General features: G+C 46.1%; 9 protein-coding genes and 1 long non-coding RNA gene across 22 annotated transcripts in view; 4 read left to right on the top strand and 6 right to left on the bottom strand.

The window, feature by feature from the left end:
* Positions 1–32,665: 32,665 nt before the first annotated feature.
* On the bottom strand, positions 32,666–35,075 carry LOC110356447 (uncharacterized). Its single transcript, XR_002409663.2, has 2 exons — positions 34,484–35,075; positions 32,666–32,811 (listed from the first exon to the last, which is right to left on the bottom strand). It is a non-coding gene; the product is annotated as an uncharacterized LOC110356447 (long non-coding RNA).
* On the top strand, positions 33,324–123,143 carry LAMA5 (laminin subunit alpha 5). 2 transcript variants are annotated; one of them, XM_065032386.1, is made up of 80 exons: positions 33,324–33,695; positions 39,610–39,762; positions 70,698–70,815; positions 74,764–74,882; positions 75,133–75,303; positions 75,787–75,884; positions 80,541–80,656; positions 81,529–81,647; positions 82,463–82,553; positions 83,288–83,422; positions 83,876–83,938; positions 84,789–84,929; positions 85,297–85,434; positions 85,668–85,802; positions 86,352–86,486; positions 88,403–88,540; positions 88,721–88,773; positions 88,964–89,063; positions 89,556–89,608; positions 90,011–90,116; positions 90,835–90,934; positions 91,134–91,290; positions 92,988–93,126; positions 95,913–96,055; positions 96,144–96,250; positions 96,938–97,091; positions 97,434–97,594; positions 98,163–98,271; positions 98,760–98,857; positions 99,177–99,378; positions 99,776–99,902; positions 100,094–100,233; positions 101,049–101,164; positions 101,416–101,627; positions 101,845–102,049; positions 102,262–102,406; positions 102,918–103,058; positions 103,460–103,621; positions 103,802–103,903; positions 103,988–104,071; positions 104,385–104,615; positions 105,155–105,268; positions 105,535–105,662; positions 105,870–105,950; positions 106,388–106,602; positions 107,593–107,693; positions 108,167–108,347; positions 108,606–108,749; positions 108,833–108,984; positions 109,062–109,172; positions 109,999–110,110; positions 110,639–110,809; positions 111,442–111,638; positions 112,112–112,228; positions 112,306–112,460; positions 112,687–112,828; positions 113,097–113,199; positions 113,284–113,397; positions 113,511–113,690; positions 114,080–114,222; positions 114,454–114,639; positions 114,899–115,035; positions 115,726–115,879; positions 116,000–116,133; positions 116,249–116,411; positions 116,898–117,029; positions 117,210–117,361; positions 117,724–117,856; positions 118,082–118,222; positions 118,412–118,542; positions 118,616–118,783; positions 118,876–119,008; positions 119,120–119,277; positions 119,378–119,564; positions 119,766–119,918; positions 120,032–120,191; positions 120,295–120,425; positions 120,529–120,619; positions 121,496–121,615; positions 121,756–123,143. In XM_065032386.1, the coding sequence occupies exons 1-80, from the start codon at positions 33,414–33,416 to the stop codon at positions 121,908–121,910; spliced, it is 11,079 nt and encodes a 3,692-aa protein (XP_064888458.1). In that variant the 5' UTR covers positions 33,324–33,413; the 3' UTR covers positions 121,911–123,143. The 2 variants fall into 2 exon arrangements, with proteins under 2 accessions (XP_064888458.1, XP_064888459.1); XM_065032387.1 differs by lacking the exon at positions 92,988–93,126 and adding an exon at positions 93,398–93,527.
* Positions 123,144–123,275: 132 nt separating this feature from the next.
* On the bottom strand, positions 123,276–130,239 carry ADRM1 (ADRM1 26S proteasome ubiquitin receptor). 2 transcript variants are annotated; one of them, XM_065032393.1, is made up of 10 exons: positions 130,124–130,239; positions 129,204–129,414; positions 128,822–128,938; positions 128,619–128,742; positions 128,106–128,192; positions 125,953–126,034; positions 125,491–125,720; positions 125,025–125,182; positions 124,157–124,259; positions 123,276–123,501 (listed from the first exon to the last, which is right to left on the bottom strand). In XM_065032393.1, exons 1-10 carry the CDS (start codon positions 130,201–130,203, stop codon positions 123,395–123,397), a joined length of 1,299 nt encoding a protein of 432 aa, XP_064888465.1. In that variant the 5' UTR covers positions 130,204–130,239; the 3' UTR covers positions 123,276–123,394. The 2 variants fall into 2 exon arrangements, with proteins under 2 accessions (XP_064888465.1, XP_064888466.1); XM_065032394.1 differs by lacking the exon at positions 128,106–128,192.
* Positions 130,240–131,140: 901 nt separating this feature from the next.
* OSBPL2 (oxysterol binding protein like 2) lies at positions 131,141–160,279 on the bottom strand. Of its 5 annotated transcripts, none has more exons than XM_065032391.1 (15): positions 160,124–160,258; positions 159,283–159,379; positions 149,532–149,696; positions 144,727–144,874; positions 144,405–144,480; positions 142,967–143,101; positions 142,435–142,532; positions 141,544–141,726; positions 140,394–140,501; positions 139,022–139,111; positions 138,250–138,370; positions 136,287–136,415; positions 135,777–135,900; positions 135,039–135,129; positions 131,141–133,897 (listed from the first exon to the last, which is right to left on the bottom strand). In XM_065032391.1, the coding sequence occupies exons 3-15, from the start codon at positions 149,566–149,568 to the stop codon at positions 133,795–133,797; spliced, it is 1,443 nt and encodes a 480-aa protein (XP_064888463.1). In that variant the 5' UTR covers positions 149,569–149,696; positions 159,283–159,379; positions 160,124–160,258; the 3' UTR covers positions 131,141–133,794. The 5 variants fall into 5 exon arrangements, with proteins under 5 accessions (XP_064888463.1, XP_064888460.1, XP_064888464.1 ...); XM_065032388.1 differs by having other exon boundaries at positions 138,250–138,373; positions 160,124–160,256; XM_065032392.1 differs by lacking the exon at positions 159,283–159,379 and having other exon boundaries at positions 160,124–160,279.
* Positions 160,280–184,427: 24,148 nt separating this feature from the next.
* Positions 184,428–189,055, top strand: HRH3 (histamine receptor H3). Of its 2 annotated transcripts, none has more exons than XM_065032396.1 (3): positions 184,428–185,041; positions 185,350–185,516; positions 186,421–189,055. In XM_065032396.1, the coding sequence occupies exons 1-3, from the start codon at positions 184,654–184,656 to the stop codon at positions 187,297–187,299; spliced, it is 1,434 nt and encodes a 477-aa protein (XP_064888468.1). In that variant the 5' UTR covers positions 184,428–184,653; the 3' UTR covers positions 187,300–189,055. The 2 variants fall into 2 exon arrangements, with proteins under 2 accessions (XP_064888468.1, XP_064888467.1); XM_065032395.1 differs by having other exon boundaries at positions 184,807–185,045.
* An 8,388-nt stretch (positions 189,056–197,443) lies between these two features.
* MTG2 (mitochondrial ribosome associated GTPase 2) lies at positions 197,444–204,687 on the bottom strand. The gene is made up of 6 exons (XM_005499715.4): positions 204,428–204,687; positions 203,434–203,581; positions 202,765–202,880; positions 201,896–202,114; positions 200,646–200,784; positions 197,444–200,240 (listed from the first exon to the last, which is right to left on the bottom strand). Exons 1-6 carry the CDS (start codon positions 204,656–204,658, stop codon positions 199,846–199,848), a joined length of 1,248 nt encoding a protein of 415 aa, XP_005499772.4. The 5' UTR covers positions 204,659–204,687; the 3' UTR covers positions 197,444–199,845.
* Positions 204,688–206,156: 1,469 nt separating this feature from the next.
* SS18L1 (SS18L1 subunit of BAF chromatin remodeling complex) lies at positions 206,157–220,488 on the bottom strand. The gene is made up of 11 exons (XM_005499598.4): positions 220,212–220,488; positions 216,772–216,848; positions 215,394–215,478; positions 214,468–214,612; positions 213,091–213,288; positions 211,950–212,114; positions 210,932–211,033; positions 210,446–210,538; positions 209,801–209,920; positions 208,564–208,691; positions 206,157–208,360 (listed from the first exon to the last, which is right to left on the bottom strand). Exons 1-11 carry the CDS (start codon positions 220,278–220,280, stop codon positions 208,334–208,336), a joined length of 1,209 nt encoding a protein of 402 aa, XP_005499655.2. The 5' UTR covers positions 220,281–220,488; the 3' UTR covers positions 206,157–208,333.
* Positions 220,489–220,781: 293 nt separating this feature from the next.
* Positions 220,782–226,517, top strand: PSMA7 (proteasome 20S subunit alpha 7). The gene is made up of 7 exons (XM_065032402.1): positions 220,782–221,033; positions 222,421–222,547; positions 223,957–224,081; positions 224,839–224,961; positions 225,334–225,453; positions 225,974–226,036; positions 226,289–226,517. Exons 1-7 carry the CDS (start codon positions 220,938–220,940, stop codon positions 226,379–226,381), a joined length of 747 nt encoding a protein of 248 aa, XP_064888474.1. The 5' UTR covers positions 220,782–220,937; the 3' UTR covers positions 226,382–226,517.
* Positions 226,518–227,835: 1,318 nt separating this feature from the next.
* LSM14B (LSM family member 14B) lies at positions 227,836–240,205 on the bottom strand. Of its 5 annotated transcripts, none has more exons than XM_065032401.1 (10): positions 239,870–240,205; positions 235,355–235,518; positions 234,864–234,999; positions 234,292–234,408; positions 232,311–232,481; positions 232,117–232,197; positions 230,912–231,073; positions 230,581–230,734; positions 229,456–229,635; positions 227,836–229,109 (listed from the first exon to the last, which is right to left on the bottom strand). In XM_065032401.1, the coding sequence occupies exons 1-9, from the start codon at positions 239,988–239,990 to the stop codon at positions 229,464–229,466; spliced, it is 1,278 nt and encodes a 425-aa protein (XP_064888473.1). In that variant the 5' UTR covers positions 239,991–240,205; the 3' UTR covers positions 227,836–229,109; positions 229,456–229,463. The 5 variants fall into 5 exon arrangements, with proteins under 5 accessions (XP_064888473.1, XP_064888469.1, XP_005499656.2 ...); XM_065032397.1 differs by having other exon boundaries at positions 232,117–232,194; positions 239,870–240,138; XM_005499599.3 differs by lacking the exon at positions 239,870–240,205 and adding an exon at positions 238,067–238,244.
* Positions 240,206–254,572: 14,367 nt separating this feature from the next.
* TAF4 (TATA-box binding protein associated factor 4) overlaps positions 254,573–282,983 on the top strand; it is a 35,606-nt gene continuing 7,195 nt past the window's right edge. Inside the window, exons 1-11 of one of the 2 annotated variants that reach the window (XM_005499602.4) lie at positions 254,573–254,950; positions 256,876–257,958; positions 274,642–274,808; positions 275,358–275,477; positions 277,152–277,271; positions 277,705–277,827; positions 278,473–278,562; positions 279,687–279,941; positions 281,224–281,368; positions 281,739–281,853; positions 282,456–282,625. In XM_005499602.4, coding sequence (XP_005499659.2) covers positions 254,635–254,950; positions 256,876–257,958; positions 274,642–274,808; positions 275,358–275,477; positions 277,152–277,271; positions 277,705–277,827; positions 278,473–278,562; positions 279,687–279,941; positions 281,224–281,368; positions 281,739–281,853; positions 282,456–282,625 — 2,704 coding nt within the window. In that variant the 5' untranslated portion in view covers positions 254,573–254,634. Of the gene's footprint in view, positions 254,951–256,875; positions 257,959–274,641; positions 274,809–275,357; positions 275,478–277,151; positions 277,272–277,704; positions 277,828–278,472; positions 278,563–279,686; positions 279,942–281,223; positions 281,369–281,738; positions 281,854–282,455; positions 282,629–282,983 lie in introns of both variants that reach the window. The other variant, XR_010466612.1, reaches the window with a different exon arrangement.

Genomic DNA, 282,983 nt, shown 5'->3' on the forward strand with positions numbered 1-282,983 from the left:
ATTAAAACTGGAATTAATGGAAAAGACCAGAAATACTCCAGACTGATTGCCATATGAGACTCTTTAAAGTTATACATTTTTACTCTTATATAAAAGACCTTGATGTTAAAAAGCAGGGAAATAATTTCAGGATAAATAACACTACATTTGGCAATATTTTAGTAAATTACTTCATAGTCCTTTGAGGGTAGATAGTCTTTCTACTAGCTGGTGTGTTATTTTTTCAGCTATTGTGCTAGAGGGATTGAGAGAGGATGCAAGCAGTTCGAATGACTCTACACCTGCTGACATTGCCTCTGTTGGTTCCCTGTCTTGGGCTGATTTCTATCACTTCACACTTCTGGCTTCAGGGTTTTACCTGTTGTATGTCAGGTCTTTACTGTTAATTGGAACTGGTTGGTGTTCTGATAATGGAAAGCTGCTGAGGCAGTGATTGTGAAAGAAAAATGTGATTTCTTGGCTCAGGCTACAGATACTCAAACCACAAGCTTTGCTGAGTTACTGCCAGGCGTTAACTTCAGATACTGGGTTAGAACGAAGCTGGTGATCCTGCAGGGCTGAGAGCACAGATGGGCTGTCAAACACAAGCGTTTAAAAGATGTACAAACATCCTGACCTGGCAGTGCTGGATCCCGACACCCCGAACTTGCTCCTGCTTTTGTGTGCCAGAAACACCAGAAACAAGTTGTTTCATGGCCTTTATGGGTTTTTTTTGCCGTTGGGTTTTGTTCGTTGTGCTTTGTTTTGTTTTTTCTTCCATGAGCTCTTCACACTCAGCTTTGGTATCACCGTGTTTGGACAGTGCAATGCTTAAGGTGCTCTAGCTGTGCTAATGAACCTTTGGGATCTCATGCGTCATTCCAGTGGGCCCCAGTACTTTCAGCAGTATTAAGACTTCATTACGTCTCAACAACATTAAGCTCTATAGCAAAATTTCTCCACAATATTTTTCCTATATTGTTTGCAGAAACTGAGAAACCAAACTGCAGTAGGTGCTAAGCAAGAAGCAACTGCTGCACTGAGATACATGTGCGAGGAAGGGGGAAGAATCAATATTCAGAGAATATACTTCTGTGTCTTAAAGCGTCTGGTTAAAATCATTAGTACCTCTGTTGGGAAAAGAGATTTCTGATTTACTTTGGCTATAATTCCACAAGGACTTCAATGCATAGTGGTGTCATGTCTCTGATTTTCGTGTTGCAAGAGGGATTCTGGAAAAGGCTGGATCCTTCTGCCAGGTGCTGCTTCTGCCTTGGTAGACTTTGTTTGCACACAGCAGGTTGTCAGCTGGGGTTTGTCACTTCAGCAGAATGTATATGTGATGTTGGTAATTTTAAAATATGCCAGCATTATATGACAGGTGTTGAAAACTTTCATTGACAGCTGAATTTTACCAATTATGTAATATCTACAGCCATACACAGGCCGTCCTTCAGATCATGCACTCTCAAGAATTGCCGAGAGAGGTTATATGCAGATTACACTGTGTTCGCTCCTGTGTGATCATCCCTGGGATGATGTTTTTGGTTGTCTGTACCCAGATCTCTGCATAGTCCCTCTCTCAAAGTTTTCTCCGGTGATAGAAACAGCTTTCCTGTTTATACCATAAGCTGTCTCTGTGTAGAGCTGGTTTCCACGTGGCTTATTTCTGACTTGTTAGCAAGTTGCTGTGGGTGCCTGTGGGTGTGGGAAAAGCCTTGGGCTTCTCTCAGGAGAGCCCAGAACAGGGATGCTGTCACCTCTGAACCGAGGAGGACGATGACTGAACTACCCAAGTGTAGGATCTTTCTCCTTATCAGCATTTTTCTGACTTCTCAGACATGTCAAAATGCAGCGTATTTCTTTAGAAGGTCCTGTCTTGATACCGTGAACATCTATTGAACCAAGGCATAGCAAATCAGGCCATCTTAATGTGTCACTGCAGTGTGCTGTGGTTTTTTAATTTGAATCGTGTTTCTTTCAAGTCATTAAGTGAATTAGGATTTCAAGCGTAAGCCACTGTCTGGATATAAACTAAGAGATCTTTGGTTGCACGTTCTGTCTTCCCACTGATAACACTTGAATTTACTAGTTGTCCTCCAAACTGATAGAACCTTTAAAGATAAACTCCTGGATGTTTCAAGTAAGGGGGAGCTCAGCTAAAAAGACCAAAAAAAGGCTTTCATGTTGAATTCAATGTTGAACATAACACAGAAATACAGGGGAGATACCTTGTAAATACCACATTCAGGAAAAAAAAATGAACGCACACTTCAGTTTTGAGTTATGTTTTGGAAAGACAAATACAGTCTCCAAACTGGAGTGATTTCAGCTTGGCTTATGTCCAATCCTCATTACTTTCCTTTGTACACAGTAAAGGGAGATAAGTTTTAATTGGACTTGATGTTTCTTTCTGACATATCTTAAATTAGCTGCTTCTGCCTTGGCATTAGGGTAGAACTTTAAATAAAACCAGTAACTGTTTACTGCTGATAAATGAGTGGTTTACCAAAGAGTTTAAATATTGTTGACTTGCTTCTAATCCCCTGGGACTCTGTTCATCCCTGTGGATTTCAGTGGAATTCCTCCATCAGGCAAAGGGAACTGACAGCTTAAAGTTCAAGATGAACTCACGGTCTCTCAGATGGCTTTTTAAGCAGTAAAACTCCATTAGTGTACAGCAAAACCAAATTAACAATTCCGTTTCGATTAAGTATTTAAGAATTACTTTGTAATCTAAAACTTTAATTTGTAATTCTGCTTGCTGTTTTTCAGAATTAAAAAAAAAAAATAATGAAATAAATTACTTTTTCATTAGCTTCATGTCAAAATAAGCTTATGAAATGTTATGGTGCCATGTCCTGAAACCTCATTCAATGGGAAATGGGTCAGTGCTGTGCTAAAGGGCTCCTGAATTCACAGTCTTCACCAGCAGGACTGTGCAGCACGTGAGGTCTTATAAAAATTCCTGCAGAATCCTCACAAGGCAGAACATGTGTCCCTTTAAAAATCCACATTGAGTTGCATTTTCTAGTATTGTGATGTAAAATGTTCTTTGTTTCCCTGAGACAGGAATAGTTCAGATCTTCCAGAGCCATGAAAGGGAACGAACTGTACTCATACTGTACAAGATGGACAGAGTTGTCCTTACATGGTTACATTGCACCAAGTCGTGAAATTCTTTCCTGTTACTTACGAGGACTTGGCAGGGGCATCCTGAAGACATCTGATTTCACTGGGGCTATTTTAGTGTCTTTGGCCAAAATTTTGCTGCTTGGGCAGAGCCTGCCTACTTAAAGCACCTTGTTTGTTGGTGGGAGCTTGTTGATGTCTCAATACCGATTTTGTTTCTTTTAAGCCTTGAGGTACTTTTAATGAACTGCGTGGTGTTGAAAAGCTGCTTTAGCCAATCTCAGCTGTGTGTTGTGATCAGAGGTCTGGGGTTAGCAGGCCACTGCATCTTCTGTTGTCAGAGGCACAGAATTGGCAGCGTCGATACCATCAGCTCTGCTTGCAAGGTGCCGAACAGGGAAAACGCTGCCAAGGCTGGGAGAAGACAAGGGCAGCGTGTTTCCCTGCTGCACAAAGGAGCTCTGGGAATAAAGGAGAAGAGGAATAAAAAGGGCCAAAAATGGGGGGGGCGGGGGGGGGTTGCCTTCATATGTATCCATTACCCCAGGAGTGTGGAGCAGAACCTGTCCCACTAGTGCTCCCTGCAGAGAAGAAGCCAGGATGGCATGTGAGGAGGAATATGGTTTATTTTCCTAAGGCATGCAGTGATGCTGGAGGCTGCCGAAAGCCTACCTAGAGCTCTGAGCTGAGCTGCTACGCTGGATTTGACAGTGATTTTGTTTTTTCAGTTGGATATCAGGGAGAGCTGTCTGTTCCCACCTCCTGTTTTGTTCGGTTGCTGCCACTCTTAGTGCCACACAGCGATAAAAACACCTCTGCTGCAAATATTACTGTGAACGGGTTAAGCGAGGGTTTGAATTTAGTTAATTCATTGCTGACTGTTTGTGTTGATGCATCCCAGGGGAGGCAGCTTCCCCATATGTATGTTGGACTAATCAGCTGTGGAAAAAAACATAGGAAACTAATTAGGCATTTTTTTCCTGCTGGGAAATACATTATTGTTTAATATTGTGCAGGAGTTCTTGGCTAAATTCTCAATAGGAACAGCAGGTACTGAGATTTTAATAATTAAGAGCAATTACCCTGTCTCCCCAAAAATAAGACAGGGTTTTATATTCATTTTTGCTCCAAAACTTACTACTTTTTTACGTGTATAGCTGCCTGGACACTATTTAAATTGACTTTTAAATTAACTGTAACTATGGCTTATTTTCTGAGTGGGGCTTATATTTTGAGCATCCTCAAAAATATTGAATAAATCATACTAGGACTTATTTTTGGGGTAGGTCTTATTTTCGGGGAAACAGGGTAATAAGGTCAGTGTTGGGGTTTTGTATGTATTGTGCTTTGTTTTTGTGTTGTGCTTCTCCCATGGCTGATCCCCACCAGCTTTGTAGGGTTATCTGTGTATTTATCCTTGTTTCGCACCCAGGAAAGTGAGTTGTGGCCATCCATAGCCGTCTGATAGCACCAGGATTGAAATGCAGATCGCTGGAGCCCCAGACCTGTGTGTTTATTATCTGTTAACCCAGCACAGATGTTCTTCTGAGAAGATGAACAAAGATCCTGGCGCAGCAAGGCCAGGCTTGCTGGACATCGATCGGGGGTTATTGCAGGGATGGAGCTAAAAGTCACACTTTGCATTTGGATGCATTTTGAGCTGATTGTAAACTGTGTGCTAGGACACACCATGTGCATCAAAATTGAGCTGTTTCATACCCAGGTCTCTTGTCTGGCTCTAAATGCAATGATATTTTTGCTGCTTTCACAGGGCACCAGAGTCCTGAGAAGCACCTTGATCCATCCGTGGCTGTGTACCAGAAGGGAATGTGCTGGCATCCTCACGGGGATCAAAGTGAATCAGAGCGTTGCTCTCTCTCATGAGTTGCAGTGCCTGTCAGGTAAGTAAAGCCAAGCAAAAATGCTAAGGTACTGCATGTTTTATTTCAGAAAACAAAGCGTTTAGCGCAACTCTGCATGGAATGCTCTTTGAGCTGGGAAATGTGATAGTTCATGCTCTAGGCAAAGTGTTTCAAATGTCTGAGGCTGAATAAAAATAGCACTTCAAAACAAATTGGCTAGTGCACTGGGGCGGTGGCAGAGGTCATTACTTGCAGCTTGTCCCTAGTTCATTCAGTTCTTTCCTCTACAAGGACTAGAAAGGCTGAGGATTTAATTCTGTCTTTGACTAGTTTGGTGCTAAAAGAAAGGGATTTACAAGCCTGATTTCTGTTCTGGCCAATGGAGCCGTGCTCACAGCAAACTCCCTCTGCATTCCTGGGAAAATGGGGTCATTTGTGCTGGATGGCTCAGCCAGGCGCAGGAGCCAGATCTGCCACTCTGCAGCCCCCGGGCCAGCTGCGCTGAGGGAATAACAACCTTAAAAAGTCGATGCTGCAGTTCGCTGTCTGCCCATGGGTCACTCTTGCTGCTGCCTTGTGTCTGCTCTCAAGTGCCTGGAACCATAGGTTCTGTACATCAGCTGGTCATCTCCAATTTGGAAGAGTTTCCAGGCAAGCTGACCAAATTCTGAGGAACTAAGACTGCCTGTACTCAAAAATAAGTAAACAAAAGGAAGCTGATCACAGATGGTGCTGTTTAAAACGCAAAGTACAACAGGCAGACTAAGGAAGCACCTTCCAGGCTGCAAAGTGTGTTACCTGAGAGGGAACTTGATCATTGTAGTAGGGAGTTCCCATTCCTGGAAACATCTCTTTGGAGACCCTGCAGAAGGCCACGCCGCCAAGCCTTGGATCTTTTGATTGCAGAGGAAAATGATGTCTCAGCAGTCACCTTCTTGCCAAGTGATACGTGTGACCACATTAGGCACAAACCCTTTCATTTTTATTTATTTTTTATGAATTTTTTTTAATGTTCTCCCAAACGCTGCACTGGTTTCGGGAACCAGGGCTTTGGGGGTGTGGGACAGGTGCCAGTGTACCCATAATGACACTGTGGCCAATGTTTGGTTCTGATCTTGGCTGCTGAATGGTTGGTAACAAACCTGGCTTGTTCTTAAGGCCCTAGATGCAGATTTTTTTATTTTCGAGGATGCGTTGTTTGTCATGTATCTCTGTGGGCTTTAGTTTTCAAGCTGGTTTGAGACTATCCTGACAGCAGAGTCAATCCTTGCCTCAGCTTGAACCAGTGCTGACTCACTGCCCTAAGTCTTAATTCCGTGAAAACTTTAAATATTCAGGAAAGTCTCATACACATATATGTGTAACAACTTTCCATGTGTTTATGTAAAAATGTCAAATTCTGTCACTTTATCAGAAATCTTGTGTCTCGTCCCTGGTCTGATACTCAACCCCTCATTGATTTCAGTGCCTTTTACAAAAAAGTAAGTAAAAAAGAGTGCTGTTGGTTTCTGTTGAGCAGAGAGCTGTTCCTGGCATGCTTCCCATCAAGTGTGCATCACAGGCATTCACAAAAACTAGAACACTGGGGCCAGGGCTCAGGAGACCTCATTTCTACTTCTGACAGTCAGGTTTGTTTTGAGCAAGACCAGTCGACTGCTACATCCTATGCTAGAATTTACCCATCTCTAAAATTGATGTTATGAAAAAATTAGGAAGATTTGAATCAATTTGAAGAGTGTTCATAGAATATAATATGAGGCGGCATGGTTATTTGAATAACTGCTACACAAGGAATATATTCTTTTAAGAAGATCTGCTCAGTAGAGTTGAGAGAGAGGCAGGCATCCTAATTTACTATTTTAACCACTGGTTTTATGCTTTCTTCAGGGAATTTTTACACCATCCTGGACATGCAAATAAAATAATCCAGGTATCTTTTTTCTCTTTTTGAATCCAGTACCATTTATAGGGATCGGGCTGTTTGAGCATTTTTTCTTCCTTAAGGAGGTGGGTATTGAGAGGAGGGTCTTATCAAAGTTGACTGCTGGAAATAGTGACTCTGATTTACAACACTCTGCAGCTTGAGATAGTGCCTCTGGCATTTGGGGACTCCAAATAGCAAAAAGCAACGCTCGTGGGGAGTGTGTTGTCAGTCACCCATTTCTTGTATCAGTAGCTGGGATTCAGGAGTCACAAATGGCACAAAGGACGGATCATTGTACAACCCGCTGCTACTCCAAGGCACATGGTTGTGGCTGCCACCTTTGGTCCTACTACTCTGGCCCAGTCTAAAGACTTCTTGGATCTCTGAGGTCAATAGAGCCTTTAGTGCCAATTCACAGAATACCATTACACTTCAATTCCCATCTTCATGAATTTGCAAATGACAAAGCTCCAGCAAACTCTCTCCAGAAGTGCTCAGAGCTGGGAACAGAACAAACCAAGAGAAATTCCAACAAAAGGGGGTGGCAGTAACTGATTCTACCTCCAGATAAGTTGTTATCAGAGAAGCTCATAAATCCACCCAATTTAAACAGAGTGTCAGGCAGCATCCCGTTCTGCATTGTGTGTTGCCCCAAGGGATCTACAGCTGCTTGTTCTGAGCAACCACTTCCATTCTATCTTTTGGGTTCCCAAAAGTCATTACTTCCTGGAAAATGTTTGGGGGGGGTGCTAGTTCTGTGTGGCCTTAAGGAGAAGAATATGTTTCTGTTCCAATAAACAAGCTCAAACTACTGTTTGGCTGTCACTTGGGTGGATGGGAAATGCACTAAGGAGTAAGACAACACATATTGGCAAAAATGACATGTCAGAAATATGGGGGTTGTTCAAATGTTGACTTTGGGATCTGATTTTCTAATCATAAATGTCTGTTGGAATGAGAAAAGTCTTCATTAAGACACAGTGCCAGTGTCTCTCCTGGGATTTGTAATTAGACACCTAACAGCCCCCATGCTCCTTGAAGCATGAACAAATGGACAGCATCACCTTCCTGTGTCATTGTCACCCTTTCGGTGTTATCAGTGCAGATGCAGCGCTGCCCTGCTCCTTGGCAGATGAAGATTACTTGAGGAGAAGGACATGAGTCCACACCATGGTAATCTATGTGTCTCAATTCTGGGTTTGCCTCAAGCATTTGTTTTGAGGTATCATGGCTCAATAAAAATGAGACAGACGTTTGGGATACAATTCATATTTAGTGCTTGGAAAAAAAAAAAAAAAAAAGAAAGCAAAACACACAGCTTTCTAATGGAAAACTGTGGATTTATGGTTAAAGAATGATGTAGATGTGAGCAGTACTGAGATCTGGAGGGAGGTACTGCTGCCTGCTGGAAAGGATTGGCAAGGGAGAGGTTTTGTGTATCTATACACTATGTAGGACCCAGATGTCCAGATCACTGCACAAGCACTGCACGTGTTCTTTGTAAATCATGGGTGATCACAGCTGGATGTGCATTTTCTAACCAGCAGCACCACATTCATCTGCACTGTCTGGTAGTGGTTAATTTTAAAAAGAAGTAGTTCCTCCCTATCTCCTCATTTGAAAGGACCTGAGCAGAAACAGCGTAGTCACTTGCACTGAACACATGGCTGGAATCCTTTTGGTGAAGTCCAAGACACAGCACAGCTTCCTCTGCACGTTTCCAAAGGGCCTGGCTGCCCCAGGGCAGCCCTGACCGTCTGATCACCATTGTAGTGAAATTACAGAAGCAATTTTATTTGTTCCGGTTGGCTTTAATTGAACACCTGGGCTAATAACAGGGAGGTTCCCAAGGCTGGCATCAGAGTCGGGAAGGAAAAGGAGTCGTTTTGGAGTCCTTCCTTAATCCCAGCTTCTTTGTTAGGAATGTCGGTGTTATTTAATTGACTGTTAAATCCCAACCACATGAGCACCCTCGCCGAGTGTAATCTCCTGTGATAAATTGCCCAATACTTGTGCCAGAGGCCCATTCTGGTCTCCAGCCTTTGTGAAACTGAGAGTGCCCTGTGGTCACGGCTGATTTTTGGAGAGGGAACAAGGGAAGAATGGATCTTATTTTAGTTTAAATTGATTTAAAAAGACAGTTGACTCCAGATTTGGATAAAGGTACCATTCTCTAGTCTGCTTGAGGTCTTTGTAGATGTAACTGTTTTTCCCATGTTTTTTAGCAAATGCTTTCGGGGTCCGGGTCTTCTCAGCTGACAAGGTGGTAGAACCAGCCCTTAGGGAGGAGCAACCAGGGAATTGCACAAGTTTCATCTCACAGGCAGGAGGGAGAGAAGGAAATGGGCTGGTTAAGGTTCGGTAGGGACTAGTTATCGGTTGGAAGTGGCCTGCACACAGATCTCTAGGATCAGGGAAGAGAACTTGAAGGTGGAAATGGTAATTAGATCCAAACTGAGCACAAAAGAAGAGAATGGGAAGGAAGACGTGTAAATCTTCAAGAAAACATGTCTTGTCCTACAGTCCTCTAATATTTCCCAATTTGATTCTGGTTATTCTCCTTCATCAGAGATTTCACGCTATGTCTTGGGATCTCTGAGAGCAACCAGAGCCAGAAAGACAGGCCAGTCTCAGAGCAAAGTGCTGGCAGCCCTGAGGAGCACAGGTGCTTGCACAGAGCAAGTGTGCAGGGGACAGCACATGAATTCTGGGATGTCACTGCTGGTCCTGTGTCCCGCAAACCTTGGGAATTAGGAAGGTGGCAGCATCTGTGAGCTGCGCACCAGAAAGGTCTCTGATCTCAGACCCCCACATTTGGAAGAGGGACAGAATTCATTTGCCCTCAGATGCAGATTTCCATCTCACTGTGAAGCCACCTACATTGATACCTAGCTGAGAGGGCAGGTTTAGCTTTGCTCAGTCTCCATTTAGAGTTTCCTCACCTGATGTTTTCTTAATTCTCAGCAAAACAGCGAAGGACTCTGTGCCTGCCTCTGGGAAGGTGATGATGTCCAGCAGCAGTCTAGAAGTTCACTGGGAGCAAAGCCAAGCAACCAACAACGTTCTGCAGCAGGAGAGGAGCAGCCCTGTGGGAAGCAGCTGGCAGCACGGACACGTCTGGTAGGACAAGAAGTCTGGCCCTGACTGGCTGCACGTGTGTGCCAGATGCAGGCGATTACATCTGGCAGAGGCATGGTCTGGAGTGACTGTCTCTGGTGTCAGGCATCTGGCTCCCTTCTGGACCGCAGGGTTTGTGCTGAGAGACCAGCTCGTTGGGTGCTATTTTCCCTGTAATTTTGAAGGTACAGCACTTAGGGAAACGGCAGTGTGTATTGCAGTGGGCGTGTGTGGCGATGTACCCTGTCTCGGATGCCTGTCCCCAGGCGTGCAGCAGCTGTGACAGGACCCCGTGTCCCACCACACTCGCAGCACGTCCTTTGGCACGGCCCTGCTGATAACAGCGTGTTCCCTCAGCCCGCTGCAGGCACATCACAGGCCGTCTGTCTCATTGTATGAAAATACCATTGCCCTCCTTGCCAGTCCTGAATCATCACCAGGCTAATATCAGTGTCTGTGTGTCAGTACCAAAGGAATGCTTGATAATATCCCTTTTTCTCCTCAGCTTTCTCCCAGCTCCCTTTAAATGCAAAATGATTTGTACTTCCTTATGACCCTAAAGGCAGTACAAAACAAATGTATCAACATGAAAGTAAGCACTTTAATCAGTAAAATCAGGATTTTTTTAAGAAAAAAAAAAAAAAAACAGGACCCTGAAGGGAGAGAGATTGAGAAAGGAAGAGCAAATAAAAAGAAATGCTATGTATGTTCTGGCTAGAAGCCAAAAGCCCTCTGGGCCAGGTTTGTATGAAATAGGGCTTAATTTCTGGTGTGAGAAACCGCTAGAGTGGATCTGTAGCAAACAAAGGCCAATTCACAAAGGGACATAGGCCAGGAATGGAGGAGGAGAGGGCAGCCTGCCAGTCCTGCCAGCTCCTGTGATTTTATCATGTCTTGCAATATCAGATGTTTTGCTTGCAGCTTAATTTTTAGCTTTCGTTTTGTTTAAAGCTGCATTTATGCTCCTGAAGTCTGTAAGGAAAAACTTGAAGTACACCACAAAGATGGTCCAGAAACCAAAAGGCAGATGAAAAGCACCAGAGCTCATTAACTTAATGAAAATTAAATTGAGATTCTTAAGCAAGAGTCAGGGAGAGGAGGGGTTTTTCAAAACGTTTGGGCTGGGCAGTGTGAAATGCTTTCTTGGACCATGAACAACTGTTTACATTTGAAAAGAAATGCTGTGCCAGCAGTCCTAGTGGGCTCATCTCTCAGTGACAGCATTATCTCCCTGGAGAGCTTCCAGCGCCAGAGGAGGGTGAGATCCCCCCAAAACCACAGAGCTCAGCACTGCGCTCCTCCAGACCACCAAAAACTCCCCTCTGCAGATCAGAGGGGTGACATAAAGCTGACTATGATAATGGGTCAGTACAAACCTACCAAGGGAATTCTCTCCATAATGGGAATCTTGTCCGATTCTTGGAAGTTCAGCCCACTTTCTCCCTTGGGAGTGTATCGAAGAGCATGTACCTGGACCTGCAGCAATTCCATCACAGCCCACGGTATGGGTGGTACGGACAGGAATAAACCACACTCATGTCCTGTTATGTTCTCTGATTCTTTCCAATAAACAGAGCAGAGTGAATAGCTCGTTCTGAAAATCTGAAATTCTATTAGTTTCACACTGTGCTTAATACCCTTGATAATTAAACATTTGGCTGGTAGAATATACTTTTTTTTTTAATAATTGCTCAGATCCAGGCAGTGTGTTTGGTAGTCAGCTCTCAAACCATTAATCACTTACTGCAGTTACAGAAACTAATGGCATTATGTACAGTGAAGACAGCTTTAGAGTTGCTCTCAAGAGGGCTGTTGGGGATACAGGATTGCTTCCCCCAGGGGTCATCCCTGTGTTTTCCCATGATATTATCTGTTTTTTGAGGCCGGTTGTGGACTCAGGAATTCTGCCCACGCACATTTCTTCTGGCTGTTGTAGGTTCTGGGATGACAGTAGGTTGGCCCACACAGGGCAGCCTGTGGCCATTTGCCAGCCCAAGACAACATAAGCTCATTCCTAATTTTGGGTGTGAGGTGCATCTGTGGAATGGTTTTGTCAGTTTTGAGGTTCAGTCCCAACAGAAGCGCTTCTGGAAACTGCTGCTTGAGTTGCTGCCACTCTAGCAGACCAAATCCTCTAAGTTTCCAAGCAGATATCGAGTTAAGTAGCTAAGATGTCATAATGTAGTTGGTTGAGAAGAGGTTGGTGGAGTTTACATCAAACCCCACTGTATGTTACTGATGCATTCAAGCCCCATCCCAAAAGCAGGGCGGCCACACATATGGTAGGAAAGCGAGGGATGAAATAACGCTGCAGTTTGCTTGTAGTAGGAATCCAAATTGTTCCATCTCCTGTGTGCTGGAGGGTCAGTACCGGGTGCAGGCGTACACAGATCTTTATACCTCTGAGGCACCAGCTTCAGTGGCAGCCAGCCTCGTAGCGTTGGTGACAGGTGCGTAAAGTTACTTGCCAAGACAAATGCCCTGGGAGTAACTGTAGCCCTCTCCCAGAAAGGTTTGACCAGATGATCCTTGTGGTCCTTTCCAACCTGGTGTTCTATGGTTCTGTGATTCCTGGTGTCATGTGCATTTCTGGGGATGGGAGCTGTAGCCACCATGTGCTTCCAGCCTGCCCAGGTCTGCAGGGCAGCCCCAGCGTGGTGGGGGGTGTCATTAGGAGACCCCTCAATGGGCACTGGCCTGTTCAGCACCTAGAGGTGGGCAGATGCAGATTTTCCACTGCGTTACACAGGCTCGATGTGACTAACAGAAGGGAAACAAGGAATGTTTGACCCTCGTTAGTATCATAATTTCAAGTGATGCTCACCCACTGCCTGAATAGTCTTTTACGCTTGCAGGGCTCTGACAAAGAGGGCTGTGTTCTTGCTGTATATGATTAACTAAATCCTGCGTTAGATGTAACAGGCTGAATGGGGAGCCGAGGACACTGTTTGCACAGATAAAGGACTTGCAACTGTACTGGCACAGGCAGTGGCTTTTGAGAGCAGAGAGGGGCTGGGTCCTGTTTTTATCCTGTTTGTAGCTGTGGTACTAACAGTGCATACTTGAAATCTGAAAAATCCCTTTGTTTGGCCTCCCTCAGGCTCCCCATGCGGACAAGGGTGTGTGGGGATGGGAGTGTGCATGGCTATGAACACAGGGTGCTCTCTGCTGCCTGCATCGCCCAGGTTAATCGAGGCGATGGTGAGGAAGGAAAAGTCTCTTGCCTTTGTAACAGGAATTGTTTGGCTACCACTGTGGAGGAGAGGATCTGCAGGGATCAGATTCTACTGTACAAAAGCTGTTCTCTGCCTCCACCCCAGTGTTTCCCACTATTTAAACACAGACTTACTCAGATGCTGCTTTTTTTCCTACTGTTTCCACTTGCCTCTGTGCTCTTGAAGCAGGACCACATATATCAAAATATTACAAGGATAGGGTTCCTGCAGGATGAAGAGATACAGATAAGTCCCCAGGACTTTACACGCTAATTCATTTCAGCATCACCTGTCTCCTGTGCTCATCATCTAACACTACTTTTATTACTCATATTTTTTCAAATGGAATAAAGCAGTTTGGGAAGCTCAATTTGACTGCAAATGCTTTTCAAGATTGACAGGAACAACACTTAAATTGTTGCATTCCAGCATGAGCATACCTTTCACTTCAGATATCGGGATAAAAATGATATATTGTGGTGGCGTTCCAGGTTTAATTTCACCTACAGCATCTGTATGTTATATGGCAGCAGCTATTAGAAATGAATGATGCCAAAACCAGACAGAGCCTGCGCTCTTAATTGTAGGGGCCACTTGCTCTGCTGATGACAGACAGCGACTGCCTGTGTACGCTGACTTCACCCCATTCGTGTGTTTTTATGGTTTTGCTTCAGTGTTTGGTATGGAGGCAAGCGAGCATATCCTTTTTGCACCATCTGTGGTGGGTTTTTTTCCAAGTGTTCAGAAAACTAACTTGCATTCAGACAAGTGTGATGTCTTTGAACTGAATGGAGAAATGCCCACAGGAATTCACGCCAGCTTTGGGAACTGGTCTAGGAGACATCATTAGAGTCCAAAAGCTTCTCCACCTCATCCTGGTGTGGCTGTGTCCTGGCTGAGATTGCTACCGGTGGCACAGCCCCTTCCAAGCACATTCACTCGAGAGGGGAGCAAGTGAAAAAGTAAATGTGGTACAACTGCCTGTGCAGCTGATTGCTCAAATATAAGTCCTTTGCATGTAGAAATAGCTCATCGCATCATAGTGTGGTTCAGTAACATAAAGGGCATAATTTTTAATGGGTTTTACCTTGGTATAAATATGCAACTAAAGTTAAGGTAAGTGGGATTGGGAGAAGTGTAAGTTCTACACTAGATGTTTTCTCAAAGTGTCATTAGGACAGTATATTTTGTGACAGTTCTTTTTTCTGTTTATGAAAATGTGCGTGTCTCTGTATGTACATGGTGAGTCTCTTTCATAACAAGTCATCACCATTTTTTCTAATTGCTGCAATGCAAAACACTGCTGCATTTGGCATCTGGTTTCCTATGAGCATCTTCACTTCTGGATATTACTTTGGTAATCCTAACGAAAGCCATCCTGACAGCTCTTGCTGATTGTCCCCATTTATAACAATGCATCTTAATACCTGACCCTCACCCCACTGCCAGCCAGGCCTATCCACTCTTACAAAGGTTAAACTATTATCCCATACAAATACCAACCTCTAATATTCAAATGTTAGGCTAGAGTCTTCCAATGATAGAAAATGCCAGGATGTGTGGGACATTGTATTCTCTGGAGTTTCGTGGCCAACATATTATATTTAAAACTCTGTGAAATATAACCCACTATCTCATTATTTCTGTAGGAGAATTAGTGTCCCCTCCCCCAATCCAAACTCAGCTGTTTTGTAGCTCAGAAATGAAAGTGAAGCATCTTTTGTTTTTGAAATCTGCTTGAGTCGCAGGCTAAAATTATAGTTGATTTTGGACTATTTACAGCACAGAGATTTTTAATAGCAGGCGTTTACTGAAAACTCAAAGAACAGTCCCCAGACATGGACAATTTAAACTCTTTGCTACTGTGTCTTGTACTAATACCAGCTTTTTCCCATGGATCAGATGGAGACATGATGTAACCCAAGTGCATTTTGAGTCAGATTCCTGCTCTCTCAGAAGAGCAGACTGTTTGGCTTACATATTTAGGAGGTTTTTGTGAAAAGTCATTTGTACCGCTTTGGGTTTTCAAGCACCTTTGGGTTTTATCAAGCCTGCTTTGAAAAGCATGATTACACCCCAACATACGTTTTAAATTAAGCCATTTTGGCTGACAGGAGTCTAATGTAGAACAGATTTAAGTAGCTTGAGTTACAGTCAAAGATCCCCACGAGATTGAGTTTGGCCAGCTGAACACTTGCTAAAGGATGACTCATTTAATCTTTGTCAGCATGGTAGATGATGCATGTTAAACCTCACAAGCGGACATATCTAACAGTAAACCTTTGTCCAGGCCAGCTCTTGGTGTGGGGCACTGCTGTGAAATAGCTCTACCGAAGCCCGTGGGGGTGGTATTTTGGGCTGCTGAATTCATTTATGTCACTTGCTGGAACTGCTGAGCTGTTGCATGCAAGATCTGGAAAGTCAGCAAGGTCTAGAGAAAGTGATTAAACAAAGATACGGGGGCCTAAGGAAATGCCCTGGTTAGCTGAGATTTATGAGCCATGGTCGGATATGTCACTTGAAACTGCCAAAACAGAGGGGGAAGGGCCTTGGTCCTTCCTGGATGTGGTGGAGAGCTGCAGGCTGTACTTTCCCATCCATTTGGTGTCCATGCTACAACACAGCGATGCCTGTAGCTTCAGGGCTTGGGGCTCTTCCTTGGTATTTCTTGCCTTGCCTGCTTTCTTTTAGTAAAAAGAGTTCTGCAGTCTCACATGTTTTACATCTTCAGGTGTTTTTTTAAAAAAATATACATTTTTCTTCACAGACTTTGCTTTTTTTGCAGATTTTTTAGGGAGCAGGGAGCTGAGGACTTGTGAGGCTGCATGGCCATGCTGTGCGGTGCTGGTGATGGCTCTGCACTACACACGCGGCAGGATCCGACAAAGAACAAATCCTTAGGTTTGATCCATAGATGCTGGTGTGGCTGGAGAGTCTCCTGCCGACCTTAGAGAAGGGGAGAAAGTAGCAGAAAGGGACTCTGAAGGGTTATATTTTAATACGGCAGCATCTCTCTGCTTTGCCTGGAGTAAGAGAATGATGGGAGTTAATGGCTTGTGCTTTGGTGATTTCTGCTCCCACCAGTTCTGGAAATAAAAGGTAGTTACCAGCCTCCAGAACAGCTCCTGCGTCTTCTTTTCAGAGCTAAGGGAGTGTCCAAGCTGGGAAGAAGACAAAGCAGATACCCACTAACTACAGTGCTCTGAAGAACCAGGAGTGACCTGTGGGATGAGGATCTGTCCTGCCTCTCCATGTTGCACAGCTATGAAAGGGGTGAGAAGACAGTGCCAGGTCCCCCGCGGCAGTTGTCCCCTTTGCCACAGCCACCTCATGGTGCCAGGAGGTGAGTGAGCCATGAAGCAGGGAGATCCCTGGAGCGACAACTGTCCTCACCTCAAGGAGGGGACCTCCTCCTGGTACCTTTTATCTTACAACAGTTTACTAGGGGAAAAAAAAAAGTGAGCTACAGGGGCTAGAAATGGCAGTCAGGCAGGGGAATGATTTCAGCGGAGAAGAATGCTCATGAACCTCTCTGCTCCTCCCAGGCAAAGAAGCTGCCAGCCTTGATGTGGCATGTCATTCGTCAAGCTGTCACCCCGGGGGCCTGGACATCGTTCTGCCGCCGATGTGGGTTCACTCAGGAGGGAGCGCAGGGCACACCTGTAACCTTTGCCTCCCAGAGCTGTCTGCGGTTATCCCCAAGGCTTGCTTTTGACTGCAAAGGCAGCAGTGAGGTGCGGGGGAGGCGGGGCGCGGCTGTGGATTTTGGGGGGTGCTCAGAGCTGCAGGGGTGGGAGTGGGGAGCTGCCGAGAGCACCCTGGAAAGCCTCGGCTCCTCTGTTGCGGGGTGTGCTGTAGCCAAAGGGACTTTCACCTGGTACACAGAGCAGCACAGCCCATCTCTGCACCGGGGGTCCCAGCGTTAGCTGAAGCCAAGCCCACAAAAGGTTAATTTTTGGGGCCGGATCCCCCGTGCTGGGTTTGCTCATGCTGAGGATGGGTGAGAGCTGCTTCAGCAGATCGCTGGTCACCTTTCTGGGATGCACAGCACCTCCCAGACCTGACTTACTGCAAGCAGACAGCTCTTGTCTAAAGGTTGGGGCTGCCAGATTTCGTTTTGAAGTTAACTCTTCCTCTCCCCATCAATGGAAAACCTGGATGTGCATGTTCATATGTGTTTTTAATGTTAGTTTCCAGTTGTTATAGCAGCTCAGTGTGTGTGGCTTATCTTGCAGCAAAGCACAAAAGAATCCCGTGCCCGTTCCCTGGCTGTGCACAGGCAGGACAGCTGGTACCCAGCCCCTCCGAGTGCCGGTGTTTGCTGACGATGGGAGCAGGAGATGAAAAACACACCTGGCAGGAAAAAATGAGTGGATGCCAGCTTTTTTTGAAGTAATATGCAAGGATGTGTGTAGAGGGAGTGGTTTTTAAACCAGGGTAAAGGCCTATCAAACCTGCCAGTCCCACTCCTCTCGGTTATTGTGTAATTTATATAGTACTTCAGTGGTATCAGGGCACTCTGCAAGCAAATACCAGGGGAGAATCCACTCCTCAGAAAGTCTGCAAAATGACCTTACAAGCATTAAATCCCTGACTCTCTCTTTTTGCCGTAACCTGGAAACCCCTTCCTGCTCCAGAAAGTCTCCTGAGGTCCCTTTTCCTTCCCTTCATCAGTTGCTTTGTTCTTATTATATATAACTTTCTAGACTAGAGCAGGCTCTGTTCCTCATGGTATTTAAGAAGATGCTGTCATGCATCAAGGAATCAATTTCATTTTTAGCTACTGAATATTTACAGGTATTTTACTGTCTTTTTTTTAAGGTCTTGCTCCTTTTTGTTGTGGTGGTTATTTTTTTTTCTTTTAGCCTTCCAGCTCAAAAGGAAGGGAAAACCAGGTAACGCCACTTATTGCTTCAAAACAAAAAACAAAGTATTTCTGATATCAGGGCTGTAATTTTTGCTGAGGATCAAAGGAACCCTTTCCAACATCATTGTTTGTTATGGTTAAGAGGTCTCAGCCACATCTTAAATAACCATCCTTTTCATCCAGGGGAGTAGGCATTGGTGATTGAGACCCACTCAACCCAGCAGCGTGGGCTGGACGTCAGTTACTTTCTGGTCAATCTGGGCAGCTGAGTTCTTGTAGCTGAGCTTAGGCTCCAGTGAGCCCCAAGGGGATGATTTAACCTTTAATATGAATTTAGATCAGTGCTTTGACTTTTCTAAATTATGCCTGCCAGGGGTCTCCGGGTCACAGCGCTCCATCGTCAGAGCGCTCCCAGCTCCCAGCGCGCTCCCGGCTGTGCCGGAGAAGGGAGGTAATTATTGATATTAATTTCAAAAAGAAGTTGGATGTAAAACGGGTGTAAAAATTGCAATCTGCTCGGGGCACGCACTTGTTGTTTGCGACTGCTATATATTCAGAGATTTTCTGCTGATATAAATGGCACCACCTAAATTGCTGGTGCAGGACAGCAAATTACCTCTTCACATGTCCCGGGTTGTAATGTTTCTGCCACCATATAAATGGTTAAAGTGGGAAAGCTGCTCTCTTTGCTTAGATAAACAGGGTCCCTGTGTGAATAGCTTGCAGCCCCCAGTCGTAATCTCTTTTTGATCTCTGGTTATAAAAATGATAGATGGAATGTAAACTCCATAAAGATTAGTAATCACCAAGAGAGTAGAAAAAATATTGGGAAGGATTGCAGGGTTTTTTCTGCATTCTTGAGGAATTCTGTAGGGATTCGTTTTCTTTGGTGGAGTTCGTGCTATTCCCCAACTCATCTCCTTTCAAACTTGTTGTCTGGAGACAGTGGAGATGTTCATGGGGGATTTTCAACTATTTTTAAGGAAATCTGGCATGGACTCACTGTGACCTTGTGTAAATGGCATGATTGTTTTTTGCCTTAATTTCTGCAGTTGTAAAGCAGAGTAACAGGATGTATATCCTTGGCAAATAATTTGGGGATTTACTACTGGCTTGATGGTGCTGTGATGTTCTCAGGGAAGGAGTTTGACAGTGCATCTTCAGTGTTATATGACAGAACAGCAACCCTCTGTCATTCTATACATTTCCACATATTCATGCAGGATGCTATTCTAATCTTTTGCATGCAGGGCAGCACTTCTGAAGAGCTATTGATCTTGAGTGTCTGGTGTAGCATGTCTGATTTTCAGAAGTTTATGGCTTACCTTAAAATGTAACCATTTTACAGTGTACAGATTTGGATTGCAAATCACGTATCTCTCAAAAAAAAAATCTTGATCTTTTAGTACATTTTGTGAGTTACTCTGGGGTTAAAAAGTGCGAAGATTGATCTTCCAAAAAATGGAATATTTAGGATCTGGGTTATGATGGCTGCAGCCTTTGAAAGGTCCAGCCCATTGCACATATGAGGGATTTGCTGTATTTGAAATAAGGTACTGACAGGTGATGGCAATGTAATTTGGAGGAGGGTAAAGTGAATTCAAATGAGTCTTTACCCACACCTGTGAGTTAGGATATTTTTTATATTGAGATGCATCTGTAAGACTGTATCTGGAGGTTCATGATAGATTGGAGGAGGTTAATGATTAGTTGCTAATGCACAGCAGGTGGTAAAGAGGAACTAAACCTCTGGCTGGCTCCTGCTTCACTAAGCTTGTGATCTCACAGAGCTCAGCTTTGGGGAGGCTTTGGATGCAGCTCAACAAGAGAGATGTTCCCATCCTTTGGGATGGGATGGGTAGGGGGGGTGAGGGTCCCAAATCCAGGTGGTGCAGGTGGTTCAGTGGGGCAGGGAAGCTCTGGCAATGAAGAACCCATGGAGCAAGCATGGTGTGGTTAAACCCCCAATGCAGAAGCCACAGCTGTGCTGTAAACTGGGGATTTGGGAGAAACGAGGAGGTTGTTTCACCTACACTTCTGCTGGGTTTTCCCAGGTGCCTCCCTCTGCAGGGCCTTTGGAGCATGTTCAGAGCAGCTGTGTCAGGTTGAACACTATGCTCCAGGGACAAAGTTGGGCTTTCATTTAGTAGGAAGGTGTTTGTGGTATGTTGCCAAGATAGTGTTTTATTGCAAATTACCAGTGTGAGCTGCATCAGAGACCACCCAGGTCTCTCCCTGAGAACATGGCTGTGCTTCGAAACTCCTGTCAGGAGGTCCCATGGCCACCTTGTCCCTGCAGTGGGTACAAGCTCCCTGTTCCCTGCTGACACCATGTGCTGTTACATGAGTCTTTTTCTTCAGTTACCTTAGGAGAGTGTTTTACCTCAGTATCTAGCACCCCAACTGCTGTGTCTGCAGTGCTGTTGAACCCATCTTACAGCTGGGAAACTGGGGTGCAGGCAAGAATTCTTCCAAGACCATGTAAGAAACTAATGGAAATCAAGGACTCAATCCAGCACCCAGATAAGCATTTAATTTTTTTTTTGTCTTTTGCTGCCGATCACTGCAGCTGATTCATCTTTTCTGATTAACTCTCCTATCCCTATTGCAAATCTGGATTTGGCTGGAGTCTAATTCAGCAAAACATGTGAGATTTTCCCCTATCAAGATCTGTAAGGCTAGGTGAAACAGCACAACTTATGCGTGCTCCAAGAATTAAAAGCGCTGCTGTAAGTGCACAGACCTGTCTTTCTCTCCCCTGAAATGGACAGATCACTTTCAGTTCTGTCATAGTGACACTCCACTTTGCTTCACAACATTGCTCTTAATATTAGGAACTGCTGTCTTAGATCAGCAAGAGCTGGATGTCCCTTTCAACAACTTCTAGTGTTTACCTGTGTTAACAGTAATAGTTGTGTTTCCAGATGTATGACTTGTGCAGTCTCACAGGAAAGGTATTTCTTAAATGGCTTAAGATAGCTTAAAAAAAAATAAACTGTAAAAAAATTGTTTACACCCCTTTTTATAGCTGGGTCAGTTCCATATTCTGGTTCACAGGCTGGTTCCACAAATGGTTCTGTTGGCACAACCAGAAGGGGAAAAAGGGCAGAAACAGATTAGGTCGATGCTGCTGCCAAAGACAACATGTTGTGGAACCGCAGCCTCGGTCCCTCGTGTGGGGAGCAGGTCTCCTCCGTTCTCTCCAGCCCTAAACATGATCAACAAACAGCAAAAGAGAATCTGGAGCTTCCTCTCCCAAACCCAGTGAGTGCCTGTAATAATAAGGATTTGATAAACACCCCAAAGCACTTAATCTGCTTTTTCAGTGAGCTGCAGGGCAGGGAACAGCCAGAGAGACGTTAAACAGCAAAAGCAGAATAGGTTGTAATTAACTTTAAAACCCCGTGAAACTCGCACTGCTGTGTGTGGCAGGCTCACTTTAGAACAAGGTTGGGTTTAGTGCAAGTTCTAATCTTGGTATCAAGTCAAAGCTTGTCCAGAGAAAGTGTATGTGCCTTTATTAGCATGCAAATCACATACCCTCTTTATTACACTGTCTCTGCATCCCTCCCTCCAGAGTGGTTTAATAGAAGCAGGCAAGAACTAATTAAATTCCTTTATTCATACCTCATGCTTGAAGTGCAGAGCTCAAGGCAAGAATGCCAATGGGCACACGCCCGTACCCTCTCCGTTTCCAGAACGAGCGTGGCATGCCTGACCTTCACCTCATTAGAGAAGGAATAAATCCCCTCGCATGAAGATGAGGATGTCAGGCCCTATATGCATAAATCACATAAGGAGTTTCCAAATGGCTTTCATCTTGAGAGACCTTAAAAGTTCAGAGCTATGGATCAATCCAGAGTGGATACATTTCAGCAGTAATTCCACATCTGAAGCTCTTTAATAATGTGGCTCCTTTAAATAAAATTCTAAAACCTGAAACCAGCTAAAATGACAGTATACAATCAAGTTAATTACTTTAATTACTATAAAATTTCCATATAGTGTATTTGTAATTTTAATCTCCTTATCCACAAAGTACCTTTTTCCCTTTAGTGTTCCTAAAGAAAGTAAAATAGCTTTTAGTTTCCTTGCCAGTTTTTCAAGGATCTTTGAAAACTGAGTAGAAATCTCCCACAAGTAGTCCAGCTGTGGTTATGAGGTTTCTTTTTTCTTTATTTAAAATATTATCCTTGATATTAATGCATAGTATGTAAAAGCAGTAACAGGATCTATCCCAGCAAACCAGTCATTCTGAATTTGAGAATATTTCTTTGGTTACCTGGACAACTGCATAAAGGTTACACAGAACACAAACCTTTCTTAAAGCACTGAGGAAATTGGAGGTTACTGCAGGGGAGGAAAATCTCCTGCTGAAAACCGGTAGTCAGAAAAGAAACCCAGGGCTACTCTCTATTATGTTTCCAGCTACCTCATTTGAAGCGTTACGGCTGGAAAACCACACTCAGTTTTGCACTGAGGGATCCCAAAGTGCTTCTCTGTTAATTTTGGTTTTTTTACATTTGACAGCTGAGCATCTCACAGCTTTTATTCTCATCATACCCTATGACTGCTGCTACTTTTTGAGTTGATGAAAAGAGGCAAAGAGGAAGTAAGTGATGTGTCTGAAGTCATGCAGGAAACTAGTAGAGACGGGATTCGAGCCTCAGCTGTAGCTGAGGTTCTTGGCTGTGGCACCATCATTCTCTGCGATGTTAGAAACAGGCTTATAGCTCTTCTATTTTGGAGAAAGTATCTATTTTCCTATTTGCTATCTCTTCCTACTGGGGGAATTTTTTTTTAAGTGCAAAATAGCTAGCTGATCCTATTAAGCTACTGTAGGAATAATCTGCATGGAAAAAAGTCCGATGCTTTCCCAAATAGGAAGCAATTTAGATTTCAGATTAATGGCTGTGACAATGGAAATATATAAAATCTTTTCCTGATGTGGAGCCCAAACCATGGCTGGTTCTTATCTATGGCAGACACAGGTGTGAAAACTCACTTGTGCTGCATGCAAGGGACAAATGCTAATGAAAGGCATAAATATCCCTGTTACTGCAGTGTGCGTTTAGAGGGTGAGTCAGCTGGTACTGGTGAACAGCTTAAGAGCAGGCAATAATACGTTTTCTTGTACCCCCTATAAATTGACTCTTAAAAGTTGTTTTTTATGCAGCTTAGTGCAGCACAAACCAAACCACAGGTCCCTAGTGCCAGAAGAGATTTGCTGCTATATTTGTTTTTTCTTTGTTGTTGAAGAAGCCTTTATTTTCAGCAATAGGCTATGCTGATCCGAGCCCAGGGCAGGCACCAGGAGGTTCTAGTACTCCGTGCAGGGCAGCTGTCCTAGTTTTTACCAACCGGTCAGGCAAATATTGCAGCCTGGAAGAAGCTCTGCCCTGCAGCAGCTGTTGTGAGAATGAATCTGGTGCTGCTTGTTCCTAAGCTGAGCCAGATACATCTGCAGGAGCCACAGCTGCAGACTCGCAGCAGCCCTGTGTTGTAGGAAGGAGATCCGACCCTTTTGTCACCTTTTGCTTTCACCAGGAAAGCAAGGTCCTTGCAGAGGATATGGTTATGGCTCACGTCCCACTTGGAGATGAAAGCCCACGGGCAGGTGTGGAGAACCAAGTGAGCTTGTAGCTACAATAAGATCTAGCTCCTTGTAGGAGCTACACAGCACTTGCTGGGCTGTCCTCAGCCTTTCAGCTCAATTGCTGGAACAGCTACTAGCATCCCCCCTCACTTAACATCACAGTGCACATTGTCACCTTCACATTCTCTCTGTGATATTGCCCCCTCTCACATCTGAAGCAGAAGTCTTGGGAGCTTCGTGTGCTAGACAGAAATAGGGGGGGTCTGAATTCTGAGATTATCTTGTCAAAGGAAGATATTTCCAAAAAGTATTAAACAGATGAGAACTCTTGACTTTGTGAGTCTTCCTCTCTTGCAGGCACTCTGCCCCTGATCCCACTCAGGAAAATGAACTGTACTCCTAGAAATAAGAGCAAGGGAGGATCAGGGCACTGATTTGTTCTCTCTGGGACCTATAAATCCTTAGTCCTGGCAGTGAAAGGAGCTTTGCAAAAGGAGAATTAGGGGTTGGGGTGACAGCTGGGATGGAAGGAGCCAGCACAAGGAGCGAGCCCAAGTTTGGAGTGATGATAATGTCCTGCTGCTGTCAGTTGCGACTCACAAAGGAACCATTTAAGTTTCCCCCTGTCCCAGTCCCGTGGGTGGGATGGTTCCCGCCTTCCTGGGGACAGCAGGACAGCAGTCTAGGGCTTTCTTTGCAGGCTCCCACTGAAGCAGAAGAAAATCTGTACTCTGTGCAAGCCTGAAGCCACGCATGGTCAAGGACACATACCTGAGCAGTTCAGATTCCACCCAGCAGAAGGGGAAGGGTGTGCGTGTAGTGTCAGGGAGTGTGTGGGGAGGGACATGATGGGGGAAAAAGGCTTGTTCAGGTCAGCTGAGATCTCTGCCAGCGCCTTCCTCTGTGTCCCACGGTTCTGCTGGTTTTCTCTCACACCGATGGTTTTAAGTTGCTGGAAATTGTGATCTGGATTTTGCAGCAGAGGGGCTGGCAAGGCCTTTACATGGAGTGCATCTTGCTTTGCATTGCATGAAGGGCTTCCACATTCTCCACCTGTTACGCTCACTGATAAGGTTAACAGGATAAAGAAAATGTTACCAAATGCATTTTAACAGATGACTGCAATTTGCACTCAGCTGTTAGGCTGCTGTTTTTTCTTATGAATTGCAGAATGGGAAATCCTAGCTTGATTTAGCGAGAGGAACAAGATGAAAGTGAGGAGCTAATGATTGCAGATGGACTCACCGCAAATTTCTCTTGCACTTAGTGAAACTGCAAAATAATCAGATTAAGCCGTAACTGTATAAATGGGGCTTGAGTGTGTTTGCTCTGCTGACTTGGTCATGCATTCAGGACTCTCAGAGTGGTGTAACTACAGCCCAGGAGGTATTAGTCACGCTGGGAGAACTTCAGTGAATATAAGAGGGCTTCATCTGCGCAGTTACCAAGGCAACTCTTGCTAATATTTCATTACAATGCTTTCGCCCTCTGCAAGTCCCACGGATTAGGACTGGGAATCTCAGAAAGAAGAGTTTATTGTCAATATTGTGCTTGGATTGAGTGTATCCCTGAGGAAAAAAAAAAAAATTAAAAAAATAAAGCATTCCCCATAGGCAGAGCCCACAACGTGCAGCTGGAGCTAAACTCTGTCTGTCGTCTAGCACTGCCTTGTGCCTTGTGGAAAGCCTTGGGTAGTAACTAACCTCCCTCTTTCCAGCTCTGAAATAAGTGGGAAATGCAGGTATGAACTCATCCACATCTGTGTTGAGATGATGCTAAAACATCCTGCAGCGGTGCTGGGCCAGGTGCCATTCAGAGTGGCTGCGGCACAGCTCACACCAGTACAAACTGATGCCCTCAAGTGGTGGGGCTGGGGTGCTCCAGATGGACCCGCCACATACCAAACACTGCGGCTGCGATCTCTGCTTTTGCTGGAATAGTGTCCCCAACACCAGCACTGGGGGAACAGCAAGCAGAGGCTGTTTGACTGTCCCTGGCCGTGGGGGCTGAGGCATTGCACACAAATGTCTGCTGGCTTTTTTTCTTTGCATTGCAGCCTCTGCCCTGGGAAAGGATGGGGACCACTGGGCAGAATTAGCAGTATCATATTTGTGTCTCCTAAGGTGCTTAAATTAAATAACGCAAACGTGAGGGTGTTTAGTGTCAATGGTGCACACGTGGGATGACAGCTCCTTCTGTTTGTCCACACTGATTTGTGTTACTCCAGAGGAGTTATCCTCTCCCTCACCTTTTGTTGCCTTTGCCCAGTCCAAAGTGAGAAGGAAACACAAAACCTGTGCATTGAGACTTGGTTTTGCCTTGACAGCTTGTATGCAGAAGGTTCCGGTGATGGTCCTAGTCTATAATTCTGAGAAGTAATGCACGAGGCAGCGTGACAAGTGGTTGGTCTTTGCTTCCCATCTTCGAACCGAAGCCCCGTGGCTGCTCAGTGACCCCAGCACAGCTGCCCATGTGCCTGAGACCTCCTGGCAGAGCCCCCACATACTCACTATACCAGGGCTGCTGGGGTTGGCCATTCAGCTTGCTGGACATGGGGAATGAGGTTATTTCCCACGTTCAAAAACTGCTTTGAAAGGGATGAGGGAAGAAACCCTTCACTTTTAACATTTTTTTCTCCAACTTTTCATCTAACCTCTTTAGCAGCTGGCGCTGTTTGCAAGAGCCACAGTTCTTATTTCATCTGGGAAAACATGTGCAGCGCAGCACAATTAGAAAAGCTGCTGCGGAGCAGCAAAAGCTGGAGCTTTATGGCTAGAATGTATCTTCACTGCTTCATTCAGCCTTGTGCATTTTTAAACACCAAGATAAACTGCAGATTGGAGGTAACAGGGAAATTCCAAATTTTATGGTTTGCTCTGCTTAGTCCAACAAGTCCATTGGGTTGCTGGGTTTATTGCACCTTCCTCTAAGTGTTGCTGATTCCTCTGGGGAGCCACAGCCACTGTGTGTTGTACTGGGCATCCCCTTCAGCTGGCAAAATACATGTGAAAACCGAAGGACATCTGCTGGTGTGGGATATTTGTTGAGATGGTCCTTCCTGTGGGGCCAGCTTGGCATTTGTAATGTTGCTAGGGTCTGTCATTTTTTTCCTAATTACACTTTTCATTTACTATGTATTATTTCTCTTTAAAGAAAAAGGACTTAATAGGAAAATGCCAATATTGCTATCCTGTATGGCAGAGAAGACAGTCTCCCCATGAAGTCTGTGTACTAGAAATTGATAGTGGAGGGGCTTTAAGGCATGATTTGGGTCTCATCAGTCCTGGGGAAATTAGCTCTGTATGATATGATAGTGTAATTAGCCCTAACAGGAACCATTTACGTTCGTACTGGGTGTTTGAGTGTGTGCCCGGGCCATCTTGTGACTCCAGTTAAATCTAGATTGCAAGTACAAAGATTTTCCATGCAAAACCAGAAGAGTAGATTTGGATCAATCTGATTATAGAAAAGGAGAAGTCTGACCTTAAAGTCCTTGAACGTAAATTACAAAAGTTACTGACAAAAGACCAGTCTGAAGGTAGAAGTTGTTTTCATAGTGGGAGCTCTGCGCTTGTCCGGGCCAGTATATCTGTATCAATGCTGTGTTCCCTGCAGACAGCCTGTTACCTACCAAACACAGCACTCAGCCTCCTTTTGGTGCTGGTTTAGTAGCGCTAATGAAATCAGAGCATTTCCCTGATCTAAGCAAACCCGGACCTTTCCAGCTGAACAGATGTGCAGTTAATGGGAACGCAGTCACAAGGGCAGGCAGAGGCAAACCGGGCAATGGTCCGCTGGTGTCTTGCCTTCCTGACCTGGAGGAGATCTTCCTTTTGCCATGTCAGCTACTAACTTGCTCCAGGACCTATTGTTTTAGGAGTTATTTGTGACTTTAGCACCAGTTCTCAAGAATGGCAAGGGGAAAAGAAACCCCTTCAGTGGAAACACAGCAGATGATTTAACCCAAGCAATCCTTATTGGCACGGATCATTCCTTCCCCTCCTGCAAAGACGTGTGTGTATTTGCATTAGAAGTGCTATTTTTTTGTTCTGAAATCCCTGAAGTTCCTTGACACTAATAATTTCCACCTAGATCTTGAACAATTGGTTGTGATCTGACGTTTGTGGAACCCAGCAAGGCTCTGTCGTGACCCCGTGCCCGAAGAACATTTGTGCGCGTAGCCACAGGGTACAGAAACAACCCTGGTGAAGCAATCTGTGGGAGAGTGAACTTCCCGGTATTCAAAGAAGTTACAATGACATAGTAGGAAAAATTCTATTCTCTGAGTCAGGCTTGAGTCAGTCTCCCATTTGCAGTGCTGGATATGTCCCACCTTTCTGAGAAGAAGTAAAAGCATGTTCTGTGTGTCTCTAGCTTGCCCCCCCGGCTCTTTCACACTTGAGCGAGTGCATTAATTCCCATAATTGCACTGGTTTTCATCCTGAGCACATTCACTCATCCCGTTCCTTCCTCTGTGGCTTCAACTCCATGTGGTCATCTTTCTGCAGCGCTAAACAGCTCCCATGTCTCACCCTAGAAGGAGCTGCACTTTTCTGGTGGGTGAACTGATCTCTGTTGACATGTCAGCTCGTTAAATCTGCAGGGCCCTTCTGGCTGAAGGGAGGGCTGTGTGGCATAAATTTAAAGCATGATTTAGTTATTAACATAAAAGCAGCTGTGTTCCTGTTTGCTTTGTGCAAAGAAAAACATGTAGCTAATGATGCCCAAGCCAGGAGCATGCCTAGGAGACAGCCCCAGAATAATACAGACTTTAGGCTTTAAAAGAAAGTATTTGGGTCCTTGCCAGGTAGACAGACAGTATGAATGAAACACCTGTTCTGGCTTTGGGAGGGTTTTGGAACCATTTGATTACAGGGAAGGTACAGGCTGACCTTAAAGTGAATTGAATTCCCTGGTGTAGAGTAACACGTCCTGCTACATTATGAAACTTCTTGATCTCTCTGCGAAAATGTCTGCAGCAGACAAAACACAGATGCATGGTTCCTTTCGGTTTTAACTAAAAAGTGCTGTCTGGGCATCGCAAACTGACCAGCTGTGTGTCAAAATAGTCTTCTTCAAATTGGAATGAATGTTAGAGGGGGAACACTATAAAGCAACAAAGATAAGATGTGAATTTTACAGAGTGGGGGGAGCTCTTGCAGATGCTCATTTGGTGCTTGTCAGTTTTAGAGGTTTTGCATTTTCACATCATGTAATTCAGTTATGAAAAGATATAAAGGACACTGTCTTTTCTAGAGTTGCATCACCTTATCAATCTGGTCTGGTTTGTCCAGTTTTTAACTATTTCTGTTAACATTGCAAACCAGCATCAGGAATATCTGAATAAAAACAGAGCTGTGCTGGTTGTAACACTGCAGGGTAGCAGTTTATGGCCTGTAGTAAACAGCAGATGAGGTACCGTGATGCGTCCCATTGTCCCTTCTGGCCTTTATGTGTTCATAAGGACCAGACTGAGAAAGGCAGATCCTGGTCAAATTCCTCATGCCTTCAACAAAACTCTTCAGTCATTTCCCACCGTAGATTCAAACTGTGCCCTGGCTCCCCTCCACATGCAGAAGGGCTTAAAAAGCTGTAATGCAGCTGTCAGTTTGGAGAACAAACAGGGGAAATGTACTTTGGGTCTGTGTGGGCTGTTTGCAGAACTGTCTGTGTGTGCAGGGTCTGTATGAACAGGATGGGAACTCCTTTCTGCGCCTCGTGAACTCAGCAAACTCAGTGCAAGCCTCACTTGGAACCTGCTTGTCTTTTTTATTTTGTTTTACAGTCTTCTCAGGTACAGCCTATAAGGCTTCTAAAACAATAAAACTGGAGATGTGCTTGAAACATATTGATTGCTCTTCTGACTCGTGTTGGTTCAATTCCAGCTCACGTGGAATTAGTTCTTAGCTTCCCATGGCTGTTCTTGACACACTTGTGTCAAGACTCAGCGTGCCTATGAAAACAGTGATCTTGGTATAATATTCTTAGGCCACCACAGAGCAAAGCTCAGGAAACATGCTCCTTCACACTGCTTGCAGCAGGGTAGTAGAAAAGTAATTAAATCTTTGTAAGATAACATGTTCTTGATCCCGTACAGCACACGGTACAAGAACCATATGCTCAGTTCTTTCTCTTGGCTCAGGCACTGCTTTTGCTGACGGCTCTGACTGTGGGGGTGCCTTGCTAGGAAATCCTGCACGTGAGAGCAACAGTGGATTTTCCATTGGCCATATGTTGGTTTTCCCAGAGTGAAGCGTTTCTTCTTTCATTTCTCTATGTAATAGACAATACAAATCCAGAGAATTCATTCGCAGCAAGCAGAATGTGTTGGCATTGCCACTGAATTACTCGACAGGCCTCACTTTTTTCTGTGGGGCACTTCCCTGTGCTTCTGCAGCGGGTTACAAGGGTATGTGTAGACAGGAAAACTCTTGCTTGTAATTTGCAGAATCTTTGTTCAGATTTAGGAACTGGGTTCCCTTATCAAGGTAAGCTACTGAGAGCCCAAACATTGAATTTATTCTCTGATATCTTTTAAGCTCTTCCCATCCCTCCACCCTCCTCAAACCCTGCTGTCATTCTACAGTTTGCATGCAGAAAGAGCTTGTGTTTTTTGATGGCAGTTTCTGTTGAGCTCCTGCGGTTTTTAGGGAGGAAAATGTAAAAACTTCAGTGGAACTCAGATGCCTTTAACAGCTACAGACGGATGGCAGCATGGCTGAAGTCATGTTGCTACATGTAGGTTCAGAGAAGACTGGAGTAGAATTGCCACAAGCTAGATTTTTTTTTTCAATTCTTTCTGCATTCACTGGTAGTGGATTGTTTTTAAATGGAAAAGTTGCTTCTGCTTCAACACCTCTTGTCTGAGAGTGCGGCACTACGGCTTTGTTAATCTGAGCCAAGAAGTACCAGTGCTGGGCTCAAGAAACTAGTAAAATTCAAAGAGGGATCAGAGCAGATAATAACATGAATGGTAAATGTCCAAGGTTGTTGAAGTTAATGCTTAAAAAAGCTTCTTAAATGGAAGAAAGGCTCCAGTATTCAAGCAAAGTTCTAGCTGTTATGGATCAGGGGACATTGCTTTTGGGAGCAGAGTATTCCTTGTCCACCCACAGGGCTTTTCACCTGAAGTATTTGCTGCTGGTGGTTCTCAGATGAGATGTTGGACTGTGTGGGACTTGTGCCCGCTCCAGACCAGCAAATGTGTTTTTTTTTCCTGAGTGTGGCTGACCAGAGATGGCATCAGGATAGGAATTGAACCTGTTAACCTCAACTTTTTGGTTGACCTCTAAATTGGCTGTTTAGCCATGTTATAAACCCTCTTCCCCTTTCTTTCCATGCTGGGAAAAAAACCCTCAGAATCCTCTTTCTTTAAGCCATTTCCCTTGCTGCTTGGAAAACTTCAGGTCCTCTTAGTATAGGCAGCCTAAGTATGTTTTTAGCCTTCAAACCGTCTTTGCAAGGCAGTTTAGGGTTTGACCACAGGCCAGTCGAGCTGCAGAAGGGTCATTTTTTCTGCATTATGCTCCCAAGTCCCTGCCGCAAAACCCTCATGCTCGCTGTGATTTCACTTTGGGTGGATTGTTCACTTCCCTTAATTGCATTTTGGCGGGGTGGTTAATTACGTGCCACACCGTTACCACTAGAGGGATTACGGATATTAGACTGGCCAAAGTGTTTCTGCCTAGTAATTCACTTGTGGGGGTAGGAGAAAGTTATTTTCCTAATCTGTGCCCTGCTTTCCTTGTTAACTCTTTTTACATATTCACAGGTGCCATGGGGTATAAGTAGCTAATTAAATGTAGCATTTGATAAAGTTTAAGGAAGTTTTAATTCCTGTCCTGTGGAGTATTGGTCTCCCATACATAAACATGTTAGTTAACGATTACTGCAGAGCACAAGTATTTTTAAAGGTGGCTGTTCTGCTTTCCCCGGAGCAAGCATTTCCAAGCACAGCTGAAGGGCAAAGACTGCCTGTTCTCTTTAATAGAATTTGTTTTAAAAGGTTCTATTTAGCCTTTAAAGGGTACATTCATCTGCTGGGTGATAAGATCTTGCACTGAGTGTGGAAATCGAGGTGGGGGGGAGGGAGGGATTCTCCAAAGAGGCGGATGAGCAGGAAGGGGTTAAAAGATTTCTGAAAGGCCTTTAGGAAGTTTTTCTGACTGAATGGGCTTGTCAGCCCTGCTCCAGTGCCTCTTGGCCATGTGGAACCAGGCACCTCTCAATGCCCTGCCTTCATGAGTCCTGATGTCACCCTAATGCCACCTGGCACCGCGGTGCCCAGGGAGGAGCAGCTGGCACTGGGTGGCTCCCTGGCTCCTGATGGCACGTGGGGCTGCGGTTCACGTCACCTCCTGATGTTGGGACCCACCAAGCAGCACCCGGCCGGGGTGCTGCGAGTGTCCGACTGGCTGCGGCACCGGGCACACTGTTCCTGTACGGGAATCTTACAATATATCACGATGGGACAGGCCACATACAGTGCTTTAGATACAGTAAAACGGATCTTTCAAAGGCCCTTGAAAGTGCTGAAATGAGTGTAATTGCATAGCCTGCTAGGTACATGCCATATTTGAATGCAGTCTGTGAAGCTTTGTATTTGAACTACACACATTACAGTGGTTGGTTTGGTGGTTGGTTTTTTTTTTCTTGTTTTTTTTCTTGTTTAAGACAGGGCTGGTTCCTGCTGGGCTGTCCACGAAAGAGAAACAAAGAGGATGATGTGAGGCAACAAGCAAATGCCCAGCAGCAGCCTGTAAAGACCTGGACACGCTTGTGAGCTTGTTTTGCTTCCTGTGGGGTTCAAATACCGTAGTGATCCAACTGTATGGAGTCCAGATCTGATCTCTGTTGGTCTGCTCTGTATCTTCTTAGTTTAAAGAAACAGTATTGGCCAGATCCGGCACAACATTATGTGTGTATTGTTCAGTTCTTGGATTTAAAAAAAGTCTGTGCTGGAAAATAAAAGCAGTATTTTGATGACTTTATTTATGTATTGTTACATATAATTTCTTGTAATACGTTCAGTTTCTTGTCTGTAGATTGTCTTCCTCCCAGTAGTATGTAAAGAGCTGACAGTGTGTGTGTCCTTGCAAGTCACACCATGGCAGGGCTGTCTGTAGGGAGAGGAGAGATGGGAGAAGGTTGGGTTATCACTCAGCTGCTTCTTCCCATCTTAGCAGAGAGAGCAGAGCCTAACCAGAAAGCCAGCTTTGCTGGGGAAAGTGGAAGCAAATTTTCAATGTCCAAATTTAATGAGATCCAACACCATACCCCGAGGAACGCAAACTGGATTTTGCAGAGTGTTTTGTTAATGAGTAATAGAACTTTTCCAGGAGATAAACCAATCTATCGGTTAATGGAGTTTAACGTACTAAAATACCAGTGAGTGCGACGGAGGCAACGCAGCCCCGCCGATACAATAGGCACATTGTTTCCCTGAGGATCCTGTCCCCCCTTTTATTGGGGGGGGGGGGAGGCAATCACTTCACCCCACTTGGCCTCTCCTCCCGCAAGGCTGGGGCTGAAGGGGGGAGCAGAGGGCTCCAGCGCTGAGCGAAAGGGTTAAGGGCGGCGGGGCCGCGCATGGGGCGGGCGGCCCCTCCCCGCCGCCGGGGCTGAAGTAGCGCGGGCGCGGCGACGCGGGGCGCAGTGTCGAGGGGACCTGGTGATCCCGGTGCCGCTGCCCGGCCCCGCCGCTCGGGCAGCCTCGGTGAACATGGCGAGGGCGGCGGAGCGGGGCGGTGCGCGGCTGCTGGGGCTGCTGCTGCTGGCTCTGCCCGCCGCTGCCGCCCGCCCGCCCGCCTCCTTCCCCAGCGATGTGAACGGGCACAGCCTCCACCCGCCCTACTTCAACCTGGCCGAGGGCACCCGCATCTCCGCCACCGCCACCTGCGGCGAGGAGGCGGCGGGCGCCGGCAGCCGCCGCGCCGTGGAGGATCTCTACTGCAAGCTGGTCGGGGGGCCGGTGGCGGGGGGGGACCCCAACCAGACCATCCAGGTACGGCCGGTGCCGGGGGGGAACATACACGCACCCGCGCAGTTTGCGGAGTCTCGCTGGGGTGGCAAAGCCGGCTTCCGACGGGGGGTGTGCGGAGAGGTCCGAGCCCCGCTTTGTACTCCCCCGGCCATCGCTCCCTTGTCCCACCCCTGTTTTTCAGCCGTCGATGCGAAAAGGGGCAGAGCTCGGTCTCACCGGGGGCTGGAAAGGGTGGATGCTGCAGCAAAGAGGGGGACAGCTTGGGGATGGGTGAGGAAGGGGCATGCGGGGCCCCACGGCCTCCACTACCACGGGTGTTTTCCCACGCATCTCCCCTTGCCCGGCCACTGCAGCCAGACCTTGTTCTGAGCTGGTGTCCATCAGCTGGCTGGTGGGTTCATGGTGGGTGCTGTGGGAGGGGACAAAGGGCACTGGGGTGGTCCCCTGGGCACCCTCCCCTGCCCACGCCTGTGCACCAGAGCTGGAAGCCCATCCGAACCCCCGGAGCAGCGGGGTTGTGAGATGCACGTGTTCTTTCTCTCCCAGCTTTGCCAGAAGTTGCACGTATGAAACGCTCCTCACTGAGTTCCCGTGGCATTATTTTTAAAGTCTTTGGTTCTTTATGTTGATAAAATCCTGGGCAAGCCAGCTCCTAAATTCCTCTGCCAGAGACTCAATGTATCATAAATATGATAATATTTACCTTTATGGGTCTTAACTCCGCCATTCCCTCCGTGTTTAGTGGGGCATTAGAATGAACAGAGAAAGTTAAGAGAGTGAATTTTACAAGCGAATGTCAGGTGACTTACCTCAGGGTTCCCATTTTAAGTGGACCAGAAAGAGCCTGTAGCCAGGAATGTAGATGGTAAGAACTGCTGTGCAGTTTAATAGATACTGTCCTCTTGAAAAGAGGAAAGAACAGTTGTAAACAGGCTTGTAAAACACTAATTTTAGTTGCAGGAGCTCCAGACCTGCTGCCCCCCTCAGCTCTGATTTGAAATGCTTTGCAGCCACAGAGCCACCAGCTGCTGCTCGCCAGCGTTTTCTGCTTGTTGCTTCTGAGGTTCACAGTGCATTCACCTGTTGTAATGGAGCAATAGGGTTGCCCTCCTTGTAGGTAACAGTAGGAAGAGCAAGGGAAAACTGGCAGTTTCTTGGATCGAGCCTTCCTTGTGGCCTTTTGGTAGGGATGGCTTTGTTATGAGATGATCTCTGAAACATTTTTGTCATTCTGGCTGCATTCTCCCGAGTTAGTGCTGTACCAGGAATTTTCTGGCTATTGTGCGGTTATGACATGGAATTTTGCTCTGTTTGTTGTACAAATTGTTGAAGATGTTAGTGGATGGCTAAAAGCTGATGAATCGTCCTTGGAGTTTTGCCACCTTTGAAGTGATCTGTGTCTTTTTGCTGCACTGTAAAATAATGTAACTTGAAGAAGCTTTGCTTTAAGTAAATACTAGTAGTGGGAAACTTATAGGGAACTAGATGTAGTAATTGTGCTTACAGTGAGGCAAAGATAGTGAGGAAGGGTGAAGAACTGCTCCTCTGTGCACTTGCAAACCAGTGAGAATGATCTGCCAAGCAAAACCGGGAGGATAAGACTGGAAAAGCTGGCAGATGTGCATATGCATTTATCGCTCTCCATCTGTCCACCTGTGCGCTGGCCACGCTGCTAGCCCAGCATGGCACGCTGCACTGGGAATGCTGGTGACTAAAGTAAACCCTTTGGGCTGTACTGGCTTTGGGGACAGTTGTAACTCATCCTTAAAGCGCAACCCCGTGTTGGCACCTTGGGGTGAGCTGAACAGGGCTCCTCAAGTGCTGATTCCTGCCGCAACCCCCTCCCATCCCCTCTGCAGCTCTGGCACACGCGGTCCCTTTGATCTGAGCACCTCTTCCCAGGCCAGTGGTCTTCGGTCAGTCTGAAAGCCTTAGAAAAATCCTTTTGTTGTGGCTCCTTTCCATGGCCACAGGCAGCACCTAAAAGAGAGGAGAGGAAACAGGAGACATCAGAGCAGAGGTCAGAGTTCCCAATTCATCCCCTTTAGGGGTTTTGGCACCATCCGGTGACTAAAGCAATGAGGGAGGTGGGAGGGAAGTGTTCAATTTGAGCAGACCGAAGTGACAATAATGAGCTCCACATGCGTGTCCTTGCTGCCCGCGTGTCCCACCAGACAGAGTCCCTTCCTTTGTCACCTGCTCGGTGCTGCTCGCGAAGGGGTTTTGGTCAGGAATTCGGGCAGAACGCACCTTGGGACCCTCCAAGGGATTTCCACATGCTGTGGTGGTGAAAGGGACGTTTCTGGACTAAAGACCTAGCGTAAACATTAATACAATAATTTAGTCAATGAGTTCAGTCAGTTTCCTTCTTGTTTGTGTTTGACATTGTAGAAAATGCTCAGGAAAGGGAGTTCATTGAGTTTAAAACAGGCTAGTCCTAAAATGTTGATAATCATTAAAGTTTCTGAAATAACACTGCCCTAAAGACACTTGCAGTGTATTTGGGAAGACTCTAAACCTTTTCAAGGACTTTCCTTTGCTTTATTCAGGGTTCTTTGGCAGAACATAGCATTTCTAACAGGGGGCGGGGGGCTCTTCAGTCTGTGAGGATGTGATGCTGAGGTGTGCTGAAAGGGACCTGCCATGGGAGGTTTGCTTCTCTTCTCCCACTCGCTAATCAGCACGGGCAATCCTACCTTAATCATAATGTCTTGAAGATGAGGCAAAAGAGAGATAGGTTTATTTTTCTGATCAAGGTTTACTGAAGATGCTCTTAGCTATCTGTCTTCCAAGCCTGCCAGCTTTGCAAAGGCACAGCCCTGTGCTTATGTTCCCCATCCCACCAGCTGCATGGGGGCAGTTCCAGAGACATGGCAAAGCTGGGGGGGGGGCTGTACACGGCCCCCAGAGCCAGGCAGGGTTGTAGATGATTATTTTGGTAGGTTAGTAGTACAACAATAAGGGAAGTTACTAGCATTAATCAAAGCAATTATAGAGCTTAGAATTTAAAAATGTGCAGTAAACGTCACTGATTTTAAATCAGCGCTGCTTTTGCTTTGTTTGCGCGTTGAACTGCAGCGCTGAGCTCCACTTGAGCAGTGTTGGTGCTTATTGCAGGTCTTGTCCTCTCGCTCTTCCAGGTGTTGGTAAAAGCTGAGTCTGAAGCTGTTTGATACCCAACTGTCTCTGAATTAAGTGACATTCTCTTTTGGTGTCTTGCAGTGGGCAGTGACCGCCTGCCCTGGTGTTTCTCCATCCCATGTCTCTTGTGCGTGGTGCTGCCTGGCGAAGGGCACCTGGTTCAGCCTGGGGCTCTCTGCCATTTGGGTGACATTTGGTGTTATATATCTCTCTTCTGTATTTACATATATGATAGCATTGGACTTCAGTGGTTTAGCTGCAATTGAAGACCTGTAGTTTTTAGAACAAGTTGCAGAAAAGACACCTGGTGAGACAGTGTGAACAATGACTCGATCTGTGAGGAGTAACAGCCTGCAAGCATCCACTCCCCTTGGCTGAAATATTACTTTTTGCCCCCCATTTCCTGCTCTTTTTACCTCATCCCCAGTGGTCCAGGCTGGGTCACACTCCCTGTGGTTTTCCGATAAATTAGGTGAGGGTAGCTGAGGTTGGGTCACGGCAGGGCCACTTAAACCGGGACAAAGCCATCTGCTTTCCCCCAGGCAGGCCTTGCCAGCGGGGTGCCAGGCTGGGCTTTATGCTCAGGGGAAACTTCTAAGTTCCCATTGATGTGAGCGGGAACAGGATCAGGCCTTGCAGGTCTCTGGAAGCTGCCCTCCATTCAAACCCCCTCCTTATCTCTCTGCAGTTTGCTCTGATAGTGGCAGTTTTATGTGCTCTAAGCTGCCTCGCAACTTCTTGCATTGCTGAAGTTCTTTCTTTAGCAAACCTTGGTGATGTCCGCGCCTCTCTTGCTCTGGCAGCCTGCTGTCTCTGCTAAGCTCACAATTGCGTTTTAATTAAAATCCTCTGCTGGTGTCAGAACTTTTCTTTTGCCTGTAGAGACCTGACACACTGAGCAGGAGCCTGAGTTTCTCTAAAATAGGAAAAGCTGGAAATTATTCGCGTCAGGTTTAGGTCCAGCTCTGATGAAACAGCTAACAAGTAACTGGTGTATCAGAGGGGCTAATCGCACTTTTAACAGCGAATTTAGTTGATGTGTTACTGGCCCATTGGCAGCTAACACACGCTGGCTGCACAGCATTGGGGGGATAACAGCAGCATTACGAATGTGGAGCAGCTAATCCTGATTTTTAGTCTCCTCTTACTAAACTTGACTTGACTGTTGTCCATCAGTGTGAGTTTTGGGTTCAAAATGGTTTTCACATCCGTGGCAAGAATTTAAAATATGAAAACACTTCATTTTTTTTGGTTACATATCCACATTTTGTAAAGCTTGCCTCACTTCTCCCCCCGCTCAGTGTTGTGTATTGTGCAGCGGAGGTTTCCACACAACCTGTTGCACCGGTTCCCTCCTATTAAAGGTTTGAGCTGAAGAGCTGGGTCAGTTTTATCTGGTCTGCTCTCCCTCCACATGTTCCGACGAGCCTTGTCCTGACCTCTCCATACAGCCTGAGCTCCCTGCACCGGCATCAGGGTTACCTGGATAGTTTCCCTTCTCTTTGGCCTTGTGCTTGCCCATCTGCTATTTTCATATTTCTGGATGAGGTAATTAAAAGGTGTGCTTGTTCCGGACAATTTGCATTGCGTAATTACTTGCAAATAACACAGCACATGGCTGTGGGGAAGAATGCTGTGAAAACTCCATTTCCTTTGCACTGAGAGTCCTCCAGAGTTGGTGACATCTGGAAAATCACACGCTCTGCGGTGGCTCTGTCTTGCCTCAGCTCTTGTAGGGCTGCAGATGGAATAAGCAGGAAGGAGACTTCTGTCTTGAGATTGTGTACCTAGTGCAATAGTAAAGCTGTTGGCAGCTGGGACAGGCAAGGGCAGCTTGCTTGCCTGGGGATAACTGCACCTTTAAAAGGAAAACTGCCTGTAACAGAGTTCCCTTCTAGGCTGTTTGTGGCAGCAATTTAGGTGACAGAACAGTGGCTCCACAAAACAAATAACTTGCCCATTTTCAGGGCTATTTGCAGGTTTCCTTAAGAGTGGGCCAGATTAATTTGTGCCTTAAATGAGAAAGAAAGAAAGAATGGTCCCTAACAGCTCAGGTCTTTGTCTGATCCTTCTCAGGAGGTGCTGTTAAGGTTGCAGAGCTGTTTTCTCTGGCAACGTGTTCCATGGAGCTGACAAAGCCACCCGCACCACAAAAGCAAGGCAGAAAAGTGATTGCAGCTACGTCCCTGGCCAGAGACTGTTCCTTTCTGGCCTTGCATTGCAGCATTACCAGCAAATTGAACTTGGCTGCTAGACTTCTAAGCTTGGAAATGTAGCTGAAAGGACTGTACTTGTGACATGAATAGGTTGACAAGAAACAGCTTGCAGGGAGTTGGGTGGAAGAGCTGCCAGTCTGGGTCCATAGGAATGACTGAATGGTGGGGTCAGGGTCTCTGGGGGCAGCAGGGTGAGTGGCAGCCCCAGCGGAGGAGCTGGTGGCCCTGAAGCAGGAGCTACTGCTCTCCATTGCAGTGCAGCTTCTCCCTCTGCCCACTCTTCTGCAGGTGGCAAACAGCTCTTTGTGTCTGTGTCCCTTTGCCAGCACTCATTGCATATCTGAAATGCAGAAGGGATGCTTCTTACAGCACCCCAAATTCTACACAGTTGTTGTTGTGGGGGTTTTGAGCCGTTTCTCTTTCCATCCATGCTCTGAATTGGTGCAAACAAAAAGTTTACATATTGATTTGCATTAGCAGGCTTACACCCTGTATGCTCTGAATTGCTGTGATACCTGCCTGTGATGTGCCATGTTCTTCTGGCTACAGTTAAATGTTGTTTTTGTACTTTCCAACAGGGCCAGTACTGTGACATCTGCTCCTCTGCAAACAGCAACAAGGCCCACCCCATAACTAATGCCATCGATGGGACGGAGCGCTGGTGGCAGAGCCCCCCTCTCTCCCGGGGGCTGGAGTTCAACCAGGTCAACGTCACTTTGGACCTTGGACAGGTAACCCAAGACCTTCTTGGTTGTGTTGCAGACCATGCTGGCAAGGACTCTGCTGTTAACATCCTCAGTGGTCCTTGCTGGAAGGGTGGGACAAAACCCACTTGTTTAATGGCAGGACAGAAGGCTCTGGTTAAAATGTGGAAGGGAAGACATCTTGTCTGTTTGTAGTATTAATGGCAGTCTGGGCTATTTGCTGTTAAGTATTTAGGCTCTCCCCAAAGGTTGAGTCACTCACAGAGACCTGCCACGCTGTACAGGTGCCTGTCCCCTAAAGAGGTACCTGCCTCCTGAAGTGGGATGGTTAGTGAGGCTTCACCCCAGAACACAAAAATACAGCCCTGAGGAATTTAAGGTTGTGCTGTAAAACTTCAGCTGGTACCTTTAAACACAGTAACTCCATGCTGAAGATCTTCCTATAAAAGACAAAGAATGACAATGGCTGTTTGGTCTCTAATGCTGGCAAGTCAAAGGGAATTAACATTGTAATAGTGCTGGCTGTCAGCCCCCACCGCCTCCTCTGCTGCTGCTATTCATCCGCACAACCATCCCTCTGGAAGTTGGTTATTCTCTCAGACTTTCCTCAGCTTGGGCGAAAGCAGCAGAAAAGATGTCCTGGCTGAAGCTGCAGAAACTGGAAGGTGTTATGAGCCAGAGACTTGAAGGGCTGTGGGATGTGGGTCTGCTTTCTGGTGTGGGGCTTTTGGATGGGGGAACTCCTCAGTCCTCGGACCGTGGCAGGGGGTGGACAAGGTGCTCTGCTATGCTGAGCAGCCCCAGCTATAATTCAGGATTCAGGGTACTTGCTCAGTGCTCTGACAGTTCAGCAGTTAACTACTGAAGTGCCCCCATAAACAGGTAGGGATGAGCTTTCACCTCATCTGCTGCACTTCCCTGAGCTCTGCTGCCCGCTCTGTGGCACCAGAGGCCAAGTTTGGGTCCTCCTTGGCTGGAAGGTCTGTGGGACGGGGCAGTTGTGCAGCTGTGGACTGGTCACCTCTCGCAGAGGAAATGTGGTTGCTGTGATTTGCAATTGCTTAGCCAGCCTTTCAGAGACTGAGTGTGCTGCCCCTTTATTTGGGAGTTTGCACTGATTGCAGTGATTTCAGTCCTTGTCAAGCACTGTAGCTTTGCACTGACCTTGCAAGTGGCTTTTTCACCCTCTCTGGCAGAGTAAAGGCTTGTTTTTTACTGTTATTTGTAAGGCATTCGACTCCAAATTTACAGCTGTAGATACGTGGGATGTGTAAATGAGAATGCCCTTCTATTAGATGCCTCAAACACGACTTCAGTCCCCAGGATTGTCTCTGATCCGCTCCTTGCCCTGCTGCAGCACTCAGCTTGGAGCGTCTCAGACACCCTCCACAGATTTGTTCTCTCCCATGAGAGTCAGCTATCTAAAGCTGTGCTATACACAGCACCAGCAAAATGCCTCCTGACGCCTGGGGCACAGCGTGCATCGCACAATAGCTGTGTGGGCAAAGCCTCCCGCCGCCGCACACAGTGTGCTGATCCCTTTAGCCGGCGTAGGTGGCATCTGCTGCGTCTCTTAGAAACTTCCCAGCTGGCAGGGGTGCGCTGGGTGGGTGGGTGGATGGCTTGCACTGCCTCCTCCAACCAAGGGCCAGCCTGCAATGCAGCTTTCTGATCGCTCACTGCTTGTCTGGAAAGGGATTTTCAAAGACCAGCTTTCCTTGGGAGCTTGTCCTCCTCTTTGTCATTCTCTGTGGCAACTTCCTGGCTTCAGGCCAGGGCTGACCAGCCATGCTGTGTGTTTGCAAGCTGCTGCGTTTGGCTCACCTGGGGATTTGCAGCCTTTAGAGCTGGGAGCTTGAGACTGGAATAATTGTGGGGACCTGCAATAGTGCTAAAATTGAGTGGTGTAAGCTTACCTTCTCTCTCCTGCCCTCCCAAGGCTCTGTGTTTGCTCTGGGTACCCTGGGGGTGGGATCACATCATCGCTTCTGCACAGTTGGTAGCAGGACTGGCGTGCATGGTGCTGGTTTTGCAGTTGCCTCACGTGGTGGGGAGTTTCTCTGGAATTACTGAGCCCTCTGCCTCCCTCCTGCCTTTGTGAAGTAAGTGGCTGCCCAGCTGGTCTCAACAGAAGCACAGACCTGAAGCTTCAGCCCATTTTTTAATGGCTTCCTCTTTATACATGCCCTTATTGTATATAATTGCTGTAATAACCTGTTTATGCTCCTGGTGAGAGTCAGTTCTTTGCTTTTCCCTCCTTTGTTTTGGTAGGTCAGGCAATAGAAACAACGTGCAATGTTACGGAATCACTAATTTCCTCCTTTTGAAGTTGAGGTTGGGTGAAAGGATGGAAGATAAAAAGTGAAACTGGTAGGACCCAGCGGGGTCTGCAGGGTGAGTGTAGGATCAGGTCCGCGTACCTGGCAGCCAGGCTTTGCAAATTCCTTGGATGCTTGTGAAACAGTGCAGGTAACACCCTCAAAGGCTTGTCTGGGAGCAGGGCTTTTTTTGGCTGGCAAACAAGGGCTCTCCTTGCTCTGTGTAACCCCCTAGGGAGCTCTTGGGCCAATTAAGATTTAATTTAAGGGACTGGCGGCCACCAAAAGCTTCTGTGCCTTTGAGGGATGGCGAGTGCCTGGAGCACCGACGACATGGTGCTTTGGCCAGGGCTGGCACAGGGGGTGGTGGTGTCAGCCCTCCCTTCACTGCTGCGCTTCCCTTCCGTCTTAGTCCCTCTCCAGCCATAAGCGCTTAATTACCATCTGGAATCAGGTTTCTCCAGCATTTGGCAAGGCTGTGGCAAGTGGGAGAGGGGCAGTTAATTAAGCAGCCTGTTGGTTTTTGCTTTTGCTGACTGGGAGATTGCTCTTCTCATGGGGATGTTAAAATCCTTTGGGAAGAAGAGGAGAAATATCATCCGCAGCCAGCAAATAAGTTAAAAAGTGGCTCAGGCTGGCCACCCAGTTGGTGTGAGTATATTAACCACTCACATCATGTCATCTTAGTGCCAGCAGTGGCCTAATCTTAACAGCTTCATTGGAAAGGCAGATCAGAGCTCCCACCACAGCATGGGAAGAGATTGTGTCTGATTATCTGCTGGGGGGGCCAGATCTGAATTGCTTCTCCTGGTGCCGTGTCTGTTCCTGCCTCCTTGGGAAGAGAGAGCTTTTCTTTCCAGAATTGGTGGGGGAGAAAGCTGGGAGGGGAGGAAGAGTTGCTGAGAGTTCCCATGTCTGGGAGCCAGAAATACGACAAATGGCTTTCAGGAGGGAATTTGAATGAATTTTAGGAGCTGCTGGGGTGGAGAGCATGAAGAAGGAATGTTTTTTTTTCTTGCTTGCTTTTTATCATGACCTTGTGCTTGAAGCTTTAGTTTAGGATGAATGGCTGGGCCACCGCATGGGTTTGCTGCACAATACAACATGGCGGCAGCATGGTGAAGCACGATTCAGCTTTGCAGGGTAGCAGAATTGGAAGGTGCTGTATACTTGCATGCTGTGGCGTTGCTGGACAATCTGGACTTGTCCCCAAAACTGGCCGTCCTGTTCTACCTGGCTTGGAGGCCAAAGGGCTGTGTTGTGACGGAGACTGCTGAGCACCAAGCTCTTTCAGACCAGCTGCAAACGGGAAGGTGCTTCTGCTGCAAAGGGGCTGCGCAGGGAGCAGAGGGACAGGAGGCCATGAGTCACGGCCACCATGGGAATTGTCCCCTGTGATCCTGCTGTGATTAAGTGCCACAGTGGGTGGAGGGGAGGAAAGGGTGTGATGGAAGATTCCTTTATTTTTTTTTATTTTTTTTTTTTTTCCCCCAAGAAGGTCATTTGAGTCAGAGCTGACAAAAATCAGGACGTTTAAAGAAACATGAATGACTGGCTTCCTGCCAGCGCCTGACATCTTCCTTGCATGAAGGTGAACCCAGGCCAGCCCTTCCCAGAGATGTTTATGGAGAGTTGGTGCTTCAGGATAAACTCTGTGCAGAGGAATGCTCACAGTCAGGCAAGAGCAGGAGCTTCGTGCCAGTGCTTGCTCGAGGTTAATGACTGCGGTGAGAAGGTGGCTGGATAGCATCCCCCATCTCCAGAGTCTGCTCGTCCTGCTGACACTAAACAACAGCAGAATGTTAGACTGGAGCTTTGCAGAGAGTTTTGATTTATACCCTAAAGGTATTTAATTCGGCAGCGCTGCACCGAGCGCACGCAGCCTCCCCTGCACGCCAGTCACTGGCCAGAAATAGCTACATCCACTGACCTCTGCCACCAGGGAGAAAAGGAAACCTCCTTTGGAGGGCTCCAGGCTGTTACTGCTTAAAGTGCAGCCTCCTTTAGGGTTTGTTTTTTAAAAAAAAAACACACCTGCATTCGTTGGTAACTTATGAAGATAGAGAGGAAATGAAAAGGATTGTGAGCTGAGCTCCTGGACCAGGCTGAAGGTGTGTTTTGCAGTCACTGTAAGATGTGTCTGGGCAAAGGAGTAGATTGATAACTTACCAGGAACCTCAAATACCTCTTGAATTTTCTGGTAGTTACAGTGGGATCTGCCACTGTTACCATTTTTTCTGGTCTCTGTTGAGCTGATGAACTTATGCATGCCGTAAATTAATCTGGCTCTGAAGGTGTTCATTGGCACAACACACACACTGCACACTTGGGCCCTTAGTCAATGGGCTGCTGTTCTTTCAGTGGGAAACTTCTCTCAGAAGGAGGTGGATGTTTTCCTGTGGTGAATTTCCAGGGCACAAAACTACTTCGTGTCCCTCTTGCACTGCAAACGTGGCCCCTCGGGACCAGCTTTGCACAACGGTTGGACGTGCAGGGCGCTTGCAGGTTCTGGGTATGTGGCCGAATGCCTGACTTGCGTGAACAAGTCAATCCTTTCTGTGCAAACCGATTTCTTGTTAATGAATATTAAATTCCTGCCCATCCTCAGTAGATCTGGGCGGGGTTCTGTGGGTGAAAATGCTACCTGGCCTAGTGCTGAAGGAATGCCATTGAACCAGAGCCTAATCCTTTGCATGTCACAGTGCTCAGAAATCTTCTTCCACCATAACTTTTAGCGTCTCGTTTATTTTAATTTAGTTGGGATAGTACTGCAGGCTGCTGGTGGAGATCTTCAGGAGTGCTCTGAATGGCAGCTAGAAGGAAAACTTGACAAACCGATGTGCTGAGGCTTACCCCCGTCCCCAGCAAAAGCCTTCAGCGCACAGATGAATCTGGTTTATTCCCTGGCTTAATTAATTTTTAAAAAGCCTTCTTGATGAGAAAACTCATGAAGTCCCGAAGGAAAGCTCATGGTTATTCTTGAATGGAGCTCTCTTCTCCTAGTGGCTGCTTTCCCTGACGTTGGGATGGGATGTGGTGATGGTCATCCGAGAAGAATTTTCAGCTGAAAACCTCTCCCTTCTTGCACCTTCTTCCTTTAGCACCTTCATTTCAGTTGCTGTGAGAGCTCTTACCTGCCTCTGGGTGATGTAGCTACTGCTTACATTTCCCTCTGAGGTATCCTGTTTGTTCTTGCTCTACACAGGGGGAGTCCTGAGACCAGTCTCTTCCTTTCCTTCCCCTTGGGGTGTCTTCTCCATCCATTTCTCCTGCACATATGGGTGGCAAATGCACAAATTCCACTTCTCTTGGGGCCACACACTGCACTGTCTGCCTGGCATGTGATTCTTATGGACCATTTCAAGAATAGGTGAAGATTTAATTTTTTTATTATTATTTTAAATTTCTCTTACTGTAAGGACTCCTTGGTGTTCCCTGTGCTGAGGCACCACTGTGGGAAAGGGGTAGGAGGGCTTAGTGACATTTACTGGGAGCTTTTGCACCTTAAGTAAAGGGCTAGGGCGTAAAATCTCTGACAAAGACATTCTTTCTCCAAATTGTTCTCTGGCTTTTGGAGCAAAAGCAGTATTAAAAATAAAGCATGTTTAGCAGGCTGAGCAGAAATCCTTTTTGCTTTCAACAGCTAAGGCTATGGTCTCTCCTGTGTAGAATCCTCTGCAATTTCCATAAAATCCTCCAAAAGTAGTTCAAGATCTCTATTTGTCCATTTATAAGCTTTAGAATATTAGCTCCCTGATCTGAAATAGCCCTTTAACTATGGACCCTGTTGGGTGCTGCTGTATTTTGGGAAGCGGGTGCATATTTGTCCTGCTTCCCGGGGAGAAGCAGCAAAGGTGTGACTGTGAGAGCGCGCGGCGCCGCGAGCTGGCGCAGAGCCCAGGTGTACGGATCTTCTCTCCCAATACATTTTCTCCTTTATTGTTTGAAATAACTTAGCTTGTGAAGGCTGTTCTGTTTCCTTCAAAGCTGCAGTTCCCCTGACCCAGACCAGCAGCTGCTTTTTTTTTTCTGATGCTGATAAGGGGAGATTTTTTCCTTCACTTGGCCCTTCTCAACCTTTCTGTGTTGTGTGCCGTCTCCCAGCAGATTCCTGGCTCCAGTGGCTGTGCAGGAGCTGCTCAGGTGAGCAGAAGGGAGCGCCTGGTTGTTAACCAAGTGGGGATCTGTCTCCGACAGCAAGAGCAGACCCATCCTTTCCTTTTCAAACAGCCTTGCCAAGTCAGATGCCAAGTCCACTTCTCTGGGATCCAGAGCAGCCAAGGCTGAGGTTTCTTTCCTCTTTGTTACTGCTGGTGGTTGCTGTAAGGGAGGAGATGTGCAGAATATCACTGTAGGTAAATCGTGGGTGACATGTGAATTTTAATTGTATGTTACGTTTACTTATGTCATGAACCAGTACTGCTTCAAGTCAGTTTGCCAGGGCTGCAATGAGTAGCTGGTATTTCACTGGTAGCGTTTGACTCCCCACAGACCTGCGGTGCCTCACGTCTGTGGGCTATGAGCGCTGAGAAAGCTCCTGTGAGAGCAGGAGGCTCCGGGCAGATCATTCGGCGTTGTGGAACCTTTTGTGGTCTCCAAGGAGGGTGTTTCTGCCCACCCATTGCATCTTGTACAAGTGACCCTTGCGCTTCCATGGCTTAATCTTCCCAGAGGCTGTGCTTGCTCTGCCTGGACCTGAACCAGCTTGGGAGAATTTGGGTGTTAAAAAAGCCCCAGCCACCCCCCAGAACAGCTCCAGGTAACAACTGATGAAAGGATAATTACGCTGTTTCTAAAAAGTGTGCGTAAGATTTCCACTGTAATTTCTCCATAGATATTGTTGCCTACTTTTGATTTTTGGCGTGATGAGAAGCGAGGAGGCTGATGGTGTGAAGTCTCCTGCCATGGAACTCCCCCTTCCCTCCAGGCTGCCGGTTCCTGCTCCGCTCCCTGGGATCCTTCAAAGATTAGGAGAAGGCCTTGGGGCGAGCACGAGCTGGAGAGAGGTCAGGCGAGCTGTATGGGAGGCTTTAATTTGTAATGAATAGCTGGAAGGCAAGCCTTGTAATTTCTTACTGTTCTCCTGGAAAGTGTCTGCCTGGCTGGGCTGGGAAACAAGAGCCTTGAATCGGGTGTGAATGTGTACAGATACATGTGCGCCAGGGGTCAGCTTTGTCCAGCCTGTTTGTAGTTGTACCAGGCAAGTTAAAGCAGACCAGAACCCTCTAGGTCAGGCCTCTTTTTACTGGAGAGTTGAGTTTTCCTACTTCAGACAGATGTTACAGGGAGTGTTTTGCGAAGGTCAGTGGGACTGGAGGGTTCACAGTTCTGGCATCTGAGCAGGTGGGTTTGTGTCTTCTGCACTTTGGCTTGCCTCATCTCCAAACGGGGAATAACTGCACCTACCTCCATCATTTTGTGCGCACAGCCTGTGTATTGGAGCCTGCACAGCACCAAAACAATGAGTACAAAATCAAATTTTCTTGAATCAAGTGCCCGTAACAGCTCTTGACTTGGCCCTGTGCAGCCCTTCTCTTCTGTCCATCATCATCCTCCAGCAAGTGACAGCATCCCCCACTGCTGCGGGCTTGCTTGGCTGTCCGTGAGCTCCTGCCCTGAGCACGTACCCAAAGTGCTGCCAGTCCTGCTCCTCGTGGGCTGGGAGACACACTCACCCTGTGGTATTGCACAGTCAGTTCAGTTCTTCACGCTTGTCCTGATCACAATGAGAAGCCCCTCAAGTGGGTTGTTCCTGCTTCCTGGGGCGGGTTCTGGAGGCGTCCTTGCCCTCGCGGCCCTGGCACAGCTATGTCCTGGCTCAGATCCACTGGGCTGGCAGGGAGGATGCTGAATACACTTCTGATCATCTGCCTAGTCAGCTTCTCTGCTCTTTCAAGCCTGTTCTAGCCCCCTGCACCTTTCTTTTGATGCTTTACCAAGCCTGGCTCAGCTCTGCTTTCATCTCTGCCTTATCCTTTTATTAGAGTCATAAATGCGGGCCTCCGGGCTGTGCCCAGCCTTGATCCTCAGCCGTTTCCTGTTTTCTGGATTCAGTGCTCTTCAAATTCCAGACCTCCCCTCCCATGTGTGATGCCAAGCAGCACAATGAATAGTGCACTGCTTCCCGTTGGATAGAAAATAAAAGGGAGACCAATAAGAAGACACAAGGTGAGAGGCTCATGGAAGAGTCTTTCTAAATGGCTTATGAGTAGATTCAAGATTGGTGGCAGCTAATTAGGGAAATGTGACTTATTCACATAGACCTGATAACCAAGTTTGTTTCCAGAGGCATGTTGAGGGGATGATTAGAGAGGAGGGACTGGAACAAGGATTTGTCACTCTGGGAGGTGCAGGGAGGAGGACAAGGTCTTGAGAGCGGCACATGGATGACTCTGCACAAGGTGAGGGTGGCACAGTGGTTTGGGGCTACCTGGGTCACCAGAGACTGACAGAAATGAGGGGAATGACATTATTTTGTGCTCTGTAGAAGGACTTGCCAAGCATGACTACAAAAAAGACCTTTGTTAATACGAGGTCACTGCTAACGGAAGGTGGGTCTGGATGGTGCCAGCTCCTGTTTGTGCAGCACAGGATGTGATGGTGCCTGTTTCCTCCAAGCACCCCAGCCTGGCCCTGTGCACACTGCATTGGAAAGGCCACGTGGGGACATGCTCCTTCCTGACAGCTCTGCTGGGGGTGGCAGCCTCTGGCAGAGAGGATGCGCAGGTAATGGGGGCCGGCAATTGCTGCTGCAGCAAGACTTGCCAGGGCTCGTTGTTTGGAGCTCCTGGAGGATTGTGTTAGCATGGTAGTTTCTCTTGTGCTTCCCTCCTTTTAATAACACAATGTTCATGGGAGACATGAGTCTCTAGGATGTGATGGAACGCTTCATACCTGTCGTTCCAAGCCACATCTACCTCGAGGAGCTGTGACTGCCAGCAGGGTTACATTAGCTGAGCTCCTGTTGCAGAGATACGTTTGGCTATGTTGCACGGTGTACATGGTTATCTGGAAGTCAGAACAGTTTCCCTTAGAATAAGTTGCCCTTATTCTAGAAGATCTGCATATTTTTGATGGATTTTGCCATTGTACCTGTGTGTGCTGAAACCCTCATCTCTGATGGAGCAGTTTTACTGGCAAAGCTTGTGCGTGACTCGGCTCTACTTGCTGTGCTCTGCCTGAGAATAATTTTTGCATCTTCTGTTTGACATCCTGAGTCTTTCAGTGATTGTTTGCTTAAGCCATGCAGTGACAAGCAAACAGCCAAACTCTGAGAAATGCCACATTTTTTCACGTGTGCATTTAGTTGCTCTTTCCCATTTCTTTCTTTGCCTGCTTTGTTACAGAGCTCTCCCTCACACACGTGCTCAGCTGAGCTCTATTTATGGGTTCCTACAAGTTTCTGTTGCTGTGGATTGGAGCGTGTCCTGTGACCAAAAAACAGTTGGCATGCTGCTGTAGGCATCTCTTGGATCTAGTTAAATGCACATGATGCCAAGCCCTGATGGGAAGGGGAAAAGAATGGCTTTCTGGTATTTGCACATAGTTGCAAACTGTAAACACAAACTCATGACTGCGAACAGCGATCTGTATTGCTGGCTTCATCGTGACTTCACTGTTGTTGTCCTGGCTGTTTGCTAAAGCTGTTGCTTAATCCTTGTCCAGGCTTTTTCAGAGTCTACATCCACCCAGACTTAGTGGGCACGAAGATTTTGGATGGACTCCAGGATGGTGTGTGTGGTTTTTTTGTTGTTGCAGGTTGTTGGTTTGTTTGTCTTGTTTTTTCCTTTCTTTACTAGTCATTGCTTTGTCTTGGAATAAGCTTACTTCAAGTCTCTATAAATGGGACTGTAAATACAAGGGGGCTCTTGGGGGATCACGAGTACAAAACTCATGTTCTTGTGAGCCTTGTATGTCCGAACAGCAGTGAGAACTTCCACACAAACGTAGCTGCAGATCTCTGCTGCTGTTAGTGGCATTGGGAATGTTAATCTCGCTGCAGCCCTGTTATGCGCTGCTGTTGGGTCAACTAACCCGGCTCTGAATGGCAGTGTCATGGTGAGGAAACTTGCTGACAAACGCTAACATAGCGCGTGGCTATAACGCAGATTTTTAGAAGAATAAACCTGCTTGCACACGTTGGGCTTGGCTTTGTTGAAATCTGCTAACAACTAGAGCTTTAAACCCGGTGTTGTCGAGGCTTGCAGGAACTATGCAGGAGAATTACAGAAAAGCGATGTTGCTGAAATGTCTGGAAGCTTGGTTCAGTCAGGTTTGGCACGGCAACCTAATACGGTGGTGCAAGGGAGACTCTTTTCATGTTGGAGCCAGATTTTCTCTGTGTGGGACCTGGAGCTGCTGCCTGATGGTGGTCCAGAAGGGACCTTCCAAAACCACCACTTGGCCCTGGGGATGGACGAGATGGAAGTAAGAAAGGGAATGGAGAGCAGAAAGGAAATGATATTTGCTGTCTCCTAGAACTGTGGTCAGAAGCAGGCAGGAATAAGGTATCAGAAATGGAGCATCTGTATCCTCTTCCAAATCCAACAAAGGCAGGATTTGGGTATATACTGCTCTTGGGTGCCAGAGAGCTTGGGACTCCCCTGAGGTTTGTGTGAATCATTAGTCTTTGGCATCTGGTCATTTAAAATGAAAAGCCTTTCAGTGCGTTTGGTGGCAAGCTGAGATCTCTTGCTTTGTGCCAATTTTTAGCTAATTCATCCTCTTCTGTTTCCTTCCTCTCCTTACCCTTCCCATGCACACAGGTTTGCGACAGGATATCCACTCCTTTAAAGGGAATGGGGGAAATATTTGCTTGTAGCGTGGCCAGTTGCCAAGGTTGCTTTGTTCTCCTTGTTGTTGAAAGGACGGCCCAAGGAAACTCAGAGCTGAAGCTGGCATGAGACTGGGGTGGATTTCCTGCTGCTCTGGAAATGAAATGCATGACATTGGGATTTTTCTTTTTGGATCACATAAATGCAAGGGAAGAGAAGAGCTGGGTGGGCTATGGACAGGCTGGGTCTGAGATCCTCCCTTTGATGGGAAATTGCTGTGTCACAGCCATACAAGTTGTGCTTGATCAAGGTTAAAACAGGTCTTGGAGTTTTTTTTAGGTGAACTAAGATCTGAGCTTGTGACAGGCCTGGGTTTTCTAGGAGAATTCAGTTGTGTGCTTAAGAAGATGCTTTCCCCTGCTCCATTCAGCATGTTGTAGCTGGAGGCTCTTCTTGGTGACCCAAGCCCTGTTGTTACTACAGAAGGCATTTTTCTTAAAAAAAAAAATAAAATAAAAATCATGCAGTAATGACAGTGGCAAGGAAAGTCATGAATTGCAGTGTGTGGGTCTTAAATCATTGGTATGGCCAAAGCAAAGATGTCCAGGGCTCTGGGCTGATGGGTTTGTAGGCAGTATAGAGAGGGCAAGAGAGTTTTTGCTCAGTGAGGTGGTTTGCCTGGGTTGTGCATGTGTTGATGCTCAAACACCTTGCTGTGCCCACTGTGTCCTGTAAGACAAAGGATCTGACTTCTGTTTGTCATAAGAGATCAGGTAGCATTTACCTGTGTGCATACTGTGTTGTGCTGGGATTGTTACATTGCCACCCCAGGACTCCTGAAAAGTTCTGGGAACTTCACAGTCGTCTAATTCACTGTTGGCCACAGAAAGAGCCAGAGCTGTTTCAAGTCTCATCCAGTGCCTGAAGCACAAAATCCCATTTGTGTCCTATGGAAAGGGACTTGAGTGTTTCTTTTTTTAGCCCATGTTTTGGCCAAGGGCTTCCTGAATAAACTTAGCAAATCAGCATGGCTTTGTCAGTACTGAAAAGGGTCCTACTATAGCTCTTTTATAGTAATTTTTCTTATTTTTAGTACTGCAGGGCTGAGGATGTCTGGTCACGGAGCAGGTCCTGGATTCGTACAGCCCTTAGCCTGCCTTGGAGAGCCCGTCCTAACAAGCTTGGGGTCCTAGCTGACGTAGTGGTGCTTGCAAAACGCTGGGTGTAAACCATCCTGCAGGCCGCCTAAAGCAGAAACAAGTATTCTTTTGTCTGGCTTCTCCATTTCAATTGCAAACTGGCCCGGAAACTCTTAAGAATGTTTAAATTGTCTTGTACAGTGAACCTGGATTGATATTACTTGCTGTAACGTAACTCATGGAATGTACAGTTGGGAACGTTTGTTTGCTCTGAATGGTAGGAATGCCTTCTTGAAAATGTGCTATGCTTTGGTAAGTATGAATAGTGGGTTTTTCCATCCCCCTCTCCAGGTTTCTGAAGGCCAAAGTCTTGAAACAGCTTAGAAAGGCTGCTAGAGCTGTGCTGATAAGATATGCAGCAAATGTGCTTGAGAGGCTAATGTAAGAACAGAAATGTCTAAGTTGTTTGCTTTCCCCTTAACAGTGTGAAAAATTAATATGCCTTATTAAGGAGCATGGGGAGTTGTGTGCTTGGAGTAAGGGCTACACTGAGATATTATTCCTGGCTTATGTTATCCCTGGGGCTGGCAGCTGAAATGCTTAGTTCAGATTTACTGGGCAGGAGACTGGAGCTGGTTTGGGCTTTGCAGACCCCCAGTCCATTGCAGGTTCGTTTCTAGCATGCTCTCTGAGCTTGGTGCAGAGATGGAATTGCTGCTTGAGACAGCAAATCCTGTGTTGTTTCGAGATGTGATTTTTCTATCTAGTTAATTTCTTATTTTCTTCCCCCACCACTTTGCCGTCAACCTTCTTCAGCCAGTGAGCCAGGTTACCTCAAACAACTTTGGTACCAGGTCTGTGCAGCGTGCTGGGAGCTTCTGGCGAGGCCATTTTCCTAACACCATCAGCCCAAGGCAGAGGAGGATGCTGCTCTACACCCTCTCGTTATACACCAGTGCTATTTTTCCTCTAGCCCAGCACCCAAGTTCTAATACCGTGCTCATGATCTGGAGTGTGGCTTAAATTCACGCCACCAGCACAAGGACTGAAAACTGTTCCCTGGAGGTGATCGAGCTACGCAGAGAAACCATGAGTCAGTTGTGTGTTACCTTTAATGTGAACAAAGGGCAGATATGGGCCTCGGGTGCTGAGAAATGCAGCTGGAAATCCAGCCTTCTTCAGCACGTGCTGCTCGCCCAAACCGGGGTGCAGGCAGGGGCTGCAGCCTGCCCAGCAGAGCAGGTCTGCTTCCAGGGAGGGTGGATGGTTCCTGCAGGCAAGACCCACATGGGTTTGCTTCCCTCTTTGCTGCTTTTTGCTTGAAATGCTCCAGTGGTTACCCCAGGCTGTGGGGCAGAGGAGCTGGGTGCTCACTTGAGCTGTGGGGCCCCTCTCTGCACTTGCTGGGCTGCTCTGACATCCATGAGCCATCTGCAGGGTAACACTTCCATGAAATATGTCCAACTGGACGTATTTCATCAGGCTGTGGTGCTGTGAGAATGACAATACAGCTATTGCTTAAAAACTTGTTTATAACCTCCCCAGTAAATGACATACCTGTGCTGTGCCCCCACCCTGGGCGCATGCCATCGCACTTGCCCTTTCTTCTTTCAGCAGTGGTCTTTCTTTCAGTGGTGTGTGCTTACACGCCCAGACCTTTTATCTGCACTAAATCATGGCTTTCTTAAGTCCTGGTGTTTTCTGTAGCACTCCCCTTATCTCTGTTCCTTCCCGGGGCTGGGCAGTGGGAGCAGGGAAGCAGGAGGGGCTGAGTAAGCTGTAAATGCCTGTTTGCCCTGCAGTGATGCTGTGTGGCCTACAGCAATGGGCAAGGCTGAGAGCAGCAAGAAGCACCTGTAGGACAGTTGAGTTTTTCCAAATTGCTGGGCAGTTGGGGTTTCTGCAGGACAATTGGGTTTTTTTTAGGGTGCGAGGCAGTAGGATTTGCAGCATGTTCACGTAGCGTGAAGTCGCAGTTTCTCAAATGGATGTTGGCTTGTGGAAAGAGGCTGAAAACTGGTTTGAAGGTTGCAGTCAAGTGTCTGTGTGGTATTGTCTCTGCTCTCTGTGCCCTTGTCCCTGCCTCATCCTTCTTTTGAACCATCAGAATAAGGGTACCGTGAAGTCCTGGAAAGTGCTTATGCTCTTGCCTTCTCATGGTGGAAACTGCAGAAAAGACTGGGAGTTTTATGGCTCCTCTTTGCAAGGATATCTTGCTTGTTGACCCTTTGAGCTGGAGAGCACTTGCTTCCCAACAGGTTTGTTTTTGTAAGGGGGTTTGCCATCTGTAGTGAAGGGCAGCAACTCCACTGCTCACACCACCTTTACCCCATTCTGTAGCCAGAGCTGAAGGTTTGAAGCATGACTAAGAGTTGCATCTTCACGTACTGTTTCAGGGGAAACCTGTGCAACATGGGTGCATCTGCATGCGGTATTATGCCTCCTGTGGTGCAAGCAGCCGCGTGGATAGGCATATCCTTTGAATAATGTGCAAATAGTTGCATAGCACTATCGGTTTTGCTTGGTGTGTAAAGCATCTGACCTCTCTTTTGCTGAGGCTTTCAACAAGCCAATTTACAGTCTTGGAAGGGACCACCCAGAGTCTGGTCTCATGGCCAGCAGAGGGGGAAGGGAGGGAGCTCTTCAAAGAGCAGAGGAGGTGAAATGACTCCCGTGGCCTGTATATTGATTTCATGAACTGTGAGGCTCAGAGTCAGATGCCAGTTTGCTTTGCTGTGATCTTAGCAGAATGTGACCCCTGTCCCTCAGCAGCAGAGGCATCGGGGCGATCACGTTTCCCTAGGCAGATCCGATTTCTGGGTGATGTGCCCTGCGCGTGGGAACAGCACTGGGAGGCATCGCAGGGGAGGCTGTGGCTGCGCCTGGTGACACACCATCTAGCACAGACACCCCATGGCAGCTTTGGACATGAGGACCAGACAGTGTGGATTGCCTGTAGCTACCATGTTTGCATGAATGGCTTTGCTTCCCCTCCTTTGAAGATGACTGTCTTTGAAAACAGGAGGTCAAGAATCTGCTCACAGACAAATTAAAAGACACTATTTACAAATGTTTATCCTGGGAAATATTTATAAATCTCCCCTTGGGAACAGAGCCTTGGTCTGTCAAGTACAGCTATCTAACAGCTCATGAGCCAAACCCACTCAGGTTAGCGTGCATCCTGCTGAAGGATACAGCTTCATCCCTACAGCCACTTGTTACTGACCCCGTTGTGTTTGTATCAGTGTTATACACAGTGCTGTGTTCAGTGCTGAACTGCACTCACAAGGTCCCTGTCTCTAGAAAAATTGTGAGGGTTCAGCAAAGGACAGAAGTTAAATGGCTGCTCTCAGCAGCTGCTCTAAAGGTGTTTTGGGATATCCACATCAGATCGTTAGAAGCTTCTTGTTAACCTCATAGCAGGGTGATGCGCTATGGCAACACCACTGCCACTTACAAGGTAGCAGCCTCGTGTCCTTCGTTCTTGCTGTGTGGCTTGTGGGAGCAGTGGAGATGCAGGCAGCAGTGGGCAGCAGTGCAGGCAGAGTGCGGCTGCCCCTTTCACTGGTCCCAGTGCCCCTTTCACTGGCCCTTTCTGTGTCCCTGCCCCAACAGCAGGGCAAACCCTGGAACCTGGCAGAGGAGCTGCCGGTGCTGGTGGTACCACCTTCTCCAGTGAGGACACTCGGGTGCTCAGGGTGTGCTGAGTTTGTAATCCCACGCTTACACCATATCTGCAACTAGTACTGGAATTATGTTCTATTTTTCTGGCATTGAGGGGTAGTAAATCCCCCTGGTGATGCTATTTTCTGGGCAGGGAGTGGGGATAAGTGCTGGGATTTCTGCAGTGGAGGGAGTGATCAGTTATCAGGTACCTACAGCAGCAGGAAGGAGGAAACATGAGATGCCTGCGGTGCAGACTGGGATGCTGCCTTCGGTGCCGGTGTTGGAAAAGCTTTGGGATTTATTTTCCCCATCTCCTAATGAATGTGTCTGACATCAGCAGTGAGGCCTGGAGCGGTTCAGTGTCCCTGCCCATGTGTCTCGGTGTCCCCAGGGCCAGGACGGGATGTGAGCGCATTCGTGGCGTAGCGGCCCTGGCTCGGGTTGCTGAAAGGGAGAGGGTGGCAGGTGCCGCAGCACAGCTCCCCCAAATAGAAACCACCCGGATTTGAAACTAGGTCAGAAGCACGATCTGAAACACACCTTGAGAAGTTTTGAGCTGCACCTCTTCCTCTCGTCCTTGGCTGCCGGGGACCGTGCGTGTCTCATTGACCAGAAATTCGATATTAAAACTGAGCAGGTGGGTTAGTGCTGCCTCTGGCTTGGTGCTGCCTGAGCAGAAGCGCTTACAGGAGTGATGTGACTTGCAGTTGGCCTCTGTGTGCTGATACCTTTCTGACCAGTGTAGCTGGAGGTGTGTTGAAAGCGTCAGTCCTCAGTGAAGCTGTTGCTTTTGAACTGGGCTTGTCTGTCAGCAGCAAGAACCGATTTCTGCTGCGAAGTGCCCCCCAGGCAGCCCCGTGGCAGGTCGGGGGAGCGCAGAGCAAAGCAGCTGCAGATGTCTGAGCTGCGGGAGCCGCTGGGGCTCGAGACCAGAGTGACCGCACGTGTCCGCAGCGTGCTTCGTCTTAATGCGTTGTTTATTTGATGTCCTGTTTGTTCTGGCAAAGCCTGATTGCCTGCTGAGATAGATAACTGAATGCTGGAGAACAGTGTGAGCTAATTCCGTTTCTCAAACAGAAACGTCTTGCATTTGCCAGAAGCAGCTTTTCTCCCAGTGGCTGGTGAGTGGCAGCTGGGGCAAGGGAGGGGGGAGTCTCTTTGCTTATCCCCAAGGCAGGGGAGGTGGCACACTTCATTTTGGATATGTCTTTAGTGTCCTGTGTACATAAGCAGAACCAGACAAAGGGTTTAGGTTTGGTTGCCCCACAGCTGCGGGAGACAGCGTGTCAGATGGGGCGCATGGAAAGGCTTTGGCTCTGGTTTGTGCCTTCCCTCTTCATATCTATGTGCTTCTGGTCCTTCGGGGGGTGTCTGGTGATTTCAGCAGACCCCACTACACATCCAGCAGCCAGGACACGGCCATGGTGGGGATGGTCAGCAGCCCCCCACAGAGGGACTGCCTTCTGTCCCACCACAGAGCAAGCCATTAATTTCCTGTTATTAGTTACAATAACACAGCACGTACTTAAAAACAACCCTAAGTTAGTCCTCCCTCCGAAAGAATTTGAACCTGTCATGAAATTCAGAGGAGAAACATTTTCCCAGATGGCCCATCCGAAGCTGAGCATTTCTGTTCTCGTCAGCTGCTCATGCTTCTGGGAACTGGAATTGCTGCGTCTGGTGGGGCTTTCCTGGGATACGGGGGCGAGAAACACCATCCCAGGGAGCACCACCCAGCAGGATCTGCCGTAGCCTCCCTGAGGGTTGTGCCTTGAGTGGAGAAAGGTTTGGGCAGCCTGGGAGCAGCTTGAAGTTGTTGTTATTTAGACGTGATGAAGGGAATGGACCTGTTTCAGCAAATACTGTGTAGCCCTGATACCTCTCTCTACTCTGACGTTTAATCAATGACTGGTTCCAGACCTTGGGGTGCACTAGAGATGCAGAGAGTGATGGTGTAACAGCAGAAGGAAAGGAATGCAGGGGTTCCCTGGTCATTTGGATGGGTTACTGTGGGGATCTGACCTGGAAAAAACAGTGTTTTGCTTGCGAGCATGTGTGCTGGTTGTCATTCTCTCTGCTGCGTTCATGCGAACCTGAGCTGGAGGAGCTGTTCCCAGGGACAGCTGAAGCTGAGGGGGCTCATTTGCCATCCTGGGGGGCAGGAACTTGTTAGCATTGCCCAGAGTGTACCAGCTGAAGAGATCTGAGCTGGGGATTAAAGAATTCCCTGATATTTCAATGGCTGATCGAAACCATACTGAAAATCTCTGCCTGGGGGAGTTGCTGCATTTCATTAAATAAAATCAGCCTCGTTTCTCTGACTGGACTAGAGGACAGAAAACACGTTGTTACACTCATGATAGGATCTTATCACCTCCTGCCTGTGAATTGTGACCAAGTTTAATTGAGAGTTTAATTGACTCTTTCCCTGGTTTGGTTTGGGAGGGTTCCTCTTCCCCAGAAATGAGTTTTCCAGATGCCTACTTTAAAGGAAAAAGAAAAAAATAGTTAGGGATTTTCTTTGGCCACCTTTCCAGCTCCCAGCTGTTCGGTACTGGAAATGTGTTCTTCATTATGTCTAAGAGATAAATGTTTCTTTCTTCCGATTGGGGTGGCGATAAATATTTCAAAACATACTATGCTGTAGACAAGTGAGTTAGTATCATTTGTTTTCCGCCCAGCAGCGTACAGCAAACAGAGCCGGCTGCGGTGGGGAGCCAGTGCCAGCGTGATGAACCGACGGGGAGCTGCTGTGGTCTTGCCTTCATACACCAGCTGTCCCCAGGCTGTGCACAGTCACTGTACTTGGGTATAGATTCAATAACCAGGTGTCTGGTTCTGCCTTCAGGCAGCTTTGCATTAATTAAAATAAAATAATAATTTATTTTTTTTGAAGGCAGAAATTGTTATCAATCCTTCCAGCGCTGCTACTTTCAGCAAACACGCTGCTGCCTTCGCAGCACATCTCCAGCCTACAGCTCCTTTCTCCTCATCTGACCCCAGAGCAGTTGAGTCCTGGAGCGAGCCTGATGAGCCGGCAGTGGGGCTATTTTGGATTAAGAGGAGGGGTGAATTCCAGCTTCCTGGAGTATTCTCTCCTGTGCCAGTGTTGGCTTTGCTCATAGCAAGGATGCTCCAGCTTGCGTGCTTTTAGTGATCTCAGCCGGGGCACGTCCACAAATAGGAGGGTTGCAGGGCACCACCTTGTGCATATTCCAGCTGATCTTAGATAATCAAGTTGCTGAAGTTTGGCCCATAGTTTCCCTCTTTGATCAAGGAGGTGTGTGGAGTTAGAGGAGATAAATTTGGGCATCTGTAAGAGTTGCTGTCTGTAGTTGCTGCATCCAGCTGGGGCTCCACAGAGGTGATGACACCGGGGATTGCAAAGGCAGTGTCTAGATCTGAGGGGATCTTCTTGGGAAGATGGAGAGAGAGCTGTCAGCCATGAAGGTGGTGTTGTAATCAGGGTACATCCATGAAGAAGCCCTTGGAGCACAACAGCAGTGGCCGATGCTGTAGATGAAAACTTGTGGTGTGAGAGGAAAAAAAGACTTAAAATTTTGCTTTGGGCTGATTGAAATTCAAAGAGTATGAGCCAGCGTAAGCCCCCACTGGGAGATGAGGTGACTGGGAGAGAAGGATGTCTTCATCCTTTTTGTCCCTCCCTTGTTTTCTGTGGTAACAGCTCAAAGAGAATTGGAGAGGCAGGATGTGAATGGTCTTTTCAGAGACTCTAGACCTTCATTTCCAATGTGGGAAATGCTTCAAAATATCTGTTTCACCCAGAAAGAGTTCAGAATATTTTTCCCTTTAGAATAATGTTTAAAAAATTTTCAAGTTTTTGTTGTTGTGGGGTGTGTGTGGTGTTTGTTTGTGTATTTTAAAGAATTAAAATACCAATAGAAGCAAGAGGGCATAAGCCAAACATTAAGAAAAAACCCTTGAGGATAAAATGAGTTTGTGAGCAATTTGGTCTTGAACTCTGTGGGAACTGGACTGGATCTGTGAAGTCTTCCCGGATATCCTCACATAATTTGGAGATCTAAAAATAACACAAAACTTGAATAGCCTGGATGACCTCGAAGCTGCTTTGTGAGAGACTTGCAGTGTAGCCAGGGTAGGTGAACACCCTGCAGCACATCCAGGTTTCAGAAACCCCAGATGAGACAGTTGGGGAGTTGCTAATTGGTCTTCATTACCATCAGGCTTTGATGGATACAACTCCTGAGTTTGCATCCACAATGAGCAAACAGCGATGGGGGACAGTGGCCTCTTTTGGAAATGTGAAGCAAGTCTAAAAGGTCCAATTAAGTCAGTCCCAGGGAGGGCTGGTTCAGAGAAGAGCGCGGCCCTCCCGCCGCCGGCTGTGCTGGCGGGAAGCCCCTGCAGTGATTTGTTTTCGGGCTCTGCTGTTGCACCAGCCCCAGCGCTGACCCATGGGCCGAGCAGCTCAGCAGAGGAGATGCAAGCATATGCAAAAAGGTACTTGAAAGGGAGGTCTGGTTTGAAACAAAGCAGCCAATTTCCTTTCACCGCAGACAAGCCTTATCTTGGGGAGATTACGTTTGTCTCCAGTGGAGCCTCTGGTGTCATAACTGCGTTCTTCCTGGGCAGATAGAGGCTGCACAAAAATCCCATAGCGGCCAGCTGGGCTCTGTTTGTGGCCGTGACTCATGAGCCGTGGGATGTGTGGGGACCAGGGAGTTTGGGGCTTTTTCTCTGTTTGTTTGTTGGTTTGTGTTTAAACTGTCAGAGAAGAAGAGCTGCGGAGCTTGTTCTGCACGTTGGTGAGCAGGGCAGCTCAGGTGCCTTTCAAGGCATCTCTTCAGTGCTGCCTGCAGCCGTGTGCATCCTGCTGTGCTATCGAGGGAGAGGGCTGCCTGGGATCCCTCTTGCTGGTCTGACAGGCGTGGGTATTTCTCCCAGTAGTCATGAATGCGTGTTGTCCATAGCAAAAGTCTTTTTTGGGACGTGGTGTCCTCAGCCAGAGAAGGTTGTTTTCTCCAGCTCCCTGGGAACACTTTTCAGTGCACCCTCACAAATACAACTGCAGAAATCAACGGCTACAGGGTTGTTGCCCTAAAAGGATTGCATCCTGGATTGCAAATAGGCTGTTTAATTAGTCCATCATACCCAAGATTGTACCATGTTTTATGGTCCTGGTACAAATGTAGCTGGGATGTGTTTGCCCTTTCTCCTCCCATTGACCCAGTGGATGCTGTTGAAATTGACATTAGCAATGGGCTCAGATAGGTCTGTCTGGTTTGACCAGCGCTTTACCAAGCTGCGCTCAAGGCACAGAGAATTTTGTAGTTATCCTGTCCTTATCAGCCAGGGGAGATTGCTTCTCCTCGTCTCTGCAGGCAGACCCCATCCTGCCTCTGCAGAGAGCTGGATAGCCAGCTTGCCAAGGAGGTTGGCTGGTGTATATATATTATTTTAATATTTCTTTTTGCTCATTCATATTGTTCTGTGATGTTAAATGTTTGAAGCTGTGGCGGGAAGAGGCTGGAGATAAGATGACAATAAAAGGCTGGAGTAAACCCTGCAAGCAGAGATAACGCACTTCAGAGAGTACGGGTGAACTGGCAGACCAGAAAGTTCAAGGATATCTAAATTTCTTGCCAGTCAGGACGGTCACTTTTCTCACCAGCTGCTCTGCACAACCAGCTTCGCTTGTGATATACCCGAAACAGCTTCTAGTTTAACTTGGACCACTTGTTAGATACAAGTTCATTGTGTTCAGACCTGTATGAATGACATCACGCATATTACTTCACTGAATTTATAATCTTAGTCCATTTGAAGGATTTTGCTGTTACACCTGGTCTAAAGCACAAGACCTCTCACGTACCCTTCTCAGCTCTTCCTTCCCTGCATTCTTGTTCCGCAAATCCATCTTGTGATGTCTGACACTTCTGCAAAGAGGAGAAATTAATCCCTGTGCATTTTGCCCTGATTTTCCACGCTCCCAGCCCAGCTCATTGGGAAGTCGGTGTTACATCATGAGGGATTTGTTAATGCAACGGAGAGAGGTCTCCTGCCCATCTGCATCACAGCTTCCTTTCTCTGCCTGGGTTTGGGAGGTGTTGAAGGCAGAATGATGATGGGGAGATACAGTGAGCTACAGGAGCTGGCTGCAGGGTCGCGCTGGCTCCAGGGCATTTAAGACACTTTCATACCAAAATCCTTTCTTGAAGGATGGTTTTGAAAATTGCCAAGTGTTACATCTCATAGGAACTTGAGAGCGAGCTTGGGCTGTGTACCTTCTTGTGCAGTTTGGACCCAAACTGAGAACCAGGCAGGCTCTCCGTTCTGACTGTGCCAGCTTTGCTTGGCTTGAAATGCCATCGGGGCACTGCACTGGTAGGGACCCTGTCTTTATTGGGGTGTTGTTTAACCTCACGTGGTGTTTGCTGAGCTTAGGCATCAGCAGTGTGATGTGGGTGCCACATACTGTGCCACACAGATTTACTTCAATGCTTTGAGCTGATCCCAAGCGCCCTGTGCTGTTTCTGTACAGAAATTGTGCAACAATTGATGGGCGCACTGTGTTGCTGTTGCTTTTTAATTGTGGAGCAGGAGGAACGAAGCGATATGAAAGGTCAGACCAGATTTCTTAGTGAGGAGCTGTTTGGAGGAAGTTGCGGAATTTTGGCCCGGCGTGTGCTGAAATTCCTGCCTGCTTGTGTGGGAGCCCTTGGGTCGGGGGAGGCAGCTCTGCTCACAAATCCATCGAAGCCTCGCCTTAACTTTTATTTATTAGGATACAAACACTTTGCATCTTGCAGACACTGTGCCTGCCTGAACTGGTGGTGGTTTGTGAGAGAGAGGATCAGAAATGTCCATCTGCTGTCCCCATCTCCTCCCAGCAAGGGTCACTGGCTGCAGCGTGGACAGAGCCCGGAGGACCTGAGTACCCCGGAGATTTGAGCTCCGTGGAGCTGTCCCTTGGATCTGCGCTTTCTCACAGCTGTGCCCATACATCTGGGGCTGGAATGTGCCCTGTCTTAATGACTTGTTTTTGTCACGATTGCTGCCAATGTCACGGATTCCTTCTATATGTCTTAAAAGCAAACAATCCGTGACTGTGGATGGCTTTATTCGCTGCATCTCGGCACGCATGCAGCTGGGTGAGCAGTTAACCAAGTTAACTGAGTTAACCAAGAGTTGTTAAATTATGCTCAGAGGGAACAAGAAAGATCGGGAACATCGCTAAGACCTGGTAATCTCTTTGTGAAATCCTTTTGTGGCTGTGTTGTCCTTGGCTGGTAGGGGGATGAACATGGTCTTTTAATGGGATCCTTTCTTTTCTTTGCGCTCAAGGTCATAATTTCTGCCTGGTTAGGCTGCATGTTGATAAAAGGAGGTACCAGGTAGGGCCATCCTCTCCTTCATACGTGTATATTGTACATTGTTTGAGTCTTCCTTCACAAAGCAACCTATTGATGTTCTTGAAATATCGGTGTAAGATTGTTCCCTGTGGTGTTGGGGTGAGTTGTTCTTGAGGAACCTTGTCCATGTCAACCCAGGCGAATGCAGAGTGATGTGGACTTAAAAGGCTGATTTGCAGAACCAGTGCCATGCTGGAGCTCGCTGGGAGACAGCAAGCCACGTCCTTCCAGATCAGAGATGTCCTCATTGTCTATTAATGCATATTAATTGTCTATTAGTAAAATTTGCCATGGTGGGGTGAGGCACTTCAAGGAGATTTTTTTCTTCCATTAGCCTCTCAAAGTCTAGCTGGCATTAAAAACTGAGTTAGTTCTTTCCCATTAGTTACCAAAAAAAAACCCACTTATGTGACAAGTGATAGCTCCCTGAAGAGGCTGCTTCTTGCTGTCTCGAATAACTGCTGTCAGATTGCATCGCTCAAGTCATGCTTTTTCTCAGCAATTTCAGATTTAGGATGCAAGCACACCAGTTAGTATTAGAAAAATCAGGGAGTTCCTGCTTGCTATTTATAGAAAAGCACATTTCTCTGTATGTTTTGGGATCACTAGTTTTTGCTTGTATTGTTGTCATTTTACTAAAATTAGTCACAAACTCCTGATAGTTCAAGGGAGGAGAATTAAGGCAATGCACCAAGAGACTTTGAAAATCAGCCCCAAGAACAATGTGGAATTTTTTTCTGCTCAAAGCCATCATTGTGTAGGTGGCTGGATTTATTTGTGTGGCTGGATTTTATCTGTCTGGATTTGAGTGACTTCCAGTTAAATTCCTCTAGAACACCAGGTCTTTCTGGGGCATCTGCTCATTGCTCACCTATCTACATGATACTCGCAGGCAATTTGGCTTCTTCTGCCTGTCATATAACACAAGCACGTGTTACTTCATGGTGGGGCCATCCATGCCGACCCCTTGTGCTCCTTGTGCCTCCGTGAGCCCTGAGATTAATAGTAATTTTCCATTTTTCTTCTTCAAGCCACTTTTTTTCTTACCCCTCTCTTTAAGTAATACCATATTTCACTGTGAGGAAGATGCTGGTATGAACTGCTGCTAATCCTGCCAGTGACTAATTACAATGCAGATATTTTCCCAGAACAGCCCACTCCCAAAAAAGTTCCGAGAAGCCTCCTAGGAGCGTTTAACAGCCAAAGATAATTGACACCTCAAAGGTAAATATCTGAGAATGTGAAATCCGGAGTATAGGGCCCACTTAGCCCTTCCCTAGGGGCATGCTCGTTCAAGTTTGGGCTGAAAGACAAATATTTAACTCTTGTCTCTAAGGGGTTACTTTACACTTTTCCCAGCAGCATAGAAGGTGCAAAGGCCATCGCAGCCAAGTGCAGGTTATCTCCTAATGCACAGTGAAAGCCTAGTGTGGGTGAGTCCTTATCTATAAGTGACTGAAGCCTCATCCCGAGGAATTCCAGCCATCCCCTTCTGCCCTGGCTGCGTTTTGCTCTGCTGTGACACCTCCAGTAAGTGACACTTGGGTGGCTGTTGGGCTGATTCTGAATTCAGAAGGGAACCCACTCGCTGGGTTTGAAGCACAGGTGTGTGCGCAGGTGGTTGTGTCAGCATCCCCTGAACGCTGCACATGTAGCCAGGTGGCATTTGCTGTTTGCAGCTCCAGGCAGGCATGGATTTAACAGGGTGTTCCCCAAACCTGTCCTGCCCAGACTCCTCCGTGTCTTTCCCATCCTTAGCGCCAGCCAGCTGAACCTTCTGCATGTTGGACTCTTGCAGCTGCCCTCTTGGTGGTCATTTCTAAAGCCTGGCTATCCAAATCTTCGCTTGTGCAGGCTCGCCGAGCCACAGGCGATGGCACCGCTCTGTCCTGCCATGTGCCAGGGGCCGCAGATTTGGTCCCCAAAGGGTTTTTGGCAGGAGCGGTGTATGGCCCTGGCTGCGGAGGGACCGCTGGCGCAGGAGGATGCTGTGGAGATAAAGCAGTGCTGTGTGTGAAACAAGTCAACGAGCCAAATCCTCCTCGGTGGTGTTTAAAAAACAGAAAAAATCCTTTGTGGAAAATGCTCTATCGGCTGTTTACTTAAGCCGGGCCACTTAGAATGGGAGCGGGCACTAATTAGAAAATAACGTTGTAAAACACAGTTGCTGTTAGTGATGGCACTGAGCAGGTTTCACGGTGGCTGGTAGTTCTGAATTTGTGGTTTCCAGGAGAGAATGGGGCAGGAGGTGCTGTGAGCAAAAGAGAGAAACGGGCAAAGTGTGTGTTTTGGGACCCACCCGTCTTTCAAACACTATCTTTTGTGCTTTTATTGTGTGGGGTTTGTTTGGTCTCAGGTATTTGAGTATTTTATTGAAAATGACTGCACAAAAGCCTTGCCTGCTTGGAGGGGAAGCACCTTTCGTTTACTGCCTAGAAGGGTTGAAAAAGTTCTTGTGTGCTTGGAAATAAAAGGTAGGCACATACCAGCAGCTAAATGTGAGGGGCTTTAATAAAGGATTCTGGGCTAGGAAGAAATAAATGTGCTGTAGGGACAGCAGGAGCTCAGCAGGGGGACAGTCAGGCTGTTAATGAGTAAATCCATTGCTTCAATGAGAATAAATGATTACAGGCAAAAGATGCGAAAGGGGCAGATCACTGACCTGGAAAAGTTCAAAGCAAGTCAGAAGCTCTTTGGCTTTCTAGGGCTTCTTCACCTTCCGCACACTTGTTTGTGGGGATAAAAGGTGCTCAGAGAGGCTTGATTGCTTATTAGTTTTACCTTCTGCAACTGCTGGGAAGAGCAGATGTGGTGCCAGCGCTGCTGAGTGTTTGAAGCCTGATGAGTGTTCACTGTGCCCATGGTAGCTGGTGCTCCGGCTGGGGACAGAGGTGGCCTGTGGTTTTGGGTTTGTGACAGATACCCCTATCCAGGCTCTGGCCTCTGCCGTATCTTCCAGGTGGGCTTGTGGCTGCGGCATCAGACCAAGGCGGTGCCTGGGGAATCAGTGGGCTTGGGAGGAAAGAAACGCATTGGTCACTTTTGAAAGCTCCAGGGAAACATTAAAAAACACACAAACAAAGAAACCTCTCACCACAACACACCTTCCACCGTGGTTCTGAAATGCTTCATCTGGATTTTTCCTGCTTTCCCTGCTGTGCAGTGACCCAGACTGGGGTGCAGAGTGCCCCGAAATGCCACAGGTGCCCGCTGTGCATGTGCTGAAGTCCTTTGGGCTGGCCACTGCTCCCGGCCATGCTGTGCGCATCCAGGAGGCCTCGTGTGCCCCTGAAGAGCGGGATTTATTGCCCGTGCCCTGCACCGTTGAGCCGCACACCTGCTCGCCTGGTCCGTCCGATCCTTCCAGGAAATCCCAAGCAGGAATACAGCAGCACTGGTAATGCTATCCACACACGTGCTCCACGGGGATATTTAGCAGCGGTTAGGAAGCGATGAACTGCTTTGTTTTTACATGGTGCTATTTTAATAAGTCAACGCCAAAGGTAATAAATCTGTCCTGCAGAAAATTAGAGAGTGGTTTGCTATATAAACTACCCCTGCGCACTACGGGGCTGGGAGCAGAGCTGCATGTAGCTCCCAGCCAACGTAGTCTGCTTGTACCTTTTTGTCAGAGGACCAATTTGCCAATATTAGAACAATTTCAAGATTGATTTTGCTTATTCAGTGTTGCTCTATGGCTTTATGGCACCTTGGAGGAACATCAGGGAGGCTTCACCAAAAATCCCTCACCAAAGAAACATGGGATGTGGCTGGGTCCAGCTTGCTGTCTTGTTTCCACATGTGCCTCCCAGAGCTGGAAAACTGAAATCAGTGTCTCAAGGGAGGGAATAGAGCAGGAATGTGCAAGTTTGCCGTCGTGTGCTGCTCACACAGGAGGATACATGGACAGACAGACAGAATGTACTGCTCCAAAAGCAGCTGAGTTTCTCTTGCCTCTCCAGATCCTGGTTTTACTCTTCAAATCTTTGCACTGTCACACTGGGCAGTGATCAGAATTATATTTTCACGTGATTTTGGTGCTGGATGAAGCTGCCCATCGTCCAAACATACTGAAGGATGGAGTGGGTGGGAGATGGAGGAAATGCCCTCATCTCCATCTTCCTTTCCTGGCTCTGGGAGTTGCTCCATCCTTCCAGGCACTGGGGCAGCCACAAATGATTGTTACTAAGGAAACAGGCTTCAAAACCACTAACAGCAACATCATCTGGAGATAGGGATGTTACTATTTTCAAAGAAAGTTGGTTGCTAATTAAAAGACTCCTGTCAGAATTTCCTGGCTCAAAACTCATTTCATGAAATCCCAGGCATTGGTTGAAGGTTGGGTTGTACCTGGCATGCTTTCAGAGGTGCTGAGAGCAATGGAGACAAGGGTGTGCATCAAATCTGCTGTTCCACCTCCATCCTCCATGGAGAAGGGAAAAAAATTGCCTAAGAGGCTGGAAGTATAGAGGTTTTTATTCATCTCATTGCTAATAGGAGCTAAATAAAGGCTTTGGAAAAAAAACCCGACCATTTCTCTTGCGATATTAGTTGGGCAGAACTGTACTAGAACTAAACATGGAATGAAAAGTCTGGCTTCTCTGCCAGCTCTATTTTTAGAGCTACTGCTCCATCTTTGTATCTCTGAGTTTTCTCAGCGTATGCGCTTGAAACAGGCAATCTGCCTTTATTTTTTCCAGCAGGCTGTGATATTCTACAAGATAAGGATGTTGGATGGAGGGGCAGGCGGTTTGACAAAAATCCCTCTGAATACCAGGATGCAGGTCCTGTTCCAGGGTCGGGTTCACTGTGGTCACAGACTCCAGAGTATTTTCTGTGCTCTGTGTAGGAAAGATCTGAACCCTTACAGGCTGGAGAGGAGTGGGTGTGCAATTTTGGCTGGCTTCTTTGTGTCCCAAAATTGCAGTCATGACTGGGATGAAATTCAGCAGCAGTCTGAAAGCACACAGCATGGCTAACGATGGGTTTGGAAGTCATGTTGGGAGTCATGTTTGGCTTTGAGGGCAGGAGCAGGATAGGAATATCCGAACTGGGCTTCAGCTGAGTTACTGCAACTGATCCAGCAAGAACCCAGAGGATTTTTCCTGGGGAAAGCAGCAATAAAAGATAAAAAGTTAGCATGCCAACCTTGTCTTGGATATTTAATCCTGCTACTGCGGGTGGGACTGGCCTTTCAGAGAACTCCCGGGGACAAGGACACAGTTCTCCCTGGTGCCTTGTGTGTGTACATGCGCAAACCCACATCTCCCAGGACTGAAAATGTACCAAAAACATCTACTGCTGCTTCTTTCAGCTAGAGAGAGCCTGAGTTTATGAGCCTGTACACTGCCTGACCCTGCTGCCCCTTGTCCGGGGAGCACTTATTCCAGGGCTTGCGACCAGCAGCACCAGCTCTTTTTTCAGCCGTTGTTTTGACTTTAGAAAGCACTGAGCCCCAGGTTTGTGTTTGCATCATTTCAGTGTTTGTGCAAAAAACAACTCTCACCATGCACTGATTTGTGACTGGATCGTAACTTCTGCAGGGGACTTCTGAGAGCTAGAAGTGTGCGAGGAGTTTGGACTCAAGGACATTTAATTAGGAACATTTCTTTCCAGCATGAGACTGGACAGTAAGGAGGAACCCCCAGAAACTCCATGGGATTTTCTGACTATAAACTCATAGCTGGCTTTGCAAAAAGATAAATGCAGAAGGCAGATATGCCTCACATTTCTAATTGTCTGTTTGTGGTTGTTCCTTTGGAGCAGAGGCTGATCCAGTACCGGAGACCAGAACACAGGCAGGTATGCTGGAGCTGCGGTGAATTTTGTCCAGCAAAAGCCTATGCCAGATTCCAGTAGAAGCGTTAATTTATTCCCTGTAGAATAAAGCTGGAGGAGGATTTACAGTGGAGAGAAGGTGTAAGTTCACTGGCTGGTACTCAGCCCTGTTCCCGTGCCAAGAGGCAGATGTGAAGCTGTGAGAACTGGTCCTACAGAGAAAGCAGCTGCCTGAGCTGAAGCCTCTTGGGCTTCACTAAAAAATAACAACTCTATTGAGAGGATAAGGGGGCAGAAAATGCTGCTCTCCCAAAAAACTTGCGCTCGTAAGCATTGACAACACGTAGGTTGCAGAGGGAAATTAGGGCAGCATTTAGGTCTGTTTTTTTCCCAGTTTTTAGCAACTTGAAAAAGATGTCTGTTTCCCCCTTGATATGGGGAATGTTGTGCTTCAGGATCAGGCAGGTTTCCTAGCTGGATTTAGTTCTGATATAGCTTGAGGACATTTTTGTCTGTGTGTCCTGAGGAGGAGACTGTGCCGGTGCCAATCGCAGGGCTGCCCCATCCTCTTGCTCCGTACCCACATGACAGCGCTGGGCCCCTCGTCCGAATGACCGTGGCAAGACACGTACTTTGTGGATGACTTGGTAGATTCAAGCGCTTTTTCCTCGTCTCTCTTTTCTCTTCAAAAGTCTCCTATTGATTGTCAGGGCTATTTTGGAGGTATGTTGTTATTAATACTCACCCTGTGGCTTGATGCTGTGTGTGGCTGGGGCAGGGTGAGGTGCAGGCTGCTGTTCTGACCCTCCTGCAGCTGGTTACAGCTGCGATGGGCACCGAGCCGTCCTTTTCTTCCTCTTGCGGCGGTGTCCCTCTGGCTACCTGTTAGTCTTTGGGGGGTGTATGTTCCTACAGGAGAGACTCCTGAGCTATAAATCTCTGCTTTTCAACTACTAAACTCCCTTTTGGGTTTGACATTAGGAATTTTCTCTGATAAGAGAACTTTTATTTGCCTTTAAATATCACTTTGTGACAGGATGATGGAGTGAGGATTCTTGGAGCGAGCCCGTGCCAGCCGGGGAAGGGAAATTCTGCTGGGGCTTTTGTTTCTCTCTAGCACTGATATTTTAGCTCTTTAAAAGAGTAGGTTTATTTTATTCTTGGCAAGGGTGTGTGTGTACACATCAGCGTCCAGACAAATGGGAGCTGTGCCGAAGCCAAGCGGGTCTCCTGCTCTCCCCTCCCTGTGGCACCTGGGGAACAGCAGCTGCGCTGGGACTTCTCTGCAACCAGCTCAAAAACACAGGTTGTGTGGGTGAAGCAGGGCTGCGTGTAGAGAGCTTTAAAAAAAAATAATGATAATTTTGTGACAGATGCAAGATGCAGCTGGATGTACCCAAGCAGCAGTCCAGGGTGTTTGTTACCTGTTACCCCAAGAACAGCCCCAAAGCCAAGTACCCTAGAAAAGCTTCACATAGCAGCTTTTCCTGATCACCTTGCAGATGTTGCGGTGGGGACCAAGCCTTTGCCTTGCCAAGCCAGGATGAGATTCCCTCAGTAGGGCAGGGGCACTGGTTTATAGTGCTGCCTGCTTGAGTCAAGGCTCAGTCTAAGGTGTTGCCCAGCACAACCTCCGAGTACTGCCTGTAGCCACAAAGTCTGTGTTTTGTTTGCATTCAGACCGGTGGCAGCTGAGCTCCCTATCTGGCTCTCTCCAGCAGCCGTGTCGTATCACCATCCTTTTAGATACAGAGGATTTTGCTCCACGGGCTGCTTGCGAGCAGGAGGATCTGCAAAGTGCCAGCTCGTTTATTCGGTTTGGATCCCACTAAGCTCTCCCTGGCTTTCACGATGCCTCGAGCAGCCAACTAACTCTGTGTTCCTTTCTTTCAGCTCTTCCATGTGGCGTATGTCCTGATCAAATTTGCGAATTCCCCTCGTCCTGACCTCTGGGTGCTGGAGCGATCTACTGACTTTGGCCTTACCTACGAGCCCTGGCAGTATTTTGCCTGTAAGTATTCCAGTGTTACAAGAGAGCTGGAGGCAAGTATGAGACTGGGTTTGGAGTTGTTTCTGTGTCGTTGCTGTGATTTGGTATGTGTTCTCGATTTCTTCTGCCCCATAAGGCTGCAAGAGTTGAAGCTTGGAGCAGAGCAGCTGGGTGAAGTTGTGGTGCTCCTCAGGACGGGAGGACTTTTTTGCTTTCTGGGACTGTGTTTTTTAAAGTATTGGTGTCCACCCGAATCTATGTGGATGCTGAAGCTGGCACCAGTGTCGACAGTTGGGCATTGCTGATCTAGGTCTGGCAACATGAGATTACTTATCATCTCCTCCCTGCTTTCCTTTGTCAGTCTGCCCTGTACCATATCCAGGCTGACGTATTTCAGCTCCTCCAGAAGCAAACCAGCAGCTCGCTTCCAAGTGGCTGCTGTAACGGAAAAATCTTGTGGCAGAACAGTCCTCTTGCACTTACCGGCACTGGAGATGGGATACAGCCTCTCCCAAAGTGTCTATGGGGTAGCCTGATGCCAAGGAACTTGTTAACTTGTCCCCTCCCAGGGGCAACAGCATTAATTGGGAGAAGATGTGAGTTGAGATCTGCAGCCAGAGCTTAAACCTGGCAAGGGAAGACCTTGAAGCACCTGATGCCTCACCCTGGGCTGCCCTTGAAGGCTCATATTTCTGGCTTACCTGTCAGCCCATGCTTTAGCTTTGTTGGCCTTTTTGCAAGAAAGAGCTGCAGACCTTATTAATGTTTATAAATATATAAAGGGTGAGTGCCATGAGGATGGAGCCAGGCTCTTCTCAGTGGCAAACAATGATAGGACAAGGGGTAATGGGATCAAGCTGGAACACAAGAGGTTCCACTTAAATTTGAGGAAAAACTTATTCTCAGTGGGGGTGACAGACACTGGACCAGGCTGCCCAGGGAGGTTGTGGAGTCTCCTTCTCTGCAGACATTCAAAACCCACCTGGACATGTTCCTGTGCGACCTCACCTGGGCGTTCCTGCTCCAGCAGGGGGATTGGACTAGATGATCTTTTGAGGTCCCCTCCAATCCCAAACATACTGTGACACTGTGATATTTTACCCACTGCGTTGCTTAGCATAGTAGCTCCTCTCCAGTGCAGATAGTTTCCCCTCTGCTGTGTACTAGTGGGAAATTACTGCTGTCAGATTGCTTGCTTTGCTTTTTTTAAATCTCTGAGAATTACCCTTCCAGCTCTGAAGCCTCTCTTGGGGCCCGTTATGGTCATGTTGTTGCATGGTCTGGTGCTGAGCAGGGAGCTCTTGCCCCTTCTGCTTGTTCTTTGCATGTAGTGGCAATGTCTGGAGTCCTCTTCCCTCCCGCAACATCAGACCTTGTTACCAACCCCCTTGAGAAGCAGCGTGCAGTGACACAACCCGGTGGAAAATCCCCATGGAAATAAAGAGGTGGCTGCTCCAAAACCTGCCAGATTCGCTAGCACAAGAAGTCCTTTGCGGAGATTTATTTTTAGCATGGGGAATTCTGTAGGTGGTCTAATAAAAAAACACTGGTCAGTTCAGCAAGAGGGTTAAAGGTGCCTGGCAGAAATGTAAGTGTTCCACAGAGACTCCAGCAAGCCTTGCTGTGGGTGGCACCATCCCCACCGGCTCAGCGCTGCTCCTGTATCCCCACTCATTGTGGGATGTGTTCAGGTCCTCACGCTGCCCTGCGTCCCCCAGCAAGGCTGTTGAAGTGCTTTTGGTTTTGTGGGAGGAGGGAAGAAATGAGTGTTGTGGAAAGCATCTTTTGGTGCAGCTAATGTGCTCCCTGGGGCAAGGGGCTGAGGGACCGTGGCGCTGGAAATCCTCCGGGCATCGCGTCTGGGAGGCACCACGCGTTCCTCAGCCACCAAAGGAGAAGTATGAGTGCTGGGGAGAGATTTACGGTGGCTTTTATCCGCATGAAGGGTTCCCCATGCAGCGTTTCGAATGGGGACTGGGCATGAAAGATGCGTGGTCCCAGCTGTCCATCCGGCCCCGTGGATCCTTGCCTGCCCAGCTCAGCGTGTTGTGCAGGATTATCCTGTTTTGTCTCGCTGTGCTGCGCAGTGTCACTGCAGAGGGGAACGCAGTCATAGCACAGAACAAGGCTCCGTCCTTTACAGAGCATAAGCAGGTTTCCCCAGCCTGTTGTTTCCTTAAAGCATTGCTGTGGTTTATGGCTGATGTGCTGCTCTGTTTTAGCTCAGAGTGCTCAGCTGCTGTCTCACATGGTTGTGTAGATCTGCAAGAACCAGAGGAGTTTTTTGGTTTTCCGGAGTATCTGCTCTTGCCGAGCATCCTGTCTCCATGCCCTGCCATGGCAGTGTTCTGGAAATCAATGTGGTGACCGGCTGCTCGCCTGGGGCTTCAGAATAAATGGTCTTTAAAAAAGCACCGGGTGAAGAAAAGCTTTGTGGCCAGAGACACGATGTTAAATGTTTCCACATCGTCTTCCTGTGGATGCAGCCAACCTCCTGCTGTTGCCAAAACAGTGTTTCATGGAGCGAGGCCACATTGCTGGAGATGAGGTGTGGGTGGTGCAAGCCAAAGGTGAAGGCAGCGGAGGCAGAATCTCTCTGTGCTCCCCCTGTCCTGGTCCTCTTGCCTGGCTTAGCCGGCCAGGGCAGCGTGTGGAGTGGGGGACATGCCTTCTGGGGGCACATTGCAACAGATTTTGGAGGATTATTCCCATAAATTAGGCTAACGTGTCCCCATCAGCTCCTTGTGTGAGCTGAGCAGTGCTGGCAGGGGCAGTGGGTTGTGTTTGCTGCCTTTTACTCCCACTTCTCCCCATGGAAACACCCTCATGAGCACGTGTGCTTTGGCACACACTGCTGACAGCTCCTGGTGCAGGTGAAATTGGAGTGGGAGGGAGCAGTAAGTAGACTGTGTCCCAGGCTCTTCCCTGGGGCAACAGCCCCAGAGAGTGGCTGGAGAGCAGCACTGTGTAGGTTTTTTGCAGGGGTGGATGTGAGTGCTCACCACTCTGCACAATCACGTCTTGTACTACCCCGGAATGTTCACGGTGGTTTGGTTGGCTCTGCCAGCACGGGGCTGTCGGGCATCCTGGGGGGACAAGGGTGCTGGACTTGCAGGAGTGGCTGTGCAGGGAAGCCAGGATGCTCCTACAGCTACTTTGGAGACTCCTTGGCATGCAGTGTCCCCAAAGCAGGTTGCAGGGCCAGCAGTGTGACTGCCTGGCTGTGCCTGTCCCCTGGCTTTAGCCAGCCTTGCATTGCCACTTAGTGGCAGGAGCCCTTGATCACTGTCCCCAAGGAGCGGTTCTGGGCAGCTGCAGCATTTCTGCTTTGTAGTGTGTGTTTAAGAGCGACTGCAGAGTTCAGGGCAAGGTGTCCCACAGGCTCTGCTTCTCCCGAACACCACCAGTGCTGCAGTGGTGGCTGTGGCTTGTGATGCCTCCCATTGTGTGGCTCTGTGCTGGCTCGCTTTTCAGGACTTACCCAAAAGGTTAAAGAGCCACATGAACATGATGGTACAAGCTCCTGCATCGGGAGGGAGCTCTAGCAGCAAACAGACCTTCCCCAGTTCAGCAGAAGTGGTGTAGCAAACCCAGTGCTGGCAAAGCAACAAATTCAGACCAGGATTAGGGCTCAGCGTGGTTAAGCTGTGAGTTAAATGCCAAAATTAAGAGGTGGGTTTCTCTTCAGGTGGTTTCAGGAGCTACAGTGGCCATTCTCACCTTCCATCTCTGAATTAATTCACTACAATTAGGTGATTTGAGGGATATTCTGATCATGCCCATTACTCTCATAGTGACTCCCTCCCTTGGTGGAGTACCTTTATGTTAGCAATGACAGAGTTAACGATACAAAGCAGCCTGTACATAGTAAATGCTTAATTAAGAGTATACACCTTCCCTCATGTTGGTCAATGTGGGAACATCAATACAGAGCTCTGAATTGTGCTCTCACCTCTGGTTGATGAACAGCTTCCAAGAGGGACTGCATCGAGAAGTTTGGACTGCAAACTGTGGATCGCATCACCAAGGATGACCACGCCATCTGCACCACTGAATACTCCCGTATCGTGCCTTTGGAAAATGGGGAGGTGAGTAGTTGCACATTTTCATCCCGTGGCATTTCAAGGTTTTTCAGTGTCTGTATGTACTCTTATTAATTGGTTCCCTCTTGAGTTTTGGATGCCATTTAAAACTACTCAGTTAAACCAAATGAGATTGGCAGGGAACTGATTCAGTTGTCTTGAAGGGAGGTAAAGACTGGGTTTGGCTGAGGGAAGGATTAATTTCCTCCCATCCCAGGGGATGACACAGATTTGTTTTCCTTCCTTGCATGGGCAGATTGTTGTCTCTCTGGTAAACGGGCGCCCGGGAGCCATGAACTTCTCCTACTCTCCTCTTCTGCGGAATTTCACGAAAGCCACCAACATCAGACTGCGATTCCTGCAGACAAACACCCTGCTCGGGCACCTGATGGGCAAAGCCTTAAGGGACCCTACAGTGACAAGGAGGGTAAGGCAAGCCTTGAGACCTCTTGCCAATGAGGTGGAGGTGTTTGAGGGCTGTGCGGGCCACCTCTGGGGAGAAGACATCTCTGGATGTTGCCTGTGGGGGTTTCCTCTCTTTGTGCTTGCGTTCCTCCAGCTGAAGATGTTTGCAGCAGATACCACTGCTGCCATGACTGGAGTTGGGGGCTTTTTGGGAAGAATTGTGCTTAGCACCAACAATGTGAAACCGGGAAACACCTCTTAGTGTCACTTGGCTTTGTTGGCTGTGCTGGGAGACTTGTAGCTGACTTGTAGCTAATGGGCTCTGTTAGTGGTGGCCGGTCTTACCATGGAGAGATGCTGCAGCCGACAAGGTCTAGCTTGTCACTGAGAGGGAAATAGCCCAACATGTTGTTTTACTGGGTAAAGTCCTGCTGAATCCTGAGTAGGGCAGTTGTGAAGCTTATTCATACAGATATTAATGGCCAGCTTTTCTTGTTCTCTCCAGTACTACTACAGCATCAAAGATATCAGCATTGGAGGGCGCTGTGTCTGCCATGGCCACGCAGATGTCTGTGATGCCAAAGACCCTAATGACCCTTACAGGTACGTTTTTCAAAGTTTTCTGTGTAAAAGTGTTTGAATTGTTGTGCTAAGAATGAAAGGTACCAGCGTGAGTTGTGCCTTGTCCTGAGCTGGTAACCATGTCAGCACTGTTGTCCATGACTCTGCCCTGAGAACAAACTGGGAACCTGCTTAGCCAAAGTAGCAAAAATGATATGTTTTTGTCAGGCTGTTTTTCAGTCAGATCAGCACCCTGAGCTATTTTCCCTGCCCGAAACTTTGTCATGCCCGTGGGAGCAGAGTGCTGGAATGGGAGGGTGGGTGTGCGATGCCGATGCTGTTGTTGAACGTGGAGGTTTTGCATCAAAACCGAGCCCTGGTTTCTGAGCTTGTTTGGAGAAGTCTCTTGCTTCTCATGTGGCTTCTTAAGAATTGGGGTAGTACTCTCAGAAACAGATGGTCTCCCAAGAAACCAGAGACTCTGCTCTGTCCAGTTCTACTCATAAGAATGATAGATTATGTATGTAGCTAAACATATATTGCTTGCGAAGCAGCAAGAGCATGCAAAGCAGCTACACTTGGCTCATGGGACTTCCCATCCGCCTTGGCAACTTGAAATGCCAAAGACCTGCTTCAAACCATGAAACTGTTGCTTCTTAGCCATCTGTTTGCAGCCTGAATGTTGCCTTTATGAAAGGGATGGGTAGATTCAGCTGGACGAGGGAAACTTGTATTTCTTTCTCATCAGGATCATGTAGAGCTTTTGGATCTTCTAAAAGAAAATTCCAGTGAGTCCCAGCCAAGGTTAAAGCCGCTAAGTATTAAAACAAAGCTGTGTTGGTAAGCAAGTCTGCCTTAGTCTGCCAAACTCTCTGACAAAAGGAAGGAAGTTCATAAACACTTGGATGTACAGTTCCTTAGGTTTGTTTTATACTTGGATATTGCTGGATGTACAGTACACCTGCGTACCAGGGCAAAAGGGCTTCATGATGCAAAGTGATTCTTTAACATAGAAATGCCGTGATATTGCTTGGCTATAGCAATGACTTGGGTCTTTCTGGGAAGGGAGAGAAGATGAGGGAGGAGAGATATGTTGGGATCCTTGTTCAGTGCCGCTTCTGCTGACAACTGTCTCTGCCTCCCAGAATTCACCTCCTCCACTCTTATTTGGATGCATTTGGCATCTTCACTCTTGGCCCCAAACTGTGCTCTAATGTTGCAGCACATGTTCTTAAGCAGCTGTTGTATTTCACCGCAAGCAGATCGCGCTTGCCGGGAGGAGAAAATATTTCCTCCTTGGGTGCTTTGTACAGTGAGCACATAACATCTGTAGAGCCCTTTGGGATGCATCAGGACAAAGATGCTGGGTATACAGAACTTCTCATGGCATTGTTGTGCGCTGTTAACAAGCCCAGGAGCACAGAGAACTCAGCAGAAATATGATGCTTGCAGTTGAGAAAATTACTAATTGGTGAAACGCTGCCGTTCTCCATGGCTCCAGCAGCAGCTGTGTCCAGCCTTCCTGCGGAACGGGTGCTGCTGGGTGGACAGACATCCCTCCACTCCTGCCCCATGGGTGATACAGCCACAACACTGTGTGGCAAGAGCATCACTGGGGCAGCCAGGGCTCGGACACTCTGTCCTGTCGTGTCGTGAGCCCCAGCGGTCAGAAACATATCATTCCTTCAGAAATCTGTGTGACTGGAGTAGGAGGTGTGGCATGTCCCTCTGAACATGTCCTGATGTGTGACAGCAACAGGGCAAGGAAGTGCAAATAGAGGGAGGCAAGGAATGCGAATTGGCCCAGCCCCATTAAAAGTCACAGTTATGTCTCAGCCTGTCTGGGAGGTCTCTGCTTCTCATTTTAACTTCTCTCTTCTGCACATGCCTGTGTTTCTTGTGCCTGTTACCCAGAAAGGCAGGATGAGCACTTTGATAGAGGTGAGGTGAGCTGAGCTAGAAATCTTGGCAGAGACTTTAGGACGTGATGGAGCATGTTCATGAGCTGACTTCCTGGCCATAAATGATAATGTTTATCCAGCTTTGGAAAGTTTCTCTGAAGTGCCAAGTTACAGAGGCTGCACATCCAGCTGTGTTAGGTTGGCAGCACGTCTGGTTCCCGTGTGTGTGTGCAAGGACCTGCGGTGTGTGGGCAGGATCAGCCTCCTCATGGCTCCTTTGCACTTTCCACAATTGTCTTTGCCCCGGGATCGCGTGAGCTGAATTAAACAGAGGGAAGGAAAGTTCTCCTGGTTAAAGGTGAGCACCAACAGGATCAGGCACAAACCTTTCTCCCGGCAAACGCCTGGAGCAGTGAGATAAGCATCAGCAGGGACCTGGCACATTGCAGACAGGGAGCCCAGACAGGAATCCTGTGTTAACATGCTGGTGCTGTTGACATGAGCTCAGGAGGACCCTGCAAGTGCTCTGTGTCTGTCTGATAAGAGCAGCTGTTTCCGTGGGCTCACTCCCCCATTACAGGATGCCACGAGCAAGAGAGGAGACAAGCAGAGCATCCATCTGCTGCTTCTGTGCCTGATGCTGAAGATAACAGCAGTCTGGCAGGCTAGAAGCAGATAGATCTGCAGGAGATCAAGGATGCTTTCCCACTGCTGCATCCTGAATGCTAGCTTGCCCTTTCCCACTTTAGAAGGAAAAGCACCATGTGTGCTGGTAGATTTGTGCTGTCTGTGAGTCCCTTTTGCAGGTGTTTTTCCCTCAGTATGGTCAGAAGCAGTTAGAGGAAGGGGCTTTTTTTGTCTTGCTCCTGCTCCTCAGATGTCCTGTCCAAATCCAGATGCTGTAGAGCTTGTGTGCTGCTCTCAGCTCTGACACAGCTGCTCGCTAAAACTGTTTATATTCTGTTATTGAGCGTCAATTCCAGTGGGAAGATTGCGGTTTGATTTTTTACGGCGGGACAACCAGCAAGTATGTGCTATGTGAACACAGCCGCTCCCTCTTCTCCCTTGTATATATTCAATCAATGAAACATGTAAATATTGTAGCTTGTGCACATTTGTCTATAATTCATTAGCAGCATGAACTCAGCACAAGGTGTGGTAAAGCTGCTGTGATAGATGAACTCTCTGAGAGGTCATTGCTAACTCTGGACAGCAGAGACTAAATAAATAGCTCCTTCTCCATCTGAAATGTGCATCTTTACTCATGGAGTGCCATCTTTTTGCATTTTGGGAACTCAACCAGTGCTTTTCAAACATCTCAAGCATCAAAGAGGCAGCCTGTGTGGCTGGAGCCACATCCTCCAGCCAGGGAGATTAACGCTGCTCTGCAGGTTTATGAGTTCCCTGACTCAGTGACTGTCTTGCTCTACACATGTGTATATGGATGTTAATCTCAATTTCCAGCTGCTGCCATGGGAGAAAAAAAAAACAAAGAAAAGAAAAAGAAAAAACCATAAAACGTGGTTTCCTTTGAGCTGCCTGTGGCCGAGCATCTCATGGTGTCTGCAAGGGGAGGACCAGGAGCAGGGTTGAAGCAAACATGCTGAGTGTGGCTCCTGCCTGCATTACCCTAAATTTGCACATCCTCCAGTGTTTCATTAAAATGAGTTCACTTGTCCCACACTACTTCCTCTGCCTGGCTATTCCCCATACGTAACACTTGCTGGTCTCACATCTTAAAAATACATGTAGGTGCAAACAATGACACTCGGCTCACTGCAGCTGTGGAAGAGTGTGTCTGCACCCCTACATTTCACCCGGAATGACTGCTCTATTGATTTCTGATGTTTTAAAAAATTACATTTATTTTTGAACACTGCTTTTGAATGGAAAAGCATTGGAGGATGGAGAGATGGGAGTGGCAGACCGGCCCTGAGGGGAAATGAGTAATTGCACAGATAAAAGCTGGAACACGCTGTATTATCCATAAGTCTAATACAACAAAGCGTTTGTGTTGGATGGGAATCGCCTTCTGCTAAGTGGAAGTTTTGGAGATGATGTCATTGATGTTAATGAATCACCGTTGCGGTCGAGCAGGGACGAGATCTGTCAGTCGACCATCGAGATTTCTTGCCTGGCGCCTCCGGAGCCGCCTGTTTACCCAGCACAGCCCTGCCTGTGCCGGCCGAGAAAAGCAGGAGCAGCATTTCACAGGGAGCATGGGGCCAGCGTCTGCTAAAACGCTTAATTCACATTTCATGGCCTTCATCTCTGCAAGCACAGGTATACCCCAGGGGCAGATGGACCCGTGTGGCCCCATCCCTTTCCAGCCCTGGGCTGTTGTTTGCTCCTTTCATGCTGCGGTGGGACATCTTCATGTCCCTGCACCATGCTGCTCCCTCTCAAGTAATCTACTTCAGCTCAGGTTTCTACCGCTGCCCCCTCTGACCGTTTCACATTTTATTGTCTGTAGAGCTGTCTAGGTAGTGGCACACTGCTTTTCTCTAATCCTTCTGTCCCTGTGAAGACAAGAGTGATGGTGGTGAGGAAGAAAGGGACAGAATGGCACTGGAAGTGCAAAGTTTGGTGTTTGGCTCAGAAAAAAAATAACCAGCAATTCAAAAGTTAAAAAAATCATTGTAAAAAAAGCATATTTTCCAGAATACTTGGTTTAACAAATATCACTCATTTGTGTATATGACTAGTGATGTGCACAGCAGGGTTACGCAGCAGCTCCCCATCCCATGTGTCCCTGTCAGGGTGACATCCCGGCTGTACCGCATTCTCTCCCTTGCAGGCTGCAATGCGACTGCCAGCACAACACCTGCGGCGGGTCCTGCGACCGCTGCTGCCCCGGCTTCAACCAGTTCCCCTGGAAACCCGCCACAGCCGACAGCGCCAACGAGTGCCAGCGTAAGTCGGGCTTGGGTTTTTCCTTCCTTTTCCAGCTGTTTTGCAAAGCCACGTTTCATCAGCCCCTTGATGTTGCAGTGCAGAGAAACTGTTCGCCAAAATGGATGGTTTTATGGTGGGTGGCACTGGGTGGAGATCAGTGATGCTGCAAAGACAACACATTGCACAGTGGTTAATTGTGCTCAGTCAGGGCTCGCACAGGGAGGCCCATTAGTTCTGTGCGGGACTTTGATGCTGCTTATGTTCCAGTTCCTTCTCCGTGTCCAAGGGTTCGTGCAGGCAAGTCTTGTTGCTCAATTCTGTCTCCAAGATGAATTACATTTGGATGTGTTTACATACAGGACATATTTACTTGTCTAGAGAAACTTTCGGTAAATGCCGACAGGGGGAATTTATGCTGCACTGGGAATGCAGAGTGTGGAGCACAGCTACATCACACGATCGCTTATAAACATGGGGCGGCAAAGGACAGATGGATCTTAATCTTTTGGGTTTGTAAAGAGCAGCCTCACCGTGTGCTGAACTTTGCAGCTCACCTCCATCCTGGATGGGATAAAAGAGTCAAGAACGTTGCCCTTTAAACCAGACTACTTGAGGCCCCAAAGTTGGGTAATTTCTCTTTCTTGTCCATACACACCTGCACATATTTTATTTCTGATTTTGTGCATGCTGCATTTTTTTGGTTGCAGATTAGGCTTTTGAGCTGGAAGACTTTTGCGAGCTTGGGTGATCATGTAATGACCCAGATGCATTCTAGCATCTTTCTCATAGAAATGTAACCCAGGAGGAAGAGATCATATCTTGAGATCCAGCTGGTGACTGAAGGACCTCTGTGGGCTTGCAGCTTACCTAATGTCTCTTTGTATTTTCAGCTTGCAATTGCAATGGCCATGCCTATGACTGCTACTATGACCCAGAAGTGGATCGCCACAAAGCCAGCAAAAGTCACGAAGACAAGTTTGAAGGGGGAGGTGTTTGCATTGACTGCCAGGTAGGCCTGAAAGGCTCTTACAGAAAAGGCTGTTGGAGATTTTTGTGTCTGTTTCCACTGTCAGCATGGAGTTCAGCCTTTATGGCAGCTCTGCCAACCCCCTCATGCACCTTCTGTTGTCTTAATTAGGTCTCTGCCTGGAAATTGTCTCTTTGCCATAGATCAGAGTGTACGGCAGTAATGAAAATAGCACATGGGTTCCTCACTGTCCCCTGGGCGGTACCATTACCTCTGATGCTTTAGGGTTAGGTCTGCTGAGGAGGGCCAGGTTGGTGCATTAGGGTTATGTGCCCTGGTAGGGACAGGTTGGTGCTGAGCACATTAGGACGTCCCTGCCTAGTTTGCAGTGCTCAGGTGCTGACACCTCTCTGAATCGCTCTCTGACCATCAATGTCAATCTCCTCAGACTCCAAAGTTCCAAATAAAAGTGGAAAAGTTGCTTTTCCACTCCCAAGTTGACTATGAGCTGGTTAATTTGTGCAGTGGCATGAAACTTATAGCTGTGCTTTCTTACTGGGAGGAAACAAATTGCTCCATCCTCCTAGCACAAAGTGGTCAGGACATATTACCATCTGAAGTAAGTGAAATGGGCTTGAGGTCAAATATGAACCTGAAACTCAAACTAGGCTCATGTGAGGATACATGGTTTGCAGGGAATGCTTTGTTTTCAAATCAGCGTAAGTGGAATTTTGAGCAGATTTAGGTCTTCTGTGTGCTGGCACTTCTGAGTTGCTCCCCCTGGACCCCGAAGCTGTTAGTGAACGTGAATCCTACAGACAGAGGAACTCATGCCCCTCTAACCCACTGTGTTTCAGCATCACACCACCGGCATTAACTGCGAGAGGTGCATCCCAGGATATTACCGGTCCCCTGACCACCCGATCGACTCTCCGTACATTTGCTACCGTGAGTGTGATTTCCTCTGTGGGCTGTGGATGCCTGCGGGGACTCGCTGACGCTGGGGAGGGTGGTCTGAAGAATTGGGCTGAGAGGTGCTTTTTTCTGGCACAGGGAGTGCAGCACCTTAAGAGATGTGGCTGTGTGAGCAATTCTTGCTGCAGCTGGCATGGCCCATGGGAATGTACGTGTGTCTGCAGCATCCGTGAAATCAGAAGTGGTGACACGTTCTAGGGCTGGAATGAGCTAAAAATGTGTTGTTAGCCCTGCTGTTGCCTGCAGGGCAGTCCAGTGTTAGCTGTCATCTGTGTGCCCTTTCGGCTGGCACTCGCAGACCATTGCTCTCCATGCACAAGGTAGGACAGGGATTTCTAGGCAGCAGGGGGTTCTATCTGTGTTGCTGGGGAGCCCAGCTCGGTCTGGTGTCTGTGGCACATCGGCTGTCATGCACGTGTCCTTGCTGCAGTGTGCCACCACCACCTCTCCTGGGAAACTGGGGTCTCCTGGAGAAGCGAGATGCGTCTGTGCTTCTGTACTTGTGGGACACACACAGTGGGAGCAGTTCCTCTAAGCCAGACCTCTTTTGAAGAGGCAAAAATCACACTCTTTGTTTTTGGCGAGAATTTACAGCTGGTGACAGGGTCTCCTAGAGGCTCTGTATCGCAGGAATGCCTCTGTGGCGCTCATGGCTGGCCAAGGGTCTCAGTTAGTGACAACTGCTGCCATCTTGTCCCTCTCCACAGGCTGTAACTGTGAGTCCGACTTCACCGACGGCACCTGCGAGGACCTCACCGGCCGCTGTTACTGCAAGCCCAATTACACGGGGGAGCACTGTGATGCCTGCGCCGAGGGATACCTCAACTTCCCCCACTGCTACCGTAAGTGAGGGGTGCGGGGCCATGGGGGGGCAGGTCTGGGTCCCCACAGACCCCGCAGATGAAGGGCCAGCAGCTCCAGTTGAGGCTGCTCTCCAGGTGCCTTCTCCTTGTGCAACATGGCATACCTGTCCCAGGAGGAGTTCCTGCAGGTGGGGACAAGCCCACATTTGGCTTTGGTAGGAGCTGGACCAGAGCTGAGCTGGGCTGAATGTGGCTCTCTGGAGTCACCAGGAGCTTCCCATTTGGCTGGAGTATCACCTCACTGTGAATGTCATCTTACCAGAGCCCAGGTTAAAAATGGTTGTAATGGATCTTTGTCTAGTGGGATGTCTGCACTGTGTTCCACATTTTCATTCAGCCTGTTGAGCTGTGAGACTGCCAGCCCGTTGATGTACCGACAGGATTTCTTTGAGCATTTGTGGTGACCTGTGCAATGTCTCTTTCTCTGCATAGCTGTTCCAGCTTTCGCTCACAACGATACTGGAGAACAAGTGCTCCCTGCGGGACAGATAATAAGTAAGTAGTGTAATTTTCCTTGCTGCTTTGGCAGTCACCATGCTTTACTGTTGTATCTCATCACCTAATGCAAGATCAGGTTTTTGCCTTACTGGGCACATATGTTGCAAGAGACAACCCTGACACAGAGTGATTCTGAGAGAGGAGGCAGCTGAGGGGTGGGGGAAAGAGAAGTTTTATGGTCCTCTTTTTATAGACAAGGAAGCTGTAGCCCAGAGTGTCTGTGTGATTGTGTGTTTTTTTCCTGGGGTCCAGGCCATGTGGAGACATTCCTTCTGTAAGGAGCCCCTGCCAGGGTCACAGAGGGTCTGTGGCTGAGCTGGATCCTGAGCTGGGTCCTCCCAGATCTCAGCCTTTGGGTTTAGATACAAACTTGTCCTTCTGCCACACCTGTGTGTCCTGCCATTCCCATGCGGGGCCGGGGTCCATGCCCGTGATCCCCTCTGCACGAAGCTGTGGTAGCATGTACAGGCAGCTGCTCACTGTTTTGCTGTGTTGTTTTGGAAGCTCACCCATGCCCCCATCCCTGTTCCCCTCCGCCTCCCTCTTCTCTGATGCTCATTCCTCTTGTTCATCTCATCCCTTCTGCTTTTTTTTGTCTCTTTTCCCACCACGTCCTCCCCTGTCTCATGCTCCCCAGTGCACTCCAGATAACCTTTTCCTTCCCTCTGATGTTTTAAACTCTCTATGTTCCAGGCAGGTTTTTCTTTCCTGAGCTGGAGTTTCTCACTTCCCTTCTCATTTCCCCTCCTCCCCTTCCCTGTGGTTCTCAGATAATTTTTGCCCCCTTCACTTCCCCAACCCGACACCCCACACCGCTGATGTCCCTTGTTGTGTGTCCCCACTCCAGACTGCGATTGCTATGCCGGTGGGACAGAAGGCAACGCCTGTCGCAAAGACCCCCGAGTGGGGATGTGTGTGTGCAAACCCAACTTCCAGGGAACACAGTGTGACCAGTGTGCCCCGGGCCACTACGGACCCAGCTGCCAGCGTGAGTCACTCAGGGTCGATGGCCCCAAGCTCGCTCTTCTTGCTGGGGAGGAACGTGCCTCTGTGTCCTCCACTCGCACTGGGGAGGAGAAATTCTCCAGCCTCACTTCTAAGTGACAAATTCCCATGGCTTTTGCTGATATTTTCCACCCAGCTCTGACCCTCCATCATCCTCCCAGCCCGGGGGTGGCTCTTGAGAAATTCCCTGTGGGTGTTAGCTGTGGGCCAGGCATGTTTGCTGTGTCCCCCATGGTCCCTCCAGCAATTGCATTTCTACCCCAGAGGAACAGGCACCTCTGGTTCCTTTTCCTAGGATATGGGAAAGACTAATAAGCTGTTTATTTACCAGTGCCCTTGTTGCTTTCCAGCCTGTCAGTGCTCTGGCCCTGGTCAATATGATGGCACCTGTGACAGCGAGACAGGGCAGTGTCTGTGTCGAACGGGATTTGAAGGGCACTCGTGTAACCAGTGCGCTCCCGGCTACTTCAACTACCCTCTGTGCCAGTGTGCGTATCTGTCCTGCCGCGGGTGGGCGCGTGAAAAGCCAGAGTCTTCTGGCAGGGCTTTGGGGGAGGGCTGGGAAGAGGGGTTTGGGGTGTTTTGGAAGATACACACAACAGTTTGAATGCTTAGGGCAGCACCTAAAGCCCACCTGAGAACCTCAGAAAAAACCCAACATGTTGCGTTGAGCTTTGCCCCACGCTCCCAGCACAGGGCAGACGGTTCCTCTGTGTTGCAGTGTGCGGCTGCAGCGTGGTCGGGACGCTGCCGGGCGGCTGCGACTCCGTCGGGAGGTGTTTCTGCAGAGCCGAGTTTGCTGGGCCGCGGTGCGAGCAGTGCAGCCCCGGGCACCACTCCTACCCCCACTGCTATGGTAAGGACAGTCACGGCCAGTTCCTTCTGAACCTTTAGTGTTAGGTTAGCACTTTGACTTGGTGATCTTAAAGGTCTTTTCCAACCAAATGTTTCTATGAATCTGTGAAAAAACATGCCTATTTTTGCAAGGCTTTTCTGTTTTCTCGAAATCAAAACCCATGCAGTTTGCACTGTGGACTTGGCAGGCTTGTTCTGGAGGTCGTGGATCATGCCCAAGCCTGGAAGACAAAGCAGTTTTTATCAGTCACATTTCCTCCTCACAATCCTGCTGTGACCTGGCGTCTCAGCTTATGCTTTTTTTGTCTTTTTAGTGCATTAACCTACTAAACTGCTGAGGAACATTGAGTGGGCTGTAAAAAACCCTCAGTGGCATTTTCCTGGTATGGCCATGACTCTAGTTGAAAGTATTCCTTGTCTCTCTAGAGCATTAAGAAATTAATTTAGTTTTGATGGAAACAGCTAATTCCTGTGGGGCTGAGTGATGATTCAGACCATCAGTGGCTGGATCACACTTTTCCCCAGACTGTTGAGAGTCCTGCTCTTACAGCTTGTTCCTGCGATTCCCGGGGTGCGCTGGACAACAACTGCAGCCCAGCTGGCCAGTGCCGATGCCATGCGAATTTTGCAGGACACACCTGCAACCAGTGTGCCCTGGGCTTCTACGGGTACCCCAGCTGCACACGTGAGTAACCACTGTCGCATCTCAGGGGAGAAAAGGGAATAGCTGCTGCTATTGGCTTTGTAATGGTTTTAATTTCCATAATCCATCTCCAAGGGTTGTACGCAGATATAGTTGGCTCTTGCAGCATGAAGCAGTTTTCCTGGGCACAGTTCACCTGTCTCATCTGACAGGCATGCTCTGTCATGAGTAAACGGCTCAAAGAAATGCTTCCCCAAAGGCTGTGCAGTTTGTCTGCCCCAGTTCGTTCACTGTCACTAACTGCTGGAGCTTGGGTCTGCCTGCTCTGTTGAGAAATAAAACCCACTCTGGACATATGGCTTCTAATCCAGCGACCTGTTAAGAAATAGACCTACAGAATATGACTTGGGAGCACCTGTGGTTCAGATTCTCTCTCCAAAAGCTTTGTGTGCAGATGCACATAAAATGTGTTGAATTGTATCTGCCTGTCCTCAGTCTGGAGTGCCTGCAGCCCGAGAGAGCAGGGCTCTGAGTGGGGTAAGCAAAGTCTCAAATCCCGTGTTCAGATTATACCCTGGTGCCCTGAAATGCTCAGATGTGGCTCAAATGACACATCCAGGCTCTTCAGGGCTTTACTCCACCCCAGTTCACGCCAACGCACAGGAGGAGCAACTGTGCTGAAAGCAGTGGGCGTAGGGTTGTACAGTAGGGTGAACAATGAGGGTCAGGATTTGGGATTTCATGGCAGCCCCAAAGTCATGGTGTCTGCTGGCAGGGTAGCTTTGCATCCACCTCCCCATGTCCCACATCGCTCTGGGAGCAGAGCTGCTGGTGCCAGGGCTGAGCAATCCCTGTGGCAGGTGCCTGCGGTCCCAAATCCTCTGAACAGCTGTCCTCAGCTCTGGGCAGAGTGTCCCCATCTCCCTCCCTGTCAGCAGTCCGACTGGGAGCCAGATGTACTCTTATGTCTCCCAGCAAGAATTTACTGCTCATTAAAAAATAATCTGTGATACAATTTCCCTGAAGCAACAAAAGAGGATCATCACCCTGTTGCACCATACGAAATGTAGACGCCTGAGCTGCAGCCAGCTGGCAGAACGCTGCCGGCAAAATGCCTTTGAAGAGGCTGGAGGCAGAGATGAAATGGTCTCGCAGGAGTTCAGTAGTTGCTTTTTTTTCTTTCTTTTCTGTCTCGTAAAGCAGTGTCCATATTGTAGAGCTGTAGAGAAGTCACAGTAAGGAAAGAAAGAGAGAACCTGGTTTTTTTTCTTTTTTAATCCATTGTTTTACTAACAGTGTTTTGCTGTTAGCCAGTCTGGGGGTGTCAGGCTAAAACATCCCCTTTGGCAGGGATTTGAGGAGTGCTGGCTGGGCAAGGAGGGCATGGGCAGCTCCTGGACAGCTTGCTGACCTTTCATGTGATAGGGGAGCAGGATCTCTATGTGTGTCGCAGGATGCAGATCACGCCAGGAGCCACAGAGCCCTTGCCCTTGGCCATGGGTGCTGCCAAGGCTGCGTTGCTGGCCCGGTGCTCGGGTCTGCTCCCCACAATACAATGTTCACAGGGCAGACCCTGATGGCTGAATGCTGCTCTTGAGTGTTTGGGTGCAAATGGGCTTTTGTAAGGTCTGATATGTCACTGGTTGCTGACCTTTTGGGGATGAGATCACACATTCCCCTTTTCCTTGACCAAAATTTCTCCCTGCCTCTGGAAACACACATAAATCTATGGGAATAAGCCTGATAAACATTGCAGCTTCTATTACTTCTCTTAAAAGATGGTGTTTTTTTTTAACCAAAAGCAAAGAATGAGTCTGTATGTTATCTGTTACCCATATTTCTGCCTGCTTTGATGGTGGTGAAGGTCAGGCAGCCAAAAGAGGTTGCTGGTGGGAACCCTTGAATGCAGGCGTCTCCGTGCTCTGCAGCTCCAGCGGTTGCTCTCTTCTCTTTCTCAGCGTGCCAGTGCTCCCAGGAGGGCTCTCTGCACAGCACCTGCGACCAGGACACGGGGCAGTGCAGCTGCCGGCCCAAAGTGACAGGGCTGCGCTGCGACAGCTGCGTGCCGGGCGCCTACGGATTTCCACACTGCGAAGGTAGCTCCCTCCTCCCTGATGGGGGTTAGGATCCAGTATCTTGGGCCATAGTGGTGTGGTGGTGGCAAGTGGGCTAATCGTCCCCCAAAAGCTTCACAAGGGAAGAAATAACCCTGTTTAGGAACAGCGAGGGTGTGAGCTGTCTCTTTATAAATCCCTCCTTGTGCCTCTCTTTTCTAGTGGGCTCCTGTAACCCAGCAGGGCTGGTGACTGCAGATCCCTCGCTGTCCCCGGTGAGTATCGAATAAACCCACCAGCCCTGCAGGTCATTTTTGCATGATCCCCTTTTTCTCACTTTGGGCCAAGTCCTTCCTTAAGTGCAGCCTGAAAACAGCCATTACCCATGCCAGAGCATTAGATACCGCGTTCATCCACCGTGCTGCAAATTCTCACCACTTCTTTTCTACCTCTCCCTTTCCTCAGGGCTCTTGTGCATGTCGGACATACGTTGAAGGCCCAGCTTGTGACAGATGCAAGCCCTTATACTGGAACCTGACTCCAGAGAACCCCTACGGCTGCCTGAGTAAGGAAATGGCATCGGCACAGCCCCAAAAAGTCCCCCATGTGCTGTAATGGCGCAAGACGCAGACCATCATTACTGGATGGAAGGGAGGCCCTTCCTTCCTCTTCGGCCCGGGATGACATGTCAGAACTGGAGTGGTCTGGGTTACCCCCACTTGGAGAATGGAAAGGCTGGAGCCTGGATCTTTTTGCTTGGGATGAAACACAAGGGGCTCATGCAGTGAGCTGTGCCATTCTCAGCTCTTCCTGAAGACTTTGCACACTTAATTTTTCATGGACAGAAGTGCAGAAAAGGCAAATGTCTTTGGTAGTCGTGTCCTCAACAGCAACTGTCCAGAATGAAATGTGAGCCCTTGTGCAGCACTATCCTCTACTTGACCAGTTCCCGGCTCCTCTTATCCCACTCGATGTCCTCTGGTGTGGCAGGTACTGTCCCTCATCAGGCTTCTTCTCAGGGGCTGACTGGCTTTCTTGTTCATCTCCCTCTCTCCAGGCTGCAAGTGTGATACCAAGGGCACCATCAGCAGAATCGCAGAGTGCCAGCAGGTGGGTTTGCTCCTCCCTGGTTCCAGGCGCCTCCGAGCATGGGCTGTGTTGGGATTGTTTCAGCTCCGTCTCTCCCTGCAGCTGCTGGAGAGGCCTGTCCTGATGCTGAGCTCTCAGAGGTTGCACCACAATCTGGGCTTGCATGAGAACGCGGGGTTAAGACCTGTCATAAATTAGGCACCTACATATTTCTGGGTCTGGCTCAGGATGCCTGGATTTTTGTTTTCTTGCATTGTTGGGTGATTTAACTTATCTGGCCCACCCACACGCAGGAAGCCATGTAGAGCATGAAACTCAAAATGTTCCTCCAGTGTCTCAGACTAAGACCCAAATAACTGAGTAACAGCTTAACCATGACGAGCAATGGGAGGGAATGAGCTTCTGTTCCTGCTTCTCTCCTAGGCCGACGGGCAGTGCTTCTGCAAACCAAACATCTGTGGCCAGTTCTGCTCGACGTGCAAAGATGGCTACTTCAATATGGAGAATGCAAATTACTTTGGGTGCCAAGGTAAGCCCCCTTTGTGGTGTTTTGGGTGAATTAAGGGGGGTCACAAGAGCTGGCCCTGGAGCAAACAGCTCTGCTTATACCAGCTGACTGTTTGCCTTGGAAAGAAGGGGCAGGAGGTGTCCTACCTCTTGCTTTTGATCATACCATGGTCAAGAGCAGGGGCCAGGTCTTGCTGTGGATCTGGAGATCTGTCTTCACACTTTTGCCACTGTTGGACACACATCTGTCAGGCTGGGGGATAAAAGGCCAGGAAAGGTGCACCTTAGGTGCCAGAAAGTGGTGTGTTTTAATGACTGGCTGTGTCCCTACAGCTGTACCCCTTCCTCCCATTGGGAGCAGGTGGGCATGGGTGTGAGGGGTTGGCTGCTCTTCATCACGCCCATGGGAAGAGGTAAGGGAAGAGATCCAGCCGCTCTCAGCCGGCCCACGCGATCCTGGCAGGGCAGGGAAGAGGGAGCAAGGCTGCTGCTGGCAGCAGTGCCGCGGCGCCCGGCCCGCAGGGTTTGCAGACCTTCTTCCCCCCGCAGCCGCCTGGAAATAGCTCCGTGCTGAGGTGGAAGAGGAGCCGATCCAATTGGGGCTGGGGCCAATATGAAAACAGATACAATGGAATAAAAATAGCGGCCCTAGCCTCCCTGCCTGCCGGGATGCGCCTTTGATTAGTGACCAGGAGCTCGTTAACACGGCGGGAATGTAAACAGGCGTTTCCTGCCCGCAGGCTGCCGGTGCGACGTCGGCGGGTCCCTGGGGCCATCCTGCGAGGAGCGGAGCGGAGCCTGTCGCTGCCGGCAGAGCACACGTGGCCCCACCTGCACCCAGTAAGCTGCTGACAGGAGATGCACCCTGGAGTGCTCTGCCTGCCGTTGGCTCCCTTGGGGACAGTGGCCTCTGCCACCACGGGGATGGGGACGCCAACATCTGGGCTGCTGCTCCACCAGCTGCGTGCCTGGTGGAGGTGTCCTCTTGCCTCTCCCTCCAGGTAGCCCAGCAGGTAACAATGCTCCTTCTCCTCCCCAGACCCGCGAGGGACCATTATTTCCCTGACCTTCATCACTTGAAATTTGAGCTGGAGGAAGGCACCACGCCGGCTGGCCGGGCTGTGCGCTTCGGCTACAACCCGCTGGAGTTTGAGGGCTTCAGCTGGCGAGGATACGCACAGATGTCCTCCATCCAGGTATGGCCAGTGTCTCCAGCCCGGCCCAGCTCCCCCTGGGAAGGATTTAGCTGGTGCAGGACTGATTTGGCACACATCTTTCACTCCAAATGCTCCTCAACCCCCCCCCCCAGTCACACGATGGCCAACATAAACAGCACGGTGTATATATAGTCTGTTTGCACAGATATTTCCTGTAGTGCTGGGGGTGGCATAGACTGATGAGGGGAAAGATCCTAATTTGGGAATCACCTGACATCCTAATCCATTTAGACAAGGGTGGTAGCTTAGTGATTACTTACAGGGATGTCTGTAAACACTGTCTCTGGGTTTCCTTGTGGTTCTTTCATCTGACTCTGCTCTTTCCTGCAACTCTCTGTGTAACTTTCCCTCCCCTTTCCAAAAATAATTTAGCTCTTCCTTAGCTGCCATGGCCAGCTTGGACCTCTTGTTACCATTCTGCCTCTGCTCTTGCTCTAAGCTGGTTTGCTGTAACATAGGTTTACACTAATCTGGAGTTGTCTGAGGCCTAGAAGTGAAGCTATTTCATCTGTTGACCCTTTTTTTTCCTCGGTGGATTCTTCTTCTGCATGGCCCCTGTGGAAGTGTCGCCTGTGTGTGTGTTTGGGGATGGGGGTGCAGGGCAGCAATTCTCTGACAGTATTTTCCCGTCTAAGATAGTCCTTATTCTGGTGCATGTACTTTGAGTTTGCTTCCCTTTTTCATGCTAAGGCAAAATAACAGAGAGGCCAAATGCATTAGCCATTTTTTGTTGAATTTGTAGGTAGGAGGTAAGCAACAAACTCCTGTAGGTTCCCTTGAGAAAACCCCAGCCTTAAAGCATAAGGATGGAGCTCATGCTCAAGCTCACAGCTTTTGTTTTGCATCCAGTGTTGGCATCTGAGATAGAAATACGCCTTGATAGATGGACTAGCATGTGGCTTTCTGCTGGCAAGTCTCACCTATAGTTCACTTTGCAAGATCCATCCAGTTTAGTCTCCAGTGGGAAGCTGGTGTGTAACTGGAGCTTTGAAGAACACAGAGCCCTCATTAGGAGTCTCAGGGCAGAGTCCAGATTTGCCATATAGATCGGATGGCATTTAAGGAGATGCTTAGATCTTTTTGAAATGGGTCGGACTTTAGCATCTCCTTAATTGGGATCTTGCCAAACAGTGTCCAGGCAGGCGGAGGGCTGACAAGCCTGTTGGTGACAGGTGACACACTCCCTTAGCAGCACTGGTCCTTAGCATTGCAGGTTCCCAAGAATGAGACAGTAGCTCAGTTTGCAGCCTCCTCTGTAGGCATCTGGGCAGAGCCCCCTAAACCAAGGGCGGGAGCTTCAGTCTTTGGTACTTGCTGTCTGGTTACGGCACATGAAGCCCAAAAGCAACATGCCGATAACAAAAGCAAGAACTTCTTAAAACCTTTCCTCTGGAATGGTGTGTGCCCTGGGGTAGCCGAACCACCCAGTTGTGCCACAGCATCTTCCAGATGTGCTCAGAGCCCCGCATACAGGTTGTTCCCTTGGTGGCTGTCCCCAGAAGGGACGGCTGTGCCATGACTGTGCCGCAGGGCCGATGTGCTTGTCCCCTCCTTGCGCTGTGGCATGTTGCTTTGGGAGCAGTGAAGCCGAGCGGCTGCGCTTGGGCTGGCAGCTGTGGGCGGTGGAGGTAACTGAAGGTGTGCTCTGCTTCTCTCCCCTTTCTCTCTCCCACCAGCCCAAGGTAGTGGTGACTCTCAATGTGACATCCCCCGACCTCTTCCGCCTCGTCTTCCGCTACGTCAGCCGGGGGCCTGCCAGTGTGGAAGGGAGGGTCTCGGTCGTTGAGGAAGGAAAGTTTAATGTTTGTGGCAACTGTAAGTGCACTTTTCACTTCTAGACCAACTCAGAGCATCCCACACTGCGACACTGCTCCTCTGCCCCTTTGCCCGTCCCAGGTGTGCCCATCCCAGGTCTGTCCGTCCCAGGTGGCCGGCCAGCGCTGTGCCGTGGGATGGCGAGGGAGGGGGAAGAGAGACAGGCAGGCAGGTAGGCAGACGGGTCAGGCTCTCCCGCAGGGTGGGTGAGCAGCCAGGAGCTGCCCCCGCCGGTGACGTGTGGCCCCGTGTGCTTTTTTGCTTTTTGCAGAATAAAATCAGAGTCACTGTAGACGTGAAGGAGGCAGAGCTCTATCTGTTCCATGTCATCCTGAGGTATATTAATTCAGGAGGGGCCACTGTGTATGGCAAAATTACAGCTTATCAGCCACGAAGGAGAGGTAAGGATCCCAGACTGCTCTGCTCCCCTGCACCATCGCCACCTCCTCCCCATCCCAGGCAACCTTCTGCATCATCCTTTCCAGAAGACACTTCCATATGGCTTTATCCCATTAGTCCTGCCCTTCCAATTGAAAAGGCTGATTTAAGTTTGCAGCCCCCCCTTATTTAACAAAGAGGCAGCAAGTTGGCCCCCAGTCCTGGCGCTGCGTGATGAGGACTGTTAGCAGCCAGGCTGCTGTGAGATCTGGCTGCTGTACAATTTGATACAGGACAAGATCACCCCAGTGCCCCAGGCAGAACTGAACTGAGTTTCCTTAAAACCAGAATGGGCCAAGTGCTGGGAACTGGATCCAAACTTTGGCAGCTGGACGTGGTTTTATTTCGTGGGTGCCCTCATGTAGCAGACCTGCCCTTGCCTTGCGCTTCTTCCAAACTAGGCTGCTGGCTTCACACGTGGCGTGAGGTTTGGATGTGGAATGGAAACGCGTGTATTATACAGGCATTGCTCTCTGGTGCGATGTCTTCTCATCAAGCCATGAGCTGCTGGAGAAGGACAAGAGATACCAAAAGAGGGTTGAACAAGCATAGAGACCTGGACAGCTGATATATCTATGAGCAAGACTGCGTGGGGACAGACCTGAGGCCATGCAAGTGCCCCAGTGAGTGGTTGGCTGACTGATTTTACCTCTTCTAATGCCACTCCCACATCGTCCTGCTGAAGCTCTTCCAGACCACACATGCACAGCACAAGGCTGTCAACACCAGCTACCGCATTTATCTGTGGGTGAAGTTCTCTCCCCTGTCTTGAATTGACATAGGAGGTGTTTTGCCTTTGATGTGATAACGCAAGATCTGAAGCACCAAGATATTATTTTTCTACTTTTTTTTGAGAGGAAAAATAGCTGATTATTTTTATCAGCAGTCATATTACACAGCAGAAAGAGGGGAGAAGCATGAGCCATGCTCATGCTTTAGGATCCCACCAAAGATTAGGAAGTACTTAATCTGTCCTATCCAGCAGCAGAGCTCATTTCCTTTATAATGTGCTTCCCTCCTTGCTCAGAAGCAATATTTGATTTTTCTAGTGCTGAAAGCAAGCTGCCAGACTGACACACCAGCAGTGGGGTCCAGAGGGCAGATTCCTCAATAGGCCAGATCAGCTCCAGAAACGCTGAACCACCTTCTGCCAAGGTGAAATGGGCTTCACATGGTAGACAAGTGGCCTGGAAAGAAGATAAGTTGGAAGATGTGGCTTGCAAAAAGGGAACCCTTTTCCAAGTATTCTATTTGCAGACCAGTTTCTCCCACCCCACCTCCAGGAGCCACCTCGGTTTGAGTTGTCGTCTGAAAAGAATGAGAAACTTCAGCTCTTCAAGAAATCTACCCCATTGCCTGTTCAGGGACATCTCTTTGTTCCTTGCATCCTCACCCCTGCTTCCCATCTGACAAAGCAAGGGCTCAGCCTCCGCTGACACCAGCACACATGGGCAGGTCTGTCACCCATCCTAGCAGCAGCACGAACCCCTTGCTTTGGCTTCTGGCCCTCTGCATTATGCCTCGATGTCCACGTACCACACAAGGATAGCCAGTGTGCCACATTCCCCACTTCCATCTTCATCTCGTCTCCTCACCATGTAGCCCTGTTCAGTGAATCCCTCTCACCTGTGCTCTTCAAAACACTCCTGAGACTCCTAGACAGGCAGTCAGTCTGCTGCTAGGTGCTGCACTGTTATTGCATCCAAAATTAATGAATTCAAAGGTTACAGGAATGTGTCAGCTGAGCCAAGGAGCTGTTCGACAACAGCAGGATCGGGCGTTAAATGCATGCTGTCCTGTCCCTTAAAATTGATGTCTAAATCTCAGGCACAAAGTCCGTGGCTGGCAAGAAAGACAGGAGCACAGCCCAGAGGTTTGAGAGTTTTCCAGAAGACAGCTTTCTTGCCTGTGGGGCTGGAGTGAGAATATCCCTAAGGAAGAACAAATCTGGGCAATTCTTTTTATCTGTCTCAGGATAAATTCTTCACAGATGAGTTCCTTCCTTCTCTAGCTGGCAATACGCTCCTTGGTGTGCAGTACTCCATGCTTTGCAGTCCAGGGATGCAGAGCACACTGAGAGAGCTGTGGATTAGCACTAAGGATTGTAGTGATTTATTTTGTGTGTTGTTTTTTTTTTCCTCCCATTAAGCAACTGAGCAGACTGAGAGTGGATGTCTGTTACAGGACAGTGTGGGATTGTGGTGCCTCTGCTATGGCAGCACTGGGAGAGCAGGAACCTGGGACTCTCCGCTGCACTACAGAGCTGCTTCCCTGAGCGCAGCCTCCGATTTGCAGCCCTGTGTTTTCCATCCCAGTCCCTTCACAGCCTTTCATCCCTCCCGCTCCAGGTACAGAGCAGACCAAGCAGATTGTCTTTGCTCCCAGCACGGAGCCCGCCTTTGTCACTGTCCCCCAGAACAGCTTTGGGGAGCCCTTCGTACTCAACCCCAACACCTGGTCTCTGGTTGTTGAAGCAGAGGGTGTGCTGCTGGTAAGGACCATCCACCACAAGGGGGGCTTCAGCAACTCCGTGGGGGCAAGTGTCCCAAACGTAACCAACTCTCTGTCTCTCCTCCTAGGACTATCTGGTTTTGCTACCCAGCTCATACTATGAAGCGCCAATACTGCAGCTAAAGGTCACAGAGCCATGTACCTACCAGCCAGCACCTGAACAAGCCACCCAGAAGTAAGAATCATCATGTCTTAATAATGTGTGGGACCTACTCAGCTCCTCTTGGCCTGGGGTTAAGAAATATATACTCTGGGAGGGTCTGGATGCAGTAGAACTGCTTAGTGGAGCACTTTGCTGGGGTTGATTTAACTTGCTGAACCTGCCCAGAAAGCCAATGCTTAGATCTCCCCATCCATGGCACAGGCAACCTGTGTGTTCTTATGGACCCTGGAGGGCCACCTCACCCAGTAAGACCATGGACCAGTCCTCTGCTAGGCTGGGTTCCCAGTGACGGGTTGGATGTCAGTCAGCAGACCTGGAAAATGGCTACAATGAGTTGGGTCTTGCTGGACTATTTTAAATGAATGAGTAGAGTTTAGTAGTGCTGAGAGCATCTCGGTGTGTCTGCTTGCTCTGCCCAGGATCCCTGTGTCCATGGTGTTCAGTTGTCCCCTCCGCTATAGCAATGGTCCCCAGGATAAAGCACGTTGCAAGAAGAGAATTTTGTTGTTGTTACTGCCCTCACTGGCCCTATAATACACAATCTCTTGCTCCACAGTGACCTGAGATGCTCCCTTGGGCAGTGGAGTCCTCATGTTAGAGCAAAGCCTTTTGCAAATCTTGATGGGATCAAGATGTGCGGGTGCACTTCAATCCCGGTCTAACAATTGCACTTTACAATTTTTTTCCTGATGTTTTTAGCTGCCTTTTGTACAAGTACCTGTCTGTGGACGGCTTCCCTGCAGCGTCAGGCGTGGATGCGGTGTGCAGGCTGGACAACCGCTTACCCAGAGCGTGTCCCACGGAGCAGCTCACCCCCTCCCATCCCCGGATGGCGATGTGCAGCGGCAGTGATGTGAGTGGCACTTCTGTTTCACTGCTCACGTGGCCCCCGCGGTGCTCACCCCTCTGCTCCCCCGCTCTGGTGCTTTACATATGCCCGGGCTGGTTATCAGAAGGGTTTTGCACTTCTGTATACCCCACTTGTTAGTCCATCATTCTTGCACACCCCTTTGTTTGGGGCACCCAAAAGCAGTGTCTCACATGCAAAGGGCTTGCAAAGACACGTGTGGTGTATGGTAAGAGTTGGCCTGTTGTCCCCTCAGCTGCAGAGGAGGCTGGTTTGTAGCATCCTGCACATACTCGCTGTGGGGAGTGGGATGGGACACTCCTGCTCAGCTGTCCCTCTGTCCTCCAGGTGGAAGTCCAGCTGTCCCTGCCTGTTGCCCAGCCTGGGAAATACTTGCTGGTGGTGGAGTACGCCAACACCAATGCTCTGCAGACAGTGGGTGTTGCTGTGAGCTCGCCGCACTTAGCCATGCAGCAGGGCACGTTCATCTTCTACCCGTGTGTCTACAGGTATGGCCATCTCTGAGAAGGAGAAAGGGTTCGGTCCTCCTCTGACATGGCAAGGGCAGACACAACCCCCCCAGCTGAGCTTTTTCTGCTTTATCACGTGAACACAGCGATGCCTCAGCGTTGTACATCTCAGCTGTGTATGAACAAACTCATTCTAGCTGGACGTGGATTTTAGTGGCTGGCCATCCCTGGGAAATACATTCCTGAGCCAACATAGTCCACTAGTGCCTCTGCCAGGAGATAACCTGCTGCTCCCATTTACAGCTGGGTACATTGCTGCGACCCTGACTTAGAGAATGGCCTACAGGCAGGTTTATTGAAGCTCTTGATCCAAGTCAAACCCTGTGCCTTACTGTCAAAGTGTCTGACTTCAGACTGCATCCTTTGCAGTAGGAAACAAATGTCTGGGGTGTCCTTGAGAGACTTCACTCTTACGACTTGCCAGAAGAGGCACCAAAAGATTTCCAGGGAGTTTGTATAAATACCTTCAGGACATATAGCTGGCAAGACAAGATATGGGTCAGGACCCTGCTCAAGGCTGGCTTCAAAATCTGTGTTTCTCTTGCAGTTTCCTTTGCCGAGGGATTGCTGTAGATTCCCAGAGCCGCATGGCAACTTTTGAACTTACCTCAGAGGCCACTGTTCGCTTCACCTCTGATCTGGCTGACTTCTTCCTGGTAAGGGCAGGTTACAAGGAGGAGAAACAGGAGTGGTGCCTAGCCTGGAGAAAGTTTTTCTAGTCCTCTTTGGACTGGATACTAGATCTTGGTCTATGTCCTGAGCAGTCCAAGGTGGTCAGCGGTGTGTGTTTTGAAGTAGATCATGGGGCTGGGATTTGGGAGAAGATGGAGAGAAGCGGCTGCTCTGTGAAGAGGGTGCTCTGCAGCAGTGTGACTTCTTCCTATTTCCCCTTGAAGGCATAAGCAGTTGCTTAGGCAAGGATAGAAGAATCTCATAAATATGTGCAGCTCATAAATGCCTTAGGGTTTGTGCCAAGGAAGAAGGGGCAGTAAACAGAGATGTGACCTGCCATGCATGAGCTGAAGTGTGATAAGGAGATGCTTAGTGTGGTCAGCCGGATCGCTGGAGGACACAGAGCTGCGATAGGCTCCCAGTGGCAGAGGCTGTCGTATAACCGGGCGTTTCTCTCTTTGCTGTACGGCAGCACAAAGTGTACCTCGTACCCGCTGCGCAGTTCACCATGGAGTTCATCGAGCCGAAGGTGCATTGCATCAGTGTCCATGGCACGTTCTCATCCAACAGGTAGGAGTCTTGAGTCCCTCAGGGTTTTAGCATGAAGATGGCTGTTTCCAAAAGAGGTTTATTCACTTACATGCAGCAAGAGACACACACTGTGTCCAGATTTTTGACACTGTGTTGAATATATATTTGCACATGAATTAGCCTGTGGAAGTTTCCTGTTCTTCCCACTGAGTTCGTGTCCCAGAAGTCTTGGTAGAGATGTCTCCCTTGGCAGGCACGCTTCGTAATCTGCTGCATGTTACCTTCTCCTGCCAGGACCCAGAGCCTCCCTCTTTCCTTGTCTGAGATCTTTACATCCAGTTTTCTCCTTGTTTTGCAGCAGCTCTTGTGTTCCCTCGAGGTTCCTGAAGCTCTCTCAGTCGATTATTTTGGAGGGGGGCCAGGCTCTGCCCATCGCCCCTGATGTCCCCCTGGCTCAGGCTGTTCATGTGGCCCCCGCTGGGGTCCCGGTGGATCCTGCACCTCGGCCGCCCACAGCAGTGGATCCCACCACAGAGCTCATCCTCCTGCAGCCACCACAGGTAGCAGCATGGGCTGGTTTGATGGTGCTGTGACACTGGACACCTGGGGCATGGGGTTTTCCTTCTCTATTGAGTAGCTTTAGCAATTTAGCAATTAGCATTTTCAGAATTTAATCTGGACTTTAAACTTGTCCCTGAACCTGTAATTCTTGTGAACTGTCGTGTCTTACCTCCATTCGACCCTACTTGGTTCTCTGAGCTCCCAAAAAAAGCTTTGTAAGTGGCACCATTACAGAGGGGAATGTGGAGATATGGGGGAGTCAATTCCCCAAAAATCTCTAGACCTGGCAGTTGTGCAATGAAAGCCCAAATTTATGCAAGAATGAAAAATATCCAGGCTGTGAGTACAGCCATCAGATGTGAGGTTTTGTCTCTTTGTTCTCCTGTTTTGGGCCAGGCTGCCGTTGTGTTTAACAGCCGCATCCAGACCCTGGGACGCTACGCGTTCATCCTGCACTACTACCAGCCCAACCACCCCACCTTCCCCGTGGAAGTGTTCATCAATGGTGGGCGCATCTGGCAAGGTGAGAGCAGGGACCTGGGGGAAGCTGCTGGTACATAGAAGCCCTGGAAAGTTTTTTGTGCCAGAGGATAACTGGGGGTTCTCAGAGGAATGCAAAGATCTGAAGCAAGCCCAACTCATCTCTTCCAAACCAGGAGGGTGTGATGGGGACTGTAGGGAAATATCAGACTAACAAGTTTGTTGTCTTTTCAGGTCAGACCAATGCTGCTTTCTGCCCACATGGCTACGGGTGCCGGAGCCTGGTAGTTTCTGAGGACCAGATTATCTTGGATGTTACGGATAATGATCTGACGGTGGTTGTTCGAGTGCCAGAGGGCAAACAGCTGTGGCTGGTGAGCAGCTCTTGGGGAAGCTCCTGGGGTGTGCTGGACCAGGCTCCAGCCTCATGACTCCAGCAGGGCTGGAGTTTGTCCTTGGGGGTTTTTGTCACTGTGTGACTGCAGAAATATTTCCCATCATCACTCGGCTTCTGAACTACCCTAAAAAGTTGCAATCTTCCACCTGTAGTGGTGTAGAATTGAGGGAAGGATTCACAGAGACAGGATCTGTATATGACAGTTATCCCTCACTGTCTGATTTTGATACCAAGAAAACGCAGAAATGGCAGCTGTTGCTCTGCAAACATAGCTTGTGATGATCACAATAATTTTCCTGCTCCAGTAATATTTTGAACCTGCATAGCATTGTTTGTTCTGGCACGCTTCATTGTGGGAGCAGGTAGCCTTTGTTATCCTTAGGCAACAGGACTGGAAAGTTGACCAATATTTGGATAAATGGCTGAAAGACAGAACTGGAACCCAAGTGCCTTCATGTCTAGGAGCTTAAGATGGCAGTGGCTGCCTGTCTCTGCTGAAGTACAGTCAGTGCTGCCCTTTGGGGGCATTCTGTCTTTTTTCACTCCAGTGAGTTTGGGCCACTCCTCACATGGAACACTAGATTAGATGGACCTTGACTGACAGACCCCAGTGGAGAGGTCCCTGGTCTTTCTCATACTCAGGCACTCCGTGTGTTTTGTTCTGTACCACCAAGGGATGAGCTGATGAGAAGTTGAGGGTGCGTTTGCACTTTTTGAGTAAGCTCATTTTGGACTGCATCTGTCTGGCTCAGCTAAGGAGCCTGGCTCACCCATCACATCATTGCCTTACAGGATTACATCCTTGTGGTGCCTGAGGACAGCTACAGCTCTCAGTACCTGCAGGAGGAGCCCCTGGACAAGTCCTACGATTTCATCAGCAGCTGTGGCATCAACAGCTTCTACATCAAGTGAGACGCTTGGCCTTGGGTGGCTGCACACTCCTCAGGGAGCAAAAACCCCTTCCTGTGTGGCAGGGAAGAGATCTGGTTAAGACATTCCTTATCTTATGACCAGACCTGTGGGTATTTGGGGGATCTCGGTGATTGTGGGTCTCTCCTTCCCTCAGTACGTATTGCTGCAGGAGATCGTGCTGGATTTCGGGGTGGCGGGAGGCTGTGGGGGTGTGCAGCACAGTGACTCCTCCTGCCTTCCCCTGCAGCCCCAGCACGTCGTCAAGGTTCTGCCGTGACTCCGCCATCTCACTCTCCCTCTTCTACAACAACGGGGCGCAGCCCTGCGGGTGCCACGAGGCCGGGGCGCGGGGCAGCCAGTGCGAGCCCTTTGGCGGGCAGTGTCCCTGCAAGTCCAACGTCATCGGGCGAGAGTGCTCCCGCTGTGCCACCGGCTACTGGGGCTTCCCCAACTGCAGGCGTGAGTTGTCCCATCTCCTGCTCTGCCTTCCCAGCACTGGCCATTTTGCTTCTTTGGGCTGAGGCTGATTTGGGAAATGGCTGTATTTCCCAGCCCTGTAATGGCTTCACTTGCATGAAAACAGCCCAGCTGCCTACAGAGCAGTTGAGCTTTGCATCTGTCACCTTGCACTCTCCTTGGGCTCCCCCAAACACAACCCTGTTTCTGCCCCTTCCAGCCTGTGACTGCGGGACACGTCTCTGTGACGAAGTGACGGGGCAGTGCATCTGCCCTCCGCACACCCTGAAGCCGGAGTGCGTTGTCTGCGAGCCCCAGACCTTTGGCTGCCACCCCCTCGTCGGCTGCGAGGACTGTAATTGCTCTCGGCCTGGTGTGCAGGAGCTGACGGAGCCCGGCTGCGATGTGGACAGCGGGCAGTGCAGGTGAGGGAGGCCTGTCCTGGCACCGGGCATGTCTGCCAGCGTCTCTGGTGGCTGCTGGAGCAATGGGACACTTCGGCAGGCTGAAAAATGGGGACATCCTCATCAGCATTGTGTCTGTGCCAGCATGGGTGAAGCTCTGAGAGCCTGGCTGCTGCCAGCACAGCCACACAAGGCAGAGGTTTCTCATGCTGTGGCTCTTCCATCCCATTCAGGTGCAAGCCCAATATCATCGGGCGACAGTGTGACCTCTGTGCCCCTGGCTACTACCACTACCCCAACTGCCGGCGCTGCGACTGCCACCTGGCTGGCACCGAAGCCAGCGTGTGCGACCCAGTCACGGGGCAGTGTCACTGCAAGGTCAGTCCTTAGATGCCTTCACACAGCTCGACTCTCCTGCTCTGGCTGTGGGGGACTGTGTGTGTCCGATGTGCCAGGAGGGAGCAGGGCTGGAGAAGGAGAGTGCCTGAGCTGCAGCCAGCCTGCCTCACGTGCTGGTGGGTTCAGAAAGACTCCTTCTCCCCATCTTTCCTGGCCATGAAGGTTTATTCTTTTGGCTGTCATGGGAGACGGGCATTTTGGGTCCAGCCCCGTGTCAGAGCCCGTTGCAGGGAAAGCTTTCAGCTCTGTTAACTCCTTCTGTGTCTGCATGACAGCAGAGTAGCTGCAACTGCTGCTGAACTGCCTGCTCCAGCCCCTTTGCAGGGCTCACAAGTGCTTTCTCCAGGTTAATTTAATGTTTCATGGGTGCTGTGCGAGCAAACGTGTGGGCACTGATGATTGTGCTTTGATCATTCGTACAGCCATCTCTGTCCTCCTTGAAGGCCCTGTGAGAAGCTGCTGACGCTGTTGGGCTTTGCTTGTCTTCCAGGAAAACGTGGAGGGCCCGAGGTGCGACCAGTGCCGCCTGGGGACATTTTCTTTGGATGCCAGCAACCCCAAGGGCTGCACCAAGTGTTTCTGCTTCGGTGCCACCGATCGCTGCCGCAGTGCTGAGAAGCACCGAGCTGAGGTGAGGGGGGCCAGGGCCACCAGAGCCTGCGGTGCAGTTGTGTTCCTTGTCCCCCTGGTTCCCCGCTGCCCTCAGGTCTCTGTCCTGCATTAATCCCACCCCTCTGGAAGATACACCATGAGGAGGGTTTTCTTTGTCTCCCTGTGCCCATCTCCCACTTTCCAGCCCCTTTTCCTGATCTCTGGGGTCTAATAGGGTGGAAAGTCATGGTGTGGGGGGACTGTGCCAGATGAGAGGCAGGGGTGATGATGAGCTTTCCAATGGCTTCATCAGACTGCACGTGAGGTTTTAAACCTGGTATTATCCTTTCTGCTGCTCTGGGACTTGCTCTTCTGGAGCACCAGCATCCAACTACCTTCTGTAGCTCCACTAGAAGATCTATGATTGCTCTTTCCCCACAGTTTGTTGACATGAATGGGTGGCTCTTGTTGAGCAGCGACCGCCAGGAAGTGCCAACAACCCTGAGCCTGCGCGAGCAGCTTGTCCACGCTGATCTCAAGAACCTTCTGGATGCCTACCAGGAGCTCTACTGGGTTGCACCCAGCTCCTACCTTGGGGACCAGGTAAGTAAGAGCACAGCAGCAGCTGGACCAGCAGCCACGTGCATCCCTGACCCCACCAACACGTGTGCCAGCAGCGTGCCCGCTGACACACAGGCATTGCCCACAGTCTGGGTGAATGTGGACAGCTCTGACCATGCGCTGTGGACTTGCAGCAACAAATGCAATTTGCCTCTCCTTTAGGTTTCTTCCTATGGTGGGCACCTGCGCTACGAGCTGCACTCCAACCCACGGAGGGGTGACGTCTTCATTCCAGTGGAGTCCCGCCCTGATGTGATTCTAAAGGTGCAGCCCCAGAAATTCCCTGGTGCCCCCTGCTACCGCAGGAGCAGGATGAGGTGCTGACTGACACATTCTTGTTTCTCCCAGGGAAATCAGATGAGCATCATGTTTCTGGAAGGCACATACCCATCCCCAGGGGATGTACACAAAGGCCAGCTACAGCTGGTGGAGGTGAGTTTGCACACACAAGCGTGTATCAAGTGCTCAGATGCTATTGAAAGGACAAGACTAGCCTGTAGACAGAATCATGGAATACCAGGTTGGAAGGGACCACAAGGATCTTCTCGTCCAACTTTTAGAAGAGGCAGTTGCTTCAAGCTTGGTATTTTGGGTGCTGCCAGTCACAGTAGAACTGGCTGTGAAGATCCATGGCTGTTTTACCTGTTCAAAGGCGAGACGTCCCAGCAGCAGGGAAGTGAAGGCTGGGCTGGATGTTCAGGTGTCTTGTGCTTCCTGCCAGTAACGTCAGGTCTTCTCCCATCAGGGGAACTTCAGGCACACAGAAACACACAACCCTGTGTCTAGGGAGGAGCTCATGATGGTGCTGGCAAACCTGGAACAGCTGCAGATCCGGGCGCTCTTCTCCCAGCTCTCTTCATCCGTGTCCCTGCGCAGCGTGGTCCTGGAGATGGCAACAGATACAGCTACAGGCATCCGCGCCAGCAACGTGGAGCTGTGCTTGTGCCCGGCCAATTACCAGGGGGACTCCTGCCAGGTGAGGATGAAAGGGGACGTGCTGCTTCAGGCAGAGGGGAGGCAAACAGCCACATATTGGGTCTCAGCCACCCCTCATGCTTGGCGTGGGTGGCAGCCGTAGGGTTTAGATGTCTGTGCAAAGCAGTGGGGCCAGAGTACCAGCTTCCAAGCTGACCCCTGAGGGCTTCAGTTGAAATTACAGCTCAGGTTGTGCCAGACGAAGGAACATCATCTCCCAGCTCCCCTCCCACCACAACACAGTGCACCTGGGAGAGGTGTGGAAGCTGCCTCTGCCCTGTCAGAAGAGGTGTGATGGAGAAATAGTTCAGGTGGTGCAGACCAAAATTAAATGCATGCAGCAGCTTGGAATAGGTTCTTTTGTCTGTCCAACTATCTCTTATTGGGAAGGAGCTGCACTGAAAAATCTTTGGTGTTACTTTTAATCTCTTCTCCATCAGTACAACCCTGTGGGAATTGTGTCATGGAAATTAAATCGGTGTCTTCGTTTTGCCTGAAGGTATTGGGCTGTTTTTCAGATCTCTTTTTCTCTGTCCTCAGGAATGTGCTCCAGGTTACTACAGGGACACCAAGGGGCTCTTTCTGGGAAAATGCATCCCATGTCATTGCAATGGCCACTCAGATCAGTGCCTGCCAGGCTCTGGGATATGCCTTGTAAGTAAACAGTGAAACAGCAGGATATTTTGGAGTTATAAGGTCTGTAGCATGTGATTAAAAAGCTCATCACATACAAACTGAGCTGGCAAGACTGTGCCTGGATTAGAGCATTAGCTGCACGTGCTGTTTCAGGGCTGGTCACACTCAGGGTCAGCTTGAGATGAAAGATAGTTCTGGGTAAGGGGAAGGACTGAAGCATCCTTTGTGCAACCCACTATTCCTTGCTGTCAGCTCTGAGCCTGCAGCTGGCCTTTTCCTTGCAGAACTGCCAGCACAACACGGAGGGAGACCACTGTGAGCGATGCAAGGATGGCTACGTGGGCAGCAGCTCTGCCAAAGAACCCCTACAGTGTGTGGGATGTCCATGCCCTCTTTCAGTTGCCTCCAACAAGTAAGCACCTTTGGATGGGGTTCAGCCTTACTGATTCACCACTGGGAACCAGGTTGTGCCACATCAGGGCTTGGCACTGGCCGGTGTCCCCAAACCATGTTCATGGCCACTTTTCCCAAGGCCCCAACAGCCCACACCGAGCAATCAGTTCCTCTGGGATGGACTCAAGGGTAACTACACCTTCCTGTTCACCCCTTGTCGTTTCAGTTTTGCCGTGGGTTGTGTCCACAAGGGCTCCAACATGCAGTGCCTCTGCAAGCCGGGCTACGCTGGACCCAACTGTGAGCGGTAAGGATGATGGCACCCGTGTGTCTGAAACCATGCACAGCCAAGTCCTGTGCAGCCACTGCTGTGGCAGAAGTAAAGTTGTCCTAGTAGAGACTTCAAAGGAAACGGTTGGCTCTGTCCCCAGTGTGCTTTGCTCCAGCACGATTTCTTTCAGGCCTTTTCAGCCTTCACATGCCCTGTTGCCATCTGCACTGCTGATATATTGTGTTTTCATGGGTGTATTATTTAGCTGTGCTTTGCCTTGACTTGCAGTCTGTGATAAAGGCACCTTTCTGGGGTACCATGAGGCAAAACACAAAGTGCTTTGTGATCCCTGAGGGTTGCAGCAGTTACAAGTTTGGATGCTCGCACTGCTGTAATTGCACAAGACTCCCGCACAAGCTGTGGAGATCCCCCCGCAACGCCCGGCTGTGCTTTAACTTGCCCTATTTCTCCAGGTGTGCCCCAGGGTACTATGGCAATCCCTTGGTGATCGGCAGCTCGTGCCAGCCCTGCGACTGCAGTGGGAACACGGATCCCAACATGCTGTTCAGCAGCTGTGACCCCCTGACAGGCGCCTGCACGGGGTGCATGCACCATACAGCCGGCACGCGGTGCGAGCTCTGCAGCCCTGGCTACTACGGGGATGCGGTGGTAGCCAAGAACTGCACACGTGAGTGGGGCAGCAGTGAGCACTGGGGAGGGAAGATGGACAGACTGGCCACAGATGTGTTTAACACCTTAGCGAGGCTGTGTGTTGCTGTGATGACTTATGAGCTTGGTTGTACTGCACACACTGCAGGCATCGTCCAAAGAGGATAATGAGGAAAAAAAACCAAACCAAACCTCCAAAAACCTGCCCTCCAGCATCACAACTCCATAAACTCCAGTCTGCCCCTGAATGGATCTGGAGCACAAGTGTGATGGGAGCGGCTGAGGGACCTCGAGGGGTTCAGCCTGGAGAACAGGAGCTGAGGAGAGACCTTCTGATCTCTGAACTGCCTAAAAGGAGCTTAGAGCCAGGGGGGTCAGGCTCTGCTCACAGGTAACAAGTGATAGGACGAGAGGAAACGGCCGCAAGTTGCGCCAGGGGAGGTTTAGATTGAATATTAGGAAAAATTTGTTAATGGAAAGGGTTGGAAAAGGCTGCCCAGGGAAGTGGTGGAGTCACCATCCCTGGAGGTGTTTACAAGAAGCATGGCTGAGCTTCTTAGGGACATGGCTTAGAGGTGGACTTGGCAGTGCTAGGTTAATAGTTGGACTCGATGCTCTTAAAGGTCTTTTCCAACCAAAATGATTCTATGACTCTGTGAATGTGAGCCTCCAAAGCACACCCAGGCTGGAATGGTTTTGCCCAGAGCAGCTCGTGCAGCAGCAGTGCTGGTGCTGCATTGGGTGTGGGTTTGCACAGCCGCTCCCAGCACTTCTCATCTCACTGTGAAGAGCAGCAGCCAAACTGCAGCTCGCCAACAGGGCTCTGCCCTGCACAGTGTCTTGGGAATAAGTTGTTGACAGGAACAAATCCAAGAGGAGAAGGGCTCTGTCTTTGCTCTGATTGTGATAGATAAGGGAGAAATAGCATTCCCCTTTGGAAATAAGGTTTGTGAGCAGCTGAGCGACCTTGTTGGCATATAACTGGGTGTATTTTCTTCTCCCCTGGCAGAGTGCAACTGTTCGCCTTGTGGGACAGAATCATGCCATCCACAAACCGGCCAGTGCTTCTGCAAGGCTGGAGTGACAGGCCAGCATTGTGACCGCTGCGAGGTGAGGGCCACCTGCGTGCTGGGTTGTCACCTGTCCTTGGCACAGGGACGAGGGGCAGCCTCGGTGTGTCATCCCCAGGCCTGTGAGCAGCCACGTGGTTAAGATGGGATTTGTATGATCTGGCTGTACATTGCAAAAGCTTATTAAAGCTCTGGCAGCAAGCAATGGAGGCAGCGTTCACCTGCAGCCTGGGCAGTAGTTTGGTATCCTTTGCAAAATTGCAATAAACCCCATTTCCCTGCAGGCATACAGTGTGGGCATTGCAGGGCAAGGACAGCTCTGCAAAGCAGCGCTGTGGTGTGTCTGGGCTCTTATTGCAGCTCCACATCTTCAGTATGTTGATAGGAGTTTCGTGGTGGTCAAAACACTCCTAGAAAGCAAGATGTGGGTCTCGCATCGCCTCAGCCTGCCCCAGGAGGGAGGCACGTGTTTCTCTTGCTGAACAGGGTGCCTGTTGTTCTGCTTTTCCCTAGGAGGGGTACTACGGCTTCGAGGGATGCTCCGGCTGCCGGAGGTGTGACTGCGACGTCGGCGCCGTGGGTAGCAGCTGCCACATGCAGAGTGGCCAGTGTAGCTGCCTGCCCGGCGTCAGCGGCCCCCGCTGCCAGCACTGTGCCCCGGGCTACTGGGGCTTCAGCGAGAGCGGCTGCACAAGTGAGTCCTGTGCCCCGGGTGCTGCATCCCATATGTGGGGGAGTGGGACAGGGCGTTGGTGCTAATGGGATTGATAAAGGTGGAAAATGACAGACTGTTTAGTCCGTGTGCATGTTGCTAGGTTGCACAGGGAAATCCCCAGTAGATAAGTGGGGATGCAATGGCACAGCTGAAATAAAACCACCCTTTCCCCTCCCTCTGAGGTGGCAACAGCATAAAATGATGCCGTGGGTGTTTCTCTGTTATTAAACTCGGCAGAGTGCGAGTGCAGAGGCGGCTCCTGCGACCCGCGCACGGGGGAGTGCACCTGCTCCAACGGGCTGACGGGGAAGCAGTGCGACGTGTGCATGCACGAGTACGAGATCCCTGTGGCGAACGGTCCAGACAGCATGAAGTGTGAAGGTCTGTACCCTGCAGTGCCAGGGAAAGAGGGGAGCAAAGCCCTGGGGTGGGGTCCCGTGCTGACATCTCCATTCCCTTGACAGTGTGTGACAGCTGTGTCCTGCTTCTGCTGGAGGATCTGCAGAACATCGAGATGTCCTTCCCCTCCATTCGCAGCCAGCTGGTTAACCTCAACGCCAGCTCCATCGCCTGGGCTCGCCTGCATGGTCTCAACAGCACCATGGCCACTGTCGCTGTATGTGGAACATTTAACGTCGCTTTCTGCTGATGTTTCCAGGCCAGCTGGCCTGATTTTGACTCTTTTTCTTCCAGAACCAGCTGCGTGAGTACCGGAGAGCCATGAACAAGGCCAGGCAAAGGGCTGATGAGCTGGAGGATGAGAATGTGGACCTCACACAGGACCTGAACGCGCTGCAGCACAAAGTAGGGTGTTTTTATCTCTTGCTTCACCAGGGCAGAAATCCATCCTTTTACCTAAAATGAGGGGTTTGGAGGCTGTGAGGAGCCCAGCTCAGGCAGGATGGGTCTCCTGCCCAGTCTGCGTGAGGCTTGGGAGTTGGGGTCTCTTACTTGGATGCTCTAGCTAGATTATCTGCATTCCTCCCTTGGAGGGGCTGTTAAGCATCTTGTGCTATTGATCATTGTTTCTTGATTTATTACTTGCTCTTGAGATGGCTCCAAATTTAACCAGTAAAAATAAATTCAATAAAATGTCATTTATAGAAGAAGCTCTATGAGGCAGGAACATAAATGTCCAGGTCTGTTCTGGATGTGTCCATGCTGTGATGGGGAAAGCCTGGGCCCTGTCAGCAAATGAGTTGACCCTTTTAATTGTAATAGTCCTTAGAGACCTCACGACAGCAACACCTTTTGCAAGATGCAACCATCCGTCTCTTCTTGTGTCCTGGTCAGTGCCCAGGTGGGCCTGGCTCCGGGCTCTAGGGCTTTCCCTGTGTTCAGAGCACAGGACAGTGCTGTCCTCTGTGGTCTTAGGACTGTTTCAGGCTGCACAGCCTGTTGCATTGGAGCTGAATTTATTGCTTGTGCTTCTCTGAAGGTGATAAATAATACTAAATGCATCGTAGGTGAGCAGCACAGGGCATGCTGTTGGAGGAGACATGGTTCGAAGAACTCAAAAGCTGCATGTTTCCAAGCCTTATGTGCCTTTTGGGAACATCTTTCCTGCTGACAGGCAGATCACATAAAACATAATCTCACACTTCAGCTAAGCTGATGTTTTTTGTTGTAGATGACAATGACTCACAGAGAAGCAAACCGGATTGAGCAGCACACAAGAGAGACTTACCAGAGAGGGGAGCAGCTGCTGCTAAATATCCAAAGCATCCAGAGGGGCATTGCAGGTGGGTAAAGAAGGATCTCTGGGTTTTTCCTGCTGGGAATGGCATGCTCTTGCTTTGAAACAGCACTGAGTACTGCATCACTTAGAGCCGTGGAGAAAACAAAGGGAAATACAAATGAAATGGAGATCCCTGCAGAATGCTGGCTGTTCAGGTAGACCGGGCTCCTTGTGAGTCCTGGCTGTTTGGCTAAACACAGGCTTTGGAAAAAACACATTACGCTTGCACAGATGTTATTAAAATGCATAAAGCTGGGGCAGTCTGTCCTACTGCTTCAGGAGAGATTTAGCGAAACACAGAGTGACTCAATCTAGGAGAGGAGGTAAAGCCACAAAAAGATGCTTGGGATGTAGCATGTAACAGCCAAGGAGACAGAAATGTGGGGCGATGCCTCTGTGTGATCTGGGTGCCTGGGTACTGCGTGCAAGCTGGCTGCAGCTTGTTGTGGGTGCTGTAAGAGAGGAAGGGTCGTGAGGGATGATGAAAGACCCAGGCTGGTCAATACTAATGAGGATCTGGATTTCCCCGCAGACTTGGTGCAGCAGATGGCCAGGTTTGGGGCAGCAAATGCCAGCGCCGCCTCCACCGAGGAGTTTCGGCAGAAGATGGCTGAGGTGGAAAGAATGCTGAGGGAGATGAAGGAGCGGAATCTGGGCAGCCAGGAGGAGCTGGCGAGACGCGAGCACGAGGAGGCTCGGAAGTGTGAGTCCGGCTGAGTGGCATGGGACGGAGCTGCACAGATCCCGCTGGGTTTAGCCATTCCTCAAGGCCTGGCTTGGAGCCCATGTGAACGCTACACATCATGGTCATTGTTTGGAGAGTGCGGTTAATAAAACAGGCACCCCTAACAAGTTTTGCAATAGTTTTGGAGTCCCCTGTGATACCCCATTTATAGTTCCTTTTCCCTTAATGAGAATTTTAGAGCAGATTGTACTGGCTGGGAGCAAGCGCTTGTGGTTAACAGGCAGTGGCAAAACATAGTTCTGCAGCTGACAGCTGGAATTATAAACTGGCCCTCTCTAGAAATAAGCGATTTTTCACAGTGGGAGTAATCAAGCCCTGGAGCAGGTCTTGTGGGGGTTTCACCATCATCAGGAGCCTTTCAGGCGTGGCTGGGTGTCCTGAATAAGATCCCATCCCTCTCAGCAGCACTGGAGGTTTGGAGACAATTTTGGGTGAGATTCCAGGCTGAAGGAGGGAGGGAAGATGTTCACTTCTGGCCCTGATACCTGCCAAGCGAGACCAGAACCAGGCTTTTCCACAGCCAAGCACAGAGAGAGCCTTTTAACACAGGAGGATGAAGTAGCAACAGTTCTCATCTCCTCCATCCTCAGTGCTGCACCGGGTGAAGAGCGAGCTGCACGCTCGCTGGGAGTCCAACCAGGACCTGGTGAGCAGCATCCGGGACCGGCTGGCGCAGCACAGCTCCCAGCTGATGGATCTCCGCGACGCCCTCAACGAGGCCGTGAACAAAACCAGGCAGACGGAGGACTTGAACAGCCTGAACCGCAACAACCTGGAGGAGAGTCAGGTAGGACCTTCACCGGGTGGTCCTGTACTGAGGTGAGGAGGGACCTGCCCCAGCCCTGCCAGTGTCTAATCCAGCATCTGTGGGGGCTTGGGGGGTTCAGCCTGGAGAAGAGGAGGCTGAGGGGAGACCTTATTGCTGTCTACAGCTACCTGAAAGGAGGTTGTAGCATGGAGGGTGTTGGTCTCTTCTCCCAAGTAGTAAGTGATAGGATGAGAGGAAATGGCCTCAAGTTGCACCAGGGAAGATTCAGATTATTAAGATATTAAGAAATATGTCTTCATGGAAAGGGTTGTGAAGCACTGGAATAGACTGCCCAGGGAAATGGCTGAGTCATGTCCCTGGAGGCGTTTAAAAGAGGTACAGATGAGGCTCTTAGGGACATGGGTTAGTGCTAGAGTTAGGTTATGGTTGGACTCGATGATCTTAAAGGTCTCTTCCAACCAAAATGATTCTATGATTCTCTGTGTGTCTAGCAAAAGAGCCGTGAACTCCAAAAGCAGCATGTGCTGGTGCAGGAGACCCTGAGGATGGCCAAAGACTCCCTGGCCCAAGTCTCCGACTTCCTACAGAAGATGGAGAGTGCAAGAGAGGTGAGTGATGGAGATAACTTCAACATGGGCAGAGTGCAGGGGGTGGCAGCCCTCAGGAGTGACCTGTGTCCTTGCAGGCATACGAGAAGCTGGCAGCCCTGCTAGATGGGGCAAAGCTGCCCCTGACTGAGCGGGTCAAGAAGTTCTCCCCAGCCAGCAGCAAGATCCCCATCGTGGAGCAGGCGGAGGAGCACGCCCGGCTCCTGGATGAGCTGGCAAGGAACTTGTCCAGGTGAGTCACCAGTCCTGACAGTAGTCAGGTCATCTCCTACTGGAGCTGAGGATGGGAAACGGCAGCCCCACACGCCGTGGCAGGGGAGCAGTGGGGTGTCATCTCCAAAGCTTTATCCAGGAGAACATGACGTGATGAGGAAAACAAAGGGATTTGTCTGTGGGAACAAGGCAAAAGCCAGCCTGAGCGGTCTCCATGAACTTGATGGCTTTATCTTCCAACACAGCATTATCCAGGGCACAAACCAGGATGGCTTTATCCAGCGGGCGATTGATGCCTCCAATGCCTACGCCAGCATCATTGAAGCTGTGAAAAAAGCTGAGCGGGCAGCCCACGATGCTGATGAGGCAGCCAGTGAGGCTTTGATGGTATGTGCTGTGGGAAGCCCCGTGGAAACTCCCTCAACACTCCTTTAGCTTCTCATACACACACGTAGGGCTCTGCTGCCCCTTCCCTCAGACACCTGAGCACTTGGTTCTGTGCCAGAGAGCAAAGCCTCTGCCACATCTGGGGACAGACTCTGGGGGTTTGGGTCTCCCTATCACGCCCCAGCAGTACACGAGCATTTTTGTGTGCAGTCAGAGCTGGAGACTGGAATTTCTGTTCAGACCCCCAGGCAGCACGTTTGTTTTACAGAATGTCATATCAGAAAATCTTGGGTCCATCTCTAAAGAGCTGAAGAGGAACAGCAGCAACCTGGAGGAGGCCGTGAGGAGACAGCAAAGAAAACTCAATGAGGGTGAGAGAGGCTCCTTGCAGGGTGTAGGATCCTTTGGGGTGGACTGAGATCCAACACACAACATACACGTACCTTTCGTTGCAGCTATTAAAGGCACTCTGCAGACAGCAAAGGACAAGCTGGCTGACCTCCGTGTGAGGAAGGAGCAGCTCCTGAACCAGCTCCAGTCTGTGCAGGACATGCTGGGCAGGGATCAAGGTTTGTCCTGGGGTAGCTGTACTGGTTCTCTCTGCTCCCTTCATCACACCCAGGCTGTGACCCAAGGGTCCTTCCTCCCTCCTGGCCCTCTCAGAGGTTTCTCTCCTTTCCAGAGGACACAAAAGAGATGATCCAGAATGCCAAAGCAGCAGCTGCTGAGGCCAACGAAACAGCTGCGAGAGTGGAGGATACCCTGAGCACCATGAAGAAGAACCTGGATGAGTGGAAAGACCAGTACGGAGGCCTTCGAAATGAAGACCTGAACCAGGCAGTGCAGGATGCCAGGAGATCTGGTGAGTGCTGAGCTGCCAGGGCTGAGTCTGGCATGAGCTGGTGCATGGACAGATGTCCCCAGAGGGCTCTCTGCTTTTGGAAGCTGTACTTTGTGGCTCCAGGTCAGGAGCAGAGGGAGGCAGCAGCCAATACTGGGTGCTTTAAGCCCTGGTCCTTTATTTTTTTTCTCTCCCTGCAATGCTTATGTGCCCTACACCTTTACTGCAAGAGAATGCATGCACTAGTGCATTTTCACACCCCTTCGATCGAGGCTGCTGGATTTAGGGAATCATTCTGTGGCTTTGCTCCCAGCTGCCACTGCTTTGACTTCCATGTCTCAGGTCTATCTGAGCTTCACATTTCCCTTCCTCACTAACCTTCCAAACCCCTGGCTCCTACCCGACCCCAGTGTCCAGCCTGGAGAGCACCATCCCGCTGCTGCTGGAGAAGCTGAGCAGCCTGGAGAACCGCAGGAACAAGAATGCCACCGTGTCGGAGAACATCGTGCGGATCCGGCAGCTCATCACGCAGGCGAGGAGCGCTGCCAGCAAGGTGGGCTTGTGGGAGAGTGAGGGCTGTGCTGAAGTCTTGGAGTGAATGGGGGCTTACCTGAGGTGTTACGCACGTGGGAGGGGTATCTAGAAAAGCTCTGGGGTCACCAGTGTGTGTCCCTTTCGCGTGGGAAGACTCCAGAAAATGCGTTGACTTGGTAGAGCTGGCGATGACAAGAGAGGGCAGCAGCTGTGGATCCAGTGCTGTGAGTTTAGATTTCTCTCTCTCCAGGTGAAAGTCCCCATGAAGTTCAACGGCAGCTCAGGTGTGCAGGTCCGGATGCCCAGCAACCTGCAGGATTTGGCAGCCTATACATCCCTCAAATTCTACATCCAAAACCCCGAGCCCAGGAGCCGGCAGCGACGGCAGGACGAGACAGAGGAGGGGCGGTTCGTGTTGTACCTGGGCAGCCGGGAGGTGAGACAGGATGGTGCAGGCACGAGGAGGGCAGCGGAAGCCCGTGCTGGTGGCATCCATGGGGGATTGCACCTGGACATCAGCCTTTGTCCCGTCACATCTGTGTGGGGAGCACAAGCAGGCTCTGGGTGGAGGATGGGGAGAGCTGTGCGAATGATGGGGCTTGGCCAGTGCAACCCTGGGAGCATCGAGGAGCATCACTTGGTGCTCCTGCCTGTCCCAAATGCCAATACATGGCCCTGTCGCTCTCTGAATTCAGGCCACCGGAGACTACCTGGGCATCGTGCTCAAGGACCACAAAGTGCAGTGGATCTACAGACTGGGCAACGAGGAGCCAGCCTCCCTGACTGTTGATGAAGATATTGGGGAGCAGTTTGCCACCATCAGCATCAACAGGTAGGAGACTGGTGGGACACATGCCGAGAAGTTCAGTGGGAGAATGTCTCTGCAGCTGGTGTGGGTAATGCTGTCCCCAAGCCTAGACAGACCCTGAGCTTGCAGAGATGCTGTGGGCTCCCATCATCCAGTTACATCTTAATCATAGAATCGTTGTGGTTGGAAGAGACCCTCAAGATCATTGAGTCCAACTGTTAACCCAACACTGCCACTAAACCTTGTCTCTAAGAACCTCTTCTACATGTCTTTTAAACACCTCCAGGGATGGTGACTCCACCACTGCCCTGGGCAGCCTGTTCCAATGCCTGACAACCCTTTCCATGAAGAATTTGTTCCCAATATCCAATTTAAATGCTCTCTGGTGCAACTTGAGGCTGTTTTTTCTTGTCCTATGATCAACACTGAGATACCTCAAAAAAACTACCAGGGAGATGGTGTCTTGCCCGGTCACGGAAGGTGTGGGGCTTCCTACAGGAGGGGAGAGATGAAGCTCATCACGAAGGGCCCATTCAGCCCTGGGGCAGTGCCAAGAACGAGCACTGAGTCCTTGCACTGCTGCTGGGGGGGTCCCCAGTGGGAGATGCACCCCTTTTTGGTAGAGTGATGTGGGGAGGCCCTTTGCTCAGGGAGGGCAGGGTTTGCTTCTCTTTGGGGGTCTCCCCTTGTCTTGACCACCCCTCCCTGCTGCAGGATCCTGCAGTATGGGCACATGTCGGTGATCGTGGAGAGGCAGACGGTGCATGAGACCAAGGGGGACAGCGTGGCCAAGGGGGAGCAGGGGCTGCTCAACCTCGACCCGCGCAACGTGGTCTTCTACGTGGGTGGCTACCCCTCCAGCTTCACGGTGAGATGGGCAGCAGGGACGGAGGTTCAGTTTTCTAGGAGGTATCTGTGATACCTTTAGAGCTTCTTGGGAGAGAAAACCAGGATCAGACTTGCCATGACTGTCCCGTTTCATTCCCAGCCTCCTCCCGCTTTGCGTTATCCCAATTACCGCGGGTGCCTGGAGCTGGACACACTGAATGAGGAAGTGGTGAGCCTGTACAACTTCCAACACACCTTCCAGGTGGATACGACTGCCGACAAGCCCTGCGCAAGGTAGGATGCTGTGCCCAGACTGGGACAGCTCTGGTCTGTGGCACTTAACGTGACCCTTGGCTGCCCCAGAGCACTTGGCTTTGGAGTGATGCCTGGGGCTTCTTTTGTGGCTCAGGTCCAAGTCCACAGGGGACCCCTGGTTGACTGACGGCTCCTACTTCGATGGCACTGGTTACGCGGAGATCAAGTTTGAGAGCCAGTTCGGCACAACCAAGCGCTTTGAGCAGGAGATCCGGCTGGTTTCTTACAACGGCATCATCTTCTTCCTGGAGAACGAGGCAGGTGCTTGCTCCCCTGGGGAGCCTTCACACCTCAGCCAGTTTGCAGGACAATCCCAACCCCACATTCCCAGCTCATGGCCCTGGGAAGGACAGTGGAGATGGCAGTGCTACTTGCAGCAGTGTTTCTGCACTATTGTTAAAAGCCACAAGAGGGCTGGACTCAGACCTCACAGCACAGGCAATGGCTTGTCTGGCACTGGAGGGAGTCCCCTGGGCTCCAAGAGCACCCACACACAGACCCTCTGAGCCGGGCCAGGGTTTGCCGGAGCAAGCAGGAGCATTTCCAGCCTGTGGTGCCACCCTTTTGCCCCAGCACAGGGCTGCCATTCCCAGATAAATCCCCAATAATTGCTGTGGTGATGTGTCAAGGCACTGGCAGCAGGACATGCTCCCACCGCTGCTGAAGGACAGGTCGGGCTCAGCACCATGGCTGCAGCCTGGACACAGGGATGTGGGACTGAGTGTCCATCCTGCCTCCCCCAGGGACAGTTCCTGTGTCTGGCCATCCGGGATGGGAAGCTGGTGCTTTACTATGACTTCAGCACCGGCCTGGAGATGGCAAAACCCAGCAGCAACTCCTCCTCCCTCACCGTCAGCAGCACCACCAACAAAGCGGTAAGGGCTTGGGGGGCTCCTTAGCCAGAGGGGAGGTGAGACACACAGACCCTTGTTTTGGGGGGAGTGAGCGGGACCTGCAAGATGTTCTTTGACTACAGAGCCATGAACCAAACACCTTGTGCTGCCCTCTGTGATGGACCTAATTGGTCTGCTGGATCATTTTTCTTCTGTCTCCAGATCCAGATTTTTCTCCTCAAAATGAATAACAAGAAGCGCATCCTGGTGCGTCTGGAGCGCCTCACCATCTTCATGGTGGAACAGGAGAACTCCCTGGAGAACGCCGTCTCCTACTACCTGGGTGGCGTGCCCCCAGCTGTGCTGCCCCCCAGGTGGGTCCAGCCTGCACTGGGGTGGGACAGTCCGAATCTTCCTTTCTGGTGGCCCTGGGGGCAGCCCTGGTCCCTTCCCAGCCACATCCCAGGGATGTTTGGGCCCAGGTGGAGCTGGGGGGAAGATTTTCTCTTCCTGCCCATCGCTGTGAGCTTTTGAGGATGGGATGAAGTGCTGGCGGGCATCACTGAGTCTTCCTTTGCCATGCTGGGTGCAACCGTGTGCCTGAGGCACTGGAGATCCCCATGGCCATTGTGGGCCCTTCCCAGATGCTCTGTTTGAAGGGCTGCAGGGCCAGATCCTGCTCAGGGCTGAATCTGCTCAGGTCTGCCCTGGTAACACCATTCTGCTTCTCCTGCAGTTTGAAAGCGCTCTTCCCCATGGGCGGTCCCATCCGGGGCTGCATGAAGGGCTTGAAGGCTCTTGGCAAATACGTCGACCTGAAGCGTATGAGCACGGTCGGCGTGAGCTACGGGTGCACCTCGGACCTCCTGGTAAGCACAGGGCCCTGACTGCCCGGCCAGCATGCTGGGGAGAGGGTCTGTTGGGTAAAGGGAACAGAAACAAACATAAACCCCCCGGTTCTCAGTGCAAAGGGGTCATGGTGAGGTCCTCTGCATGGCTGGCCATAGCGAGGACCTGAGCACCTTGGACATCCTCCCAGCACCCCTGCAACAGCAGACCAGGCTCTCAGCTCTCCTGCGTGGTATCCCTCACAGGTGGCTCGCTCAGTCAGTGTCCATGGCCATGGCTACCTCACCCTGGCCCTGAAGGATGTGCCGGGGCTGCAGGACTTCTACAGCGGCTTCAGCTTCCGGACCAGCCAGCATGAGGGGCTGCTCTACCACCACAGCACCCAGGTGGGCACCTGTGGCCGGGCAGGAACACCAGCTCCAGGAAAGCTTCCCCTTGGGAAAGGGGGGATTTTGGTGGGGCCAGGGGATGAATCCACAGTGGGATCTGCACCCTGACCTAATGGAGGGTGGTGGGGAAACAGGCACTTCCTTGTGTTCAGCTGCTGAGCAGCAGTGGGGTGATGCTTTCTGCAGGAGGGGACGTGCCAGGTGTCCCTGCAGAGGGGCCAGCTGGCCTTGAACGTGCTGGACACCAAAGTCACCACTGAAAATGCCTACGCAGATGACAGGACGCACTATGTGGCCTTCTACAGCGATGCCCGTGGGTACGTGTCCGGACGGGGGACGGGGTGTCAGTGGCCGCGGGACCTGCTCAGCTCCCGCTGCTCCTTCCCGCAGGGTCCGGCTGTATGTGGACGATGAGCTGCAGGACACTGCGGCCCGCACGGGGCCCGGCCGGCGGCAGCGACGGCAGGATGGGCGGCCGCTCTTCCAGCTCGGGGGTTCCCCGGAGCCAGGTGCCCTCAGCAACCTCACTGGCTGCATCGGGAATGTCTTCGTCAAGCGGTGAGCATCTCTGTGGCACTTGCAGAGAGTAGGGATCAGCCCCTTCCCATCTCCCAGCTGGCCTGGTGACAGGGACCTCTTCTTCTGTGTAGGATATCAGAGCCACAGATGGTGGTGGACCTGCAGCAGAACGTGGAGACCATCAACGTCACCATGAGCTGTCCCTGGAGCGAGCAGCCACAGCAGCTCAGACTCACTCCCAAGAAGGACAGGCGGAAACCCAAGGTACCAGCTGCTGCCAAAACTCTCTCAATCCTCAGATTCCGCTGTTGTCCCCTTTCTGAGCACGTCTGGGACACCCACAGGGATGCTCCCCTCACTCTGTTCCTTGTGTAGGTGCCAGGCAAGCCTGCCTCGAAGGATCGCCGCCATGATCAGAACGGGCTCTGCCAGCTGCACCCACAGCCCCGCACAGCCAGGGGTGCCTTCCGCTTTGGGGGTGCCCCGAGCAGTCGCTGGGAGTTTGAGGAGATCCCGGCCTCCTTTGGGCAGAGGTGAGCTCACCCTGTGCCCACCCCACCATCGCTTGGAGACCAGGTGTCCCTTGCAGCTGTGGGTAAGCAAGGTGTTCCTGTCACCCCCCTGTCCCTGCAGGTCCCACTTCTCCCTGGAGGTGAAGCTGAACTCCTCCAGCGGGCTGCTCTTCTACGTGGCAGGCGAGCGGGGCACCTCCATGGCTCTCTTCATCTCCAATGGGCGCTTTGTCTTCCTGTTGCACATGGGCAGGCGCCGCCTGCACATCCGCAGCAAAGACAAGTACCGTGACCAGCGGTGGCACACGGTGAGTGGGGGATCGGAGCTCGGGGGCCTCCCTGAGCCACATCGCTGCCCCCACAGTGCTTAGCTCTGGACGTCCCTTTCTGAAATGCAAACCCCATCCAGGGCTGGCGGAACCTCCCAGCTGAAGTGTCCCTTCCCTGGGCGCAGCCCTGGGGCTCCTCCCGACCCTCCCAGCCCTGGCACTGACCTTTGCTCCTTGCAGGTCTTCTTCAGCAGGGACCAGGGCCGAGCCAAGCTGGTCATCGATGGGCTGCGAGCCCAGGATGCTGCGGTGGCCACCACAGGGCAATTTGTGGCCCGGACGCCCTTGTACTTGGGAGGGGTCCCAGCTGGAAGAGCCAAGTCTCACATCCCGGTAAGATGGTCCCGTGGTATCTCCCTGTCTGCCAGTTCCCAGTCCCGTGACATTACCCCATGCCTGCTGGTTTTTGGCCCCTCTGTGCTCACTCCCGTGGCCTCTTTCTGCAGGTCGCATCGACCTCCAGTTTCGATGGCTGCTTGAGGAACCCACAGCTGGATGGGAGGCCCCTGGGTACCCCCTCACGCACATTTGGGGTGACGCCATGCTACGAGGGCGCACTGGAGAGCGGAGTCTTCTTTGCTGCGGATGGCGGGTCCATCGTCCTAGGTACCCACAGCAGCCTGGGCTGGGTCACACAGCCCTGGGACTGGGAGGGACGCATCTCATGGGAGTTCCCTTGTCCCCCTCATCACCAGCATTTCTCTTCCAGCTGATTCGGTGGCAACTGAGCAGGACTTGGAGGTGACATTGGAAGTCCGTCCCCGCAGTGCTTCTGGCCTCATCTTCCACATCAGCACGAGGAGAAGCCACCATCTGCTACTGTACATGGAGGAGACAAAGGTAGGGGGAGGGTGGCTTCCCCACAGGTTTTGAGAGGCAGTGGCCACCTGCTGCCCGTCCCGCTCAGCTCACCGTGCTATGACGGGTTTGTCTCACGCACCAGGTCACCGTGAGAGCGAACACTGGGGCTGACGAGTTCTCCGCATCGGTGACAAGTCCGTCTCTCTGTGACGGGCAGTGGCACACCATCACAGGTGAGGGGACAGCCAGCATGTGGCTCGGGGATGCTGCCGCACTCCTGTTGCTTATCCCACATGTGGGGGAGCCTGGGCCCCTTCTTGGGTATTTAAACCCCACCTCTCCCACCTCTATGCACTTAATTGGGAGATTGCAGCTGCCGCTAAGTCATTTCCTAATTAACAAGTCCTTGCCTGATGGTTGTTAGTGCTGTCAGATCTGGTGGGCAGGGGGGACAGGATGTTTCCCCAGGGCGCAGAGCAGCCAGTGAGGCCAGGGGTGTCCCAGGGTACCAGTTCCATCCAGCACTGTCATGTCCAGCTGGAAGCGAAACCCTGCCTTGCTCTGGCGCATAGTGTGTCCAGAGGGCTCGAGCCCCCACCTGGGACCAGAGGTGTGCAGGATTCACACCTGTACAGGCACAGCTCAGCCTTTAATGTAGTTGCCATTGAGCAGGCACTAAGGTTTTGCATGAAGCCCTTTCCTGGGGGTCACAGCTACAGCCCCATCTCAGAGCAGCTCTGTTTGAAGCCCATGCATTGCTCGACCCAGCATTGGGTGGGAGCCATCGTGCGCTCTTGGTGCGTTTTCAGCTTCAGGATCTGTCCCTGTCTGTGGTTGGAGTCGGTCTGAGCTCATCCCCTTACGCCTGGTGTGTGCTGTCTCACCCCTCTCCACTGGAGCAAGACACGGTGCTCTATGGGTGGCAGCTGTGGCCAAAGGACAGATTTTTGGGGCAGCTTCACAGACTCTGGGCATTTCCCAAGAGCCAAGCCAGGTCTTCTGACCCTGCCAGTAGTTCTGCTCTGGTCCAGCACTGGGCTGGAGGGTGCAGGTGAACTTGCTCTCCAGGTGAGGAAGCAGCACTGACTGTTGTTTTCTTTCATTCAAAGTTACCAAACGGAAGAACGTCATCCAGGTTGACGTGGACACGGAAGGTAACTCCACGGTGGGACCCAGCCAGCTTCCTGCACCCAGCGCGAGGGCGACTTTCTACATGGGAGGGCTGCCAGGTGAGGTGGGAAGATGCCCTCTGGAACAAAATACCCCAAAGCCAGGAGAGATGCAACTCCACGTGCAAGATTGAGGCACTTAAACCCCTGCCCTGTCGTTAGCTGTGCTAACGCTTGTTTTTGTCTTGTTCCTTCTGCAGAGGCAGACAAGGCCAGCACAGCGTCACCGTTACCTCCCCTCCCTCATTACGTGGGCTGTATAAGGAACCTGGTGATGAACCGGAGCCGCGTGGACCTGCTGCGAACCGGGACTGTCCGGGGCTCCGTTGGCCTCAAGGGTTGCCCCGTGCAGTAAGTAAGCGCACCTCCGTGTACGGCCCGACCGACGGAACGCGGCGCTGCTCCCCGCGCCCCGGGCAGCACCTCGTCCATAGCATTGACCGTGGTCAAACATACTTGATCTCCAGTGACTACAGGTGCAAGTCTGGGGCCAAAACCAGAGTGGGGGCCACAAATCCGAGAGGAAGGGGGCACTTTGGGGACATCTTTCACAAATGTAACCAAAAAGTTGGAGCAGAATGTGGAGACAGGTCTGAGTCCGTCCCTGGTGCTCAGCATCTGCAACAGGGCTGGTGCTGCCACCCAGCTCGTGTGACTTTGCAGAGCGGGGGCCGGAGCACACGGCGTCACGTCCCGAATCCTCTTCCCTTCACCCCACACTTAACAACGCACATAGATTTAGTTCACGGAACACTTGAGGCTATTAATAACAGTCACAGACTGTCTCCTGCTAAAGGCTGTAGGCAGTTTCTGGTTTATAATAAATGCAATTAGGACAAACTGGATTAATTCCGTCACTTCTGTGTTTTTATAAGCAAGAGCGCATTTAACCTCCCCCCCAAGGGCAGTCTCAGTTCACCCGCTACTGCTCCGCAAAGTGCTCTGAAGGGGGAACTTGGACAAAATTCTGTTCATAGAATTAGCATCTTCTTATCAGATTAATTTATAAGAATCAAAAAGGAACAGAATAGGCTTGGAGATCTGCTGAGGCAAAGCAGAGCCCCAAATCCCGCTCTGGCTCCCGGCGGTTGTGTTCAGCGCTGGTAGATACACTGACTAAAGTCCTGTTCCGTGAAGCAAGTTGCTTGAAAGGGAATAAAGGTCGTTACCTCTGAGCCTGGTGGGGTGTGAGGTGCCACCTTCACCCCCCCGCCAGCCCTCACCTTCTCCTACTCAGCCTCAGTCAGGCCCGGTTTAGTGCAGCCTTCACTTGAAAAAGTCCTTTTTCTCCCAAGACACCTAGTTCACTTGTGCACTTACACATCATATATATATTTGTGTGTATATATATATATGTATCTAGCCACGTGGGGACAAAATCTTGCTTCTGAAACGGACTTATAACTTATATCGTTATACATATTGTGGGCTTTTTTTTATGAGGGGTAAATATTGTAAAATGGGTTTTTAACATGTTCATCTTAAACAAATGTAATTATGACTTGTTTTTAAGCTGTAGTATTAAAGATGGTCTTTGTAAATCCCTGGTACATACTTTGGAGTCAAATAAAGTTTTATGTTACTCTCACTTTACCGCTGAAGAGCAAGTACGAGGCTGATGTAGAACTGAAGCGGAATAATCACTCTGGGAAGCAGCACAGCAGGGATGTTACAAGTTGTTGTTGCTTTAACTGTGCAGTTAAATAGACTGAGAGCAGTATGGCAGATAAAGAAAATTCCTTTATTTGTAGATTTATATAAGCATAATATGAAGTTAGTAATTCTACTGCAGTTACTTAAGTTAGTATCTAGGAATATCTGTAAGGAAGAGCAAATAACTTAATCTAAACTCATATCTTCATCTTCATCTTTCTTGTCCTTCACGTCTCCTTCCTTTTGGTCTGACTTCACGCTGTTCTGCATCGCTTTGGCAAACGCTTCGACATCTGGAAGTTAAACACATTATTTATTGAACTCTGCACCTTCTGGGATGGAGTTCATTGTCCACAAGAGGTGAGGCTTCATTACTTGGAAAGTAAACGGTTGTTTTAGAAAGAATCTGTTAGCAGCGGAAAAAAAGTGTTAACACTTGGTTCAATATCACACACAGTTGGATCTCTCTGCCATAGGCAGCATTTTATGCACTTTCACTGTGCACGGGCAGCCCAGGACCAGAATTATTCAGTAATGGAATGGATGCTAAAAGCTTATTGGGAAAACTGATCCCCTCTCCCCCTGGTGCTACAGGTCCCTGCTTTATTCACTTATTTCAGCTGAACCATTAAAAGACTCCCCCACAGAAAGGCACTGAACAAGGTGACTACAACATCTCCAGAGTCTTTTGCATCTTTGTCAAGAAAATAACACCGAGGCCTGTTCAGCACATCTCTTTGCAGAACCCCGAGTTCTCTAAACGCGCATCTGACGTCACCCTGTGTCTGCTGGGGAACACCTGAGCCACGCACCCGTTCCTTGTAGAAAGAACAGCAGTAGAGTCGGCTTCTGCCAGTTATTACATTCCACCTTCAATAGCTGTGTGCAGTGCAAAAGACAAAACCCAGCAAACCACGGCACCATGTCCCCAACAGCCCCAGCATTTACCTCCTTTATTTGCCGCATCTACTGCCTCCGTGGGCAAGCCAAACTGGCTCATGAGCGGGCCAAGCTGTCCTGATGCTAAGGCGGCACTGAACATGCTCAAGGCCTGTAAATTGGAGTAAACAGCGTCAAGAAAAGAGTTTGCGTCCTGTTTGTTCAACGCCTAGCAGCTGCTGCATGGTGACGGTGCGAGGGGAGGGGGCGGTGTGGCCGGTGACGGCTCAGCTGGGCTGGGAGCAGCCACTCATCACCTCCCGCACCAACCTTAAACCTTCAGCTAGAAGCAGCTGCACTATCAAATCGTCAATTAAAAACATTCCTCATTTCCAAGTCTCGTCTCCACAAGAGTTGCCATAGTTTAAACTAAAAAACGGTCTTCCTAGCCACTGAAATTTTGCAAATTGACAATTTTTAATCAGATAACTAGGTCAAATTGGCCTGTAATACATCAGCTTTCATCACACACGCAGAGTCCTGGAATTAAGTACATGTTTCAAGAGAAACGAGTCATAGCGCTGCAAACACGAGCATCTCTCCCCTTCAGTCACCCAAAATGTCCCTTAAGGAGTCTGCTGCCAAGACACCCTCTGACAGGCAATAACAAATTTGCTACTGCTCCTGTCATTTGCCAGAGAGTATTTATAATAAAGAGAAAGGTAAAGTCCAATTCCCAAAGGAAAATAAAACACATTCTGATCTACTCTTGGGTGACCGCAGGAAGGAAGAACTAGGGCTCGATTAAATCATGTCCCTGCTCCTTCCCACTTCCACAGAGCAGCTTCCTACTCTGCACGGTGTCAGGGCCCTCAAAAACCCAGAAAAGTGAATCATGAGGGAAGGAGAAACTGCAGTTCCCATGACGGGCACCAACCTGCTGAAACTGCGGAGACGTCAGGGTGTTCTGAATCTCCTCTGCAGTCTGCGGCAGAGACTCCCCCGAGGGAAGGTAAGGCATCAGCCGCTCCTGAACTTCAGCATTGGCCAGGATGGGAGCCATTATCTCGGGAGTCAGAACAGTTGCCAGGTCAACTGGGAAGAAAATACATGGTTGGCTGTTGGACTATGTGCAAAACCCCATGTTTTTGTCACGTGAACCAAACGATCTAGTCAGAGAAGAGCTGAAACGTAGGCAGCGCACTGCCAGCATCCTTTCTCTCTCTTGCAGTTCTAGAGTGAGAATAAGACTCTCGAAGCAGCTGAGAACAACTTGCAAATTAAAAAAAAAATATAATAATAATAGAAAGAGACCTTTCAAACCAATTTGGAACAGGATAGGACAGTCAAAGAGCTCCAAAGGACTCCTGGATCCAGCAGCTGTCTGCTCAGAACACCGTTACCTTGCTGTCCTCCTGCTCCGGACGGCACGTTCATAGTTGCTAAAATGTTCTGCAGGTCGCTCAGCTGGATGGGCTGGGTCGGGCTCGTGGCGGAGCTGGTGCCGTTACCCGAGCTGGGCACAGGGCTGGGACTGGTCACAGCCGCAGCCGCAGGAACAGACGGAGCAGGCGTGACACGAGTAGAAGAAGTCGTAGAAGACGGTGTCACAGCAGCTGACTGGCTGCGAGAGCTGGAGAAGATAATTCGTATCATTAATGCCCCGCAAAAAACAGCTTCACCTCTTATATTTCAAAAAAGCTTCTTGTCAAGCCCTATGATACAAAGAGCTTGTACCCTCATTTTAGAGGGGTAGTTAAGTCTGAATTCCCATCATGTTTCCTGTTCAAGCCACAATTCCTCCCACAGATGTGACAGCTTTATGTTACAAAACCGCTACAAACCAACCCAGCCACAGTTCATACCTGGATGACGAACTGCTGGTCGGGGGTCCCCCACTGCCGAGCAGACTGGCCAGCCCAGGACCCGTCAGCGCACCCAGCCCACCTTCCGTAAACATAAAAGAAGAACAGGTTTAGAAATGTGTTTCTTTGGGTTTTCTGTACCTCTCTGCTCTAGAGAGGTCACTCTTGTACCTGAAAGGTTTTAGTTGCTAAAATAAAGGAGGAAGGGGTGAAAGACCCCAAACCAACCCCCCCGCCCCGCCCCGTCGGTAAATTAACAGCTCTTGTTTTCTGATCTTGCATCCCTACTAGAAAACTGCCTTAAGAGAGAATTGCATGTTTTAGAAATTACTCAATTTCTAGAGGTACACAAGGGTAAAGTGACTTGGGTTGGTGCTGTACACACATGATCATTGTAACACAGCCCTCTTCTCTTATCTACTCGTTCCCAAAAATCCAACTTTTCTCTAAACTTTAAGGCCAATGCCCTCAGAAGCCCTGAACCACTTCACAGGCAAAGTAAGGACAACCCCGTGCACGAGCAAAGTGCTCCCAGCAGAGCGGAGGACACAGCAGGGAACCAACACTCAGCCTTTGAGCAAAAGAAATGAGAACCAGCCTCCTTCATCCACACATCCCGACGACTTATGGCAGTTTCTCAGTCCCCTGGAGCTGTCAGTGACTGATTGTCCCCTACAAGTCCTTTGAGCCACCTCAGCCAAATGCTCCATTTACCACACGCTTCCCATCCAGCGGGTTCTTCCACTAGATTTACGTCTCTACACAAGCACCTGCGCTCAGCACACACCTTCCAGGAACCGTCTGCACGCAGAGGACAGAACAACAACGCTTTGTTAGCAAACAATTAACTGTGGTTTCAAACCACTGGAGACCAGAGCCAGCACCAGCTCCTCCTCTGTATGGCACCCACTGCTATGAACCGAGCCTGTACTCCTCATGTTCTTTACTCACGGAGCTCCCGCAGCAGCGGAGCCGCAGGGTGAAGCTCACCGGGCTGCACCACACGCTCCTCCACTCACATTGTCCTCACTGGGAAAGCTTACCCAGGAGCAAGGAAGCTCCTTTGTTGCAGGAGTGCTGCAGTAAAAGCAAGAGATGCAAACCAGATGCAGAAGAACAAGATGCTACCAGGAGAAGAATCCACACAGATTCTCCACAACCATCGTTTTCCAAGGCAAGCAGACGGTTTTCTTTGCGTTACTGTAGTGAGCTTCACACCAAGCTGTCTCATGGCTAGATGTAAAGGCCAAGAAAGAAGAGCTGCTGAGAAAAAGTGTTGAGACGAAGAGGAAGACAGTCTCAGGAGCCATGTGAAGCTTCAAGAAGGAAGATCTTTTCCAAACACATCCTAAAAAGCCAGAATCTTCCAACACTAACATTAGATTTGCATCTGAGCATCCTACCAACATGAGATTTGTATCTGGAGCTAAAAGACATGAGCTAGATCCACAAAAATGGACTTTGGAGCTTAAGCACAGAGCCTTAGTCCCTGTGACCTGCTAAGCTTTACTTTGTCTCCTTCCACTCGAGGGTCTCACTTCTCTGTTGGTCTCGGAGCACAGAGAGCGTTAAGAACAGACACAGGGATGCAAACACACCTCTCACCTGTTCAGAAACACAGCGCAGGGACTCCAGCTCTCTCTGGTGTTGCCCAGGAAAGAAACCCCTAACCTGAGCATCACTCCTCTGACTAAAACGTCCTCCAACCTTCCTCTTAAACTCTTTCTGCTCTGCACACAAATATTCACTGGATCAGAGACAACATCAGCAATTCCACAGCCTGGTAACAGGGACACTCGCCAGGGATGGCCCCTGGTTTGCAACCCCTGCTCCAGTGAACATTTAGGAGGAAAAGGAAGGGTGGAAAAAAGGAGGAAAGAAAAAAAAAAAAGGCAGAAGATTCAGCGGAGCAAGGAGCAGAACTGACACTCCTTGCAGATCAAGCCCTAAGACGAGTGCTGTGAACAACCTGGTACCCTCCGTACCCTGCATCTTTTTTTTGCCCCTTAGCTCATCTCTGAGGCAGGGCCTTGCTTTCTCACGTGAAAGCAGCGCTACTCAAATCAACAGCACTACTTGAAAATACCGTCAGGTAAGATTTAATCTGGCAGGAGAAAACACCATTTTGCCATAAAGATATTAAAGCATTTTACCAAGTCCTCCTAAGCCCGTTGGTCCGATCAGCTGCATGAGCTGGTTATGGCTCATGTTTCCAAGAAGGCTTTGCAAGCCACCCTCACCTAAAAACAAAAACATTCTGAAACACAACATATTCACATATTTTTTTTTTTTCACAGCACTCCAGCTCAAACAGCAGGAGATTAATTGGCATCACATTCTGTATGGAAAAAACAGTTTCATGTCTTTACTGATTCATGATGCTCATAAAAGATAAATGCAACTTGGCTTCATGAAGAGGTAAGACTCCAGAGAATCTACTAGAAACAAAGAGAGATTTCTGCTGGCAGTCTTAACTTTCAGCCTGCACCTATTGTAACAGCGCAGTTTGTTTTACTAAAAGCACAATTACGCTTCTGGTATTAACGCTGTCCCCAGCTCACCCTCTACAGTCATCAGGAATTTCTCCCCAGGGAACTCTAAGTGCTCATTCTAAAAATAAGTTTTAAAAAAGCCTCTCAAGTGAAGGAGCAGAGAATGGACTGTACCTCCCAACGCCGACAGCTCGTGGCCTCCGCTTGCGTTTCCACCCAAAGCACCGGGCATTGGGGGATTGTTGAGATACTCGTTCACTTTACGGCAATGTTCTTCATCCTTGTCCGTTTTCGGCTCCTGCAAGAAATTTGCTCTTGGTACGAGGCAAACTGGCAGGATTTTGTTCCAAGACCTTTACTACTGGCTTCCCACAAACCTGCATCCAGAAGAAGAGCCGTTTTGATCCTGCCTTGAACTTCAATACATACACACGGCCAGTCGTGCACTGAGGAACCCTCTTGAATTCACAGTCATCGGGAAAAATAATCAAATCCTGGTAAATGCAGCAGTAGAAAAACATGTTTGAGGAAATGCACGAGTATTCCTTTTAGCTTCCCAAAAACCTCTGCCCTCCTCCCCCAACTTTCTTCCATCTGCTCTGAGGAGCAGAGAGGACTTGGAAGTGCAGATCTGTCCGGCCACAGTAGCACTTTCATCCTAATTTCTCTTGGAGAAGCTCTATCACCAGCGCCAGCAGAACAAGAACAAGACAGACAGTGACTTAACACCTCAACACTGAAACACAAACCCATACTCACATCTTCAACGTTGCCTGAAGTCCTGTCCTTCCAGCAGAAGTGGATGAGGGAGTCATCTGTCTGCTGGATGTACACGAGACCTTTTCTCTTGTCTGGGGTTACAGTGCTGCCCTTCAGGGACATCTTCCCTGCCCGAAATTCCACCAGATATTTGCTGGAAGAGCCGCGGGAGCCTGGCACCAGGCTTGGGAATAATGCGCCTGAAGACATCCTGGAGAGAGAGAAAGAGCAGCAGATGGGACCAGAAACCTTCCCATATTCTCTCTTGTCAATATCACATTTTAATCTTTATCAAACAAGCGCCACAAGAAGAATGTGTCTTGCTGCCTGCAGAATTTCAGGGCAATCCACAAGAGCTAAAGTAGAACCCGGCGTGAAGCCAGAGCACTGCACACGTCTCCAACAACGGGGAGCCTGTCTGCTGAGGTACTTGAAAAATAACCCCCCCACTCCCCTGGCGCTTCCTTCTCTGGTTCGTATCCCGGTTCACAGCATCGGGGACGTTTTAATCGCCACAAGCGCTGCTGCACCGCTGATCTTCGGCCTCCTGCTCCAGCACCCCGCAGAGCCCGCAGCCCGCCCGGAGCGCCCCCAGCAGCTCCGTGTGTCCCCGGGGAGCTCCCCCACAGCCCCGGGGTCGAGGCGTGACAGGACGGTTGTTCCTCAGCCCGCGCCGGCCGATCCGAGCACAGCGGCCGCTCAGCCCCGGCCCCGCCGGCGGGGAGCCCGGCCTGGCCCCTCACGCAAACCGCGAGCGGAGCCACCGCGCAGGCCGCCCGCCCGGAGGCCACGATCCCCAGCCGGGCCCCCCGCGGCCTCCCCCGGCTTGAGACCCCGCTCCCCCACTCGGGGCGCAGCGGATCCCGGCGTGAGGGAGGAGCGGGAAGCCCGTGAGGGAGGACGGGCCCGGCCCGCTGTACCTGCCGCCGCCACAGGCCCTGCGCCGCTCCGCGCTTCCTGCTCCGCGCGCCGGAAGCCAGCCCGCCGCGGGGCGGGGCATGGCCGCACGGGCGGCCCCGCGGTTGGCCGGCGCGGCTGTCAGTCAGGGGTGGTGGCGCGAGGCGCCGTGCTGTGTCACGGCGGCGGAAGATGGCGGCGGCCCCGCCCCCCGCAGAGCCCGGCGCCCTCAGGAGCGCCTCCATCCCCGTTTGCTGAGCAAGGGGAGTTATTAAACGTTACAAAAATAAACCCGTTTCCCTGGCGCTAAGGGCTTCTCTGGCACCAGCACCCGGGACACGGGTGACCCAAATCTGGGGTGTTTGGCCAGAGATGCCGCGTCACCCTCAGGACACCGAACACATATTTGTCCCCAACAAACCAGAGCAGCTGCCTCCCCTGAAGGGCAGGGGCAAGAGCTTGGGTCTGTTTTCAAAACAAAAAGAAAAAAAGATAAATTATTTCAATTACTAAACAAGAGTAAACACTGCTAATTAGTTCTGATGGGTTTTTTCCGGCTAATGTAGGGTACACGCTTCTCTCCTCAATCAGAAGAATAATTATATAAACGCCTCATGTCTGAAGGAGCTGCTCCCACCTGCCAACGCGACATCACTCAAAGACAAAGGCACACGCAGACAATGGCTAAAAAGTTAATTTTTCACTCACATTTTTCAGCAAGCCCGCTCCAGCTGCCACCCGACACACACAGGAGCCCCCGCAGCCGCGTCCCTGCCCTGTCCCCACTCCTGCTGTCCCCCACCATCACCCCAACACGTCTCAGGCCCCACACACCGCAAGGAAGCGGCTGCCATGGAACCAAGGCACCCACGGTGGGCAAGAAGCCACAATGGCGGGCTGGGGTGCGCAAAGCTCTGATTTAAATCATTATTTGTCTAAAAAGCGCCAGAATGAAAATAAAACATATAAACCCAGCCGCCCCCTGCCCACTGACCCCAGCCCCGCAAAGTCTCACTGACAAAAATCTCTTTGTCACCGTCTAGAGGCCCAGAGGGTTTTAAGTATTTATTATAATTTCTTTCTAGATGGTTTCTCTACATAGCTGTATTAACATATACTAACACAGTTCTCTTATATACAGTGTTTAATCAAGTTATAAAAGTGACATTCTTTTAAAAGGTGCAAAGTTATTAATGTTTTGACACGTAAACTACCGAGGCGAGATCTGCATCGAAAATAGAACTGTTTCACTTTCAGAGCAACCGAAAGGCGGCATGAGGAGTCCCTGGCTGGTCAAGCACAGACGTGTCGGCGCTGAGGGAAAAGTGTTTTGTACGTGTTGGCAATGAAGAACAATAAATTTAAAAAAAAAATGGATCAAATATGAAATTTTACTAAAAACTTCACACTAAAGGAAGCGGAGAAGGGGGTAAAGACATAACTAATGAAGCGTTCTGCCAGAAATCTTCCCAGTTTCTTTTTAAATCCCAAGAAGGGTCTATACTAAAGTTCAGATTCAATGCATTGTTATCATTTGTTTCATGCCTCCACTTAATGAAAAGGGTTTAGGTCTTTGAATTTAAATCATAACTTAGACGAGAGGGATGCTAAGCTGTATACTTCTTATAAACACAATATTTCTTTAGCAATTTACAGGTTTTCCACTCAGGCAATTTCTGCTTACATCTATTGTTTTAAGAACATACCATTTAGTTTAAGCAAGTTTTAAACTCCCATGAGATGTTAAATTGGCTTAATACATAAATCCTTTCAACCCTCATCCAAAGGGGTCCCTGCACTGCTTGCAGCAACTTTGGGAAGGGGGTTCCAGTGCCCGGCACAGTCACTTAAGTTCAGGGGGGGGCTTATAAAACGTATTTTTCGCCGTCCCACATGGACCAGCAACGTCTGTTTAAAAGCCAAGTGTCTGTGCACTCTGAACAAATCCAACCCATCCTCTGCCCCGCACTTCCCCGTCCAGCCCGCGAGTCCCCAGGACTTCGCGTCACCCCGCACAACGCGCCGCTCCTGGCAACAGGGTCAAGTTGCCACCAGCACGTTTCACATCAGGCCCTTACTTGTCGCCTTCATTTTTACAGCTTCTCTTGTTTTTCCAAATGAGGACAACAACTAAATCTCCTAAAAACGTAAAGTTAATCCAATCGTTAGATGCGTGATTTGATACAAAAATGTTCCTCTGTGAGTACATTAATTTTCTTTTGCTTTTTAATCCCGTCAGTGGGAGAGAAGTGCTTCAGGAACCTACTCTTTGGATGAAACCACCGCTGTGTTTGGACATCAGTCAGACCAGTTCTTCCACGAATTCCTCAAATTGCTGGTGCTTAACACCAGCAATTTCTGAATGACTCTAAACAGCAGTGTAGCCACTCTCCATTTTTGCCTGGTTAGTCAATAAAAACTTTCATAAAAGAAGAAGCAACATTAGGATTAGTTTTAATTACTGGACCTAATTTTTCAAGCCTCTCTTCCCCCCTACTCCCATCAAGTATATCACTTGAAGGAAAATTTATGCATCAATTCAGTAACCGATTATTTCCACTATTATGTGGTTTAGATGGTTCAATATGGAACAAAAAAAATATAAATCCCACTTTTTGACATCACGTGCTCACAGAAGACTTGGAATAGGTATAACGCTGCCAAAGCTTTAAATTGATTCAGCTTTTTCACAACATACAAAACAGACATGACCTAAGAATGAAAAACATGCAAACCAAAACTTCCCCAAAATCTGAACCTGTGAGGATTTATATACCAAAGTGCTTCCAAATAAAAGTTTAGTCTAGGAGCGTACACAGTGCCAAAGCTGCCAAAGGTAGTGCAGAAGATTTAAGCCTCCAAGTGGTAGCAAGCAAGATATTTTACATTGTAACCACCTCTACATTCCTACAATTGCTTCCAGAAGCTTCTCGTATTTTAAGAACAGCATTTGACTTGGGAAAAAGCACATTTTTAATGCACCCTTCCCTCCTCCTAACGTATGCTCTACGTAATTTTACCACAGGTTTACAGTTTGATGCTCACAGTGTCCAAACGTTGTGAAGACTCTGTAACAGACAACGACGGTTTGAGAAGCTCAGGTTGGGTCTGGGTTCCCCAAGTCTCTGAATGATTGAATTACTGAGAGCGGGGCCGGCGGCTCCGGTCCCCACGTAGTGCTACATTCCGTGGAAGTTCGGCGCTTCACGGGGAGTATCCACAGTACCGGATCCCGTAGGTACCGCATCAGCTTTTCATCCCTGCTCCGAGTTCCAAAAAACTTCAGATTCTTCGCTATTGTACTAAGTAACAAGGATATTATCTCTATTTATTTTTTAAGTTACGTAGTTTTCAAGGATATTATGTGCTCTACCAGATACTGCGTATCTTCCTGACAAAGAAACTAGGGGGAAAAACAATTTAAAAAAAAAATGAAGAACTAAAGGTCCCTTTGAAAATTAGTGAAAACATGATGATTTCAGGTGCAGCTGTATGGAAAGAATGCAACAGTATTTAAATATTTGGCAATCCAACATTAGTGATAATTAAATCCTTGATTGTTGACTGGTGGAATTTTTGTTAAAATTTACTTAGAAAAAGCTGGTTTTTGCTATCAACAAAACCAGAGTAACTGGCTTGGAATGAAATCTAGGAACTAGATGTCCAGATGAGATGAGCGATTGGTTCTGTAATTTCAGTATATGTCAGGACAGTCTGAGAAATTTCTATCGAAATAGCCACCTGAGTACAGCCAATCTGAAGTCCCAGTGTACGGGTTAGTGCCTTGATGAAACCACCTGGAAAAGGAAAAGGAAAGAAACTATAAGAAAAAAGCAAACAGAGTGAATAGTTATTAATAGGGGAAAAAACCCAACTTTGCTTCTTTCACAAAACATTGTATAATAAAAACCACACTGGTATTTCTCACCAGAAAAAAATTCTTAGGAAATATTCTGAACATGAAAAATAAGGCGTTAAGCTTCCTACATAATTATCACCACCTGAAAAGATCTTTAAAAGAAAAATTACATTAAGTCAAGGAGTAGGAAATGGATTTTTAAATTGCTGCCCCGTTCCAAAGAAAAATAACATTGATACTCTTTAAAAGAATGCCAAATCGGTTGCACAATCCCTTCTGCAAACCTGTCCAAAAAGAGAACAGTTGTGTTCCGTGGAGCTGTACTTTGCACAGATCAGACGCTCGCTCTTTAGCCACGTTGACTGAAAACAAATCTCTGGAAGAGATTTTCAAAAGCATTAACTGCAATTAACCTGTAGCTGTTCCTCCAGGCTTTGGGAAGAGATGGTTTTCTCTTCTGAATTTCATGAGATCACGGGAGCATCCCCGAGTTCCCGCCTGCGAGGAGGCACCTGCAGAACCAGCCGGAGCACACGCTGCGCAACCGAGAACAGCACCGGCGGGAGCCAAATCACACATTGCCCCGTGATGCATTTTGTGACTGAGAAGCCACCTGAATATGCAATCAAAACAGCAATTTCTGAAGTATCTAAGCCAAAAAGTCCTAAGAGTGTGAAAAATAAAAGGCCCCAGATGGCCACAACGCCTTATTCAACTGCTGAAAACCAGACAGGGATTGGTTATAGGAGAGATGAGACTGAATGTTTTATTCATTCTAACAAAAACATGGCCTCTCTAGGTTTTAAAAAACAAAACCAAAAAACCAGCATAACCCCAGTAGTTAATTACAGCAGGTTCCAGCATTTATTATTACATCATTTCTCCGGGACAAAGTTATCAGCAATTTTGGCTTCCAGCTACATTATTTAATTGTTGACCCAGCAAATGCTTTAAGTGTCATAACAAATTGTGCTGTCATGCAGGAAATCAAACACACGCTGTCCTGAATAAAACCATTTCAAGCAGCGTATGGAACCACTCCAAACATTAAACAAACATCCAGCTTGCTTCCCCATTACCGTGTGTGCCACTCCACTTCATCCTTTGCACGCTCCTTGCGAGCGGCTCGTTGTTTCTCTTCTAGTCTCTCTTTTTCTTTACTAGCCACATCTAAAAAACATTTGAAGACAAGTTGGTTACTTGCAAAACAAAAAATGCAGAACACACGCTGCAGAGAAATAAATAATAGCTCATTTAAGCAAAAGAAAGCATTTGCTGTGCACAACCTCACAGAACAATGAAAATCTCAGGCCACGTAAAATTGTCATTTCAGAAAATTTGCTACTACCGAGTCGAAACTGAAATTTTGGTGGCTTATCGATCAGAAACACTGCAGCAAGGCAGCAGGAAGGAATTTAGATTAGGCATAATAGAGTGATTTTTTTTGCACTATTGGGCTATGTGTTTTTCCTGCCAAACGCCAGAGGCCGGAGCACGTCTGCTGCCCACATGCCTTTCCAGACAAACTCCAGAGCAAGAGAACGTGTCTGCCAGCTCCCCGCAGGTTCACAAACACGCAAATACACCATAACGCAGGAACCTGGGATCCGCCTTGGACACGTTTGCTCTCCCAGCCTTTTCTGGGAGAAACAGAGCATCGTGCATTGTTCTAAGGCGTGTTCATTAACACGGGATTAAAAGATTTAAGGTTGCTCTGGGAATGAGAAACTGAAGACAATCTTCCTGTATCAACAAACCTCCCTCAATCATCCCTCTCAAAGCTTACTAATGTGAAAATATTTCCTCCAAACACTCACCCATGTTGCCATTCTCCATGTTTCTGATATCCGGCCGCAGCCGGCAGTCAGTGGGAGCCAATATTGCTTCCATGCCCTTTTCCAACTCATTGAGACTCACAGCAAAACTGGTGAAATTGTACATCTTCAAAGCAAGTTAAAGAGAACACATGGGTTATTTTGGCACCAAGTTACCCACACCAAACAGGTGCAACAGAACTTCCAGGAGAAGTTACTGAGACAAACCTCCTCCCCCTGGCTGCCCTGAAAGCGTGGTTGGGGTCATGCAAAACTACAGGTTTTGTTGGAGGGGAGGGACGAGGAAAAGTAGAAGGGGATGGAAATTACAGCTTTTTCAATCAGTCTCCACTTCAGAGGATCAAGACAGATTGTCCTCTATATTTATATGGAGAAGAACTGCCAGAGCCTGACAACCAGCACACTAAGGACAGGCACAAGGTCTCCCCTGAACGTGACTCACATTCCTGTGGATAAATCACTAGCGATGCACAGACTGATGGAAACAGTTACCTGTGATGAGTTTGGTGGCCGACAGTTTATTCTCCAAAGCAATTTACTGCCTGGTATGAACTGCACCGTGTCTTGAACCTCTGGCATATCATCGGCCTCATCATTTTCAGATTTAATAACATCTTCACTCTGAAACAGAGATAACGTTTGGCAGGGGAACAACGGGAAACTGGGCAGTTTCATCTAGAGATCCCCAGTGACTCTTGAAGAATCTGTTCAAATTTGAGATATTAAACACTCTCCTGTACTTTTGCCTCACCTCTCACATTTGCTTTTCCTTACTCTGTACACTGTTCCTCTCCTTTTTTATTGTAATGCCTTGCTCCTGATAGATCTGAATAGTTCCCCACCACCTAGGTACAACTTCAATGTCTGTTTAAAAAAGATTAATAATAGTAAATTAATGTCTTTCAGAAGTCGTTTCCCCAGCTTCCCTGCTATCCCATGCCATAGTTTAAATTCACCTAACACAACTATTACTTCTTCAGGTTGAAGTGAGCCAAGACAGTGATTTAAACCAGTTCTCATGATGGCCTGAGAAAGATAAATAGGTCATTCCTGCTTTTGGATATCGCGTCATCATTTGCAAAGTATCTGGATGCGCGATTAAAGAACAGATCTGCCCTTGTTTCAGTTTGATTTCCTATGCTCCACATTCCAATAACTATTATCACTGCCAGTCTTCTCACTGTGAAGACTGTGGACTTAAGTGTATAAATACAGTGGTTTTCCTTCCAAGTTTCTTTGTTACCAGATGTGCTGTTATAATGAATATATAAAATGAAATGCAGTATTCTCCTAGAGGCCACTCAGAATCTGAGAGAATCCGGCTGTTGTGGCACACAGACACACTGTGGAATTTCAGAGGATTTCACCATGAGAAACCATTTAAAACCACAACAACCAGAAGGGAAGTTTGAGGCAATAACATCCTAGAGTGACAGTATCTTCACTCTCACCCCCTTCCTATTTTGTTTCCGCCACCTCTGACACGGCCCATTGACTTTATTCAGAAATACCCTATTAAGTTAAACAGGGCCTGTTTTATACACTAGAAAACAGCTCCATATGGTTGAGAGTCTAATTTCAATCACTTGGTTTGAGTATTCATTATTTTAAAAGACTCTTTTAGGCTACTTTCCATGTCAACATCTGGTTTACTGTTAGTTCCCCATCTAAATATAGATTCAACAGGAAGGAAGGAAAGAAAGAGTTGATTTTCATAAGTTGAACAGAACCTTATTATTTAAAAAGTCAAAATATAAGCCTGCACCGTGACGGAATCCAGAGCCAAAAGCAAGGCTTGTTCTTGCTCTAGATTCTTCTGATGTTAATACTTTTTATTGAAAAGTTTGAACTTCTCTTAAGAGTGATTAGCTTCTGTTTAACTTGTTTTCATTTTCAAAGAGCAACCAGGGTCTGCAAGACCCTGTTGATCTCAGGACACCCAGGAGCCCTCTGCTGCATCATGCAACATTCTGCATTTCCCATGGGAGACTGAGGCTTTGGTGGTAACGCACCTGACAACACTTTGCATGGGATGAAAACAACCCTGCATGACTCCAAACCCCTTTGTTGTTTAGGCTGTCTACATCAAATTCTGAAGGCTGCATCAGCAAAAAGCAAAACTGACTTAAAAAAAACATGTTTTGTTTTGGGTTCTTTTAATGCCCAAATTCTAGTATTTTTACAGCTGGAGTTGGCAGCAAAGCCACTTTTCTCATTCAAAGACTGGACAACATCAGCTTGGGGGTTGATATTTTATGACTTCTCTTTGACAAGCCTGTAGCAAACACCGTTCCTATGAGCTCTCTCCAATACCAGCAGCATCTGACCCTCACCAAAAGACACACTGTTTTAACCCTCCATTCACCACCACCTGACCATTTACGCAAAGAAGATATTTTCCTTTTATTTCTTGTATTTCAGTATCTTTATCTCCCTACAGAATCCTTAACCTTACCGGCTTCAATTTCTTCTGCTCACCACCTCTCTTTTCATTCTTTTTGTAAGTCTCGTACGTAGTGGGATCGGTGCACCACAAACATTCCGTCCACTTGCCATAGATCACGCACAGCTTCTTTCTGCTGCAGAGAAAGCAAAGGAGAATTAGAAGGCTTCCTAAGAAGCAAAAGTTAAGTCAAGTCATGCAGATTCTGATCTGTATTAAACACCCGTCTTCCTACTTCGTTGTTTAGTATTTTGTTTTTCTTTGCAGATTTCTTAGGAGCCAGATATTTGATAATGCAAATAAAAGGCTTCAGCTTATTCCATTCTTTCTGACATTTGGTCCTGCACAACACATCCTCATGACTTAGCCATGTGCTTTTGCCACTGTTAGAATGAATGTGGGTGCAATAAAGCCAATAGTTTTCAATACAGAGACTCGACTCAGAATCACGAAACAGATTTGGGTTTGATTAAAAATTTCTAGTTACCATATTTTCATTATTTTAAACTGAAGACCACCATGGTGAACGTACAACAGTGAAATCAGTTGCCAACGCTCTGCATTTTCCCCGGATATCTTTATTTCCAAAGACTGGAGAGTTTTTTTTAATAGCGCTCAAAATGATCATCCTAGAATCAAGGGGTTTAATATTGACACAGAGAACAGAGACGGGTTGCAATCTGCATTTCTAGCAACTTCACAGTCACATCAGTTGTGGTCACTACACCAGCAAAAGAGTCACAGTGCTCAGAAACAGAGATGCCAAGAGGCTTTTATCACTTACTTCTTGTCCTGAATGTAGCCCTCTACTCGGTGAAGCTCCTTCCCAAACAGGCCACACGGTTTAAAATTAAGGACACATTTATCTCCAGTACTGTAAAGGAAATAAATACATGCGTAAAGAAGTAAGACCCTAAATACATTAGTAATTAGACTTTTTTTTTTACCTTATTTAGCTTTTTGCATAGAGTTACAGTTAGCTGGGGGGTAGTTAGTTATACCATTATTTGACTGTGGTTTATTATCTGACCAAGGCATTAAAAAAGGCACACAAATTTCAAAATTCCACATAAAGGACAAAAAAGAAATCAATGTGTGCATGAAGACGTGAGCCTGTGAAAGCCAACTGGAAATATGACCAATACTTCCAAGTTTCACATAAACCTAAAATTTATCAAAAGAACTAGGAACCGCATGTGATTTAACCCACACTATTAACACACTGCATTTCAGATTAGTATCTATTTAACAGCTAATTGTAATGAAAAATAACTTTTACAAATGACCTACGCAGGAAAATCCAGTTAAGTGCATTCAAAAGTTACACCTGAATTGCTAGCAAAAATTCTGACCTAAACATTTTACAGACATAAAGCAGCGTTATATTTCGTCACCTTCCTTGCATTGAGATGTACACACATATAAATAATCTCTCCTGGTGAGGTATGAGGCCAAGTTTCTGTGTCAAGCACACAGAGACCATCCTGGGTCTTTTGTGCAAATACAGGAGGCGGGATTGTAGATTTTATGCTACAAGAAGTATCAACACTTCTAGTTTTGAGAAGTATGAAAACAGCAGCCCTGCTGGATTAAAACTCCTATTTATTGGCAGAAAAATACATACAGAAGTAATAGAGTTTTCCCAAAATTCTCTCCCTCATCATTACAGGAGACAATTTATTTTCTATGAGGTAAAAAGCTTTTATATAGGCAGTTGGCAGAGCTATTGACATGTTCACATTATCCTCCTCTGCAATCACGTTTCTGTGCTGTACCCTTAAGACGTGCTTTCTTATCGAAACTCAAAAGAGTGCCAAATCACTACCAACACGAAGGAGGTTCCCTGCAAGCCTCCAACAGTTATTCTGTTTAATGGTTCTGTTCTCTATCAATAGTGTTGAATTTGAATGGGTAACTCACAAATGTAAATCTTTGTATCCCATATGCCATCTGGCCTGTGCCTTTTTATTAATATTATTATTACATGAAGCCCGGTCATTTGCATTTGTCAGGAAAGAAGGGAAAAAAATACAATACTTTGGACTTACAAACCCAAGCTCCCTGTATGTCTGACAAAAATTAAACTATCGCTTTGTATCACAGTGCCCATGTACCAGCCCCTCCGAGTCAGCTCTCGGTTCCATCACGAGCATTACCTGTGATTTACAATTTCTACCGTTCCGTATTGTTCTAACCACAGTTTACCAATAATTACATTATGTACACAGCAGGTTGGATTTGTCCACGTGTAGGCTTCGTTATGTCTGTAAAGGAAACAGAGAAATAAATCATTTTCTTGAGTTTGAGATGGAATGTAAGCCTGTTTTCAGTTCTGACCATGGCAGGGCAAAATATTTAGCAGTTAACTTCAAAACAGAAAAGAAACAGACTTTTCTTTAGAAGCCAACAATGTGTTGTATCTAAACATTGGTGCAAGTTAATAAAGTGATACCGCTTTATTCTTCTTCCTTCTCACAGAGCTGAAATATTAAGTTATACAGATGCTGTGCTTTTGATTACAAATTCCAGCCCAACATAAACAGCAGCCCCAGGACTTCTTTTTTTCATCTGAAGTTGTATGTAATAAAACATAACACAAAAGCACCGGGCAAACACCTAATAGTGTCTTCAACTCCTGCAGCCTCACTGCAACCTTCTTCCCCAAGCTCTTTGTGGTAAACCTCTAGCATAGTCTAGAGAGTATTTTTTGGTGATAAAAAAAGCACTGAACCTAAATATTTGAGGTTAGTCACTACCAGTGCCAGCAAAGGTCTGATCTGAAGTCGCTCCTCCTCAAAGCTTGGTCAGGCTAAACCACTAAAACAATTTTTCATTTTACAAACACCAGGAGGTAAAAGCTTTTGAACCCGAGGAGCGTGTGACAAGTCAAACTGCTTCAGTGGTTTCTACAAATACACCACAAGTTTCCACATCGCTATATGGGGCTTGTTGCAGTGTCACTGAGGGCAATTTGGGGTGTGCATGTGGTTTTGAGGTTTTTTTGGTTGGTTGGTCGATTAAGACCAATGCGACATGAGAGCACTGTATTCAATCTTCGTAAACATGACATTTAAAAATCCAGTTTATTACTCAATTCCATCCTTTTCCCAAAGATTTGCTGAGAAAACAGAGCCCTGCAATTAAGCAGTGAAAATTAACTTGTACATAAACTCTTACAACTTCTTCAGCAAGAGGTTTTTAGATAATCGCCTATGAAGAGCCAATAGGGTGATAATCATCTGTCTTTTTATTCAAGTAAATGTTCAGGAGATCAACATAAAAAACATATTTACTTCTCATACTCACTTCAGAAGCTCCAAAGTAATTGTTCCCCGAGGCTCCGCTTCTATACTCTTTCCCCAGAATTTTAGTTTGGGATAGATTGATCCATGAAAAATAAAGTCCTTATTGAGGCCTTCAGAATAAAATGCACTAATAGGTGGGTGGTGGCTGACTTGTTCAGATATAAACCTAAATCCTAAATCCTCCCTAGCAACAACAAAAAAAGAGCATTAAACAGTGAATAGTGGTTTTAAAGTATTACAAGAGAAAAGAGTTACTTGATACTTTAAAAAAAGTTTGAAGGATCTTTAGATTAAACTGAAGATGAGACTTTTCCTTTTCAGTCCCATGACACATTTTCAATTAATGGAATGAAATAAATCGTACTCTGAACCCCTTCTCTTCATACCCCAAACCAACGCGCCTTCCAACACCTCCATGACCTTCCACCCAGAAAGGCATTTGTCTCTGAAATAACTCTTGAAAACACTGAAACTCTTTGGGCAGCAAAGGCCTGACTGAAAACTCTTTTCTCCACTGCATATGTATCACCCATTTACTTGAGCAAGCTGGAAGTCCTTCTGACTAACTCCTCTATCTGAGAGGACCAGCAAAACACTCTTTAAATTAATAGTCTCTGGTCAGGAAATGTCTTTGTTGGGAGAACACAGACCATTTTTTTCTCTGCATAATTCAAAGAATACTCTGCCTAAACCCAGAAATAAAATTAATAGAGCTTATAACAACCGCTCAAAGATTTTGTGGTATTTTGGGGAAAATCATTTTAGCGATACTCAGAAATATATTTTGGTAGATTTTGATTTATTTCACTGAAAAAAATAACCAAACCAGTATGAGAGCCTGCTAACTCAAGAACACAAATAGCCCCAGCTCCCAATTTAAAGTAATTATTACCTGGTTAATTCATAGGTTTCTCCTAACAGCGGGTTAAATGGCTTGCCAGTTCTCTCCCACTGAGAAGCTACAGCAGAAACTGCAAAAGCAGCTACAGCCTATAAGCAGATTAAGAACAGATTGTTATGAGAACAGTACATTAAAACTCTAAGTTTAATATATTTGTTGCACATTACAGTATTATTCTTCCAAAAAGAAAGCAGTATACATTGCTTAAGGCCAAAACATTTGTAAGCCATATGATAAGTGATATATAAGTGAGGAAATGTAAGCACTTAGGAATTTAGTTTCCAAAAGGAATTCTCTTCCACAGTAAATTCTGTCAGGTTAGACTCTGCCCCATGCTTCTCCCCCTACCTCCAGAAGGACAGACTTTTTTCCTACCTTTCCCCTATTTTGACAGACAAATACGGGTGTTGTTCTGATAGTCCCAGAGAAATACACACACTCAAGTGAGAAACTGTCTTAAAATGAAAGATTTTGGGAGAGGAAAGACTTCTGAACCAAGCAGAAGGCGGGAACGGTTACTTACTTGCATTCTTTCCAGGGGGTCCGCATGACTACAAGCCTTATTAATGAGGTATATATGTTCCATATATTCTGTTATCCGTTGAAGGAAACTCAATGGCTCATTGAAGACAATAGGCATCGTAATCTTGGACAGCTCCTGGGTAACAAAAGGATAAGACATTTCTCAGACACACCACCAAGGTAACAACTGACAACAAGATGATTCCGGAAAATAAGCTGTGTGTTAGTTTACTTCAAAAACATTTGGCAAGTCTATAGCAGACCTGCAAATGCTACAGGCGAAAGGGGCTGGAAGTGCTGCAGAACCCGACCAGCAACCTGAAAAAATAAACAACTTCAAAAATGGAACCAGCCAAGCTAGTAAATTCCAGAAAAATGTGACCTTCTATTCTTCGGTCTACATGAATCACAAGAGATTAAAACTTCCACAGATAGCAGCAGTAACATGCCAACCACTTCATTACTGATATTTTAGTACCACGCATTCTTTTGAAATCCTCACATACCTATTTGCATAAAATGTAACTATTTTACTGCAGTAACCACAAATTATTTTTTAAAAGGAGCGGTTACACAAAGAATAGGATTTGAATTGCTCTAACAAATTTTAGTGGCTTTATTTAAGCAAGCTGTTATTTGCGTCAGAATGTTTCTCATTTTGCATGTGGATACAAGACAGACAAAGTTCACGCAAAGACTTCCAGTTCCCCAGGACTCCTGCTATATCCAAGCAAATCTGGCTGCTTAATTAAAAAGCTGCACTCACGACTGAGCACTAAAGCATCATTTGAGTGCTTACAACTTAGTGGAGAGGAGAATGCCACCAAATTAAGCAATGCAACTTTTTTCTCCTCTACTGGACAATGTGAGGAAGAAGTTACCCCTAACTTCTTGAGTTCAAGAATAAATCTTGTGACCCAATTACATCACACAATTAATATTCCAAGCCCACACTGGGCTCTCTAAGAAACTCTAACAGATCCCAAACTCTTCTACCCCTTTGATCGGATGAAAGCATTAGCATTTTTTGGGCACAAACTGCTTTAATTATGAGGGCAGCAAAACCCCAAAATAAAAATTTTAAATATATTAAAAAGCCCTAAATCCCACTTTACTAAGTAAAGAATAAAAAAAGCAGAGGAGCATTGTGTTAATCAAACCATAGTTTACCGTATTTTTAATGTCTTTAGTCTAGTTCTTATAGGGCAGCATTAGAAAAGCCAATCCACACGCTCCAACAGCTAGAGCAAGTAAGGAAACAGTACTGTTAGAAAACAGATGTTGAGATTCAAAGAGCTGCAGTTTCAGATTATCTTCCCTACAGAAAAAAAATGCAAAATGCACCAGATTTTATTCTGTGTTGTAAATTTTAAGTAATAAAATTAACCAGCTGAAGTTCGGAGACCTGACATCAGCTTCTTTCATCCAAGCCAACTTACCAGTCCAATGCATTTTTTTAATATGCTCCACACACTAAAATCACTTCTGGAAAACATCGGGGCAGGTAATGATGTCCTGCGATGGGAAAAACACAACTGTAGTTATCAGTGCCTTAGACAACAAGACATTTTCATTGGTAGGTGCTGAAGCATTTATAAAGGAATCAAAACATTAACACAGAGTTGACATAGGAAGCAGAGAAGCGAAATGTCCTTTCAGTTCCAGAAAAACAACCTCTTCCGATGAGAAGAGCAATGTCCCAAAAGGTAACGGGCCGGCACGTACTCACTGCTCACTTATTATGTAGTATTATGTGTTTACCTGTGTCTCTTAATTCCATTTTCTTGAATCTCTGTCTCTCCATTGTGCTTTCCGGTCCTATTGCTTTGGTGTGGATCTAGATCGAGCATTTCTGCAACTTTATGATTTGCTTCTGAAAAGTCTCCTGAAGAATTGTCGGAATCAAAGCCTGTAGCAAAACCACAAGGCAACAGTTTTGCTGGGAACCTTATTATACCACAGAGTGCCACTCACACACAGTAACTCACAGCACAAGTACACTTATAGCAGATTATTTTATTTTAAAGAATATCAAAGTGAAAACCCTTTATTAAGTGATCTAATTTCCAAGAGTATTTAGAGTCAAGTACTGCACTAGAATCAGGCATTCTCAACTGATTTTTCACACAGCTGAATATAAAACCAATTTAGAATCTTACAAGTTCTTCAGTAGCTGCTAATCAGATTGGTTGTATTGCCTCTTCTTCAGAGCTGCAGTGTGATCACAGTAATTTTGGTCAGTTATATAGTTTTTCTCAAAGACCCTAAGAAAATTAAGCTTAGCTGATTTACACTGCTAAAAGGCAAGGAGGAAAATACATAAATAAAATAAAAATGAAATAAAATAGCCATTTCACAATCCAGCAGCAAACATCTCCAATAGGGCGCTCTTACTTCATGTATGCCAGGCATACATTTAAAACAAAAAGCCGCATTTCTTTCAGGGATGAAGACCATGGCAATGACATTCAAAACCACACAAGGAAGTTCCACCAGTGGGATCTTACTTGGTAAACAGCACGTGTCGTGGGTGATGTCATGTATTAAACTGTCTCCTACATTCTGATGTCACAAGCATGTAATTATACAGCAATGACCACACCTTAGCAGTCTTAGTACTTAATTGGAAAGTATGATAGTTATATATATATATATATACACACACACATATATATATTCAGATCATTAAGACTACCCTGGAACACCTGTCTTAAAAAAATAACAAACCAAACACAGACACATGCCTATCTTTAGTCAACCCACAAAAAAATATATATATATAATTTTAAAATGGTATTCCTAACCACACATTAGGTTTTTTTGGAACCTGTTACAGTACAAAGAGAGAGAAAAGACAAGTACTATAGGGCATAACAAAATAACTCATTATAATAGTTTGACTGATGAAGGTTTCGGGTACGTGTGCCCTCACGCGGAAAGCGGATCAAGCACACACAACGTAACGAACAGCATCACATTTAACAGGCATTTCAATGAAATAATCACATCTAAATGTAAAAGTAAAGCTTCATAACAGGCATAGTCAACTGGTTTTCAGGGGAATAGTTATGAAAATTGTTACTGGAATTACAGTCTTTACATTGTATCTGAAACCATGCAAACCCTATCAAGTGTCCATTGTTTTTATCCACACTAATCTTTCCATTTCTCCACAATTCAGAATTGTTTTCCTCTGTTCCTGTACAACACAAAGGGAATTCAGATTCAGGTGTATGCATTATTTATGGAAAACAATACAGAATTGGCAAGTAAATGAATGCCAATTCAAACAAGTATCTTGCTTACAAACAACAAAAATTAAAGCCCTGCTTCAGAAAGATAAGATATGTGCAAAGTGTAAGGTCTGCTTTATTAGAGTACATCTCCATCTAATTACTTAAAGAAACAAACCAAAACCCAAACCACTAGGTACACAGCTAGGTAATCACTAGGCTTTCAACTACTCTTTCAACCTTATGTATCAGCTCTCTTGTCGACTACAAGCCCATTGAGAAAGTTTTAAAAGCTGTTTCTCAATGAAGATCGAAGTATCACAGTTCTGTGAAGAACTATCCAGAGAAGTACTGATCCAGCACAAGAAGTTTTACTGAAATATTGGTTGGTTGTTTTTCTAAGTTAGAAAAAGAGTCTTTTTCCAGCGGCCATTAAAGCCTTGAACTTCAAAACAGAGTAGATAAGTTCTACCGACAGGACAGTTTTTATAGTGAAGAGCCGCTGGGAGTGAGGACAAAAATGGGGATAGGGGACCACACACACAGAAATCAAATGTCAAAAAATAGCTTAATCAAAATCCCAACTTATGTGTGCCAGAATAAAACAAAAGCTTTTAAAAAGTCTTACATTTCCCAAGTCAAATTCTTAAGTTGGGTGCCAACATTAACCTATTTCAAGAGCTTAAAGAAAAGTGACTTGCCAGTAACTCTAGTTTTCTTGGCCTTCTTCTTCCACATCCTGCAAATGGAACAAGTCCCCTCAGCCTACGCTGCTCATCCACCTGCGAGGGAGCAGAGCCCGTCCCCGAGCCACACAGCTCGCACGTGACCGACCGCCCCTCGCGCAGTCACCAGCTTCCTTAATGCTAATTAAGCCTCGTCACTGCAGACAGAAAAGGAATTAAAGCAGCATAGTACTGAGAACCTTCAGGCCGAAGGAATAGGGATAAATATGCTGGAGGTGTAGACAGCACGTGAAGTGAGAGGGATTTTTTTCTTTGCCATTCTCCACTTTTCAAGATGATCCATGGTCACAACACGGGGCCGTTTCACGCTGCTCCCACAGGCAGGCTGGTCTGTCGCAAGAGCTACAATACTTCAATGTTACGGCAGAATCCACTGGCGCAGTTTGATCCAGACATTATGAAAATGCATAAGTTTGGCAGCAGATCCCTCACTTCCTCCTCTCCAAGTGAAAACCGGTTTTCAGTGAACACCAGCCAAGCAATAGGAAACAGAAGGGCCATAACCTCACAAATACACCAGGTCATATTAACCTCAGAACAGGAAATTTCCATGGAAATGCAGATTAATATTTAAAAATGAAAAACTAAACTATTCATGTTTGTCAAGAAGAAATTACCCTGGTAACTTGCCAAACATTTTCCTGTTCTGTGGCAAGCCTTTCACAAAACACTTTGGCAAACAGATATCTGGCAGAATTCATGAAGGATACAGCTCTGAGGAACTGATAGCACATGGTCCTTAATTAAAATCTGCTATTAGATTAAGAAACCCAAGGTGACATAGGCTAGAGGCAAGTGAGAAAAGCTATATGCTCCCCATCTCACACAGAATTTCAAAGAATCTGAAATTCAAAGGATTGACCACTTTATCTGATGCAGTCTCAGACAAAACTACCTCCTATATTTGAGAAAAAGCAGCTGCTGTGCTGTCAAGAATTCACTGAGACCACAGGTATCATCCCCAAGGGGAATACTCAGTCATGAAGCGTCCAACTCATCGGCAATGCTAACAACTTCTGAATGCAAAGGAACTTCTCTCTGTGGAAACCCCGTACCTGTCACTGCTGTGATTCATCACCTGCGTAACTTGGTCCGTCCTGGACATTTGCAGGTGTGATCATCACCCAGTCAGGGTCAAACCATCTGCCAGGAGGATGATTCCCAACCACACAATTCCATCACGTGAGCAGGTCTTTTGGATGTCACAGGCATGGCGTCAGAAGCAGGAAACTTCTCAGGCAGAGAGGAAACCCACCACAACAAAACCTGGGGTCTCTTTAGGATAGATTTTCATTCTAGAAGTGGATGTCACCAATTAATAACTACAGAAAAGTTGTGGCTTCTTCAAGAAGTGAACTCGTAGTACGTTAAAGGAGGCAGCACACCACCTGCGCTGCGCTGAGACTGCTGCACTATTCCAAAGCACAACTTCACACGCAGTTCAAGTGCTCTGCTAAGCCAGGTTTGCTACTCAGAGGACAAACACCACAGTCCCCAGTTACCAACACCACTGAGCTTGTGGGAACACACTGCAGCTCCCCCTGGGGAACCAGGGTCCGGGACTCCTGGGGAGCAAGAGGTGAGGAGTACGGTGTACACACTGCTTTCATCTCAGCATGGAGCTAAGACACAGCTGGAAAATGGGCTTGTTCCTGGCAACCATGTCTCAATCCTGGACTTAGAGCAGAACAAACCCTCTGTTCACTCTCACGTGATTTTTCCAACCATGTCTAAGTCCACCTTACCCACTTGTATTTCCCACACTACCAACATTCCTTCAGCTTTCGCGCTTCCCAATATTCTTTTCATTCCCATGACTACATGAAGCCCTCTGCACTCACCATTGCCAGCATTTCCCATTTCACCACTATCACAGGATTTCTGAGGAGACATTTAAGCAGAAGACTTCTAAATTGTTTGAGATCTTTGGAAGGATTTCCTTTTTTTTTATTAGAACACTTAAAGCATTTTATTCCAACACTAGAACCATGTAAGGCTCTTATAAATAACCACTCATCCTTATTAGTTCAAAGAACAGAACTATTTGATACACTGCTCAAGCATTAAGTGATTCATGTTTGCTCTTCTAGAAACAACACTGGATCGCAAGGACTCTTGGCTCTGTATCTCGAAAGTACACCTGTACAGTAATTTGTTTCTCACTAACAACAAACAAAACCCACAACATTTTCTACCTCAATTCCTCAGGATAAGCCTTCCATTAAGATAAATAAATGAACACAGTAACAAAAGAAATAACCCAGAGAAGATAGTTCACCTTTCAAAGGGTCTTAAAAGCATTACTTCTCAAACTGCTATTAAATTACCTGCATTTTACAGAAAATGAAAGCAAGACTGCCACTAAAGGACTGTTATAGTGATGAAATGATAACCAGCATCAAGCTGTAATAAAACACTTATTTCCAAATCTGAACTTGAATTACAATTCTTCCTTTCTTCTCTTCAGAAGATAGCACTACAAGTTTTACCAGCAGCTGTTTACTTTTTATTTATTTCATAACAGCAATATATTCCTAGCCCCTCACCACACACATCGCTTGGTTTTTTTTGCACTGTGCCCACTCACCCGTAACGGCATCATAGAACTCTTCTTCACTATTCATCCTTCAGTATGAAGTCTCCGTACAGCCAATCCAGCTTCCTCTAATGCATCGTTGAACTCGGTTTGGAGATTAAGTATCTGTGTGCCGTCCAAGTCTTCTTTTGCAAGTATCCAGCTGCTTCAGATGATCTATTTAACAAGACAAGGCAACAGAATTAGCAAGTTCCACGTTTCTGATCTGTACAAACATGCACACTTGACAAATACTAATTTTCCTACTTCTTCCCATGGCAAAAGATGGATTCTTGTGTTCATAAGTAAACAGCTTTCTTTGACACCAAAGTCATTCTGAAAATAACACTACCTACCACAAGAACAGCTGATGTACTATGCTGCATTTGTCTCCATATAAAGATATCACATACATTACTGTAAAACAGACCTTGTTCACTGCAAGTTAAATTTCAGGCAAGTACAGCTGCAAGGAACAGAAAACTGAAGGAAGAAAAAGGCAGCTGGCAAAAAAAAAAGTCTGCTCTTCATTGAGACGATGAGCCTTATCGCATCCTTAGCCAAGAAAGCTGGGAACAAAAAGAACTTTCTATCTCAAAATCTCACGGTTGCATAAAAATGTTAGCCCTCATTGTACATCATGAAATCAGCATCTAGTGACCATTAGAGAAGTTTTGTCAGGCTACTGCTATGAACTCTTGAAGAGACAACTGGAGACTTTTCCCCTCGAGAGGGATTATGTAAAGAAAGAACAAACTTTTCCTCGGTAAAGCCAAGCACACCACAAATAACTTATAGATCAATGAAGCATTCCAGCTCTACCTTGTGCATAGACTAAATTAGATTTTTCCAGATGGCTGGCAATGGTGCAACACAAACACTTTTACTTCACCCAGTTTTAGTCAAGAAGAATAATGAGAAAATTTAGTTTGTACTTGTAAAGATGTTCATCAGGTACCAACGACGAGCCAAGTACACAAAGACAAACGACAGCATGGCAATGCCACCAATATCTCCTCCAAAACAACCTCAATCTGTCAGTGTCAATTTTTCCATGATCCTTGAAGATCCCGCTGCTTTTGTCACAGTAGATTTTTCCAGGGCAATTATAACTTGCACAATTCCATTCCAATTAAGAGAAACAAAGCCAGAAGCACATTTTGCTCCTAGTAGACGAGCTTGCCATGTTAGAAGCCCATTCCTTCTCTCTTCCTCGCTGCAAGAAATCAAACTGCACGATCCCTCCTGTATTTCAAGTCTGTTTACCTCACTGCCCAGAACAAAAGCTATTTGAATGGCTCACAAACATACACTCCTTCCAATTCTCCATTCATAAAGAGACATAGTTTGGAACTCATCTAAGTTAATGGACGCAGCGGTCGCCTTGAAGTGTTACATCTGCCAAGGCCAGGTACCTCAGTTTGTCATTTTCCCTTTGGAACTCCCTATTTTGCTTGCCACGATACAATTTCACTCTTTGAAATTACATTTAAGATGAGTGGTCAAGCAATTAGCAGAAAACAACAAAGTTTAAAATAATTTCTTGAAGCAAGTCTTGAAGAAGTTATTTGGGTAGAACCTAGTTCTTCTAGTCATTTGCATGCCAATGCCTACAATATAAAAACCAGACTAACAAGAGTTAAGATAAGCATAGCACTCAAAGTCAAACACTTCCAAGAGCTTCTGGTATCTTCTAATCAAAGGACTACCACTTTGGTTCCTCTGAAATAAGCTTTGCACCTTGGTGATGTGGTAAAACCATCCACAAACAGGTTAAACAAGATCTTACGCTTGTCCAATAACCCAATTTGGAAGTGCAGATATCAATGCTGAAATAAGAATTTCATGCTGGTCCCAAGCAAGTAACCCCAACACCTGAACAGGTAGGGGATGGAAATAATATTAAAAGCTCTCATTTTCTTAAAGGACATGAGGATCTTTTGCAAAAGCAAAGGACAAAACAAAGCATGCAGTCACAATAAAAACTGTAGAAACACAAGAAAATACCTGTACCATTTCCACAGCACATGCTGAAATAGGTTTTCCAGAGAGGAGGGATGACTAAGACTGACATACTGCTTTCCAGAAGCACATCTGTCACGGACAAACAAACAAATGCTGTTCCTAAACACACACGGCACACCCATGGTCACAGGCGCTCAGATCCCGAGATGTTCACTCTCAGGAGAACACACGCTGCTCTCAATGATCTTTCCAGCCTTTACGCAGAGAACATAAATATTCAAACCACCTACACTGTGGTGACAGCTGAGGTCCCATCATGAAGGAAGAAAAGTTGTACCGAACCTGTCAATCAGCTGGTGGGGAATAATGTCAAACAAAATTGTTCTGTCAAGCACAGCGCTGAACGTGTCACGCGTACCGGGTGACACGAGTTCCAGTAACACACTTTGCTTTCAAAAGCTTAAATCCACACAGATTAGAGGGTCCTGTACAAGCCCCCAGTCCCCAGCAGCAGAAGGTACAGGGAACTCCTTTCCAGAGATCCAGTATCGATAAGATCAGTCCCAGACTTTGCACAATTCCCACCTATTTTAAACCATTTCCTCCCACTTGAATTTATTTTTAAAACCAGGACAACAAAAGTGCAAGACTGCAAATCACTTTATAAAGTATTTAAGTTGCTCAATGCATTCTTCTATATGAGAAGAGATGCAGACACTCCTTGTGAAGAAAGGTTCCACCTTCAGAGCTTCTCTCCAAACCCAAAGGTGTGGAGATCCCTGCCCTCTCCATGATGCCATGGAGATGACCCGCAATGGTTGCCCATAACATCTCACTTGCTTACAGCCCTCCCAAGCACTACAAGTTGAAGCTTCCTACGCTGTTTATCTGGGTAGGTTAGGAAGCCCTCAAGTTTGTCATCATGTGTACTTGCTGCTTCTCAAATTCCATTCCTCAACAGCAAAAAACACCAAACACCTTGTATCTGTGTCACTGATATCCTGGGTCCTCAGAACTTGCACACCAATCAAGAAAACCAAACACTAGTACCTGTTCAAAAAAACCTGTAAGAGTTTGAACATGCAGTTACTATGACTTAGTTAATTCAGCATAACTAGTTACTCCATACTGACTTGTTCTTCTATGCTAATCCTCAACAAAGACCCAGGTGCTTAACCAAAAGTTACTCCTCCTTCAAGAAACATTTACATATCTATAGAAAGGTAGAGCATTTACAACTGGAGTAGCTCATCTGAGTGGAATGCGGTTCAGCAAGCTCAGTTTTGAGGTCTGGTTTGCTGACTCCAGCTTCCCTGTCTGACTGCTCCACACCTCAAGTCGAAATTTTAAATCACGCAGCAACTCTGGAAAGTCACTGCTTTGTTGAAACCATCCTCCTGTCTTCACAAATCCTGAGGTTTTTTTGCTCATGAAGCCCACGTTCTAGGTCTATGAGATATATACAAAACACAGGGTCATGTTCATTATACAGACATTGAATCTACTTGTGAGACCAAGGAGCATTTCAGTAAAAGCAAGTGAGGAAACACTAAATAGTCATGAACACAAACACAGACCTCTGCCAGCATGAGCAGGTAGGGTGTTGGAAGCTCAATAGGCGGGAATTAGAGTGTCGCCCAAGAATTAATGAACCGGCACATTCAGCAGCTTTTTCACATGTACAGTTTTGCTGGGCGTGCGCTTCCACAGCACATTTTAACACAAATCAAGTTTATTAACTTGGAAGTAGAATGCTTGCAAGCAAGGGAAAAAAAATATAATGAAGACTTTCTGTCAAATCTCATATGAGAAAAATACTAAAATACTGCACAAGTATTGCCATGGGTGAGGAAGAAAAGGGGCAACTACCATTAATTCTGAAAAGACACGCAATTTTCAGGTTTTTGCTTTTATTTAATGAGTCAAAAGGGCGCAAGCTCAATTTAATAGAAATATCATGGACTGAATTTAAAATCAGCTTGATACAAACAAAAGTTAATTCCATATCCTGTTTAATCCACCTGACGGCACATGTTAATAAACATTTCCATTATTTTGATATCCTGGGTTCAGGATACACTTTGTGTCCAGAAAGAGATGCCAGAAGAGCCAGCAGAAGATCAAACACACACACTCTTCATACTGACACTAATAATATTAAATAAAAATACAAGGAGAACAAAAACCCCAACAGTCCTACAACATGACTGGTGGAATCAGAGCCAACCCCACCTTCTCGAGTTGCCAACTGAAATAAAACGTAGCTGTAGTACTTCAAGGGACGGAAATAAATAGCTTGAACTAGAAGATAAATATTAATGTATTTTTGCTTCATAGACATCTCCTGAAAGCATCAAACTGCAGCGTTTCATCTCTCAATGAAAGCTTCAGCAAGGATGAATCTTAATTGACTCGTGGAATTAGGTTACCTACAAAACTGGGTTTAAAGCACCTATAAAAATTAGCCAAGATGTCAATTTAATTGACAATTTCGAAACCTGCTGCAATTATTATGCACTTAAAATCTCTCCAACCAGAGAACAGCTACACAGATTGCAGAATCCAGAAGAGGATTTTTATTTACCAAATTAGATTTGTTTCTTACTCCAGAGTTTGAATGTAACAGCATCTTCCATCAGGATGTCTTGGCAAGATGCAACTTGCTCTGAATCCACAGCAAGAGAAGAACAAGTCCCTTTGCTGAACAAAGTGCAGAGAGATGGAGAGATGAGGATCTTGGAAAACTGCAGCTGCCCCTAGGACAGGCCTTTGTGTAGCTGGGGGTTATTTGCATTTAGCTTGGAACACATGAGCCAAAGATTTATGGCACAGATTTATGGCACAGAGGGTCATGTTCTGTTCTCTCACCATATTTTTGGTGCTGTTTCACAAGCATTAGAATAAACTGAAACACCACAAGTCTGGTTTGCAACCGAGTTCAGGCTGCAAAGTTTGTTTCTGCATCATAACAAACCACAATCATTGTCACATGCACGAAGTACTGCCCCCAGCACAACGCGACAGCACTTCTATCAGAAACTTCATCCATTGAACACAAAAACTGTAAAGACGACACTGGACAGACAATTCCCTACCAGCACAGTGGTCAATTACCTACGGGAACCAATGGGGATCCCCAGTGTCACTTCTGCCAAATATTCTGGTCTACGGCCAAGGATACTGGTTCACAGAACTTCCACCAAAACTAACAAACAAAAAAAGACCAGGAAACTTGATTCCAGCAGATTAATATTTTCTGATGCAAAATACTTCATTGAAATTCCCACAGAATTCTGTAAGTATTCTCCTTTTTTAACACTATGTCAACACTTGAGACACTTTCCTACCTGAAAGCATGTGGTACAACATCCTTTGGACTTTGTAACGTTCCCTTGGACACTATCTCATTGTCCACAATTATAAAAGATCACAAAATTCTGGTTTACATGCCTTCCCTACCCATGAGGCGTAATGCTAGGCTTGATCATGATGGATACACCAGCTCATTCCTAGCCACGCTGTTTAAAAAAATATTATTAATAATAATAATCAGTAATTCAATACTGTCTTGTAAAACTAGTTACTTCTTACTAGCTTCCTAAAGGATGTGTTCTATCTTCTTTGTAAGAGATACAAGGCAGGAAGTAATCAATAACTCCAAGCACAGCGGATTTGATTAACTCTCTATCTACTGACACTTGTGTTCATTTACAAACATTTCTCTTTGAACCAAAAGTTACTTTGAAGGTAAAATTAAATATGCTTGAATATTTCTTATCAACGTAACTACCCCTACAAATTGATCACTGAAGTTTAAGAACGTGAAGAGCACTACAGCACATAACATCACTGGAGAAAACCCCTAGAACAGCAGATCTCCCTCCTAAAAGGCTCTGGTTAAGCTTTGTCTCTGCGGACCCATTCTCTCCAGGTAGTTACAGTTTTACATTTATTCTGTACAAGGTATCTTACAAATCATTTTCATGAAGATTCTTAATTATGATAGCGATCATACTGCAAATAAAGCAGGATGACAACAGCTGACTAACCCAGTGCAAAGCCCTACAGCATAAGAAACCATGGTTTTGTGGCTACCAACAATTCCTCACACACCGAAACCCTGCAGCATGAGTTCATGCACGTGGCTAGCGGACTATTTGCTGAAGATTAAGATGATATTACAAATTTGCAAAAGCTTTAGAAAGTCAGAGTTTCTGCTATGTCTGCATTTCCTTTAAAGCTAAATTTATAGTAGATACTTAACAGATTCCAGTATAAAGGCATTAGTATGTCTGCTCTTGTCAATAGATTAACAACAAACAAACAAACTTGGACTTCTCAAGACACAACAAACACCTCTAAATAGAGTTCACTTTTAATAAAGAATCCACTAGGTATCTTCTTGGTAACATTAATCCACGCAAACTGGTTGCACATGGTTGCAATGGTTGCAATGGTTGCACAGCATTTAGAACTACATTTAAGACAAAATAAGGCCATGTAAATACAGTTATTTCCATCTCTAAATACAGATAGCATTTTTGTTTCACTATTAAACAACCGTTCAATAGGTTCATCAATGTTGTGCAACACACAGAAAGAGCTTGTGCATGGGGGAGATGCTCTGTTCTTCTGACAAAGTTCTCATTTCAGCCAGTAAACAAACATGCCGCTAAATGCACTGCTATAAACAGGCTGGTGCTCTTCTCTGTAGTCTTAACATGTACAAGTTGCATAATTGACAGTTATTACAAGGATTCTCATTCTCACTCGATCAAGTGGCTGTCTGGAACAAGTGACACGAACCACAGTCACCCAGAATCCCAACGCTGCTGCCTCAGACCCCCCACATCCGCATTTCCTCTGAACTATCACTAAAGCCAAAACCCAACGAGATATATTAACAGATTGCTTTGGGAGCCCTAATAAAAATCTGACTTGGAAGGGAAAAAAATAACGAGAGTACAGATATAATGAAGTTATCCGTTCATGAAAACACACTTGTTGACAAATATAAGCACACAAACTTCTTTGTAATACCGCAAAGGTTCAGAGCATCCCAAGAACCACAACACTCCTCTAAAATCGAACAGTACAGCCGAGGAACTGAACTCCAACAGGAACGCCACGGATCCAGGGTTCCCTTCAGCCTAACGCCAAGCACACAGGTTACATGTCCAACAGAGCAATATGCAGTTTAAGTTTTGCATCGTAAAACCAAGAGGGTCAGGATTAAAAGGTCCAGGTGTAGTTCTGCAGCTGCAGACACAATCCACCTTTTATGCACACCAGATTTATAAACAATCCTAGGAAGACAACGCTCTGCAGCCCCCTACATTTGCTGAATGAAGAGCTGCTGTTATTTACTAAAAACCTGTCGCATTAAATTATGTGCATAATAACATATACTGAAATAATCCAAAGGATCCGTCTAGACCAGCAAGTGAATTTCCAATTGTAACTGCACTAAAAAGAAAAAACCAAACACACAAAACAAATACACACACATTTAAGAAAGCTTAGTCTATTCTTGTAACTTGTTGATCCTGAAAATTAAGGCATTATCATTGTGCACTGAATCAAGGATAAATTTTTGAAGAGTATAACTGAAAGTAATGCTAAGCCACATTTGACACATTCTAATTGCTTGCTGCTCTCCTGCAACTTGCTATTACAAGCCTTTAGGAATACAAAGTAAATAATGACACCATCATACATTCTTCTGCATAGTAATTATTCAGAATTCAAATATTGAGATAATATATTATTTAATTAAGAGATCTATAGTGGTCTATTGCATAAAATAATGAAAACCATAAAAGAACGGATATAACACACAATTTATATTTTTTTGCAACAGGAAACATATCAAAGTCCCGTTATCTTCCAAAGCAGCAGATACAGACTGACCAACGTTTTCCTTGCTCTCACTTTCACATTTATTCAGGTAGTCAAAAATACCCCTGAGATCAGCTACATATTCAAACCCAGCAAAAACACTCCAGATGTTGAGCACTCCATATTTAACATGTATTCTTTGCATGCCTGATTTTGTGTATTTCTTCAAAAAATTTTTAGATAACCAAATATTTTAGTTATTTCACAGAGAACAGACTGAACACTAAGCATTTTAAAACATCATACTGGAGCCAAATACAGACACTCCTTATTAGAAATCTTCACGACTCAGGTGACAAAACCAATACTGATTGAAGGGCTCGAAAAAAATAATCAACTTGTAAACAGAAGTTCTAGTTATCAAGTAGCATGATATAACGTCACATTGTTCAAGGACATGGTACTTCAAATACCAAAGCTAATGAATTATCTGCCTAAAAATTCAACGTACGTGCAATGTGAATCTTGCTTTCAAACAACAACAAAAAAATCATCTGACTGGCACTACAAACAGTGATTTAAAAGTATAGCCTTATCAAAGTGAAAAAACCTGATTGGTATGTTTTCCAGCCAACACTAAAATAACAGAAAGCAAAGCTTTCCACCTTTGTTCTAGGCCAGCATGTGTGAAGTTCACACAGTACAATTCACAAGAAGAAAGACTGAAAGAAATACCAGGCTCAGTCATGAGACCTGTCAGCTTAAGCAAGTACGTACCATAGAAAGCAGTAACAGTATTAAAACTGATTTAAATAAACCATCCAGCAGTGAAAATTACCCTCCACCAAGTACATTCGCACAGATGTTAGCAAACAAATAACTACAGCCACCACACTCTTTTCCAGTATTGCATCAACTGAAACCTCTAACTTATTGTATTCAGCTACTTGCAGGCACAGAGTTTGTTGTCTAATCAGCATTTTTCCATCTTGAACTTTCCTGTTTATAAGATTATAGTGGCACAGCTGAAGAGCTAGTTTTGGAAAAAAATGGCATATTTATTCCTGGACAGCAGATGTCTCAGTGTTTCCTTTCGAGCACCCCCTGAAGTTACAAGTTCATCATGAGGTGCTGCTGGTCAGGAAAGTAACATGTAAATCACTCCTGATCTTATCCTACATCGCCTCAGCTTTCTGTCACATGGTCAAACGTTTGTATGACTTGACAACTATTCTAAGAAAAGCTGTGTTTACAGTAACTGAAAACTCAGGGGGTTACTTGGGGGAAAAAAACAACACTGCTCGGGATTTCTTGCTTCCATGCTAGTTTAGCCAGTTCTCCTACTTCCATCCAGCACTTTGCGTTTGGAAGTTACCCAAGTCACTGCTTCCAGAAATTGCTCTGAGGTTTTAAAATACCCAGTATATACTGGTATAAAGTTTGTTAAGATTATATATATATATATATATATATATATATATATATATATATATATATATGTGGTTGCCCCCAGATGTCAACATGAATGTGGAGATACTGAACTTCAGAAGGTTATGCTGGAATGAAGCTTTTTTTTTCTTGCACACATAATCTTTAAAAAAGGAAACACTACAAGGAGAGTGGTACAGAAATGCTAATCCACACTGCAGATCTGTGTCTCCTGTTCTCTTTTCCCTTTTGAAATCTTAAATTAAAACTATGTATTTTAATTGAGGAAACCCACGGTAAATGAAAGTAATATCTGCTTGCACTGAGCATGCTTTGCAGATACCTCTGAGGGGAAACACAAGGTTATGTTAGACATAAAAAACAGAAGGCGATTTCGAACCCACATCTGAAATTCTGGCCTGCAACGCTGCAGAGTGAGAAACCACTTCCAAAAGGAGTCTTGAATCCAAATATACACATAGCACAAACAGGATTAATATCCAAATTAAATAAATGGCAACATAATTTATACCTTTGTCACCATGCAGAAGTTCTGGTGGCAAGTTATTTAAAAAAAAGCCTTTTTTCCTGCTATCTTTCCCATCTTGCTTGTCTCCCTTTCAGGAGCTCTGTAAGAGAAACACAGAGCAGGTAACTGAAGAACAACAAATAAAACCAAACTCAAGTAAACCCTAACCGCTGTGAGCTCCAGCAATGGCCTAGAAGGCCCCGAGAGGCTCAAGTACAGTGCTTAAGCCGAGCTCAACACATTCACCTTGGGAAATTAGTGTCTCAGACTCCTTTAAACTACTCAGTCCCAAAAGCAAGCAGGAAATAAAAATAAAAAATTTTAAAACCCCTACGCTAGGACTGTCAGAACCGCAACCCGCGCTCTGCACAGCAACGTCCTTCAGCCTCCCGTGTCCCCAGAGCCCCGCGGCGGAGCGGCCGTCCTGCCCCTGGCTGGGGGCACCGGACCTGGCGGGGGAACATCGTTCGACCCAACGCGCCATCGCCTCAGCGGCCCCGGCCTGCGGTTCGCAGCGCCCGGAGAGAACCGGCGAGTGGGTCCCAGAGCCCCTGCCCGCCGGGGAGGAGTGCGCAGCGCCGGGGGGACAGCGCTCCCCCAGCCCGCTGCCCGCCAGCAGCCCGGCCGGGCCAACCCCCCCGACAGCCCGCCCCGCGGCGGGCGCAGAGAGCGACCCTGCGGGGAGTGACCCCCGCGCCGGGCTGGGCCGCGCCAGGCCCGGGCGGGGTTAGGGGAGGCGCTGCCGCCCGTCCCTCAGCGGGGACAGCGCTGCGGCAGGTGGGGGGAGCGGAGTCCCCGCGGTGAGCGGCGGGGCGGGCGGACGGGGCAGACGCGGCGGCATTACCTGGCACCGCGCTCCCGCGACGGCCCCGCCGCAACACCCCCCCGCCCGGCACGGCTGACACCCAGGCGGAAGTGCGGCGCTCGCAGCGGCTGAGTGAGGCGTCTGTTCACCAATCGCAGAGCGCGGCCTCGCCCAGCTGAGGTTGAAACGACGAATCGGTGTTCCCGCCCACACGCCCGAAGGCGGGGCGAATGCTAATGAGGTGCGGAGCCTCGCAGCTCCGGACCGCACCACCGCTGGGGAGACCGCTGGCCAATAGCGAGGGGGAGGGGCGGGGCTATGCAGATTAGGCGGCCTCACCTGGCGCGTTCGGCGGGGACGGTGCAGTCTCCGCTGCACAAATACACCCGGGTTTTGCACAAGTGCACTCGGGTTTTGTCTTACCGACATCTCCTAGCTGTGTTTTTTTGGTGCTTTCATCATTAGCCAGCTGCGAACATGGGCTCAGCTCACAATAACCTTTGTATGAGAGAGTGTCGTCCTGAACAAGGGGTGTGAGTTATTGTATTTTGCGTTTTCTTTTCTAGTTTTTTGTGTACCAATAATAGCGTCAGCAGTTTTGTATTTTATTAACTTCTAACTGACTTTGAGGTATGCTGTGTGTCTAGCCCTAAACCACAGGTTGAAGCAGATTTACAGATCATTCTGTCATCCCAGTGAGGTCCAACATCCTCCATGTCTGGCCATCCTCTATGTCATACAATCATAGAACCATTTTGGTTGGAAAAGGCCATCAAGTCCAACCACTAACCCAACACTACCAAGTCCACCTCTAAACCAAATCCCCAAGCTCCTCACTTATATGGATCGCTTCACCTGTTGATCTTGTGTTTGATGACCAGATACTTGATGATCTTTTGAGGTCCCTTCCAATCCCAAACATACTGTGATACTGTGATACTTCACAGCGCAGCAGTCGGGAGAAAATACTTGGATATGCAACAAATCAAAACATCCTCCATATCCCGTGTCTTCTGAGCAGCCTGAGTCGCCCCATCTGCCCGTTCAGCCCTGAGCAGCTTAATGGACACATGGAAATCCCAGAGGAATGGTCAACAAAGCCAAGGGCTGGCAGCTGAACCAGGAGGCAGGTGCCTCTGATTCTGTAGCCCTGAACTTGCACTTGTTCATCCACAACAAGTGGCTGGAGGCAAGTTCGTTAACAGTCCCCTTCACTTCAGAGCAATTATTGGTGTGCTAAAGCAATTGAGACTGTAGATGTTGATGCAAGTGGCAAAGCTGGGAGTCAGGAGTTTAAAATCGGTGTGACCCACAACGTTTCTCTCAGCACATGTCCTGCTCTTTGTATTTACCTCCTAATTTTTGAGTCTGCAAGGTGTTGCGTTCTAGACAAATCTCAGAGAGATTTGGAACTCTTTTCCACTGAAATGTGTCTATCTCCCTTTTCATACCTGAAAGCTAAGAAATGAAAGAAATCTCATTGGACCCAGCAACCAGGACTTTAAAAGGGAAAAAAGAATTGGCAAATCATACACGGAGCAAGATGCTTCGGCAGGTGAGCCACAGGGATAACGAGCATCTATCCTGAGGAGCTAGAAACCCATCGCTCTGGGTGAAGCACATCTCATAGCGCTACGGCAAAACAGCACATCGACATCATTGCTGACAATACCCAAGACAAGAATTAACAGAGACAATGCTCCTTGCTCTGACACAAAGGCAAGGTTTTAAATGAAATCTCCACTGAGAATCTCTCACCCTCTTTGGGAGTGAGGAGGGTTTTGGGGCAGGCAGAGCTGGCTCGGAAGATCTGTCGGTCTCTCCAGTTCCAGCCTTGCTAAACCCACGTGCTGTTTCACCCCTGCGTCCACCCAGGCGAAGTTGCAAGGAAGGCACCGTTGGACTCATCTTTAGGGAAAACAAATCGGGGCGGGGGGCGGGGAACGACACAGGATCATTTGTATCATTCCAAATCTGGTTTTAATATTTTACCAATTTGCCCAGAAAAGTTATTTTTTTAGGTTTTTTTTTTCCCGATAAGCCCTGACTCGAGACCCACTGCTGGATTGCTCAGCATTATAGGCTGAACATTAAGCACAGCAATATTCCTATTGCAGCTTTTAAGCAAAGGCCTACAAACAGAAAGATAGTGTTCAATTATTTTTTGACTGAACAGGCCTTTGTCACAAGTAAGCAGCGGATCTGGAAGTGTCCCCAAAAGGATCATGGAAACAGGAACCCACTGACCAGATGACCAAGGAATATTGGATTTGAGTAGCTTTTGCAGGTCTTAATTGAAGGCATGTGCATCCTGAGCCTGCCACAAAAAACAGTCTCCCAGGCATTTCATGTGCATTTGAAATAAATGCCCATGCTTAGCAAAAGCAAGGCTAATTGATAATTTCTTCTTTTATTAAATATTATGGGGCTACTCTCTAGCCATCAAAAATCACAGAAGCACAAAATTGGACAGGTAGAAGAATTGAGCTCTGCATTTGTCTCCCTCCTATGTTGGAAACGAAGGGAGAAACGTTACCTTTTAAGGGAGATGGCTCAGAAAATTTTGCCTTGCTGGCAATAGTTTTGCAATATTAAAAGTAATTAAAATGGGGTTTTACAGTGGAAAACATTGAGCAACCGTCTCAGGCATAGGTGTAACCATCAGCCCCACCTGTAATAAACCCAACTGCTCCCCTCCTGCAGAGCAATGCAACCCGCTCCGAAAACTGATCCGAGCGAACCTTGTCACTGCAGCGGCTTTGCAAAACCTAAATTGCAACAGAGTGAGGAAGGGCAAATGCAAAACCAAAGCACATTGATTCTGTGATGCAGAGATAATGCAAGGAAATGCAGCACATTACAGCAGAAACACTGATCGTGTGTCACTAGTTGTATGTAGGCAAATGCCTCTTCTCTTCCCAATAAGCCAACAGCCTCCTTCCTTGCCAGGGAACTTCAAAACCAAAATTATGTGGGGTCCCAGCACACTGAGCCCTCACAGCCCCCCAAGAGCTGCTGGAGGGAATTTCAGAGATGCAGCGTTGTCCTTATGTGCCGAATGTGCTTGGAAACACTCCCGCTCCAACAGCTTCTACCTGGGAGGACTATGGGGCTTGTCCAGGCTTGAAAGCTAATTTGGATTAAGGGAGAGTGTGAATTAAAAGCAGAGTAGAAATCTCAAAACATATCTGGGCAAATAACCCCTGAGGTATCAAACCAATTGATTAAACGTACCATCCATCACTAATTGCAAAATCCACAGAGAAGGGAAATAAGTGTGCTCAGGAGAAGAAGGTCGTGCATCGTGGCACTGGCAGAGATGGAGCAGGTTTGGGTTGACCCACAGGCAGACGTGGACGTGGAAGCGGGATGTGGAGGAAGAGCACAGCCCGTCAGATGGTGACCAGGGCTGTGATCAGGAGCTCAGCCCAGCTGTGGCCACCACCCGGCCGGTGGCACTGGCCATGGAGCAGGAGCTCCCCAGGGCAGGGACCAGCCCAGGCAGCCACAGTGGACACGGCGCTTTTCACACCCTGTTCTCCACACCTTTCTTGTTAAATATTAATTACGATTATTATAGGATGGCACACCCCTGTCACACCGCACCAGAGGCTGTGCAAACTTGGGATAGAATGAAACTTTCTCTTCTAAAGAGCTTGCAGCAGCAGGATCTCCCTCTTTCCAAGGGAGGGGGGGCTGCATCCAGATACAAGTGAGCCAGATACCGCTTTGCAAAATGGGAAACACCCAAATCATCTACAATCTGAATAGTAAAAACTTCCTCCTGTCTCATCTCAAAAGACAGACATTTTGAATTCTATTGGCAGTGATGGTGTATTTTGAGTTGCTGGCACTAAAAAAGGGAAGATACTGTGAAAGAGCTAGTGGTGCATAAATCTATTTCATATAAAAAAGACACTTAAAAAGCAGACATTGGCAACACTGATAAGGCTTTAGTGAAAAAAACAGTAATGCTGAAACCACATGAATTTTAACCAGAATCTTGAAGAAAAGCGATTCAAGAGAAAAAGGAATCCATAAATAATGAGGAACATGGCAAAAGCTGAATAAGTAGAAATAGCCAGTCTGTTAAAAGGCTGAATAAGCATGTTCTTTGTAACGGCATGGAAAGGAAAAGACACAACAGTCTGTATCCTCCGCTTCAGTGGTAATTTCCCTGGGAGCTGCACCCATTCAGCTGAGGGCAGCTCAGGGTCTGAGCCACTTCTCTTCAATATAAAATAAAGTTTTGAACATCTCTGTGGTTGAAGCTGTGAAGGCTGAAAAGCCGCATGCTGAGTGTACAAGGGGCTTTCCACAGTAAGGCAGAAACTGCTCGAAAAAAATGCTTTCTCACAAAGTCTAGATGTTTCCGTCTGCTGAATCCTGAATTCTTCTGATTCCAGCTGTGACTTCTGGCACCGGGAACTCCCGCTCCTGGAGCTGAGTAGATATGAGCAGGAGGTTGTGCTCGGGATAAAAATAATTGGGCAAAAGTGACTTACATGTCCCATCTCACCCTCCCTGGGATGAAAGCCCACGGTTTTCTTGCATCTGCACAGCAGGGACGATGCGGGTAGATCTGCTTTGACTCACAGCTCCAGTGGGGTTTGGAAGCATCGCTGGGGACACCGTGGAGCCCAGCTTTTAGAAACCAGCTCCTGCTGAGGGCTGGGGACCCTCGAGCTTCAGCCGTCTGTTTCGGGAGCAGATCTGGAGTCTGTTTTCCCAGTGCCCACACACCATCGTGCTGCCACCAGTCGATCCGCCAACGATCGATGATGCTTTAGATCCTAATAGAGGTTTATTTGTCAAGCTTGGCCACAAGAGCATCTTATTTAGAATTAATTACAGTGTCTGGGTTTAGCTACGTGTACAGCAGCATGGCAAGTTAACCCTTGTGCTCTCCAGACCACATTTCTACCAATGGATGGCAGTACTGACATCAGAGATTAATCCAATGGCTTGTATGATGCTTTCTTTCATAAGCCGAAGTCAATAGAAGCTAATTATACTTATTGATGCAAGATCAGAATTGACGTGTGAGTAAAATTTAACCTGTCTGAGTGCTTCCTTGGTAACTTATCTCTGTCTCCAGCATCCCAGAAGCTGGGATGGATGTGCGGGAGACAGGGCAAAGGGATGCTCCTCACAGCCCATGGTACAAGGGGTGTTTTCCTTTGGCTACACCCCATACCAGGGCAGAAAGTGGAACAGATTCCTACTGGCCAGGTAGTGTGGAGGTGTTGCTGATGTTCGGGTACCACGTCCTCATGATGCAGCACCGAGCTCAGGCATCTACCGACCCTGATAGAAAGAAAAAGGAAGGAAGGAAGGAAGACTGTTCCAAATCAATTCAGCATGTAATTTTCTTTAGCTTTTTAAAATTATCACCTTTGATCCAGCAAATATTTATATGCACATATTACTTGCTGGGACAGTCTCCTGTACTGAATGTAACAAAGTCGTGTTCTCTGGTCCCTAAGCAACCACTGAAACAAAATAATTAGTAACTACAAATTCACACATATCCATCAAAATAAGATCCAGATCAATTTTGTGTTGCCTCGGTATCTTCTGTGCTTGAAAATGAGCATCTAAACTTTCCCAAAACAAATGACAGTCATTTACAGATTGGTTTTAAAAGTAAGTATTAAAAGGGTCTCATCATTAAATTCCACACACACAATAAAAAATTTTAAAAAATAGTAAAATAGATAGGATATTTGAGCATGAACAAAAAAGAAAAATTCAGATCCTGTCCTAGATCCTGTCCTAGATGGAGTTGGGAAGGTTGGCTCTGGGAATTTTGGCTCTGGATCTGAAGTCTGCTACACAAGCAAACCCGACAGGCAGACAAACCAACGTGCCCCCTTCATCAGCTCCTGTGTCAGCGACAGCTGACTCTGTTTGCTTTTAGCCCAGAGGAGGAACTGGGAGCAGACGCAAAAGACGTTTTAAAAGACCCTTCATTGATATTCACAATGATGTCTTACATGTCCAGCATTATTTTTGTCCAAGGGAACTCTTTCAGAAAATAGGAGAAAACAAGTGGTTAGGTGGAAGAATGGCCATCAGGAGTGAAGAAAGGACCCTGTTGTGGAGGAAGGGGCTGTATTAGTCTGTGTATTAAAGTGCCATGAATCATTTTTATTAACTGTGTGTATATTTGGCAACAGAAAAGCAAGGTGGGCTCAGTCTGGGCACTGTGAATAGGCAGGGTATTTTACCTTAACTAAGGCAAATTAGATGTCTCTAATGACGAAGGCAGATTGGTTGAAAGAGCAGCAGGTAAATAACAGACCCCTCGCCCTGATGGTAAGAGGATAAAATCCTTCCTTGTCCCCGTGTCCACACAAGAGAAATGATGTCCTGAACCCCAGGAGCTGTGCTGAGGGTGGGTGTTCACCGTGGGTGCAAATACAGCCCCTGAGCTTTGTGAAAAGATAAATTCCCCCGGGTGTTGCGGGGCTGTGTTGGCGATGTCTGTGTTTCCCAGATCCCACATCCCCAACCATCCAGCCCCGCGGGCGGGCAGCAGGAAGGATTCCTGCCAGCTGGCTGCCTGCTGGTGCTTTCCAGCAGTGAGAAACTCTGCCTGCATCGCTGCCCAGAGCCCCTTTCACATCTCCATTGATCCCTCGTCACTGCAGATGAGAATCTGGCTGGAATACGAGGAAGGGAAGCTGCTTTACCTGTGCTTGGTGGCTCTGGATGCAAAGCACACTTGTGTGTGCAAGCAAGCCCCGTCATTCAGAAGCAGACTTTTCAAGTGCTCTATTCTCATTTATATATATGGATGGTTTCTCCCTGGCTTGATGGAGCTCAATTCTGGCTCCAAGCATAGCATTTACACTGGTGTGAATAAAGTCCAAGAAGGCACGACTCGCAGGAAGCTTCTAATTGACCAAGATGTGATTCATTAGTAGGCTTGCACTGTCTGAATTAGAACAGCATTGCAAAAAAAAAATCTCTGAAACCCCCAGACTGTCTGGCAAGCAAGTGTCCCAGTAACCCTGAGGGGACGGCCAGGGCTCCTGGCGGCGGCTGCGGTGCCGGAGCTGCCGCTGTCCTGGGGGTGCAGAGCTGGGGCTGCCAGCGGCACCGCTCGAGCTGGGACCAGCCGAACTGTCCCCCCTCCCTGGGTCTCACAGTGCAGCCGCTTGGGTTTAGGCAGCACCAGAGCAGAAACAGCCCTTCTCTGGGAGCGTGGAGACAGAGGGATGAAGACGAGGGCAGGAAGGAGTGGAGTGAGAAAGGAATATTGATCAATGAGCCTCTAATTTCCTCAAATTAATCACAGAATGGTTTGGGTTGAAGGGACCTTCAAAACTCACCCAGTGCCACCCCTGCCATGAGCAGGGACATCTTCAGCAGCTCAGGTTGCTCAGAGCCCGTCCAGCCTGGCCTGGGATGTCTCCAGGGATGGTTCATCCACTACCTCTCTGGCCAACCTGGGCCAGGCTCTCACCATCTTCACTATAAAAAAAATATTCCTTATATCTAGTCTAAATCTACTCTCTTTTCATTTGAAATCATTACCCCTTGTCCTATCACTACAGGCCCTGTTAAAAAGCCTGTCCCCATCTTTCTTATAAGACCTCTTCAAGTAGTGAAAGTCAATGAGGTCTTTTCGGAGCCTTCTCTTTTCCAGGCTGAACAAGCCCAATTCTCTGTTGTCCTAAACACAGTGTGTCCACTCCAGAAGCAGAGATCTGGGAGAATTTCAGGCAGCGGGAAGGATGAACCCTGAAGGGATCCCCAGCTCCTGCCTCCAAATTAAAGGCTTGAGTGAAACTTGTTGTGACTTACCATCACCTCTGCCTTGTCAAAGCCCTCCACTCATCCAGGGCTTGCTGCAACGTGGGTTGCTTCCCCAGTCTATTCCTCTTCCCCTCTATTCAATACAAACTCATGAATTTTGGGTACACGGCCCCAGACTATGGCCCTGTGGATATCCCGCCACTGCTTCACCAGGCAGCACTGGAGAAGGGTCTCCTGCACATGTCTGCATGAACACAGGCAAAACCAGATGTGCAGAGGCAACCAGAAAACCAGGCAAGCGATGGGGACAGTCAGGGGAGAAATTTCAGCCCATCAAGTGTGAGCATAGGAGCAGCCACCCACCCGTCACTTGGGTTGTGCCATACACGGTCCACCTGATGATGCTGAGCAAGCCCAGCCTTCTATCCCATTGTAGACAGGAATAGATACACGCCCAGCAGAGTGACATTGTGATATTGGGCTTTCCAGATTCACAGGCACTGAGGTGATAAAATGCAATGGTTGGAAACTAGACAAACAGCCATTGCTGGCAGTGTTAGGTCAGTGCTGGATGCTTTTTTAGCCCAGAGGGACCAGTCCAGAGCAGCCCTGTGCCAAGTGTCAGAGAGGAGACACAAGTGCCCTTTCAGCCGTGGTGAACTTCAGCAGGTTTTCAGGAGGGAAAAAGAAGTATCTGCTCACAACAGCAGCCTTGTGAGGCTGCACATGCTCTCACAGCTTCAGGCAGACAAGTGGAAAGGCTTTTTCCTATCTTTTGTATTTGCAGCCACTATTTAATGTAAATGTACTTACCAGAAATTGAATAACTCCCACGCGAGTAATTTTATACCCATCCAACATTTAAATTATGAATGCAATAATCTGCAGCACCACGAGTTACAAGGCAAGGTTAGAATTCCCGAGGCAAGAAAAGTCTATTTTTAGACCCTTTCTAGCTGAAATTCTTACTAGATGTACAAATTTGCTTCCTTCTTCTGCCTCGGGCGTTAAGTTGCATTAAAAGTTTCAGGGTTTTGTTTTTCAGACTTTTGGGTGGTGCCTGGTGAAATACCAGCAAAATAAAACAGCTGCTTTCTGCCACCCATCGCTGGGGACGGAGCACAAGAAGGAACCTCCTGCGCAGCTCTGCCTGGGGACTGATTGCCTAATGGGGTTACTCTGAGATACATGGAAATGATGAAATTGGTTGTTTCCCTTGGTGACACCCTCCGGTGGGCTGTGACCTGGCTCAGGAGCCATGCGTGTCCCCTCGAGCAGGGACTGTGCCAACCCTCGACAAATCATTTGAGGTTTAATCCGCGCAGCTGGCAGCAGTCGTACAACGCCGCTGCCTAGAGATTTCAGAAAAGTTGCTCCTGGCTCATGTTTGCAAATGCCATTTAAACTCTTATCTAGCCTTCCTGAGGCTCTTTTTTTTTTCGTATTGCAGGGAGCTGATGTTTTATCTGTTGCTCTTTTTCCGTCTGTGGTACCCAAAAGAGACCAAAACACGGCACAAGCCTCTTGTTACCCACTTGTGCGTGGCAGCAGCAGAAAATAAGTGGGAGAAAGGGATCAGCTACACCGCAATAACCAGGAGCTCCTTTCTGCATGGCCCTGCGAGGCGTCTGTGTCATCCAGAGCAAGGAAGAAGCACCAGTTTGGGATAAGCAGCTCAATTTTGCTTCCCATAAAGGTGTTTACCAGCAGGGCTGATAATAACTACTTGGCAAAATGTGATGCTCCTTCTGAATGAGGACTGTGGAGCAATGCCTTCCATGCCAAGCTCCATCTGGGATCACAGAGGGGTGAGAAATCCCAGCCCTGGCACTCTCTTCTCCGCACAAATCACTCCGTGGCCATTTCTTAGCCAAATGCTGCCAAAAGGGGAGTGCTGGTACCGGCCCATCTGCCCAAACCCAGCTGTGTGGCAGCTCGGTGGCAAGAGCTAAGCATTGTTGTTGTGCCTCTAAATGCCATCTATGGACCATGTACAGAAACAGATGCTAAATCTCTGTAGGAGCCCAGGTTCCCCAATGTCCTGTGAAAGGCCCAAGTAGAGTAGATGGACTTTAATTTCCTCCCCTCTGCAGAGAAATGTGCTGCTTTCCCTATGCTATCAGGCTTTTGTTGTGCTTGGGAAAAAAATATAGCAAATGGAGAGGCAATTCTTTAAAATGTAGTCTTTCTTGAGAAGTAGCAGTAAAATAAATTACATGAAGATCAAAGAGAAAGGGGGTTGTACTCAGGGACAACTCAAAAATTATATGAGACCATTGCTGAGCAACTCTCCAATACAAAGTATTGCTATTTTCTGGTACCTTCCCATCTGTACAAGAGGGATGGTGTCTTGTATTAGTCAAAGAAAAAATCAGTGTGATTGCCTGAGCGCAATTAGATCTAAGGTCTTTGCAAACAGCTCCTATCAATCAACCTTGAGCCATTGATCTTACATCTGAAGCACTTATTAAAAAAGATAATAAGATCATCATCAAAGTCTGGGCAGCAAACATCCTCAAAGCCAAGAGTTGACCTGCATACATTTTGTATTGAGAACAAGAACATCTTCACAGTGTCTGACCTGAAGCCCGAGACGCAGCATTACTTTATCTCATTAGGCTGAAAGGAAGCAAAAAAGGTGCTCCCATGCTGAAAATCCTGGCTACAACAAACTGGGCAAGCATTCCTGCAGCTCCAAGCTCAAACAAACAGCCTAACGCGATAAGTAGCTTTTGCTTTTCCTTGAAGATGGAACTGCCTCACACCCTCCATGTTTCAAGACACAAGAATTTTTCCATCTCTTCTCACTTGCATCTGAACAGCATCCAGGCATGAACAAACAGAGAAGGTGACTTTTTGGTGAGATGAAACAGGAGTAAACCGTAGAAATTTGGCTCCCTTTCTCCTGATGAATGTATCTGTAGCTTTGCCATCCTTCAGTTCAACTGTTTTCTGTTTAGCCTCCTCCTTCGTTCCGGCAAAGGTGCCATTGTACACGGCACTCCTGTTAGTCTTGGTGTTTACTGCAAACACGTCAATGTAGTCCTACAGATTGGGCTTCAGATCAGACACTGTGGAGATGGTTTTGTTCCCAGTACAAACTTTATGCAGGTCAACTCTCGGCTTTGAGGATGTTTGCTGCCCAAACTTTGATGATGATTTCATGCTTTTTTCATCTAATCAACTACTAAGGCTTCTTTTCTTCCTTTCTGAGGCTAGGTAAATAAAATTCTTCCACCGGAACTTGCTTGATATTTATTCTGGACACACAGTGGACCAAATCCTGAGTGTGAAGCAAAGCGATGACTCAGAAACCAAAGGCTGATTTCTTTTTCTCTGGTCTTCTTTTTTTTGTTGGAATAGCTATTCTTCAGCTGGGCGTTCACACAATTTAGTGCACAATGCTAAATGCATTCCCATTATCAGGGTATTGTCTGTTATCTGCCTGGAGCTGCAAAGCACATGTGCCACGGGGCTCTGCCTGCTCTGCAGCGGTACCCGAGGATTTTACCTTTCTCCTCCCTCCGTTGGTTCATCTCTGTCCTGCTTCTGTGCAGCTGCTCGCGCTCAGTTCCACATGCAAAAACGTTTTGGTCCTTTGAGAAGAGGCAGCGAGTGTCCATCCGTGGGGATGCTCCAGCATCAGGATGGCACTGACACTATCTGATGGCGCGTGGGCTGGGGAAGGGCCTGGGGGACAGATGCCATGACAACTGCGCAGTCAGGTAGTCACCATCCTGCCTTCCCCATGGGCTCTCTGGGGAGATGTTTAGATCCCCAATAGCCGTGGAAATGTGTCGCTTCATCTCATTTTGTCACAGAAGTGAATAAACTTAAGGCCCCAAAAAGTGAGGAATTAACAAGACTGCAGGCGAGCGGGTTGGGGAGCAGGTCTGTGTGTTCTGCTCTCTGCCAAAGCACATCTGTCACACACAGTGTGATGCAGGGAAAAATCCCAGAGCACCCATCACCTCCACACCAGCCCGCAGAAATCTGTGGACTCCACTTTTCCATCACCCTCTCCAGCTGGGCAGGATGAGACTCGACATCATACCACGCACCCCGGGAAGGGTGCTCATGAGCACCCCCAGAGTGGGATGAAGGACCAGCCAAGCCCCCCCGCAACACTTCTTCCCAGGGGATGTACCTGAGGCAAAGCAGATGCTTGACCCACACAGTTATCAGCGCAGCAGGGCTTGACCTGCTATTTCCCAGTGTTGTTTTTTTTAAATACCCCTTTGAAAGCAGCATAGCCAGCTCAGCTCTGCCTCTTGGATGCTGGCAGGCTGCCACCCTTTAATTAAGTCTGCTGTTATGTCTAACGCTGGTGGCATCATTTCAGGGCAGCAGCGCGGAGGCTGTGGGAATCGGCACCAGAGATCAGGCGGCTGTGGAGATGTGTGATGACTTAAACATTCGGGATAATATGCCAGAGAAATAGTGTCAATTTTACCACCCTCACTGATCAGATCGTCTGGTGAGCACAGATCCAGGGCATGGAATAACTCCTTTGCCTGCAGGGAAGAGGGTGGCTGGGTGCAGAGAGTGTTGGTTTGAAACCAAATTTCTCACTTCACAGCACAAGCCATGGGAAGAGTACAGCCAGAGCCCTCTCTAAGGTCCCCCAGTGCCAAGGTGTCTGCCCGCAGCACCATGACAGTTCAGCAGGCTGGAAGCTGTGCTCACATACACACCGTGCCCATAGGCAACCCCTCAGGGGCTGCTGCTGGTCCATGCCTGGCTGCGCTGGGCCTGAGCTGAGCTTCCAGCCCAGGGAAAAGGAGCAGCTCTACTGTCTCTCATGGTGCTAGAAACCAGACTGCAGGTCAAATCAGAGCAGTTTTGCCTCCACCTCTGGTCGCTCCGTGTACAGCATCTCAGATTGATGCTGTATCACATGCACATTGAGAAAATCAGTGTCTGTGACCAGCTGCATCTCACTGTTACAGACCCTCTGTCTTGCAAGATGCAACTCTTTTTTGGTGCTTTCTTCAACCTCATTTATCCTCGCAGAGCCTCTGTTCCTCTCCATGCACCCAACCACCCTGGTTGTGCAACCCTGGGATTGCGTTCTTCTGCCGGTGTGCAATGACCATGCCCAGGACATGGTGACGAGACACAGCAAAGTGTGTGCCCACCTCAGACACGGGTTTTCAGCAGCCACCGCCCTGCAGCTGCCTGTCCTCACTGTCAGCTGTGTCCTAAAGGGCTTGAAAGCCAAGTGGATGCTTCGGAAAATCAGCCCCATGTTGCAAAGTGCTTTGGGATCTTGGCTGTGGGACTCTGCCTCCACCAAGTGATCGGCAGAAAGGAGAGAAAAGCCTGTTGGAGGTGGCACTTGTGTCACTGCAGACATGCCCAGCATCCTGCAATTTGTACTCTTCAGCAGCTCTACCCTGCTGCCCTGGAAAAGCTAATCGCTCCCTGTCCCCACAAGGCAGGCTGATTTGATCTGCTCTGCTTGCAGATAATGCCATATGCCAAGCAGTGTAGCAATTAAACATTTTCCCCGCTCTATGCTAATGAGAAGCAGGAAGAATTAACAGAATGCACAATGGCAGATAATTACAGGCCAGCAATTAACGATACAATCCTTGCTCCTCCTTGTCCTCTGCTTGTCCACTGCTTTTGCCACTGCTCCACACTTGCCATGCGCCCAACACAGTGACCGGAGCTGTGAAGATGATGAGCAGAGCAACAGAAAAGCTGTTGAAGCGCATCCCCTGAAGCCCCAGCAGCCCTGACCATCCTCTGCAGTGTGATTCTGCAGGACAGCGTGGCCGGGGCAGCGAGGGGGAGGCTGACTTCAGCTGCTCCGAGCTGCTCAAATTAGTGTCATTACAAAAAAAAAATAATAAATAAAAGTCTTAATAGTGATAACTGAATTAAAGGACTATTATTAATTATTTCCTGCTTGTTTTCAAGAGGGCCTGTAACTTGCTACAACTTTTTGAAGTCCAGCTGCTGTAAATAGCAACCCACATGCTTTCCCAATCCTTCTTGCTCAATACCAAGTATCTATTTAGGAACTGTTTTTCAAAATACTGAGCACTTTGCACAATTGATTTGGATGCAAAAGCCTGCCACTGTGTGCCCATGGTCAAAAAAGGGCTATAACCGGCCGGGGAGATCACACATATAACATTGATACATGCAAACGAATAAACACATTTTTGTTCATGCAAACTCAGACAGGACTGCTTTGGAACGGGTGTTAAAACAATGCCATAATATTCTTAAATGCCAAGTGTCACATGAAGTGTGAAATGTGAAATCCTTCCCAACCCGCCTGCAAACAAATGGGATCCGCAAAGCCCAGCTGTGGGTGCTGGGAACAGCATCAGCTGTGTGTGATGCATTATTAACAACTGGAATTGTTAACTCTGCTTCAGAAAACTGCTCAGAACAGACCCCACTGCCTCTACACACAATTGTTTGCAAAATGACGGATTGTGATTTGATTTGGACCTGAGCAAATCCAATTAATTTATTGCTGCGCTCTGTGATCCCTCCCTTTTATCACACTGTGTTGTGCCATCAGCCAAAGCTGACAGACAGCAGAAAGGAAAAAGAGAAGGGGAAACAGCACCTGAAGTGACAGGTAGAACCTTTCCCACAAACCACCTAACTTGTAGAGTTAAAGTGGAGTAAAACAAGAGGGAAATTAAAAAAGAAATTGCATCAGTGACTTGCTCAGGAGGTGGCCCCTGGATGGCAGGACTGGTGAGAGATGGGGAAGGTCAATATCCCAGCTATACCTTCTGCAAAAGCTTTTAGCCACCAGGAAATGTTAAAGGCAACTGGCTCCAGTTTGGTTCCCTCCTCGTTCCTGATTGCCCTGATCATGTATCTCCAGCTGGCTACAGCGCCAGCCCATCTGACCACGGGCAATTGTTGCTTTTTCTCTCCTTCAGCATCTGGTTGGGAAACAGGAAAAACACCTCTGCACAGATACCCTCAGGCCCTGCAGAAGCTGTATAGCCATGAAAAATCTCCATGCCCTTGCTCCAGTTGCAGGTCTGCATCTCATTCCTATTTGTGCTGCTCTCCTCTGTTTTCCAAGTAAATTATTGAGGAATCTTCCACCCACCTAGCACCAACCCAGCCTCCATCAGCTCATATCACCCACAAAAACTGCATGACAGAGTTTCGTGTCTGGTTGACATTCATTTTAAAGCTTCTCAGTGCTTCATAGGCCCTGCAAAAGGAAGGAAAGAAGAACAAAAGAGACAGGTGAGGAATTATTTCTCACTCCCGCTCCCCTGCTAACAGGCGGTTTCGCAGCCTCCGCACTGCAGAGACACGTGGGAAGAGACAGGGAACGAGGAGCTTCTGTGACTGCTGGCTTTGGGATAAGCAGGTAGGGTTTATTGTACAGGCTAAAAGGAGACCCGGCTCCCAGCATCCCCCCCAATGCTTGCTTCCGTAGCACGAACTCTTGCACTGTACCATGCAGGAAAATCACTGATTGATCATCGTCTCCCAAAGGAACAGTATCCCATCAGCGACCCTGCACATTACCAGCCGTGCTGAGGCAGAGAAGGACCAGGAGGACGATGGCAAACTCCCTCCACAAGGAAGACCCAGCTCTTGCACAACTTGTTTTCCTGCATCTCTTGTGTGATTCAGTCCCTTAATTCACACTGGAGGCGTCTGATGTTGTTCCTTGTCCTTTGTGTCTCCCATCTCCCCTGGGGCTGCCCCCTGGTGAGTCAGAGGTCAGTGCCGCTGGACATGATTACTTATTGCAGAGGAGAGGACTTTCAGTTTTCCTTTTTCCCCCCATTATTTGCCCCAGGATGTTTTGAACTCTGCTAAGATCACAGTGACTGTTACATTTGGTGGCAGCTCTGCATTTGGAGTCCCCCGAGATGGCTTAGCTGAGCAGTTTCACAAGAACAGGAGTATATCATAAATGCAGTCAGGAAAATGAGAATTCTCTGACTTACAGCAGCAGCAAACTGCTCTGTTTACAGAGTAATAGCCCAGAAACCTCAGCAAAAACCAGGCTGGGTGGTGAGAAGATGGATTTTGTTGTTAAATCACTGTTTTCTGCAAGCCAGCCCAATAAACAGAACTGCTGGGGGTTTCAGCTCCTCTCCATACCCAGGGCTGCTCAGGTTCCTTTTGCTCTGCACTGTTTCTCTCTACACAAATCTGACTCACAATGTCTGGCCTGTCTAGAGGCCAAAGCAGCTCCAGGAATGTAAACTTGGGCTGGGAAGGGGAGCCCTGTAGACAGCAGCGCAGTCAACAACATCCCAAGCATCATTGCAGCTTCATCTGCAGAGAGCTGATGCTTCCTAAATGCTTTGTCTTCCTTCTGTCACCATGTCCCTTTTAATCCCTCTTCCTCATGCTTTTGTAGTCAGATGCCTGACATATTCTCTATTAGTCTCTGCTGCCTTGTAACAAACATCAAAAGGAAGCCTGAAAAGATGAGGAATCAGAGATCAGAACCTAGAGAAATGGCTAGCAGAACAGAACACATTAGGCACACCAAAGCTCAATATGAAATACATTTTCTTTCTGCTTTTGTTAGATCTAAGGGCAAGCTTGGCATTGTCACGAGCAGGAAGAGATGGGTTTGAGACAAGGGGTTTTATGAGAAAAGCCAGGAGTCAGGAAAAACCCTTGTACAGAGGAAGGTATATCTAAATTAGACAGATCTGGAGGCTGCATATAACTCGGATCCAGGCTTTGGAAAGCGATGGGCGAGTGTGGGGAGCAGCATCCCTCTGTGAGCAAACTTGTAATTGGGGAGCTGAGCAGATTCTGGCCTCTTCTAACACGGAAAAGAGGGTGACAGTGGCTCCCAGGGAGGGGGACAGGGAACCCGACAGAGCTGACAAGGGATAGAGGGACAGAGGGACGTGGTCCCCTCTCCCCAGGAGGGCACATTCCTTTGGAGAAAATGCACTTGATAACTACAAAGCTGTTGGAGCTTTCACAGAGTGCCCTTGAAAGTGCTTTTATAGACACAGGCACTTGAAATTCCTGCTAAGAGTGACAATAGAAGCATCTCCAGTAACTTTTGCTGCCCTTCACTGGCAGAATCCCTTGGAACAGGGATCTGCTAAACACTGCCCAGCAGCTGGACACACCAGCCTTCTGTGTCAGGGAATTTGCAGAAGTCAAATCGTCAAACAAGTTAGATAGGCTGCTTGTTTTCCTAATCTCAGCAACAAAGATCTTGTTTGCCTTCTGCTCTTCAGAGAAATACCTTTCCTGCTGTGCTGTGTTGCTTTTACAAGCACTTGGGGAACAAGCGCCAGACAGGGAATCCAAGCTTTAACTTACAGAAAAACCCCCCAAATATTGTGCCTGAAGGACCATCCAGCTCGTAAGACACTCAACATCTGACGGGATGGTTTGGGGGCAGCTTCTGCTTTCCATTATGCCAGCGTGACTCTGAAGGAATTCTCTTGGTTCAGTCATGTTGTGCAGAGACAATAGCAAATTTACCTTTATATTTGTGCTTGGAAATGATCTGGCAGGACGAGGGTTACGTTGTCCCCACTGATGCACATGATGAATTAATGTGGTTGCATCTTTGTGAGGGAGAAAAGAATTGGGCCCATGTTGAGTAGCTGAATGAAACAGAATTAAATTTTGATACATATTAGAGATATGTTAGTTACTATATAAAGTAATATACTTAATTAGCCCAGGAAGGCTGTTAAATATTACATGAGCTTACCAATGAGTTCCCTGGCCCCCCGCGGGAAGCGGGGGAGCTGACATTTGTAGGTCTTCTCCCATGAGAACCTGGTGGTAGCTCTGAAGAAAACCATAGACTCCATGGGCTTCAACTCTAGCCCTCTAATTGCTCATTGTCATGAAGTTGTCCAAAGTTTGATGAAATGTTAAGGAGCACACTGTGCTGCAGCGTGCGCCAAAGCCCAGAGAAACCCAGCTCATTTCTCTGCAGCTGCTCCGTTTTTTCCATCTGCCTGGGAACAGCACTGGCTTCATTTAGAAATTGTTTAGTCCTTCTCAAATGTCCTCACATCACTTCTAACCCACACCACTTACTGCCATTAAGAATATTAGGAATGAAGCCCAGCCCTGCTTCTCAAACCATCCCCTGACAGAGTGCCAAATTTAACTGATAGTTTTTCAGCCGAGCCATAATATTTACTCCTCCATGTGGCAAAATGCTTCCAGCATCATTGGTAGCAGCTGCACATGGTTATCATGTCTTGTTATCCAGACCCTGCTGTCTCTCCCTGAAAACTTCTATTGGTCTCAACAGCAGCTGCCAACTCAGTCCAAAGCTGACAGATGCAGGAGAACTTTTGGTTTTATTCCCCTTGTGCTCTGAAATTTTCATTTCAAAATGCAATATTGAATTTGCCTTGACAAGAACCAGGTGTTAATTCTGATCAGACAGTTATTTCATTACTAACGGTATTACTCATCTGCTCTGCTGTGTTTTCCACCCCCAGAGTAGCTAAACTCAGCATTTTCATGCTTACAAAAATTTGGACAAGACTAGGAATGTGACTTTCTTTGATGACAAGGTGATTTGTAATTTTAAGGAGTTAGTTCCCAAGAAGCCAAAAACAATCACGGCAGTTTGGACAGGTCCAACCACCAACAGTCTCTCTGCACTAAATGATACATTTTTGGACACTTTGAGAGTTTGGATTTGCAGGTTACAGCTGGGAACAGAGAGATAAAGGGAAAGAAAGAGAGGAAAGAAGGGAGAAGAAAGAAGTGACAAGGTGTAGGACTATTCCTGTCATCATCATCATCTTTATCCAACACTAAATTTGCACACTTAAAGCCCTTGGAATATGGCAAGGAAAAGACCTTTCACCAGCAGAAGTTGTTTTGACGTCTGGCTGAGCAGCAGGATGCAGCGCACCCAACAACCGGCCCCATGATGTCCCATCCACGCTTGGATTGCCAACCTATTTGCCATTCCTAGCAAGTCCCCCAGTTTGATAGACAAGTTGTTATTGGTTTTGTTTTTAAAAGAGAAATATATATCAAAGAGTAGCATTTCACTGGAAAGGTGTCTCTAGAATGGGAAATGTGCCCTGACATTTTCTGTGTCCTGTTCTCTGATGGTCCATGTAAAAAATTAATATAGGGGGTTGGCTTCCCCGCCTGCGCAGTAGCCGGATGGTCTGGCAAAGCCGGAGCTCAAAGGTTCCTCCAGAGATTTCATCCTCAGCTGCCCTGGGATCTCTTTACTTTGCCACATTGCCCTTACTCTCACCCATGAGTGCTGGGAACTTGTGAGGGAATCTCAAAAAAGGGAATTTTCCAAACTGAATTAACATTTCCCATGATGAAAGGCAGAAGAAAATAAAACAAAGGGACAAGTTTCATAGTGGCAGATACTTGTGTGAATGCCAGAGCACTTGCAACCGTCACCAGTAAAGACATGAACACAAAGAGTTTTTTTAATCATCTCTTTCTTTAAAGTTTGTTTCACAGGCAAGATGGGCCCATGGGACAGAAATAAGCACCGGAGAAACTGCAATTCATGCAGAGCAATAACAACATCTCTCCTGGAGGTCTGGAGCTTGCACATCCCCAGCCCCGCACATCCTCGTGGACCCCTGGACCAGCAAACCCCTCGCTGTGGAAGCTCTGCCTCCCTGGAAATGCAAAGGCAGACATACGTCAAAGAGAAGATGTCAAGAAAGCTCTCATTTCCTCATTAAATGTTACTGATGCTAATGTGTCTTCTGATTTCCATAACTCTTGATTTGGGGACACAGCTGTCCTCGCTGTGTAATTGCAATGATGCAGATCTAAACTGGTACCAAAGTGCAAATTCCTCCATGGGAAGGTGGAATGAGACTGATCAACATCCAGGGAACATTATACCTGTCCCTACAGTTTATGAATAACCCTCTCATTGTTAACACCTAATAAAATGGATTTATCCGATTTATTCCAGGAGAAATGGAAACTTCCGTTTTTCTTCATTGGGAAGAAGCAAGAGCAACACTAATCACACGTGTGTGCCCCGGCACATCTGAGCTCACCTATGGGTGGGACGCTCTGCCCACATGCCTGTGCCCCACAGCAGAGGCATTCCCGCCGATATTGAAGCACCATATGATTCCTGAACTGGAGCCAAGCACATCAGAGCAAGAGCTGAATTATAGATGTGCCCAGGGTAGCGGGACGGCAAATTTTTTAACCTTTTCAGCCACCTACTGCCTCACGGAGTCTGGGTTATGTTGCACATAAAATTTGGCTGCAACTATCTCAGTTGGTTTGGAATGGGATGTGCATGAAAGTGATTTCAGGTCATAAAATCTCCAAGACTGCAAGGAGATGGTGTGCATTAATTTATTTTTGTTTTAATGACTCAGGCAGGATTATCACTTTGTCATTTGGAGAAGAGCACAGTCTCTGAAGGTGGGAGATGCTGTCAATTATGTAGCAATATTTAATCAACCAACTGAAAAGGAATATCCTCCTCGCTCCGGGTTTACTGTATAGAAGGGCTACCTGTAGGCAAGGTGGTGCCATCTTTAAGAGACTCTTCAATGCACTATTCAGGGTTAAATAGACTTTTCATGGAATAAAACTTAAGCGGATCAGATAAAAATAACAAAGCAAGCCAACAAAGCTGTCTCATCACTGACGGAACAGGGAGCAGTGCAGTTTCTTGGTTTATTAGAAAGAGAAGGAGCATCTAACAAGATCTAAGAATGTGAACAAGCATCTAGCAAAATCTCAGCACCTCTACAGCACTTCTAAGAAGCTGAAAACTGGTTTTGTAGCATGGTTCTCCACATCCAGTGTTTTGGTGTGTGTTGCCTTGAGATCTGCACGAATTGCAAATAAATATGTGAGGTAAACAGTGACAATGATCTACGGTAAAACAGATGCATGTATAATAGGCTCTGATTTGACATGGACTATCGCATATGCCTTGTAGCTCAAGGATTCCCTCAAGTGTTACTGTGAAAACATCTTGAACTGAGTGTTTAATAAAACTGTAGTATTTTCATAATGTGGAAATTATGGGGATTTAAGAAAACTATGGAATGCTAAATTTTAGAAAGAAGGAGAATTAAACCTGTCCTGTAGAAGACGGTGCCCCACTGAGAAGAGTGGGTCCCAGAACTGTGTCTTCAGTGGCCAGCGTAATCTGCCTGCATGGAAAGTTTATTTATTTGGACACAAATTCTTGGAGAAGGCAGAACTTCTCCGTACCTCCTCTGTCCAGCTTGTAAATCTAAATTCTCCAAGTCACAAGAGAAAACAGCGGAAATACATCTATGCAAAGAAAACCCCAAATTGGTCCCTCTAGGACCTTTAAACTAAAATAATAAACAGCAGACACAGAAGCAAGTGGTTCTAAGCCACATGCATACAAAGCATGTACAAAACACCCCATGAGTCAGACCAGTGACCTGTTTGCCCACTTTAGCCAGTACTAACCAGAGAGGCCATGGTCACCAGCCAGGCTTAGCAAAGCCCGTGGCATGGTCACCAGCCAGGCTTAGCAAAGCCTGCGGCAGTCGGTGGTCCCCAGACACAGACTTTGCAGTGCACAAAACACGGTACAAGGCCAACTGCTAAATTACATCCAAAGCTCATGTTCCCTCAACACCAGGAGGCTGCAGAAGCTATTTGTCTCTTAGCCTGAAGGCTGCACATCACAGAGAAACTCCCCGTCTTACAAGAGGGTTATTCACTTCTTACTTACTCTCTGATTGAATGCGAAACAACTTTCAAGTGCAGACTTCAATTCCAGTACAAAGCAGCCTTAAAAAGCCACATATTACCCTTGTCTCTTTGTAAAGATATAGAACATCTGCAGAATTCACGTTCAAGCTAAATGCTTCTCAAAAATACAGCAGAGAGGAAGCAGGGAGGGGAGGAGAGCTCCCGGTCCCCTTGCTGGGGAGGCCTGCAGGAGGGGAATTGCTTTGCAGGCAGAGGCAGCAGGGCTGTCCCCAGCTCTGCACCCTTCCTGGGGGCTTCGGTGGCTTGACTGCAGTGTGGCTGAACCATGAATTTGTGATTAGGAAGCCCTGAATTACCTATCGCCCAGGCTGTGAGCTGTGCTACCTCCACCACCCCTCTGCAAACAGCTGGGACGTCCCTGCAGCTGGGAGCATCTGCCATGCCCAACACCTCCACATCTGCCAACCCCAGCCCCTGTCACAACCTTAGAATCAACAGAAACAAGGCTCAGGAGATCTTATAGCTGAGCTGTAGCTCTGGCCCTCCGGAAAGGTCCCATTTTGGTCCCGGTATGTACAGAAAGATTAAGCAGAATTCAGGGTCTGAGGCTGGGGACACTCACGGCTGACTGCAGGGTGATCGATACACCCTCTCTGAAAACAGATAAGCACTTATGAATATATGCAATATCCACATGTGGCATATATACTGTGTAAGCCAGATCAAAACATGAACTATCATACCATCTGCTCGCATGTCTGTATGTAATCTTGTTTAATTACCCCTTCTAGGCTGGGTGATTTCCTTTGTTTTATTACAAGATAGCATATTTCCAGAAATAGATCGGATATATATTTGTCCTTCTGCTGAAGCAAGAGAGAAACATCAGGACCAGGAAAACTACAGTCTGCTTTGCTCTGTCATCTCTTATTTATCCAACACTCCTGGCAAATTACTCTGAATAATAACAATAATTGAGATTTGTCCACGTTACATTTTGTAAATCACTTTATAAATTACCTTAGGTGCAAAGTATGGTTTCTGCTTTCTATCTGGATCCTGAAAACTCTGAATAATGAATGTCAGCTAACAAACGGCAAACAGCTCTGAGTGATAATGCTGCAACATGCATGCAATAATTTGGAATTTGTAAACATTACAATGGATACTAATGGTTGTCTGAATAGCTAGAGATTACAAATAACATCAGATCACAAACAGCCACAGAATGAAAGTGGTTTGTATGTTCAGAAGAAAACAGAAGAAAATATAAAAAGAAGCCCTTTCTACATCACATCTGCGACAATCTGCACAAACTCCAGGTCCTCTCCGCTGTGGCCATGCTGCAGCTGCACAGCTGGGCTGCTCCCCACCCTGCTGGGAATTCAGTTGGTTAAATCTGACCTTCCTCAAGTGTGGTTCTTCCTCAAAGCAGCGCCGAAGCCACGCACAAAGCTCCTCGAAGTCTCCCAGGATGGATTGACCCTCCAGCCCTTATCCCACCGACTGGGAGTCTGTCCCACACGCAGCATCCTCTGCTCTCCCTCCTGTGGCTCCCACGAGCCCACAGTGACATTCTCCGTTGGGACGCAGCAGCAGCAGGGACTGTGTCTTCTGCTCCGTGGAGTGGCTTGGGGACACTTGGCTCCCTGAGGAAGGGGACACACGGTGTCACACAGCTGCAGCCCCTGCACAGCACCTGCAAACAGAAATCCCGGATCTCAACGTGGAGCCAGCGTGTTGTCTCTGTGCTGGGCCAGTAATGGGACAGGACAAAGCTGGTCCTTGCTGAAGGCTAAGCTTTGGTGGGTGCCACCAAAGGCCACCCGTGCGGGAGTGCTTGGCGGGCTCCCTGCCTGTTCTCGCTTCCCAGCTCTGCTGCCTGCAAATGATTTATCGTGATTTTAAAAAGCCTTTTCTGCCTCCTCCCAGCAGGATCAGCATCTGCTATCAAGATAGTGATCGTGGTAGTGGGTTTGAAGAGGAATTCTGCGAGTCTGTAACAGTCCCTGATGTGAAAATTGCTTTTGGAGTAATCAGAAGACAGCAAACCCCCTGAGCATTAGCTTCATGCATATTCCTGGGTTTGCACATTTTTCTTGCTTTGCTTTTTTCATCTGTGTTCTTCAAAGACGTATACGACTTATCAGACTTCCCCAGAAAGAAAGGCGCTTGGTCAGTATCCTTGGTTTCCAGTGCTGCTGCCCTGCACATCCTCATGCCATTCTCCAGAGCTGGTGACTGTGCTGACCTGATCCTACCCCGGTGACATGACACCCGTGAAGACGTTTCCGCTCCTGCAGTCTGGAGCAGGCACGGTGCTTTACGAGGTTTTACAGCTGCAGGTGGCTTTGTTGCCAGCTGAAGAAAGTATTCAAACAGAAGTTATTCTCTTTAGTTATGAAAAGCTAAACAAGTGGAGGGAGGAGGGAGCATTAATGGCCCTGGAGTCGGGGGCTGTGGGCAAGGGTTCCTTGGTTTGCAGACCAAATGCTGTGGCCACTTGGTAAAGAGATGCCTGCTCATGGGCAGCTTCAGCTCTTCCTCCTGCTGCCAGTGCAAGGCAAGAGCATCGCCCTTTCTCCTCCACCACCTGGCTGACCTTTGATTAAAGACAAGTTAAGCCTTGACCTCCACTCTTCTGCATTGACCTCAATGCAGGAGCCATAAGCACTCTCCACGGCCTTTATCATGGAGGAATGCTTTGGGGAGATGTAGGGATATTCCTGGGAGGAATGCAAGGATACTCTGGGAGGACACAAGGATGCTGTTGGGTTGAGGGCAGAGGATGAGGAATGTAGGGATGTTCTAGGCAGACACAAGGATGCTCTGGGCTAATGCAGGGATGCTGGAAAGTATTCAGGGTTACTCTGGGGCATTCAGGGTTGCTCTGGGAGGATGCAAGGATGCTTGGAGGTATTTGGGGTTACTCTGGGGCATTCAGAGTTGCTCTTGGAGGACGCTCCGATGCTTGGAGGCATTCAGGTTGCTCTGGGGGATCCAGGGTTGCTCTGGGAGGATGTAGGGATGCTCAGAGGCATTCAGGTTGCTCTGAGGGATTCAGAGTTGCTCTTGGAGGAATCGGGGACGCTCGGAGGCATTCGGGTTTGCTCTGGGGGATTCGGGGTTGCTCTGGGAGGATGCGGGGATTCCCCAGGGGCTCGGGGCTCCTCTGGGGTGACTCAGGGATGCTCAGGGCTGGAGCGCCGGTCCCAGCGGCCGCAGGGCAGAGCGGAGCTGCGGCCCCCGGAGGGGCGGGGAGGCGGGGCGGGCCGGGGAGGGGCGGCAGCCCCGCGGCTGCGGCGTGGAGCGGTGCGGGCGATGGAGAGCGGCGGGGCGCTGAACGGCTCCGCCGCCGCCGGGCGCTTCGCCGCCGCCGGCACCGCGGCGCTGGGCGCGCTCATGGCCCTGCTGATCGCCGTCACCGTGGCAGGCAACGCGCTGGTCATGCTGGCCTTCGTGGCGGACTCCAGCCTGCGCACCCAGAACAACTTCTTCCTCCTCAACCTGGCCATCTCGGATTTCCTAGTAGGTAAAGTGCCGCCCCGCGCGGAGCTCCGCGCCCGCCGAGCCCCGGCCCGGCAGCAACTTGGCGGCGGGGCGGGCAGTGGGGAGCGGGCAGGGCCGCCCGGGGCTGCCCCCTGCACCGACACCCGCGGAGTCCCCTCCGGCACCCCTGCTCCTGCGCCCCGACACCCTCCCGCAGCCCAGGGGCCCCTCCCGACACCCCCGGCCGGGTGCGGGGCTCTGGAAGGAGCCGGCCCGGCATCCCGGGGGGCAGCCGGGAATGCGGGCAGACCCCCCATCCCAGGGCCAACGGACTCCTCTGGTTACAGGTGCCTTCTGCATTCCCCTGTACGTGCCCTATGTGTTGACGGGGAGATGGATCTTCGGGAGAAGTCTCTGCAAACTCTGGCTGGTAGTTGATTACCTGCTCTGCACCTCTTCGGTCTTCAACATCGTGCTGATTAGCTATGACAGATTCCTCTCGGTGACAAGAGCGGTGAGTCGTGTCATGGCAGCTGAGAGGAGAATAACTCTCCTGCTTTATTCTCCCGATTCTAGCCCTGTGAATCGTCCAAAAATTATTAATCTTTCAGTTTGTGATGGAAAGCAATAATTACCCACAAATATATAATTCAGCTGTGGTTTCAGGTTAGTACTTCTGGCATAATTAAATCATTTAAGGTTCAGACCCCGTTGTGCAGGTGTTCCGTTCTCAGATGACAGGATAGCGAAGTACAAGTGAGTCAGCGAGGTGAGCAGACCTGTTACTGACTTGCAGGGGCTTATTATCTCCAGGACAAACAAGCAGATTGCAGTGGGACTCCCAGCTTCTCCCTGGCTACCGAGGCAGCAGATTGCAGTACCAGCTCTGGCGAGCACTGCCCTGAGGTCTCTGGGTGCAGGGTGAGATGAAAACACCCCGGCTTCCAGAGAAGGTAACGAGTGGTTCACAGGCAGATTAGATTCATTGCTGTTTTCTTCTTCCCTGACTCCAAATACAACACAGATCAGTTACAAGGCTCAGAGAGAGACAGAGCGAGGCATCTGCAAAACCCAGGAGTTTGAGGCATCATCCTTCTGCCCGGGAGGTTTAGGGGGAGCCGGGGACAACTCCAGCGAGTGGTGGAGTGCGGCCAATTGCCGGGCTCCAACCAAGTCAGTACATTTCCAGTAAGCAAAAGCCACGTCTCATTTTGGATCTGCGAGATGAGGGTTCTAAGTCTTCCCTGCAGGAGTGTGATTTATCTAGCAATTGCTCCTGTTGCCTATGGCATATGAATTTGTTACAGTGCTGAGATATTGCCTAGCAACTTTGCCAGGAACACTAACAGTTCATCTGTGAAGAGCCTCAACCAGTTGGGGTGTGTGGCCATACTTAAGAAAAGATTTCCCCATTGCAGGTCGCCTACAGAGCCCAGCAAGGCAACACCAAGCAAGCGGTGCTGAAGATGGTGATGGTTTGGGTATTGGCGTTCCTGCTTTATGGACCTGCCATTATCAGCTGGGAGTATATATCAGGCCGGAGTATCATACCCACGGGGGAATGCTACGCTGAGTTTTTCTACAACTGGTATTTTCTCATGACAGCCTCTACGCTGGAGTTTTTCACCCCTTTCATCAGTGTGCTGTTTTTCAATCTGAGCATTTACCTGAACATACAGAAGCGTACCAAACTACGCCTGGATGTTTTCCATGAAGTGCACAACCAGTCCTTCACAGAAGAGATGGAAATGAGCCCAGAAGCGAAGCTTTCTTTGAAATGCTGTAAGTGGGAGCAGAAGGAGCCAGTGGAAACCCTCAACCTCTCTAAGAGCAAAGCTCGAGCAGCAGCCTCCACTGCCGGCCTGGGTGCCAACAACCTGCTGTCAACAAGCTCTGAGGGCTCCGCGAAACCCAAGTGTTCCAACAAAAAGAGCTGTAAAAGTTCTGCATGCACTCTGTCCTTGGAGAAGCGGATGAAGGTGGTGTCCCAGAGCATGACCCAACGCTTCAGGCTCTCTAGAGACAAGAAAGTGGCTAAATCCCTGGCAATCATCGTGGGCATTTTTGGGATTTGCTGGGCACCGTACACCCTCCTGATGATCATCCGCGCTGGCTGCCACGGCCACTGCATCTCTGACTACTGGTACGAGACTTCCTTCTGGCTGCTGTGGATCAACTCGGCTGTTAACCCCATCCTCTACCCTCTCTGCCACTACAGCTTCAGAAGGGCTTTTGTCAAACTCCTCTGTCCCAAGAAGCTAAAGATTCAGCCTCACGATCCGCTTCAGAACTACTAAAAGTGTGAGGATGAGAAGAACCTTCTTTAACACACTTGTGTTATGGAAAATTACTGTAGCAGTTGCATCCTTGGAAGAATCTGGGAGCGCTGCTCTGGGACATGTGAGGAAGGCAGCAGTGAGACCACTGTTCATCTATTCTAGGCCATCAACAACAAAATCACTTGGAATAGAAGGGTAAGGGTTTTTTTGCCATTAACCACAGTTGGTGAAATCTGTGTCCTCCACTTGCAGGTGCCACAGAAGAGCTCTGCTGCCACCTAGTCAGCCGGAGCAGCACCAGCATTTTGTTAAAATAAGGAAAAATAAAAACTGAAAAATAAAAGCTAACAACAACAAAAAGATATAACCTAAAATCATTGGACTAAGCTGCTTGCAAACCCGATTTTTCCCATGAATGAGAGGGTTTTTTTTCCTTATGCTGAAGATATCCTACACATGTAATGATACAGAAAGAAAAGAACAAACCAGAAGGAAATCACCTCATTTTTCATTACTGCTATGGTAGCTACAGCCATAGTCTAGATGCATGTGGTGCAATAGATGTCCCTTCCATCCCCTACGAAGGGACGAATCTCTGTCCTAAGGAGTTTACAGCCAGACTCGGAGGTGTCAATCATCCCAAAGGACTCTGTCGGCATTCCCTGATCCCTGTGTCAAAACTGATCCGGTTTCCTTTGCATCCACACGGCACAGGGAGTGTTTCCCTCACCCGGAGCTGTGCAAACCCAGGCTCTGGTCCTGCGGGATGTGGAGCCCCCGCAGACCCGATGGCGAAGGCTGTGGTGCTGAGGTGAAGGTGCCAGCAGGAAATCAGCTTTTCCACAGCCCCCTCCTGACGAACCAAACACATTTAAAAATCTCTTCTGCAGGATCTAACAAAATACTCTTTTGGCAACTCGCTAGAGAATGACAAGCACCGTGAGAAGTGAAACTTGTGTTCTTTTTTAAAGTTTGTTTCAGACCTCTTAATTCTAGCAAGTTCCACAACTCTCACACGCTTCCTTTGAAAATACATCATTTGAATGGAGACCCAGGTTAAGCTAATCCAGGCAACATAAGCATCAATCTCTTTATTTATTTATTAGTAGTCATATATTTCCACAGACAGAGCATCAGATCCAAAAGTCTTACGTAAAACCTTGGGCATTTAATCTCTGCTTCCCATGTCATGCTTCATCAGACTTGCCCGTTTCTTCTGTAATCTCTCTGGGAATAAATATATTAGGACCATAAAACAAAAGACTTCAGCTCCGCACCTCTGCTGGCACTGCTCAGTGATATAGGAACACAAATACGTAATTTGTTGCCATGGTAAATGCTCATATTTAACAGTATTGTACACAGGAGCTCAAGATAATAAGTCTGAAAACATGTACAAATAGAAACCCAAATGCTGTAAAGTAGTATCCAAAAGCTGATGATGTTGTGATTGCCAATTACACTTCGCTGTTGTAAGCAGACTGCTTTTTGGCCACTGCTAGGAATAAAAGAAATTACTATGCCACTTTATTCCTGTACCATTTGTTGAGTACATCAGTATTGTCATCTGAAGTCAGGTTTTACATGACGTCTGTTTCGTCTGTAGGACATTTAAGTGTTGTGACATGTTCGGTCAGACCATTATATATGCGTTAAAATATATCCTTTAAAGGACTTGCTCTGAGAATTGTCAGTATGTGCTGCTGAGCCTGCTTGTACCTTTCCTTGTGTCCGCTACCTTCCGAAAAGCCCAATAAAGTATTTTTATACGAAACTCATCAAACATTTTATGGTAAACAGGATGTGGCTGGAAATGGTAAAATCCAACTGAAAGCAAAATATCTCTGGGTTTGTCTGAGAAGACGGTGAAACCTGTAGAGCCTGTAAGAGCCTGGCGTACCTGCGGGAAGTGAACGTGCCAGCTGTGCGAGCACCGCGCATCCCTGGAGTCCCGCTAAGGACATCGAGATTTTCTGTGTAATTTAAAGTCCTACTGGTACTTTTCTCTGAGCATCAGAATAAGCGTTTAGTCTTAAAGTCCTTTCCCTAAGAGTGAGGAAACACACACACTTCACTGTGAGCCTTTTGCACAGGGTTTTTGTAGTCTCTGACCTCCATAGGGGTGGAATTACGTACACTTGGCTGAAAGTAATTTTATTCATTTATTCATTGGTGGATTTTGCAGGGAAGATGCTCATACTCCTTCTTGAAATAAGAGCTCTTGCCTTGCCAAATAAAGAAAGAAAAATAACTACTTATGCCTGGCCGTGAGGTCGCACCTGAGCCTGGTTTTCATACTGAAAACCTTATGAGCTGGTTTGAAGTTTCAGAGCAGCTGATGACTAATTCAAATATGCTTAAAAGAGTATCTGAGTTCCACTGATTTTCAGTGTCCAGAATAGAAACATCCATATGCATTTGGAAGAGGCAGGGACTAGGGAGCTTCTAGGCATAATCAAATATGAGCTGTGAAAATGCATTACCACTTGGCAAGATACAGCTTCTTGCCAACTAGCCTAGCAAAACACCAATATATATATTTTTGCTGCTATATCTGCTAAAAAAAAAAATGTCCCGTTCCTGTTGTCTGGACATAAACTGAGCTGGCAGGACCTGTTTTCAAAAACCATGAAAGACTTGCTGTAATTATGAATATGCATCAAATATCTGTGGAAACACATAGGCTTCCACACAGAAAAAAACCATAACAGCTATTTCTGGAGAGAAGTATCCAATTCATGCATGGAGCATTAGTAAACAATGTTCATGCAGCTGCAAATCCTACCCAGGAGCTTTTTAAAGAAACAGGCTAAGTGACTGTGTGGAGGTAATTCCAGTTCTCCCAATACAAACCCCACTCCATTAACTGGGGGATGGAAGTGTCACCATAAGGAGGCCTGGGGTCCTTCCACCGAGTCAATAAACTATCAAAGAACATTTTTCAGCATGGCTACTCTTTTTTTTAGTCCTGTAATGCTTCCTCCCTAATCAGCAATAATGAGCAATCTCTTTCCACAGACAGAGGAACTTTGCTCCCTCAATTACCATTCCTTACTTGTTCCCTCCAACCTGCAGTTATATAAATTGCTCCATTGTTCCAGAGGCATCAGCGAAGCTTCATTAGCTCAAGTAGGAGGCTAGAGGAGAAAACACAAGAAGGAGCTTTTGTTGAAAAACACCTGTGTGGAATAATTAATGAGATTTGCCAAGAGGGATGGGCTTTGAAATTGGGAGATGTGATTATATTTTGATTTGAAAGAATGCTAATGTTTTTCCTTCCATGTTTGTAAAAGAACATCTATTTTCATAGCAGAACGAGGATGGGAAGACCGTGGTTTGGTATTCTTGCTACAAAGAAGTTTAACAATGTGATTTTTGAGGGAGGTGTGACTTTTCATAACCCCAGCTCCCATGCAATGACACCAGCACAACTTTGCAGTATAGACCTGGTATTGAAAGAGACATTCTCTGCTCCACAGAACTCATTCTGCAAATAAATGGGATACAATAAGGATTATTCTGACCTTTATTTCGGATGTGGGTATTGCAGAAAAGAATAAAACCACTTTGCTGGCCACCCTGGATGACAAGTGCCACAAAAGGAACGAGCTCTCCCAATTTCTACCACCACAGAGCTGGCTGTTCATTCAAGACTTGGCAGCTCTGCTTGCAGGGAACTCACAGCACTTGTGTTCCCTTAACCTTGACTTGCATCTCCTCCTTTCCTCCTTCCCTCAGCACAACATCCTTTTCTGCCAATATATTTGCATTTGCAGGGTAAAGGAATTCTGGGGTTTAGAAAAGCAGGTAGGAATTCTGCAGGGTGAAAGGTATCAGGTGTTACACCTACTACCATCATTTTATTGAGATATAAAACTGCCACTGGCATTCACTTCAACAAACCCACTGCTGCCTGGGAGAGGGAGACTTGTAAAAGGTGAGAAAACCCATGTCGTCCCTAAACCTCTTGTAGGGAGCTCAGGAATGCTGATGACTCATTAAATCAGCATCGTTTGTATTGCCAGAGTCCAGGATGCATGAGCATTACTTATTACCAGGGTCTTACAAGCCTCACATTTTTACTCCGTAATTTGCAAGCTGGTTGCACAGTCTGGCTATGAAAGGGAATTAATATTTAATCCAATTAGCGGGCATTATAGGTACAGCTATGCATGCTCATTTGTGGGGGAGACTTATTTTTCCATTTGTAAAATTCTACAATATAAAACATTTCTTTAAATGACTCAGATGCACCAAGCAGGATGTTTTGTTGTGTTGTAAAAAGCTTTTCTTATACATCAAATACCTGGCAATAATTCTTAGGATCCCCTGCTATAACATAAAATTACTATATTTTAGAGATGTCAAGGAAAGGGTATGAAAATAGGTAGCTGTGGTGCGTGTGTGTACAAATATCACAAGTATCCCTCCTGTCCATGTAAATACACAATTCATGACAAAAACAGAGTTTATATAGGCAGAGACTACGCCCACAATCAGGCATCTGTCCTTTTAAGTACAAAAATGCATCTGCGATGCGACACTGGCTTTTGAACGATTTTTAACACAATATCCTAGGATTTAGCAGCACAATTAACACTGAAGGAAAACTGATTGCAAAGTAGTTAATAATCTCACTCAAGATATCTCAGCATTCACAACAATAAGGTCTCTGCTAGAAGGGCAACAACAGTTCTGGCAGGTTTTTTGGCTGTTAAGTAACAGCTCACACACAGCTTTAGTCATTAGAAGCTGTTTATTCAACAACAAACAATAATGGGAGTTGCATATGTAATTCCTTGAACATGAGATTGCACGTACACCCTGCAGTGTGCATGAATTGATGATGGATTGACAAAGCAAAGCAATTACCCTCCATTATGAGAATAATTCACACTCTAAGAAGCAAAAATTTAACAGGCCATTATAGATAAGCACTGTTTAATATCTCTGATACAGCTTGTATGCAAAATATACAGGGATAAAAGAATATGTATAATACCTGCATGAAGCCTATGTCAAGCACTCTGAGAACCAGGAATTAAGCTGTTATTCAAGAAATTCATGAAAGTAACAAGTAAGAAAATTCTTTGTTGCTGCCATTAGTACTTTTAAATCGAAATGAAGGTGGCAAAGTACTTCCCAGAATGACACCGACAGCAGAATGCTGCCATACAGCTGGTTCTAGAGAGAGGGGAAGACTGAAATCAAACACACAGGGATGACGGTCATTGCCAGTGTACAGCAACAAGGGAAATCAAACCCTCAGCAGGGGACCAAAATGCCCAATATATCCTTGATGAAGTTGTCAGGGAGAAGAACTCATGTGGACTGAAGTATGCAGAACAGTCCACCTATTTCAGGAAGATAGAGCTGAAATCCCCTAGGAATCCTCCCTCTGGAGTTTCACATGCTCTTGACCATGGGTACTAAGTGACCATCTCAAAAATCATTCCTGAAAACATTGAGTTTATACTAATTTCCTGTGAAAAAAACTAGAATATAACCTTCCTTCATTTACCTCTTGAGAGGCTGCCCAGCCAAAGTACTGAACAGAAGACTAACGACTCGGAAACCAACTCTTTAAGGTCATTATGGGCAACTCATCTTAATAACCATGTTTTCACCTCAGCAATTAACTCACCGAGTACCATCAGTGTGCACCACTTGAGTGCCTTTCAATCACAATTTGTAAGTAGGAAAGATTTCTAATCAATATTAATCAGAACTGTGGCATGACAAGCTATCAAATCAGCAGGTAATACAAGAGAATTGCCTCCTCCACACCAAAGCAACACAAACCACATTTAGTTACCCTAAATGCCACTCATACAAGAGTCTCTGAAGCAGCATTTGTGTGCTGATGGGATTTACCCAGCTGCCTTAGAAAAGCAGATATACAAATTATCAAAGACAAGAACAAGCGTAAGGTATTTTCTGAGAAAATCTGAACAAGTCCCCTCTTTATTCAATTACATTTGTGACCTTCTGCAATTATTTTCACCATTAATATATAAGCACTCAGGCTTTATTAGCATGGAAGTGGTAACATAGCTATTTTTTAGCTTGAGTATTCACTAAATGCAAATTTCCAACTGTGCACTCATTCATCAAGCGCCCTGGTTAGTTAAATTATTGGTTTTGTTCCAGACTAAATACATTAGGACATTAACTTCTGTAGCACTAACTTAATTTAGTCTTAATGTACAATTCTAGAGCTGTTCTGTGCTCATCAGTTTCATAAGTCACTTCAATATATTTAACAAGCATTAAAAACCCCCCACACTATCTTTAGAACATTTAATTAGTGATAATTTACATGAATTAGTAGCACCAGTTAACAAACTGCATATGTTTCACCTGGCAATTTGCTATCCATCTATCCACCTACAAATCAAGTTTTATTTGCTGTGACAGTAATCCTCAATACCTTAAAAACCCATCCCAAGCCTTCTGTGATTTTGTTTCTACCAGTCAAAGGTTAATAAATCACTCTCAAACATAAGGTATTGTAATATATATATAAAAAGAAGATATGATGTAAAACACATGAAATGTTCATCCCTCAAAACCAATTTCCTAATGGCGATAAATTAGTTAATGAAGCTAGAAAATTTCAGTTGATATAGAAACAGAGATGAGTTAGCACACCAAAATAAAATGATCTTTTTCCATCTATGGTTACAGGGCCCATAAGGACCTTGCAGAGCTCACATGGGACTTGACCCACCACATGGATGGGCCACTTCAACAGCACAACTTCTGGCGCTGAAGTTACTAACCGTCACCAGTTTTTCTAGGCAGAGCTCACTGTCCCACTTAATTGTTGATTTGAGCTTCTGTTTAAAACTTCCATTACGTGTCTGGTGTGGGGGTGGGCAAATGGAGAAAATCAACATTTGCTAAAATAACGCAGTAAAAAAAAATGTTGATTTAATAGAGTGACCTTTTACCAAGTTATTTTTTAAATGTGATAAATGTGTGTCCTGTCTGGACAAAACAAACTAGCTGCCCAACCTCATCTTCCTGATTTGTAAGAGAGGAAAACAACAGGAAATGAATAGCTACAAACCAGTATGATTTCATGAATAAGATAATCAAAATATGGATATTTCATCCGTAATATCACAGATGTCTTCTCGACAACCAGTGTTTTAGCAATTACATTGCCTTATACAAATATTTTTCTTCATAAGCATTTTCCACTTTGAGTGGAAGATTAATTTCTCTGGATTTAGACAATGAATAGATAACTTCTATCAATGGTTGATTAGTGTGTGTACAAAGAATGTGCTGGGGGCGGATTCACAAGGCTTTGGGAAACTGACGTTCCAGTCTCAGTGATAACTAAGCACTGAAGAACCAAATGTCAAGATTCAAATATTTAAAACTATGACTAAGCTTTTCCATATGCTAAGCTGATCCCAAACCATAGATGTTTTCTAAAATATTAGCTCTTACCTACACATTAATTGACTATCGATTTCAAAGAAAACAAGGCACCCACCAGGGATTTTAATAACAAAAGGTGATTTGTTCTGCAGTTAGTTTTTAGTCTTGCTTTTTTATCAGTGCTAATAAGTCTGGATCTAAGTGCATTTCTAAAGCACGCGTTTTAAAAGGTGATTTTGTCTATATAAAGCATTTTCAGCCTATCTGAAAAAGCAAAAGGCTCTTCATGCTTTGTGTCTTATTTTACCTAATAACCATGGCATAAAATAACAGCATCTGAGTATGCTGCAATGCTACTTTCAGGCTGGAAAAAAAAAACCCAAAACAACAAAAAAACCCCATAACCTGGGCCTGGGTCACCACTGCATTATGCCAGAGTGACTGCAATTAAAATTAATGGAATGCTACCAGAATAAAATGGATCATAACAAAGTTAACCAGCCATACCCATTACCGCTTACTGAAACTGAACATGCAGACAGGAGTCAGTTATTAAAGCAGAACTACAGGGTTTAGTAGTATGGCCAGTCTTGGGTCTTCACTCATCATATGTATATAATACACAAGCACTTCCACTCTGGTGACACAATGGTATAGCAATAAGCAAATAATACAGCCTAATGAAGGAGTGCACACGCCAAGGAGCCAAAGCGATATTTCATATAAACAGCAGCAGAGAAAAAACAAGCCAACCCTGCGGATAAGAAATCAGCCGCTGTTAAGGCCACCTTGGACAATTCTATTTCAATCTGGAAAGAGGAGATGAAAAATTACTCTCAGTGGGAAAACGAAGGACAAACACAATCTCAATATTAAAACAAGGTTGATAAAAATCTCTTTGCCTTTGTCCTACCAGCTATGTTTCATGTCTCAGAAAAATGGGCACATACCACATAATAAATTGCAGAACTGCATAGAGAAAAATTGAGAGGGCAGCCTGAAGGCAGCTTTGTTCTATTATCAAGAGTTGCAAAATCACCCCTTATCATTATTAGCACACATATATAAGCTCCTCTCCAAATATTAATAACTTCAGTCTTTCCAGACCTCCATAGTGCAGGCACAATTAATCCCTATTTAACAAGACGGGGAAAGCTGTTAATGGGGAACAGCTCTGGAAACCGCAGCATGGAAGATAAGCAGAAGAAAATAAAGCTGTTCTTTAAAGGCCAGGCACACATCAATATTGGGATGAAGCTCAGCAATATCAAAGTTTTAATTTATATCAAAGCCATTTTCACAATGGTGATGAGCTTCATCGTTAACGGAAATGGTTCAAAACCAAAATATAACTTCTGCAGGAAGGCAGGGCTGTAGACCTGCTGAAGGCACACTGAGCTCCAAACTTAACTATTTTCCCTACACACACTGCACAATGTGCTACTGCTCCCAAAAAGCCCCATCTCTCACAGCTTTTATGCAAGACAACAATCTCCCGATAACGGCGTCTCCAAAAATAAGAGCTCCCAAAGTAATCTTGCTGCTAGTAAAAACCAATTTTTACACAACAATGATATTTGTAGACAGATTAAGCCAAAGTATATATTGTCCTTTGATTTCCATTGCAGAGTTAAAGTTCAAACAACACATTAGCATCCCAACAGCCTGTCCACTCCCTCGTTATGTTCCACCTGTCACTCAATTAACACCTCATTAAGTTGCACACCTGCAGCACACCTGATCTCTGCTCCCAACATTGACCTTGCGTTAGGAGTGCCGGCCCAGGAGCCCAGTTTGCAACATCCTGGGGTAGATGGGACCACAGAGGAGTTCAGCTGGTGTTCTGGATCCCATAGCTTGGACAAACACGCAAACTATATAAGGTCCCGTTCTACTAGCAGTAGTGTCTCTGCTTCATAGCCATTCCTGTAATTCTGTAATTGGAATAAGCATTTAAAACCAACAGGTTAGAAGTTTTTAAACACGTTCAAGTGTATCTATTAACCCAACACAAATTTACACAAAAGTTAGGTCCCCCAGCAGTGGGGTGACCGGACTCGCTCTCCTCCCAGCCCTCCTCCCTCTACTCTGCCCTGGTGAGACCACATCTGGAATATTGTGTCCAGTTCTGGGCCCCTCAGTTCCAGAAGGACAGGGAACTGCTGGAGAGGGTCCAGCATAGAGCAACAAAGATGATTAAGGGAGTGGAGCACCTCCCGTGTGAGGAAAGGCTGAGGGAGCTGGGTCTCTTTAGTTTGGAGAAGAGGAGACTAAGGGAGGACCTCATTAATGTTTATAAATATATAAAGGGTGAGTGCCATGAGGATGGAGCCAGGCTCTTCTCAGTGGCAAACAATGATAGGACAAGGGGTAATGGGATCAAGCTGGAACACAAGAGGTTCCGCTTAAATTTGAGAAGAAACTTCTTCTCAGTGAGGGTGACAGACACTGGCCCAGGCTGCCCAGGGGGGTTGTGGAGTCTCCTTCTCTGCAGACATTCCAACCCGCCTGGACATGTTCCTGTGCGACCTCACCTGGGCGTTCCTGCTCCAGCAGGGGGATTGGACTAGATGATCTTTTGAGGTCCCTTCCAATCCCAAACATACTGTGATACTGTGATGCTCGGTGTGAGTTCAGCAAGGGGCTCATTTTTCTTGCTGTCTGTTCAATTCAGTGCAAACACATTCTGATTCACCTCAAAAAGTATTAAGTAATTAAAAAAAAAAGTGCTTAACAAAACTGTATAAGCAGATTGCAAAATATACCATGCTTAAACACACTGATTCAATGTTTTATTTGATGTACTGCAATGAGTCCTCAATATCCATATGTTTAAGAAGTGTGGTCCTTTTTAACGTTTGTTTTTTATTAACATTCTTTTTTTCTGTTCAATTGATACCACCTACACTTCACAATAATCTACAAAGGAGGAGAGGATTGCAAATAAATATAAACAAACACAATTAGCACTGAAATATACTTGTAATCATGTACTAAAAAGATGAGTACTAGAACTGTAAAGTGCCAAACAAAATTATGGCTCAAGCTTCTCTAGGAAACATGAAACAGACTGGGCTTCCATTCCCACTAAAATAGGGCTCATTGTCAGAATGAGAAATAAAATCCCTCATCTCTTTCCTCTTGTCAACTTGAAAAGCAAGGACAACATCAAAGGGTTCAGCAGAGGAAAGCAAAAGCTAGTTAAGGAAAGGCCTGCAGAAGAAATTCCCCCAAACCCCTCCAAAATCTAAAGCAAAACCTAAGCCTGCCCACCCCAACCCCAGCAAAAAAAGAAGTGGGAAGAAATGTGATAGCACATCATTCTTCCCTGGCACAACTCATCGTTCTCTCTCTTAACCTGATTACTTTTTCTTCTCTGTTCCAAGTTTCCTTTGTAAATACCTTATTTTCAGCAGAACCAGATGTGACTCTGCAGTTCTGTACCTGACAATTAGAGTGGGATGCAAGAGATCTTCACGCTAAAACTGAAGGGATAGTAGAGAGAAATGTGACCCAAGCCACCACGTCTGTGTCATGCGGAGCAGCACACGGCCGCTCCGGCACCACCACAGGGACCTCCAGCACAAGGTTACCTCACCTGGTACAGATGTACACTGACTACAGTAAGTTCAAGCTCCTACAAACAGTTGTTCCAACACTAAAAAGGAGCAATTTGGCACTTTTCATTGACAGACGAAGGAGTAGAAGCACCATGAAGCCTCTTTGAACACCACAAGCATGTGGTTAGGGACTTAGCACTGTCATCTCAGAACAGGTGGCTGAAATGTTAAGAAAGAAACCCATTACATGATCAATTGGAGATTCTGTTAAGCTACCCAGCGACCTGCTGTGCTTTCTGCACGTCCGTACACAAAATAATCTCCACTCTAAGAACAGAGGTTGCACAAACACTAGGAAGTAAGCGTGAAAGCTCCTGTTAGGACAGAGTCTTTGAAAGCAGCCTCTCTTGTTCTCAAAGACTGCCAAATGCACAATACAGAGAGCGCAGAGTATTTGCAGGTATCAAATGCTCCGCAAAGTACCGTCACCAGCTTTTGTGTTCAGGCAATCTTCTCCTGGTTTTATTACATGTGGCTGCAAAACATGTAGTAACAGAAAGGAAAACAACAGTGAAGCCTAAAAATGCTGCACAAAGTGAAACAAAATGACTGAACTGAATATTAATTTCTACATAATTCAGTTGGGTAAATCCCAGGGATGAAGTAAGTACGAAACAAAACATGAGAGCCACTTTGGGATTTAATACTTGTTTTTCCCCAATCATATTTATACCAATATCACTGCTTATAATGCAGAGATTACTTTCCACATCTGATCACAGACAGAAATACTCAGAATGTGAATTTAGAACAGGTAATTACCTGGTTTGCCTATATTTTTACTTAATAATCCAGGCATTTGAGTCAACATTACATTTATTCAGAATAAAAACCTGGGATCTTAAGAAGGGGTATGCACCTTCTTTCTTATACAAGCAAACTCAGTTCTAATTCACAATTACCATCACAGAGCTGATCCCAACACTGATCCAGCAGGAGGGTGTAAGCTGAGCTTTAATTTAGAGATTGAACAAGACTGCCCTGTCCAGTCATGGAAAAAAGTCCATCGTTCATGGACTCCAGGAAAGCCAGACTTTTAAGGATGCGCCATTCAGAAGCACTAGGGATGAAAAATGCAAAGTTGTACAGGACAACAGAATTGGAATGGTATAAAAACAGATAAACATGGGACCACGTCATTTTTATTTTAGTTTTTGACTAGTGAAAAAGTGAGACGTCACTTCACTCTGATGCAGAAAGCAAGCCAGCATCTCCTGCGGATCCTGAATTTCAGTCATTTCTACTAGATAGCATTCACTTCGTTCCATAATTAATTATCTAATACCAAACAAGATCCAGCTTTCCAGTTCAACACTCATCACGATTACAATTTTCAGATTTTGTTGTACAACACCTGAGACATCTCAAAGGTGAGCAAACAAAAGAATCTTTCCAATGCAGCAGTCCAGAACAAGTCCAAATGCTGTGACCCTTGCATTTAAAAAACAAACAAAAAACCCCCCATAAACAAACCAAAAACCACACAGATGTAATCTAACCAAATTATGATTTTTTTTCCTCTTTCCAGTACAGTTCACAGTAGGTCTGGTTCCTACCACTTGACTGGGCTTTGCCCTTGTGATCGTTCTGTCTTCACGTAAGCGTTGTACAGTTCTCTCAAATGCAAGAACAGTTCCTCCAGGTTGTCCCCTGTCAGTGCGGACACTGCGATGACCCGCTCATCTATCTGTTCCCTAAGGAGCTGCAGATTGAGCCTGGACTCAGTGAGGTCGATCTTATTCGCGATGACAACAGAAGGCCTCTCAGACAATCCTTTTTTATATTGTTCTAGTTCATATTTTAAGTCCTGCAGCTGCATCCAAGGCTGAGACACAGAGAGATCCACCACATACAAGAGGAAGCGGCAGCGTTCAATATGCCTGAGGAAGGCCATCCCAAGGCCCCTGTTTTGATGAGCACCTTTTATTAGGCCAGGAATGTCAGCAACTGCGATGGGAGAAATTTGACAGTGAATCCAACCGATCCAAAAACCCCAAAACCCCACAACGCAACAAAACCAAAACAGTCTTTTACTGGCCAGTGAAAGCACTGTTACAATTACATCTCAATGCATCAATATTAAAGCACACCTCACATTAAGTTTGGCCGCTATTATCTTTTAAAACCCCTACATTTGGAGTATTCCAGTGAAGACAGAATACAAATTGCTAGTTTGATATCAAGGGCACATAAAAGTGAACACAAAATGGGCTTTCTGTGTTGGTTTGTCTGAAGTTATTTAGAACTCGCAAGAATTCTACAGAACTGCTAAGCTTATTCCTGGAGCATTTCAAAGAACAACCCAGGTGACAACTTGCCATCAAGGTACACAAAACATCCTACAGTTCTTACCCGCTACTTGTTCATAGTCTTGATAGCAGACGATGCCCACGTGGGGATTTAGGGTTGTGAATGGGTAGGCAGCCACAGCTGGCCTTGCATTGGAGATTGCTCTTAAAAGTGATGATTTGCCAGCATTGGGAAAGCCCACCTGGAATACAAACACTTATTAAAGCCATAATTCCAGGTTAAACCCGATTTAAATTAAAAAAAAAGTAAGCTTTTACAGATGTGGCAAAGTTCTTCCAGCACGAATATAACAACATTAATTTTGCGTACTTAGGTTTGAAAAACATCCTGCTTTCCCTTTTTTGTTTCTCCTAAACCCTGTTTTACTTATATGTGTATTTTATCATAAACATGAAATAGATCAAATATAGAAGGGTCCCCTTAAACTTCTCAGTGCCACCCTAAGTACTTCCCTTGTTCAGAACCAAAAATGTATATACCATAAGAACACTTTTACCCTGAAATAATGATATGACACTTAGTCCTACACTTTTCATTTTATCTGTGTTTTCTAACGGTGTTATTTATTATTTTCCAAAAGAATTCACAATTAACTTTGTCCCTGATTCAGTAACATACATAGGCCTAGAAGTAACCAGAATGCCTACAAGCTCGGAATTTTACAACTCTCTCATAATCTTGATATCAAAGAATTAAATTGAAGCTTGGCCTTCTGGGGCAAGGCAAAAATTTAAACAAACCCATTCTAGAAATGAAGATACTCTGGGATATCCTAAATTGACTTAGCATTCATGTCTAAATAGAATTTTAATTTCAGAGGATGCTAAAACTGGAACTAACTAAGTCAAATGCTAACACCTGTAAAAAGAGAAATATAGGGATGAAATAGAAGATGATTTGAACTTTACACATTTTTATTTTTTTAAAACCAAGAAAACAGAAACGAATTTAGAACAACCCTCCATACTGTACTAGTCACCTGCAGAATCGGCAGACCAAGCCTGCTGTACATCATCAGCAAATCTGTTAATAACCCATGAATCTTGCACATTGCTTTTCTATATATAGTGTTGATTTTAGTGAAAGTAGGATGACGTCAAATAGCAAGAGAGTGACAGCTCTGCAAATCATTTCGGACATCCTTCTACCAACTACCAACAAGAAAGCATCAAGTTGCATCTCTAAACAAGCAAACGAAAAGGCTAACAAAAATGTTATCAAACATTATTTCTTCAGTCAGTCAAACGTCATCCTACAGCGATAAGGGAGTTGAAGAACCACTGGACACTCACCAGTCCTGCATGAGCTGTTGTCTTGAGTTCCAAATGGAGGACCCTGTCCTGCCCTGGCTCTCCCGGAGTGAATAACGTTGGAGCTCGGTTTTCATTGGAAAGAAAAAAGCGATTACCTTTCCCTCCAGCTCCTCCATAAGCTGCAACATACTCCTCACCATGTCTAGTGAGGTCAGCGACAACCTCCCCATCTTCCTTAACCAACGTACCTACAGGGACCTAAGAGTGAAGAGAGATCCAAGCATTACGCTGATGCTAAAAGCCTGCAGCGGAGCTGAGTTCAGCAGATATCTGACCAGCTGATTTTAGACTGGTTGAAAATTATTCCTTCACATTCTCAAGCTGGGGAATCCAAGAACAGAAGTGTACCTCCCGAGGCTCGCTTTCTGGACCCAAACAGCACTGTCAGACGTTTACACTTCATTAAAATGTTAACAGTACTATAAGCCTCTTTCTCCCATTTTATGCAAAGAAGCCTAAGCACAGTAGTGACCTAAGAAACCTGTATGTGTGCACCGAAACAGGCATGTTGATGAAAAAAAAGAACAAAAGAAAAAAGTCTGCTTCTGCTCCCATTTAAGAAGTTCTGTGCTGTGATTGCTCTAGGCATATGATGCCTACAAGTAAAGCAAATCAGAACCGTATTTGTTTGCGTCAAGTGTACCTTCCAAAGAACTTTAATTGTTATAAACAATTTCACGCGGCTTGATCTGTCAATGTGCCAACCAGCCCTGTCTCAGCAGAGACAAAACACAAGGCTCCATGAAAATAACAAACATGAGATTCTCTCACAATAAGGTCACCCAGCTCTCAGATCAGCAGTGTTAACAGAAAGCTAACACAGTAGCACACAACCTTAATTTACTTACTTTAACATACACGTATGCACCATTAGCTCCGTAACAGTTTTTGCGTCCTCCTCTCTCTCCATTAAAACCTTGATAGAAGGGGAGGACTGAAGAAAGTGATTTCATTTGCTGATCAGCTGTAAAAAAAATAAAAAGCATATTTTAAACACATTGTTTTAGCAGAACAGACACAGAAGAGAAACTTCTTGATTGTTCTTTCTCTTTCTGAATACTGCATGAATGCATATCCTATTTACTGTCTCAACAATAACATCAGGGAAGATTAATATTAATGTAAGTTATGATAAAGTTTAACTGCCTTTACATATCTTTTTAGGTTTGTTAACCATGCACTTCATTAAGCGGACATTCCAAAATCAACCATTACTAATTTCTTTTAAATTAGCAGATTTTGCAGCAGGGTGGTGGCAGAAGCAGTTTTATTCATCTTAAAAGGTGATCAGATCCCAGCCTCATCATAAGTGGCACCAGCCACTAAAGTTTTTGCAAAATATCTTGATTTTCAAAAAAAGCTTTCTAACACTGCCAGTGTCATTTATGTTCCTGTTACAACAGCTCAGGACAAAGTTTCAAAAGCAAAGACATCTTATACAGAAATAACCGTTTTAACATTTTTGACACTGAAGTGATAAGACCAACGTGAAGCAAAAGAGAAGTAGTGAGTGTTACCTTTCAAGATGACATGACCCCCATCACCCCCATTTCCACCATCAGGACCTCCAAACACTTTTCGGGGTTCACTGTGAAAAGAGTGACCTCCTGCTCCTCCTTGGCCTCCAACCACACGCACTTTGCGGTGATCCACGAAGTAGCGTGTCTGTAACGAGGATGGGTTTGTATCCTTTAAGTATGGTTTATCAGTCTTCTTCCAACTTATGGATTGTTCACATATCCAGATGAAAAGAGAGCACACAACCTTGATTGTGGTAACATTCAAATTCTGTCAGTTACTAAGGGACTTTATAATGGGAATGAGCAATAAGGGTCACTTCAATTAAACAGCCCAAACCGTATGTGAGGGAGGAAAAGTTGTATTAGTATTGATACCAAGACAAACAACTGAAAAAACCCCTCAACTCCTGAAAATTTAAGTTATGCTATGAGCAGTGATCTCTTTAAAAGCTTCTTTTAGAGAAGTATTTGGCACCACCACATGGCGAGATATGAAACGATTGCTTTAAGTTGGAAGTGATTTAGTGATCACTGGAAAATAAGATTTTCCACAGGCACATAATTAGAAAAGAAAAAAGAAGAAGTTCTAGGACTCTGCAGTTTCTTTAGCATAAAATGCTGTCTATCTGGCATCCGATTACTATGTAACACTATAAAAGCAGTGAGAAATTAAACAATATTTTAGCCTTAAAGTTACGTAAGACTTCCTGCTTTATGGACCTATGCTCGCTGTCGGCTCAAGGGGTGCTGGGGCTAAAGTCACACTTACCGCTACACAACCCCTCTGGACACCCACAGTATCACATGGCAGAGTTATTTCCTCACTATTCAGTAATTTATCAGATTTTAGAAAGTTATTTCCTCGCATGAAAAGCATCTATTCGATCATCGTGAGTACAGAACGGCAAGGAGCCGATAAGCTCTGTTTGCTGAGACGTATCTGAGAGGCAACAGCATTACAAACCGACAGCTGATTCACTCCAGGACTTACCAGTTTCCTTTCCGAAATCACTCTTTTTTGCCTCAGCCGCCTGTTCTTCGAGCACCTCACGCAGGTTGTGGAGAATGGCGCCTGCCGGCCCCCCGCCGGCAGCGGCACCGGGTTGAGGAGGAGGAAGGCTGACCGCCAATGGAACCGCCCGGCCCCGCACCGCGGCACCAAGGCGCTGACAGCCGCCGGGACCGCCCGGCCGCCCGGCCCAGCCCCGCACACAGCGAACATGGCGCCCGACCGGCGCGCCAGCCCCGCCCGCCCCGCCCCGCCCAACGGCCGCCCGCACGCCAGCCCCGCCCCCTGCCCCGCCCCCTGCGGGGAAAGCGCGGGAAGGTGCGCTCGTCGGCCCCCGGCGGTTTCTGCCCGTCTCCCCTCAGCCCGCGGGTGCCACTCGCACACCAGCAGCCGCCAAGAGACTCTGGGCACCGGGGTGCGCACAAAGGCACTCGTGCCCCAGCCTAGAACCTCCCGGACGCAGCTCGCTCCCGTAAGGGTTAAATTAGCCTGTGAGAGAGCGGCGCTGCGCATCCCGGGGCTGAGCAGGGCAGGAACAGATTCACAGGCAGAACCACAGAATGTCAGGGACTGGAAGGGACCTCAAAAGCTCATCCAGTGCAATCCCCCCATGGAGCGGGAACACCCAGATGAGGTTACACAGGAAGGTGTCCAGGCGGGTTGGAATGTCTGCAGAGAAGGAGACTCCACAACCTCCCTGGGCAGCCTGGGCCAGGCTCTGCCACTCTCACCATGAAAAAGTTTCTTCTCGTATTTAAGTGGAACCTCCTGCGTTCCAGTTTGTACCCATTGCCCCTTGTCCTGTCACTGGTTGTCACAGAGAAGAGCCTGGCTCCATCCTCCTGACACTCACCCTTTACATATTGATCCCCAGGAATGAGTCACCCCTCAGTCTCCTCCAACCTCAAGCGTGATGGGAGCAGCTGAGGGAGCTGGGGGTTCAGCTGGAGAACAGGAGCTGAGGGGAGACCTTCTGATCTCTGAACTGCCCAAAAGGAGCTTGGAGCCGGGGGGGTCGGGCTCTGCTCCCCAGGAACAAGGGACAGGATGAGAGGAAGCGGCCTCAAGTTGCACCAGGGGAGGTTGAGGTTGGATCTTGGGAACAATTTCTTCCCCAAAGGGCTGTGGGGCATTGGAACAGGCTGCCCAGGGCAGTGGTGGAATCACCATCCCTGGAGGGGTTTAAAAGACACGTAGATGAGGTTCTCAGGGGCGTGGATTAGTGCTAAAGTCAGGTTAGTGTTTGGACTCAATGATCTTGATGGTCTCTTCCAACCGAGACGATTCTGTAATTCTATCACATAATTTGAAAGATGGAACAAGCTTTTGTCATCCACACATGACAGGACCCGAGGGAATGGCAGGAAGATGGGCCAGGGGAGGGTCAGGTTGGACATGAGGAAAAGGTTCTTCACCTAGAGGGTACAGAACACTGGAACAGAGTCCCCAGGGAGGAGTCACAGCCTCAAGTCTGACAGTGTTCAAGAAGAGACTGGACAACGTCCTCAGACACATGGTGTGAACTGTGGGGTGTCCTGTGCAGGGACGGGAGTTGGAACCAACGATCCTGTGGGTCCTTCCAGCTCAGGACAGTCTGTGATTCTGTGACAATTATCTACGAAGTGTATTGGAGAAGGTGCAACTCACAAGAATCTCCTTTTATCTGTTGTTTCCATTCAAAAGTCTGTGTCATAAGAAAAGTACCACCAACTTCGTTTTCAGATAATATTTAACCTAAACAATTTTCGAGCATTCTGTATTACAAAACAGAAAATGATACAATTAATGGAAGAAGTCAAAATGCTGGCATCACTTTGTTTCCACATTAATACATAAAAATGGACAACACATTAAATAAACATTTTGTTATTAACAATTAGAAATATTAACACCAAAAATCATGTATAAATTAGGAAATAAATGTACAAACTATTTCCAAAGTGCTCTTTCAAATACATTATATACACAACATTCAAGAAGTTCTTAATGTAAGACATTTCAGATTGGTGTAATGTTGCTGTTTTGTTTCAATTGTTGTTCATATTCTCTCAAAAACCACATAAAAGACATATTTCCAAGCTGGCAAAGAGCAATACTGCATTCTTCTGGCTACCTGTAATATTAATATATTGTAAAGAAAACAATCTTCCTTTCCATTCCTTGCTATTTGAGAGTACTTATTAGTATGAAAACACCAGCAGGAAAGATGAGAGAAATGAGGACTAACTGAAAAAAGTCTTCTATTATCAGTAATTAAAATCAGTAATGTAGCAAGGGCAGTGCTTGGACAACATTTAACAGTCAACCCTTGAGCAGTCCAGTTAACGACTTTCCTCTACAGGAAAAATAACAAATTGAGAGATCTGTTATTTTCCTTTCCTGTGGTGTTGCTTTTTCAAAATATAAAGTACTAGAACTCAAAATCCCATAAATACACCAGCTCAGGCAAATAAAAGGAGAAAATCCTACAGAGGATGTATTTCTATTGTAAATTTGAAATTAATCCTATATTAAAAAATGCTCATGGATTATCATCATCCCAGCCTTTTGCCTCAGAGAAATCTGGACATGGTGTTTTGTTCAGCACTTTATATAAGCACTTTATGAGTACTTTTTAAAAACACTTTTAAAGAACATATAAAACTGAATAGAAGTGACTTTAACGTTGTTCATACTGGCTTTCACATACCACTAGTTTTTATTTCTAAATTCTCTCTCTCTAGGTATTCTCTCACTGGCTGACCCCATTAAGAGTTCCCCTCTCTATATGCATGATATTGGTTCACAATTAAAGCTGAATTCACTTGCTTATCTCCAATAAACATGGATTTTTTTAAATTTTACTTCTGAACTATTTCTGTCAAGCTACAAGAGAAAAATAAAAGTGATGATGAGCTACACGAACAATCAACCAAAAATTTGACAATATTTATGGTTATAGCGCTTGCTGGAAAATCTGAGCAAGGGCAATGGAAGAACGGGAAATAAAGAAGGGATGCCAGCCACCTGCTTGCGAAATGTGGCGTGAAAATGTATATGCGAGTTATAAAATTTGGAGTAGCATATTTAAGACTGGAGTTTTGGCAGATGTTTTTCTCAGCTAAGCACAATATGAAGCAATATTGTCGCATAGTAGGCTGACACTGCAGAGCTCGGAGCTCCCTTCTGTATTTCTTTCCATGACAGAAATACCTTGATTTATATGGATCTATAAAAGGTGCCTCTAGTGATTAACACTTCCTTGAATACAGGTGTTGAACCTCTTTCTGTAAGTTGTAAAACAGAAATGTGGACTTAGGCAGATTAGACTTGGGTAGGTAGGTATTACAGAAGTTGCAGTTAATTTTCTTTTTATCATCTAGCATAGAACTGTCTTCGCATAAGGAATGCATCCATCCCCTTGTTCTTAAGAAATAAAGTTCAGAGCCATGGATTTCGGAGGCTGGCAGGTAATCCTCCATGTACTCAGTTAAAAAAGATCAGTAACCTACCGCAGGATCCCTCCCTGGACTGAATGGCTTTGTATCGAGCCAGACTGCAGAATAACCTGGCTCTTTTCCAGAGCGGGGCACAACTGTGATCGAATGATCCTAAAGCTATTTAGAAACATCAAGAATGGGGTTGGGGGGGGAGTAAATGAAAAAAAACTTCTGCATTGTATCAACATACAATACTATACACAGCACCAAATATCAAACCATTAAAGCATTGTCTTGTTACCAGTAGTGCACTGCTTCATATCCAGCATGAAATGAACACTGTTCACATACAGACGCTGCTTTGTGCTAAGGGGTAACCAACATATTACAATTAATCAAAACTGCCTGTACATCCAGTTCAAAAGATGGATATACGATTGAAATTAATCCGATACAGGATCATATTCTTTTATTGCTGGTAATTTCCATATTGTCCCTATAAAAAAGAGAAATAAAAGCGTTGGAGAAGAATATACCAGAGGTTTACAAACAGTGAGTTAGACAATTTCTTTTGGTCTACGAAGTTTGAAAGACCCACTGAAGTATCACCAATATGCTTGCATCAAATGATCAGATAGCTTTCTCTGCAAAGCTAACAGCTCAATCTGCTTTTTCCTAGTAGAGATTTAGACAATTTACCTGCTCATAGCCGTAAGGCCTCTGTTGCTGAGCGGATGGGCCTGTCTGAGAAGCTCTGTAACTTCCATATTGCTGCCCCTGTCCCTGTTGGTAGCTGGAATACTGTGAGGAGGCTCCTTGCGCAGGACCTGAGAAGACACCAGAATCTATCACTACAGCTCCATTTGCTAGGGGGAGTTCTGATGGTTAACACAGTGTAAAGCATGATGGTAACAAAGTACACCCTGCAAGTGTGAACTTGCCCAGACCTCCCCTCTAGCTTCATGCTACAAAGAGTTAATACTAATAATGTTCTAGTTGAAGCAGTGTAAACTTCAGTTCAAGTTTCAAACTTTGCTCAGAAAATATGATATACTTTTAAGTTACTTGCCTCTCTGAAATTTCTATTGGCACAGCTCAGTTATTACCTATCTGCAGCTACCTGGCCTTTACTTTAGTAACAATTGCACATTTAACTTCCTATTTATCCACCGTAAGCCCTGCTGACCAGGCAGAACCTAAGAAATCTCTTGCAAAACATGGAAATCAGACACACAACTGCACAGGGATATTGATTTCCTTTTATTTGGGACTGTATATTCTGTATATAGATGGCTATGTGCACTTTTTTTGCTGGATTTTTATGAAGAATAACCTTTAAAAAGAGGAGGCCAGATTTTAACATCATAAATGGAACTGGGGTTTAATTTAACAGAATATGTCTGGTTTTAGTAGTCTGAACTATCTACTAGTACCACAGTCAGGTGTCAATCAATTTAATGAGATTTTACATTTCTAAAATGGCTTTGCTGTTTATATCAACATCAATTTATTAAGTTTGGTCAACATGACCAGTTCAAAGTACCATCCCATTTGGGAGACGCACCAGCAATCCCTTGCCTTGAAGCTGGTCTTTATTCCGATCTCTTCAGACCCTGTTTTCATACTAAATAACCTGAAATGTTCTAATTCTCCCAAAGACTGAGGATACATACAAGCTACCTCAAAGGCAAAGTGAACTTTCTGTCTTGCATGAGAGAGAGATTCAGGATGCTAACATGACCGTATGGAATGCAGTGCTGTACTAATGTATGTTACGGCCCACAATCCCTTTTCATGCTACGCTCTTCAGCTAGTTTTGGTACGTAAATGTCCCAGGTTAATCCAGGAAATCATCTACAGCACATTTTAGCTTAGGAACGGAGGCATCAGGATGAAGAATTGCAAACGCTTGACTGGTCTGTGATGGTTTTCTTACCGTATCCTTGCTGTTGTCCTGGGTAACTCTGTTGATTTGGGTATTGCTGCTGGGAATATGTTTGCTGTTGTGCAGCTCCCTGTTGGTATCCTGCCTGCTGCTGGCTGTACTGAGAATTTCCTAACCGGGAAGAATCGAAACAATTTGGTTATAGATGAGGCAGGTATTGCACTGTCTATGTGAATCATAAGGAAAACAACGACATAAAGAGCCTTGGTCTGGAACTCATGGACAAGTGCTCTGTTCAGAAACAGATGATTGCATTTTGCCAATCAGGATGTTTATGTCTTCAGTGATTTTTAGGGTTTTTTGGAACAGGAGAGAGCTGTTTATTTATACATATCACTAAACAAACAAACAAGGAACCTGTTCCCCAGAGGAATTTTTAATCCCAGAAGTGTTTCTGAAGAAAAAGAGTCACAAAGATACCACTGACATGATGCTGTGGATACTGTCTGATAGAGTCTCCGTATAAAAACTGCTATCCATAGCCAAACTGCTTCCTGGAAGGTCCTTAAGTAACAGCTAAGTAGTGCTTAGTGATGCAGAGATTTCAAGTAATATTTTACATTTTCATGAGCATTTCACTAGTGTTTTAGGGGATTAGAGCTCTGTTTTACAAAGATTGCTGATGTATTTTCCTACCTCCTTCATAATAGTGCTGTGTAGAGTCGTCAAACGACCTGTCATAGCTCTGCTCAGTGTAGGATGACTGCTGATAGGCATAATCACCATGTCCTGCAAGGAATCGCAAAGATTCATCAGATACATTGTGATATAACTATAAATGTATTGTTGAATGATGTATTATGAAGCTGCTTATGTACAAAGATGAGGCAAAAATGAAATACAGACCACTTAGAAGGTCAAACACACGGCAAGGGAAGTCACACCTATGGATAAATCTCTTGCATTTACTAATCCAAACTTGGCTTTGTGCTCTTTTTGAAGCAGTTTGGATTGCAGGATGCACTGATGTGAATGGTTGTGTACCGGGCTCCCATGCCCCAGGATTAGAATTTTCTAGCATTTCAACTGGAAATGAACCGTAATGGCTTTGCCATGTCCTTGGATGTGGCGGTCATGCGGGTCTACAGCAGCATTCCAGTGACGACAGCTCGGAGGATTTACCATCGGGATAATATTGCTGATTCATGGGCTCTGACGAGCCCTGGCCGTGACTGTACTGTTCACTGTAATACTCCTCCTGCCCCATGTACTGCTGCGAGGAACCTGCAGGCGAAGACAAGAGAGCAAACTGAGCCTGTAGACTCCTAAGGGATGGGTTTTTCTTATATATATATATATATATATATATATATATGTATTTTTTTTTTTTTAGAAAATGATGTTTACATCTGGATAAGTAAACAAACTGTGTGCATTGAGAGAAGTTTCAAAGATGCTTTGCTAACTAGAAAAAGGAAATAAATTTCTATTCTCAGGAAAAACTGGTTCAAACTGAAACTACGCAAGTCAGTAACATATCCTAAAACCACTCACTTCTGTGGCAATACTGAAACGAATGGCTACATTTCATCTACTGATCCGAGTTGTTAGAAAGCTCAGGAACATATTTCTTGCTCTAAAACACAGTCAGAATTCAATATATTTTATTTAATATATTAATCTGTTTCTTAGCAAAATCCAGTTTGTGTTAAAATCAGTCTAGCAGCTTTATTACCTCTTAAGAACTTTTTCCAGAGAGGTCTTAGAGCATGGTAGCTATCCTCTGGTGTTTTCTTTTCCTTGGCCTAATTTTTCATACTAATTGCTGGAAAAATATATCTTCTCTGCAGAAATGTGTTCCTTGGTAACTGTACCATGTTATGGCGGATCCAATACCATTTGAAAGAACTGAAAAGATTCCCAGAGGCTTGAGTGAGCTGTATATCAAATTGTTCATCTTTTCTTTAGAGATATCTGATTGTTCTTAGATAGACTTGTTTTTCTAAACACCTGAAATAATTAAATAGATAAATCTGATTGTCGTGGTCCTTCCACCATCCAAGATTTCCTCTGTTCCCGGATGGGATTCCCTGTTCATTAGGGTGACTTGGAAATTCTGCCGACTTACTTACCCCCACAGGACAGACCGAATATCATCAATGCAATGATAACTCTATCAGTGAGTAGCCCGAGCCGTTACCTTGCTGTGAAGCTCTGTAGGGGCCCATGGGCCGCTGGCCTATCATGCTGTTGCCCTGGTTGCTCTGGCTCATCATGGCGATGGAGGACTGGCCCTGGTAGTGCTGGCTCCCGCCCTGCGCCGAGTTGTAATGTGATGTTGCTGCTTGCTGGTGCATCATGGACACTACGATGTACAGAGAAAAGGCTGGTTTCTAAAAGGCTGTGACAGTTCTCACCCTAGTTTCTTTGGAAGCAAGTTAGAGCCTTCGACTAGCATGTATCCTGATAATTCTGTGAGTTTTCCACAGGGAGGATATTTTCCTACTACACGTATTTAACTCTGCTGCGCTGTAACCCAGAAAGGATGTTATCACACAGTCAGTTCTTTCCATTTGCATCAGTCAGACATGTAAAAATACATCTAGCCTTGATTATTCTCAGTTTATTTAAAAGAACGTAATCATTATTACAGTAGAATTAAAGAAATAAGAACTGATGCTTGTTCCTCTCCACCTCCTGACTAATTCATTGCTGCATTTCTTTTCTAATCAACTCTTCTACTTCCATCTGATTATATACCTGATGATTACACAGTTTAAAGAAATTCACATTCTAAGATTTATTCGATCCCTAAATTTCATATTGTCAGAAAGAACTCTTACGCATTGGACATCTCATTCAATACTCAGCAGCAAACATTTTTATAAATTAAGAGATTAATTCTGAGTTGTCTCCTAGTCTCTCTATGCCCTGCAAGCAGTGCAAAGTAGCAATAACATAACAAAAAAGGGGTAGTAATGTACAAACAGTAAATGGGTAGTACTCTTTGGCAGGTTCTTTCAGCTTGGATAAAGGTGCTTCTCAGATCCCACCCATAGTTGTGGATTTGCTGCCCAGGGCTATCAGAGCTGCTGCGTTTTCAGTTAAGAGTCTTTTCCCCAGCTCACTGCAAACCACAGCAAGTCAGTGTAAGTTAAAGCCAGTCTGAAACTGTTCTGACTTGCACCGCTGCCCGACACCTTGATGTCTTAAAGCTGTGTTTTCCTCTCGGATGTTTGTCGCTCTCTACAGCAAATATTTACAGAACAAATTAACGTGTGGTGAGCTTCCGAGGTCACTGAAAAGTCAAGTTGGCGCGGAAGGAGGAAGAGGGAGTTTACCTGGGTTAGACTGCATGTTGATGTTTGTTCGAGAGACATAATTGCCTATTGACCCCTGGCCTTGCATTGGCACGTTCTGAGACGCAGGCACCGTGTGGCTGTAACCGGGCCCAGTCCCGTGGCTGCTGACACTCATGCTCAGGGAGGTTGTGGGCATTGTGCTCTGGCCTGACTGCTGCATAGACACGTGATTAGGACCTGGAAAAATTAAAGAGAGCAACAAGAAAATCTGGCCCATTATTTGCAACGTGCAGTGAGCATTAAAGCCCTGGCTGCTTCTGTTCCGCGGGTGACTCCAGTCTCCAGGACTGCCAGTCTGGTTCTTTCCACCAGCACTGAATTACACTAAAAAACTCGCGTGGGGAGGGGGGCACAAATAAATAAAACCAGCAGCAGTGACACTGAAAATGTAGATTCTTAGCAACACAAACCAATGTTTTGACTGACTTGCTATAAGACTTATACTAGGTAATAAATCTTTTAAAAAGAAGGCCCAGATAAATTTAATAAGTTCACTTTACAAGCTGTAACTGTTTAAAGCAGGTACCTCATCCATTAGTTTAAAAGGTACTATCAGCTTGACCACAAATAGATATTTAAAAATGTTAGAAGTAATTTCATGACTCGAGTCCCCCTGCCAGGGTCTGTGATTTTACAATCAGATCTTTCTATTCTATTTGGAGAAACTGTTTTTTCTTTCTGTCCCTCTGGGTAAGATCCACAGAAGCAAGAACTGACTAAATAACTATGAACTACAAAATAAATAAACAGATCGCTCATACTATAAAATACAGAGAGTTTTAAAAAAAATTGTCTTTCAATTAGTTTCTTTTTAGTTGCACAAACAAAAGAAACAAATAGACTGTTTTATTCACATGAATGCCTGTGCAAACTCTTTGGCTACATAGCACAAGCCCTGCAAGCTTCTGTAGAGGACAAAGACTGAGGCAACACCAGATTATTTTTAAGACATATTCTGGAAGGTGTTTGCAATCTAAATGGTTGTGTGGTTAGTCATGCAAGCAATTCCACTTTGCCCTGGCCAACCCCACTACCTCCAAGAGAAAAATAACACAATATATAATTTTTCTTACTAAAAACCTGGATGCATCTTTACTTGATGATTTTTATTACATATTTCTAAAAAAAATGGTTTTTATTTCCCCTATAGAAACCCTAAACAGCCTGGAGCTCTCACAGAAGCCAACGTCATTACTGACTGTAGCCATTTTGTGACGATTTCCGCATGTGCCTGAAATCCCCATATGCCTGAAAGGTGAGTTAGGAAAGGTCTTTTACAGCTCGGTAAGTATATTCTGCATTAATGATTTTGTTGCCGAGCAACAGCGAAGCAGCACAAAGGGGCCGGCAGCTCACCATTGCTGATCTGGCTCTGCATGAGGGAGGACGGAGGAAGGCCCGTCCCGATGGCATCGCTGAGATTGCTCTGGGAATGGAGAGACTGGTTGGACGCGCTTTGAGTCATTCCTCCCGGGCCCAAGTTCATGTTTTGTGTCGGTGGCTGCAAAAAAACAAGGAGCAGAAGCGAATTTTTGGTTAGGCTTTAATTAGAAAAATAATAACCCCCAAATTAGCCTGGCTATGAGTAAAAACTGCCTCAACTAAGTATGTGCTTTCTGCACGTTTTGGGCTTGCTTGCATAAACCTTTAATTTGACTGTGTGTGAATGACATTCAGCACGATACAGAAAAGCTGGCAGGCAGCACCGTGAAGATCTGTGCCCATTCTTTCTTACTCGTATGAATTTCATTTTGTGTGGGTTAGAACATAACTGCTAGGGGAGGTTGCATTAGCAAAGACAATACAGAAGTGTGTTGACAAATTGACCTTCGTCAGGCATAAAGCTACGCTGTGTTTTGTGTTATGTGTGATACCTCCGAAATCCACCCATTCAGCAAGAATAACACAAACCAATGCCAAAACGCTGCATTAGACTTTTGATATACAACAGTGGAATGGTTTTCCTGATTAAAGAATACAGTAAGAATAGGTGAAGAATAATGAATCTGGAACAAATGGAGCCTGTTCAGATCTGTGCCCCTGCACCACTTGTAATATATAGACCTTGAGGTACAGACACACAGATTAACACAAATATCTCAAAGGTACGTTTTAAACACAGTAAAAGTAGCTTTTGATTTGTTTAGTGGTCTACTGGACCACTTCAAGACTTTAGCTGCAAAAATACTAAAAAATGGTTTATTGACAGTGATCAGGAACAGAATTAAACAACATTTCCCTCTGGCATAGTAAAAATACCTGATGGTAGCACTGGTACTTACAGCAGGAAGCAAGGACTGCATATTCTGGTTAGAATCTGCTATTGTTGCCAGATAAACCAGGTTTCTGTGCAAGATTTGTTGGTATCTACAGAATAAGGAGTAAAGCTTATTTAGAAAGGGTTAACAAGACAGAAAATTCCAAACCTTTATCTCTTTTTTTTTTTTTTTCTATTTAGAAATGATTAGTTAAATTAAATTGGCCCACTTTTCATCTGTCGTAATAAATAGTAATGACCTATATCTGTGCTGTCGTACTTTTCACTAAGGATCAGTGCGCCCAACACCCCTTTTACCAATGGGTAAACCTGGGGGAAGGGAGAGGTAAAATACACTGTCCTCCGAAAGCACTTGGAGTCATCTGTGAAGCTGGGACCTCTGTTTTTGGGCACTGACACCCACTCGGCTGCTCTAACAATTACCCACTTTTTCTTCCTCTGTTGAACAAGGATCCTGGTAGTAATGAAATTCCAGAACTCCCCAAACCAAAACCTGTTTGCCCTGCCAGCAAGCTGAGAGCAACAAGGTTTTTTACAAGAGTGTTCCACCTGGAGTGTTGAGCCAAGCAAACCCCATCAGAACCAACAGCTCTCAGTGAACTGGGAAAGCTCCTCATGAAGAACAGGAGGTGCAAAACTAACAAAAGAAAACTAACAGCTGTGCCACCGAGCAAAGTGAAGAGTCACACTTTGGGAAACAGGGAAAAAAATACGGAGAAAATAATAATTTCTTCTTTAGCCTGAGTTTTCTTCTGATATCGGGGAGAAAGGTTGCAAAGTGGGAAAAGTAGCATAAAAATGAAGCCAGAATGGTGACATGACTTCTTTAGCAAAGGCATCATTTTTAGACAATTATTTTGAAAGCACAGATTTCTGGGCTTGATCCCATAACTTTACCTTTCACGGGGCAGACCGGCTATTCTTCTCGACTGAGATTTAACTCCTAAAGTTTATAGAAGTATTTTACTTTCAAGATTAGGAGTAGTAAGCAGTGACACAAACTGGTATGTCCACATGCACACTGTTATAGCCGTAGATAACCACAGGGCTGACCCTTAACATTTAACTACCTCCCGATGAAAATGTGTTATTTATTTTGTACCCGATTCCGCTTGTATTTAATGAATCTGCATAGAGCAAGTGGTCCGAGAGCCATAACTGTTTATAATTATTTTAATAAATTATCTGTTAAAATATTGTAAATATTAAATACTTCAGAAAAAAACCCAACTCTGTTGCAAGAACCATATACATTTCTCAATACAAGTGAATCTAAAAAAATAGTCCAAGTGTTTTCTCAGTGATGAGTGAACAGAACTGTTCATAATACTGTTCTTAACTACACCAAAAATTTCTGACATCCCAAACCTCATAATACTCACTGAGTACATTCTGCAGTTTTCCCCTTGCTCTGATAATCCATAATACATTGTATTAGGTGGTGATTTTCATCTAGCATCTGCATAAAAGAAACACGATCAAAACACGTTACTATGAGAATCCTATCAAAGTCCTGTGTTCTTGTGATACTCTACACTTGCCCCCGCACTGTCTTATGCAGTTTTGTTGCCTTGGGATATTACAAAGTATCTGCAGGTGACTTTATTGGGCCACAAGACTGTGCTTTTCAAATCATCATTTATGAACAGTTATCTTTAAGAGAGTTAGTTGAGATATTCAACTCAGGAGAATTACTGGACTTACCTTTTTTTGCTCCTTAAATGGCAAATAGACTTTTGTGCTGAAGAAAGAACACACTTTCACTAAGAAATACCTTTGCCTCATTCTAAAATACTGTCCAGCCCTTTCCAAAACTTCAGACTTTACAAACACACCTACTTTCAAATAGGAAATATACTTTCAAGCAATTTAAACCTACTGGTTTTCCTGCATAGGACTCATGTGTGCAGACTTGATGTACTGAACTTGATGAAGTAGAAAATTTGCATTACTGGATCTACTGGAAGCACATTTAAGAGAATTACATCCCAATATGTTCTTTGGGGTAGTTCAGTTCTAACACAGGAAGGGCTTAAAATGAAAACAGAGTCATTATATATCAATTAATTTATGTGTCTCAGTGGCTGCTTGCTTAGTTTCATTCAGTACATTTTAGTGACTGACCTGTGCCAAGAAAATCAGGGCTGATGGACAACTGAGCCAATGACCTTTATTTAATTAACTGATACTACAATGAAATATCCTTAAAATATCCTTTGATTTGTTTTAAAATTTCAAATACAATAGTTTGTCTCTTTCCCTCAGCTTTCTTGTGAATGCAGGTGAATGAGTGGAAAACTAACAACAATATTTACAAATTTAGATTTGCATCAAGCAAAAACTCACTACATAATACACCTTGTAGATACCACTACTATTAAGTGCTTACAAGACCGGGCCTTTGAACCATTGTGTCATTATGACAGAAGAACTCTTGAGGAAAGTATAACATTTTTTCATGAGTTACATGTGAATTAATCTGTGTAGGTCTGTGTTCTGCTCAGAACGAATTCTTGACCCATTTGGACGCAAAGGGCTCGGTGACCGTGGAGGTCCCTCCCTCAGGGAGCTCAGCTCATCCGGCTTCTTGCTCATCATTTCCAAGTTGGTCTTAACTTTTCTGCACGCCCGCCTGGGCTCTCATGGCAACCTGGGCGCTGCGGGCCATTTTAAGGGAAAATACTCCTGCCTGCGGTACAGTGCAGCTCTTTGTTTTGTGCTCTGTCCTCATCGCACAGAATTTCCACTTGTATCAGTGGAAATTCTGTATACAGTATTAGCAAAGAATATAAACCCATCCTTTTCGGTTTCCACAGCAGGTATCACTGACAATATTTTCACTTTCAGTTAAGATGTGTATTCAACAGCAAGAGGCCAAGCAATATGACAGATACCTTCATCGGAAAAGGGCTATGCTTCTAGACTTAGCTGGAAAACATTTTGCTTACTGAAAAAGGCGTCAGGAACAGGTCTTTTCCTAACTTACTAGGAAAAAAGAACCAATTTCTGATCTCCACTGCACAGAAAACCTGAAGTTTACTGCCCCGCAAATGCTATTGGATGAACAATTTTAAAGCACCACAAAGCTCTAACTTCCTATGGGAAATCCATTTCAGGAACAGTTGGTACTGGGATAATAACAGCTTTGAAAGACTATCAAAATTGAATTAATAAATAAAAATAAGCTGCTTATATATTATGAATGGAAATAAGAGTAATCTTGTTTTTCTGTCACAGTGGTATATGTTGCAGAAAGCTCACTGTAATGAGGATTTTTGAGTTCCCAGCACCTGCTCCTTCACTCATGGCCCCATTTCTGTCCCTGACGATGAAACATCCCATTAACGGTACCCGCGAGTCTCTTCCTCAGCACCACCACTCGTCCAACAGAAAATCCCAGCCAACAGTCCAGCACCGACAAGCGGTCCTCAGGTGACACACCAGCAAATGTACACGGGATGGGAAATGCTTTTACACGTTGTTTGTAAAGAAATAACATTTTGAAGCTTCCACAAAGTTTATGAATATGCAAAAAGGGGTTGAAAATCAAACCAAAGATACTTTGGCTGCCCTTTGCCTGCGGATACTCTCATGGTTTTACGTACAAACTATCTGAACTGTGAAATTCTGTCCTAACCCCAACCAATCTGGAGGTTAAAGAAAATCTTATCCACTGAGTCTGAAATATTTTCATGATTAAAATTACTGGGTTCACAATACCACACATGCTGCAAGAGCTGCATAAAATGGGATTAGTTTCCCCGTAAGTCTCCTGAGATCCAAGTGACCTCTTCAGTCTCCCTTGTGGCACTTTGTTCTGCCTTAACCTCTGTTCCATCACAGTCTTTTACTGAGGGTTTTTCTTCCCTAGAAGTCACAAATTGGCACCAGATGATGGTTTGGCTGGAAAACCCACTGATGACCAGGTCATTGCTGTACTACCGGTGACATTGCTCCACTGGTCACCATTTCTGAGTGGACCACACACCTCAGTGCCACCGCACCACGACGCACCTCCGCGGCGCAGAGCACACGAGAAATACGGTACAAGTACAAATGAGAATTAGCGGGAAAAGGAAAAACGTGCATGTTCTTTATTGACATTTCCAGCCCCTTCCTTCCAGACCGTTTCCTTCTGCAGGAGGAAGGGGTGTCAGGATGTGTGCACAGTCCTGCTGCCAACCCTATTAAATAGGAAACAACTTCCCAACTAGGACCCCTCTGCTCTGGCGTCCTCAGGAGACCCCTCTGAGAGCTCCTCTCCGGAGAAAATCTTATAAAACCTTTGTTGGTCATCAAGCATCAAGAAACACACCACAAACCATAATAATAGTATATGAAAAATACCAGTGATCGGTGCTCCCTCTGTCTTCTGCGAGATTAAAATTCTGCATCCAAATACAAAAGAAAAGCTTTGCAAATTCAGTATTTTATTTTAATTCATTTTTGAGGTTAGATTTTTCAGGGGCCAGAAGCTAGCATACCATCATAAATTAATAATATATTTGCAAATTTTATTGCAATTTCCCAAGGTATTATTGGCAGCCTTTTTCCCCTTGGCGAACAGCAGAACGTGCCATCCCAATTTTATTCCCTAAGTCTTTCTCCGGCTCTCCCTTTGCAGTGCTCTGAACACCTTTGCTTTGTTCCACCTCCTCCTCCTCCTCCTTCCCCCACCTCTCTCTCCAGCTGTCCATCTCTGCAGCCCTCGCAAATTCACGAGTTCTCCTCATCGCCCTAGAAATAAACCTCCTGCCTCAACCACAGGAGCGTGGACGGAATAAATGTCTAAAATTGTCTGTAGAAAAGCATGCTTTTTTACCTTCTGGATAGTTTGCTGGGTGACCTCCCCTTTGCCTCTTGGGCGAGCAGAAGCAAAGGCAACCGACATGGTGGGGGCTTTTTTTATGTGTCTATAATATATTGGTTCCAGGCTCTAATAATATTGTTATTATCTGGCTGCTATTGCCGTGCACAGATTCTCCGCAGTGCATGGGGAGGGGAGCCGGCGCAGATGGTACGATCTGCGCCCAGCAATGAGACATGGGCACCGCACCGCCGGCCGGCACGCACCGCCCTCGCCCCGCCGCCCAAACCGCCGGCTCGGGGCGGGAAGGCGGCGGCGGGGATTCGGGAAAGGGGGCGGGAAGCGGCCGCCGCGGCCGCCCCCGCCGCCGCCTCCTCCCCGCCGGCCGCACATGGTGCGTCCCTGCAGCCGGGGCTTCCTGTCGCAGCCGAGCGCCGGCTCCCTGCCGGCGCTGCGCCAACTGCGTAAGGCGGCCGGCGCGTACGCCAAGCGCGCCAGCGCGGGGAAAGCGGGGAGCCGCCGGCCAGCCTACGCTAGATGCGTAACGCGGCGCTCCGTACGCCAAGAGCGCAGGCAGGGCCCCGCCCCTCCGCGGGGTGCAGCGTACGCAGTTGGCGCAGGGGGCGCCGTCGGCGCGGCGGCGGGATGGCGGGCGGCTCCGGAAGCGGGGGGCGGGGGATGAGTGTGCTGTTTTGAGGGAGGCGACTGGTTCCGGCCCGCGGGGACGCACGGGCGGCAGCCATGAGCTACGACCGGGCCATTACCGTCTTCTCCCCGGACGGGCACCTCTTCCAGGTGGAGTACGCGCAGGAGGCGGTGAAGAAGGGCTCCACGGCGGTGAGTGAGGCCGGGGCGGCGGTGGCCGCTGAGGGGAGGCCCGGGCTGGGGCCTGGCCCGGCGGTTCTGTCACCATCACGGGCTGAGAGCGGCCGCCGGAGCTGCCCCGAGGCCGGGCGGGTGCTGGGCCTGGAACCGCCCGAACAATCACCATTTTCCTCAGAGGGGATGGCTGTAAACTCCCGCTCTGTTTCAGGCCATTCCTGTGGCTTTTTGGGGGGAGCGTTGGGAACTCTCGTGCATTGAGCGTGAGGCCCGGGACAGGTGCGCTCCCAGGGTGTCGGGCCCGGCCCCGGAGCTGCCGTTCGACCCCGGCCAAACTGAACCGGGACCTTCTGGTTCATTCCCTGCGGGTGCTGGGAACGGCAGCGGCTTCTGATTTTCTTCTCCTACAAGATGCAGATTCCCGGTGGGCTGGGCGGCGTGTCAGTGAAGGCATGTGGGAGCAACTTTCTGGCTCTTAGTTTGCAGATGTCCTAAGCTTTTGCTCAATTAAGTTGTTTTTTGTTGTTGTTGTTGTTGTTGTGGTTTTTTGTCTGTTTTTAATTTTTTAAAATATTTTTTTACTTCATCTGAGAGGGAAAAGGTGTATTAATATTCATTCTCAAATAACAAAATTCCTGGAAGAAAATGTACTGCCTTTGGGATGAGAATAAATGTAACAAGAATTACTTTAGAATATCCTTTTATTTTTTTCCCCAGAAATTAAAAATATTGTAAAATTGAGCTAACATCTAATATAATAAGCTTCTGTCTTGTCTCTTGTTGATTGATAAGTTGTGTTTAATGTTTTTGGAAACATCTGTAACACATCTGTAACAGCAGGGCCACCCTGTAAGACAAAATTACTCCCATCACCCTGTGAGACGCAGTGGGAATGAGTGTAAAAGCTCAACTCTTTTTTCCTCCCTGGTGTTGGAAAAGCTGTATTCAAAGTCTGAATTGGGACATCAAGGTGCGGACAGGCTGCTTGTAGGTTTTACTTGGTCTAATCTTCGGTGTTTTGGGTTCTGACTTGAGCGATAGCACTGGACTAGTTGTGGTTTTATTGCTCATCCTGCTTCTGTGGCTGCGGAAAGACCAGTCTGGAGTGGGCAGAGCTGGGGGAAACACCGCTGGGAACATCTCCCTGGACCACATGGATATTAATTGGTATAAGCTGATTATGAAGCCGCACCCTAGAATCAAATGCAATTTTTGTTCCATCAGTTCTTTATCCAGGTTGTGGCAATAGGAACTACAATATTGACTCAAAGTGGAAATAATGTTTACAATGTGAGGGTCTTGTGTTTATTGTTTTTTTCCTGCTCATTTCAGTAAAGTCTCCGAGGACTGAAGTATTTCGAGCCTAGCTTAACTTTTTTCTTCTTCTTTTAATATGTTGAAGGTTGGAGTAAGAGGGAAGGATATTGTTGTTCTTGGTGTGGAAAAGAAGTCTGTGGCAAAACTTCAGGATGAAAGAACTGTACGGAAGATCTGTGCTCTGGATGACAACGTCTGCATGGCCTTTGCAGGTATGTGGTCCCTTTGGGGCTTTATCAGTCACTGCAGCACCTTTGGGTACATTAATGGATTCTGAGGACATACAACACGTAGCATAAATGGCTGAGGACTGTGGGAAAGAGTGTATTTCCACGGTTGCTTATTGTTTTTAAAATAACAGTAGCCTGCTGTAAGGGTAAATATATAGAGCGAGCTAGTGATCTAATGGCAGGAAATATGTGTTAAAGCTGCTAAGGTCCTCTAGGTTTACTGTGAGGATGAAGACTGAGAACTGATGTGTTGTTGGTACAGATCCAGGTATATCCCATTTAAATATATATATTTAAATGGATATGTATGCATTTGGTTTAGATATTTTATGTATTAAAAATTAGATAGTTCAAGTTTTATATCTTATATATACAATACCTATTATTAACGCATACCACAGAGACATTTGTCAGTTCTGGGGATCTTTTCCCACATGCATCAAGCCAAAAAAGCTAAATTTTGCAGTCCTGCATAAAACAAAGAAAAATCGCCTCTGTTCTACTTCAGAAGGCTCCTCCTGAATGAACAGCTCTGGATTTGAAGCATAAATATTCCAGTTCCACATTCTTCCTGTTCCAGATGCCTTAATTTCCATTGTTCAAAGCTTACACATGAGGCATGACAGTTGAAAAAGACAACATAAATGGGGATAAAATCTATTTCAGAGCTTTCTCTTCAAGTAGTTCAGAATCTTTGTGCCGGTGTCACTAATGCTTTAAGGGCAGATCTGATGTAACCTGCACATGCCCCGGGGTTTGTAGCATCAGGAGTGACAGGCTCAGCTCCTGCTGCCTGCTTTCCTCAGCTGAGGGTTGTGATACACATGGGAGTTCACAAGCTTGGAGACAAGTTGTCTAGTAGAAATAACGGTGTAAATTGAAAATGGCACCATTAGCTAAAAATTAAAATAAGAAATACATTTATTTTTATTTTTTTTCCAAAGTGTCATACTAATTTTTGTCAACTAACACCATGCTGCTGTAGCCTCATCAATTGGACAAGATCTGCTGTGCAGATAAAGCTGGTTTATAGTTGGGGCGACTGCATAGGAAATAAACCCAATGTGTGTGGGAATTGAGACTGATAATTTGCTGCCAGATATAGTGCTGTCTGTCTGTCAGTAATATTTCCATTACCTGGTTCAGAATTACGTTATCTAACTTAAACATGAAAGCTGTAAACTAAATCCTCTGCTTATTTTAGTACATTGGGTTCTTTGTGTTGCCTCCCAAACGCCATTCTCGCCCAGCAAACCTGAGGAAGCGCGGTCTCTCGTTTGCTTTTTTCATCGCTGTTGTCACTGATCTCACGAGCCTTTTGGGGCAAGAACAGGTGTTTTATTTGCGCGTACGGTGTGAAGCGTGAATCTGAGAACACCCCGTCGTTTCAGGGCTGACGGCTGATGCCAGAATAGTTATAAACAGAGCCCGTGTGGAGTGTCAGAGCCACAGGCTGACCGTGGAGGATCCTGTCACCGTGGAGTACATCACGCGCTACATCGCGAGTCTGAAACAGGTACGTTGGACCACACAGAGGTGCTTAAAAATACATCCTGACAGTGATTCAGATTAAATACGGAAAATGTCTGTCCGGGCCGTGTTCTACTCGGCTGATCGGTAAAAATCAGCACAACAAAACGTTGCGGGTGTTTATTGGAAATAGGGATGGAGCAATAGAAAAGGAGTGTTGATTGCTGCTTGGGCTTTTTCCCAAGATGAAGAAATTAATTAGTGCTGGTGAGGACTGCGTAACTCCGCTGGTGATATCATCAGGAACACGCTGCTAATCTCCCGCTCTCGCTCACTCTCATAACAACGGTGCCGGGTTGTTGTCAAAACCTCACAGCTCCTGTTTGTTTTTCTTCCCACTGAGCCATTGCAGGGAAGGGTAAGAGAGGAGCAAATCCCTGCAGGACTTAATGTTTTTACATTTGATATTCATGAATTTAAAATGAATTAGCAGTGTAAAAATATGTCCAACTGCATTCTGTGATAAAATTATTCATTTGCCAGGGTATTAAACTGATTTTCAGCAACTAGTGGGGATTAGAAAAAGCCTAATTTACTTATGCACAGCCATGTATTAGTGTAGTGATGATCATAATAGTGTAATTCCTGTAATCATCTGCCAGAGCAGAGCGCCACTTTCTGAAGTTTCACTTTGTCCCTTTACTGTGGTCTCACATTTGTGTCTTTCTGGCACATTCCTGGTTTCTCTTAAACTGTTACGAACTCTCACCCAGATGAAACAAATCTCTCTCCTCTCTGCTCAGAGGTACACGCAGAGCAACGGCCGCAGACCTTTTGGTATCTCTGCTCTTATCGTGGGATTTGACTTCGATGGGACCCCCCGGCTGTACCAGACCGACCCCTCTGGCACGTACCACGCTTGGAAGGTGAGTTGATTCTGTCTTCTGTGGAGAAGTAATGAAATATTTGTGAGGGGCTGGTCTAGAAAGGAGATCTAACTGACCAGATGGTGCTGGTTCGCAGCTGCAGAAATCCTTCATGATCAAATTTACTGAGCAGCAGTCTGCGGTCCAGCTTTCCTTGGGAAATCTTGCCCTGTTTTCCAAAATCCCACCTGTGCTGGGCAGCTGTCTTGTGTGACACGCGGGCAGTAACACGTTCAGTCTTCTGAAAAATACATGATGATCACTAAGCAGATTTAGCTTTTATAATTGCACAACTTGTATTTCTTGCTTATTCTGTAAATGAAGTCTTTTCTAAACTTCCACTCATCATGTTTTTCCCCTCGATGTTTCCAGGCTAATGCCATTGGCAGAGGAGCCAAATCTGTGCGAGAGTTTCTGGAGAAGAACTACACTGATGAAGCCATTGAAACAGACGATCTCACTATCAAGCTTGTCATCAAGGCTCTTCTGGAGGTCAGTCTGTTTCAAATCCCTCCTGGGGCTTTTCACTGTGTCTGGATTAGCTGCTGAAATGTGAGTGTGTGCGCTTTCCTGTGACACGCACGAGGATTTTCTATAAAAGGATCTGTGAAAACTGTTTGTTGTGAGCCATACGTGTGGGATTAAACTACAGGGTCAGAACAGCGGGTGTATTCTACACCCTGTATTTCAGGTAACAGTTTCTGTCTGGGGAGGAAAACAGCTCTGGGTGTTAAATGCACCAAAGGTGTGCTAAACCGTGTGCGGGATGTTTTGCTCCTTTATTGAAGACCCAGAAAACAGCACAAACCAGGGCTTGTTCCCCAGCGCTGAGCTCACTGCTGCCTGCAGCAGAACCCTGATCTGAGTCCCACAGCTACTGCAGTGAGAGCTTAGAGCCCACAAGCAAAATGCTCCTGATCCATGTCCAGTCTCCTTCTTAGAAGACCTAAAAGGGGGTGGTTAGAATTAATTGATGGACTCACTCCTAATATTAAATCTGACTCTTGTTAAGGTGGTGCAGTCTGGTGGGAAGAACATCGAGCTGGCGGTTATGAGGCGAGAGCAGCCGCTGAAGGTAAAGTCTTAGTTTTGTCTTTTCCCTTTGCAGCCGGTTTCTCTGATCCTGTTGTTGTTGATTTTTATGAATTTCCAGCCCTTAATCTCACGTTCTGCCCTGGCAAATACTTTTGTTTATTAGTAGTGGCCAAAGAATGTTGTTGTGTCTGGATAAATACCAGTGAACTCTCCCTGTCAGAACTGGAGCTGCTTAAATAAAAGCCTCTGGGTTGCATTAGTATCCTGAGGGTCGGCTCTGTTTCTGTTGTAGATCCTAAACCCTGAAGAAATTGAGAAATATGTTGCTGAAATTGAAAAAGAAAAGGAAGAAAATGAAAAGAAAAAGCAGAAGAAAACATCATGATGAATGAAATTCAACTGCTTAGCTGCTTCTTTTTAATTCAAGTGATGGGTTGTTCTGTATAGACATGTAGGCATTCCACTCATACTGTGCCCTCCTGAGACCTACAATAAACCTACTGATTTTTTTATTTTAAAAAGGTCTGTCTGTTCCTTGCATGCAGTTCACTGGGATTATTCGGTTGGATACAAAACAGCAGTTGTGACCTATTAAAGGACACAGACTTTCCCTTTTTTTCCCCCTGGACACTTCAGTTTGTTTAATGATTCTTGTCCATGCTGAGTTGTCAGTTTCCCCCCCTTTTTTTGTTTAAGTTTGTGCTTTAGGGCCTTGTGTTGGCTTTTTGCATTTCAGAGCCACCTCAGTCCCCTCCTGAGCTCTTACCCAGCAGGCTCAGCACCCACCTGCAATAGTCACAGTTGTCCCTTTATTACAAGTTGCCTATTTCTGTCCACCAAGGGGGTGGAACTGGAACAGCCCCAGAACCCCCCCACACCACAAAGAAGCTGTTTACAGCTCAGTGCTGCCAAGCCAAGTGTGGGCAAAGCATCCCACAGGAATCAAGGCCAGGAGAGCTGCAGCTGCTTCCTCCTGCTCAAACAGGTGTTGGAGCACAGCAGGGAGAGAAAGTGAGTGTCTGGAACTGGCATTTCATTTATCAGCCCTCAGACTGAAATTTTGATGGCCCAAGGGACCAGTGTCATTCCCTCGTGTTGGGACTTGCTGCCTGAGCTGCCAGCCCCACACCCCAGAGAATAAACATTCCTGGTGGAGAACGATTTGAGGTTCAGCAGCCCAGGGCTTGGCTGCAGCCCCCAGCCCCTCACACTGCTCCCACAGCACAGTACCTGCAGCAGCGTCACCAACTGGGTGTTAGAACTCTTATGCATTAGATCTGAGGCTTTACTGTAGAAACAAGGGGAATCACTGCCTTAAAAATAAACAAAAAGGGGTTATGACGCAGCAGGTAATGATTCCTCATTTTGCCACAGCCACCTTGGACAAGCCCGTTGACAATGTGACACAGCTGTTTTGCCAGCAGAGAAATTAGAGGCTGCAGCAGGTTCCAAGGAAGCTGTTCCAGCACACACCCTGTTTTGTTGGTGTGAGCCTAGGGACTTGTGGGTGGTTGTGGTTACTGCCCCAGCAGCCCTGACCCCCAAAACACACTCCAGTGACACCCCAGCAGCACAGGGACAGGGGCTGGGTCAGGCAACTCAGGACAGTTCAGGCACCAGGAGCCCTCAATGGGCTGATTCAAAACACAAATGAGATGGGGGTCAGAGCCTGGATTGGGGTTTTTAAGCCACTTCCAAACACTCAACTCCTCCCAGGCCTGGCAGAACCACAGCGTGGTTTTCTCCAACCTGGATCCTAGTCCCACTCGGACAGACGTCTGCCAAGCTGCACGGACTGATGTCACTGAGCTACATCCAGAACAAATCAGGAGGGAAACATTAAACATTTACATGTTTATTATAATTACAATTTACATTACTCCAAAGAGCAGCCCCACTGCTATGTTCTAATTCTCAGCAATAAAGTCCTACAAAAATAAATCCAAGCTTTTACAGTAACCTAGGTCAACGCGTAACTAAAAAATTCTAGCTATGTAAGGGGTTCGGTCATCAAGGTGCTTTTTCAACAAAACTCCCTACCAACCAAAAAAGGGACACATGCCTATAGCAATTTAACCCACATATTCATGCAAAGAAATGTAACCCCCCTCCCAGCCCCTCTCCCCACATACAGATTTTTTTAAAAAACAAAAGAAAAACTAAACTATTTACAGTATGGGGGGGTACAGAGGAAACAAATTAAACATGCCCATCTGCTAAGCTTCATTACATGGATCCCATCCCTAGCTTAATGAAAACATTCCATAGCGTTCCACCACAGCCTACTAGTGTACAGAGAACTGTTTGCGCCCAGCGCTACCTGTGGGTGAGGTACGAACGGGGGCAGAACTGGGAGCTCTGATCCCCTTCCCAGACAGCAACTGCTGCCAAAAACTGTGACCTGCGCGCAGGGGCGCAGCCACTCGCTCCCGTCCTGCCGAGGACACAGCACCAGCCCCCAAGCCCCAAACCTCCGGGGAGCGCCCAGCACTGTGTAAACCTGTAGTACCGCCACACTAGCACCGGCTGGCAAACAGTTGTACAGTCATTGACACTACTACATGATCAACAATCCAGTATTCCCAAGTGACAATATACACAACTCCTCAGCACCAGGAATCTGTTCTTCCAGATACCAAGTGCTACTTCACACCTGCTGCTGAGAACTGTGAGACCAGCAGCACCAAAGAATCCGTTTGGTTACTCAGAACAAACAAATTAGAGCTGGTTTATTTCAGGTGAGCTTTGGTTCTGTGTTAAAATAGCATGATTTGTCTTCTTCAGGGTTCAGAAAAGGAATCTGACTTCAAACTATAGCAGCCTTTGAGAGACCCAGAAAGAAGAACCATGTTAGTCTGCACTTAAAAAACCAAACCAAACACAAATAAAAAGACACCCTGAAGAAGGTACCCCTGAACACATTCCCTCTTCCAAAGAATATTCCAGCTGACAGTTGCTGGTCCAAAATAAGTCCAGAATATAAGCAGTAGTACATGAAGTTCTGTCACTTGAGCTGAGACAGTAAACAATACGAACAATTTCGCACATTAGTGCAGCAGTTGGTTGTTTTCTTTCTATTTACAATTTCATCCTCTCGGGACAGATGTTAGAACCTATTCAGAAAAAGAGGCAGAATTAGATTTGATATAATGGGGATATTCTCTCCCAAGAAAAGCAGCAAAGTTCACACCCAGGTATCAACTGAAAGGCTTTGCAAGAGCCTCAGCCCCAACAAGCAGCTCTTGCTTCCTCAGACAGAAGGCTGGCCCAAGAAACCAACACGTTAAAACTCCTCCTATTTCCTTCTACCACTTCAAAGGATGTATCAGATACAACAATGAACAAATCTTGATATATCCATGAGACTGGAGAGCACGAGAGGTTGCACAGACAGCTCAGACAAGGAACAAGAGACAAAGCTGGCTCAGAGACAGAACTTATTCTTGCTAAAACACTTGCCTCTGGAGTTACACTCTGCCAGTACCAGCTCTGTGAGTGGTTTGGGTTCGCCTCGCTGCTCCGCTTCCCCTTCCACCTCGAAATCCCCCACGAAAGCTGCGGCCACGAAGGAACCGTCCGGACACTCCAAACGTCTCCGTGTTGAGCTTCCTTTCTTCAGCCCACGTGGTGCGCCTAGAACTGAACAAGGCTGCATTCAGACGCAATATGAACATCCAACAGCCAGCAAGTCAGTCAGGAAGCTTCAAGCGCCCCATGTTGAACTAAAGCACAACTGAGCGGGGATTTGGCAGTGCCAGCTGTTGGCTTGTGTGAGCTGAAGACAGGCCTAGAAAAGGGTTGACCATGGTCTACAATTTCAGACCTTGTCTTGTTCTCTTGAAAAATACAAGCCCACCTGGCCCTGAGCACCACACAGCGCTTGGAAGAAAGCTTTGAGGGAAGGAGAAACATTAAAGGGAATTACACACCAACACTCAAGCGATGTCTGACTTTGCCAGGTAGTTGATAACATCACCGTCAGCAGCAAAAGATGAAGCTTTATTTTAATATTCCCAACATTTAATGTAATGCATTTCCAAAGCCATACCTTCAAGTGTCTAGAAAAGACACCAGAATTCTGTCCCTGAAATGTTCTGAACTTCTATGACTCCAGAACCTATTCTGTCAGGGAGCATCTCTGGATACCCAAAGCCTTATCAAGCTTTATTTCACACTCAAATGCATTTCCAATGCATTTCCTGAGCTCTCTGCCCAGGCTCCTGTCTTCAAGCTGTAGCACCTTCAGCACAGCATGACCCTGATGCCTCCTCCCACAAAGGAGATAAGGAATTTGTTTAAAATCAATGGGCTCAAAGTCAGCACTGGGAAACAGAACTGGAAATTCCTCTATCATAGTTTGGGCAAGTGTATCAGTTTCAGCTGAAATCTGCGCTTTTTGTTCGATCCCACTGCACAAAGCTCGGTTAGTATCACTTATGAGCCAACACTCCCTTCTAAGGACTCTTTTGCCAACTTTCTTGTATTCTAAGACTTTTAATGAATTAAACCACGTCATACAGATTATGTCCAGAATTCTACGCCTAAAAATTGCATTTAAAAAGCAAGCTTTTGGAAAACACTCACCTCGATTTGAGTTCTGAAGAAATGTTGTCAAAGAAAGACTTGGATTTATCATAGTAGCAGTTGGGTCCCAGAAGGTCCTCCTCTACGTTACCATCGTTGTTTTGAGTTGCCACCCCAGGGTCCCCTTTTTCTTCCCCCGTCTCTGCTTTGTCATCTGAAGATAACAAAAGCTATTACATTCCTTGATACTTATTGAAGAGCCATGTGTTCTCCTGCTCCCTCAAACAAGGTTTGAGATGCTGCCACATTAATCATGCAGTTTCTCAAAACAAGTTTGTCTACACAGTGTTTACTACCAGCTCAGCAATTCATATTTAATGAAGTCACAAACCTTTAAAGTTTAGCTTCTTCTTGAATTCTTTATCAAGTTCCTCTCTGTTGAATTGTGCATTTGCACTTTCAAAGTCAAAGTCACTTTCAAACTTTATTGTATTTTCCTTCACAGTAGTTGGTCTGTTTTGTCCTCTAGAGCGGTTTCTGGTTCTCCTGTTTCCTGAAAGCAGGAGAGTTTAAACTCTTGGTAACGCACATGAGGTTAAATGACTTGCACAAGACTAGAGAGAACCAGGGTTAGAGCTCAGGAGTTTCTAGTCCTGTGGTTAAGGCCACACCTCTCTGCAAGTAATTTCTGAACTGCAGAAGACATTTTACAGCAATACTTTAACACTCTGAAAAGCACCCCTGGATGTCAGCCTTACCGGTAAGACAGAGTATACACAACTTGCCTTCCAGTGTGAGGAGAGACTCAGAACAGGTTCTATACCAAGAAAAGCCGAGGCAAGCAGGGAAAACTACCTTTTCTGTCTGCTATTCATCTGCAAGCAGGGCACAAACAGGCTACAAAGCTGTCGTGATGGCAAAGAGGAACAGGTGTCACCGCATTCAGAAAATCCACTCGAGACTTACTGGCCCACAAAAGGGGCTTGTACTTTGCACAGCTTCTGGTTTCCAACTCAGAAGCTATCGACTCCTTTCTGGAAAAGCTATAACCCCTTCTACAGTGCTGCCCCTCAGGCAAATTAATTTGAAGACCTGAGAGTGTGAAGTTGTGTTTCCTGCCTTTGCTCATTTTGCTTAGGCAGAAATATCTATTCAAATTTAATTTCACTTTCTTCTGACCTGTGCTTAACCATAGAATCACTAAACTTCAGTCTTGAGATAAGACCCCTGCTCTATGGAAGTGAGGGCTCCATAGCTGCTCTCAGTTACAAGAGCTCTGGAAATCCTCAAACAGGCCATCCTTTCCAGTAAAAATATACTTCAGGTTGCAGAGAAACCTAGTTTCTACTGCCAATTCATAGCATCAATCTGTATAACATACCTTCAAGTGTCTAGAAAAGACACCAGAATTCTGTCCCTGAAATGTTCTGAACTTCTATGACTCCAGAACCTATTCTGTCAGGGAGCATCTCTGGATACCCAAAGCCTTATCAAGCTTTATCTCACACTCAATCTTCTGTCAGATAATCCATCACTGAAATGATCAATATCAGCCTTCACAGGCTATCACAACTATTTAGTGTCAGGTTCACCTACCTGATCTTCTCCTTTGAGGTCTTCTGTTTTCATCATTCACCTGTCCCTGGGTCGGCACAGGTGCTGCCTGAACTGCGTCTACTGAACGAGAAGGATAAACTCGATAAAGGAGCACAAGGACAAAACCAAACAGTTTAGACTTGCTACACACCTTTGGTGCTTAAAAACAACACTTCAAAGTGGCAGATACAAACCATTTGTCTTACTGTTGCTCTGCGGAACCTGCCGCCCATTGCGCTGAGCCCCTGGAGTCACTTTCACCGGGGGAGGCTTTTGTGAATTCACGTTGTCGACTGGGCCGGTCTGCACAGCCTGCTCCACCATGGGGCTTTTGCGCACTGGGTGAACAGAAGGAAAGCCAGCACCTGGAAAAAACCCCAGTGACTAAGCGCCTCTCAAAATCTGCCACTGTTCAAACCCTGCCCACTTCTATGGAGAATCCGTTTTGTCAAGAATTACTCAAAGCCTTGAGTGTTTATCACTACACGCTATGTTTAAGTGGCATAAAGAGTAGGTAAGGCGCTACTGCCACGCAAGTCATGGCTCTCAAATCCAGAGCTTTAAAATCAGGAAATCTACCCATTTATTTCTTAAACCAAGTTAGACACACATTAGGGTAAGCAAGCCAGGTCAGTCTCTTAAGACAGTTTATACCAAAATCTAATTTCTAGTTTTATTCTTGGCTATATGGGATTTGATTTTACATACTTTACATCTGAAGCAAAAATCCACCATTTTGAACTGCTCGAGCAAGCTTCCCCACTTCGTCAAGAAAGTTTTGTAGCGAAAGTTTAACCACCTCAACTACACCCCATTTTGTAAGCCGCTTTTAGAAGTCCTTCAACCCTATTGCTTATTGTTAGCTTTCAGACAAAGAAAACCTGAAACCAGACCAGGATCTCAAAGTTACCCTTTTAAATTCCTTCTTGGTCAAGGCCAAAGTGTTACCAAGACTTCTGTTGCTCTTCCATCCAGGCTTATTTATTCACACTACAAAACATGTAAATACTTTTCATGGTTTGGTATACCTTACACCAATTATATTAAAAAGCGACAGTCTTCAGTACTCAGAAGAAACACTGCATTCTAGATTTAATTAGAAGTTTTGGAGTACTACAGGCTTATGTAGTTATGCGTAAGAACTGCTTGGAAGCAAACTTTAACTGAATACACTTTAAGAGCAAGAAAAGTGAAAAGCTGAAGAGTACACACAAACCAAGCCACTGACACTTCTGGGTCACCCACGTCCACATGAGATACACCCAGTAGGTACCATCATGCAGGTTCCCAGTTAATGTACACCTGGAAAACTTGCAAGGAAGACAGACATATCCTAAGGATTAATCAGTAGGACAAAGCTGCTGTGCATGTTTAACATGACAAAGTTTCAAAGCTTAGCCAGAATATTGAGAAAGTCCATACAGATAGATGGCCAAAACCAGAGAGTAAGTAAAAACAGTTTCATGCCAACACAAGCAGACATGCTTAAGTTATAAACAGATGAAACTAATTACCATGTTTAAATGCAGGCTGTACCTTGTCTCTCTGCTCTGAGGATGGTCAGTCTAGTATCTCTACTCAACCACCTTTAAGAGTTTGTACACATAGCAAGCACCCAGAACTATGTTATCTCAGCTTACCACAACTCAGAAATTGCTACTGTTAGTCATGCTTTACTAGTCAGGAGTCTTGACAAGGTACTGTGCCCCATCATGCAGGAAATCTATGCTGATATCTCCTCAATTACAGCAATACTCCTGAATTTTCTATTAACCTCTGTCTCTAGCAGCAAGGCCACCCACAATGTAAACAATGTAAACAGTGAGCTTCTCTTTCCAAGAAAGACCAATTAATTTCTCGCCCAGTCTCTAAGGTGACACATGTTCCTGAATAGGATGCAGCACATCAGCATCGCTAAGCCTGAGCCCTCTCCTGATACTTACACCAGAAGATCCGCTGTCCTGTACTTTCTGTTTCTCCTGTCTCTCTAATTGATACTTCTAGGACAGGAGGTATAGCTTCACATAACGAAAGGCAAAACCAGCTGAGAACAAACTAGTTCTACTTGCATTATCCACATAAGTACTACCATTCTAGGAGGGGTTAACAAGAACAGAGTGTTTGCAAGTGCCATGCAGTTCTTCCAAATATTTGGAGTCCTCAAACTGCTGTTACCCTTGGAAGAAAGCTGATGGGGCTCTGAAGACATGTCAGGCTCTGAAACAGGTTGTGGAGACGGAGAAGAACTAGGGCTGGAAGCAGCTGCTGATGCTGGAGGGCTTACCAATTTCTCTAAAGAGATAGAGGGAAGAAGAGAAAGCAAAGATATATGGATAAGATACAAGGTAGTGAAACATCTGAAGGACTTGGAAAGAGATACAAGAATCTCTAGAACAGCATTAGAGCAGCTTATTTACAGTCCTCTCCGTGAATACAAGCTCTTTTTACACGTGATGGATATGTGAGGGATGTCAGGTGAGAAATGAACTGGCCTCAACTGTTTGTTATTCACATTACTTCCAGAAATAAACTTTAGCTACTTAGTTTGTTTCCTTCTTTTGCATTTTTCTATGTGTGTCTCTGTGTAAGAGAAATGCAGGCCTCTTTGCAATAAAGTTGTTAACTACTTATATTCACTGCTTGTTGCAGCCTGACGCTTGGCAAGGAATTAGTTACTGCTGTTTGGTTTCACGGGAGCTGCATAAAAGGACTGTACCTTTATTCTAGCAAGTAAAGTTTTTACTTACCTAAACCTAACGAAGCTGCGTACTGATGGCTAAGTAAAGAGCTGGCAGCGAGCTGGCTGTAAGGTGGCATACCTCTAAACGGGCTGTAAGGCACATGTGGCTGAAAGGATGATGTAGAGGCAGAGCCCAGTGAAGACTGTAACAAGACAAAGTACATTTCCATTTACAGCATCCACAAGTCAGCTCGTTTTGGCAGTGATTCTCTACTTCACGTATACAGTGTTACTGAAGCTTAAGTAAATACTGAGAAGGGTTAGTTTACCTCTTTATGGTTTTTCTGCATCCTCAGCTAGGTAACTAGCTCTGGCTTTTGTTGACTGAAGTCTTTAATGCGGCTGGTATTTTAAACATTACAATGGAATTCAGGATACTTCAATCTAAAGATTCCTGGAGACACTTACTGGCCTTTGTTTTAAGTTTATACCAAAAACCAAGTCTTTCATCACCAATGTTTTATCATAGCTTTCTAGCAACACTTCAGGCCAACTTACTTGAACAATGGCAGGATCTTGTGGCAGAGTATGTTGAGCTTTTGGAGGTTCACAGACAGTGATGTCTTTGATGTCACTCCCTCGAAAAATAATGTACTCATAGATTTCTTCTCTCGGAGGAGCAGGTCTGTCTGTAGGCCGGTCTTCAGTACCAAAGGATCGCACTTTAGCATTAGAAAGATTATTATTAGCCCAGTATTACCATTGCAGCATTGTGCAAGTTATTTATGCAATTAAAATCTACTCCTGTAATACTTGCCAAAGATAACAAAACAAAGGTTACTGCTGAATCTCCTTATCACACACATCTGTTCCCTCAAATGCCAACTTTTTCAGCCGCCTGCATAAACAGTTTTATTTACATCAAGCTGTGAAGGTAAAGACCACAGACCAGCTGGAGCGAAGACTCCTACTCCAAATGCGAGGACGTCCCCACCGCGCTGTACTGCCACATCCCCTCCCTCCCCAGGCCCTGTCCTGTGTCAGCATTCTGCTTGAGACAACTGCCACTGCAATGGAGAACAAGAGAGGTCCCAACGCAGCAAGGAAAAAAATCTTGGAAGGCTTTAGAGGTCAAATTTGCACCTTCAGTTTCATATACTTGTTATACAGATAGAGGTAAATTTTTATCCATGACAAGAACTTCCTATTAAAATTACCTCTACCCAACACCACTGGTATTCTAATATCTACTGACCACACAACAAGCCTGCCAAGGCTTTACTGAGTTTCAGCTATTGAGAAGGTACCAACCAGCGATATTACACATTACAGTGGAAAAAAGGCTGCAGCTGACTGTGTACGGCAGCTACCTTTGAGCCATTAAACAGGAATAGGTCAGACTGGGACTTACTGGGTTGTTAGTGCAAGAAAACGTGTAGCATAGCTATATCAGACACTGTTCCATGAAAGCCAGAAATGGGCTAGGGAACGGGCATGGTCTACGGGTATAGAGATTTTTTTTCAGTCACACATTACAGCAGCTCATTGAGCTTACTAGTCTAGTTCTCTCTGTCTTCGTGAAGCTTTTCCAGTTCAGATAAGCCCCAGCACATACTGGTTTGATGTGTGCTTTCTGCCAATAGATCCAGGTTGTATCAACTGTTTCTAGCAGGTTACCATAAAAGCACCCAGGACACCACAACTCCTGCAGTAACTTCACAAATTCCATCCATAACAGACCATTCCCCAGCACCTGCCATGTCACTCTCCATGGTGACAAGCGAGCCAGCTGCCACTCCCGCTGCACAGCTGGAAAGATCTAAGCACAGACAGCCCTGTCACAGGGATGATGGGGATAGAGGGCACCGCAGCTTACCCACAAAAACGACAGCACAAAGTGGATCCACTCAACCCCAGTATACTGGTATACTCTACTGTTAGTAACTTACTAAGGGTGTTGATGGTTGTGGACAGGGCCTGGTTTTGGAGACAAAAAGCAGCATCCAGGTGGCTGCCCCCACCACGCAGCTGTCAGGGCTGCGAGCTGTCTTGACCTTGGTTCAACACCATGTCAGCTCACACAGAGCAGTAAGCTCCAAACGTTGTCCCCGTAGCGCTGATGCTGCTTAGCACCTCAGCTCACACCTAACTGGAAGGGAATTGTAACTGGTGCGAGGACAAGCTCTAAGCCGTTTCCTTTGAATGACTGCCTCCCATCAGTCACTAGGGTATATAACCTCCAAGTTATTTTAGCTCTCCAGCCGCTGTTTGATCATATTACAGCTGTAACTTAGTCAACTAGAAACAGATTATCAACTGAAGGCAATGCTTGTGGCCTTTGAGATATGAACCTTGCTGAAGATCAGATTATTGCAGCACATAGCTTATGGCGAGACACACCAAAGCTACCCAAGGGCTACTACAGAGTCCCATGGCCAGCTTGGCAAGCACCGCAATCAGCCCATCGACTTCCACACGGAGAAACACACAACCTGCAAAGCCCAAAGCTGGCCAGGCAGCCATTCTGCTGGCTGCTCCCAAGGTTTGTAACAGAAAGAGGTGTAAAACTGTGTCCTTGTAGTCAAAAGAGCAGTGAGGACATTTGAGAGGGCTCTAGGAGCTGAGCATGCCTGACCCTGCACCTGAAGTGTTGTCACCGTTTCTGGCACACCACAAAATACAGCTGGATCCAAAGGGATGCTGCCCGTGAAGTTACATGACTATTCTTTACAGAAGAACGGGAAACAAGCTCCACTGCGCTGCAGCCCATGTTTTACCATACAGTTTGCACTCAATTGCAGGGCTCTGCTGAGCCAGAGCTCCGAAGGGTCAGGAAGCACTATAAAAGTGACTGGATGTCTGGAAAGCAAAGCTTATGTGGATGTTTCTTGCTCAAAAACTCTAGTTTCTTCAGACTTCTACAGAAGGAAGAGTAAGTTTCTGGTGTTCACTTCTGACAGGACAGTAATGGTCTTAAACTTCCTGTGTTTGCAATTTAAGTCTAGCATCAAACAGGACAGAGAACTTTCTTGCAGTGCTTAATTAAGTACCTGGAATCTCTAACATATTGTGCATGTGTCCAGACTTAAAAGCAACAAAATACAAATCAGTTGAAGTTAGCCCTGCTAACCAGATTCTTTCCTGAGGTCTCTTTCAACCTAAATTCTTTTTTATATCACTTGGATGATAAAAGTCAGGAGAATAGCACTCACATTACATACTGAAGCTGTATGAGCCTTCATCAGTGGCATCTAGAACTTAACAACTTACAATCCACCTGGACAACTTGAACTGCATGACAGTAACTCATGGTTCTTCTAACCTGTCAAAGATAAGTGTTTTGAACAGCTGTTCCTCCCAACACACAGGGTTGATATTGCTGTCACCGACTCCAACAATGTTGCTATGTTCATAATTCTGACACTAACTTTGATATAAAGTCTCTAAATGCAAAAAACCCTCGGAGCTGAAAAAAAAAAAGCAGAGTTTGCACTGTAAAGTTTATAGAGCAGCACTGTAAGTGGGGAAAAATGTAATCTCCATTTATTGTAACAACTACTTAGGCATTCCAGTTCAACAAAACTGAACACTAAGAGACCAATAAATACAAGAAGTGCCAGAAATCTTATACAGAGCACATACTTTCTCATACCATAAAGCACTTTAATCACATAGGACTTTGCAACACACCACTTGAGCTCTGAAGTAGCGAGTGCGTTGTGGAAGGCAGAACTATGTAAGAAACCATTTCTACCTGCTGCTGGGTGAAGACCTTCCTGCACATACACTAAAGGAATTGCAACCTTCCCGCAACCTCTCAATTACTTTGAGTGAAACACTAATATAAATAGCTCCATCTGTACATCTAAATAATAGCTACATTGTTAGAAAAAAGGTGAATTTGTGAAAACTCACCTTTTTAACTTCAGAATACACACTTACAGGTGTCAAACACTTGTGTCCAGCATCACAAACATCATTATACTGAATAAATACTGTGGCACAGGCTGCCTTGAGGATAGCTGAGAACTGGGCTAGTCAGTGCCAGCAGATAGTCTTTTAAAACAATAGATATTTGGTTTGTTGACAATCCCCATGGGTTGCTGAAGGCAATGAAGAAGGTGTGAACTTCTCAGAATGGGGGATGGACAAAACTCAGGGAAAGAACAAGCTGATGCACATTAGCTGGAGTAGCCAAGCTGAACATTAAAGGCAATACAGAAACAAGACCTCGTTTGAAAGATTAAACATGACGGAACAGGTTTGTTTATTTTTTTAAAAGTCAATATGGGAGTTCCCAGTGCAGGTGACAACTGAATCCAAATGACACCACTTAAGCAGATCATTATTTCTACAGGGGAACAAATGCAAGGCCTTGATGAGCTGCCTGCAAGGTAGGAAGAGCTAGACCTGTGTGCAGATACACACCTGAAGAGAGCCTAGTTATCGATCACGAAAGGAACAAAGACGCTTCAACAGCAACTCCGTTTTCTCCAGCACCGGCCCAGGGCCCTGCTCAAGGCGAGCAGAGATTCCACCGGGCATCTCCGTACAGACAGCAGAGGGGAACCCCACCACGGACGGACACGCAGAACATCACCCTCCCGGCTCTGACAATGGTACGAGGAGCCAGCCCCGCTGGAAGCTCTTCTGTCTCTCTCCAAGGGACTTAGAACGCCCCGTGGAAGCCAGGGGCTCCCCGGCACCCCGCGCCCTTCCCGCCCCAGAGCCACAAGGAGCCCCCGCCGCGGCCCATGCCCGGCCCCGCCGAGCGGAGCGGAGCGGCCTCCCGAGTGCTGACTCACGGAAAGGCAGCGGCGCCGAGGGCTCGGGGCTCCGGACCCGCCGCCCCCCGGCTCCCCGCGGGCCCGGCCGCAGTCCCTCGGGGCGGGCGGGCTCCGGCGGGCGCTCCAGGCCGGGCTCATTGTTTAAGGGAGGAAGGCGGCGGGCGAGGCGGGCTGGCACCCCGCGTCCCCTTCGCCAACGCCGGGCCGCGGCGGCGGAGCCAAAGCGAGCGTAGGCCCGACACCCCCCCCCAGACCGCCCCGGGAGGGCCCCGCCGCGCCGCCTCACCCTTGGCCAGCGCTACGGTGGAGTTCTCGGTGTCGATGGTGTAGAGGATGCCCTCATAGCGGATCTGCGCCTTGGAGATCAGGCTGATCTTGCTGCCGATGTAGGGGGTCCCCGAACTCATGGCGCTGCCGCTGGGCCCGGGCTGAGAGGACGGAGGAGGCCGCGCGGGTGGCCGCACCGCTGCGCGGAGCCGCCGCGCCCGCCCACGCACACTGCGGAGCCGGGAGCCCCGCCGCGCCCGCCTTATATAGCGCGGAGGGAGACGGGGTGGGAGGGGGCGCAGGGTGGGAGGGGGCGTGATGCGGACCCGCCGCGCATGCGCCCGGGCCGCCTGCGATTGACCAGACGGGAGACGGGGTCAGACGCGGAGGGGAGGGGAGGGGGGTGAGGGCGGGGGGGGAAGCCCGGAGCCCGCGTCACGTGACCGGCCTAGGCGGGGGTGCCACGTGCGCGGCGGGCGGGGCGGAGCGAGGCGGGGCGGGGCGAGAGCTCCCGCGCTTCCCGCGCTGCGCTGGCTGAAGGGAGGGGCGGGGCGGGAAACGGGGAGCGGCGGCGCTGAGCTCGGTACCGGCACAGAGCAGCTGCGTGTCGCTGCGCGATCACCCGTGTGGCAGAGATTTTGTCACATAACGCGGGGGTGGAGGGTGATCGCCTCCCCCGCGCTACCCCCGCCGCGCCAGTCTCTGATGGGAGCGTTTCCCGCCCTGCCAGCCGCGCGCCGCCTCACCTCACCCGCTCCCCCGGGTTGTGCAGCGGAGACACCGCTCCAAGGCTGCTCTCCATCACCTCGGGAGGGCTGTGACAGGGAGAGCAGGGCTGGCTGCCCCCGCCCGAGCCCCTTTCCTCCCTTGGGGCCGTGGCAGCAGCACAGCCCGGTTCTGCGCTGCGAGAGGCCTCGGTGCTCGCAGGGGCCTCCCCTGTGAGGTGCACACCGGCCTTTGTTCAGCAGGGAGACAAGATGTACCCGCTGCGCCGATGGCGGCAAGTGACACGGTGACAGAGGGACCGCAGCGCCAGGCCGCAGCTGGAGAATGAGTCGTTCAGTGCAGCCTCTCCCGGGACTTCTCCGGCTCCCCAAGCCATCTGCGGGTCAATGAGAGACAACCGGCAGCATCTGGCAGACACAGTCATGGGAGGTGAAGTCACTAAACCAACGTGAGGGAGGATGGGGAGCAGGCAGGGCCGTTACATTTGGGGCAGCGGGTCAGAGTGCACAAATCTCGCTAATTCGTGTGACGCGAATGAATAAGGTTCAAAATCAGCAGCTGGAGACGGTACAGTGGGAGCCATTGTCTGAGCCGTAAGGGGTTTGCTGGAGCTGTGTGTGCCCATGGCTCGGTGACATGTCTCCCATCAGTGACACAGCAATGTGCGGTCCACAGGTTTATCCTCATGTCGTGACAACCTCCTTCCATGTGCACCGTGGCTCAGAGAGCTGTTCTGCAAATGCCCCAAGCTGTCTGCCCTGTGACCTTATGTATTTTATGGTGCTGCTCTTCGTGTTGTTCACACAGCCTGGAGAGCAGATCTCTCTGTCTGAATAGGGAAGATGCCTTCCTTCTCACTCTTATGAACACGCTTGTGCAGTCTTGTTAAATTCTCATAATTCTAGCATGGAGAGAGTTGCTAAAACATATATATAGTCAATTATTTAATATATGTTATTTGAGCAAAGAGTATTTTTGAATAAGAAAGTCAGCCCTTAAATTCAATCTTTTTAGGTTTTTAGCTCAGCCTCAAGTACAGCCTATACAGAGCAAGGAAAGATGCCTTTTTTTTACTGTAGTAAACAGTGCCCTTTAGTGGGCAAATTACTGGTTAGAAACTTCCCTGATGAAAAAAACTCATCCAACTCCCCTGTGTGAGGAGTCTCTAGTTTACGAATGTGGAAAAGTTCAAATGGAGAAAAAATAGGATGAGAAATGCTACTAATAAAAATCTCATGGGGTCAGTGACAAATAATTATTTTGAATGGGAAAAATGATGTCAGTAAAGGCAATGCAACCAAAGGTAGAGAAGCAGTACTCCCTCTTTTGGTTTATATTCTCCAACCCCACAATAAATTTCACTTGATATTCTTCATTTCCACTCTAAAATATTTTTTAGAAAGGGTACATGGGCCTCCAGGTTTTTTCAGTTCAGCTCCTTTTTTTTCTTTTCTTCATGCACAACAAAATGTCGCTGATTCACGAGCACCTCTAGTTCCAGTATTTTGTTCTGTATTCAGCAAAAGGCATTATGATTGGTTTATCCTTATATTTTATTACTGATACAGCAATGTGGATGCTGCAGGAAGGCTAATTAAAGCAACGTGGAAACAAGAAGTATACGCCAAAGTGGCATATACTATACCTCGGTAAGGAGTGATATGTAAATATATAGAATTTTAGTTGTAACCATCATTGCCATGAATTGACGTGCCTCTGGAAAATATTCTTATTGTAAAGAATTTCTTCAGTGTCTTTTGTTTGACAGCAGTCAGAGATAAGTGATCAGCAAGAAGAAATATGACACCTGACTTTTAAAATGCACTGTTAGTGTTTTTTATTCTGCTAAAAAATACAGTTCTTCATCCATTATGGGTTGAAAAGGGGAACAAAAGATTATCTTTCATGCTGTAAATTCATGAGAAGTGTGTGGTCCTCGGCATCCCTCATATGAAGAGGGAATATTCGGCTTCATCTGAAGAAGCTGATGGTAGTTCATCATGGGACTGGGAAGAAACCGAGCAGAGTGGCACCTTGTGATAGCAGCAGACACAATGTTCACAGATCAGCACTTTGGACCAGCGGTGACTGTGGGCTTTGGAGGCTGGAAGTGGGGTACAGTCAGTGGGTCACCACAGAGCTAGTTCAGTTACAGGAAAACCTATGTTACCAGGACTAAGGAGGCTCCCGTGGCAGCTGGAATGCAATTAGTGGCATTTGCGATGATCACCACTGATAGATCCAGTGACATTTCATAGCAGTTAGAAGCGAAACCTGTGACTTACAGCAACACTGGAAATTTGTGGGGTGTGTGATGGCGAGAGAGCACTTATGTGGTGGCCGATGGCCATGTCCGTGACAATGTGAGCAGAGCTGACATCTGGCAGAGTTAATGGCAGAGGGCAGCTGTTGAGAAGACGTCTGGAACAAGTTGTGAGCCAGGCACTGGCTGCTGGAGCGTCACCTCTTGCACCTGGGGACAGTGGGATGTTTGCAGTTGGTGGCACAAGGAATTACTGGGACACGTGCAGCTGCTGAGGAAAACGGCAGCTAATAGTAGCGGTGGTTGAACTGAAATTCCGGGAGTTGGCTGGGGAAGAATACCAGAGGTGGCACAGGGAAGGCTGGGGTCTCGAAAGGAAGAAGGAAGAAAAGAGGCATGGAAAATGGAGGTTAAAGTGGAAGGGAGATTTGAATTTGGGTGTGGCAAACAACACGAATGATCCAAAGGGAAGGAGAAATATGTGCATCCTAGAGGAAGAAAAGTTAGAAACATACCAGTAGTTTCAAAGGGAAGTGTGGTAGCTGCTGGGAAGGAGGGTAATGTCACCAAGGACAGAACACGGTTCTATAGTGGTGCAGGGAATGGGTTGGAGAAAAGAGCCCAGGGAAGAAGGAGAGAGTAGAAAAAGAAGGAGAAACTGAAAAGATGCAGGACAGATGAGAAGGGAAAAAAAATGATCAATGTAAGTGTTCTTATTCTCAATAAAGAAAAACAGAGAAAGTAGAATAAAGAAAAAAACCTGTGATGTCAACTGAAGGAAACTAGAATAAAAGGGAGGGGGAAGGAGAAAGAAATAAGGAAATGAAAAGAAAAAATAGAAACACAAATCAGTAGGAAAAAATTGAAAATTTGGTAACTTTTATTTAGATAACATGTGCTTTATACAATTAGTTTCCCTATTTCCCACAGTCTAAGAAAAAGAGATACAATTATGTATGTAGGAAATAATACTTCATTACATTAGTTTGTCTTATATCTCAGGAAAATTCCATCATAACAATAGGTGTTGTTTTCTTTTTTATTCCAGATGAAAATAGATTGTAATACATGTGATACAGTTTGGTCTTCTCTCCCCTTTCTCCCTTTGTCTTTTCCCAGTTTTGAGCCTGTGCCTCAGACATTTCAATTTTGACACCTTTCATTCCACCCCCATATATCAAATTTAAAGTCAGTTTAACGCCTGGATTTAAATGAAATCTTTTATAAAATGTCATAGTTTTAGGCTTGTGTGGAATTTGCTCGCTTAATTAGTGTGCTTAGTGGAACTGCCATAAATCTGCATTATTTGATTGCACTTCTCAGCAGTCCAAGTGTGTTGCACAGTCAAGACAAAATACATTTTACCATTTAAAATGCAGTGGCAGAGAGCTTAAACTTCTTATCCAGACCTACAAAGTTTATGAGTGTCAAAGCAAGACCACAATTTGGCCATTGCTCTTTATTTCAGTGCTCTAACTCTACGAAATCCAAATATGTCTATGTGAAATACAAGGGGAGGAACTGCTCATGTGAGTTTGCCTGAAAACAAACATTGTTTTGTACAGATACACAGCTTTTATAAGGTATGTTATGTGTATCTGAGGTTAAGCTTTACCTATAGAGATTTACGAAGTAGTATTTTTATGTATTACATTAAACAGGCTCTTAATCTACATTTTTAACAAGCTTTATTATAAATACATTCCTATTAAAATAGTATATATTTCTTTTCTTGTTCTGTGTATGCATTCAATACCAGTTCTTACATTTTATTCAGTTTACTCTTTTCCCTGCTAAATCAATCGTTTTCTACAGGGAAAGATAGTTCTGTGCTATAATGCAAAATGATAATTGCTTTTTGTATTTGTGAAAATCCGATGGTAGGATTACAAAAAAATGCTGGAGAATTTTTCTGTTTGTGTAGCACTTCTGTGTGCAAGATTCAAACTACCATGTGGAGATTCAGCTTATCAGTCTGACTTCTAAACTCTTCAGTTTTTTAAGATAGGTTCGATATATCAGTTTAAATTACGGGATGAGCCAACAGTGCTATTCTGACCTGCCCAGCCTTTGCTGTTTGTACCTCACGAGTCTGCAGGGCCTGCTTATAAAATTTGTGTTTGATTACCTGAACCTAGAGATGTGAGGAGTCATTGGGACACTTTTGATGCAACAAAATAAGGAGGGAACATACATTTACTTATCTTTATAAAACTGAAATATCTTGGACATGCATAATGTCTTTTATTGGAATGAACACAAACTGCTATTCCTGACTTTTCACACTCACATGAGTACACTGCAGTGTCTACAAGCTATGAAAATGAGACTAGAAAAACACAGTGCTGGATGTAAGACCAAGAACACAACCCAAAATCCTGTCTGCTGTTGCAATTCATTTAATCATTGAAGCATGGGGGGACAGAGCGGTTAGAAAATTGCAAACACCTTTTATACTGAGGCTTTCTGCATCACAAATGGCAAGATGAAGCTATCCTGGCTAACTAGGCAGTGATTTATTCACAGATGTGGAAGCCAGAGATATTTTTAAGAGATCCTTTCATGAATAAAGGTAAATAGATGATGTATGTGATACAAAAAAGGTTGACAAAGCTGAAGTTTGCAGTTTGGTCACAAAAATTGAAGGGTGAAGTCTTACAAGCCAGACCTAGATTCTAAAAAAGGTGTTTAGGCATCTGTCTCCCATTCAAATGAGTAAGAGGATTCAGACCTAAGTTTAGAAATAATTAGGGCATAAAGAGACTTGTCTATCTAGGACAGTGGGGAGCACTGAACACAGCCTAAAATACTAAGTTCCATTAGGAAAAATCTCTGACTTTGTTTGTTTCGTTGTTTTGGGCTTTTTTTCTGCATAGGTTGCTTTTTCTTGGGTAGTGTTGTGCTGAAGTGAACTGCAAACCTCTGTGCATCCTTCCCACAGATGCACTGATGTGAGGGGATAGGATGAAAGTGGGATTTCGTAAAGTTTTTTCAGGCATGAAGTGAGCAAAAGGTGGAGCGAAGAGCGTGCTGACAATCAAGTAGGAGATAAAAAATGGACAAAGGCAAAAAATTGTCTTGGAGGGTCGAAATGCTACAGAGGATTAGTCTGCAAATAAAGATTTTTGTTGGGTTTCAGGTTTATGCACAACTCACCAAGAGTTTCAAGAGCTGCAGTGATAAGCAATGATCTAAATCCACTTCTAGGCTGAAAAGAGTCCAAGTTACAACTGGACTATCACAACTGACACTGGTGCACCTGACAGTCATCTCAGTGGAGAGGCTAAGGAGCAGATGGGAGTGCAGCCTGATACATCACGCTGTGGACAGTCTTTCCAGAAAAAAATCATATGTTTTGGAGAGTACAGGTTGTATTCACTGCATCCTTCAGACCCCTGGCTGCTGCAGACTAGCAAATTTCAACATTCCCTGCACAGAAATACATCTTTACTAATTGGGTTTGGCTAAAATTCCAGAAAGCTTGATAGCAGTTCTTGCTTAAGAGCTCCTCCTCTTTCCTCTGTACTTCTTTCTCTCGCTATAAATTAATGAACTCATTCAGGTGATCAGTATTGGGCACTATTTCATTGGCATGGAGGCTTGAATGGGGTTGAACCAAGAACCTGCTGGCTGGTTCTTGCTGCTGCAAATCAAATCATAGGACAGCATGCATCATTGGGATGAGAACATAGAGGAAAGAGCTCCTTTATTAGATGTTTTAGGTCAGAGACCTCACTTGCATTAATTCTCCATGGTGGACTCTGTTCTTGAGCCAAATAAATTAATCTCCCTCTCCTTACCTGTTTTACAAACGACCAGTAGACTCTGCTGCTTTCTGCTCAGCGAGGTAACGTATCATTTTACCTGGACTCGGCAGTATGCTGTTCCTTCCCTGCATAACATCTGCTGCATAGCTTGGATTGTTCTTGGACTTGTTTTAAAAGGCATGTTTCAGAAGTGTCTTTGAGGATGTGAATTATTAGTCATTGTTTTATCTGCTAGGGTGTTCTTCTTCCCTTATGTTTGTTATTTTACTTTTAAAAATAAGACTAAACAGCCTTTGGAGTTTAAAGTTTACAGGTTTTAATTCAGGCTGAGGTTGAATATACCAAGAATGGTAACGTAAATCATAGCAATAGGATTTTAGTGCTGTTTCAGAAAGTAATTTATTTTTATATGACCATAAACTGGCATTTAATCTTCACATTTCAGAAGCTGAACTGTAAGTCAGTCTTCACATAAGACAGCAGCATCTCTCTGGCTGGTCAGTTCTAACTCATGCTTCCCCTTACTGTTGTGGTATTTGCATGCACACTTTCCACATATGCCTGAAAATTCTGACATTTACTGTTCCAAAGCCTTTGAATTATCTGTACTTCACACCTTATTTCTCTATTACCTCATGTATGACAAGGGGTTTATTAGTGCACTTTTAAGCCACATTTTTCTTCTGTAAAGTAACCCTAACAATAACATTTGAGATTTGGCATTTCTGTTTTCTCACTTAGTTCATATTAATATGCTTAATTTTTTCTAGAGAGCCTCATAGCTTCACCTTGGACTCTGCATTTTACTCAGCAGCATTCTCAGCATTTACTCTGCCCATGACATCACCTGTGACAAACTTCTATAGGATATCTGGGACATACAGTTGTTAGTAAGACATTTTGAAGGCAAAATGTTTGTGCAAGTATAACTCAAAGCCTAAACTGGTCCAAAGAATCATAATCATTGTTGATGAAGCAGAAGGAACCCCAAGTACATCTGAGGGTGAGGTTGTGAGTTAGAAAAACACATAACTTCTTTTCTTCTAAACTGAAAGAAATTTCATATTCACATCTGCAAGAGAATGAACTGGAAGCCCAAAGTGACCTTGTACTGAATAACTCTGCAAAGAGCAGCCTGAGCTGTAACAGCATAACAATGCACTCTGGGCTTTATGGGGCAAGAGTTAGCGATTTGGTCTGTGTGTGATGCGGGTGGCTCACTGCTCCACCCAGGTACAAGGGGGTGGTGTGGCTCCTGTAGGAGAGATGATCCTTCCGAATTAAAAAGTTTGAGTTTAGAACATCTAAAAGCAGTCAAACAACCAGAGGAGGTTTAGCGGTTCTGTTTTCCATGGATCTCTTTTAATGACAGGGCAGTTTTAGGAAGGGGGCAACTTGGCCCTGCATAGACTTTTTAAAAACTTTTTCTTCCCTCTTTGAGTGATGGTGCAGGGTAAGAGCTCTGATGATACCAGCACATGTACCAGCAGGTAAATTCACACAGCTTTTCAAGTTGTGAGGATGTTACATTTGATGGGTTCTTGCTGGGGATGAGGGTGTAGCAGGGATGGCTTCAGGCTGCCAAGTCGTATAAAGCTACTTGGATGGTTTCATGTCAAGGGGTAAATTGACTGCCCACAGAGCTGTACAGAACAGTACAACTATCTCCCTTTTTGCTCTACTGAAATTAATTAAGATAAACAAGTTTTATAGTTTCATAAAAACAATTCTACTTTCTTAAACAAGAACATACAAATTGTCTGTTTCTTCCCTAACTAATCATCCTCCCTAAACAAGATATTTGTTTCCTGCCATTTCGTCTAGTCATTAATAAATGGTTATTTTACATAGATGGGTGGGTTTACTGTCCTAGCTAGAATATTAAGCAACAGTTATGGCAATGTTGTTATACTTCCATGGTAATGGAAGAGTAGTGCAAGTAAGCCCATACAGACAAAATTGACAATAAGGAACAACTTAACATAAAAAAAACTTGGCCCTCCATCTGGGTGTGTCATTTCCTTTGGGCTGGAAATTTTCCCCATCTTGTATTTTCAGAGATAAAATATTGGTCTGACTTGCTTCAAAGCATGCACTAGTTTCTTCTGTCAACAGTGGCAACACATCCCATATTTAATTGAGTTATTGAGTTTGTTTGGAGTTTCAAAAATGAGCAAAAGCTCATTAAAGGAATAGGGGCAAGTCCTTGAATTATGTCTCTAATAGTGATGATATATTTTAGGTAGTGTAAGAAAGTAACCTATCATCTGGAATAATATACCGAACTGTTTTAGGCTGCTGAAGAATTCAGAAGAAAAAAGCTTGTATAATAGCCTTTTGTCCTGTATTTTCATTAAGTCCAAGGCAGCTCAACAAAGAAGCTACAGCATGATTTATTTTAATCAGTTATTACAGAAAAGTAATTAAAATAAAAACTTGGCAAAATCTTGTTTACATACTTGTTGCATTCCAAATCCACAAAATGTTTAGATGCAATCTCATTTCATTATAACCAAAACAAACCTCCTTTACTTGTTTTCTTTCATTTTTTTCTTTAAATGATGAACTTTCCATACCTTGTCTGTCTGGAGTTCAGTGTCTTTTGTGTCTGTTTTCTTCAGAACGTCACTAAGATGAGTCAGGGTGCTCTCAGGAATCCTGTTGTCCCATAAGGCTCGGTAAGAGCATTTGGCAGACTGTGAACCAGAGATGGGGTAGGGAAAATGATTTAGCCATTTTTATAAACTGAAAACTTTCAGAAATGCTTGCACATGTGATTATTCTTCTAGTTCAAATCTACAAGAATCTGGATTTTGACCTACATATTGTATGTATGCTTAAAGTTTTACCAACTTTCTGTCCGGTTAGTTTCATTTGACATTTCTTATTATTGAGCTAAAATGTGTATATTCAGGCACATGCACAATCTTGTTTTTAAATACTCCTCTGTTTTAAAAGAGGGGTTTAATAGGATGATCGAGATAGGGGCACAGGGACAAAGAATGTGTCCGGCTCTGCTCCTGTCATGTTAAAACACATGCCTATCACATTCCACAGGACAAATGTTTTCATCTAGAGCAACTGCTGTTTCAGAACTGATGTGGCATTAACTGTACCTGTTCTTGGCACTGACCAAGAATGAGCAAGATGAAGATTTATCTTCAGCTCTTTATTTTTATTTATGTATTTTTGAAGCTGGGTGGAGGGAAACATATAAAGAGGATAACACCAATTGCTGTACCTGGTCAATTGTTAAACAAGCGTCCAGTAAAAACTCTTTTTGATAGAGCAAAAAGGCAATGAGGCTGTAGTATGGTATTGACTGGAAAAAAATCAAGCCATGTTCAGTTCCTTAAGGAATTCCAGCTCTAAGAGTGTGTTGCTGTCATGTATGAAGCCGGACAGAGCTGTAAGCAGAACAGAAGGTACCTTCTGACTACAGCAGGCTACCAAGCTTGTGTCTGGAGGGAACACACTGATTTGTCCATTGATTTTAAATTGCTGGGAAGTGGAGAATTGGCATCCAGAAAAGGAGTAAAGGAAGATGAGGAGCAGTGATCTGCACTGCTCAAAAAGTGAAGAAGACTGCTGGAGAAGAACTAGAACAGCTCTGGATCAAGAGGGCACAAGAGTCCAGAACCAGAATATTCGTTGCATTAGTATAATGTTTAGGTTGTCTGGGGGGATATTGTTGAGCAAACATCCCTGGCAGGGTAATACTCTGCTCACAAAGAATCCCAGAACAATTGAAGCAAAAACTGCCAAAGTCACCTCTCGCTACAAAGAAATATTTCAAACATATTCTAACAAATCCTGACTGTACAATGTGCAAATTGGATTTTTCGTAATGAGACCCATCAGTAGGCACATTTTCTTGACAGATTCTGTCAGAGTATCACTCGGATTCAATTTTCCAGAAGTTACTTTGATTTGCTTAGAGAGGAAAGCATTTTCATTTTGCCCAGTCACTTCTAATAATTTGCTAAATTCAAAATATGTGAAATTATTGAAGCTACTTGTAGTGACCAGAAGGACCACTAATCTTTTAATAGTATTTTTTTCCCCATGAATTATGCTGACTTGCGCAATATTTTTTTCAGTACAGATAAAACACAAATCCTTCTTGACATGCCTGTTTCTTGCCTCTTCCTCAGACACAGCTCGGGACATTTGCTTCCAATCTCCATTCAGAAGATTTGCTTAAAAAAATAACGGCAAGCTGCTGGGGTATGTAGTTGGAAACTTCCATCTTCTCATACAAATGCTCCTTTTTCTTCGTAAAGTTCCCTTGCTCTTCCCTTAGAGATGAGTCTGAATATTGATACTTCCTATCTTGGCAGGCAGTAATGAGTATGACGAGTTAGGTTAAGAGCAGTTGGGAAGGAAAAAACAGTATTACACATATTCCACAGCACTTTTATACCTTAAACCATAATCCTTTATCCCACAGTATATTATCTGGGTATCCTATTTTAGGCACAGGATGTTGAGTTGCACGGGCTTTGGTATGTCTCAGTACAGCCACACGTAAATTTGACTCCCCTGTGAATTGCACGTAACGTGTTGGTGACAGTCTCTGTCTCATACAAACTGGGGAAGATTGTCGAGGCACTTGGGTGCTCAGCTAACTTTTCTTTTTGAAAATCAAGCTCGTAAGTGGTCTCTAACAGATCTTTTCTGCATTACCACTTGTATTTTGAGGCACAGCCTCTGTGCCATGATCTACATAGGCCAGTTCTAGGGGAAAAAAAAAAAGTATTTTGAATAGCAATATACTAAATATATATATATATTAAAAAGAACAGGTTAAAGGAACACCTCCTTTAACACTATAGAGAATCCATATGTGCCTGAAACATTCGATAATGTTTGATGCGATTGGTGATGGGTGAAACACAAGGCATTCACTGCATATTGAGTCTGACTAGTTCTACACCAACACTAATAATTACCACTAATCCAATCCTAGAATTCTCGTGCAAGTTGCTCTTTTATACCATTTAAAACAGAAGGTGAGCGGTACACTATGGAGGAGCTGGAATCCCAGTCCTGAGGAATCCAGTCTAGAAAGTTACTTCCAATGTCAAACAAGAGGCAGAGAGTATGAAAAGATAAATTATTCAGTAACGAATCCTACACACTTATCATGCACAAGTTGTAATGAATCTCAGTTGCTCTTGTAATTTTGTAAAGTTGTTTACCTAATATGGTAGATATGCCATATGGTACACTAAAGAGAGTGTTCGAACAAGGACACGAAGATTTCAAGCTTTTTATTTCCAGTTTTGTATGCAAGTGAAAACTTCATTCAAGCTGTCCTAGAATGTGAGCAGCAGAGGAACACAGGCTGCTCTGCCCCTTCATGCTGATCATAATTTCATCCATCTCCCCCGTCACCTTCTTTTCCCCCATCACTCCCTGGGCACCGCGGCCCCACGTGGGGCTGCGCTCCTGGGGAGGTGCCATGAAATAAAGACTTGCAGCCATTCTGCACCTTTCTGCTGGTTTAGCTTAAGTCTAGCTTTTTACTCTTAATAAATCATTTGAGCAGCTGATGCAGATTAACTCTTCCACTGGTTAGGGAATGTGAACAGACTTCTATTCTAGATAGTTCTTTGGTATGTTGCTTATAGAATTTCACCATAGCTAAAACTAGCGACGTGCTTGACTGGGGCAGCGGCGGACTGGTCTGGACTACCCTGCTTGAAGCAACATTCCTGCCACGTAAGAAACGGGCAACATGACCTACAGTGATATCTGTAAAATTGCAGCTGCTTTGCGGCATTGTAATTTGGCAAAAATTGATAAAATGGAAGTTAAAAGTCATAGAGAGTGAAAGGGCGTTTTCATTCTCTCCCTTGAGTTTCAAATGACTGAGAAAAGCTGCAGAGCACAAAACATTTGAGAACAAGAATAAAAGATTAATATAAAACATCTCAGAGGAGCTCAGCAGTCCCTTCTAGTGATGCCACTTGGTAAAGTGATCAGAGTCTTAGCAAAGGCTCAATGCTGTAATTTTTACTCAGCAGCCCAAGTCTGCTGCAGGCGAGAGGACATGAGAAACTAGAACAGCAATATCCCTTACCATAAACTGGGAATTTCTAAGACTTTTGATAATAGGGTCTTAGACCCTATATTTGAGGCCTGTATGTTAAGAACAAATACCAACCAGTTTTTATGTTGCCCCCGTGAGCTTTTGGCAAACAGCTTCTTCCATGTAGACACGTTTGCATATTTGGGGGCAGGATAAGACGTGGGGCCAGTACTTCAGCACTGTTGCCATCGCTCATGGGGCAATTAATTCATGTTACAGTACCATGAGTTCAGTGATCACCGCAAGTATGTAACGCAGGAAGCATTGACACCCATTTTTGGGCAACCCTGAGCACAGAATACTCTGACCTATTTAAAGCCATCCCTTTTCAGAGATAACTCATAGCTCCTATTCTTCCGAGTCTCCACCTTTGCAGCCCTCAGCGTGCGATCCGGCCAGTCGGTCCTGGGCATTGTCACCCAGGGCATCAGCAGCTGCTGAGTCGGTCCCACCACAGCACAGTCCCAGCCTCTAATTCCAACCGTTCCCAATACCTAAGAGCAAAGCTTATTTTATAACACAGAAATAAGAGGTGTTATTTTAAGCTTGATACGCCTTAAAACTTACCACATGCTACGATTTATCTTTCAGTTAATATTATCCCAATAGCTGAGCTTTCTGGGGAAACAGTGCTTGGCGAAATCGAGCATTTATTAAAAGGCTGGTTGTATTTTTAACAATATTTACTTCCTTTATGACGGTTGCACAACGAGGTCAAAGTGCAGCTCCCTACCGTACGGCAAGACACGGCCACCTGCAGCCAGCGCCCGGCCGGGCACCCCGCACCCCTCCGGCCGCGGCCGGGGCTCCGGGCCGGGGCTCGGCGGCACAGGGAGCGGCGCTGCAGCGGGCGCAGGGCGGCCGGTCCCCGCCAAGGGCCGTTCTGCAGCTCCCCACAAGGGTTAAGCCGCAGCGGGGGTGTAACGCGGGCTGACACACAGGCGGGGATCGTCCCCAGCGCGGCAGGGCCCCCGCCTCGCCGTGCCGGGCTCCGAGCTGCGAGTGGCCCGTTTAAAACTGTCATCTCCCTCTCCTTTTTTTTCCCTCCCCTCTTCCTTTTCCCGGCGTTAAAATCGCAGCGTCCGTCCCTCCCTCCTCGGGCGCTCCTTCCCGGGGCTCGCAGCAGCCCCTCTGCGTCGGGCCCAGCGTGCTGAGTCAGGCCGGCCAGGCCGCGGAGCGCAGCCTGCGGACACCGCGCCCGGCACACGGCGGCGCCGCCCGGCCCCGCGGCCCGGCCGACGGGGCTGCCACCCGCCTCACCGAGGGACCGCAGCCCCCGACCGCCGGGGCGGGCAGCACTGCGAGGCCGCCCGCCTCTGTCAGCGGCCGAGGGAGGTACGGGGGGCCGGCGCGCTCCTCCTCGACCGCTGCCCCCGCCCGGGGCTGGGCGTGGGGCCCGGCCGCCCGCCCTCCGTCCCCCCCCGCTCCCCCGCCCCGCCGGTGGATCAGTTACACGCAGCTGGCACAGGTGTGGGGCGCCCTTCAGACTCGCGCCGGCGGGGGAGACCCGGACGCAGGGAGCAGCAGGGAAACATGCAGCCATTTTGGGCCGAGGCAGACAAAGAGCCGCAGCCGCCCCCGCCGCTCCGCCGGCCGCCCGCACGGCCTCGGCCGCACCTACAGCCGCGACCCGCCGCCCCGCACCGCCCGCCCCTCCGCGCCAGCCCCCGGCCGCCCCGCCGCGCCGCCGCCGGGCCGCTGCCGCCCGACTCCCAACTAAGCGTCAGCAGCCATTTGCCCTGCCTTTTATAGGCGGCCGGCGGCCAATCAGCGGCGGGCGGAATCCCTCTCCGGCCGGTGATGTGAGGCTGGGCCCGCGCGCCTGCGCAGTTGGCGGGGCCGAGTGTGTGTGTGTGGGGTGGGGGGAGGGAGGGAGGAGTGAAAGGGGAGGGGGGGGAGGAGGGAGCAGCTCACAGGAACCCTCCAAAAAAAAGATGGCGGCGGGCTCGGATCTGCTGGATGAGGTTTTCCTGAACACGGAGGTGGATGAGAAGGTGGTGAGCGACCTGGTGGGATCCCTGGAGTCCCAGCTGGCGGCCTCCGGCCACCACCACCAGCACCACAAGGCGCAGGAGCCCCTGAGGGCCGCTGGGGGGCTGCTGGGGAACCATGTTGTGAGCAGCGGCAGTAGCAGCAGCAGCCCTAGCCCAAGCCCTGGAGGAGTAGTAGTAGGAGGCAATGCTAATGCCCAAACAGAGAGCAGCAACAGCAGCAAGATGGGACTGAGTGCCCCAGAGATCACAAAAGCAGGTAACATGGGCAGGGGTGGGGGGCTCAGAGGGAGAGGGGCCCTCCCCTCCCCCCACTCCCCAGCTCCTTCCCTTACTGCTTTCCCCCCTTTCCCCCTCTCTCCTTCTCGTTGTGGCAGGAACGGGAGTGCAAAGGGTGGTATCGATCATTCGGGGGAGAGCCTCCCCTCATCATGCCCCCTCGGTGTGTATCCGCGCCTCTGCTCCCTCCCCTTTATTTTCCCTCCTCGCTCCTGCTTTACTAGAGGGTGTTGGATCATGTGTGGGGGCAGAACGAGCCGGCACTGCCCGGCCGGGACTCTGCCGGTCCCCTCTGCTTTTCCTGCCCTTGTTACTGAGTGGAAGAGGGTCTCTCTGAATCTGGGGGGGGCTGAAGGAGGCAGAGCCCACCCCCTTGGTCACGGCTGTGCCTCCCGTGCCGTCTGGGGCTGCTCTCCGTCCCTTCCAGGGGGGGAAGACTATGGGGGGATTCCCTCTTAATAATGCCGCCGTAGCTGTCTGTGTAAATGCTCCTTCCCCTCCCCCTTCTCTGTTGCTGAAGTGCAAGGGGGTGTTATTAATCATGACACCTATTTCCTGTAGAGGAGGAAGCGAGGGGGGATTTCAAGGGGAGGAAGTCCCTCAAAATGCTTCTCCCCCATATCTGCTTGCCTTGGGTATTGCTGTCCCCAGCCCTCCCCTTGTTCCCGGGGTTCGGAGGGGACATTTCACACCTCGCGTTCCTCCTCTGCCCTCAAGGGGGTGTTGTCACAACACCGGGTCCTGGAAAGGGGGGGAATTCGGGCCACAACACCCCACCTGGTGCGGTGTCTTCTCCCACCCTCCCGAGTTACCTGGGGATATTCCCCTTCTTCACGTTGCGGAGGTTGTGGGGGGACATGGTGAAGGCTGGGACTAAGGACTCACTACATGAGAATGGAGGGAAACTGTTTTTCAGGGAAATTAAAAAAAAAATATGTCTCCCCAGAATCTCTCTGCAATTCCTCCCCTCCCCCCCATTTTTTTTTCTTGCTTTCTTGTTGCTGAAGTGTAAGAAGATATTACAGACCTTCTGTTATGATTAATGAAGCTCTCCTAGGAGGTTCTCCATAACCCTTATAATGTGCATCTCAGTATCTGTCTGTCACTATTCTTTTGCCATTTCTGTCTCCTTAGGGCCAGGACCTGGACTGTGTGTGATTGTACTTGTGATAACACCGGGCCTCATCAAGGGGCATGAGGATTATTCAGGACAAGAAGCTACATCATCTTGTCCCTTCTCAAAGCCTGCTTTGCTTTTTATTTATTTATTTTTAACCACCTCTGGCTGTGGGAACTTCAGATCCAGAAGAACAAATTCCGTAATAACGTGGAAGGGTCTTCTGGTAACCTACTGAGGGCCTGGCAGTATTTTGTATCTTGCCAGGCTGATGTTTTTATTTCCTTTCACGTTTTTATATTTTGTTGTTGTTGAGCCTATTGATCTAACTGAGCTACTCTGTAGGAGATGGAAGTATTAGAGGGTTGCGTGTGCTGGTCGTAGAGTATATGTTTTGTTAACATGTCTTCCATTGCCATCTTTCCCGCCTTGCAGTCCTGTTGCTGAATGTGATTTCAGGCTATAGAATGGGGAAGAGATCTGAGATGATCTTCTTCCTCCCTTTCCTTGGTTCATATCAAATCTGTTTTCCTCATTTTGTCTTATTGTAGTGTTGAAAGCAGGGGTGTTACAGTTAATATTGAATCTACCAATCTTTGGTGGGAAATTGGAGTCTTCAAGCTAATGTCTTCAAAGCCAGCTTCGGTTTGTAGTCTCTCCTGTTTTCTTGGTTCCAGGCAGGGAGCCTGGGAGATGGAGAAGGCTTGGTGATGAGGGAGAACGTTTTGTCTCTGCCGGACTTTGCTTCTTGCTCATTCTCTCTGTTTAACCTTGTTGTTGTTTTGCAGGAGCAGGAGGAGTGCAAGGGGGTGTTATTAATCATAACACCAGGTCCCAGACTTCAGCTCTGGATGGAGCCACCACAACAAGCACCAGCACCACCACTGCAGCAGCAGGAGGAGGATCTGAAGTCACTGCTGCTCCAGGGACCCTCAGTCAGGGCAAATCGGTGGTTATCAGCACCATGGCAACTGCCTTGTCCACCAGGAATGGCAAGATTGGGACCACGACAGTGCAAACTTTGAATGGGAGTAATGTGGTGATGAACTCTCACCATACAGGAGGTGCTGCTTTCTCTGGGACTCCTGTGACTGCTTCTGCACCTGCTGTTGCCCCTCTCGTTAACAATGGACCTGGATCTGTGGGGAAAGGAAATACTGTTAATGCTGTTTTGCCGTCAGCTTCAAACACTGTCATCCAGACTTCTTTCCTTAATACTGCTGCGTCCTCTGCAACTTCCTCCTCACCCACAGTTATCTCCTCACAGCCACCGCCGAGCGTCGGAACCGGGGCACCTACGGTAACGCTTGTGAGGCCACCGATTCACACAGCAGGACCCACAGTTGCTGCAGCTGGTGCGGCCACTCAAAATGGGAGCAATACTGTGATCAATTCAACCATCAGTGTGGGGAGTTTTCCTGCTGTTGCTACAGCCACTGTGGGATCTGGAGTTTCCCTCCAGACATCGCTTGTGAACAGCCAGTCTGGTTCCACTGTGCCAGCAGCTCCCACCACACAGGTCATAAAATCTGAGTCTCCTAAAACTATAGTCCAGGCAGTATCCCAGCAGCAGACGCTGGCTCCTGGTGGCCAGCCCAGTACTACAGGGGGTAACATGATTATTGGGCAAACTATGCAAGCTGGGCTCTCCAATGTTGCTCCCAATCCTGGTGGGATACCTCCTGCAGCTCCCGGCACCCCCACGGGAATGGCTAAAGGTGCTGCCAATACGGTGGCACAAAGTCTGCCAAGGACTCCAACAGCAACTACGAGTGGAATCAGAGCAACTTTGACTCCTACAGTTTTAGCACCTCGTTTGCCTCAGCCACCTCAGAATCCAACTAACATTCAGAATTTTCAGTTACCACCAGGTAAGTGAGAGGATTGAGGGGTTTTATTTTTGAAGTGTGTTTCTTGCAGGAAGGAAGGGATCCAAATCAGATTTCTTGCTCTTTAATTGTGAGTTGTGAAAAAGGCATTACATCTAACAATGAGGATCATCTGGTTTTGTGTAGTAGAATAGTAGCATTCCAGTACTTAGCTTATGCTTTTGGGTGACCGAAAAGTCTTTTCAGCAGTAATAATTTGAAAATAATTCTGCCTGGTATCTCTGTTATGATGTAGGTGTGGATGAAGCTGCAAACAAACAAAGTGTGACAATGGAATATTATCAAATGAAATGATGCTATTTGGTATTCATGTGAAGCATTTTGAATTTTAAGGTGGTTTTGTCAGTAGTGTGTATAACCTTTGCATGCTGTTCCGTTCCCTCTCTGTCCCTGCGTGCCCCCAGTACCACATAGAGCTCATAAACAGAGAAGCAGCAGATGCAATACAAGAAAACTACCTTCTCTTGCTTTAAATATCTTCAAAGTCTGACTTAAAAACTCACAGATTTGAAGCTTATGAAGATCTTTTTAGTCAGTGGAGTTCTGATACAAAAGGCAGTCCTCCTATGTCCTTACCTCACCCTGTTGTGTCTGGGGCTGCAGCTTTTGTAGTAGCTACTCTCCTGCTTAGTGCTGAGCATCTCTGGACAAGGAATCTGGTCCTGAACTCAGTGGGTGGGTAAAAAGCAGGATGAGAAACATTTCTTTTCTGAGAATTGTTCTGTCCCTCCTTAAATATCCTATTTTTGAAGATTTAAGGTTATATATTTGCTAGTATTTTGAACCAGGCTTGTACTTGTGTCCAGTTTCATTTTTAACTGAAAATACTTGTGTGAACCTACACATAGTTTCCTGTCTCTTTAATAATATATGGTAATAGCTGTATTCTTACTATTTACTGTTTTCGAGGCAGTATACAAAGAACAACTAATTAAATTTTACTGCTAGTACCGAATGAAATCAGTGGTGGTTTTGTATCATCTGTTTCAATTTGTCTTAGTAAAAATACATCTATTGAAACTCCTCACCAACCTTAAAGCAATGCACCTGCCACATAAGGTAGATCAGAAACCGTACTCTGTTACCACACACCATCTTTTTGTGAGATATACTTTTATGGTATGGGATGCCATGCAGTTTGATGAAGTCTGTCAAACATCCTGTGTATCCAAGTTCAAACTGGTATTAATACTCCTTTCTTTTTTTTTTTGTATAGAAGATTATTCCCTATATGAGTAATTTGAATGACACATGTTACTAATTAAAAAAAATAGCAGTAAAACTCAGACCTTGAAATCCCAGTGCTTAATTTGAAGCTTGTAAATGGATAGGCTGGACAAGCCTTATTTATTTATTGCCACAGTGTATCAAAAGATTTTCCAGGTTTACAGTCTGTTGCTGTGTATGCCTACATTTTCACTAATACTGCATTATAAACCTGATTATGGGAAAAATACTACTGTTGAGTCCAGTGGGACCTTTTTTCCAGGTAGCTGATGTTTCCAAACTGCCATAGCTTACTGAAATGTGTTGCTCCTAGAAGCAGCGTTGCAAGTCCTTAAGCATAATTGGACCATAAATAGCTCCTTTGGAGGTCTCGATAGATCAAAGTGAAACAATATAGGTTCTAAACATTTGAGGTTTTTTATTAAGCACTTTTCTTGTCTGTGCTACACTTTAAAAATATTTATAACTTTAAAAGAATAGCGTGACTCTTAAAATAAGCAAGTGTTCATGACTGAATACATAGAAATTGGAAGTTGGGTTCTTGCATGATGAGATGGACTTAATATTGGAAAGGATTTTTGTTGTAGTGGAACAGCTTATTTTTTAAAAATTGCTTTGATTTACATTTTTATACCCTGCGAAAGTAGCCAACTTTGAAAATGTTTTGCATAAAGCATTTTGTACGGAACGCTTAAGAACTGATGGATGTCGAGCTCTTACAAACATCTCGCAGGTGCAAGGGCTGAGCACCTCTGGAAGTCCAGCCACATGCAGCTGCTTTAATCTTAGTAGCGTGCCTTTGCATCCATAGAGAAAGGAGAATAGATGACTCTGCTTTTGAAATTGTATTCTGAATTACAGTGTGATAGGCCAGACTTTTTAAAGGCAGTTTGGTAGAATGAAGCTGCAACTTCTTGTGTGCTGGGCATCTCCTGTATGCATCAAATTTGCACGCATAAGTTTTGTTTGTAAAAGTTAGTAGCGTGTGCTAATAAGAGTTTGTAAGGCTTAGTGCATGAAATAGCTTGAGATCAGACACTGCATGTGTTGCTTTTTACACCAGGACTTACAAACACTTTGAAAGAAAATTCTTATGCAAGGTTTGACCAATAAGCAACACGTGTTTTATAGTTGTTTTCTTACCCTGAATTACTGTTTCTAGCTCTCTAACACACTGCTGAAGTTTTGCATGTATGGAAAGCAACATATAAAATGTCAATAAGTGTTATTAACCTGGGACCTGAAAATTAAAAACCCTGAAAGGTTTTGAATGTTCTCTTAAAAAGAGCATGTGGAAAATCAGCTAGAACAACGCTCTTTGAAATATATTACCTTCAGAATGATGCTTTATATTGCATCAAGCCAATTGTGCAACAAACATTGACCAAATTAGAGATTTTGAAGAGCTAATGGGCCGTAGTTGTTGTGACCTTAATGGATTCTGGTATATTACTTCTCAAAGAAACTAGACTGTTCAGAGTATCTGTTCATTAATAATGGTTTTCCACTACTGACATCTTTGAGGAAGAAGATGATTGTGCTTAGTCCTTTCTTCAGGAGCCCATGTTTGGAACTTTGTGGTCAAATTGGACAGATCTGGGTAATGAAGGTCCAAAAATAACCTTATTTGCAGCTGCTTAGCAAAGACGCAGAAATATTGTCAGGTAATTTTCTAGGGGGTGGGAACACAAGGTTCTCTTCATACAAAGCTGCTTTTAAAATGTAACATCTTTTTAAACTGTGACTGAAAAGAAATTGAACAAGTTTTTGTTTCAGACTGCTTCAAGCAATAATAGGAAATGTCTTGTATAAAGTAATATGGTAAGAGGTAGGAAAAATGGTGAGTTTGTTAAAGCATTCAGTGTTTGCTGTTAAAAGATACTCAGAAAAGTGTGAGATTATGCCATAAGATTAATCGTTTGCAACACAGGTGTTTGTAAAATGTTTAGAGGTTATCGCTGACACATGGTAGACTCATCTTGTAAGATGGTAAAACTTGTGTACATGAGAATCACTTCTCAAAATACTCTCTTCTCCAGCAATGCTGTAACACAATTTCAAACCCAAGCTCTATGAGCATATACTTACTTTAGCAGCATCGGCAACTTGAGGGCTCAAAGGTTTGGTTTCTGTTCTTGCAGATGCTTTATGTTGTTACCTTCTTCTGCTTTATTTTTATGTACAAGCATCTCATATTAAGCTTTTAAGGTGCCTGCTTAAGGGAATGAACCAGTGGCAGAGAGTGCTGTAGATATATAGTAAGGTAGGTCTGGACAGTTTTGTCTAGTAGCTCAGGTGAAACTGAACTCTAGAAACCTTCACTTTCACCATCTCTCTTTTCTTTTACAAGATTCTGTGCCACTCAGTCCTGTTTGCAGATAGCAGGTATGATGGGTCGTCTTCCTAATTTATGTGATGATTTTTTTTAACTTCTGTGATCATGACCACTATTCTCATTTAACAGTAATGTGGTTGTGCAGCTGTAGCAGAACCGCTATCACAGATCTGCTTTGTGTCTAACAATAAAACTTCTTCATGACTTTCACAAAACTCAGTTGGATCTGCCAGTAGCTGGTGATAGAGGATGAGACTGGACTTCTTCATGACTTTCTGGATGTGTTTCGTGTGCCATTTCTGTGGTGACCACAGAACGGGTCGTTACCCAGCTGTAGAACGGTTGGGGCTCCTTTAAAACTTGAATGTTTCAGAGTTCCGAACAGAACTCATGCAAATGACCTCTACAGTTGGTGTGAACTTACTGTTGGTGCTTTCTAGAAGCAACGGGTACCTGGAAGAGTTTTGGTGCCACACACCTGCAGACCCAGGAGAATGGACTACACATATTCGCCTGTTCAAGGTTTTCTTCATGGCTTTAGAGGCTGGAGACTCCACTTGGTGTTAAATGGAAGCTTTACTTTTTAGAAACCGCTGACTTTTAGCTTGTGTTAGCTGTCTAAGAAGGGTTCTAACTTAGGCCTTGATTAGAGTGGCTTTAGGATGGAAAAACTACCAGAACATCTACTTAATTTAAAGCATGGGTTCAGGTCCTTTTGACTTGGACAGTCATACTTGAGTTTCCTTCAGTAAGGAGCTGGGGTGCTGGGCGAGAGACAGTGGATAGAGAAGGGAGAAAGGCGGCAGGCTGAGAAGAATCAGACAATATTTTCACTGCAGAGCAATTTGTTACTTTTTCATAGTGAATGTGGCATTCTTTGGGTTACTTTGTACTTGAAACATACCCCAGAAGTGCGGAAAGTAACTAGGGATATAAATAGATGAGGAGACTTCCATAGTACAAGAAACACAGAAAGCAACCGAAGAAATACTATGAAGTAGTGGAATGTAGTTGTTTCTATTTCTCACTGACTAGCAAGCGAGTTCAAACATATCCTGATTATAGTTTCCCTGTATGTTGCGTGTGCTGCCAATATTACGCCTGTTAACTGTGTTGGCATGGCTGTATATTGTTAAAAATACTGTCTGTAATGCACAATGATAATAGGAGCTGCTTATAGTACTTATAGCGTGTTTTACTTTCAAAGCATTTTACAAAACTTAATCCTTGCAACATGCCTGTGTAGTTGGTAAATAAAGTAGTATGAACTCTGCTTGAGAGCTGGGGGAAAGAGCAAGTTAGAGAAGTTCTGACTTGCCCAAGGCCACAAAGGAATCAATATTTTGCCAAGATTAGAGCTTGGGATTCCTATACTTGGCACGTGAAGTGGTGTCTTTCTGAAAGATAACCGTGGATCTCTTCTGCAGAACTCTTCTGGGTGGGGGGTGGGTTTTATGTTCAGATCATGGATCAGCAAAAGGAACATTCTGCTTTACTTGAAATCTGCTACATCAGATCTGCCATATGTTGCCAGACTGAAAGTTGTGTTTGTTCTTATTGCAACTTTCATAACTGAGGAATCCTGCACACTTAGCTTTGTACCCTGAAGAACTTAAGACTCCAGCTGCGCGGTAGGACTTTTAATGAGCGTTATGAGACAAATCAACGCCTCATTTTGCATGTCTGATAAGGGTCTCTCTTTCAGTGATGGGATCTAGTAGGAATGCAGTTGTGATTCTGTTAAGCTTTGTAAGCTAGTAACTTTGACTGTGTATCGTTCAGTTCTGCTATGGAAAATTGCTGTTGTTCGTAACAGCCTTTGGAAGAGCACGTATGGATCTGTTTCATATGCCTATCTACACTTCAGATTGTCTTTCTGGGTTTTTTGGCTATCACTAGGCTCATGATCAAGGTCATTGGTCAATGACCAGAAAGAAGCAAATGATTTATTTATTTAGAGTCATTTTGCACTGTGCTACTCGAAGTTACATGGCGACTTGTCCTGTGTTCAGTGAGCTAAACAACTTTTCCATCTCTGTAAATCTATGTGGGTTACTTCCAAAATGCAGCATCTTGGGTTGAGGACCACAAATCTGGATGCTGCCCAGGACTTGAATCACTTGCTAACCCAGGATTCTGCAGCAAAGTTAACAATTTGTGACGGAAATACAACAGGTTTAGGCACTGGTGAGACACAAGTTAGTAGGTGTGACAAACTCTCTTCAAATGAAATGTTTTGGTGTATAAAATCTCCTACTATTGTCTTCTCTGTTTTGGGAAATGATCTGTAAATGAAATAGTAAAAAAAAAATATATGGAGTAGGTCAGAGACATGGTTAAAAATATGGATATTGGCCTTAGTGGGTTTTACCAAAGAGAAGAGATTGGCTTGTGGAAAGCTTGCGTTCTGTTTTCGTAAAAACTGGGTGAGCAAATACTGAGAGTCTGCTTGGTAGGAACCAGACATAAAGTAGTTTAAGAACACAACATGCTAAACATTTTTGTTGCTACTGTATGCGATTTTTGCCAGAAATACTTAAAATTAGCATTTTTACCTGAAAATAACTACTCTTGTCAGAATTGTTGTCTGTGTTGAAACTTTATGAAGTTTTATAATTCCATTTATCTGTCTGAATCTGCTCCTTGAATCTGATGCCGTTGTTTGATGTTAGAAAGAAATCTTTTGCCAGTTGGAAGACATGAAGTGTTACAAGTTTAACTTTTCTAATGTTAAGCGTATTATCTCTTGCAAAAGAAGATTTGAAGAGCTAGTGGCATGAAAAAAGTAAGTTTGAAAATTGTGCTTTTCACAACTGAAGGCACTGATAGAAAGTTTTTAGTGGTACTTGGTATACAGTTACTTCGGTTGTATTATGAACTATAAAGCTGTGTGTGAAGGGAGGGCAAGCTCTAGCGAGAATATGTGGCACTCACGAGTTAAAAGGGCTTTTTCTGTGCACAGATAGTTTGTGATCAGAAGGCTCAGGGTGTCCCCATCCCTCTGCCTGGTCACACACATGGTTGTTTTATAGAGATAGTGGCTGGGGGATATTTAGGCTTTGAGTTTGTGTTGTTATAAGCTGTCAATGTATTTAATTTATTTTTTAAACTAATTAAGGTCTTGCCTAAATGCAAGAACTTGTAGTTTATTTACAGGCTTCTTGGAAGTTGTAAAACCTTTCTTATCTGGATAGCATTTCTGCTTTATCAGCCCTCTTGTGTACTTGTGCCGCATAAGAGACGGAAAATCGTAAATACAGTAAGCATCTTTTATAACGATACTATTATGTCCACACTGGAGATTGTACCACTAAATTATTGTGGCAAAATGGTCCCGTTTCCAGCTCAAATGTTGGGAGAAGTGTAAAAACTGTACACAAACAAGGCTGCAATTAGAGAGGTGTGAAGATTGTGTGATCACTCATATTTCAAATTAGATGAGGCTTTATTTTTCATTGAGACCACAGGCACGTGAATCGGTTATCCTAGAAACACACTGGTGCCTCAGGAATGAATCTTTGTTGTGGTTTGTTTTATTTTTTTTGTTTATTTTAAATTTTTCTTTTTACTTTTCAGGACAGTTTTACCTCAGCTTAGTCCAGAAGTTTTTACCCCAGTTGTATTCCATACTAATTTTCTTCCAGTAATGCCAGTTGTTTTCTAGTTGTTTGGGTGTTTCAAAAAACTGAGAGCCAAATTTTTACCGCAGAGACTCCTGTCTTGGAGTAATTTTCTTCATGTGTCTGTAGTGTAATATTTAATATTAAGTGAAATAATTGTCCTTGAGGCCTTATTTATGCTTTGAAGTTTTTGTTCGGTGTTTTTATTTATTTGCTTATTTTTAATATAGAATATTTTTGGAGAGGATAAAACCTTTGTTATCCTCTCTATCTAATGGTATGGATAATCAATTACCTAGAGAGAGGTGATAATAATAAGGAATTGATACGGTTGTGTCCTGTTTCTGCAGTGAGGTCTGTGTAGGTGCAGTTCAGCCCCTCAGCAGAGCTGTCCTAAGGCATTGTATAAATGTGGATATTCTTTGGCTCTCTAACTGTTGTCAGACTAGAAATAACACTTTAAAAAGATGAGTTTCTGTACTTGTATTACCAGAGATGAGAAAGTTACACTTTGAATATAAAAGGCTGATTATCAGCGAAGTGCATAAATAGGTTATAAATCCTTTTACCCAGGGACAGTACTTTTACTGCGTATTTGCACAGATTTTAGTGCAAACTTCGACTCAATTGTGGGGTTTGGAAAAAAGTATATTGATAAAAATTGAGTAACTTCTTGTTAGTGTAGAACTCTGTTTATAAATTAGAACTGTCAATTATGAGCACCGTCCATCTTCTAATTTTGATGCTTTTTTCCTTAAAATGCATTACTAAAGTATTTTTTCCAGTAATGCATTGTAACCAGTACCTGGACAACTAGTAACCTACAACTTGCATCAGTGTGTAGTATTACTCTGCATGGCCTGCACCACTGTTCTAGGGTTTGTATTGAATCATGTCAGTCTCCGTAGCAAAAATGGTCTAACTTACCATCCTAACTTGATTAATATGTGCTTCTGCGGGTAGGTGAACTGTTAAAAGCCATCACAATACACTTGTACAGCATAAAGCACAGTCTGGGTAGACTCTGTGCAGACAACCAGTATAGATTCAGCTGAAAAATGTGCACTCTAAATAGCAGAGTTTAAACAGAAACCGAGCAATGAGGTGTGGTGCTGTGCTCTGGTCTGTCTAAAATGGCTTGAGAGGGCAGCAAGGCTGCAGTGAGCTGTCTTTACACCTTGCTTTCAGCTTATTAATCGAATATTTCTGGAAGGGAGGGTGAGATTGAGTGTAATAACATGGGGAGCGTTCAGCTGAGTGGCAGTGGGGCGAGTGGGACCTGTTGTGCTCCCATGAGTCAGAAGCGCCGACTCCAAGGAGCAGCTGAGGAATTGCAGCACCTGTGGCAAAAGAGTCCGTGGAGTTGACCAGAAGAGTTTGCTGAGGGATCCGTGGAGGAGATCAGGCAAAGAAATCTACAGTGGGACAGCTGAGAGCAGCTAAACTGTGCAGAGTTTTATAGAAAAGCATGGGGAGCTGTTGGTTTTTGATGAACATACCTGCAGTCGTGTTTGCAGTAGTGTGAAGGGTGGATTGGAAGTGTTCGTGCCGTTAACTTCAACCTCTTATTTCCTTTCATTCTTCCTTTTTTTTCCAGTGTATTGTTTGGTTTTCTTCCCTTCCCTTCCCTCTCCTCCATGGGGGAGGGGGGGAGAAGACACTAATTATTTATAAGTGTTAGTCATGCCCAGTCATTAAGCTTAGTCATTATGCAGGACTGTGCATTTGAAGGTTAGTAAAAATCAAAACTAGATTTGATTTTTGTTTAAAAGCTTTCTGAATTCAGGCTTACAGGTGTGAAAATACCTTTATTTCCATGTTCAGACTCACTGAAAAAGCAGTGGTATTTAATAAACGTTCCTATCAGCCAAATGACATGTTCACATGGATAGTCTGTATTTGAACACTCAGGTATGGTGTTTGGCTTATTCTCAAACCAGAATAACTTCTGCTACAAAGGCTATATACCTAGAGTAGGGCATTCACAGTCAGGACAAGCTAGAGAAGCCCATTTTTATGGGTTTTCATGTACTTAGTTGGTTTAGGGCGTTCCTTTTTGAAGGAGGAAAATGTGGATTTAATGCATTACTCCCTGTTAAGTATTTGTGTACAGGCTGTGGTAAATGGAAAGTAGCTTGTCCATTCCTATTTCTTCAGATGCTTGAACAGCACTAATGTTTATATGACTTGGTATAAACAAACTGTTTGCCAGAAATGAAGACTAGTCGAGTTTTAAATTCTCCTATTTAGAATAACAGGTCAAAAGAATTAGTGATATTTTTTGTCTTTCTTTCTCAAAACCCAATCCAGTTTTGGTGTAACTGCATTGTTGTTTGATGTCAGGATATTGAAATTAATGGTGGAGCTAAATCTGAACCACTTGGAGATCAATAATTAAAGTAATTGGTTTAGCTCTTGATAGTGTTTTTCTTAGTTCTTTCTGCAGCAGACTCAAGACAGATTTGCGTGATGATTGGGTTGCAGTTTGACAGAGCACGCTGGTGTTCTGGCTTTGTATGCTTGACTAGAAAGGAATGTTAAGACACTTTCAAGGAATATGGCTTTCCAGAAAAGTCAAAATAGTTTCAAATCACGCTGTTGTTGAAGTGTTTGTCAATTGTTGCTATATAAAATGACATATTTCTCAGAACACTTCTTACACACCTTTTCAACTGAGCAGGTTAATTCTTTTCCATATGGGATCACTGTTAAATGCAGTGAATTTTGGCGCTCCAGCATGACTTTATTCCTTTAATTTATATTCTTAAAAGATTCATGAAGCTTGCAAATGATTCACTTTTTTCCTTTTTAGACAGCAGGTTTGTAGTTTGAAGCTGAATTCTTGCATAGTAAGAGTAAGCGAAAGCTTTTACTATGAAGTTGAGTTTCTCTTGTCTTTTGACTCTATGGAAAACTGCTTTTGTTTTTTCTTACTATAATGTGAACTTGTGCACTTGGTCTGTACAAAATACATTTTTTTGTGCAGTGCAGTCAGGATTTTTGATGATTTTTGAGAATATATCTTTCATCTATCTTGGCAGTAATTGTAAATCAGCTGTTCAAGAATTAGTATGTCGCAGACCGTCACCATCGGTTGTGATCTATGATCTGTATGTGCAGGTTGAGCATGTGGGGAGGGTGTTGATAGGGAAATGAAATGGAGCGTTGGGATAAAATTTGGGTAAAATTTGACTTTATTCCAGCGTGACATGAGTTGCAAAGTGAAAGGACTGATGTGCTTTTGTCGCTTAATACTCTGTGCCATGCCAATCTCCGCTGTGCTTCATGTTCAACGCCTTTCAGGAGACATTCCAAGTGTTTTGTATCAGAGATGCTCAAGCAACACCTGACAGTTGTGTTTTTTCATGCCAAGTTGTAGCTCACCTTGAGCACAGCAGGTGCTGAACATTGAACAGGCACCTGTAAGATGCGTTGAGCATCTTTTGTTCATGAAACTCGAGAGCCTGGATCACTAACGGTATCAAAGACTTTGGCAAGAAAGTTTAAGTAAAAGTTGTTTCTGCATCTTCTGTGCAGCACAGATCATCTGATGTTCTAAGCACCTAAACTAAGTGCATCTAATGTGGTTGTGCTCATATATCATCAGGGATGAAGTAATGTGTCTTCAATAACACCTGCTTCACAGCTGTGTTGTCATTTTCAAGTTCTGGGCTGTTCATTTTCGTTTGTCATCACAGTTTCTCGTGAGTTTGTATATAGATTGTCCTTCATGAGCTGCTACTCATCTGCTGGTTTATTACAGGTGCTCTTCTTTGACATATATACATAATTCTAGATCTGCTAAAAGTTTTGTTTTAAGGAAGATTACCCAGACTTTCATGGAGCTGCACTGGACTAGCAGACCTGGAGATGTTCTTCCTTCTTTTCCTGGCCTTTCATTCCAATAGAGTGAGAACTTTGCCAGATGGGTCAGTTGTCATAAGAGGAGAAAAGGTGGATTGTTGGACAGCATTGATGTTGATACCAGGTTATAATTTCCTTTTCTGCAATAAGGGACCATATCAGGTTTTTCTGCTGTGTTTATCAACTTGCATAACCTCAGAGACACTTGATTTCCTTATTGTTGCAACAGAATCTCCTCTGACAATGCAGAAGGGATGCTATTATAAAGCTTTATTCCACTAATATGGCACAGCCTGCTTAGGATTAATGTCAGATTTTTTTTCCATGTCAAGTGTTTGCAGCGTCTGCCACAAATGAGTGTGTGCTGGAGAGTTTAAGGCACAAACTGCCTTGACGTTCAGGTAACCTCTGAGTGAGCTTTCCCAGCAAATCCAGTTAGAATTTGAAGATTTGTCAGATGTCGCTGGACTGTATGATCAATAACCCTCTTTTCTGGAGGTGTTTGTAAGGACTTTCATTTCTTATACCAGAAGCATTATTTTTTTCAGGCTCGAGCATCCTTTCTGAACACCAGCATGTGTGGGTGTTGAAGATGGTTCTTTGCTGCATGACAGTTCTTCCTGACCATGTTTTTTTCCTCTGGAAATAAACTTCAGTTACCCTTTTACTTTAAGAAGAAAATTTCCTCAGGAGACTGGAAAAGGGTATTCTCCATGCAATTTCAAGAGCATACATCCATTAATTCTTATGTTATGTCTCATTATTATATATACTAAAAAAATACTAAAAGCATGGGAAGTCTTAGTTCCTTAGTAATGGTTCTGAATTGGTGTGGATTGGACCATGAGCTACATTGTGGGGAACGAGCAAAATCTGTGTGCTTGAACCTGTCCTTGTGTTCAGTGTCTGCATCAGGAGAGCTGATGTCACTCGGGATCTGATTGGAGACTTTCTGGGGTTTATATTTCACAGGTAGGCAAGAGTTCCATTCTTGCACGCTGGTGTGCCCAGGAACAAGCGTGAACACACCTGTTTGTGGTCCTGGTGTTGGGTGCTTGCTGACTGTAGATGGAGTTTTTCAATTTATCACCTACTGTATGAATCGAGTCCCCGAGGAAGGGAAATGTTCCAGCTCCTATAACTATTATTAATCGAGGTTTACCAGCAAAAACCAGTAGCAAAACAGAAAACTGTTTTGGTTTGTTTTTTTTTTTTATGCAGAGGATCTCTAGCAAGAAAGCTCTGTGTCTCAGGAGTTACACAGCTAATCAGTGGTCTGAAAAGGCTACAAAATACTTCCTTTATTATTCTGATATTTTTTTCTTTAGTCTTTGCTAAGCCAAGCCGTGTTTGAAAGAAAGAAGGAAGAGGAAAGCATTAGAAAAAAGCTTGGTTTGTGTTTTTCTGACATGTCATATGGCCAGAACTCTTCACTTTTATTCCAGTGCGTGATTTTTACAAGTTTTATTAATTAAAAGAAAACAAACAAAAAAACCAACAACAAACGAAACTCAAGCACAACACTTTGTAGATGGCAATGCCTTTAGCAGGTGGAAATACAAACAACAAGGGGCAAAGAGGACACAATGTAGAATCGCAAAGCTACATCATATAATAATGAACTTTTCCATCCAAACACTCTTGCAAACAGGAGAGATCTGGGAAGGTCTCACCAGAATGTGAGATTGACCATCGCGGTAGCCAGGAGCACAAGTCCTCTGGGCATAAGGAACGATCCAGCTCAATTTTGTTAATCCTTCATTTGGAGCTGTGATGTATTGTTCAATTCAAAATAAAATATGAGCTGCTTTCAGGGTTCTCTTAAGCCTCTAACTTCTAACAAAAATGGTAATTAATTTTAATTTCAATTAGTTTTTTAATGAGAGACTTGGAAAGAATGCTTGAACGTTTGCATTTTTAATAGTGAATATGATTTTAGAGTACATGTGATCAGACTTTCTAGGAAAAAGAAGGCAGAGAGATATTTAAAATGAGCAAGTTTTATTGTCACCTTTTTCTAATTGAACATTTCCCATCATCTTTAGCTATTTGGTGTCAAATAGCAGCTCATCCATTTGTGGTACAAAAACGTTGATGGTAAACTTGAAACAGAAAGATACTTTTTCATCCTTATTTTAAATATGTTGATGAGTTTAATTAGAGAAGTGAGTTACCTTGGTATAATTTTAGCTGTCTTCTGGTACCTGGTAGTCATTTCTGATCTGGTTCCTACAGCTCTTGCACCTTTATGCATTGGAGTTTGAGGTTATGATACTTGTCTGTAATTAAATATTTAAAATACCAGTTTTGGAACCTAAGAGAAAGAAATGTTTTATTAAGAAATGTTTTATTTTTTCTACACATATGACTATCAGCCCCTCCTTTTTTTTTCCTGTTGCAACAAATGAATCAACTGAGAGATGGTTAATGTGCAGATGGAGAGAAGGGGCTGCTATAGCCCTACATTGAGTTTGTTTAGAAGCAGGAAATAAATGAGACTTTCTTTTTAATTCTTAATCAAGTTAGCTCCAATGAGCTTTCTGAGCTTCACTGCAAATCCACTTAATGCCATCTTGGGTATAGTTTTGGGTTAGTGAGTTTCTTTTTTAGCTCATTGGCTTGGAGAAGAGTATAGTTGGGCTGGGTCCTTTTTAAAGGATTCTCAACGAGGCTGGAGAGGTGTTAATTGTTCAAGCAAAAATAACTTACCCACACACTGTATTACTGGTGAATTTCTGCACAGAAATGTCAATAACAAAGTTCATCATGATCTGAATTTTTACACCTTTTCTGAAGTTGCCCATACACTAACAAAATGTAATTCTGAGCAGGTAAAATATCTTATATCATCATACCGTGATTAAAGTTTATACAAGGCTAGTCTGATGTTTGTGATTTTTGTGTTTGTATATAGCTTATCAATGGTAGACTGTAACTTAAAGACATGTTATAAACTGTATAAATTGGAATCAAATTGTATCAAAGAAGAGCAGGACTGTAAAAGAACTGTTAAAATGGGGACAGATGCGAATGTAGCTTTGTATGAATTACTTTTTTATTACGACTTCAATACCTGAAGGAAGGTTCAGACTTCCCGTAGTTGGAAATCTAGCAGGATAGTGCTTAGAGTCAGGGTTTGAATCACAAATGATTGTTTTGTCTGTTGGCTGCCAAAAATTGAACTTTCTTGATATGTTTTCTAAAGCTCACATTAATATGCTTTTCAACTGTCTGTTCCAGCAGTTGTGCTGTGTTAATGTGTAGGCATGTTCTAATTTTACATGTAGCTCGGGGAGAATATTCCATTGTTCAGCCATCGTACTTGCTCTTCAGGGGTAGTCAGCCTTCATTTTTGTGGTTTTCTCCCTTCTTTTCTCTCTGATTCATGTTTTGGGGAGCAAAGCGCTGAGCTGACAGTGCCAGTGTCCCAAGGGGAGGTTGGGCTGTTGCCTGGTGTGTGGATGGAGCTGGGGACTGAACAGGCAGCAGAGCCCTGTGTGCTGCTGCCTGATGCTAGAAAGAATGGTGAATTATAAGAAAAAGAAGGAACTTATGGGATGTCAGCATAATTCTGTGATATTTAAGAACCTCCGAAAGCACAGGAGTGTGTAGTTGCATTGCGCCTTTTCGATTTTTAGAAACTACATGGTAATTAGCAAGCCTTAATATTTGATGTGGGGTTGAAAATAGCTCTTCTAATCAGACTGCCCCTGTACTGGTGGTTTCAGTTATAATAATATTGAAGATTTCCACTGGTTCAGTGTTTGTCTTCTTCCGCTGATTATTATGAGGAGTGACAAAAATGGGCAACGTGAGTTCATTTTCCAAGATTTTATGTTTGCAGGTTGGAAGAGGTTGCCAGGTTCTGTTTGTGCAGAAGTGAGCTTGGTGTAGTCACAGGTCACTCTCTACTCTTTAAAATACTGAATTTCTCTGTTCTTTATCAGTAGCCCTTTTCCCATAGTGTGAGGCTGATGGTGAGGAAGTTGTGATGGTTCTAATGAGCAGCTGATGGGATCAAGCTCTGTCTTCACTGTTGAGGTTTTTACAGTTCTTGTAAGCTATGGTGGCGTCTGGCTTGGCTGTTGTAGTGAAAATGCTTCTCCCTATGTAAGTTACAGGAGAAAAGACCTTACTTTTTGGCATGGCTTGGGAAATGTTTATTTTGGACCTGACAGCTAAACTTAGAGTATTTATTTCTGCAGTCTGCAAGATTATAAATAAGCTTCCCCCCCTCCTTTCCTACAGAAAAACAGCTTGAAAATATTTGTTTCTGGATATAACTCTTGTCCATAGTACCTTCTGGTCCCACCTTAACACTTCTAAGTAAGTCGCAATGGAAAGTTACCTTCTTGATGACAATTAGTTTAACATCTCTGTGTGACTCCGCTTCATTATCAGAGAGCTAATGTGGAGAACGTAAGAAAAAAAAATTGGGGGTGAATCAGCTAATAGAATCTCTTTTCTTTTGAACTCATTTTAATAGAAATCAGTATATGTGTTTTTGCAGTTTAACACTAATTTTCAAACAGCCCAAGAAAACTATTTAAGGTGTTGTCTTGTGCATGTTTCAGCACTTCATCTGAACAGAAAAGCAAATAAAAGCTCGATGCTTTTGCAGGAGTCGTGCTCTGAGATGGCACAGACCGGATTGCCAGGTGGTGTTGAGCGTACATGGGCTGACCAGCACTTCAGAAAAACTTTCTCATTTTGGTAGCGCCTTTTGATTTTCATGGTGAAGTTTCCTCCTGCGGTTTGTTGCTCAGAAAGACTCATTTTGAGGCCCCAGTTGGTTTCTTAGGTGGCTTTTTCAGAGCAGATGAGGTCCTCTGAGGCTCTTGTGGACTGACTTGGGCTGAATGAATGAGCTCATGAAAAACACTTTGTGTTGTCCAGATCCTGATTGTGCTTTTGAGAAGGAGAGACTGTAATCTGAAAATTGCACATTAAAATCTGATTCCCGGTGGGGTTAAGTGTATGGACGTGAGTGAGTGAGCAGGAACTGACTGCCTTGTTTCTCTCTCCGTTTTATTTTTCTTTTGGGGTGTAACAGTGCAGTCTGCTGCCGATGCACATGAGAAAGATTATGATTTTATAGCTGCTTTCATTACTAAATTTGTTATGGGAAATTAATTTAGAACTTAGATAATTGTGTTCCTGTTGATGGTGAAGACTATGTTTGATTCCCCGCCCTCTTAAAGAAAAGCTAACAGGAATCTTGCCTAATAACAAGATTTTCTTTTATTTGGAGTGTTTCATAAAGTAAATGTCTTAGTAAAGAGCAGGTAGGATTTTTACACAACTGCTCATTTTAACCTCTGGTTACGTGGAATATTTTGGTTGGAGCGAATACGACTCCTCGTGTGTTCTGATGCTCCACACGGAGCATTTTGATAGAGTATTTCTGTAATTAAGCTATTCTATACAAAATGTGAGGATGCAGCTGGGTGTTTTGCTTTTATTCTAAACCACTTTTGTTGGCTGTGTAGTCGCTCACCAGTACATTAATTCCATATGTATGCAACTTGGATTAAAAAAACAACAACAAAACAACTTGAAAGACGCTGTTCTTTAATATTTGCGAAGGGCGCGTGGCGTTGACCAGTTTGTTTGTTGCAGGCATGGTCCTGGTGCGCAGTGAGAACGGGCAGCTGCTGGTGATCCCCCAGCAGGCGCTGGCGCAGATGCAGGCGCAGGCACATGCCCAGTCCCAGCCGCAAAACACTCTGACTCCTCGTCCTGCTACACCCACCAGTGCCCCTCCGGTGCAGATATCCACAGTGCAGGTTGGTTCGGTCATTTATAGTGTTAAAACCCCTAAGATTTGGTTTGTTTTGGTTTTTTTTTCCTGTGAAGAATACACCCAAAAGTAAGATATGATGTTAGTGATCTGAAGAAACCAGTGATCAAACTGGTGCTGTACTGACTTTTCCACATGGCATAGGCATTGTGTTTTGTGCCTACTTTGGTTTGTCTGTTACTCTTAAATATTTTTACCTAGCTGAATGGCATTAAGTTTAAAACTGATACAAAGAAGACCATTCAAGACCATATATGGTTAATGTGCAGAACTCTTTTCCCTAAAGAATCATTATTCTTTATAAGACTAAAGAAAAAAGTGGGTATGGATATATGTACGCTGAGATCATCACAGTTGCATTAAGTTCAAGACTAAAAATCCTTCTCACAGTTTTAGAGTGGTCCAGATGTGTTCTTTTGTATCTGTAACAATGGCAACTATCCAGAAACAAAATACTGGATAAAGGAGATTGTATTTAAATATAGGAACTAATGCGTGTTTTGTTTTTGGTTTTTTTTCCTCTCCTCCTCCCCAGGCTCCAGGAACACCCATTATTGCACGACAGGTGACACCAACTACTATTATCAAGCAAGTGTCTCAGGCTCAAACAACAGTGCAACCCACAACAACGCTACAGCGTCCTCCTGTTGTGCAAGTGAGTTTGTGGGAAATTAATGCGTGCGTGAGATACGTCAGTGAAGATTAGCTGAAAACCTGCTCAAGACTACCAGAAATACAGGAAATATAATTGTTATATGGATGGGTGAAATATCTTCTGGATTATCCTTTCAAAAACATTTGCAGATTTCAATTTACTTTATATTATGGATGTATATTGTGTGTATATGAATATATATTAAAGCTATCCTTGTATTAGTTTGTATAATCATAGAACTGGCTAAAATAAGATGCTTAAGGCAGAAAGCACCAAGATAAGTTGACACCGGTTCCCTTTGGGTTTGGAGCCATGGTGTTATTCCTGTGATGGATCTGCATTCCTCCCAATTTTGCAGCAAAATTCACAGTCACAAAAGAGGCTACACAGGTGCCCTTTTCTTCCACAAGCCTTCTCCCTTTTACACAAGTCTCTGCTTTGGTCTGTGGAGTTGGGGAGATTCTGATAACTCAGGGATACACAGTGGCATCTTAGTATGTGGGCTCCTTTCTAACAGCCTGGTCTGGATTAATGATTCTCATAGTGGTTTTTTGAGTGGTGGTGGTTTGAGTTTAAAACACAGAGCAAAAGTGTGAAATTCTCCACATGACTTCCAGGCAACAGTGATACAATATGATTGCTGTTGCCTAATCTATTTCATTGTGCTTTCTTCAGCCTTTGAGTAGACAGGATTAGAGAGTTTTAATTTAAAACATGCAGGTTTTGCTGTGCATCCAGTTAACCTTTTTCCCCTCGGAGAGCCTTTGCCTATGCCAGGGATCTTTCCAGATCTAAGAGTTAATTTGCCTAAGTGAGTCTCCTTAATTTGCACCACTGTTACACCAGACAAAAGGAAATTATTCCATCTGCATATTTTTTCTGTAATGAACATACCATGGACTTCATTTATCCTGTTCTCAAAAATTGAGACAAATTAAATCCTTGTCTCCTTTTCTGTCTCCCAGAATACTAATGCAAGTTAGCTTGGGCAACACCGGAGCCTCTTTTCTTGTGCGACTTTATATAAAGAGCAAGTTTACAAATGATTTGTTAAAATTCTATCTAGCCTTAGCTTGGTAACAATTACGGTCCCTCTAGTTGGCTTCACATTAGGAATTAGAATGTGTTGAAAGTCCATGAATTAACTGGGTATGTGAAAAGTTCTTGTTTACAATATTGGTTCTTTAAAGGTGATATTCATACTTTGATTTACCAACTTGTCTACAAAACTGAAAAGCCATGTTTCGTCCCATTGTTCATCAAAAGGACCTGGATAAGACCTGAGCTTTTGTGTCTGTTGTGCCTTTTAGAAATTCCTCCCTTTGCAAAGTGGCATTTAGGGGAACAGGCAAAAAAGGCTATTGCATTCACAGGAATTTAGTACTTGTTTTAGTTGTGTTTTGAAACCACCGTGTATGAGGGTATGTTTATGGTATTATTTTCCCACCAAAAATCGTGCAGTTCTTAATCAACTTTGAGGATTTCAGTTCTGAATGTGCAGTGTTTTGTGCCATCTGGTGGCTCCTTCTTTCCACTGCAACAGCTGAGTAACTGCTTTTTATGTTACAGTAGCTGTGAAAGGTGCTGTCCCGTAGCTCAGTTTGTTTGATGGTTCAGGAAAACGGGCTTTGGTACATTCCGAGTAAAATAACTTTTTGTTCATGTTCTCTGCAGCCTCAGATTGTTCTGGGTGGTACTGCACAAACTACTACATTGGGGACAGCAACAGCCGTACAAACTGGAACTCCTCAGAGGACAGTGCAAGGAACAACGGCGACCTCCACCGCTGCCACAGTAAGATACTGAGCGCATTTAAAATCTGGTTTTGTTCATTCACATATACATGTGTGCGTGTACATATATATCTGTGGACTGTGCCATGCACAGGGATGGAGGAACTTTCCTCTTTGTTGTCCTGCTAAAATGCATATTTGCCCATGCACAATGTGCTGTTCTTAAACTGCCTGGTGTTTCCTAACTTCATTAAACATTTATTCAATTTTGGCAACAAAAATGTACAATGCACATGTAAATATGAGGCAAAATAATAATTTCAGTCTGAATATGTCTTAAGTGGTGAAGGACATGAATCTATAAATAATATTCTGCGGTGGTGAACGAAAGAAAGACTTTATTTCTCAGAGTATGTGATCAGATAATGTGTTAAAAAGGATTTATCTTCCCTTCTCTGACTGTTTCCCTTCTACCTATCCTCCTCTCATAACAGGAAACTATGGAAAATGTGAAGAAATGCAAAAACTTTCTGTCCACATTAATAAAACTGGCATCATCTGGAAAACAGTCTTCGGAGACTGCGGCAAACGTGAAAGAATTGGTACAGAACCTGCTGGTAAGACAAGTTCATTAGAAGCTGTAAGAAACAGTATCTGGGCAAATTTAGACTCAAAACTGAAGGGTCTTTTTGGAGAGGAGGGAGATTATAAAATTTGAGATAAATCAAATAGAAACTAAGCTTCTTCTGAATTAACTTTTATTTCTACACTTCTTAATTGATGAAGCAGTGAATAAAAAAGATGAGTTATGTACTTGAGGGAAGACACTACAGCTGAGTGTCAGGAAATCCCAAGTTTTTACAAAAAAAAAGAAGTAATATTATCTGAAGCTAATGTGAAAGCTTGACATACTTAATATTTATAGAATGAACACTAGTATTGCCTAGCCTAGTTGTTAGCAACCTTTACATTAAGGGAGAGCTGTGTGTTCCAGATGTTATCACGTGCTAGCCAGAGGTTGTTACAAGGCCAAAATGCAGTGTGTATCTTCGTATGAGGGATGCACGTTTAGTTTTGTGAGAGATATCTCTTGAGCATATGATGGGCACAGCTTTAGTCAAAGATATTGATAACTGAAAATAGTGATGGATGATAAAACCACTTATTTTCAATAAATGTTTAAGTCTTAAATTTTTTTTTGGTGTTGAGTATCTGTCAGTAAATTTCTACAAGTTTGCTCATTTGAAATTTCTGCTTTGAAGGATGGAAAAATTGAAGCAGAAGACTTTACCAGTAGGCTGTACAGAGAACTGAATTCTTCACCTCAACCTTACCTTGTGCCTTTCCTGAAGGTAATTCGTGTTCACTAGTCTGTATATATTTCTGTGATGGTGTATCAGCAGCAATGAACACAAGCACATCTTTTTTTCAGTATAGATGGAATTCTGAAATAGTGTAAATGGAAATTTTAAATGGTACCTGGTAAGACTTTGCTCCCTTAAAAATATTTCTGCCTCTTGGTTCCAAGAGTTTGTTAATATGATCCGTTGGCACAGTCAATAATGTATTTTCTACCATAGTGTCACATCATAGCTCTTTTGAGAATCTGTAAAGTTTTCTTTCTATGACTTGTGAGCAGTTTCTTTCCATAGCACCAAACCTGTGAATTGATATATTATTCTCTTTTTAGTCTTGGAAAGAAAACAAGGGATTGAATGATACAGAAAACTGTACCCTCTGGACAAACTCATACTCTTCTGCCTGTGCTCTGTACCTGTTTGTGTGGATAAACAGGCAATTTGTCACCTCTTGATAATAAATCCTGTTTGTCATAAATTTTATAGCTATTGGACCCATCTCAAAGTAGTGTTTATTCCTAAATATTTCTCATCTGAAAATCTGAGAAAATACAACATCGCTGTATGCTAAGAGTACAACTCTGCTTGACTAACGTATGATTAAGGGTTATAGTTGTAGGTGTGTGGTGACATTTCTGGGTTCTTAAATGCTTGTTCAACCTGAGCTGTTCATGAGGACAAAAAATTGTTACTGTAAGAAAACAACCGAGGTAAGAATTTGGTAAAATACTGTGGTCTCTGAGCTATTCTAAAATCTTCACTGGTGTTTCAGTATGGATTTTAAGCCATCAGATGTCATAGCTTGCTATATATGTAGGAAACAGAATCGAGGAAGGCAGCGTGGGCTTGGATTGTTAAATACACACAGGGGGTCCAGATGGGTTTGCATAGCCCAGGTACCCATCATATCCAAACTTGCACAACTAAAGGTACCATCACTCTGTCCAGCTTTAGACGTGAAGTAGCGTGGCATTTCTGGCTGTGCCACTGTTGCATTTCCTCAGGTGAGCACAGACTGATCCAATGGACTGAAACAAAGTGCATTGCTTTTTACAATTAACGTTTTACATGTGTGATCTAGAATTAAAATACTCACGCAGATTCTTTCCTCTTTCCAGAGGAGTTTACCCGCCTTGAGACAGTTAACACCAGACTCTGCAGCTTTCATTCAACAAAGTCAACAGCAGCAGCCGACGACGACGCAAGCGGCGATAGCGACGATCCCGTCTGCAGCCGTGCTCCTGAGCTCCTCGGTTCAGCGCACAGCGGGGAAGGCGACTGCAACCGTAACGAGTACCCTCCAACAACCTGTCATCAGCCTCACTCAGCCCACACAAGTTGGTGTTAGTAAACAGGGGCAGTCGACGCCGCTGGTACGTCAGCTGAAGTGCATCACCTGTTATTGCACAGGGTTTTCTTAAAAACACGGTGACTTTTCTGAAATTGGTGGTCTGGCTCAATCAGAGATCTTTGATCTCTTCAGAGAAACTAACTGCTAAAAAAAAAAAAAAGTATAATTTAAAATCCAGTCTTGGTTAAATTACAAATTATTACCAATTGTAGCATGAATTATTGGTGGATTTGTCTCAGTCGCTGCATATCCATGAGAGAGCAGGGTTCTGGAGGATGTTTCATTCTCTACTTCACAAGTCTAGCGAGAGATTTCCCCAAAAGCGGAGAAAGACTTTCTAAGGCCTGCAGATAAACCAAATAAGAACAGTATAGTGTGCAGCACCTTGTTTTGATTCTTCTCATAGCAAAGCACTCTCTGTTTAAGCTTTTTATAGGATATGTATTAATTATATACATTATTGAATCACTAGGGGTTTTTTTGCTACTTACTACTTCAACATGCTTCAACTTTCAGCATTTGTCTGACCTGCTCTGTCCAGAAATGTTCATATAAAATGAAAAGGAGAGATCTCTCTTGTCAATTCACAAATGTTTTTCACTTACCTTGAGATAAAAGCTAGTGATTATGTTGGTCTTACTGCCTTCACAACCTAGGTGTTACGGAAGGATGTTAGGACCCTAGAGAAGGAATAAAAACTGAACATTAACTAGTTAGTACTGGATTTACAATAGAACAATTTGGCCTTTAACTTAACTATATGAAACAGTAGCAAAAGACAATGTGCAGAGGTAGAGAAATGGAGCTAGCAAAATAGGCAGAGTTGGTAGATTGCTTTACAATCCAATAGTAAAAAATTACACAGTGGTAGCTTATGGTGGTTATAGATGAAAAGAGTATATGTATAACCAGCTGGATTATCTTTATCATATCTTTATCATCATGTCTCTATTATTTTTAGTTCTAGATCTTGTTCAGGCAGATCCAGTTTGCGTTTGTCTCTTTAATGTAGAAACCACATGTAGAAAGTTTTAACTGGATATAGGTGTTTGAGTTTTTTAATTAGAAATCGGTTAGTGATTTCTTTTTTGTATTTGAGAAAGTGGAATATTAGTTTTCCTGTAGGGTACAGTATATCTAAATAAATGTTTAAATACTTTAAGATGGGCTGATTCTGGATCAATGAACAGATGTGTTAAGATCACAACTCATGAGTTGATTGTTAGGGTTTTTTCTCCCACCTGATTCTTAGCCTTAGCTATTGCTCAGATTGTTTACAGTTCCTTTTTTCTTACTATTTGCAGGTTATCCAACAGTCTCAGAAAGCAGGGGCATTGATAAGGCCTCCCCAGGTGACGTTGACACAGACACCAATGGTAGCGTTGCGGCAACCACACAGTCGTATCATGCTCACTACTCCTCAAATTCAACTGAATCAACTTCAGACAGGTAAGGGGTCAAGATACTTGGTTTATGCCATATTTGACAGAATTAACTGAAGTCTGGTTTCTGAATGTCAGTTCTGAAGTGCCCCATAGCTGTCTGATGGCTGTCATAGGGCTGCTAATATCTCCATTGCATAGTGCCGTGCTGGCTGGGGATACATGTGTGTCAGGGCAGCATTTACAGTCAAAAACTGTTTGGGTGCTGGAACTGTGTGGGAGGATCCTGTTGTAGATGGGTGAAATGCTGTCAGAAAATATTAATAAAGGTTGAGTCTTTGCACCAGACACATTGCTGTTACTACCTGTGACAGGCTTGTAAATCTGAATTCTTGTGGAAATAGGACAGAGCACAAATGTTGTTTTTCTTCTTACAGTACCTGTGGTAAAACCAGCAGTATTACCTGGAAACAAAGCTATTGCCACCGTTTCAACACAAGTAGCTGCTGCTCAGAAGAATAAACTGAAAGAACCTGGGGGAGGCTCTTTTAGGTGAGGAACTGTACACTTGTTTGTGCTCGTGCTCCTGGGCAGCCTGTGCTCCCGTGGTGCTGGATCAGGCTGGGTCAATGTGCAAGAACTAGAGGTGGATTTTCTGTGGACAGATTTGAGCATTAATAAAAACTTTAACACATAGCCATGGACATAGTTGTGCCAGACTGGTTTTAGCATTTAGCTGGCACTGAAGGTAAATATCAGACCTCACAAACAATTCCTGCCTGGACAAGCAAACAGAATTCATTCTTTCACTCCTGCTCAGGTTATTTGGATGTACAGCCTGTCTTGCAGTGATAAGTGCAGTTTATTTATGTTTTGTGGTAGAGATGTGTCTGGTCTCTTGTGTTTCAAGGTGTTAAAATGTTGTGTAAGAAAGGATCTTGAGAAAACAGTTAGGAAGTACAAAACTGTCAAAATACTTTTTGTGCTTTTTGGTATCAAATTATGTCAGTTTTATCATGTAATAAGAGCAAATGAAAAAATGAAATGAAGTATTCGGGTTCACTATGGAATTCATTATATGCAGCTGGGGATTGTTGCATTGTTTGCAGATAAGAACTAAATGTTATAGTTATAATGAATTTTCCTTTCTTAAGGGATGATGACGACATTAATGATGTTGCATCAATGGCTGGAGTCAACCTGTCAGAAGAAAGTGCTCGGATATTGGCAACAAACTCGGAGCTAGTGGGCACATTAACCAGGTCCTGTAAAGATGAAACGTTCCTTTTCCCAGCACCTTTACAAAGAAGGATATTAGAAATAGGTATGTTGATTTTTCTTGAATAAACAAATTTCGTCAGTCTTGGCTTTAGCCAAAGGCATTTTCCATAGAAGTAGATTTGAATAGTTTAAAGTTGCTGGAGTTTTTAACTTCTGTATGTTCTGATGCTTGTGGGCAATCGTTGAGCTTATGAAATTAGAATAGTGTTAAGGGATAGCAAACCTGTGGAGTTGCCTTCTAAAATGATGGCAATTTAACATGAAAGTTACTAGACCTGTATAAACTGATAAGGTGTAACAAAAATGACATTTGTTTTTTAAAAAATAAACCCAGAAGCTCTTACTTATTGTATTTACTTGCTAGTTTAGAACAGACTGTAGAACAAAAAGCATTCCTCAAA

Source organism: Columba livia, chromosome 16 (assembly GCF_036013475.1).
Source record: "Columba livia isolate bColLiv1 breed racing homer chromosome 16, bColLiv1.pat.W.v2, whole genome shotgun sequence".
NCBI lineage: Eukaryota > Metazoa > Chordata > Aves > Columbiformes > Columbidae > Columba > Columba livia.

Coding starts and splice junctions, on each gene's coding strand:
- PSMA7 (XM_065032402.1), top strand. CDS start 220,938: ATGAGCTACGACCGGGCCATTACCGTCTTCTCCCCGGACGGGCACCTC. Junction 224,962..225,333: donor GCACGTACCACGCTTGGAAG/GTGAGTTGATTC, acceptor CGATGTTTCCAG/GCTAATGCCATTGGCAGAGG. Junction 226,037..226,288: donor GGCGAGAGCAGCCGCTGAAG/GTAAAGTCTTAG, acceptor TTTCTGTTGTAG/ATCCTAAACCCTGAAGAAAT.
- HRH3 (XM_065032396.1), top strand. CDS start 184,654: ATGCGGGGATTCCCCAGGGGCTCGGGGCTCCTCTGGGGTGACTCAGGG. Junction 185,042..185,349: donor TGGCCATCTCGGATTTCCTA/GTAGGTAAAGTG, acceptor CTCTGGTTACAG/GTGCCTTCTGCATTCCCCTG. Junction 185,517..186,420: donor TCCTCTCGGTGACAAGAGCG/GTGAGTCGTGTC, acceptor TCCCCATTGCAG/GTCGCCTACAGAGCCCAGCA.
- LSM14B (XM_065032401.1), bottom strand. CDS start 239,990: ATGAGTTCGGGGACCCCCTACATCGGCAGCAAGATCAGCCTGATCTCC. Junction 232,482..234,291: donor CCATCAGCTTTCTTCCAAGG/GTAACAGCAGTT, acceptor GGTTTTTTCCAG/GTGCTGGCTTTCCTTCTGTT. Junction 229,636..230,580: donor TCTTCAGAACTCAAATCGAG/GTGAGTGTTTTC, acceptor AGCCTTGTTCAG/TTCTAGGCGCACCACGTGGG.
- MTG2 (XM_005499715.4), bottom strand. CDS start 204,658: ATGTTCGCTGTGTGCGGGGCTGGGCCGGGCGGCCGGGCGGTCCCGGCG. Junction 203,582..204,427: donor TGATTTCGGAAAGGAAACTG/GTAAGTCCTGGA, acceptor TCCTCGTTACAG/ACACGCTACTTCGTGGATCA. Junction 200,241..200,645: donor AGACTATGAACAAGTAGCGG/GTAAGAACTGTA, acceptor CTCCCATCGCAG/TTGCTGACATTCCTGGCCTA.
- OSBPL2 (XM_065032389.1), bottom strand. CDS start 149,568: ATGAATAGTGAAGAAGAGTTCTATGATGCCGTTACGG. Junction 141,727..142,434: donor GAAACCTATGAATTAACCAG/GTAATAATTACT, acceptor TGTTGTTGCTAG/GGAGGATTTAGGATTTAGGT. Junction 135,901..136,286: donor GGCCACCAAACTCATCACAG/GTAACTGTTTCC, acceptor CTTGCTTTGAAG/ATGTACAATTTCACCAGTTT.
- LAMA5 (XM_065032386.1), top strand. CDS start 33,414: ATGGCGAGGGCGGCGGAGCGGGGCGGTGCGCGGCTGCTGGGGCTGCTG. Junction 103,622..103,801: donor GCTCCTACCTTGGGGACCAG/GTAAGTAAGAGC, acceptor CCTCTCCTTTAG/GTTTCTTCCTATGGTGGGCA. Junction 119,278..119,377: donor CCGGCCTCCTTTGGGCAGAG/GTGAGCTCACCC, acceptor CTGTCCCTGCAG/GTCCCACTTCTCCCTGGAGG.
- ADRM1 (XM_065032393.1), bottom strand. CDS start 130,203: ATGCCCCGCCCCGCGGCGGGCTGGCTTCCGGCGCGCGGAGCAGGAAGC. Junction 126,035..128,105: donor AACGGGCTTAGGAGGACTTG/GTAAAATGCTTT, acceptor TGTTTACGGAAG/GTGGGCTGGGTGCGCTGACG. Junction 123,502..124,156: donor AGATGCGGCAAATAAAGGAG/GTAAATGCTGGG, acceptor TTTAACTTCCAG/ATGTCGAAGCGTTTGCCAAA.
- SS18L1 (XM_005499598.4), bottom strand. CDS start 220,280: ATGTCGGTTGCCTTTGCTTCTGCTCGCCCAAGAGGCAAAGGGGAGGTC. Junction 214,613..215,393: donor TGCAGTCCTTGCTTCCTGCT/GTAAGTACCAGT, acceptor GTTTTTTTGCAG/CCACCGACACAAAACATGAA. Junction 209,921..210,445: donor ACAGCACTATTATGAAGGAG/GTAGGAAAATAC, acceptor CTTCCCGGTTAG/GAAATTCTCAGTACAGCCAG.